The sequence below is a fragment of the Xyrauchen texanus genome, chromosome 5, assembly GCF_025860055.1.
Source record: "Xyrauchen texanus isolate HMW12.3.18 chromosome 5, RBS_HiC_50CHRs, whole genome shotgun sequence".
Classification (NCBI taxonomy): domain Eukaryota; kingdom Metazoa; phylum Chordata; class Actinopteri; order Cypriniformes; family Catostomidae; genus Xyrauchen; species Xyrauchen texanus.
The window spans coordinates 24,358,586-24,612,693 of record NC_068280.1 but is presented as its reverse complement, the minus strand read 5'-3'; the positions used below and the strand labels follow the sequence as shown (position 1 = coordinate 24,612,693).

The 254,108-nt window shown below is 38.9% G+C and overlaps 2 protein-coding genes across 4 annotated transcripts; one reads left to right on the top strand and one right to left on the bottom strand.

Moving 5' to 3' along the window:
• The first annotated feature begins 13,992 nt into the window (after positions 1-13,992).
• vps8 (VPS8 subunit of CORVET complex) lies at positions 13,993-192,535 on the top strand. 3 transcript variants are annotated; one of them, XM_052126503.1, is made up of 45 exons: positions 13,993-14,165; positions 14,526-14,594; positions 19,504-19,636; positions 19,735-19,829; positions 19,927-19,959; positions 20,041-20,095; positions 22,147-22,271; positions 22,823-22,909; positions 22,992-23,059; positions 24,883-25,036; positions 27,326-27,385; positions 30,041-30,148; positions 30,227-30,307; positions 30,425-30,595; positions 30,990-31,064; positions 33,520-33,555; positions 33,652-33,742; positions 34,151-34,197; positions 34,441-34,509; positions 36,426-36,472; positions 52,929-53,151; positions 53,247-53,336; positions 54,256-54,307; positions 54,424-54,466; positions 64,078-64,150; positions 80,220-80,339; positions 80,510-80,581; positions 84,910-85,029; positions 85,394-85,450; positions 85,564-85,646; positions 87,507-87,591; positions 87,673-87,771; positions 89,254-89,343; positions 91,470-91,516; positions 102,353-102,503; positions 107,058-107,147; positions 117,570-117,752; positions 118,412-118,493; positions 118,590-118,672; positions 135,364-135,444; positions 148,242-148,411; positions 153,761-153,929; positions 157,125-157,178; positions 167,940-168,020; positions 192,199-192,535. In XM_052126503.1, exons 1-45 carry the CDS (start codon positions 14,094-14,096, stop codon positions 192,340-192,342), a joined length of 4,218 nt encoding a protein of 1,405 aa, XP_051982463.1. In that variant the 5' UTR covers positions 13,993-14,093; the 3' UTR covers positions 192,343-192,535. The 3 variants fall into 3 exon arrangements, with proteins under 3 accessions (XP_051982463.1, XP_051982462.1, XP_051982465.1); XM_052126502.1 differs by having other exon boundaries at positions 34,441-34,530; positions 192,199-192,533; XM_052126505.1 differs by lacking the exons at positions 13,993-14,165; positions 14,526-14,594; positions 19,504-19,636; ... (15 more) ...; positions 34,441-34,509; positions 36,426-36,472 and adding an exon at positions 51,591-51,660 and having other exon boundaries at positions 192,199-192,498.
• A 20,437-nt stretch (positions 192,536-212,972) lies between these two features.
• Positions 212,973-253,764, bottom strand: c5h3orf70 (chromosome 5 C3orf70 homolog). The gene is made up of 2 exons (XM_052127636.1): positions 253,014-253,764; positions 212,973-215,752 (listed from the first exon to the last, which is right to left on the bottom strand). Exons 1-2 carry the CDS (start codon positions 253,186-253,188, stop codon positions 215,118-215,120), a joined length of 810 nt encoding a protein of 269 aa, XP_051983596.1. The 5' UTR covers positions 253,189-253,764; the 3' UTR covers positions 212,973-215,117.
• Positions 253,765-254,108: the final 344 nt, after the last annotated feature.

Below are 254,108 nucleotides of genomic sequence, written 5' to 3'. Positions count from 1 at the left end.
GATTTGAATGTAAAAATGTCGTGGATTCCGTAAACAGTCTCTGACAAAGAGCTTCTACCCCGAGGTACTCTTGCCAGTGGCATAGATTCATCAAAGCAGGAAAACAGAAATGCGGGCTACATGTAAGCAGAGCCAAATAAATGACTGCCTTTGGTTGTCTAACTGTTCTTTAATTCACATTCTCCTCGATAATCTCCCGAATGCGACACGAATACACCTGACTACCGTGTTAATTGTGTTTATGTTCAAGTGAACGCAAAGTGTCTCTCGTGAAAAGAAATCCAGCCAAAATCCTGCTAATTAGCCAACAATTGTCCTTGGCGATCATCTCATGTTATCATCAGCAGGTAGGCTATAGGTCCCAATGGCTTGCAAATGCATCCCGCACTGTCAACCAAGAACCCCTCCGGAAAGATATAAGGTGCCAACGTCTTGTTTGTAAAGGCAGCCTATCTCCTTAAACACCAAACCCTTGTTACAGAAATCCCTTGAAAATTTGGACCACTGTCCCGTGTAATGTCAGACATGTCTCGCGAATATCAGTCCAGGTCAGAACCAGTCGACGGAGAGGAAATGTATTTGCCTTCCACATCCTTTTGGCGTCCTATAACTAACGGGCTCTAGTGCATTCCCTCTTAATAAAATTGCTGGCAAAATATTGAAGTGCCTCCTTAGTGGTAATCCAAAGCGATGCGGCTCACGCGACGTGCAGTTTTAACGCGAGTTGTTTATGATAAAGCCGGAGAAAACTCGTGCTTGCTGCGGTTTCAGCACCATGTTGCCTGGGACAGCTCCCAGGCGCGGGCACGTGTCTTTACTTGAGTGTGATGCAAGCATAGGGGGCGAGCGTACAGGCAACGAAATACATTTAATTACGTTTTTAGAATTTGAACAAATATCCAATTTTAATCAACCCAGAAATTCAATGCCGATTTCAAAATTAAAAGTTTTCTAATTTGAACCTGTGGGGATCATTCCTGTAGACTGTATTCCTGATCTATTTGACGAGCCAAAAACGGATTTGGTTTTAGCCCTCATGTGGGACCTGTTCATAAGGACAGGCATATGTTTCTATATTCAGTCTTTCATGACTAGGTCAGTTACCGCACAGCCTTCTTCTCCGGTGTTCAGGTCATCGGTCCCCTGCACTTAGACGATGAAACCGTTGAACTCTTTCACATAAGATATGGACTAAATGTTGTGCACACATTTCCTGAACTTTAAGTGTGTGTCTGCAATTGCAACAGGACATTTTAAAGGAATATTCCTGTTTCAATACAAATTCAGCTCTATCCACAGCATTTGTGACAATATTTAATTACCACACAAAACATTATTTAGACATGTCCGTCCTTTTCTTAAAAAAATACAATTAAAATTAAAAAAGCAAAAATCGAGTTTACAGTGAGGCGCTTACAATGGAAGTGAAAGGGAATAATTTTTTAGGGTTTAAAGGCAGAAATGTGAAGCTTATCATTTTAAAGCACTTGCATTAATTCTGTTAAAACTCATGCGTTATTTGTTTAGCTAAAGCAAAGTTTGTTGACATTGCATAATGGCAACGAAGTTGTAGCCTAATATTTGCTATAACTTTACACTGAAAAGGTTAGTAAGTGATTTCATCACACTAAAATCATGATAACACGCATTTTGTTTATATACTTTTGAAACAGTGAGTAGTTTAACGTTTACGGATAGGTCCATTCACATCCATTGTAAGTACCTCACGGTAACCCAGATTTTTATTTTTTTTCAAAGAAAATGAGTGGCAAGGTGTGGTCCAAAAAAATGTTTGTGGTAATCAACATTATGCCAAAAATGCTGTCGATTGAGCTTAACTTGAATTCTGAACTCAGAATATTTCTTTAAGCCAGTGTTAGAGATCAGAGAATGAGTCTGAATCAGCTGATACAAATTCTATTCTAAAAATTATCGGTTTGAAACAATCACTTCAGAATGAATGCAACATACACGTTGAAATAACTCAAAGCATATATTTCCTTTAGCACCATGTGTCAAAATACAATACACATAATAATGACATTACTGGATACAGTGAACCAGTTTGAGCCATTACACTCATTACTTTAGAGAACCTGTAATATTGCTGACAGGAAATCCGTTCTGTTGAGTTCTTAAACATGTTATACCAACCAAATGACAAAATGAACTTCCTTAGTTTACTATAGATCAATTATACAAATCAAGAATATGTCAAGGGAAAGGAATGCACAAGCAGTCCTGCAGAGCATAATAATCCTTTACAAGTTAAGCTTAAAAAAATGGATAGAGAGGAAATATACAGAATAGATAGAGACATTAGTCTTGCTGAAACACTAACACTCTTTGGCAGACTGGCCTGTATCTTTCACTGGATGTGAGCCATTTCAGCCATGATGTGAGGGAGAAAATCAACTTGGTAGGTTTCAACATTTCTGCTACATGAGCCAAGAAAAAGACAATAGCAAAAAATGCATTTCTCATTTAAGCGTTTTGTGGGAATGATCCCCTGGGTCTCAGGAAACTCAGTGGCTATTTATCTTAATAATATGCACAGGAATTTTAAGTAAAATCATGCTGTATGAAATATCCCTTGAGATTCCCAAGCTATTGTAGAGAGCTATTTTTTCTACGCTTTTGTAGTATACTACATCTGGCACACCATTAGTGCAGCATTGATCAAAATATTAAGACTTAATGGCACTTACTATTTAATAATTTAATAAAACATTAATGATAAGAAAATGATTTGTCTGACTCTCTTCTGCTCTAGCTTCTGTACTACTCTGGCTACTCTTGAAACTTGGCAGTGCAATACTGCAGATGTTGACTTTTGTATGACAAATTACATGCTATGTTACTTATTTGTAAGTCCCTATGGATAAAAAGGACTGCTAAATGTCAATAACTAAATGTAAATGTGACTAAACACAGGCCTCACATTAAAATTGACTGAAAATCACAAACATTTTAAATTTATATAGCCTTTTGTTGAACCAGTATTATTTATTTAGGAAATCTCTTATCAATTTTGTCCAGTTGGGTTTATTTTATGTGATAATTTATTTGAGTACATATATGTAGTAAAGTAAAACAACTTTACACATTTGAAATTAAGCTGCCTATATGCATTAATAATTTACACGGAAGATGCACAAGGATTCTCAATTTAGGTTGAAATACTCTTACGACATCTAATTTCTTTGTCTCTTTCTATAACCACGCTCTCTATCAAACACACACGCATGCACGCACACTTCATCCACAGCTTTAGAAGATTTCACTGGATGGGTAAATTCACAATAATGAAGGCTTTGCACATGTTCTAGAAGGAGCTGTGATGGCTCACAGCCTCCTGTACACTGCTGTGAAGATAATCCATAGAGACAAAGCAAGGTAAAACATGGATAGAGCCACTGGAAAACCAAACTAAGACTAAAAGAGCCAGAGTAAACTGATTTGTTCTATCTGATTGGTTGTTCTTGTCAGAAGACTGAAGTGTTCATACCTGATTGACATAGAGGGAACGGTTGTGAAGGAGAACATGATGCTTATGATGATGTTGTCTTGTGTATGTCAGAAGCCATTTAACATGTACTTTTGGACAAAGCAACTTACAGTATTTTGTACAGCAATTATTCATAATTTTACAACCACCCTTTAACAACCTGAGGTTAAGTGCCTATTATAAGGACACAATTGTGATGGATCAACCCTCTGGAGGTTTAAAATATCAAAACATTATCTTGAAACCTTGGAGACAAAAAAGTTGAGAAACACTGCTCCAGATAACTGAAGGGACTGTCAATGGTTGCTTCAGTAACCCTATCAAGAGAAAGGATTTAAGGTTCCTGTAGTACCAGAGGGCTCCAGAGGGTTCTGCTGGTGTGGCAGATGAGGAACCCAAATGGTGCCTTGAGTATATTACATTTACATTTATTCATTATCATATGCTTTCATCCAAAGCGACTTACAAAACGAGGAAGAATGCAACATACAGCTCTTGAAAAAATTAAGAGACCACTGCAAAATGATCAGTTTCTCTGGATTTACTATGTACAGTATAGGTATGTGTTTAAGTAAAATTAACACATTTTTATTTTATTATATAATGTACTGACAATGTTTCTCCCAAATAAAACTATTGTCATTTAGAGGATTTAATTGCAGAAAATGAAAACTGGTCAAAATAATAAAAAAGTTGCAGTGTTTTCAGACATCAAATAAAGCTAAGTTCATATTCATTTTTAAACAACACAATACTAATGTTTTAACTTAGGAAGAGTTCAGAAATTAGTATAATAACCCTAATTTTCAATCACAGCTTTCATGCATTTTGGCTTACTCTCTAACAGTCTTTCACATTGCTATTAGGTGACTTTATGCCACTTCTGATGCAAAGTTCAAGGAGCCCGGCTTTGTTTGATGACTTGGGAACATCCATCTTCCTCTTGATCCCATTCCAGAGGTTTTCATTGGGGTTCAGGTCTGGAGATTGGGCTGGCCATGACAGGGTCTTGATATGGTGGTCCTCCATCCACACCTTGATTGACCTGGCTCTGTGGCATGGAACATTGTCCTGCTGGAACGTTGGGGAACATTGTCAGAGCAGAAGGAAGCCAGTTTTCTTTCAGGATATTCTTGTACGTGGCTTTATTCATACATCCTTCACAAAGACGAATCTGCCTGATTCCAGCCTTGCTGAAGGACCCCCAGATCATCACCGACCCTCTACCTGGTTGTCTAATGGTTAGACGGAGACCTGGACAGGCCTACAAGCCACAGTGTCTCACACCCACTGTGAAATTTGGTGGAGGATCGTTGATGATCTGGGATCGTGCGGGAGAGATAGTTTACGGACATGTCCGTCATGTGTGTGTGTTTGTCTTTTGTTTAAGTTTTATATTAAACTATTATTTATATTGACAAGCCGGTTCTCGCCTCCTCCTTTCCATTGATCCCTTTACAAAGATCAAGGTGAAGATGGATGGCCACAAACCATCAAACAAAGCCAAACTGCTTGAAATTTTGTGCCAGGAGAGGTATAAAGTCATCCAACAGCAATTTGAAAGACTGTTAGAGAGCATGCCAAGACACATGAAAGCTGTGACTGAAAATTTACATTTACATTTATGCATTTGGCAGACTCTTTTATCCAAAGCGACATACAGTGCACTTAATACAGGAACAATCCCTCCGGAGCAACCTGGAATTAAGTGCCTTGCTAAGGGACACAATTGTGGTGGCTGTGGGGTCAAACCGTCAACCTTCTGTTTACCAGTTCTGTGCTTTAGCCCACTACACCACAACCACTCCACAACCAAATACTGATTTCTGAACTCTTCCTAAGTTCAGCTAAAAATGAACATGTACTTGTTTTCTTTGCATTATTCGAGGTCTGAAAAAAAAAACAACTAGTCATTTTCTGCAAATATAATTTATTTGGAATTTGGGGGAAATGTAGTCAGTACTTTATAGAATAAAACTAAAATGTTCATTTAAATCCAGAGAAACTGATAATTTTGCAGTGGCCTCTTAATTTTTTACATAGTTTCTTTTGTATCAGAAAAGTACTAGTAGAAAAGTATCTTTAGCCATTTTTGGAAGACAGCAAGGGAGTCTGCTTCATTGATGGAGTTGGGAAGGTCATTCCACCAACGAGGTACAGTGAAGCCGAGTGTCCGGGAAAGTGATCTGGTACCTCTTTGTGTACCTCAAGGCGCTGCCACCACTCATTTGCAGACCGCAGCCTTCTGGTGGGAATGTAACTCTGTAGGAGACAAGGAGCTCAGTCTTCCCTAAGTTGAGTTGAAGATGATGTTCCTTCATCAAGGCCGAGATATCTGCCAAACAGGAGATGATTTAAGCAGTCACCATGAGGTTGTGGGGCTGGAAAGACAAGAAGAGCTATGTGTCATAAGCGTAGCAGTGGTAAGAGAACCCATGTGCTTGAATGATGGGTCCCAGTGATGTTGAATGTATGTGACTTGGACACCTTACTCCATCTTTCATGGAATTTGTTCACAGTGACACAGAAATAGCATTTTCTGTACAAAGGGAGAACATCAACAACTATTTGACCTCTAGTAAATTTTGGGAGGTTGTTTTTTTTTTTGGTAAAAGAAAGTTTGCTCAATGAAAATCTTGCAAGCTGTTGCAAATATTGTAAGACATTTTCTGTCTTCACTAATCAGTGACAAATGTGACTGTTTTAAACTATAAAGACATACATGCCCTTGTCACTGCAGAATGTGACAGCAGTTTTGCTGTACAGTATATAAAGTGGCACCCAGCTGTATGCACTGATGCAGACAGGTTTTTTGACAAGCTGAGCTGTAAGGAAGAGAGATGCATTCTGCTGGAAAAGGTATTTTAAAGAAGGATTATCTCAGATCTAACCACAGATCTGATACATGCCTTACCAGACGTTTGATCACAAACACAGGTACACAATGGCAAAATTCACACAAACACACACACACTTGCTCAGGCATATGAAGGCACACAAAAGAGGGGAATTTTCTGTCTTTAATGGTCTGTGCGGCTCAAGAACATTTGGTGAAGAATGTTGTTTTTTTGCTCTGAAGTCCTATAGGAATAGGTTGAAGTTTAATCACGTGACAGACAGACTTTTTAAGTTCTGTAGAGCTGTTCGTCTCTTTCAGCTTAACGAGACCCACTTTTCTAAGAGTTGACAAATGGATGTGGATGTCTCTCTGTGTTTGCTTTGAGCTCTTGGCAGAATCAGAAATCAGAGCAGAGAAACACTCTAAACATGGTATAGTAGTAAAATAACTCATTAGTTTCATTTTGTAACTGCTTTGCCTACATAGAAAGAATGAAAGAAAGAAAGAACAATTTTAATTAGACTAAACATCAAAAACAGCAAAAAGCCCTTAAATGTCCATGATCCCAAATGTATATCATCTGGCAATGTCACATACAACTGTACACCTGGTCAAAAAATCAGATATTCAAAACTTGAACACATCAATTAATGTAAATTCTTGAAAACATAATATGTACCACATATCACAGATATATACACACATAGCCCCATTACAAAAATTATATTTAAAAAATACAATACAAAGAATACATAGAAAAACATGTACTTTTCAACCTACCTCACCAATTGTTTTGACATGAACAAAGCTGGACCTGCACTAAACCCCCATAAACCAGTCTGGACCAGCATGGAAATTAATACTGGTCTAAGCAGGGTTTTCCCCTACTTTTTTGTCCTATACTCAGTGTTGGGTAAATTACATAAAAATAGGAATAATTCATTATATTCTACGTAAATAATATAATTAAAATAAGCAGAAACCTATAATTACTTAAAAGTAAAATGTAAAATTAAATTAAAATGTATTGGAAGTTAGTAACTGGAATCTGATTACAAGAATGTAATGTATTGTAGTGTAATGAATTACACTACTTTTTTTTTTTTACTAAAAAAGTAATTAGATTACAGTAAAACATTAAGGCAAAATACCCAGAAATAAAATTATTTAAAAAATCCCATTTTATATGTATTTCATCATTTAATAAAGTGCTTTATATCACACAAACATTAATATCTTACAAACCTGTGAACGTCCTTCAACCAGACATATGTTTTTAAACATGCCTCCCATGCCTCCCTTTTGAAGCATGAGTGAGTTCTTCAGCCCTCAGCTGATAATGCTTTTCCTCTTTCTTTCTGCCTATCTCTCCCACTGTTGCTCTCTACCAGACTCACACTCACCCATAAACACACACACACACACACATGCAGGCACACACACCTTATTCCTTCTATGCCTCTAGGGACATTGGAAGGCCAATTAGTGCTGCTAGTGTCTCTGGCCATATGTGAAAAAACTGGCCCTGCTCAATTAACAGTCTACCAGAGAATTCTCCATGAATTATACAGCTCACCTCTTACATCTAGATGAAACGATATCTGATTCCTTTGGGTGTGTCTCTGTTAAACATAACATTTAGTTATTTATTCTTTCTTGATGTGTTTCCATTGGAAGTGTATGTTTCTGCCCCATCTGGATGCATACATTTCATGTATTGCAATTTGTAGTTTCTCTAAATGGATAGTTGACATCCTAAAACTATTTTAAACAGCATTTAGCTAATTCTGTTATCATTATTATGCATGTGGTTTTTATGACGTTAAATAAAACTGGAGACTAGTTTTATCTGTAATATTTATAGTTGTAACCCTAAAATAAATATATGGGTAAAAATTTACCCAGACATATTTTTTATTTATAACGCTTTTATTTTCAATATGTAATGTAATTAAATAGACACTTGGTGAGCACTTTATTAGGAATACTATGGTTCTAATAAAGTGCCAGACGTGGTTTTCTGCTGTTGTAGACCATCTGCCTCAAGGTTTGATGTTCTGTGCATTCTGAAATGCTATTCTGCTCGTGTACAGATGGGTTATCCGAGTTACCGTTGCCTTTCTCTCAGCTCAAACCAATCTGGCCATAACATAACAACAAGGCGTTTCCGGCCGCAGAACTGCCTCTCACTGGATGCTTTTTGTTTTTGGCACCATTCTGAATAAACACTTGGGAGTGTTGTGCATGAACATTTCAGGACAGAAATCAGCAGTTACAGAAATAATTAAACCAGCACGTCTGGCAGCAACAATCATGCCATGGCTGAAATAACTGAGATCAAATTTTTCCCCATTCTGATGCCTTATGTGAATATTAACTTAAGCTCCTGACCCTTATCTGCATGATTCATGAATTGCACTGCTGCCACATGATTGGCTGGTTAGATAAGGTGTTTCTAATAAAATGCTTAGTGAGTGTACTCCATTTTTTATTATTTATACAAATTTTATTGTCATTAATTTTACTTAAAAAAAAAAAAAAGCAGTTTTATTAAGAAGAAGAATCTAATTATATTCCAGGTAATTTTTAACCCACAAATGCATTCTAATGCATACATTTTAGTGTTAAAAATGTATTTGGCAACACCATAGGGCCATTTAAAGAACTTAATAACTAATGAAGGCTAAAAGGTATTAAAAGTATCTGGAAGGTATTAAAATAGTGAAAAACTTGATGGAAAACGAAATGGTCATCGGTTACAGGATATAAGATATACTCTTTACCTTATATTTCACGAGATCACTGGTTCATATAGTCCTGGAGTACATCAGAGTAAACGGATTTGGCGTGTTGCCCATAATGGGGGGCTCGAGCCTGAGAATGGGCAGAGATCCCCTCGGACTATTTTACTAAGACAAGAACTAGAAATGTTATTTTAATCGGTGTAGGCATTGTAAAATATAAAAGTGGAGATGGGGAGGTGGAAGGATACTGTAAGAATTGCTTATGTATACTGTACTTGTGATATGATTGGCAGGCTTCGATGAACAAGAATCTCACAAACTTTCATTTGGAACTTCATATAAATGTTAATCTGATATTTGGTTGATGTCGATAAAAAGTCCATGGACATGCAATATATACTGTATGCTATAGTGAAGTTTTTTTTAAATCGGTGACTGTTGCCATGCTGTATTTTCTGTACTGTTGCTTTACTGAAATCTGTGCTGTATTTATTGAATAGCCTTTTGACTCTGAGACAGTCTTTCTCCCACGGTACCGTCTGCTTGTCTCTAACATTTTTTAATCAGTCTATTCTTTTATCAGCATCTCTGACTGCCTGTCTTATCTGTGCTTTCTTTAACTCTGCACTCACTTCAAGATCTATGTCTCATTTAGGGTTTTTCAGATTACACCTCACATTCCCAGTCTATATTATATGCCAACCAAGCTAAAGGGTCACTTAATTTAAGCAGGATGAACAGGATAGAAAAAAGTTCTTGAATGGAGTACCTGATCAGTCAGGTTTGGGTGAATTCTGTCAAGACTCTGAACTGAATCATGAATTATAGATTGACTGCTGGCTTGATCTGGAGACAGCCAGTGAGAATAACCTTGGATGTCAGACTCGAATCATGGCCAGGTTACTTCTCTCTCAGTGTGTGTGTATGTCACCATGGAGACATTCCCAATTTCAATCCCTGATGTACCATTGACAGATTCTCTCTCTCTCACTCCTGTAATGATGGCTATGAAGCCTGATCATCTCTCTTGAGTGTCTAATATGTAAAATACACCCTGGGTTTTCTCAAGTGTAGAGCCAGAGCACATAGCAATATGTAACAGTAGACGGAAATCACCTCTGTCTGCCTCTCTTTAATTCTGTTGCTGAAATTCACAAGAGGTTGACTCAAGAGGTCAAAGTGCCTCCTCATAATGACAATTATATAAAAATTTGAACTTTTCTAATTATAGAATTGACTCGTTATTGGAGCACACATCCTTCAGCTGCCACAGAAACACAAACAGATGTACACATTATTGTAATTCATGTTTTATTATGACTTGTGTGCAATATTCCAAGCCTTCTGAAGCTTTATGATGGCTTTGTGTGAGGAAAAGACTGAAATTTAAGTTTTTATTCACTGAAATCTTGCATTGGCAACAGTGGTCACCATTGACTTTCTTTGTATAGAAAAGGGCAGCTTGGACATTTTGCTATAAATGACCGCTGTTGTGTTCCATGGTCAAAGAAAGCCATATGGTTTTTTGAAAAACAGGCTTGCGTAACAAAACTGTGTACATGGAATTTCCATTTTTGTGTAAGCTATTACTTTAACATACCAAAGCACCCATTATAGCTACAGTTTGTTACATCCAGTCTTCCACTAGAGCTCTCTCTCCATCAGATTAATAGATATCCAAAAATCAGAGTTCTGTCTGATATCCAAAATCAGTCAACATCAACAGCGTGTCATATTAACTCAACCTTCTTCCAGCCCAAGAGCTAACAGATATTTCAGGGGAATAGCAGAAGGTAGGGGAAGAAGTGATGGTAAAAAATTAGCAGTATATTGAAGAATCTTAGTTGCGTCTTTAACAGTGCTCAGTCTGATTTCGTCTGACCAGCACATATTCAACAAGTGTTATTATGTAAGCAAAGACAATGGAAAATGACTGCCTCACAGCATCATCTTGTGACATTTAAGACCTTGAAATGGAGGCAACTATTTATCTCTAACTTGTGAAGACAATACAGAATACAACATAAGATTAAACAGAAATAATAATGCATAGCAAGAGCAAGAATGAATATTGAAAATGTAATAAATAAAATGAATATGAAGAAAATAGTGAATATATAAAGAATTAAAGAAACAAATTAAGTACAACACAGATGTACAGTATGTTTGCTCACTTGAAGCCACACACATACTCAGGTTGCTTTTAAACTCAAAATGTAAAAACACAAATCAGGCCTTAAAATGATCTTGCACTAGTCTTATGGTCTCTTTGGTTTGGAATGTATCTGGAGACAATGGTTCTAAATATGTGCATACTGAGCCAGAAACAGCACTCTGTATTTGGATTCATCACCAGATCCTCTCAGCTAATCAGAGAACTGTGTCTGATCATCCATCTGTGATTAGCAATCTAAAAAATTATATGTGACTAAAATGGTCCATTACTGAAGATGGACATGTGTTACTATTCTGCAGATGCGACACATTAAATTGGCTGATTTTGTATAATTTATCATATACAGTAACTTCTTCAACCTGAGCTGTTGGAATTATATTTCACACCACCTCCACATATTAGAAAGGAAGTGAAGCAGAAATGTAAGCATGTGAGATCTGTCATTACATTCTGCACAGAATGAATGTCCTTTATGACAAGTTTGACATTTGCCTGCTGTCTCTGGTGTATATCTGCCAGCAGATGAAAAGAGGAAAAGTTCTCTCATTAACAAAGGAATGGCTAGTGTACCATAACTAGCTCATGCATTATACACTATGGTATAATTACCCCACAGTTTCATAAGCAATTAGATAAAGCTTGTGTTTTATTTTTAAGAGAACTGCATGATTTAAATGTACTGCATTATGCATAAAAAAGAATGTGAAATCATAATTGTGAATATTCACTATTAATAGTTTGTATTATGGTATTATTAGGAATTAGGACTGTGTGTGAATGAAAAAGGGATCTGATCTCCATCTGAGCCATAATTATGAAGACAGTCCAGTTCCCTTACCCCCCAACCCCCACTCTTTAGAACATTGAGAATTAATCCAAGGTCATGGAAGTGCTGGTCAGAATGAAATGACTAGTTTGAACTGTTGTAAAATACAATTTGGTGTTAACATTTGAGATTTTTAATTTAATTTAATTTAAGTCTTCTACCACAGTTTGGCTGTTTCGTAGTGCTATGGGAGCCATTTTTGGATGATTGTTGGATTTACTATTTCAATAAAGAGGAAAAGATTTCAAATTACTTTTATGTTCTCCCATTCTACTTTAATCCAAGATTCTGGTAAGAACACATTTACAGTAGGCTATTCATAATATTTCAGATATTTTTATCTGACTTATTTAAACCATAAACGCAAGAGGGCAGCAAACCCCTTCATTTAGCTACAAGACAGAACTATTAGAAGACAGAAGAATATGTGAAATAGAGATAATTTGTCGGTCAAAGACTGGTGAATTAACATTTTAGATTTTAATAATACTTTCTAATAATAGATACAGTAAATATGGCAGCAAAATTATATATAAACAAAGTATATGGTATGTAGCACCTCGTATTTAAAAAAACTAGGTGGTATAGAATTTTAACTGAAATGTGATTTTAATGTTACAAACAGGCATTACTTTCATGGATACTTATGTACATGCATAAATTCTGGCATACAGTAGAGGTGCTACCATACAAGTTGGAACAAACCGTTAGAAACAGGACACTCTTTTTTATTTTTATTATTTTTAGAAACAGCCAATAAAAATTGGGTTAAAATTGAACAATTTGGGTTAGGCCTAAGCAACTAATTAAAAACAGGGGTGAAATTATAAATATTTATAATTTTTCAGATCTCTGGTATTCAATTAGAATTAGCTGAATAATTGATTTCCTGTATCCTATTAGGTTGCACGATAAGGATATTTTAAGTAGGTTGTAATAATATTTTTTTATTTATATTTTTCCTTTGCAAACAAGGACGGCCTTGCGCTTACAGTTATTGGAATTTTCTGTTTAAAAACGGTATCTATGAGTGAAATAACAGCATTTTAAAATATTTTGTGTTTTTGTTAAAATGCCCCTGAGACTATTAAACTTATTTGTTAGGCGAGTGTCCTAAACTAGTATTTTGGAGAGAGTTACAAAATTATTTCCAAAAAGATGCCAAGACTATTAATTTTGAAAATCGGATGTTATGTTAAAAAATTGTTTTAATTGATAATTATACAAATTTAGTATTTATATGTGATTTAATTAGTAGAATGGCTCGTTATTTCATACATAATGTTAAATGGACTGAAAATATGTATTTAAACAATTTAATATAATTTCGAAATTAGTGGATACTTGGAAATGTACCCAAAATTAAAAACATGAAAGCAATACAAACATTACAACTATTTAATATGTAGGCTACATTATTTTTCTATTGCGTGATTTGTGTTTATTTTATTTTATGTATATTATACCTTATTTTTTATTTTTTACTTATATTGATGACATGTTTATTTAGATTTTTTAAACTATTATATGTACGCCAGTGTGTTCAATTTTGAAAGTTAGTTAAAAAAAGAAGAAGAAGAAGCTCAATGTAAACATAATGTAACTTAAGCACGAAAAACAAAATAGGCCTACAAATAAATAAGTATCGGTAGCCTATCTATAGCCATAATAAAAGTTTACTTTTTATTTGTTCCAAAGTAGTCAATGTGGCTCATAATATACAACTGTAAACTATTTATTAATGGCTCAACTGATTTAATTAAATTTTTCTTTTCTTTTTTTAAATGTTGTCAAAGATAATATACATACTTTCGATCATTATTACGCTTTTAATGATTTCTAAACCGGAAGTGGAATGTGACGTATGCCGTAAAAACCACACCCCTTCCGACAGTAACAAGGATGTAAACTGTTGGTGCAGAGCAGTACAACTGGAGCTGATAAAGATATGATATAAACTATATTATTATATTATCTGAGATCTGATTTATGACTGAATAATGGCCGAATCTCCAGACAGCCGCAGTCTTGTGTCTGCGTCCTCACAGCTCAATTTAATGGAAATAGAGGCGGTAAGTCTAATATTAGTCTGTTTCAGTTTTGTTATTTAATATCATTTTACATCACAGGCTTCGTGTTGTTCTGTTTACTTTATATCTTTATACTTTATATCTTTGTCACCTCATATTGCGTTGGTTTCTTATGCGAGATGAAGTAAGAGTAGTGTATTGCTTCCAATGCAGTGGTCTTGGTTCTCACAGTTAGTGCGTTCGTTATGTGTGTCATGATTTTTGTAATTATGCATGCTTTGTTTAAGTAAAGCTGTATCATTCTTGATGTATGGTAAAAAGCCTTTAGCACTTGGCAAAATATGGAAGAAAGGGTGCAGGCTTGATGCATATTGTATTGTTGTTATTATTTCCTCTTCTCAGATTGATGATAAGGAGTTTGACATTCCTCAAGTGGACACTCCTCCGACACTAGAGAGCATCCTGAATGAGGTGAGTGTGTCAGGTTATTCTCCTTCTGGATGGAATCATAAGGAATTAAATTATTCCAGTTTCAATTGTTCCTTAACAGTTTCAGTAATGGTGCTTTTAGTACTTTTGAGGAAGAATTATTTGGAAATAAGACATACAATTCTTATTGTATTTACTGCCCTCTGAAGTCTGTTGCCAAAATGATGAGATCATTTCAAGTTTCTGCAGAGCAGATATAACAAATTAGAAATACAATTATTGTAAAATGTGTGTTTTGTAGATTTTTTAAAAGCATTAATTCAATAAAATAATTGATCCTAACTATATTGTAATATAAACAAACAAGAACAATGTGACAAATTTAATATTCATATGTATATATATTTCATGCATGCATTTATTCTTAAAAAATTCCACTTATTACAAAGTTGTAAATGTAATAAACAAAACATGTGTATCTTTAACAACACATTGTCATATAAACAAGCAGTCAGTAACACAGGTATGAAGTACATGACATAATGGTAACAGTATAAAAAAGAATGTATATGTGTTCTGTATATATCCGAATAATTTTGTAACTGCTCCAACTGATGTATAGCATTTAGGTGTGTCCCAAACCATGCACTTCCACACTATTCTCTGCCATTTTGTTGTGTATGTATTGCAAGAAGTATTAGCTGAAAATGCAAAAAAAAGAAGTTTCCTACGAGAACCTGGATGATGCACTTCTTCAACCGTAAAAATTAATGGAATGTTGGACACTTCATGCACTCAGCACTTGTGGCTTGCACGTAGAGTTACCTGGCTGCGTTGCTGGTTTAACAAAACAATTGTAAATAGTGGAGAATGTAGCAACTAGCAAAACTTCAGTGAAGACAGCGCCTTACAAATGTGAGTTGAATGTTTTACCATCACCCCACGCTGTGTGACTATGTTTATTATTTTAGATATATACCGATCAGCCACATTAAAACCACCTGCCTAATATTGTGCAGGTTCCCCTCGTCCTGCCAAAACTGCACAAACCTGCATATCAGAATAGCATTCTGAGATTATATTACATATAATATATTACATATATATTATATATTAGATCTCAGCACAATCATACAGAGCTGAGTTATCTGAGTTACCGTAGACTTTGCCAGTTCGAACCAGTCTGACCATTTTCTGTTGACCTCTCTCATCAAGGCATTTCCATCCACAGAACTGCTGCTCACTGAATGTTTTTTGTTTTTGGCACCATTTTGAATAAAGTCTAGTGACTGTTGTGCATGAAAATCCCAGGAGATCAGCAGTTACAGAAATACTCATACCAGCCCATATGGCACCAACAATCATACCACAGTCCAAATCACTGAGATCTATTATTTTCCCCATTCTGGTGGTTGATGTGAACATTAACTGAAGCTTTTGACCCATATCTGCATGATTTTATGTACTGCACTGCTGCCAATCGATTGGCTGATTACATAATCGCATGGATGATTGTTGGTGCCAGTTGGCTGGTTTGAGTATTTCTGTAACTGCTGATCTCCTGATTCACACACAACAGTCTCTAGAATTTACTCCAAATGGTGCCAAAAACATAAAAACATCCAGTGAGCGACAGTTCTGCAGATGGAAACGCCTTGTTGATGAGAGAGGTCAACAGAAAATGGCCAGACAGACAAAGGCTACAGTAACTGAGATAACTGCTCTGTACAATTGTGGTGAGAAGAATATAATCTCAGAATGCTTTTCTGAGATGTGGGTTGGTGCTGTTTTGGTGGCACGAGGGGGACCTACACAATATTAGGCAGGTGGTTTTAATATTGTGGCTGATCAGTGTAAGTGTTAAACTGAGTGGCAACACAACACGTGCATTTGAAACGTCATTTCCATTAGCTGTTAAACGGTAAATGCTTTAGTGTATTAAAAAACGTTAAGTGTTCCATTTGGGACAATACTACACATTGAAAATGCATAGACTACATGGCTGAGTATATAATAGTATATTATAATATATTTATAGTGCGTCATTTAGGTCACAGCTTAAATGTTTTTGATTCACTAAATAAATCTCATAAATCTCACTAAATAAATCACTAAATAAGGGTCATAAGAGTAATTTGTTTGAGAATCAGACTATACTGGAAGCGCGTATGTTTTGCACTACAAATTCAAAAGAACAGGATAATTAGACTAATTTGTTCGGGAAACATACTATACCAGAAGCACTGTATATTTCACGGTGTATTGAATCAAAAGAACCGGCTTATTAGAGTAATTTTTCGAAGAAAAAAAAAATACACTGGTAGCACGGTGTTTTTCACACTGATGATTTTAGTAGTGGGCACGCAATTGCATTGCAGGAAACATGTCAGAGTATTTTAGTACAGTGTTCGGTCCACATCAACGGAAAATTGCACACACAGGAACTGTTCACAGAACCGAGAGTCATGAAAATCACAATGGAACTGAAAAAAAATGGAACTGGTTCTGGACGAGACCCTAGTCCTGGTCCTATTTTAGGGCTATTAAGATTTTTTACGTTGTGTTCATATTTAATGACAGTTTTTTTCTCCCCAATTTGGAATGCCCAATTCCCAATGCTCTTTAAGTCCTCATGGTGGCATAGTGACTCACCTCATTCCCGGTGGCAGAAGATGAATCTCAGTTTTGTCTGAGACGTCAATCTGTGCATCTTACCAAGGAGACATAGAATGTGTGGAGGCTTCACGCTGTTCTCCGCGGCATCCATGCACAACTCTCTACACGCCCCACCGAGAGCGAGAACCACATTATGGCGACCATGAGGAAGTTACCTCACATGACTCTGCCTAGCAACCGGGCCAATTTGATTGCTTAGGAGACCTGGCTGGAGTCACTCAGCACACCCTGGAATCGAACTCGCGACTCCAGGGGTGGTAGTCAATGTCTTTACTCACTGAGCTACCCAGGCCCTTAATTATGCACATTTAACCTCCCAATTCTCATTACTTCAATAAAAAAAAAAAAGATGGTCATTATGATATTCTCATTACTGCAATGTAAAAATTTTTAAATAAAATTAAGTTTTAAAGTATTTATACAGTACATTATAGTACAGCCATGGCCAAAAGAATTGGCAGTGACATAAATTTTGTGTTTTGCAAAGTTTGCTGCTTCAGTATTTGTAGATAATTTTTTCACATGTTTCTATGGTATACTGGAAAACAGTGATAAGCATTTCATGAGTTTTAAAGGCTTTTATTGGCAAAAACATTCAATATATGCAAAGAGTCAATATTTACAGTGTTGACCCTTGTTCTGCTTGTCCACTCGCCTTTTGAGGATTAACCACAGGTTCTCTATGGGATTAAGATTCGGGGAGTTGCCTGTTCACTGATCCAAAATTTCAATGTAATGATCTCCGAGCCACTTCATTATTACTCTTGCCTTGTGACATGGTGCTCCATCATGCTGGAAAATGCACGGATCATCACCAAATTGTGCCTGAATTGTTGGGATAAGTTGCTCTTGCAGGATGTTTTGATACCATTCTTTATTCATGGCAGTATTTTTGGGCAGAATTGAAAAGAAACCCCACACATGGATGGACTCAGGATGCTTCACTGTTGGCACGACACAGGGCTCATGGTAGCGTTCACCTTTGTTTTTTTGGAGAGAAGTGGCTTCTTTGCTGCCCTTCTTGGCACCAGGCCATTGTCCAAAAGTCTTCGCCTCACTGTGCGTGCAGATGCACTCGCACCAACCTGCTGCCAATATTGAGCAAGCTCTGCACTGGTGGTGACATGATTCCATAGATGACTCCTCAGAAGGAGATGGTCCTGGCGCTTGCTGGACACTCTGGAACGTCCTGAAGCGTTCTTCACTGCAGTTGAACCTCTCTCCTTGAAGTTCTTGATCTGGTAAATGGTTCTTTCAGGTGCAATATTCTTTGCAGCAATTTCCTTGCATGTGAGGCCATTTTGATGCAAAGCGATGATGGCTGCATGTCTTTCTTTAAAGTTAACCATTGCTAACAAGAACACAATGATTGGAAGAACTTCTTACCTCCTTTTATAGCAAACAGTCTGCTCTTATAATCCAATCAGAGTGATTTCACCTGACTAGTACTCGTTCACACTTTCCCAGGTGCTGCTGATATGATTAGTGAAATGATGTTAGCTGGTCATTTTGTGCCAGGGCCAAAAAACTGTGAAATTTGGGTTTTTGTGATGGTTCTTTTTCTTTTGGCCTATGAAGCTTTTTGCAATTATTTAAAATGTATCTAATCACTCTGCACAATAATCTAGAACACAACAACTGTAGCAGAAAACGTTGCGAAACAAAATATATGTCACTGCAAATGCTTTTGGCCACGGCTGTACTACACTCTTTGTACTGCCTTTTGTATTCGCAGATTTTAATTTAAAAAAATCATTGTACAACATTTTATCATCATTTTTCTCACCCAAAGAGGTGAAAAGAAATACCCAGAAACAGCTACTAAAATAAACAATTATACTTATTTCTAATATGTTCATATACATTTTAACTTACAATATTGCTTTTGATAAAAATAAGCTTATGGAGATGTTAAAGCTGAAGTATGTAATTTCTGAGCCACTAGCACCACCAAACGGAATTGCAAGAATACATTTTTCAAAATAGCTTTCTGAATATGCCCCCAACTATTTCTGATAGTCCCGACCCAACTCACGCCATTGTTTGAGTAATGTTTTTAGGGCGGATCCAAGCTGATCACTCAAAATAAACAGCAATTTTCATAGTGCAAAAATACCATGTGGTAACTCGTGGTACTTCCACAGTACCTTTTTGTAAGAGGAGTGATGATGATAAATGACATTTCAGTGTTTGTATATTTTTTAATTTTCAACTCTGCTGTCTTCATTCTTTAAATGCAAACCTATTTAAATGACCTACATTGTTTTTTGCTTAGCCTGAAGATGAGGATGAGCCATTTATTCTAGAGGATACGTGTCTCCTGAACACAGAGAACATTGATACCCACTCGTGTGAAACATCCTCTCTGGCCAGCTCTGACAGTGGTGACCGCACACACCTGAAGAGGAATGTACACTTTCCTTACTCTTCGTAGATGTTATGTTAGTCTAATGCATGTTGGCTGTTGAATGTTTATATATATTTTTTGTCTGTGTTCACCTTAGGAGGAGGAAAGCTATGGAAACTAATGCTACAGTACACGGATCCGTTCTTAGATGCAATGTACTGAAAGGCATCTCGGCCCAGATAGTATCTGCTGCGGTGAGACTTTAAATTAGAGGCTTGATTTCAGATTTTATGCTGATTAAACTTTATTGCTCTCTAATTTTCTGATTTTACTCTTTCTATCTCTCTTCAGGATAAAGTTGATGCAGGCTTGCCTACTGCAATAGTGAGTATTTTACTCTCTTGTGATATGTAATGAAAGTTTTTTATTGCTTTCTTCATGTGTAAAATTTGGATGTGCTTGTAGACTGTTTCCAGTGTGATAGCCGTGGGGACGTCGCATGGTCTGGCCTTAGTGTTTGGTAAGCACATCATTCAAATCTTTGTGTAGTCTGCTATAAAGTTTAGAAAGGCCACAACAGTGGATTTGTTTGAGTACTTAATTGTTAATTGACATAAAAAAGCTGTTTCAGAACTATGAACTTATGTATATGTAGCACAGTTAACATATATGTCAGTAAGTGTGGTATTTTAAACTACTTTGGGACTGTCTTTCTACCTTGGCTTGTCTTGGGTGGAATGTTCAGGAAAAGGTAATGCATTTGTAATTAACATTGTACAAAATGTGTTAAACGGATAGTTCCCCCAAAAATGAAAATTAGCTCTGTAGGTCCATACAGTGCAAGAGAATGGTGATTAGAACTCCAAAAGCTTCAAAAAAGTGATCAATAAGACTTACAGTTGTTTAATCCATGTCTTCTGAAGTGATTGAGTTGGTTTTGGGTAAGAACATATTAAACTGCAACTTCTCATCCTACATGTTGTCATTGCAGTCTCTAGGCACAATCATGAATTCAATCTCAATTACTCTTCCTAGTCAGGGTTCCCACACATCCTGGAAGACCTGAAATTTTGCAATGCAATTTTCCAGTCATGGAAAATTTGAAAAATACCCAAATGTCCTGGAAAATAATGATTTATCCTGGAAAATATTTTATTATAATAGAACTTATTGATTGTGTTGCTAACAAGGTTTTTGTTACATGTACAAAAACATTGAAATGATTGGGACTCGGAATAGAAGTCAAATACACAAATTCAAATAATTTTGTCACTGCTGGCGGTTGTGCATTGTGAAACAACGTCAACGGTTAACTGTCATAAACGAATACCTGTCACATACCTTCTCTGCTTATGTGCTGCCATCAAGTATTAATTTAGTACAAAATAAAAAAAATTCATTCTGACATTGCTGTTATTTTCACCACAAAAACATTTTATGGTCAACCACTGATTTAAAAACCAAAAAATTTATTCACACACTGAGTTGGTAGTGTGGTTATTTGGCCTTCACCCCTCAAGATTTTAATTAATGTTCAATTATTCAATGATTGGAGTCCGCTTATATGGACTGAATCATGAAATCTAGTCATAAAAATGGCATTCGCCATAAAATGCAGAATGTCATGGAATACAACATATTTGGACAAAAATTTGTAAGTGATGCATGCTTCAAAATTAATGTGTAAAGCTTGCCACTTATACACTGAAAACACATCATCATGATCTTCATGCACGCTCTTCTGTGTATGAGAAGCACATGCAGACTGTGTATTTATTTATTTAAATGACAACTTTACAGGGCTTAATAATCACACAAAACACAAAAATGCCCCCAAAAAAGAATTTAAATAGATGCATGTGTTTTTGATTAAATATTACACTTGTGGAGCACATGAAATATCCTGTAAAATTGTGCCTTGAAATGAGTGTGAACCCTGCTAGTGCTTGACGCATGCACAGAGCACTAGATGGCACTACAGGAAGTGTAAGTGTGCTTGAAATTATAATCACCAAGGAGACAGCTGTCAAGATGAACAGTGAAAAAGGAGTTACATTTTGGTCTTTTATCACCCAAAACCAACTGTATCGCTTCAGAAAACATTTATTTGGAGCTTTTTGGAGCTTCAAAGTTCTGGCCACCATTCACTTGAATTGTATGGGCCTAGAGATCTGAAATATTCAAAAAATCTTTGTTTGTGTTCAGCAGAAGATAGAAAATCATACACATTTGTTATGACATGAGTGCGAGTAAATGATGAGAGAACTTTCATTTTTGGGTAAACTATCCCTTTAAGACGGCAATTTATTTTTATCTCCATTCCTTTACGTTGAGCATTACAGTGTCATTTATTCTGTGAATGATATGAACTGAAGTGTTTGGCATGGCTGTTTGCACGCTCTTTGCCTGTTTGTATTCTGCTTGCTGCTGCATTTGCAAATATTGCTTCAAAACCCAGAACACTTCTGTTATAATTCTGCATTGAGTACATCATTCCATAATGTGCACCATCTTGCATTCAAATCCTCAAATTGTTTGCTGTTTTACCTTATGAAAATATTGTAATTTCAGATCAGAACCAGGCCCTGCGGCTGTGTCTGGGCACCACAGCGACTGGAGCAGAGTATGGAGCAGTGTCAGCTCTCAGTATTAATCAGGACTGCTCACGGCTGCTCTGTGGCTTTGCTAAAGGACAGGTGAGTGACAGTTGTAAAAGAACAATGGTTTTGAGGTATTAGGTGTGTTCACACAGGATGCTGTCTTGCATTCAAAAACAGCTAGATCCAATGAAATGGACCCCAATGCAGGTGTCTTAAGACCCATTGTTTAAAATTTAAACTTCTTATAACTTGACACAACATCTTAAAAAATGGCACTCTTGACACAATATGTAAAAAAACAACAGTGAGACTGTTACAATGAACAAAGATGCCTGTCTAGTGCATGTTTCCCTAGAAAAACAATTAAAAACACGCACACAAGAACAGGTCTTTTGTGAACATCCAAGTTAGAACTCTAAACGTGACAAACATGAGCCGAAATATAGACAGACTTAAAAAAAAAAAAAACTTATGAATGGTTTACTATGTGGACAGTCATTAGCTAATCCATAAATATCAGGTCAACATCTTGAATATTGCTGTTTCCAGTCATCGTAAGGCTGAAATTTTATTACCCTGCTGTACTGATGCAACACACATACAAATTTATGGGAAAATGTTCTGACCTTTGGCCTGTTGTCAATAAGATCACCATGTGGGATCTGGCCAATGGTAAACTGCTTCGAACTATCACAGATGCCCACCCACCTGGCACTGCAATCCTACATGTCAAGGTACTGCACTTCTGTACACATTTTACAAGTCATCTTGTTCATTGATATTGAATGTAACACCAATCTCTCATTCTCTTTATAGTTCACTGACAACCCAACATTAGCAGTGTGTAATGATAGTGGGGGATCAGTGTTTGAACTGTCATTCAGGTGAGATGTGCAATTAATGCAGCTTCTTTCTGTGTGATTAGTTGTTTTTATTTAACAACAGGCAATTTCATGGTATGAAAATGGTGCAGCACATAGCCTAAGCCTCATGCACTCTGTGATAGTAAACTCTATATACCAGTATTGTCCTGAATTTAGCTAAATTTAGATGTTTAACACACAATCATGTTATTATGTACCGCAAAAAGTAACATGGTAATACCATGTTTCCTTGGATATGTTACTGTTGTTATACCATGGTATTCTCTGAAGTACCTTGATATTTATGTACCATGGTATGTTTATATGGTTTTTAGTACCATAGTATGTAACCAAGGTGTCATATCAATACCGTTGTGTGTAACAAGGTGCCATGGTATCATCATCTGATTCAATCACGAGTAATTTAACTCAGTAATGCAAACTACTCACCTTTTGGTTAAAGTCGCCTTTTTTGAAGCAAATTTTTCCAAATTGTTTGGTAAAATGTACAATTTGTACTTCTACTTATTAAAATCACTTGAAATGGGTACTTTAAGCTTAAACACTTAAAACAATACATCAAACAAAACACTGAAAATATACCCCTGGAACACCTCCATGACTTTCTCACCTTTTCATCTCTCATGAGTTTTCATCCCTGATAACTAATTCTGCAGTAACACGTTACAGTAAGGTTCCATGTGTTACCATTAGTTAACATGATCTAACAATAAACAATACTTCAACGGCATTTATTAATCTTAGTTAATGTAAATGTTCAACATATAGTAATACATTTTTTAAAACAAAAGTTGTATTTGTTAACATTAGTTCATGTATTATAAACTAACATGAACCGACAATGAACAATTGTATTACTTATGTAATAAAATATATTGTTATTTGTTTGTTCATGATACCTAATGCTAATGTTTTTATTTATTTTTTATTTTTTTATCCCCCTTTCTCCCAATTTAGAACGCCCAATTCCCAGTACTAAGTAGGTCCTCGTGGTGGCGCGGTTACTCACCTCAATCCGGGTGGCGGAGGACAAGTCTCAGTTGCCTCCACTTCTGAGACGTCAATCTGCACATCTTATCACATGGCTCGTTGTACATGACACCGCGGAGACTCGCATGTGGAGGCTCATGCTACCCTCCGCGATCCACGTACAACTTGCCATTCGCCCCATTGAGAGCGAGAACCACTAATCGCAACCACGAGGAGGTTACCCCATGCAAATCTTCCCTCCCTAGCAACCGAGCCAATTTGGTTGCTTAGGAGACCTGGCTGGAGTCACTCAGCACACCCTGGATTCAAACTCATGGCTCCAGGGGTGGTAGTCAGCATCAATACTCGCTGAGCTACCCAGGCCCTATATTAACTAATATTAACGAATGGAACCTTATTGTTAAATGTTACTGAATTCCATTAAATATTTTCCTCAATCTTGATATAAAAAATTCTGCATTCAAGTAGTCATTCAAACTCCAAAAGATCATTCCAACAGAAATATATTTATCTGAATTTGATGAATTCTGTTATTGGTTTATTCTTTTACATTGGAGGAGGATATTAATTCTCCAGTAAATGCTTTTGTTGACTGAAAAACATTCATACTCATAATCTGTCAGGTATCTACCATTCACTGCTGTAATACTGGAACACTATTATATTATACGAGTCATGTGAACCCAGTGAAAAACTTATTTGACCTAGGAGGAACATTCTCAATTCAATTTAGATTGTGATTTATTGGCTTGTCAAATATTTCAATGTATTGCCAAAGCATTTGCAAGGATTTCAAAGAGTAAAGCTCTCTCTTTCTTTCTCTCTCTTTGCAGGAGGGTGATGGGGATGAGGACGTGTGAATCCAGGTGTTTATTCAGTGGTTCTAAAGGAGAGGTTTGCTGTGTGGAGCCTCTACATGCTGGACCTGAACTGAAAGAACATCCCATCACTCAGTACTCCCTACTGGCCATGGCCTCACTCACCAAGGTATACATGGTGTCAGTACTGTCTACTTCTGCCTAGTCTTTCAGCAGGGTATTCTCTAACTCACAGTACTGTCTACTGGCAGTTTCCCCTCTAACCACAGTTTCTATTTACCATATAGAGCCTATTTATACTAAGCGCATATTTTCATTGTAAATTTCACCAAGACAATGGCAAAAACGCATTTGTTTGGACCTGTTCACACTTGAGATGAAGTTTATTAACTTTTTTCTTTTAAACTCATCGACCAATAAAAAACAAGCTTTTGAGACAAATTAATTGTGAATACCGTAATTGGTATTCCATATACTGTAGATGTAAAACAGACAAGGAACATATGAAAGCCATAGTGGTAACAATCAAGTGGGTAAAAAGATGAGATATGAAAAGTGATTGCTGACAAAATGCGAAATGTGTTAAATATGTAACACTCACTGAGCATTTTGTTAGGAACACCTGTGCACCTACTAATTTATGTGATTATCTAATCATCCAATCATGTAGAAGCAGTGCAGTGCATAAAATCATGCTGATACGTATCAGAAGCTTCAGTTAATGTTCACATCCACCATCAGAATGGGGAAAACGTGAGATCTCAGTGATTTTGACCGTGGCATGATTGTTGGTGCCAGATGAGCTGGTTTGAGGATTTCTGTTAATGCTGGTCTCCTTGGGTTTTCATGAACAGTCTCTAGATTTTACTCAGAAGGGTGGCAGAAACAAAAAACATCCAGTGAGCAGCAGTTATGTGGACAGAAACGCCTTGCTGATGAGAAAGGTCAATAGAGAATGGCCAGACTGGTTCGAGCTAACAGAAAGGCTACTGTAACTCCTATAACCGCTCTGTACCACGGTAGTGAGCAGAATAGCATCTCTGAATACACAACACGTCAAACCTTGAGGTGGATAGGCTACAGCAGTAGAAGATCACATTCTGTTTCACTTCTGTCAGCCAAAAACAGAAAGTTGAGACTGCAGTGGGCACAGGTTTACAAAAACTGGACAGCTGAAGCCTGGAAAAACATATCCTGGTCTGATGAATCTCAATTTCTGCTGAGGCATACAGATGGTATAGTCAGGATTTGGCTCCAGCTGCATGAATCCATGGACCCAACCTGCTTTGTGTCAACAGTCCAGGCTGGTGGCATTGGTATAATTGTGTGAGGAATGTTTGCTTGGCACACTTTTGGCCTGTTAAATTTAAACAATCATAGCTTGAATGCCACAGCCTACTTGAGTATTGTTGCTGACCATGTGCATCCATTCTTAGCCAAAATTTACCCATCTTCTAATGGCTATATCCAGCATGATAATGCACCATGTCACAAAGCAAAAGTCATCTCAACTGGTTTCATGAACACAACAATGAGTTCACTGTTCTTCAGTGGCCTTCCCAGTCACCACATCTGAATCCAATAAAACACCTTTGGGATGTTTGAGAACAGGAGATTTGTAGCATGAATGTGCAGTTGACAAATCTACAAAACATTACGTAATGTAATCATATCAACATGGACCAGAATCTCAAAGGAATGTTTCCAACATATTGTGAAATCCATGCCACAAACAATTGAGGCTGTTTTCAGAATAAATGGAGGCCCTACCCAGTTTTAATATAGTGTTCCTAATAACATGTTTTAATATTGTGCCACCTATTATATTTTACAACAACGACTGTATTGTTAGTGCTAAAAATACACCACTTTTATTGTCATTATTCTATATTGTTGCAATATTAGCCATTTAATTACCATCTTATGTGCTTGCAAAGTGAAGCAAATAGATTTGTTACCCTGAGGCAACATCACACAATAGAAGGTTAAAGTAAGAGCAATTATCTGATCACTTGTATTTTGCAATTAAGTGAGTTGTAGGATTTTGCATTGCTTTAAAATTAGTGAAATCTGTTTTGATCAGATTAGATTGGTTTTGCATTAAAATGAGTGACATCTGTATTTTTAGAATTGTTTTATCTTGCATCATAGCTCATGAGTGACTGGAGTGCTTTTTTGTTTCACTGTTGATGTGAATAGACCCTTCATCTCCAATTTGTTTCGCTATTGGTGTGAATAAGCCATAAAGCTCATGTTTGCTCGATAAGCGTAATGTAAACTTCTTGTTAAGCATTTTTCTGTTTAACCACCCCATTCACAAAGACACACTGTAAAACTCTCTATCCTTACCAAGGTAAATCATTTTGCTTATTTGAGGTCAGCCTCTAACATCTAGACATACTCACACTCTCTGTCTGTCTGCAGTTTTATGAAGCCTCTGAACTCTGTGTTTTGACAGATACTGCTGATAGGGCTGAAGCCTTCACTCAAAGTCTGGATGACTTTTCCCTATGGCAAGGTGCAGTATACAAACTCATTCTCTGTGTGTGTGTCTTTGTGTGCATTTCCACCAGCCATAAATGCAGAACCTCAAACATAATCTTTTAATCTGTGTATTTTAGCATTAAATTAGTATCTGCTTTCGCAGCACGTACATTTTATCGCCTCCATCTCTAAAGTTTTTCCTTTCCTAAACTGCTAAAATATTAAACATGTTACATTAATTTGCCTTACCTGACATTACCCAGCCCTGAACTTGCTAACTGTTTACAGCATTTGTTCACAATTGGTTTTACTTCAGAACATAGATTTATACATTGGGCATCAAGTGGCTATCCAAACACAGTACCAAATTTGCTTATTTTGCATATGTGCACAGAAATGTCCTTAAAATCAGGATTGAAATATATTCAAATGTATTTATTATATATACTAAGCTAGAAATTCACTGCACAAGAAAAGTTGTGGTCAACATCCTTGCTGCAAGTGAAGTCATATTTATTGCAGTCTGGGTCGAATGTTCTTTTAGCCATGTTGGCATCTTCCTAAATAGGCTGGCCTCTATTAAGTGGATGCTGAATTTGTGCCTAAGCGTTAAATTGGATATCTGGCTTTTGAGATCAACGTCAAAAGAAATGGGAAGCATTTTCTCTTTTTTTATAAGCACATTTACTTTTCTATACTAACTATGCACAATGAAATGCTTTGTTTTTAATTATTTGCATTTAGCATAGTTTTCCCTGTTGTCTGGAATCCTATCAGACCTGCCACCCACTGCTCCATAGTCCCTCTCTCTCTCCCTCTCTCTCTCTCTCCATCTCCATGCCACCTCCTCTAGTTAGCTGTCCACCAGCTCTCTGTTTTCATCTCTCTTCCTTGTCATTATTTTACTTGGCAGTGTTCTCCATTAAACTGATGACTGTGTCAGCTCCCCATCTTTACTTTATGCACATTGTTATAGTTTCTTCAATATAAAGCAAACCACCTACTTGGTAGCAAACCTGGGAAAATAACACTCAGAAGTCCTTTAATGGTCTTCAAAAGTGTAGTGTATAATTGCTGCGACATTAGTTACACCAAACAGAATTGCAAAATTAATTATCGTTTTCAATCATTTATCATTGACTATGTGCGATTATTTCTGCTGGTAGAAACAAGTACAATTAAGTAGGAAGATCAAGAAGCAGCAGTGTTTTGTGACAGTAAGAAAATTCTGCTATTGGGTAAATCTCACGAAGCTGTCAAGAACATGTCACTGTCATATTTCAACTAAAACAAAATAATAATTACTGTAATGTGAAGAAAATTCTAGATTGTTAAAATCGTTAATTTTTATACATTATGGTAGTATTTGTTGTACTGCTATTGATTTATGATGATTTAAATACAAAAATGTGTATGACTTTCTTTGTTAAGCTGAACACAAAATATGTTTAGAAGAAGTGAATGGTGACCAAAACTTTGGGTTTAAGTGGTTAAATCTATATCTTCATGAGTGATTTGATAGCTGTTTCTCACCTACACCTACATTTTTAAGTCCATTTTTACTTTAAATGTTCCCTGACCATAAGGTGGCGATATGCATGTAGAATTTGAATTGCCAAAAATAAAAGGAGAAGAATGTGAAAGGGAAAATAACTTTATCTGTTTCTCACCCAGTCTTATCATATCGCTTCTGAAGATATGGATTTAATCACTGGAGTCTTATGGATTACTTTTATGCTGCCTTTAATGTTTTGGTCACCATTCACTTGCGTTGTGAGGACCTTCAGAGCTGAAATATTTTTCAAAAAATCTTTCTTTGTGTTCTGTAGAAGAAAATCAATAAATAATAAGAACATTTTCATTTTTGGATGAACTATTCCTTTAAAGATTATTGTATTACAGCAATGACAATTTAATTATAATAACTTTTGAGAATATTGGGAATTACTAAAAAGTACAATATCCAGACACATCACGGTAATGAGAAGGAAAATTATGCAAAAGAAATCATAATTGTCCTCATTTGTTATTCAATAAAATATAATTTTTTAAGGGTGGATTGTGGCCTGGATGTGTTCTTGACAGGTTTTGTGAGATTCACACTTTTGTTAGAACAAGTGATAAATTGGGCATGACATCAAATTGTCCTTGATCTTTTTACATTTAGAGGTCATTGTACTAAAAACGTATGGTAAGTTTCAGAACTGAAAAATTCCACCTCACTGCAAAAATAGCATTTGTTAAAACCAAGCTGCCAATATGACGACTACTCAAATTTTGTGATGTCACACTTTAGTTGACATTTGCATCTTCAGCCTCCTCAAAAACACATCAATGCTTACTTTTACCTAATCACATCTGTAGTTTGCCCAGCAGCAGTGAGTAGTGAGATGGTAAGGAGAGAGCAGGTCCATCAAGAGCAGAGAACCAATCATAACAGTTACTGTCAAGTTTTAAAGGAGAAGCAGCACCAAAACCAAGCTTTTCTGACACAGGGTCAGAATGAGGGAGGAAGATAATGTTTTACAAATATATGACAATAGTCAAAAATGTTTGTGCAAAAAAGTACTAATATTGTATGTGAAAAAAAAATAGGCATGTCATAACCCCTTTAAACGTGGTCTTTCTTCTTAATTTGTCAATGCATTTCTAAATGTCTTATAAATGTTGAAATGTGTTTTGAATTCAGATGGATCCTGGCAGTGTCCCCTTGTTGGCTTGGCATTTTGTGGCAGTGCAGAAAGCAGTCAATCCTGTTCTGGCCTTCTGCAGAGGAGACACCGTCCACTTCCTGCTGGTCTGTTTGAATAATAGATTGTAAACTAAATAAAGCTTAAAACAGAATAGCTTAACCCACTCTCTTGTGTCTGCTCAGGTTAAAAAGGATGATTCTGGGACCATACATGTTATAAAACAGCGACAACTCCAACTCAACTGTGACATCATCGGTCTGAGTGTGAGTCAGACCATCACTATGTTTGACAGTCATTTAAATTTTGTCACTTAAATGGGAATGTACAGTTTCAAGTTCCTTCTTTCTTGTTTTCTGTCTCTTACTCTGTATTCCGTACAGTGGATAAACCCCCGTACATTGGTGTTAATGGACAGCACAGAGAAGCTGCGTGTGGTGGACAGACCCAGTCAGGACGAGCTGGAGACAGTGGATGTGGCCGAGCTGCAGCTGGTATACAATAGCAGCCATTTTAAATCCCTCGCCACTGGAGGAAATGTCAGCCAAGCCTTGGTGAGGACTAAATTCTGAATAGTTCATGATAGTTTCACAAGCCAAGACAAACCAAGTATTGTGCCAACCAATGAAAACTGACGGATTCCACCAGCTATAGCCATCTTTTCATACAATACGTATATCAGAAAGTCTGTGGGCAGGTCATCCTAGGATGACACTAGAATCATGAGAGCAGATATTCAATATTCAAGGGTCAATGTAAAGGTCATTAGATTCATAAAGACACAGATATCCAAGTGTCAGAGGCTCTGTGGCCAATACATGTGATGTCAGGTTTCTTTCTGTATTTCCTCTTCATTTTTTCAGGGTTTGCTAAATAGAGGCTATATAGAGATTTTGTTGGACGTACAATATAGAGACCTTTAAACACTCTTCCTCTGTTCATCTTCAGGCTCTAGTTGGAGAGAAGGCATGTTACCAGTCTGTGTGCAGCTATGCAGGCCAGATTATTTATCTAGGAACGAAGGTAAGGCCACAATCATGATAACACTGAACACAAACAAACAAGCTTGTTGCGTTTGTGGCTTATTGCATTCAGGGCCATAACCACCAAACAATTTGAGGCAGATGCCCTCTTCTCACCTAAATATTCAGAGAACTGGGCCATCAGCAGGCACAGAAGTAATTTGCAGACCTTTTTGCATGGGACAATGGTGGGACAATATATGCAATATGGGAGATTTATTTACAATCTTGGTCGGTCATTTCTGACCGGAAACACAAAAGATATTTGCACAAATTAACACAATACAAGGGTTAAACATGGAAAAATGTGTTACAAGGGGAAGAGAATAATACTTCCCTTATTGTTATCTAGAGGAAATCATTATCAATTAAGCAAAATATTTGCTTAACAAAATATTATTTGATTATTTTTATGAATGTTCAGACTTCGTGGAACTTCTTCTGTGGAGTTCTTTGAGCACAGAGTTCCTGTGGGACAGAATTAGTTTTTCAATGACTAATTCTTAAAATGCTACTTTTGCCCCCAATCTTGAATTTGGTTACATTCTTCTATTTGTGTCAACTTTAAGCTGGTAGCTTAAATCCCACATCGGTGTTAGCCTGTTTAACATTATTCCCTTTTTTGCTTGATACTCAAGTTCTGCCTCACCAAAAACACTGAAACTTCATCAAAAGACGTCTATTGTTAATGAATATTTAGCTGTACTTGATCACTTTTGGAAACTCTTTTTGATCTACAGAGCACTATACAGCAGGGCTATCCAGTATATAGTTTTCATTTTGCAATCATAGTAGTGCCGTAATGAATATTTGAAATCAGGAATTGTATCTTGTGAACATTGAGATTGGTAGCACATGCTGGATTGTGTGTGTTCAGCTGTAATTTTGGCTGACTCCTCCAGTGCCCCTCTGACTGAGTTCTGGCATGCTCATCGGCTATTATGCTAATTAGGCATCACACATATCCTGAATATTCATTAAGGTCTGCTCTCCATGATGTCCTCTCTGAACTTTCTCTTACCTACAGCCAAAGGGAGGGAAGGGGAGAGATAGTGATGGAGAGAGGGGCAACTGGAAGGAGGGACATGAAAGAATGATTGCATTAAAATTGCTCATGGGTAATCCATTAGACATGGTTTTGGGCCAGCTCTGGGAGGTCACACTGATTCTTGTGCCATGTATAACTTCTCCCAAGAGTTACTTATTAAATAGCTCAACTGTTGCTTGAATTAACAACTAATGTGTACTCTATTTTATGAATGAGGCTGATTTTATGCTCTGTCAATACAATTAATGGCAAATGGATGTTTTTTCAACTATGGGCAATATTTGCCCTGTGGACTCTGATAAATAATGTACTAGTAATAAAGTGTATTTTAAAACAGTCAGAAGTAAACTTAATTTGTCAACCAACAATGTCTAACATGCATTACAGAAGAATTTAAATTTTCTCTGAAACATTTCCACCACTATGTAATTTCCACCACATCTTAAAGAATGTATTCTGTGATGGAAAGGTCTTTTTTCATAGCTAACATTTTATTTGTCCTAAATACACCTAATTAAATACAGAAACCCTTTTTTATTATTATCACCCTTTCTCCCCAATTTAGAATGCCCAATTCCAACTACTTAGTAGGTCCTTGTGGTGGCGCGGTTACACACCTCAATCCGGGTGGCGGAGGACAAGTCTCCTTTGCCTCTGGTTCTGAGACAGTCAATCCACGGATCTTATCACGTGGCTCGTTGTGCATGACACCGCTGAGACTCCCAGCATGTGGAGGCTCATGCTACTCTCCGCGATCCACGCACAACTTACCAGGTGCCCCATTGCGAGCCTGAACCACTTATCGCGACTACAAGGAGGTTACCCCATGTGACTCTACCCTCCCTAGCTACTGGGCCTTGGGTTGCTTAGGAGACCTGGCTGGAGTCACTCAGCACACCCTGGCTATGAACTCATGACTCCACTCACCTGTTTGGAGGCTATTTTGACCCATTTTCATTTATTTTAATGTTTGTATTTGTATTTAAAGTTTCGCACGGACGAAAACCAAAAACGAACATAAACGAAAATTCTGTTTCAGCAGATATTAATGTCAGAACTTCAAGAAGAAACCACAGTTAACAAAATATTCAGTTAATGTAGCCTACATAAGTATTCAGCTTCATCTGGTAAGAAAAAATAATAATATTATAAAATTAATAAATTATAATTACTAGGCATATTCAAGGCATTTTGTTTTTATAGAAACTATAAATATAATATTTACATTTAAAATGTGTGTTTTATTTCATTTCGATGCATGTCCGGTTTAAGCCCTGCTTAACTTCAAAAAGTTCTATTAATTTTTATTTAAAGCCCTGGGACAAAAAAGTGCTAATAGTTGAAGAGCCGCCATTGAAATAACTAACACCCTTTGATTTATTGGTTAATCATTGTGTTTTTTCCATAGTCTGTGCATATCATGAAACTGAGGAACTGGCGTGAGGTAAGGCGTTGTTTTATGACAAATCATTAGAAGTAATATTATTGACATGATTAGCATGCTGAAGATGAAAGTGACACTGGTTTTGGTGTCCTGCAGCGTTTGGACCATCTGCTTAAACAGGAGAAGTTCATGGAGGCTCTCTCTCTGGCTTGGTCCTTCCACGAGGGCACTGCCAAAGCTGTGCTAGGTCAGTCCTACTGTTTGCTATCCATGCAGTCACTTTAAATTTCTTCAGTTGAATTATGAACCAAATGTTTCTGTGACAGAACATTTTTGGAAAATGTTTACAGTTCTCAGACCTTTTCATTTAGTTATACAAATATAATTTTTACAGTCTTTAATTTGTGAGACCATTGCTGAAGTACTTTTCCACCAAAATATACAGATTCCCAAAAAATGCATACTTTGTAAATTATGTTGTGTAATTAATTAGCATATTGCAAAGGATAGAGATAGACTACTAAGACTACATCTTCAAACTACCACTTCAAAAACTGTTTGAATACAATTAAAGTTAGAAATTATTTGTATGCTCTAATGATGCCACAAAATGCAGACTGAAACACAGAACTAATGTAAGGTATTTATTTTACAGGTCTATTTGCAGACCCTGCTAAGAGAAAAGGTGTGGTTGCAGACAAGGTAATAGTCTTGTGATGCTAATGAGGGCACTGTTGTACCTCTTAAAGTCAAGTTTCACAATTTCCTGTTAGGCCAGAAAGTGGAAGAAATAAATGATATGTGAAATTTTATGGATCTACCAAGAAAACCCTTGGGCAATTCTGATTTGTGAATGAATATGTTTCACCTTTTATTTGTTGAACTGAAAGTGTTTTGAACCCAAACAATTTGACAAATTCCTCTCCTGATCTTCTCTCTTCTCAGATGGTGGAGATTTTGTTACAGTATGTGGACTGCTCTCTGAAAAAGTGTCCAGAGCAAGGAAAGATACAGGTGATGGAGCAACACTTCCAGGTGATGGGTCATCCAGAGAAGCCCTAAATTTACCCCAGCATGTATTACTGTGATCAGGCCAGAGAGCTCAATTCTGCTGTGCTGTTTACATATGGAATCATTAGTTTGGACAGAGCTCAAGAAGTTTTTCTACTGCCCTGTTCCGATTGCAAATTATTTAACGATTAACGAGATCAAGACTGAACTGAATAGCTTTTAGTTTTATAGAGGCTTTTTGGAGATGTGAGCAAGAAGAGAGCAGATGGAGAGAGCGATGGACAGAGTCTCATTTATGTCAGTCTTCAGGCCTGCAGCATCCATTTTTAAACTGCATCTCATAAGGCAGAAACCGCTTTCAATAATAGCCCACTAATGTCATCTCTCTTCTGCCTCCAGGTCTCACTCGCTCTCCGATCTCCTTTTGCCATTAAAAAGCACTCTGTCATCACAAAAATAAGGCACTCACCATGGCCAAATGGCAGATTTAGCTCTGTATATCTAGGGCAAAGGAAACAGATTTAGTTTTATTATACGCGTTCTGCTGCTCCAAAGGCCTGTCTGTCACACACATTTCACACAAGCCATTTTTGCTGGGAACAGAATGTTCTCATTCAGTTACTTAACCCATGTTCAATGAGTGTTATTCTATTATTGTATGAAAACTATTTCGGATGTTATATACATTATAAGTGTTATCTAGACATTGATTTGAACCTTCAGCATTTACCTGTACAAAACGTTCCATGCAGAAATTTTTAGTGCAACTTTTTCAACTTCCGAATTCAGAGATGGGGCTCTATTTTCATGACTGCGCTAAGCGCAGCAACCGTGCTCAAATTCTTATCTCATTTTTGTGAGAGTGCATATTCTAAGGGAAATGTTTGTGCAAGTGGTAATGGGTGGGAGTGTTTGCGCTATCTGTGGGTGTATTTTTTGACCACTTAGTTATTTAAATTATATTTTAATTTAGTTTGAAATATAGTTAGAACTTAGAAATATTTGTAGTTAAAGTTTAATTATTTATAAAAGCAAAACTGAGAAGAGCGTACAAAAAAAACAATCCCGCGATCCACAGCCTTACCAGGAAGGCCGATACAATCCCTGTTGAATACTAGCCATGATTTGGTTGTCAGTAGATCATTTCAATTAATAACGCTTACATTCTCTATAATTTAACGGAGCCTGCATCCAATTCCTGACAAGAACCACATTTTCCATACGTATAAAGGAAGAAATATGCCTGACATTCAACTGGGACTCAGTTAATGCACAAAATAACATAAGTCCATGTTTCTATTCACCTGATTAATTGCAGCAGCCCTTTAACACTACCAAATTTGAATTTATGTTCAAAATTATGAATGTGCTGTCTTTGTTTATATCGCTGATGCTTGGCTATAGCCTGTAATAGGACACTGATGTTGAAATAACCGAAAGGAACCTCAGAAGCAAATTGCACTGGACCCAGCCCATTAGAGCTTTGCCAATATCAACTGCACCTAGACTTAGTGCTTGTTTGCACGAAAATTGCCATGCCCACTGAATTCGTGCATATTACTGTATGTATCGCATAGCGCTGTGCTTAGCGCTTTTAATGTAGCACCCATCTTTTTTCCTTTCACAATGTTAATTGTCAATGCAATCGATTTCGATGCATTCATTTCTTTTAAGGAAAGTAAAATAAGCCGTAACAAAGTTTTTTGCCACTTGTTCAATACTAAGGTAAAAGTCATATTGCCTTAGTATTGAACATGAAAACCTGTGGTGGTTTAATTGATCTAATTTGTTACATTTTGTTAATGCTGATAAAAATATAATGATTTTTAATAATGTCAGTATCATTGTTTCCTACAGTATTGTAAGCATCACTTTTCTTTTTTATATTTCTCCTTTCCCTCTGCTTTTCTCCTCTTCAGGACATGGTTCCTGTCATGGTGAATTACTGTCTCCTTCTACAGAGGACGTGAGTGTAAAGACAGTTTCTAGGCACACACAAACACACACATACACAGACTTATGGAACATACAGTATTATTTGTTTGTACTCTGTACACAATAGATTCTGAGCCTGTTCTTTATCTAGGAGTTATCTGAGTAATGTAAAAGAACCCTGAAGCTTCGAAGGAATTCTTTGGGTTAAACAGAGTTTAAGATCTATAGATAATATTTGTGGCATATTGTTGATTTACCACTACAAATAAATTTGACTTGTGCCTGAGTTAAAAACAAAAAATGTGGTTACAGTGAATGTCTTATAATGGGAGTACCTGTACATGAGGCCATGCAAAAAATAAAAAATATACATTGTTGCAAATTTATAGAGACAACAATTTATTACATGTTGGTTTGAGACTTGTGTTATAGAATCTCTTACTAACATGGTCTGTGTAAAATCTTTCAAATTCACTGTGTTGACCACATAATACTGGTAAACCTGATAGCTTTCCATGATAGTTGCAATGATACCACAAATGTTTGTTAACATATTGGAAACTACATTCACATAAATTACTTCAAAAATGCATGCTGGTTCTCCTTTAAGACCTGACAGTAAATGCCCACTGTTATGATTGTCTTTCTGCTCTTGACTGACCTGCTCTCTCCTTTCCATCTGTCTGTTCACTACTGCTTTGCAAACTACAGTAGTGATTAGGTAAAGTAGACATTGAAGTGTTTTTGTGGACGTGGTCAAATAAAAATGTGTACCACAGTGTGACATCACAATGTGGAGGAAGTAGAAAACAAGTCATTTTGGCAGGGTGGTTTCAGCAAATGCTCTTTTTGCAGTGAGGACGTCGTTTTGAGTTCTGAAATTTACAGTATGTTTTTAAAGTACAATGATCTCTTATTTGTCAAAAGATCAGGAAAATTAGATTCCTCATGGCATGACCCCTTCTGGAACTCCCCACTGACTAATTTCATTACTCTTAACTGTGATTTTTGCTTTTACAAAACTGAGGGATGAGTCAAAATGATTCTGTCTGTGGTAATTAACATTATACTCCAAATGCTTTCGATTGAGCTTAACCAGAAACTTCCTTTAACTTTACAAAGAATAGAATCTCAGCTTTTAATCTTTTAATATGTAGAGTTTCCTGGTCTTCTGTATGTGATGTGATGGCGTCTGTGTTACTGTTCATAATGTTGAAACTAAAAGAAATCAGAACATCTCTAACTCTCCTGTCCTTTCCCTGTCACTGTGCTGTATTCTGCTTTGTGTGAGTGTTTGAGTGGGTGTGTAGGACTGAGTCTCGGGTCTTTTAGCATCTCCCCTCAGATCAAGTGCAAATTAGAATCTGAAGAGGTGTGTGTTTGTGTGTGGGAATATATGTTAGTGATTGTTTGTGTTTGCTGATTAGCAGGTGAGAGAATGTGCTTGTAACAATGTCAGTTTTAAAAGGCACTTTTTGGAATGTGTGCTCACACTAACAGATGTGACTCAGCAGAGCAGAGCTTGTTAATATGAGTAAGAGGAAGGATGAAGAGCAGATCTCAAAACCTCAATTAAACCTCAAACATCCCAGATTCTCAGCTAATCCTCCTCTGCCCATTTTCAGCGGCATGTCTCCGATCAGCAGGATGCAGCACCCTGATCACCTTCTCCCTCTATTTCCAGCTGTTACTACATTAGTCAAACCACTTAATTTAGCTTTTGAGTTTTCAACACGTTAATCTTCCTCTGTTCTGATGTCTTCCTGTATTTATGACTTCATAGGGGGTTTGACCATATTCTAACTTCATATTAGCTGTAAAAGGTGCACTCAGGAAAAACTATTTTCCTCATTAAAAAGCTTTACACAAAGGAATATTGTACTTAAGTGTTAAAATATGTTTAAAATGTTTTACACTCTTGCTTGAGATGAACACTCATATCAGTAGCTTAATAATAGCAGTTTTATTTTACATGGAATGGGTTGCCTCATGGGGGTTGACATGTTGAGATTACATGGCCAAGCAAATGCTACTCACTTTACTTCAGTAACTCCCTATTATTAGATACTCTTGTGCCCAGAATAAATTAATCATCTTAATCAAACTATTACTGAGTTATTACTGATTATTATCATCTTTAAGTCGAATGCATCATCAAAATTAGCTTTTTTGATACTGCCCTTATAACAAATTTTGTGACAGTACCCTGGTACATTGATGGTATCTGGTGACAATACCACAGTACTTTGACATAGGGCTGGGCGATATGGGCAAGAATTTTATCAAAATATTCTTTATCATATCGTTCGATATCTATATTCATCACGATATACATTCACATTTGCTAATTGTTTTGAATTTCCAAACTGGCAGAAGAAAAATAAATAAATCCTAAACAGTAAAAATAGTCTCTTAAATACTGTATTGGGGGCCCGGAGACAGGAGTCTGAGGGATCTTCTACCAAAATATTAACATTTTATAGAGTTTATCATTCGAGTACAGATGGATATGAAGGTTTAAAGACCATCTGTTCGTTTTGAAGCTTAATAACATCAGTCCAATATTTGTTTGTATATTTTTACATTCAGATTACATATTTTGTGACTGAAGAATGATACTGTAAGTTTCAGAGGTATCCCCTTTGAGAAAATTTATAAATCTGAATGGCCCATTTTATTATTTTTATTCAAGTGAGAAAGACTAGGCTCCCAACTAATAATTGTATTATTAAATATTTTATTCCTTGCCAGAGAGGATGACACCAGTTTAATTTTCACAAAATTAGAACATAAATCTATTTGTTTATTATTAACGGCTTGTAACTTGCTGATAAATAAAGCTACATTTTCAAGGAAAAAACGTTACGGTCTAAAGGCGCATCGGAACTACGTTAACGTAAACCCCGTTCACACTGTTAGCTGTAGATGTCGCTAGTCTCTGTATTTCTTGTTGCTAGTGGGCATTCCTACTGCTGTCGCTCTAACGTTATTGGTTGGCTGCACAATGGGCCATAGCTTCAGAAAATCTGATCACAGATGAGCTAGATTGCCAGGAAAACAAATATATCATTCTTATTTGACAAAGAATAATTTGTTTTGCCTCTAATGTGTGCTCAATGCATCCTATCATGAACAAGACGAACGGTCTATTAATGTATGCATTAAACTCACTAACCATATGGTACATTTCTGGTACAATATCCAATTTGATTTGATCGCGATATCGCTCTGCATTTGAAAACCTGCTCTCATTGAAAATGAATGGTCTCCTGTCACTTGCAGCAACAAAAATTGCTGACAGTGTGAATGGAGCTCTATGCGGCGTATCATGTTTACTCACATGTGGGGAAAAGAGGCAACGCCTGCAGAGCAGGACTAGGCATAAAGCGTGTTCAGTACTAGACAAAAATATTCAAGAATACACTGCAAAAAGATCAGAGCTGGCATACATAGCACTGCCGTTTTGTCACGCTGCTCACTAGAGATGATGAGAGGGTGCAACCATTGAAGTCTTGCGTTCTAGATGGAATCACTCTGTGGTCCGGACCCGGACCGTTGTGACCAGTGTAGCCTAATCTAGCAAGGCAGCTAACGTTAGCAACTTCATACAGTCTGAGAAAGCCAAACTGCTTGCATTTTTTAGCAACACACACCTGATCGTCTAGATGTAAAACATAGGCTAAAAAAAACAAAAAAATTTTAACATTGATATCATAAGAGTTTTTTTTATTGCAATAAATATCGAGCCCTACTTTGACATACAATGGGGTTCAAAATGCTGAGTCCAATTTCTGAGCATTTTCTATTTTCATACACTAGTTACAAATTATATAATCAGCATGGGAATTTGAGTGAAAAGTTTAATTAAATCTATAAACAATATTTAACAGAATTTCCTAGTATTTGGTAGGTTCCACCAATATGCACTAGTTGGTATGGATTCCACAGTTTTGAAATTGAAAACAGCACTGCGGCATTATTGGAGTCATTCAGGTTCCTGGGCTCTAACATCTCTCAGGACCTGAATTGGAACACCCACATAGATTCCATTGTGAAGAAGGCTCATCAGAGGTTGTACATCCTTCACCATCTGAGGAAGTTCAACCTGCCACAGGAGCTGCTGAAACAGTTCTACTCAGCCTTCATTGAGTCTGTCCCGTGTACATCTATAACTGTCTGGTTTGGTTCAGCCACCAAATCAGACATAGGGAAACTACAACAGACAGCCAGGAATGCTGAGAGTGTTATTGGTGCCCCCCTGCCCACACTCCAAGACCTGTACGCCTCCAGAGTGAGGAAACATGCAGGTAGAATCACTCTGGCCACACACACCCTGCCCACTCCCACTTTGAACTGTTGCCCTCTTGCCTGCTCTACAGAGCACTGAGTGCCAGGACATCCAGGCACAAGAACAGTTTTTACCCTCAGGCCATTTTCCTCATGAACAATTAAACTGCCTCAGGACTCCCCATAGTGCAATAATGTAAATACATATCTCATGTCCATATGTAAATTCACATATTTAATTAAATAACTGTACATACCCCTACCTTGCACATACATTACCACTTGCACATGTACATACTCTTATATGTCCTATTATTTGTATTTTGTGTTGAGGAGAAGGGGCCGGGCCGTGAGGACACACGCCCTGCCCTGAATCAAGCTAATCAGCCTGCAGGGAATAAATACGAGCCGTTGAGAGAGAGAGAGAGCCACATGTGGCCATTGTGTGTGTGTGTTTGTGTTTAAGTTGATTCAAGTTAATTTATTTTATTAAAATTTACATTTACTGTTCAGCCAAGCCGGTTCCCGCCTCCTCCTTGCCCACCTTACCCCGTTACATTGGCGTGGAAACCTGGGAAGGAGGAGGGATGTGCTCTTGTGGAGTCCTTGCCCCCTTGGGACGGAGGGGTCACTGCCGGCCGGCGAGATTCGGAGGAACCACCTTTGTCCGCCTTCTCGTCACACTCCTCCATCCCATCACCCGACACAGGCCAGGGAAATCCCTGGAATGACGTACTCTCCTCCCTCCCTGAAGGGGGGATGTTGTCCTTCCGGCCGTGCCTGCCTGCAGGTCTTCCACGTCTTTCTGGAGCCCTGGGAGTGATGAGGGAACGGAAAGGGGAGAGGGAAGAGCAATGCGGAGCAACAGAGAGAGAGAGAGAAAACTGGCTCACCGATCCTCGGACATGCCGTCACTTGGTCCTCAGCCAATCCTCCAACCTCTGGTGGATGACAGCTTACACCATTCCTCCATTAGATTGAGGGAATTCGTTTACGTAATTGTTTTTGAGTAAATTCAGCTTATCAGGGTTTACCGTTTAGATGCTCGCAGTGGCAGGTGTTTTGCATTATAGCTGTTATTATACAGTGTATTTTGTCTGGACCACTTTATTGACCAATCAGCATCCAAAACTTGAACCATCGGTTTTAAATGTATTGTTGTGGGATAAATAAATAATTTTGTAAAAAAATTACAGTTGTAGTAGATGCAGTGAATTGAGTGTTAAATGGTTCTGTTTTGCAGTGTATTGTTGAGCACATACTGTATACAGGAAGAACGATTATGCAAGGAAATTTCTCGTTTATCTGGTGTTTGGTGTCTGCTGTTGATGTATACCCTGTTGTTGACTCATGTTTGATGAAGAGGCAAAGATTAGTGCTGCTGTCTCTGTAGATGTGAGGCATACTGACAGCTGTGACACTTTGTGTCATTCAGTAGTTATAGTGATGTTGGCACATTTAAAGAGACCTGTTCAGATAAGGCAACCATCTCCCAACATAATTGTGTGAAATGTCTACGTGTGAATGTCTTTTTATATGTGAGTGACTGGGGTTATCTCTTGAGCTGCTGTGAGTGTGTTGTTGTTGTGTAAATGTAAATTAAGACAGTCCATTCATAAGAATTTGGTAATGTAAATGGGCTGTATGCACTGCATTAGAAGAAAAAAGAAATATTTAGCATCTGTGATCTTTTGCGCATTAACTATGTCCTTATCTACGCATGTAAATCTCATCAGGACTAATTGGATTAAGTGGTGGACGATATTTCTTAAAAAATAATAACTCGATATTTTTCAGCAAATTGACGATATTCTATATAATTATGTATTTGCTTTAAAATGGCTCAAAAGTGTTTTTTTTTTTCCAGAGGAACCATCATTTCATCCATCAATATTTTAAAGACATTAAAATAAAGTATAATAATTAGTTTTTCATTAAATCAACACAAGGGAGAATGACATTCAATAATTTTCATTGACATGCACATTATATTTATTTTGCATATACAATTATATATAGTAGCTTAATATAAAGCATTATTTACCTTCAAATGTTTTTACTAATACAGTTTTGTGAAATAACAAAGTGTGCAAAGCACATTGTATAATACAAAATTATTATTGTGGGACATGTCAGTAATATATTTCTACTTCACCTCCACCTGGGGCTTTTATTTTCAGAATCAGAATCAGCTTTATTGCAACAAATTTGTCTTGGTGACGGGAGCTTCCAGTGCACAAAAACTATATACGGCAACAAGACAGAGATAATAATACAAAATAATTAAAACATTTATAAAAATAGAATAAAATACAAATTTAATTGAAAATAAAATATACATAGAATACACAATAAGACATACACTCACTTAAAGGATTATTAGGAACACCATACTAATACTGTGTTTGACCCCCTTTCGCCTTCAGAACTGCCTTAATTCTACGTGGCATTGATTCAACAAGGTGCTGAAAGCAGTCTTTAGGTATGTTGGCCCATATTGATAGGATAGCAGTTGATGGAGATTTGTGGGATGCACATCCAGGGCACGAAGCTCCCGTTCCACCACATCCCAAAGATGCTCTATTGGGTTGAGATCTGGTGACTGTGGGGGCCATTTTAGTACAGTGAACTCATTGTCATGTTCAAGAAACCAATTTGAAATGATTCGAGCTTTGTGACATGGTGCATTATCCTGCTGGAAGTAGCCATCAGAGGATGGGTACATGGTGGCCATAAAGGGATGGACATGGTCAGAAACAATGCTCAGGTAGGCCGTGGCATTTAAGCGATGCCCAATTGGCACTAAGGGGCCTAAAGTGTGCCAAGAAAACATCCCCCACACCATTACACCACCACCACCAGCCTGCACAGTGGTAACAAGGCATGATGGATCCATGTTCTCATTCTGTTTACGCCAAATTCTGACTCTACCATCTGAATGTCTCAACAGAAATCGAGACTCATCAGACCAGGCAACATTTTTCCAGTCTTCAACTGTCCAATTTTGGTGAGCTCTTGCAAATTGTAGCCTCTTTTTCCTATTTGTAGTGGAGATGAGTGGTACCCGGTGGGGTCTTCTGCTGTTGTAGCCCATCCGCCTCAAGGTTGTGCATGTTGTGGCTTCACAAATGCTTTGCTGCATACCTTGGTTGTAACGAGTGGTTATTTCAGGCAAAGTTGCTCTTCTATCAGCTTGAATCAGTCGGCCCATTCTCCTCTGACCTCTAGCATCAACAAGGCATTTTCGCCCACAGGACTGCCGCATACTGGATGTTTTTCCCTTTTCACACCATTCTTTGTAAACCATAGAAATGTTTGTGTGTGAAAATCCCAGTAACTGAGCAGATTGTGAAATACTCATACCGGCCCATCTGGCACCAACAACCATGCCACGCTCAAAATTGCTTAAATCACCTTTCTTTCCCATTCTGACATTCAGTTTGGAGTTCAGGAGATTGTCTTGACCAGGACCACACCCCTAAATGCATTGAAGCAACTGCCATGTGATTGGTTGATTAGATAATTGCATTAATGAGAAATTGAACAGGTGTTCCTAATAATCCTTTAGGTGAGTGTATATATATTGTGGAATAACATAAATGGAGCTATGGGAATTGTGTTGTGACTAACAAAATACAAAATAAATCAAAACTGTGCTATATTTTAGCATCTTCATAGTAGTCACCCTTTGCCTAGAATTTGCAGACATTTTCTCAACCAACTTCTTGAGGTATCACCCTGGGATGCTTTTTAAACAGTATTGAAGGAGTTCCCAACTATGTTGGGCACTTATTGGCTGCTTTTCTTTATTATTTGTTCCAAGTCATCAATTTCAAAAACCTTTTTTTTGGTTTATTAAATTTTAGTTGTATAATTAAATTAATATGGTGGCACAATTATATTTTTGTCTACAAAACAACTTTCAAATTTAAGCATACGCCTTCAGATCAAAAGATTTTTAAGATCATGCGAAACATTCAGAAACTTATATACTGGTGTGTGTGTGTGTGTGTATATATATATATATATGTGTGTGTATGTATGTATGTATGTATGTATATATATATATATATACACACTCACCTAAAGGATTATTAGGAACACCTGTTCAATTTCTCATTTATGCAATTATCTAAACAACCAATCACATGGCAGTTGCTTCAATGCATTTAAGGGTGTGGTCCTGGTCAAGACAATCTCCTGAACTCCAAACTGAATGTCAGAATGGGAAAGAAAGGTGATTTAAGCAATTTTGAGCATTTCACTATCTGCTCAGTTACTGGGATTTTCACGCACAACCATTTCTAGGGTTTACAAAGAATGGTGTGAAAAGGTAAAAACATCCAGTATGCGGCAGTCCTGTGGGCGAAAATGCCTTGTTGATGCCAGAGGTCAGAGGAGAATGGGCCGACTGATTCAAGCTGATAGAAGAGCATCTTTGCCTGAAATAACCACTCGTTACAACCGAGGTATGCAGCAAAGCATCTGTGAAGCCACAACACGCACAACCTTGAGGCGGATGGGCTACAACAGCAGAAGACCCCACCGGGTACCACTCATCTCCACTACAAATAGGAAAAAGAGGCTACAATTTGCAAGAGCTCACCAAAATTGGACAGTTGAAGACTGGAAAAATGTTGCCTGGTCTGATGAGTCTCGATTTCTGTTGAGACATTCAGATGGTAGAGTCAGAATTTGGCGTAAACAGAATGAGAACATGGATGCATCATGCCTTGTTACCACTGTGCAGGCTGGTGGTGGTGGTGTAATGGTGTGGGGGATGTTTTCTTGGCACACTTTAGGCCCCTTAGTGCCAATTGGGCATCGCTTAAATGCCACGGCCTACCTGAGCATTGTTTCTGACCATGTCCATCCCTTTATGGCCACCATGTACCCATCCTCTGATGGCTACTTCCAGCAGGATAATGCACCATGTCACAAAGCTCGAATCATTTCAAATTGGTTTCTTGAACATGACAATGAGTTCACTGTACTAAAATGGCCCCCACAGTCACCAGATCTCAACCCAATAGAGCATCTTTGGGATGTGGTGGAACGGGAGCTTCGTGCCCTGGATGTGCATCCCACAAATCTCCATCAACTGCAAGATTCTATCCTATCAATATGGGCCAACATTTCTAAAGAATGCTTTCAGCACCTTGTTGAATCAATGCCACGTAGAATTAAGGCAGTTCTGAAGGCAAAAGGGGGTCAAACACAGTATTAGTATGGTGTTCCTAGTAATCCTTTAGGTGAGTGTATGTATGTGTGTATATATATATATATATACACACACATATTGTAGGGTATTACATATATAATTTAGAGATGTGGACGGGATCAGTTAAAATGCCTGCATTCTCACCATAATATGTAGGATTCACGCATTCTACCACCATTATACAGTCAAATATTTTATAATATATAATCAAATATTTACAAAAATGTGAGGGGTGTACTCACTTTTGTGAGATAAGGATATTTGGTATGCGACATTTAGGAGGGAATTTAGGTTCTCGAAATATGTGGGCTATGGACTGAATTAAACTATCCTTATTGTACCTTATTATGTAATTAGATGTATTAGCCGGAATTAGTCGCGTTTGACAACCATTATAAATGAGATAATTAACAAATAGATAATTTGTCGTAATAGATTCTCCACCATTGAAAACACAATACAACGTCTAGTTGTATCAGCTCACAATTTCTGTAAGGAATTAACTTTAAGTGAACTATGATTAATTCACTTATTGGATTGATATTATTCTTATGGATTATTGAAAATAATATCCAACGTACAATATCCAATGTATATTAGGTACAGCTTTGAAGTGAAATGTTTTAGAAACAGGGATGAGATTATTTATCAAAATATACCACAGTCACGTCGTTTTTGAACACAGACAAACTTTATAACTATTCTAATCATAAATCTAATCGAACACATATACATAAGACAGGTTGGTGAAAAGAGTTACAGAATGTGAAATAAAGGATCAGTACAGTGAAAATGAACTTTATGGAGTCTGTTGACAATACCGTAAAATCCATTTATACTTCTTTGAGTCTACATCGGATTACCCAAATTATTTTATTAATACGCCAGCACTTTGAGCACAATATTGGAGATGTACTTGCGTGTCTTTGTGGTGTTTCCTTGCATTCTTTGTGTTGCTTGGTTCTTGGCACTTGGTCGAAAGTTTGTTCTGTAGATGTTTTGATCTCTGTATGATCAAAGTTTATTGTCTGTATGAATGATAATTTTGAAGCGAGGCCATTGAGATTGATGAGTTTTCTCTGGACGTCGAGTCCCGAGCTCCCTTGGAGCTCACATGTGGAAGAGTCTGAGCAGTCAGCAGAGCAGAAGATGAAGCACGTGAAGGCAGAAGAGAAGAGACAGGAGAAGAGAGTGTGTTCTTCCTGTTTGGAAATGTTTGAACTGAAATTAGCCGTATCCCCAAAGGTGTCCTGCACCAATCAGAAATTACTTTTCTGAGTCACATGGTCGACTGGGTTGTCCTTTCTGATAGCTGATTTATAAGTCTTTGTTAGAGATTCTCACTATTTTCCTGCTCAAAAATAGTACATATTTAATCATGAACTTTATATCTTGCAAATTTTATAAGAGACTTGTCATCAGCGTTCTCTATGTAACCTAACAAATAATTGCATACCAAATATTAAACATTTTTATGGCTGTTATACGTGTAGGTATTAAAACATGAATATCCCTGGTTACAAAATCATATTGGTTTTACATATCATTGTATTTTATCAAGTTAAACCTTATAACAAAGTTAAACCTATAACAAAATTAAAGATTATATTTATCAACTATAGACGATTGCACATCACTACATACATTTTTAAGTGTTCCATCAGTCTATAATGTTACCACAGTTCAAAGCGATTTTCTGCGTTGTCTAGCAAGGCTAGATTAAGATGAAATGTCTTAGAGTTGTGCAAATCTGATGGTCCTTGTAACCTTACAAAAGAGAAGTCTGCTTTAACTCTGTGTGGAAGATCAGGAGGTCAGGTTGCGGAGGGCCTTTCTGACCAATGAGATTTATGAAGTGGAAACATTCCAAACTGAAAGTCTAGGTTTTTCTTAGATCCAAATTAGGTTGTTTCAATTCTTTTGGACGTATAATCCAACAATACACACACACACACACACACACACACACACACACACACACACACACACACTGTTCATGAGATGGATAGCCTGAGGGAAAAAACTCTTCCTGTGCCTGACATTTCTGGTGCTCTGTGCTCTGTAGCAAAAAGTTAGTGGGCTGGGTGAGTGGGGTCCGGAGTGCTTTTCCTCACTCTGGAAGTGTACAGTTCTTGAAGGGTGGGCAGGGAGCAACCAATAATTCTCTCTGCAGTCCGAACTGTCATGTTTTGACACCGAAAATGCGTCGTATTTGCTTCAACTTCACAAGGAGCTTTTATTTTGACACTGAAAGGGCAATGTGTATTTGACAGTTTACAATGTTCCACATTTCCTGAAATGACGTAATCACCTCCTTTTCTGTTATAAGGTGCTGCGTTTGAAGATTTGTATAATATCATGTAGCGGGTAATAATGTTTGGAATTGCGCGAATGCTTGAATGCTTTTGATTTCACAGTGCACGTGAACTGATCTGAGAGCTCCTCCATGCGTGTGCACACAGATCAGCGCCTCACCGGTTTGTTCTGAATCACACACAGACCATCTTTATCTGTCTTTAAATCACAGACTCTTGTGGATTAAAAATCACATATGACCAACTTGCCATTTTTATGTTATTTTGATTAATTGTGCAGCCCTGAAGGATCGTGAAATTAGTCTACTGATGCACTCTTCATGAAACTTTATGGCCAAATGAAAGCACATTAAAATCATCGCAGTATTCACGATATTGGTAAATTTGACATCGTCAGCAAAATTATCTTGCTTATATCTTTTAATATTCGATGTACTGCCCAGCCCTAATTGGATGTAGGCTTCGTTAAATTATAAAGTTTAAAGTATAAAGTATAAATTTGTGTCTCTTCTTTAACATACAATACATCCACAGTTTGCTCGCATACACCCACAGATAGCACACACACACTCCCATCCATGCTCGCTAGCATGTCGCACTGGCATAAGAATTGCACTTAGACAGGGACATGCACAGACAGTTTGGGGGGCAGGGGCTTAAGTGAAAAATTTATTTATTTAAAAAATTTTTTTTAAACAAAACGTTAAATATATTAACACAACTCTGACTTCCTTACCAATTTATTTGAATTCCCTCACACTCACGCAGTTGTTTCATCTTCAACAGATTTCTACAAAATAATCAGTTCACACAGAGACCATGGTCTTCTTTAGTATTCACTAGGGTTCTCACAAGAGCAGGCAACAGCAAAGGAAACTATGCTACTTATGATTTTCTATGCTACTAATTTCAAGTATATATTTAGAATAAATGACTGCACCAAGGAGAGGGACATAGTTTCACTTATAATTTGTTTATTTTGCTCAAGGCAATAAGTAGTTTTAATGCTTTTGGTTGTATTGATCAAAATCAACAAAAATCTTCACACTAAACTGAAAAAGGCTGTTACTGCTATTTTGATAATTTTACCAGGAAAAAACACTGCAAAAAATTATAGACAAAATACAAAAATAAAGCAACTTATCTTAAATGATTACAAAAAAGTTATTGAACTTTGAAATAATATAGTTACCTTGTTAAATGTACGCAAATTAGCACATTTTATTTAGTTAACACCTAATTTTCAATGTGGCGTTTGTGATGACGTTATTAGACACAAATTTTACTGTATTCACCTGTAGTGTCTCCATTAAATACAGTACATTAGCCTGTATGGCCATGATATATTGCCTTAGCTAAACTTTAGGTAACTTATTACATTAGCTAGTAGCTCATGAGTCATGCATGTTAGCAAAAAACAAGTTTAACTAATTTGGCTTTTGGCTAATTAGCTGTAAAGTCGAGGCACTGGTAGCTTGGTATTTTGTTCATCACCACTCACCTCCACACAAGCCAAGAAAAACATAACTGGGATAGGAGCTGGGAGGAGCTGCTGTCTGCCTGTCTCTGTGTCTGATGTGCCAATATGTGCTGCACTGCTGCACGGAGGGAGGGCATCGGAACTCGACAGTCTCATCTCCCGACCTGATATTTAGATTTTTAATTCAATAAATATATTTGTTTGACAGGAAGCTGTGCAAACAGAATATATGTATATATATATATATATATATATATGTATATATATATATGTATATATGTATATATATATATATATATATATATATATATATATATATGTATATATATATATATATATATATATATATATATATATATATATATATATATATATATATTCATTTATTTAAAAAAGCACCAGAAGGGCAGGTGCTCATGCCCCCTTTGATGTCTATGTGTGCACGTGCCTGCGCTTAGAAGTAGCGCTGTCACAAACGTTTTATAAAATTTTATGAAATTAGAGCACTTTTATTTTTAGTGTTGTATTATCCTGGCATTTAAAAAAAAAAGAATCTAGTCACCACTGCTGCAATGGGGTTTTATATACAACTGCTGATGAAGTGACAGTAAATTTGGCATTTTTTCTCTTCTGACTGCCGTAATCCATTTTTTTTATTTTTTATTGCCTTTGCATGTTTTGTGAAACATGCCTCATGCCAAATTCACTTTCACAATTATATACTGATTCATATCAGATAGGGAGAGAACTGAGACATAGCCACTATTGCTCCCTTCTCTCTCCCTCTAAAGTGTCCTCTCCCTGTCCTTACAGCTCTTTTCTCTCTTCCTTTTATTTCACACACATCATCTCTCTAACTCTATCTCTCTCTTTGATGGGCTCTTTTTCTTCTCTGTGAAAAAACATTCATGGGGTGTGGAGCAGAGTGAGATGAATAACAATGTTGAGTGTGTTTGATGTCCTTTACAGTGCTATAATTATAATTATATTTTTTCCACAAACCAACACAAAGCACCAGGTGGTTGATTCCAAGTGATATAGCCATTGATTTGATCTCAGTTAAGAAACAATTAAAAGGCAACACAAAAGACACCATATCACTGAGTTTTTATTTAGTTATTTTTGTGATTACAATTTTGTATTGATTCATACATTAAACAAAGAAAAGCATAACATATATACACAGAATTAATATTTAACCCCAACTATTACCCCCTCCCAATCCTCAAGCCCATCCAGACCCTCAACAATCATTCCTGCCGTCACACATGAGTATATACACACAAAAAACAAAACAAACCAAAAAATATAATAAACACACACACACATAAATACTATACCTCTCTCTCCACTGCTCCTCCCCAAGAGCCCTTCAAGAATGCCAAATATTTGCCCCATTTCCCAACAAATTAATTGAAATTCCCCAGTCTTCTAGATGATCCTTCTTCGAAACCATCACCCTCCCCATCTCCGATCTTTGTCCTTTTTAAGAATCTGACCGATCCAGGCTTGCATCATGGTTAGCGTATGCTTATTGTTTTATAAATTGAAACCTAACAAACTGTGAAATGCTTTGCTTGTTTTGCTTGTGCTAGCTTTGTGTAGGATAAATGCCACTTGGTTTTATTTTTTTATAAATTTTTTCTTATCTGTGGAATGACATTCATACATTTGTAAGTGTGGTTTAAGTGTCCAAATTCCTTTGGAGCCATTGTATTTTCACAATATAGGTTATATTGTCTTTCTTTCTTAAACTACATAAGCTTTACAGCCCCATTTCCCTACAGTAGCACTCTGTCACCACAGAGACTTTTATCCCTGTCATCACTTCCTGTTTTGGAAGTTCTAACCCTTTTCATGCCTCAGGTGCTTGTGTCACCATCAGCTGAGCAACTCACTGATAAGAGCTTATCACAGTAGGTTTCACTTTTAAATGCATCTCCAAACAATCAGCAATGATGCTTTTTTTCTTCTAATATATGTGTGGTACATTTTTGGAGTCTTTATAGAAACATTGTTTATGCAGACTTTGATTTTGGTGTCATGTGTGATATTTGAATTGATGTATGTTTGAGCATTTTGATTTAAATTGTGATTTCAGATTAAAGCTCACTCAGTGTATTGAATTTTGCGGTAAATATAGCGGTAGTTTTCTGTTTGTTTTAAGGCTCTGTACATTGTGCAGTGTTTGTACTTTGATCACAGAACTCTTAATAGCATGTGACAGACCTCTACACTACAAAAACAAGCACAATACTTGCCAATTGCCTTGTAAGCCTTATGTCTTAATGAAACAGAGATGTGTGTTTCATTTTTGAGAGTGGAAGGTTTGGAGAAATTTGTACATTGCTGTTTAATGACATTTTTGTGCTATGTTTGCTAGATTTTAGTTATAACGTTTAGGTCATATGTGCCTTCGATTGCGTTTTGTGTACAGTGTTTATATTCTTTTATGAATTAATGAATGAAATTCTCATGCCAAAATGTGTGGTCAAGTACACACTAAGTAATTTTCATTTATCAAGTATGTAAGGTCATAAACTGTTTAAGCAAAGACTACATCGGCAAAAGTAGATGTTGCATTGCATATTACTAGCATTCTTACTGGCTTAACCAATGTGTGCAAGTATTGTGCTTATGAATGCTCTAGTTTTGACATCACAATGTGAAACAAATCGATGATTATAAATCTCATGTAAACAGTTTTTTAATGGTCAGAATTTTTCTTTTAAATCAGTTGATTTGAGGTAGTTTCAAATCAGTTGATTTGAGGTCAGCATATTGGTTTGCAAACATGATCACTAACAATTCAGAGATAAAACGCTATTCCTTGTTTTAAATAACACTAGCTTTATAATAACAGCATATACCAATGTCAAAGCTGAAAAGTTTATAGATTTTTGCAAAATAAAAAAAAAAGCAAAGAAAATTAATGGGATTTTTAATTCTAGAACCCTACTGTTGCTCACTACTGAGGAACATAGATGGAGTTATCTTGTTCAAACTCACACAGTTTCTGTGTAGAACAGATAAGAAGAACAAACTGAATACCTTTTTATACATTTATTTTTATTTACTAGATGTTAGATATGCCAAATGTTCCGGAGTAAGTTTCTACTGCTGTGTATTCTGCTTTCTGCTGTGATCTCTTTTTTTTTTAAAAAACGATCTCCCCTCTCTTCAGGGACCTGCTGTTTAATCAGATTTACCCTCGGCTGGTGGAGAACTCTGTGGCCAAAGGTGTGTTTCTGGAGAGTCTGGAGCCCTACATTCTGAGTGAGCGGATTGGATGTCTGACTGCGCCCGTCATGAGAGACCTCCTAAGCTACTTCCAGGAGAACGGCATGATGGAGAGTGTGGAGGGATGCCTGGTCCACATGGATATCACCAACCTGGACATACAACAGGTGTGTGTGCATGTGCACATATGACATCATTTCAGCAGTTCTTTATGATCTGTGTTACATAATCAACATATGTCTGCTTTAAAACCTGGCTGTAGGTGGTGCAGATGTGCTGGGATAACCAACTGTATGACGCCATGATCTACGTCTTCAACAGTGGCATGAACGACTATATCAGCCCCATGGAGGTATGAATGTGTATGTGTTCAGTGTACTTTGTGCTAAAAGGTTAATTCATTTCCGATTTCCGTACACACTCTGATGGTAAAATCGGCTTACTCAAGTAGAAAACCGTAAATTGAAACTGCTTAGCCTTTCAGGGACACCTCAAGGGTGTTTGCTTGTTTGTGTGCATATTGTTGATTATGTGTGTGAGTGTTTTCCCCACCATTAGGCCAGGAGGAAGATGAAAGCTTTGTTGTCAGAGAAATCTTCTGAACACCAGATGAAAGGCGACCAAGCAAGGGATTCATTTCCTTTCATGTCCAAAATGTCACACACATAGACACTGACCGAACACAACAGCACTCTTGTCTATGGAGACTGTGTGATGAGCACAGAGTATATGTTTGTCTGGATTATGTGGTCTTGTCTTGCATGTGTTGCAGGAAGTCTGAAGGGAGGATAGACTGCAGTGTTTTAGAAATGTTGTGCTTGAATATATAAAAAAGCTTCCCTCAGCAGGCTGTGTGTGTGTCTGTGTGTGTCGGTCTGTGTGGGCTTTGCATGTGAGTGGCAGTGCTGTTAGTAACAGATTACATGTAATCTGGATTAGGTAATCAAATGTAATATTTAAAAACTTGATTGTATTATAATGAATATTTTATAATGTGCACAATCAGATTACATTTACATTTTTATGGATTATATGATAACAGTACATTCTTGATTACATCAATCAGCCAAAGGCAGTAATTAATGCATAATTTTCAATTTCCAATGGATAAAATCATGCCTCCTCCTACTTTGTATTTCCTCATTGTTCTTTTCTGTCTGTTTTACTTGGAAATGTGTCACATTCTGGAATGCTCTTTAATGTTTACTCTAAAATATGTAAATAAAAAGGCTTTCTCCTTTGAGCTTTTGCCTTTTTCTTTGCTGTTCCAGAAACTCTTGCAGGTGATTGGTCCTCCTCTTCGTGACGAAAAGCCTCTTACAGGTAGAAAATAGAACTGAACTACTCCTGTACACAGAACAACACCTCCCACACACATATATGCACCTGCTAAACTAAAGTGCACATTATCATGTTTTTACATTTCTTTTCTTTTGCAGATGAGCATGTTGTGATGGGAAATAAACTGCTGGTATATATCAGGTGAGATGACTTTTTGTACAAGCACTGCCCTTACACCCACATACATGTATGTTTATTTAGCTAAGGGTCCTTAGACTTCTCTTGTATTTATTTAAAGCAAATTATGAAATCATGTGGCCAAAAGTTTATGAACACCAAATATTTTTATGAACATATTATTTCAAAACTACCCAATTCCCCCTTTGCTGCAATAACAGCTTCTACTCTTCTGGGAAGTCTTTCCACTATACTATGCCAGGAACATGGCTGCAGAGATTTGCTCCCAATCAGAAACAAGTGTATCAGTGAGGTCAGGCACTAAAGTTGGTTTATGAGGCCTGGCTCACAGTTGGCATTCCAATCCACCCCAAAGATGTTCATTGGGGTTCAGTTCTGGGATTTGTGCAGGCCAGTCAAGTTCTTTCACACCACAAGCAGTAAACCATTTCTTTATGAACCTAGCTTTGACAATACAGGAGTCACTCAAAAGCCTCTGATTGGAGGACTTTAGCGATCTCCCAGGCTGGTGAGCATACATTAGATCAGAGAGATAGGATGGCACCTGCCAAAATGAAGGACTTAAAAACAAATAGTAATAACTTTAATTCAATTGTGTAACGAATTGGCAAATCGTGCAGGGAAACTAAAATAGGAGTGACCGTATATGTTCGCATTTGCATACACCTGTCAAAAGCATGGCAGCAGCATTTTGAAGCATTTGCAACCATGCAAGAGATGATTGCCTAGTCAAGTCTAGATGACATAAAAGCATGAATCACCCTTTTAAAGTCCTTGAAGGGGAGAAATGACTAGACTTAAGCCAAAACTCGTAAATGGAAGTAGCTAAATTTGACTACAGATTTGTTTATCAAACTTTATAAAAAAAAAAATAAAATATACATATATATATATATATATATATATATATATATATATATATTGATTAAAACACCCAAGCTTTTCCACCAATTGTTTAACATAAGGAGATTGTTCTCCAAAATTAAGATTAGGAATACCAGAGGCCTCAGATGGGCCAATCACAATAATCTCAGTCTTTCGTTGAGGTTAAAGAAATTTAAAGATTTCCAAGATTTATATCAGGTAAACAGGGTTCCAAGCCACACATTTGTCACACATTTTGTTTTCAAAGGCAAATAGATTTGAGTGCCATCTGCGTAACAATGAAGGATATACTATATTTCTTAAAAATAGAACCTAAAGGAAGCATATACGTGGAAAAAAGAATAGGAACAAGAATGGATCCATGAGAAACCCCACAAGTAAGATGAGCTTTAGAAGATGAAAATTCACCAGTATTAACTGAAAAACATATTTTTCAAGTAAGATTTGGATCAACTGAGGGCATTTCCTTGGATGCCCACGCATTGCTCAAGATGAGAAATGAGAACACCATGGTCTATTGTGTCAAACGAAGCACACAAATCTGAAAGCACCAGGATTGCATAATCCCCTGAATCAACATTTTATAAAATATCATTACAAACTTTTAAAACTGCAGACTCGGTACTATGCTGAGTTCCAAAACCCAAGTCTTAAAACCCCCTTAAGACTTAAGATATCTTATTTTCATTGAAAATTCTCAGTTGTTGACAAAGGACTAACTTCTCTAAAATGTAAAAAATAAAAAGAACATTAGAAACAAGTCTAAAAATATAGCCGCAAGCAGCAATCATTAGGGTCCAAGCACATGTGAAGAAATAACCAAAATAACCAGATTTGGCAGAAATTAATCAGTGGATGATGAATAATACAAATTGATAGAATAGATCCTGCCTAAACTAAATTTGTTGAAAATTGGGAAAAATGTGATTTGTTACTTGGATGCTAGGGTAAACCCATCTGTTTGCTATGCAGTTTTTGATACTCAAAAGGCTCCTTGCAATCCTGAGTCAAATGCACAAAACCGGAAGTCTCTACGTTGTTCTGGTGCAAAGATATGTGATTTGTTAATTGGTTACTAGGGTGACCCCACCTGGTTACTAGGCATTTACCAAGGTGATACTGAAAAGGCTCCTTACTACCCTGAGTCAAATTAATGAAGCCAGAAATCTCTACAATGTTCTGGTGCAGAGATATGTGATTTGTTAATTGGTTGCTACAGGGTGACCCCACTTGGTTGCTAGGCAGTTACCAAGGTGATACTGAAAATGCTCCTTGCTACCCTGAGACAAATTAACAAAATCGGAAGTCACTATGATGTTCTGGTGTAGAGATATGTGATTTGTTACTTGGTTGCTAAGGTAACCCCAACTGGTTGCTAGGCAGTTACCAAGGTGATACTCAATGGGCTCCTTGATACCTTGAGTAAAATTAACAAAATTGGAAATCACTATGATGTTCTAGTGCAGAGTTATGTGATTTGTTACATGGTTGCTAGGGTAACCCCATCTGGTTGCTAGGCATTTACCAAGGTAATACTCAAAAGGCTCCTTCCTACCCTAAATCAAATAAACATAACCAGAAGTCTGTATGATGTTCTGGTGCAAAGATATATGTTTTATTACTTTGTTGCTAGGATAAACCCATATGGTTGCTTGGAAGTTACCAAGATTCTCAATAGGCTCCTTGCTACCCTGAGTCAAATGAACGAAGTCGGAAGTCTCTGCGATGTTCTGGTGCAGAAATATGGGATTTGTTACTTGGTTGCTAGGGTAACCCCATCTGGTTGCTAGGCAGTTACCAAGGTGATAGTCAAAAGGCTCCTTGCTACCCTGAGTCAAATGAATGAAGCAGGATGTATCTATGATATTCTGGTGCAGAGAAATGTGATTTGTTACTTGGTTGCTATGGTAACCACACCTGGTTGCTTGGCAGCTACCAAGGTGACACTCAAAAGGCTCCTTTTCCTGATCCTTTTCATTATCACTTTGGTAACTGCCTAGCAACCTGATGCAGTTACCTAGCAACAAAGTCAATCACATTTTTCCCAAATTTTAAACAAATTTAGTTTAGGCAGGATCTATTCCGTCAATTATTATTATTTGTCATGCACTTGATAATTTCTGTCAATTCTGATTTATTTTGGTTATTTCTTCACCTGTGCTTGGACCCCGATGATTGCCACTTAAAAGTAAAACAAAAAATTACCACCATAACAAATTTTTAAAACACAGAGCATTTATTTGGGGAATACAAACTGCAGATAAAAAGAACAGCAATGAAGGGGTTCAACTCTAAAACATCAAGACTGCAAAATACACACACTCACACAGAAACACTTATGCACTCACATGATCAATTAATAATTCAGTCACAATACAGGAACAAAGCACACATCAATGAAGGGGTTAAACTCAAAAACATCAGGAGTGTATATTAGACACACCCACTCACATATACACACACTTATACACACACATTCTGTATACAGACAGTGAAATCATAGGCTGAGTTTGAGAATTTTTACCAGTTAGTTAAGTCTAAAGACTCAACTAAGAGGTTGAGATCAGGCAGTTCTCTGATGAAGCATTACTTTTCTTTAGCATTCTTTCTCTGTGTTCATGCTTGACTGTAATCATAATCCAAAAAGTGATGCTTAAAAACAACATTTTAACAAACAAAGAAAAGTAAACTTTACAACAAAAATTAGTTTGATAATGTCTAAATATACATCCAAACTAATAAAAGTAAATAGCTATGCCTAAAAACACTTTAATCAGCAAGGTTTGCACAAATCTGTTTATAATTATATATACCGTAGCTGTACAGGCTATACTTAAAACCTACTTAAAAGGTTGAATTAAACGTGCTTACTAACACTAAATAGGACAAAATCATCTTTTACCTAAAATACCTCTAAAAGACATTCACTGAATTAATGGGGGGAAAAAATACTTTTTATTAAGTTTAATTCAGTAAAGAAAATTGAAAACAAAATACATTTACTTGAGAAGCAACATATAAGATATTTAGACTTGCTTTAAGATAATGTTCCTTAAATATGTGTGTATTTTGTATACAAGTGTATTTTCTTTTAAATAAAAACATATTTTGTTGAAGACTACCCCCTCTCACCTTTCTGTTCACTTCAATCCATCTTTAACTCACTAAAAACAAACTCCCTCTTATTAATAAAGCTGCATATTGCCAATTTTCTTCATGATAAGAAATGCACAGTGACATATATTGTGATTCAGTAAATCACAAGCCATCACGTTCTAATCTAGCTGCAACGAGCATGTGTGCTCGAGGGATGAGCCATGACGTGACAAGAGTGTGCATCAGCCAGGTGCAGTTTCAGTCTCTCCCCCTTAGATCAGGACATTTACGCAACTCATAGAAGAGGCTCTGACCACACAGAGAAATGCCAGTTTCGGAGTCGGTAGATATTTACATGATTTGCTTCTTTATTATTTGAACTTTAATAAAGCTAAAACGCATTAAATATAACTGCATTTAAGATGCAGCGCCTGGGTGTGGATTTATTCCAGTTGCAGCGCCCCCTATTGGTGAAATTTGGTGCGACTTAGCATGCTTCCTCAGAATGTTGTGTTGTCTATGTGTATCAAGTTTCGCTACGTTTGGACATTTAGTTTGGTAGATATAGGTCAATTTCGATGACATGGACGACGACACCTGACCAGTTCGTTGGCTTATATCTTCATAACGACTCCAGGAAATACAATTATTTTCATACATTTTTGTAAGGAGTTTCCATAAGTGATGCATGCCAAATTTCATGCAAATCAGATACAGTGAGGAAAATAAGTATTTGAACACCCTGCTATTTTGCAAGTTCTCCCACTTGGAAATCATGGAGGGGTCTGAAATTGTCATCGTAGGTGCATGTCCACTGTGAAGAGACATAATCTAAAAAAAAAAATCCAGAAATCACAATGTATGATTCTTTAACTATTTATTTGTATGATACAGCTGCAAATAAGTATTTGAACACCTGTCTATCAGCTAGAATTCTGACCCTCAAAGACCTGTTAGTCTGCCTTTAAAATGTCCACCTCCGCTCCATTTATTATCCTAACTTAGATGCACCTGTTTGAGGTCGTTAGCTGCATAAAGACACCTGTCCACCCCATACAATCAGTAAGAATCCAACTACTAACATGGCCAAGACCAAAGAGCTGTCCAAAGACACTAGAGACAAAATTGTACACCTCCACAAGGCTGGAAAGGGCTACGGGGAAATTGCCAAGCAGCTTGGTGAAAAAAGGTCCTCTGTTGGAGCAATCATTAGAATATGGAAGAAGCTAAACATGACTGTCAATCTCCCTCGGACTGGGGCTCCATGCAAGATCTCACCTCGTGGGGTCTCAATGATCCTAAGAAAGGTGAGAAATCAGCCCAGAACTACACGGGAGGAGCTGGTCAATGACCTGAAAAGAGCTGGGACCACCGTTTCCAAGGTTACTGTTGGTAATACATGAAGACGTCATGGTTTGAAATCATGCATGGCACGGAAGGTTCCCCTGCTTAAACCAGCACATGTCAAGGCCCGTCTTAAGTTTGCCAATGACTATTTGGATGATCCAGAGGAGTCATGGGAGAAAGTCATGTGGTCAGATGAGACCAAAATAGAACTTTTTGGTCATAATTCCACTAACCGTGTTTGGAGGAAGAAGAAAGATGAGTACCATCCCAAGAACACCATCCCTACTGTGAAGCATGGGGGTGGTAGCATCATGCTTTGGGGGTGTTTTTCTGCACATGGGACAGGGCTGACTGCACTGTATTAAGGAGAGGATGACAGGGGCCATGTATTGCGAGATTTTGGGGAACAACCTCCTTCCCTCAGTTAGAGCATTGAAGATGGGTCGAGGCTGGGTCTTCCAACATGACAATGACCCGAAGCACACAGCCAGGATAACCAAGGAGTGGCTCTGTAAGAAGCATATCAAGGTTCTGGCGTGGCCTAGCCAGTCTCCAGACCTAAACCCAATAGAGAATCTTTGGAGGGAGCTCAAACTCTGTGTTTCTCAGCGACAGCCCAGAAACCTGACTGATCTAGAGAAGATCTGTGTGGAGGAGTGGGCCAAAATCCCTCCTGCAGTGTGTGCAAAACTGTTGAAAATCTAAAGGAAACGTTTAATTGCAAACAAAGGCTACTGTACCAAATATTAACATTGATTTTCTCAGGTGTTCAAATACTTATTTGCAGCTGTATCATACAAATAAATAGTTAAAAAATCATACATTGTGATTTCTGGATTTTGTTTTTTAGATTTTGTCTCTCACAGTGGACATGCACCTACGATGACAATTTCAGACCCCTCCATGATTTCTAAGTGGGAGAACTTGCAAAATAGCAGGGTGTTCAAATACTTATTTTCCTCACTGTATATGGCCTTGGACTAGTTCAGAAAAGTAAATTTTCCTGAAAATTCTAAATTGTGTTAAAATGTTATAGACGGAAATGAAATTGGAAATATACATTTTGACTTGACTCGAGGAATCAGAGGAAAAATAAATTTGATTCTAGCCCTTACAGTTCCAAATGTATGATCACAAAAGCAAAGAAGCTGCTTATAGCGCCACCTAGTGTCTGACAGATTGGTGTGGGGGGTGGGGGGATTTGGAACCATCCTACCAAGTTTGGAATCTCTATGACATACGGTCACCCAGACACTTTTAGGGCAGAAAAAAAATTATACGAAAAATAATACGAAAATCTGAACAAATACATTATGGTTCCTGCACATTCCGTGCTTGAACCCCTAAAAATCTGAACAAATACAATAGGGTTCCTGAACCTTCTGTGCTTGAACCTCTAATAATAATAAGAAAAATAATAAGAAAATCAGAACAAATTCAACAAAAGGGTTCCTATAGAGGTTGTATAGTTGTATGTTTAAGGTAATCTGGAACATTTCCTGTTGTAAGGCACTTGTTAAGTGATAACACAATGCCCTAGAATGCAATTTTATGGAGTAGCATTATAATTAGTGATGCACCGAAATGAAAATTCTGGGCCTAAACTGAAAATTCAGGATGCACTTAACAGAAAATGACTTCTTTTTTTATATATATATATAATTGTTTTAATATTATACTTTTAATTAATTTCATGAATTTAATGAATCTGAATTGAAAAAGTACAAACCAATAATATGATCACACTTTTATTGAAAGTAACGCACCAAAATTGGACAGAAAATATATGAAAATAATATTAAATATATTATACTTTATTCAGTTCTTTAACACTCAAATTTAACAGATTTAAAAAAAAAATATGTTTTTACCAATTATCCAAATAATGTAACATTCTAGAAATCTAAAATGATATGCAAAATAGCAGTCAAGTAATGAAGTTAGCAGCTCTATGCTAGCCAATACAAAAAGTTTAAATATGCTACACAGTCATTTTAATGAAAACAACACAGAACAGCAGAGGGCCTCTATTCTCTTTATGTAAACGTATTTATACTTTAATATAAAATTATTGTTCAAAACAACAGTGCAAAACAGCAGTAACAGAACTAAAACCAACCTCAACTGTAAACGACAAGTGAAGAACAAAGTTTTGCAGGGCTAAACTAATTTTAATGTAATTGCTATACACACAGCAAATTGGACTGCTTTCTATTTAAGTAAGAGTGGCAGGTTTATCTTCAAGAACAAAAGTTGCTCAGCTTTCTGGCAGGACGGTTCCTCTTCTCATCAAGAACATGAGATGCTGCACTGAATAGTCTCTCTCTCTCTGTGCTGCTGCTTGGGGCAGATATATACCTGTGTGCAATCTGCGCAAGCAATGGAAAGCAATCTTTGTTCATGTACCAGTAGTCGAGAGGATTGTCACGTTCGCGTGAAGCGATCATCTGTGTTCCGCAACTGCTTTCAGGTCCTTGAATAACGTTAAAAAAGGAAAAAGTCACCCGGTGGACTTTCTGGTGCCCTCCTAGGGTAAGATGGTGTCCTCCTAGGGAGTTGGTGCCCTACGCAGGCTGTGTAGTATGTGTATAGGGAGTGGCGGTACTGCTTTGAAGTGTTTCCACACCACTGACATCGGCCTTTGCTTTGTAGCGCAGTGATTATGGATAGATCGATCGAGAGTGAAACCTGAGCACTGAGGAGCGGGGAGGCATATATTTTCGGCCTTTTTTCTCTTTCGGCCAAAACAAAAAAATGCCATTTTCGGCCGAAAAGTTTTGGTGGCCGAAATTTCGGTGCATCCCTAATTATAATTCGTCTTCACTGGAATTAATGGAGTAACCAAACTTGTTAATTAGAAGGGGGTGTCCACATAATTTTGGCTGCACATATTATAATTACTTAATTGGCTGTATAACTTAAGTAGCTTAAAAAATTATATATATATATATATATATATATATATAATCATACAATAAAAACATGTCATTTAATTAGTTTTATGTTACATTTTAATACTTTTTTAATTTCTGAATACTTGACACTGCTCTTAAAATCTTCAAGAACTGTTTTCTTTATATACAGTATGTCTCTCTTCTATTGTTTTTATTTATTTTATTACTGGCTGTTTACTTGTCTTGAATAATCACTTGAGAACTTGAAAACAATGTTTACTTTTTTCAAATTATGCCTCCTACACACTACACGACTTTCAAAGACGTCAGATCGTGGTACCGCTTATATTACACATCTGTCTGTCTTATCATGGAAGTCGTAGCGTTTTCAAATTACACGAGGAATCGGCGACATGGGTGAACACATTACAAAACATTTCACTATTGACGAATCCCTGACAACTCTGCCTGGACTCCAAATTATGATTCACAACAGGGTACACGTGAGAAGTGATACGAGATACGAAAACAAATGCATGATCATATGTTATGCATTTCAGAATAAGATATGTATGTTTTTAATCATATATTTTATTGGTTACAATATGAAAATGTATCTCCTACTGAAAAATATACATATACGCTTACCTGACTGTCCAAAAGAATTAGCAATTTCCCTCCAACTCTTCTCTTTCTCCACCTGGATACTTGATACCGCAGCCATGCCAGTTGATGTTTTGTTGCAGATACATCAGGACTCCTCCCACTGCAAATTCCCATGCCCCGTTTCTTGCTCTCTCATTGGCTGTTGGTCAACGCTGCAGTTGTATTCAGTCAAAACATATTTCACATTGAGCGATTTGGAGTTGCAGACAGGTTCAGATGTTTATCATCCTAGATATGTCATTGACATTGGCGACGCGTCGGCGCTTCTCTCAAATCGCTTCTTTGATAATTCATACATTGAGATCGATTTGCCTATGATTTTGGGCTTTTGTCGGCGATCTCCACAAAACTGTTGGTGACTGAAAATCGGGCTTAAAATCGTGTAGTGTAAACTCAGCATTAGTTAGTGTTAGTCTTTTTTTGGTGTGAAATTGGTATCAAGAAATGTCAAATGTCACTGGTATTGGTACTGACTACTGATATTTTGGTATTGTGACAAGACTACTTAGAACGTATCTTTATATTGGTTGATCTTACTATAATAACTTTAAATTATCCTAACCCTAAAATAATTTATTTGCTTTTTTAGGATAAAAAAAAATATATATTTTTTTGATTTTGTGAGATTTACCTAATTTCAGGGGTAACATTTGTCCCCAAACTATAGCTTAGTACAACATTTACACACACAGTTACATATATTAACACAGTTGTCACCTTTTTCAGCTGTTGTTTGGCAGGACGGGCCTATCCTTTGGGGGACATTCCTGAAGATCTGGTCCCTCAGGTGAAAAACCAGGTTAGTAGTTTGATTAAATTCAGACTGCAGTGAGTAAATATAAATGTATACTCTGGGGTATAGTGTATTGCTAATGTCTGCAGTCACACACTTTTGTTCAATACAGCTCAACACTATGACAACACAGTTGTGTTCTGTTTGTGAAGGGTCCGTATGAATCACACCACTCATTCTCCCTCTATTATATAGTGCACAGCTTTCACAGAAGACATAAATGTTTGTGTGTGTGTGTGTGTGTGTTTAGTATTCTTTGCAATGTGCTCTCAGCAGGGCTTTCAGAGGGATTTCCTTTCTGTTTTAACCATCAGAAGTGCTCTAGTGATTAGTTCTGGGCTAGACAACCTCCAGAGAACATAAACATGGACACTACACACACACACACACACACACACACACACACACACACACACACACACACACACACACACACACAATCTAAAGCAACTCTTTCTATCTCTCATACAAACAGAGTGCTGTCACGCTCTATAGGTTTGAGTGAAAACCGTGACAGCCAGGGTTGTTTACCCTGATGAGGTGCAGAGATGATCGGTACTCGGGCAGGAGCTCAGAGGTTGTGGGAATGTCCTGAGAAAAATCTGGGAATGTATCAGAGAGTGTGGAAAAGCAAATACTTGATTCTCCTGATAGGGTACATCCAACAGTTTTTTTTACTGCAACTATTTTTTAATGCAGTGTCAGACAGAATCTGCAGAATGACTCCTGAAAAATTTTCTCCACAATACCTCACAAATAAACCTGTGGATTATGCATTAATAACAGGAACATTGATCACAGCATAGGATTTGACATCTGACAGTGAACAACCAGCAATTTATTGGCTGTAGCAGTAGTGCATTAAAGGGCTAATTGTAAAGAATATAAAGAGACAAAAATTATTTGGGAGAAAGCCGGTTCATTTGGAAATCAGCACAAATATAATTTCCTATGTCTATCATTGTATTAGCATATTAAGATACATTTTGTTTTTTTATTATTAAAGTAAAAATAGTTTTTTTTTTTCACCTGGGAGGTGATTTAAAAATGTATTGTCTTCAAGTTCGTATCCAGAGTATGCTGAGTGACTCCAGCCAAGTCTCCTAAGAAACCAAATTGGCCCGGTTGCTAGGGAGGGTAGAGTCACATGGGGTAACCTCCTCGTGATCACAATAATGTGGTTCGCTCTCAGTGGGGTGCATGGTGAGTTGTGATTGGATGCCTCAGTAACCCACGGTAACACGCTCAACAAGCCACGTGATAAGATGCGTGGATTGACGGCCTCAGACGTGGAGGCAACTGAGATTCGTCATCCACCACCCAGATTGAGGGCAGTCACTATGCCACCATGAGGATTGAAGCGCATTGGGAATTGGGGAGAAAAAATAAATAAAAAAAATCGAATGTCTGAAGAATCGTGATTTGTAACAGAATAAAAAAAGTTCCCACGCCTATTATAAGAAAGCTGTCATATGCACCGGACATCAGATGCTCCAGGTTGCGGTGCTCTGCAACCATTATAATAAATCAAAGCTGTCTACAGTGGAAGTGCTTGTCTGTGACAGTTTGCAGAGAAGGCTATTATATATTTTTTTTTTATCCCGACACATAAATACTTTGTTATATAGCATAATCTTTGGTCTGTCATCGTATGGTAGAACATACCGTTATGCTGCCCATCCCTATTCTCAGTGGCTTCTTGTTTTTTTTTTCTTTACTACATTAAAATGCTTGTCATCATCAGTTTATGTGTGTGATGTCTCTGATGTATGGCTTTAAAGGTGTGTGTCCATTTAAAAAGAGAGAGAGAGAGAGAGATTTGTTGCAGTGTGTGAATGTAATGTTTATTTGAAGTATTATCTTTTGGGCCCCAAGGGGCCATGTTCAAAGAGACACATACACAGAGAGACTCCTGTTTCTCTTTGATCCTGCAACGCAGTGACAAATCCACACTTTCCTTTACAGTCTCACACACACACACACACAAAAACACACACAAACAATGCCACTGGTCATTCTCCATCATGCCTTTTCTCTCAACACAGGAATCACAAAGATGAGCACCTCCAATTGATGCAAAATTACCTCTGTGTGTGTGAATAGGAGATAATGGCTTATCTTCTGGGTTTGCTCTTGCAAAAACACACTCATTCTAGATGGAAAGTGTTCCACCTGGTCACCATGGCAACTAGTCAGCCCTGTACTGTACTCCAGTGATAATGGGCTGAATTTTGATTACGTTATTGTGTGGATTGTTGGCCCACGAACACATACCTGTAGAAAGAGTGACCTGAAAAAAAAACAAACAGTGCTTTTGAACACTTGAAGCCTGTATATACAGTACAGTATAATACATCATAATTGTTTTTGTAATGCATTACATTATTCCTATGTACGAAATTGTGTACTGTCAGAATATGTACTGTTTTTGATGAAGGATACACTTCTCGGCCTGTAAAACACTACATTCCTTAGGTATGCATGCAAGTAATCTGAATAGATTCCGTACATAATCCAGGAACATTTTAACCCGTATTAACCTGTAAACCGAATATATGACATAACAAAATAAAATTAAAACATTTAAGACATTAAAATAATCTGCTCTGGTTATGTTAAACAAGAACCAATTAAGCACAAGGAACGACTTTCTTGGTATTCAGTAAATGGCACTTATATTTGCTAGCACAGTGTGAATCTTTTTATAAACAATTGCAGCCACCGTTATAATACTTATATTTTCATAGTTGCACTTTTAAAGAGTATGCATTTATAACAATATGTGTGCATAAAATATGTGTGCATATAACATATTGTTATATTCCCTGTCTTTGTCTAGACCTTTATGTTGAAATTCTTGTTTAGTTCCCTGTTCCTGTTTCCTGTGTTAGTTTTGTAGACCTTTGTAGTTTTATTTCATGATTTGATTCTCCCTGATTGTTTCCCCAGGTGTTCCTCATTCCCTGATTGTTTCCCCAGGTGTCCCATGTTTTCCTTTGTGTATTTAGCACTTGTTTCCCTTGGTTCAGGGTTTCCGCGGGGTCTTAAAAAGTCTAAATAAGTCTAAAATTTCAAAATCACAATTTAAGGCCTTAAAAAGTCTTAAATTTGCTGAAGTATTGTGTTCTAGGTCTTAAATCATTTTAAACAGGTCTTAATTTTCCTACGTCCATGTAAATCTCATTTAAATGCTCCCGCAGCGCTTTGGAATGTTTTTTTGTTTTAAATTCCGTGGTGTTGTAGTTTCTTATTTCGCTAGTCCAAATATAATTCGCTGTATTACGACTACAAAATAGACCAACATGCAACAGCCAATCAGCTTTGAGCTTTCGTGTTATTGGCGCGAGTCTCTCGGATACCCCAGAAAGACGTAAAACGGATTTTATTCAGCTATGGGGAAGTGCAAGTTTAGCGATACTTGGCTTGAAAAATCTGAATTTCGTGCTTGGTTAAAGCCAGTTGCAAATAATGCATTTGAAGCCTACTGCTTCTTATGCAAGAAAGCTATTAAATTGGGAACGTTGGGTGTACGGGCGCTGGAGTCTCATTCAAAAAGTGAAAAACATCTAACTGCTGTGAAGGGTCTCCAGCAAACGACAGCCATCAGCCAGTTCTTACAAGTATCTGGCGGCTCCAGCACTACTTCTACACTGCCTAGGCTAGGCCCACACAGTAGCTCCGCAACTCCCGCAATCGACGTCCGTGTTGCTTTTGGATCAGAGCCAACACTAAAAGTGGAGGTGCTCTGGGTTCTCCACACGGTGACAAGACACCAGTCCTACAGTGCGAATGAGGAAATCGGGGAATTGTTTCAAACAATGTTTCCGGACTCTGATATAGCTAAATCCTTCAGATGCGGGAAAGATAAAACGTCCTACATTACGCACTTTGGAATAGCGGATTTTATAAAAAGAGAACTAATTTCCAAAATCACGGGACCATTCGTGCCGATGTTCGACGAAAGTCTGAATCGCACCACCAAAACGAAACAGCTGGACCTGCACGTACGTTTCTGGGAGGGCGGGCAGGTGCAGTCAAGATACCTGGGATCCCAGTTCATGGGTCATGCAACTGCCGAGGACTTAATGAAACATGTGAAAGTAAGTAAATGTTTTATTTTAGCAAATAAATACATTTTAGCTAAAATTATTTTAGCTGTTACGACTTTGTTTATAGATTTTTTTTTTTCATTAGCAAATGTGTGATTAGAGTGGTATTTTCTGTTGTATTAAAGGAGAACTCCGGTCAATTTTAACATTGAAATCATTTTTTTGTAAATTTGGAGTGCTGTCAGTACAGAGAACAAGGACAAAAATCTGTGTTGCCTACACCATGTTATCCTCTTTTTAAAATTTGCACCCTGTTGTCTTAAAGGGGGGCGTTCTCTTGAATTGCTTAGTTACCAATGATCGCACGCGTGAACTTGACAATCGACTACTGTGGACTTCGACTGAAAACAGGAAGGCCCTGTCCCAATATCCACACTACGCCCTAAGGTCTTCCTCGAAGTGGACACTTGTTGAAAGTGCACTTAGTGGAGTAAGTGCGCAAGGGCCCGAAGCTGTGAAAAGCAGAATTGGGACAGTCTTGCACACGTCACTATCTACGTCACTTCTGTTGTGATCAGGAGAGCAAACACCGTTCATTTGGCTAATGCGTGTGCTGCTTATAATAGCTGTAACATGACACAATCCTTTGAATGAAAAAATGTATATTTTTTTACTCTTGATTTTATCTCATGGACAGGCCAATGTTGAGAGAGGCTTTTCTGTTAATAAAGAGATCGAAACCTGCAACATGCAAGAGGACACTTTAGTAGCACTGAGGCTGGTATGTGACTATGTCACTCGACACGGGGGTGTTGCCAAAGTCCCCCTGACAAAAGAACTCTTGAGTTCGGTGGCATCAGCCAGGGCCAGGTACCGTCTTTACCTTGAGACAGAGAGAAAAAAGAAAGAGTCCCTTGTACAGGGCCAAAAGAGAAAGGTGGCAGAAGATCACTTGGAGGAACTCATAAAAAGGAGGAGGACTATGCAAACAGTTGCTGAATGTCTTTTCAGAGATGCAGACAAATTTGCAGAGGAGGCTGAGGGCAAGGCTGGCAGTCAGATGGCTCAGCTAATAACCAAGTCAAATGCTCTGAGGAGGGCCAGCAAGGAAAAATCAGCTGAGCTCAAGAATATTGAGGAGGAGATTCTGGCCAAGAGAGAAGAGCTGAGATCAATGTAGTGCACACTCACGCATCCGCAAACTCACGTCAAGATGTTTCTGTTTTTTTTCTGTAGTTCAAAAATGCATCTAAGCTGTCTTCAGTACTATGCTGAGTTTGAATAAATTAATTTTCTTTGCAAGTAATTTTGAGACTCTGCGTTTCCTTTGTACGTTTTTTTATGTCGTGATATAGGTCTTAAATTTCATTCATAATGGTCTTAAAAAGTCTTAAATTTGACTTTGTGAAACCTGCAGAAACCCTGTTGGTTAGTTTGTCAGTCTTTGCATGTATTGTTGATGCTCTGTACCTGGTTCCCTGTGTTTTGCGTTCCTTTTTATTCTGAGTTAGCTTGTTTATTTTTCAGTTAAATAAAGCTGCATTTAGGTCCTCCTTCCTCGCCTGCCCTGTCACAGAAAGACTGACCCCCCAAATGAATCTAGCAGCGATCTTCATCTGGTTGAGCCGAGCGAACCTCCCTATTATTGAATACTCTCTCGTCTGTTCAGCACCATTGCCAGATGCACTGGATTTGCTGATGCCCACTTGAAGTCCGTGTACCAGATCGGCCTCCTTGCTCACTAGTGGAAGGAATTGCCGGAGACTGGTGTCTACACGTGGGAAGAATATGTAGAGTTAATTTTAGAGATGTTCGCTTCTAATAAACCTCATGAAAACCCACTCCTGCCACATGCCAATGAGCCAACGCCCACGCCTGCCACAGGCCAACGAGCCAATGCCCACGCCTGCCACTGCCAACTAGCCAACGCCTGCCACTGCCAATGACACGTTAACCACGCCCACTATTCCACCCACGGCTCCACCCGCTCCCCCAGAGTCTATTCCCCCCCACGGCCCTGACCGTTCCCCAGAGACTATTCCCCCCACGGCTCCGCCCACTCCTCCAGAGACTATTCCTCCCTCAGCTCCGCCCCCTCCCTCAGAGATTATTCCTCCCATGGCTCTGCCTGCTCCCCCAGAGACTATTCCGCCAACTGTTCCGCTGGCTTCCCCTGAGACGATGACTCCTGCTGTTCCATCCGCCTTACCAGTGCGTCCTGATCCTGCCTCGGCCTTGCAACTGCCTCCCAGGCCTCCTGACCCAGTCTCGGCACTGCGACCGCCTCCCAGATCTCCTGGCCATCCGCTGAATCTGTTCTGGTCCCCTTGGTCTCCTGGCCCTCCGCCAAATCTGCTCTGGTCCCCTTGGTCTCTTGGCCCTCCGCCAAATCTGCTCTGTCCCTTGGTCTCCTGGCCCTCCGCCAAATCTGCTCTGGTCCCCTTGGTCTCCTGGCCCTCCGCCAAATCTGCTCTGGTCTCCTTTGTCCCTTGTCCATCCGCCTGATCTGCTCTGGTCTCCTTGGTCCCTTGTCCATCTGCCTGATCTGCTCTGGTCCCCTTGGTCTCTTGGCCATCCACCTTATCTTCTCTGGTCCCCTTGCTCTCCTGGCCGTCCGCCAGATCTGTTCTGGTCTCCTGGCCCTCTGCCTGATCTGCTCTGGTCTCCTTGGTCCTCACTCCCTCCACCTCAGTCTCAAACCTCCCATTTTTGCTATGTTCCTCCCATTGTCTCATTGTTCCGTGGGAGAGTGGTGGTGGTATAGTGGTCTAAAGCTAATCAGTTTATCAGAATGTTGCTGGTTAATCAAGAGGTCGCTGGTTCGATCCCCACGGCCACCACCATTGTGTCCTTGAGCAAGGCACTTAACTCCAGGTTACTCCGGGTGGATTATCCCTATAATAAGCGCACTGTAAGTCGCTTTGGATAAAAGTGTCTGCCAAATAATGTTTAAATGTAAAATATAAATGTTTCTCTGCTCTTCTTGCCCCTTGTGCCACCTTGAACTGCCTGTTTGCCCCTTGTGCCCCCCTGAACCAACAGTTTTCCCCTACACCCCATGGACAATTTTCTTTTTTTTTGTGGAGCAGCTGGAATCCATTCCTTAAAGGAGGGTCTCTGTTATATTATAGTCTTTCTCTAGACTTCTATGTTGAAATTCTTGTTTAGTTCCCTGTTTCTGTTTCCTGTGTTAGTTTTGTAGTCCTTTGTAATTTAATTTCATGATTGATTCTCCCTTATTGTTTCCCCAGGTGTTCCTCATTCCCTGATTGTTTCCCCAGGTGTTCATTGTTTTCCTTTGTGTATTTAGCCCTTGTTTCCCTTGGTTAGTTTGTCAGTCTGTCAGTCTATTGTTTTTGCTCTGTGCTTGGTTCCCTGTGTATTGCTTTCCTTTTTATTCTGAGTTAGCTTGTTTATTTTCAGTTAAATAAAGCTGCATTTAGATCCTCCTTCCTCGCCTGCCCTGTCACACATATAATGTTACAAAAGAAATGTATTTTTGTAATGTAAAAAATTACATGTAAAAATTTAATTTTTAAATGTATTATTTTCTTTACTGGTATGAATAGGCAAGCACCACTTTTACTATTGCTCATTCCTAGGATTAGGGTAGTGGTTCTCAATTTTGTTTGTTCAGGCACCCTTTTGAGTCAAGAAAACTACCCTCACCAATAATCTGATAGAAAAATGATCAAAGTTTAGTTTTTTTATCATTTTTTTTTTTTAAAGATTATCTGCATTTTTTTCCAACTTCATCACGAAAGGTTTTATTTAAAAACATATAGTGAAATGCGTTCTTTCAGTTTTCACTTTTCTGCTGAATAATGAAAAGTTACACTCTTTATTGTAACAAAACACTTTTTAAGGAATTTCTTTTTTCACTAGGATTACATTTTATTTTTATTTCCAAAAATAATAAAATGCTGCAGGAGCAACGTTAATACTGCTATAACAGTAATAGCTCACCCAAATATTTACATTTCTGACATCTTTTACTCATCCTCATCAGTAAAAACGAGTATGTCTTTTTTTTATTCGTGAAACACCAGAATGAGGGATTTTGATTTTGACTGTCAAGCTCCAAAATCACCATAAAAGTCATCCATATCACTCATGCAATATATTTAAATTCTTCTGAGGCCATGCAGTATTATTGTTTGAGGAATAGACCGAAATTCAAGTCGTCATTTTTTTTTATACCGCTTATCACAACACATTGTTTCAAAGCAGCATTACAGAAAATCATGCATTAACAGAAAATGAAACTGTAATATCAATAAAGTGTTCAATAAAGTATTAATTGTGGGTCTGTGTATCTGCATTCATTCATTTTTCGTTTCGAAATTAAAAAAAACAAAAAAATCAATTATGCTTTGAATTTAGTTTTTCCTTTCAAAATCAAACAGGAAAATAAAAAAAGGCTTGTTTTTTTCTTCTTTGATTATTCGTTTTGTAAAAAAAACAAAACAAAACAAAACAAAAAAAGCAAGAAATTTGCTTATTTCTCGTGTTTATTGCTTATGGATATAAAATTATTATACAACCAGACAATGATTATTAAGCAACCAGACAATGAATTTATCCAGCAAATTATCAACTTACATGGCAATAACAAATTATTATTATATTATAAAATTATTATATTATAGCAACTGAAAATCTTAGAAACCGTATATTTCAGAACACTGGAGCTATTGCATCTTAATGAGTTATTGCCATGTAAGTTGATAATTTGCTGGATAAATTCATTGTCTGGTTGCTTAACAAGTTACAGCAGAGTTGTAATAAATATGCAACTGTCTAATGTTTGGAAGAATGTTAATGTTCTGAATTAAAAATGAGATTACTCCATCAGTAGAGCTGTAATGTTTTGAACTCTTATTCTGATGGGTTTGATGGAGACAGGACAGATGACATTTCAGACCTACCCACATGTGCAAATCAAATATTCAAGTTGTGTTTTCATTTTATATCCATGAGTATTAAACACGAGAAATTACTATATTTCTTTTTTCTTTTCTTTTTTTTTTTTTTTAACAAAACCAATGATCAAAAAACAAGCTGTTTTTAGTTCTTCATTCAAAGCATAATAAATTTTTTGTTTTTTAATTTCAAAACAAAAAACAAATGAACACAACATACAAAGACCATTGTGTAGTTTGTTTAAATATGATTGTAAATTAAAAAAAAATTTAAAAATTATGAAATAATTGTAATTAGAACCCTATTGAGCAAGCCGAAGGAACACAAGTGGAAAGGAACACTTAAGTAATCTGTGTAGGATCACGACCCGGCCCCGCCCTCTGCCCTGCCACATTCCTCCCTCGTTCTCTCAGGCTGGGGAGCCCCCAGCATGACGTACACCCCCCTTTCCCTGGGGGAGGGCGTGCCCTAAGCCCCATCTGCTGGCACCAATGTAAGGGGGTTAAGATGGGCAAGGAGGAGGCGAGAACCGGCTTGTCAATATAAATAATAATTTAATGGAAACTTAAACCAAATGCACAAACATAAACACACACATGACGGACATGTCCGTAAACAAACTCTCTCTCCCGCAGAGCAAACTCTCAATCCTCTGCAGCCAACCTTTATCCCTCTTGAAGGCTTGATTAGCCTTATGCGGGACCGGGTGTGTAGGATCACGACCCAGCCCCGCCCTCCGCCCTGCCACAAACACAAATTTGTTAATGGAGAAAAATAACCTTGGGGGAAACCAGGCCTACTGTGTGTGCCAGTTCCCCTCTCACTAAACAGCATGAATATAATGCCAATAGTTATTTATGTGCAGTGCAAGTCATGGTCATGGCACCGGTGAGTTTGTCAGTTTGCACAGTGTGTTTTGTTATTTTCTCTCCCTCATGTCTTGCGGGCACTGCTGGCATGCATGATCAGTTTTTCCATGGGAAGATCATGCCACTAATTAGCATGCTAGCAGCACCTGGTTATCCACTGATTCAATCCCTACTTAAGCCCTTTGAGTTCTCAGTATCGTTGCTTGATTGTTGTTTTATGTGAAGTACTTACCTCACTCTCTCTGCCTAGTTGGTCCTGTCTCATGTATCTGTTTGGTTGCTCGTCTCTGTCCTCGTGTCGGGAGAGTTATTTCCTTGCAGTCTTCTGGGTGTTGTTCTCACTACACTTCAACGGAAGATCTGCTCCTGACTTCCACAACGCACATACTCGCCAACAAACACACTATTCACTTATTTGCCCATTGCATGGCCTCGGTACACATGCATCCACAAACTTGTCCCTGCTACTGCAGCTGGTGCCGGAATCCTCAGTCTTCACCAGCAAAGTTGAAGTGAATATTTATTGTTAATAAATCCTTTGAACTGTTTCTCTGCTCTTGGGTCGCTTTGTCTCGCTCTCGCTCTCTGACAGTCATGGTTTACAATTTGTACATAAGTAAGTGTTAAGGGCCAGTGTTTAAACAAAGCTTTTGTAAGATCTGTAAGATTAATTAATGTCTTTTAAATTCATCCTGGATTAACTGTATAAATTCACACAGATGCACTGTCCTTTGTTAGTTGGTTGATGAAGGCTTTTGTTGGCAATTAATTGATAGTCTATATATTCCATTTTAAGAGTGCAGTCCATCATTAGACCAAGATGATGCATGCAGAGATAAGTGAGAAGTATCGCAGTTCAATTTTTCTGGTCATTTTGGTGAGGTCTATCCTAAGTCCAGGGTTCAGGAAGTGGCATATGAAGTATCTCATGTCTTGTGGTTTGAGTTGGCATCAGTTCATACCCTGAAGTCCATTGCAATAGACTGAAGAGATGTCTGGCCTGCACCGGCTACATTTAGTCATCATCTCTCAGAGACACGTAGCAGTGGAGTCCGACACCAAGTAGGAACGGAGCTAAATCTGTCTGGCTCTGGTAACCTCGGAATATGAATACCGACGATGAAACAAGGAAACACATCAAATAATATTAGCGTAGATGTTCCAAATGTTGCAGAGTTATAGATCATAATAAATGTTTCTGGTTCTGACAGACTTAACTAAAGCAGCCAAATTGGGAGTTGATGGATACATTAGGTGTATGCCTGGCTAAATAGAGGAGTCTTGACTTAAACTGAGTGTGTCTGTGTCCCAAACAGTGTTAGGGAGACTATTGATTAGTTTAGGATCCAAATAGTAAAAAAGAATCTACCTCTTGTGGAGTTTGATATTCTTAGAACTATTAACAGGCCAGAATTTTGCGATCATAATGAACGTGATGGAATATAGCGTGGTAGGTCACTTAAGTACTGCAGAACTAGACCATTCAAAGCTTTGTACATAGTTAACAAAATTTTAAAATGAATATGAAATTGAACAGGTAGCCAATGTAACAACGATAAAATGGGGCTAATATGATCATATTTCTTGGTTCTAATCAGCACTCTGGCTGCTGCATTTTGAACCAATTGAAGTTTATTTATTGAACACGAAGGACAAGTCATGAATGCATGAAATTTTCGGCATCAGCAACAGAATGCATATGTCGTAACTTAGCAATATTTCTGAGGTGGGAGAATGCTTTTCTACAAACATTGGAAAATTTATTTTCAAAGAACAGATTGGTATCAAACATTACATGCATTACAAGTTTTTCGCTGTAGAAGACAATGCAACAGTACATCCATCGAGAGTCAAATGTTATTTTAGCTGCTTATTTTTAGAGGTTTTTGGTCCAATAATTAGTGCCTCTATTTTGTCAGAATTGAGTAGAGGGAAATTTCTGGCATCCAATCTTTGATTTCATTGATGCGCTCTGCTAATTTGGAAAATTGTGAAATTTCGTCAGGTTTCGAAGAAATATTAAGTTGGATATCATTGGCATTTTTAACACGATTCCTCATAATGTCTCCCATTTTTCTTACTATATAAGGAAAAATAGCAGAGGTCCAAAAACTGATTCCTGTGGCACTCCATACTTAGCTTTTGTTTGATTTGTCAATTCCTCATTTACACAGACAAAGTGGTAGTGGTCTGCTAAATGGGACCTAAACCATGCTAATGCAAGTCCCTAAATGCCAACATAATTCTCAAGCCTATTCAAGAGAATTACATGATCTATCATGTCGAAGGCAGCACTAAGATCTAAAAACACTTGAAGAAAAATGCAGCCGCGATCAGATGATAATAGCAAGTACAATGGAACCCAGATAAGTGCTGTCTCAATTTAATAATAAAAAAAAACATCTTCACCCATTTTAATCTGGAGCACGTAGAAGAAAATGTCTTTGTATACATACTGTTAGCACAGTGCAGAGAGCGCACCTGATATAGCACATTCGCTTTAAGGCTGAAACATACTCTATGCAAGTACATGAACGCAAATGTGAGTGCTTGGCCACTTAATTGCGAACACACGGTCTGGTTGAACATGCTTAATGCACCTTCTTGCACTAACGTGGTGGGAACATATATCAATTTGTACTCAAGGAGGCGATAGAGTTAGCTTCAAAAGTCTGTGCCATTAAACTGAATGTGTTATTATTCTTGTAATTTGCTATAAATGTATTGACTTTAAATTACTTGCCGTAGAAGTGGACAGTTCACATTGATCTCACTATAGCACCTCTTGTGGTAACGTTGAGAATGCATCACATTGTTGCGTTAAGTTATGAATTGCCATCTGACACATTTCAGAATGCAACAATGCGTCAAATCGAGCTTGCATTGCAAGATGCGCCAGTGGTCACGTACTTGCGGAGAGTATGTTTTGGCCTTTAGAGTTCTTTCACACTAGCACTTTTGGTGTTCACCCTAGTTTGAATTACATCAAAGTTCGGTTTGTTTGGATGATGTGAACGCTCTTTCCGAACTCTGGTGTGCACCCACAAATCACACCCGAGTCAGCTTGAAAAGGTGGTCAGGGGTACGGTTCATGTGAACTCTGGTATGGTTCGCTGTTGATATGAACGCAGTCATACCAAATGGCAGAAGTGAACGTTGAGCATTTCTCAACTTTTTGACACACTCAGAATCAGAATCAGATTTATTGCCAAGTATGCTTACACATACAAGGAATTTGTCTTGGTAACAGGAGCTTCCAGTCAACAACAATACAAACAATACCAAAAACAGCAGCAAGACATAGGTAATTAAAAACAAAAAAGAACACAAAATAAATAATTATACATATACGTACATACACTCACCTTCATACATACCCACATACACACGTAGTGCAAATCTAATACAATCTGTTATATAAAGAACAAAAAACAGTATATTATGTACAGAGCAATGTAAGTAATGGCAGAAGAGGATAAGTTGGATAATATAAAATTTAAATTAAAATTAAACTGTGTATTGCACATAATTATTGCTCAATTGGGCAATTTAATTGTTCATTAGATGGATGGCCTGAGGGAAAAAACTGTTCCTGTGTCTGACGGTTCTGGTGCTCAGTGCTCTGAAGCGCCGGCCAGAAGGCAACAGTTCAAAAAGGTAGTGGGCAGGGTGAGTGGGGTCCAGAGTGATTTTACCAGCCTTTTTCCTCACTCTGGAAGTGTATAGTTCTTGAAGGGGGGGCAGGGGGCAACCAATAATCCTCTCAGCAGACCGAAATGTCCTTTTGTAGTCTTCTGATGTCTGATTTCGTAGCTGCACCAAACCAGACAGTTATTGAAGTGCTGAGGACAGACTCAATGACTGCTGAGTAGAACTGTTTCAGCAGCACTGGTGGCAGGTTGAACTTCCTCAGCTGGCGAAGGAAGTACAACCTCTGCTGGGCCTTTTTCACAATAGAGTCGATGTGTATCTCCCACTTCAGGTCCTGTGAGATGGTAGTGCCCAGGAACCTGAATGACTCCACTGCTGCCACAGTGCTATTTAGAATGGCGAGGGGGGACAATGTTGGGGTGTTCCTCCTAAAGTCCACAATCATCTCCACTGTTTTGAGCGTGTTCAGCTCCAGGTTGTTTTGACTGCACCAGACAGCCAGCCGTTCAACCTCCTTTCTATATGCAGACTCATCATCATCTCGGATGAGGCCGATGACAGTGGTGTCGTCTGCAAACTTCAGGAGCTTGACAGAGGGGTCCTTGGTGGTGCAGTCATTGGTGTACAGGGAGAAGAGTAGTGGGGGAGAGCACACATCCATGGGGGGCACCAGTGCTGATGGTACAGGTGGTGGAAGTGAATTTTCCCTGCCTCACAAGCTGCTGCCTGTCCGTCAGAAAGCTGGTAATCCACTGACAGGTAGAGGTTGGAACAGGGAGTTGGTTTAACTTATTCCGGGAGTATATCTGGTATGATTGTGTTGAAAGCCGAGCTGAAGTCCACAAAAAGGATCCTTACGTATGTCCCCGGTCTGTCCAGATGTTGCAGGATATGATGCAAACCCATGTTGACTGCATCATCCACAGACCTGTTTGCTCGATAAGCAAATTGAAGGGGGTCCAGTAAGGGTCCAGTGAAGTCCTTCAGGTGGGCCAACACCAGTCTCTCAAATGACTTCATGACCACAGATGTCAGGGCGACAGGTCTGTAGTCATTAAGTCCTGTGATTTTAGGTTTCTTAGGGACGGGGATAATGACTGAGCGTTTGAAGCAGCATGGGACTTCACACTGCTCCAGTGATCTATTGAAAATCTGAGTGAAGATGGGGGCCAGTTGGTTAGCACAGGAACGAAGGCAAGCTGGTGAGATGCCATCTGGTCCTGGAGCCTTCCTTGTCCTTTGCTTCCGAAAGACACGGCACACATCGTCCTCACAGATCTTGAGTGCAGGTAGTGTAGCAGGAGGGGGGAGGAGGGGGGTTACAGGAGGTGTTAATGGTTGTGTGAAATGAAGGTCCGAGTGCATGTGGGGTGTTAAATCTGCAGTAAAACACATTCAGGTCGTCAGCCAGTCGTTGGTCCGCCACAGGGTTGGGGGTAGGAGTCCTGTAGGAGTCCTGTAATTAGCTATCAGCACTTTCTCTGTACCATTGTCGATCCTACAATCCACCTTGCAAGCGTGACACTTGTCTCCCATAGGAATTAATTGAAAATGCCTTCTCAGCTCCACTCAAAATGCACCAGTAAACATGTACGATGATTGGTTGGTGCTCTGTATTTTCTGCTTCTCATTAGCATAGAGTTGAAAATTTCTCCTATTTTTTTTCGAAAGCTGTGTGTACAGGATGCACTTTAGTGCCAGACGAAAGTATAATCAAGGCTTTAAGGAGAAAAAGCTGTAGGAAAAAAATTGCCCTCATTGGTTCTTGCATGCCATTGCATTGGTAATTTTTTTTTAATGTGTGAAAGTGAATAAGATCCGAGAATGGGCCAGTCTTCCAAACCCCCCTTACAATGCAGTTTTTTTTTTCGTTGTCTGCCGGCTTTCTTAGATGTTCACATTTCTAATCCAGTGTTTCTCACAGTGTTATAGACTAAACTGTTCTTAAATCTCATTTAACCACTCAACGACCCTTTCAACGCTAGAGAGCTGCTGGGGCATGTTTGTAAAATGTAAAGCGAGTGTGTGTGGTATCTGGTGCGAACAAAGACGTTTTCGTTCCCGATTCGAATGGGTGAAGAGGTGAACTATCACTTAAATCTCAGATTGACCTGGCTGGAGTCACTCAGCACTCCCTGGATTTGAACTTGTGACTCCAGGGGTGGTAGTCAGCATCAATACTCACTGTGCTGCCCATGTCCCATCTGGGGTGGGCTCTTTTGACAGAACACCCTAGTATGAGGAGGAGTAATGCCCTAGCAACCTCACAGCAACATTCTAGATTCCAGTCAGAATGCCTAAGCAACTGAAAAACAACATCCTGGCAACCAGCCACATCACCCTACCATGCAGGCAACTTTTGCATGGGCAAACATCACCATTTTCTTTAGAGAATATAAAAATTTTGATATTTATTATAATTAATAATAATAATATTAAACATGATTCTTTATTATCGGTGTGCCAGATGTATTATAAGGCATTATAAATGCATTATAAAGCATTAACAATACCTTTTATAGATACAGGTTTCAAGTAAAGTATTAGGATACTTTTTATAGTGTATATTTGTGTGTTTTCTAGGTGTTTGAGTTCCTCATCTGTCTACACTCAGTAGAGGCTGAACAGGAAGAGGAAGTGTATCCCTACATCCGAACTCTCCTCCACTTCGACACTCGAGAGTTCCTCAACGTCCTGGCACTGGTGTGCATCAGCTAGGCCATAAACCAATACTTCTTTCTCAATAAATCATAGTTTTACTGATGTTATATATTCTTGTCTTTAGGCCATCAGAATGAAGAGCTTGACTATACATCACTTTTATTTTATATCCTTTAATCAGATCTGAATTTTTAAATCTTTTCACTCTTTAGACATTTGAAGACTTCAAGAATGACAAACAGGCTCTGGAGTATCAGCAAAGGATTGTGGACATTTTACTGAAGGTGACAGAAGCATTTTTCTTTCTCCCTCATGCCTCGAAATTTCACACAATCTCGTTCTCGCTCTCTCATTCACACACACACACATGCTCACCCAGCATTTACCCAATCTATGTAAAAAGTATTTGGCTCTGGAAATATTCTTCTCTTTGTCATTGAAATGTAAATCATGTGAATGGGATCATTTTATCAGCTGGAGTGCCTGCTGCCTTCCTCCCTCTCCTCATCAAAGAGTCATCTTCAGCTACTGAAATCAGTATCCACACAATCTCTCTTCTTCACCCTCTGTCTTTCATTTTATTTCATTCTCACTCTCTCTATTTCCAATCATAATCAATTTTTTCTTTAATAAAACACAGAGATGCTACCGTGTAACATGGTAGCCTTAAAGGAATATTCAGAATTCAATACAAATTGAGCTCAATCGACAGCATTTGTGGCATAATATTGATTACCGTAAGAAAATCATTTTGACTTGTCGCTATGCTTCTTTGGGGAAAAAAAGCAAATAACAAGGTTACACACTTACAATAGAAGTGATTGGGCCCATTTTTGGAGTGTTTAACCACAGAAATGTGAAGCTTATAATGTTATTAATGTACTTACATTAATTATGTTAACTCATGTATTATTTGATCTGTACAGTAGTTTACATTTTTACAGTAATTTAGGGTTTGTTGACATTACATTGTCATTGCAACAAAGTTGTAAAATTGGTTATAACTTTACATAGGAAAGGTTAGTAAGCGATTTTATCACACTTTTTTAACATTTACGGATTTAAAAAAAAGTCTTGTAGGAATCCTGAAGGATTATTGTTCTCTCTGTAGGGATCTCACAGGAATCCTGCATGACCGAACAAAAGTCCTGTAGGTTAGCCCAATGACCTACAGGAGTTTAGTATTTCTGCAGGATAAATCATATACCTGTAGGAGACCTGTAGGAGTCCTGTAGGTTTGTGGACTAACCTGTCCTGTAGGATTATCTATCATCCTACAGGCATTTGGGAGTCACACATCTGCAAGACTACCTTTTTACACACACACTCACACACACACACACACACACACACACACACACACACACACACAAACACATACTGTACAAATACTGTAAATATATTATAATTAGCATATTTGTATTATTTGTATTAATGAAATATGTTTCAGAAATTAGTTTTTTTACTAAACCTGCTTGATATCAAATATAAATGTCAATGTCTTGCATGTCGTGCAATGTCGTGCATGATAATTATTATTCACCATTAGACGTGCAGAAGGAATTTGTTTCCACCATTCACAGCACATGCCATAGGCACGCGATCGCACATTTACAGCTTCACACATCCTCCGTGAGTGAGGCGTGAGTGGCACTTTTTTGTTTTGGTGCCCATATTAACAGATGACACCATTTACACTGCAAGCGTGAGTCGTGAGGTGAAGCATCCCAGAAGTGTACAGATGCGGCAGTGAGCGGATAGTTTCGGCATTGAGCCTATTTTTGCCACGCGGCTCACACTGAGCTCTGCCGCTCTGGGTGTAGTACAACACTAGAATAATAAGAAGATTATTGAAAAGACACAATAGCAAATCAAATTTATTCAAATCAAACCTATAGTACACTACAATTTATATGTCTGCATGCAAGTAAACTCAATAAAATAAATTAAGAATCAATAAACTACCAGACCTTTTGCCATTCTGTGTATATAGGTGTAAAGTTTATACACAACATTAATCAATCACAACCAAGTGTGTTGATAAAGATGAAGTGCACTTGACTCCACACTGTTTTTCTTGAAGCAGCAATAACCTCAGCTTATTACAACCTTCTAAAGAAAAAAATTGGCATAGATAATTATATTTCCAGAGCAAAGGCACTGCTGTTTCTTGCAGAAGAGACGTGGTCAATGTGAACATCCAATACGACCGCCACGTTCACGGCCCGCTCATGCACCGTTAACGCCTCACTCACGCAGGATTTGTGAACCCGGCATGACGCATCTGCGTGCATCACACTGATGAAGGGATCCATTATTCCTGCGTCGAGACGAGAGTGTTAATGAGGTGAGTTCAGATGATTTCTTCATTTAAAATACTAAAATGTGTTAAAACTGTTGAATAATGTAGTTGTGAACATTAATTACAATGAACTGACAGAAAGTTTAATTACTGGAGAAACTGAATGATGAACACAAGCTGCAATTAAGTTTTGACACGTTACATATTTATATATAAAATGTAAAAAAAAAAAAAGTGTTTTGTTGAAACCTAATGTAGACATGTCGATTCAGTAATGTTAAATATATATATATTTGTTTTTTGGAATAAAACAAGGACATTTTGATTTTACCACACAAAGCAAATTATTATTTTTTTTACAGTGAGCATGTAGACTAAATATATTACATATTGCTCTTAGGCAACAGAGTGACATTGCAACTTGTGCATACATGAAAGGTCAGACAAATTCATCACCACACTAAAAACTTTTGTATATCACAATGATATGCTTTATCTGATCAAGGCTTTAACATAACTGCAGTGTTTCTGCAGAGTGTTTGTGAAAAGTTCTGTCCAGTATTGTTCTTGAGCATTTTTAAAACTGTTAATAAATAATTAATCATTTACATTTTCTCTGTTTTTTATTTTTAATTGATTTTATTATTTTGAGATAGTGGCCAGCAGTCTTCTTCCTGGAAATCTTTTATTCTACAGGAGCCCCAGAACATCCCTTTATTTGTCCCACCACATCAACACATGTGATAATCCAGTAGAATTCATGTTACATTGTTGTTTGAGTTGTACAGAGCTGTACATTTCCTGTAGGAGCCCAGCAGGAGTCCAGTTGGATTCCTAAAGGAATCCTGTGTAACGCTTATGCTGAAGGTTTCCTGCAGGGATCCTGTATAATGTTTTTGCTATACTGTAGGTGTACTGTAGGAGTCCTGCGGGACCCTTTATAATGTTTTTGCTATAGGTGTCCTGTAGGAGTCCTGCAGGAGTCCAGTAGAAGTCCTGCAGGATTCCTGTAGGAGTCCTACAAGAAAATTATCACAAAAATCCTGTGGATAGAATTTCCCCTTCAGGACTTTTTTGTAAGGGCTAATTCACTTCCATTGTAATTGCCTCGCTGTAACTCCGATTTTTGCTTTTTTAAGGAGAGGCAAGTCAAAAATAACTTTTGTTGTAATCAATATTATTTCACAAATGGTGTCGATTGAGCTTAACTTGTATTGAACCCGTAATATTCCTTTAATACAAAAACATTTCTCCTAAAGGTGACGTGTGATTTTATTTTTAAACACCTATATGCAGAGACAACTATAAGTCTCAAAGGTTGATTCCCCAAAGTATAAATACTATGGCATAATGAAATCATTGCTCTGTTTGTTTGAGTATCCTGATCAGCTTGACACAGCAACATTCCATTTGGAAAAGTGGTGCAGAAATTACACACTTCACCTTGAATGACCACATTGAAGTTGTTTTGTTTTTTAGTCCATGGGCCCAATTTTAAGAGCACTACACTATGCCATAAACCATACACGCAAAGTGGGCATGGACATGAAGTGCATGATGTCTAGGCGCAAGTGTGTTTGGAAATCAAGTGCAATTTAATTCTGTGGATCATCTCCGGTTATTGAGTCCTTTTATATATTTCATTTCCAGTCAAGCACCAGTGATATAAACAAAGGCAGCACACTCATACAACTTTTGTAGTGTAAATTGACTATGCAATGAATCAAAAGAATAGAAAAATGGTCTTACAATCTTTAGTGCATTAACTGCATCCTTTTTGAATGTTAGACATATTTCTATGACAGTGACATGCTCCTCGCATAGAAAATGTGATTCTCGTCAGAATTTGGATTTACGCTTAAATTATAGAGAATGTAAGTATTTGTAAACATTCTCATCTACTGACACTACTAAAATAGGAAATTTCACTTTTCCCCAATTCATTAACATATGATACACCCACAGTTTGCGTGCATATACCCAAAGATAGCGCAAACCCTCCCACCCACGCCCACTTGTGCTTTGCACTGGCACAGTATTGTGATTAGAATTAGTACCCTTACGAAAATCGAATAAGAAGTAGCGCTGAGCTTGGCACGCTAATGAAAATAGAGCCCCATATCTGCCATCTGTATGCTAGTGTACTCCTTGAAGTTGACAAAATAGCATAGTTTTCCTCTTCCCCATGAATGTCTTTTTTTTTTCTTTTTTCTTTTTTTTTTTTCATTCTCTAGAATGAAAATGTCCCTCACTCTAATATCAACTGCTTAAAATTGGCTGTATGTGTGTGTGTTTTACTGGTCTGTTCAGGTCATGGTTGACAATTCTGACTTCACACCATCTCAAGTCGGCTGTCTTTTCACCTTCCTGGCACGCCAGCTTGCCAAACCTGATAACACCCTCTTTGTTAACCGGAAGCTGTTTGACCAGGTGATGTGTTTCTCTACTTTACCTCAGTCCATTTTTCAGTGTCTATTCCATTTGCAATCTGCTGGTGTTTTTTCAAACTGAGCTATAATGGTAACGGCAAGATAGATTTTAAAGAAGGTGTTAGTTTGGTGAAGACAATTAGCAGCTTCTGTAAAAATAGCTCTCTCATATTAGAAGCGTTATGCTTATTTCTCTACATGTTAAATAGTTCAGGATTTTGCACTCTTCTTTGGGGCCTGTTCTACTTTATACTGCATCAATCAGGAAAGCTGACATTTATGAATTGTTTATTTTATTTACTTGAATTATTCTTACTTTCATGCTCTATGAGATGTTTTTATATTTTCTTTATATTCTTTTTCAGGTTCTGGAGTTCCTGTGTAGTCCAGATGATGACTCTAGACATACAGAAAGACAGCAGGTAGAAACATGCTATTTAAAATTCTGTTTAATTTGACTCAAGTGTAGTAAATCATTGTTTGTCAGATCATTTGATCATACAGTAATATGATGCCATGATATTGGTCATGTCAGGTACTTCTGGAGCTGCTGCAGGTTGGGGGTGTGGTCCAGTTTGATGAGGGGCGTCTCCTCGACCTTGCAGAGAAGGCGGAGTTGTAAGACATTTTTCAGTCAGAAAGCAGACTAGTTTTGCTTCATCTACCTAACACATACATCTTAAACTCTGAAGATGGCCATTTACAACATTGATAGCAGTACCATGTAGACTGAAGTCTTTCATTTGACATCATAATCAAAACAAAAGTAACAAGAACAACATACTTCTACACCATAAACTGGCCCTTCTTAGATCCTTACTAATCATAATTTATAAGGTTCCAACATATGGTTTGAGGAGAATTATATTGTTTAATCCTCTAGAAATTTGATGAATAAATGTGATTTTTCTCATATTCAAATTTTTTAAGATTCAATAAAAGACTCACTAAAATGCAATTTATTAGGTTACTGTTTTTAAATTACAGTTATAAGTAGGGCAAAATAAAATTGAAATTGCGATATGACTGTGTTTATCAACCCACGAGGGCTGCGATTTAATCAAATAAATTTTATGAATGCCCTGCCCACTGTGCTGCGCTTATGTGTCCTGCTCTTTTGTCTGTAGTGTGTTGTGCTCCCTTAAATATATGTAAATGGGGTCAGTGTATTACATGTGTTTTCCGTGGTTTCAGAGTGGTTCTGTGCTCGATACACAAACATTCTATCTATCTGGCACTCTAAGTGATAGATATGTTCTGAGTTCTTTTTGGAATGCTAATGTGCGCTAAGAGCATTATATTTCTAATAAATTTAAAGAGCTCCAGATTCACTTTAATTGCATATTTGCGATATTTGGCCGCTACAATTTACTGTTCAAATCTAAAATAAAAATCCTCATGACACCAGGTTTTTATGGACAGAAAGATGGATAAGATAATTTCTACTGCATTAAAAGGCTGTTGTTATCTCAAATTCAAACAGGGGAAACTTCTGTTCCTTTAGTTCTCCGGCAAAATAAAAGCTTCCGCCAAAAATTGCTTGAGGGTTTAACCGAACTGCATAGCAATGCCACCAGCAAATTAAGAAATTATTACAGAATTAAATTACTATTGAGTATTATTATTATTATAATGCAATAAAATAATATAAAATTCAATTTGACTGGGTTTCAAAAAGGTAATGATGAAAAGTGTGAGCTGACCCTTTCAAAAATTGGACATAAAGATGTACACAGTGTATAGACGCAATTTGATAGTTTGTTTAGTTATTTTTTAGAGGACTCAAGTGTGTATACCATTTCTAGAACAGTATTTACAGTCGAAAATAGAGTATGGGCAAAACTTGGTTTAATTTCAGTTAAAATGGCTTATGTTTACCATATCACAGTTTAAATAAGAATCGGTATATTTTTCAGAATAATCGCAATTAGATTTTTTTGTCCAAATCATTCAGTACTAGGTTATAGTACAGTGTAACCTTGAAATAATGTGTGAATTAAGATATATTATTGAAATTCTTTGGTTTTAATATGTCATGGTATTTTCTTTTGTACTGCCTTTGATTTGCGCAGATTGATATTTTTTAAAATCTGTAAAAAAAATTTAAAAACAATTGTAAATTAATGTACAGTATGAAATTATAGTAACCCAGATATCACTTTATTCTCTGTGTAAAGCTGCAGCTCTGTCACACAGATAAACTTTGGACAGTGTGTAAACTCATTACGAACCACGAGATTCAACCGCATATTACCGTTACCTGAAAAAAAAAAAAAACAGAGTATGTGATCCACACTAAGATAGACCTCAAAAGTTACGATAAAACCAATGATTGAGCTAATGACTGCAATTGAATGCACAACATCGATTCCTTCAAAGTGAAGACATTGAAGATCTAATTGTTATACTTAAACTCAGAGCCTTTTGTTGTTATTACTCCTATTTAGTCAATGTTCTATCTTTTTCTCACTCTTTCAGTTATCAAATCTGCGAATTTATGTACGAGAAAAAGCACCTTTTCGACAAAATCGTCGACTGCTATCTCAAAGACCCTTTGAGAAAGGTACTTCTCAATCCCTCCATTTTCAATCTTTCTTTCCTGACACTCCTTATTTTCATGCTAAATTGTTATCACTTTCTCCAGGAGGAGCTCTTCAACTACATCCATAACATCCTGTCCATGCCGGGCTACAGCCCAGAGGAGAAACAGTGTGTGTGGGTCAAAGCCCTTCAACACGTCAAGGTGAGTGAAACAAGGCATCAAATTATTCTTTCCCCAGAGCACTTTCCAGGTAGAAAGAGCTCAAGATTCAGAAAGCTCATTTCAGGCCCAAATATCATCTTGTTCAGTCAGTAGTCTTTGTCCAAATGACTTCCTCAGATTGTTAAAAGCTCATGGGCTAATTCACTTAACAATTGCTGCATATTTGTGCATGGTATTGAGAGTAAACAAACTGGGTCTTGTTTACTAACCACCCACAATCCAATCCAATGTGCTGAAATAGTGCTAAGTCATTGTCATTCTTTTCAGCTCAAACACGCTTCCGTTCTATGTACATTAAAATTATAGATTCACTGTATTCACAAAACTTTGTGCCTAGCATTTTTCTGGTGTAATTAAAGAAATAGTTCATCCAAAAATTGTATAATTGATGCACCCTCATGTCATAACCAAACACTTTCTTTGTTCTGTGAAACACCAAAGAAGATATTTTTAAGAATGGCACAATTGCTGATTTCTATACAATAGCAGTTTATAGTGCCTCTTTTTAAAGCTAAAAAAAGCATCCAAAAGTGTGAAGTAGTCCTTGCAACTGGCGTCACATTCCAAGTCTTCTGAAGGCATAAGATCACTTTGTATGAAGAACAGACTGAAATTGAAGTTTTTTTTTCTCTCTTAAATCGAATCAAATAAAAAATAAAAAAGTGGCCAAATCAAACATGACATGTCAATAACATCAAACCATATTGGTTCTTGTGCCATGACATCATGACGTTTGGTCATGAGACACATGATAACAAATTAGGTTACATGGTATTGACAAGCTGCCACATTGAATTTGTGCCATATTGGATTTGTGACATTATTTAAAATATATAATTTTGTGGTCTGCAGAAGAAAGTCATATGGGTTTGGAACACAGGCGGGTGAGAAAATAATTGCAGAATTTCCATATTTGGGTTAAATGAATCGCATATTAGGAATTATATTAAAGGAATAACATTGCATATTAACATATCACCGCCAGAGGATGTCAGAAAGATGTTTGTGTACATTTCTATTGATCATGGCAGCAAATATCATAAAATGATAATCAAATGAAGCAGAAGAGCATTATAACCAGGCATTTCTCCTGAAGCATGGTGTAGTCAAGTGCACTTTTGACCTTCCAAAGAGCTGAATCAGGTGCCTGGATCATAGTGGAAAAGTAGTGTTATACTAGTCCCTAGTACAACCTAGCACTCAGAACCAACCTGTGTTCAACAAAATTTTGGTGTGGGCTGTTTACAGATTTGCGTAATTCCTTTTGTGAATCAGGTGCTTAAGCAACACAGACTGCATGTGGCAATAAACAATGCTATCTGTGGGCGCAGTTCATTCTTGTTGAATTCCCTTCACACGATATGACTGCTTTCAGTTTACATTAGATATAAATACTACTAGAGTGAAACCTGATTGACTGATTTTGACTGAGTTCTGGTTGTTCTGGTTGCTCTGTTGCAGGATCTTGTCAGCATCAACTCATCTAAGGCAGCAGAGTTGGTAGTGGTGCACTTTGCAAACGAGGTGCAGTCTATCATCACAACTCTGCAGGTATGTCGACAGTCTTTATTTTGACTCTTATGTCCGTTTTTAAAAGCTCCACTATTCCATTGGAGCCATGGCCTTGCAGTTAGCACACACATTTCAGACATGTTGAGTAGTAATGCTGAAGTAGGAAATGAATATTTGAATCCAGCTTCCATTTTTCCCCAAATCCATTCCCCTCTGTCAAAATTGTTATATTCAGTTGCATTCCCTCAGATCAATTACCGCAATAACAGAAAAGAGAGACAGAGAGACATAATAGCATGGACACTCTCACGTACACACTTCTGCACACACACTTTATCTAATGACAGTCTAGATTGTAAAAGAAGCCTCACTAAAAGACCCTGTCAGCACTGTATTACATGCGTTTTGTTCCTCTTTTGTGTGTATATGTGTGTGTGTGTGTGTGTGTGTGTGTGTGTGTGTGCATTGTCTCTCAGCTCCTATTCACTCATTTTAAGATAGTGTCAGTGAATGTCTGGGAGAGGGGAGGGCCCCCTCCCCGAGGCAGGCATGTGTGTATGGCTATCAGTAAATAGATTAGGTTCTATCTGCAGTGCTGTGTGTAATTTGGTTTGCGTTATCTCTCACGCGCTGTCAGAAAGGTGCTAATTGAAAAGCGTGTGCTAAAACATGCAGCGATGAAAAGAAGATAGAGGGAACGAGGGAAAATAAATGTGTGTCAGAGTTTTTTTTTTTAACAGACGAGAGTAGTGAGAATAAGTGCTGTTTTCATGGTTTTAGTTCATTAAAGCATGTAGCATATTGATGATTATAATGACAGGAAGAATAATGATCATACTGATGAAGATATTAAGTGGCTTACACCAGGTCCTAACCATGCTCAGTGTTTAGTTGTTTTTTGCCAAAACTCAAACTTTCTAAATATTTCAGTGTGATGAGGAGGGCAATGCCATTCCTTGAGTGCACACGGCCAGACCCCATTCGGGCTAATCATCCAAGGAGAGGGATAAAGCCGAGCCTGGTGCGGCAGTTCGGAAGAGTGAGACACACATGGCAGCTGCGTATGGCTCTCTCTCTCTCTCTCTCTCCCGAACTGCCACATCCAGCTCGGCTTTTTCCCTCTCCTCAGCTGATTAGCCCAGTTGGGGGCCGGCCGGCCAGCCACGTGCACTCACGGGCCAGCCCCGGCCTCATCATCGTCACATTCAGATAAACTAGCCTACAACAATCAGAAAAAGCTTTATTGCCAATGCCGCTCAGTTGCACAGTATTGGTTAAGTTAAGTTGCATTTTATGTGATTTCTCTCATCATTTACTCACCCTCATACTATCCCAGATGTGTATGACTTTCTTGCTACTGCTGAACAAAAATTATGATTTTTAGAGAATATCTGAGCTCTGTAGGTCCTTTCAGTGCAAGTGAATTGTGGCCAGAAATATGAAGATTCAAAAATCAGATAAAATCAGCATAAATATAATCCATAAAACTACAGGGTTGAATTAATATCTTTAAAAGCGGTATGGCTGGTGTGATATATGTCCATTTCTGAAAGTCGCCTGTTTAGTTTCACTTTCATATCTGATTGTGAAAGTGGTGATTTACTGAAAAAAGGATTTAAATATCTGTTTCTCACCCACACCTATCATATCGCTTGTGAAGATATGGATTTAACCACTGGAATCTTATGGATTCGTTTTCTGCTGCTTTTATCTGCTTTTTGGAACTTCATATTTCTGGTCACCATTCACTTGCATTGTATCACTACAGAGCTGAGATATTCTTGTGAGACATTCTTCTGCCGAAGAAAAAATAAATAATTCACATCTGGGATGGCAGACTAAATGATGAAATAATTTTAATTTTTAGGTGAACGATCCCTTTTATTATTGGTATCCCATCATAACTTTTCTTTTCTTAAAATGTTAGAAATCCTAAAACTTTCTGTTGATTTGCAGGTTTAAATTAGATTTTTCAATCCCACATTTTCAAAGTGGTCTTTTTCAGTTTTGCTTTTTGTACAGTAATAAACCATCTTGTATGGTTTTGAAGCCCTATCACAAGAATTACATTAATACCAAGGCACAAAGGTTGTTATTCTACATGACACAATCTGTTTGAAAGTAAAGTGAATCATATTTTGATGTTGAACTATCTGTGTCTGCAGGATGACTATTTGATATTCCAGTTTCTGAAGTGCCTACTGGACCACAGGTAATAATACTGCAGCAGCACCCCTATCATACAGTACATTCTCTTTTTCTTAGGCAGAGTTGTTTTATTTTATGTATGTGATATCTATACTGTGCAGTGGCATGCACCATTTACACTTTGCATTAACATGCGTTTTCAGAAATTGGATTGGTATCGGATAGCATTTGACAACATTAAATGACAGGCGTAAATGCACCCAAGAAGCATTGTGATCGAAGTTGTATTGAAATTTGCATGAAAATTCCAGGAGATCAGCAGTTACAGAAACACACAAACCAGCCCATCTGGCACCAACAATCATGCCACGGTTGAAATCACTGAGATCAAATTTTTTCCCCTTTCTGATAATCGATGTGAACATTAATTGAAGCTCCTGATCCATATCTGCTATATGGTAAGGTTAGAATTTGAGTATATTTGGGAAAAACAGTGCATCAATATTTTCTCCAAGTATCAACAAGTAGTAATGCTGTCATAGTGAGTGATGTATGTAGTCATAAAATCAGAGTGCTTTTTCTCGAAATCAGATCACATGTGGTCATAGGAGATGCATTTGAGATGCAAGTAAATACCAGGTATTTCAACAGTAATGTGTCTTGGGTGACCACTTGTGACCAGATCAACCAAGACTGATGTTAATGTCAGGTGTAATCAGCATCTTTTTGTTCACATAATATTTATTTAAAGCTTAACTTTTTATAGCGTCGATCCTCTTTGAGGTCACACAGAGTGCATTTAGGTGTAAGTGTGTTGCTCTTGTACTCTTGAACCACTTAATGTAAAAACTTCAATAGAGTGACTGTTTGCACCCAGGTGTAAATAGCACCATCCACACAGTGCTGGTATTTGCACCTCAGTGGTCTGGTTGAACCATAGTAATTTACAACGAAGTATGTAGTTTTGTGTCACTTTAGTGGCGTGGAGAGTAATGATGGTATGAAAACACTGTTGTGTGCGAGTGATCCGGGGTTTGAATCCACTTTTTGTCCCACACTTATGCCTATTCTGTTTCCTCTTTCCAGTCTTAAATAGTTCCTTGAAATATTTCCTTTAATATTTCCTTTAACCCTAGCCCTAAATGAACATAAATGTTGATTTCTTTGCAGTGACAGTGGTTGGTGGGCTCAAAGATGTGTTTGACAGTTGCAACCACCCAGAATGCCCAAGCAACCACATTTCAACTCACTAAAAACAACTCAAACAACGTCCTGTTAACCACCCACAACACCTTAGCTTTGTGGTGGCAAGTTTTGCGCGGCAAGCACCACTTACATTTTCTGCAGAAAATGTAAAAAGCTAGATTTGTAATTTTACACATAGACCTTGACCCCAATCTAAAGCCGCTTTAGTTTCAGACACAGACTCGCACACATCAGTGATTACTCGTTCCTCCAGCATGTCACAGCCTCAGAGCTATTATGCTGTTTTTGCTGCAGCTGACCTACAGTGACTCCTTCAGAGTACATGTGGCACCTCTGGGGCAAAAATTGTTTGTAGAAGAACATCTGCATTTACTGCATCTTCCCCATGTGGCTGCTGCCTGCTCTCAGGCCAGACCTCAGTGTCACAACACAGTGGCTGTTTTCAATGTGCGTTCTTTTGTGTTCTTACATTTTGTGGACTTGTTCTACGTCATCATCCACTGCCAAAGTTCCATTCAATCCCCAAGAACGCAAGTACAGAGAAAGCAGGAAATGACCTGGATGTGTCCTTGCAATCGAGGATGCATCGGAGGGTGACTTGAGGGCAAGTACTCGGTACCACAGCGGCAGACGAAGGACATTTATCGTTTTGTTTTTTTCCTCAAGAGGTTCCCACTGTAAGCTTGCGAAAGTCTGACGGCTTGTGAGAGTCGTTACACTCCATTCATTTTTTTTTTTGCATCATTTTAATACAGTTATAAACATGGAGAAATCAAGTGTTTACAGACTTGTGTGATGATATTAATACTGTCACTGGTGTGATAATGCCAGTAGTTCTCTCACTGGATTCAAATGTGCTGTGATGGTTATTTGCGCAGCAGGAAGATCACAGCACATCTCAAAGCTCAAAATAGATGCATTGTATGATCTCCTGTCCTTCCGAGTTCGTTCTTCCTAGGTAGCTTGGAAAACTGGTCTTCATAAGAACACAAGTCTGTTCTCTGTGTTCTTAGAATTGAGAAACACCCAGTCTGTGTGCTTCTCCTCACGTTCTGCCTATCCTGAGAAATCTCCCATCTCCATTTGTCACACATCCTCTTCATAGACAACAGAGAGTAGTTAATTTAGGGTTGTTTGTATAAATAAAGACCTCCATCCTAGTCCTTTTATGGTGTAATCCGTCAGGTGTGATTTGGACAGACTACACTATAAAACATTTATAATCTGTGACATCACTTTCTGGAAAAAGCCTTATATGGAACACTTACTCCATGCTACTGGTATATAGAGCCCCCTCAAACACTAATTTGTTATTGGTACTTCTTATCTTTTAAGGATAACTGATATGATGGCCAGTGTAGAGCACGACATTCTGGTTCCGGAAGTGAAAATGCCTTTTTTCCACTGGGGAATTGATTTTTAATGATAACTTAATAACCTTGATCAAACAGACCCAGCTTGAGCACCATGAGGTTGTTAAGCAATGGTATATGCTTCTGTTGAAGTAAAAAAATAAATCGTGTTGTAAGGTGATTTGTGCTGATTGAACACTACCCATAATCCTGCATAGAAAGATCTACCAATCAGAGAATCATGGCAAAAAAGAACAGCAAAAGAGCTGAGCAGCAACCACCCACTTCCATGACGCACTATGAATGACGTAATGAAATCTGCCTCTTTATGCTCTCAGACATCTTATATTTTTATGTGTACCTTTATATTTTTCAGTAAACTTACAGTAAACCATACAGTTTATATACTGTACTTCTGATTAACAATTGTAAATCAAAGTTATATATTTGTCCATAATTTTTATTTTGATTAAATCATTTGCAATGTGTCATGGGATTTTCATGGGGTAGTTCATGTCCTCATGAAAAACATTTAGTACTTTTGTCTAGTACTTTGTTTTAAATAATTTTTTGCTTCAAGTTTTCAATTGTATGATTCTCTTTGGAGCTGGTTGGTTTGGTTCATGGAAGTACTTTGTGGAGAATAAATGGGGAAAATAGATTCCCATTCCAAGAAGTTTGATCAATGATCGATGGTGATCAAGCATGATGTGACTAGTCTATTAATTTGAAATTCAGTGACAATTACCTAACAACTACACACAATTGTGTCAAAGAAGGAGCTTCTTTTTAATTTTGAGATTGATACGTTGTGGGTTTTAAGCTAATAAGAAACATAAATTCAATGTGTGTCCAAATGTTTGACTGGTAGTGAATTTATATTCTAATTATTTAATGTTGGTGTTTTGTCCTAATTCAACCATGTAATTGCAGAATCCATTCTCTTTATATTCTTTGTGTGTTTGACAGCTTGAAACACATTAAAAACCATCCGTCAATACCTTGTTCTCTACCCTATTCTCTCACATGCCTCTTGCAGCAGGAGCTGATGGAGGCTGATTGGAATTTGATTTAAGAGCACAGCCTTGATTGAGTTCTGAGAAAGCCACTCTACATGATAACTTGATTGGAAGTATGATTAGAAGAGAAATAGAGAGAGAGAGTAAGAGGAAGAAGCACTAATGACTCATGATTTAGGTTTGGAGCTTTATGAAGGGTGTCTTATTTCATCAGGAGAGATAGACTAGTAGACAGATATGTTTGATCCTTTGACACAGAGATCTGAAAGCCTTTCTTATTTATTTGACAATCTCAATCTCAATCTCGTGTGCATTGTTATTCTCCTGTTCTCTCACAGACATCCAGCGTTTGGGTTTAGTTCAGCTGGGTTTGTACATGATTACAGAGAACAAGAGCAGATGTCACACCCCTGCTCCCTGCTTGTGGTTGTCCATTGTAGTCCGATGATGATCGTTTTCTCCTTTATTTGTGAGTCTTTAAATGGCAGTTAAATCCTTGATGCACAGACTCTGTTATATGCAGGGCATATGATTGTTTGGCTGGGGTAGGGGGCAGATTTTACTTTGTGCCTCATTTCCTGCCTCTGTTGGAGCCATAGACTGCGATTTTCCTCCATTTGTTTATGCCTTTGTGCAGCTGGTGTGCATACAGAGGATCTCTGTATGTGGGACTCTGTCTTGCCTGGAGTCTGAGAGAATCTTCTGGAGACATTTAATTTTAAAGGCTTCTTGAGCTTTTTGCATATTCAATTTGCCACAACGATTGACAAAAAGCAAGGTCTTCTACTTTAGATGGGTTGATGTCGTACCGTTTCAGTGTGGATGATCTTTTAATATTTTCATTTATCCTCCTGCTAAGCACTGACGTAGTTGCGTAGTTGACCATAGAGAATTCTTTGGAGACGAGCATCAGGCAAATATATAACATGTCCAAGCCATCTAAGCTGGTGCCTATATAATATGCTGGGCTCCAGACTGCGACTAAAATGGTTGCTAATGCGATTTTATTAAAACATTTTATTGATTCCATACAACAGCTTAAATAGAATAACAGAAAATGTGGAATCAAATTATATAAAATTATAACCTTTCCCCCCAAACAATAGGGGCAATTGAACATTCCTGTTCAATACAAAACCAGGGAGGGGCTCTCTCAGGTGGAAGTGACCAATGGGCCAAATGTCTGAGACCAAATGCATAGTAATAAAACTAAATTTTGGGTAGGGCTAGCCCACCTTACTGAATGTAACTTACTGAAATGTAATCTGGGACATTTACCATTCCAAATGAAGGACTTATTCAAATTGCCTGAAATAAGAGAGGGGGACATCTATAGGGAGAGACTGTAGCAGGTAGTTGAATTTTGGAATATAATTAATTTTAATAATATTAACCTTCCTAGTTATAGATAAATGTAATGAAGCCCACCACCCACATCACTTGAAAACCTTTTTTAATAAAGGGTCAAAATGAACTCTAAATAAATCACAAAAATTAGCAGGTAGTAAAATACCCAAGTACTTAATGCCCTGTTTGGGCCACTGGAAGGCCCCGGGCTAAAAAGCCGTTACCGGGCAGTATGCTGTCAGAGACCAAGCTTTGGATTTAGACCAATTCACTCTGTATCCTGGGAACTTATTTAAGGAATTAATAATTCAATGGAGGCAAGGCATAGATCTAGTAGGGTCATAGACAAATAAAAAAAATTAATCTGCGTATATCAAAAGCTTATGCACCACACCTTCCATCAGCACCGCTGGAAAATCATCCTTTCTTATCGTGGCTGCTAATGGTTCCATGCCTGCCAGGTGCCCCATCTAGAATAAAATACTCTGAAATTAATCCATTCGTTTGAACCAGGTGTCAATAAAATAATTTAATTCACCCAATAAAAGTATTCCCGAACCCACACATTTCCAAAATCTTAAAAAGATAATCCTATTGTACCATATCAAACACTTTTCGGTGTCAAGCGAGATGGCAGTGACCAGAGTCTGATCGTTCGCCACTGACCATATGACATTAATGAAATGCCTTATGTTATCAGAAGAGTTACGGCCTGAATAAACCCCACCTGATCTATATGTATAGGAGATGTCATAACTTTACTTAATTTCAGACAATATTTTAACATCTAGCTCTGTCAGGGAAATTGGACAGTTACTCTTACACTCAATTGAATCTTTGTCCTTTTTAAGAATCAGACTGATCCGGGCTTGTGTCATGGTTTGTGGAAGCTTTCCATTCATTAATGATTCCGTATAAACTTATAAAGTTTATAGGCAAGGTCTTAATTACCTCGCTAAGCTCCTCCAAGGTTATCTCAGGATCAAGATAATTTTTTTGCTCAGCCGTCTGTTTAGGAAGTTCTAATGTTTCTAATATCCACTTCAGTAGATGAAGACGTGGAACTATATAGATCAAGTTTGAATTCTTAAAATGCATTATTAATATCAATGGCCAAGGTAAATATTTCACCACCAGCAGATTTCACTGAGGGAATGGTAGAAAAAGACTCTCTCTGTTTTATTTATCTAGCCAGATTTTCCCTGCCTTATCCGCCGACTCGAAGTATGACTGTCTTGCCCTGAATAGCCAAAACTCCACATTCAGCGACAAAATAGTATTATATCTGTATTTCAATCGGTCATTTCTCTGAGGCCATTAGACAACATTCGGTGCATCAGCTCTGCCTCGGCACTTTTAATATTCCCCTCCAATTCCACAAGTTCTTGTGCTTTGGAAATTTTTGTGAATGAGGCATACTGTATGATCCGGCCCCTAAGAACCACCTTAAGTGCCTCCCAAGCAACACCTTCTGAGGTTACTGAGGACCAGTTGGTCTCCATATAGACATTGATTTTAGCATTTAAAATCAAGTCAAGTCAAGTGGTTTTTATTGTTGTTCAACCATATACAGTTAGTACAGTACTAACATTTGTTGGAATTTAGGATTTTGCAAAAGGGATACATATATATGCCAACTATATGATATCCTTTTCTCCATATGTGGCAACACCTCTAAACATCTAGCATGATCTGAGACTAAAATGTTTTCCAATGAGCAATCAACAACAGATGAAATGAGGGACTTGGATATTAAAAAAAATCTATTCTAGAATTAATCTTATGGACTGATGAAAAAATATATATTTTCCCTCCCAGAAGGATTTAAAAGTCTTCAAATATCTGTAAGACCAACATTTTTACACATCCTGTGAAGCATCAGTGTTGACGGGAATATCAGTGCAAAAGCTACCTTCCATTGATGTAATGGTTTCTTGCATTGCTTGTAGCGATCCCGTTTCTCTCGTGTCAAATTTGCAAAGTCTGGGAACAAGAAAATCCTCTTGTTCTACCAAGAAAGCTTTCCTTTACCCCTCGTTTCGAATAACACAAGATCTTTATCGGATGATCTCAGAAATTTGTCCAGAATTGATCAGGGTCTCCCTCCATGGGTCGCCGAGCAGGAACCCTTTTTACAGCTTATGGACTGCTATGTCGAGCAGATTTGGAAAGAGCCCATCCAGGAATTTCAGCATATCCCGTCCCTCTACTCCCTCAGGAACTCCAACGGTATGGACATTATTCTGCCAGATACAGTTTTCCATGTCCTCCAACTTTTCCCAGACACGCTCCAAATCCACCTTGTTCGCTAGCATATTAGCAGATAATTCCCTCTCCGATGACTCCAGGTAATCGATCAGTTTTTCGACATCCCCTACACTTGTAACCACATCAGTGAACTTTGCCTCCATGGCAGTGATCGATCGATGTATCACAGCAAGATCCTCCATGTCAGCAACAACCTTTGTCGGCACTGCTGATATGTTCAGCATCTCTCTCCGCATTTCCCGCACCTCCCCAACTAAATAGATTCCTTCTTCTTCTTTCCATTAATGGCCATCTCCCTCCTTAGAGTATTACCACCACCTACCATACATTTGCTCTACACTATATCTTCTGCCTAGAACCAGTAACCTAGATGCTCTGCCTAGCTCCCATATCTGTATCTAAGGATCAGATTTCTGATGCTGCTGCACGTTCAATTACTCCATCGTCCACCCAACCCCCTCACTATCCAGACCTAGGTTTTGCACCATACTATATTCTATCTTCTAATCCTGTATTTCGTAAAAAAAACAAAATAGTGCTTTGTATACCTGCCCATCTGCTCACCGGCCTCTTCTCAATACATTCCATTAAACATCTACGAGATGTACTATATTTACTACACTCCAACAATACGTGCTCCAGACTTTCTATGCCCTCACAGCTATCACACATCCCATTCCCCTGTTTACCCAGGATTGCCAATGTTGAATTTAGTCCGGTATGTCCCAACCTTAACCTTGTTAATATTACTTATTCTCTTCTGTTCTTCCCGACATGACTTTTGCTTACCACTGTCTTCATATTTTTATAAAGCCATCTACCTGTATTGCCACTGTCCCACCTTTCTTGCCACTCATTGTTTAATTTCTTCAGAATTATATCTTTAGGATCCGGTAACAGTAAAGTAAGACTAAGTCAATAAAAAACCTGTATATTCAGTATATATAAAATCAAGCTTTTGACACTTAAGATAATTAAGGGACTTGTACACAAGGTGCAAACATATATTGATTCATTGATTTAGTGCTGGTGCAGCTGGTTTGATGGAGGATCTCAGTATGTTGGACTCTGTCTTGCCAGGAGAATCTTCTGGAGGCATTGAATATTAAAGGCTTTAATATGGTGAGTGTATGTGGTCCATGTTTCACACCCATACAAGAGGGTGGAAATGCAGAATGCCTGGTATACAAGAATCTTGGTATGACGGTTGTGGCGGTGGTTGCCAAAGACTCTTTTCTGAGCCACCTGAATGATGATGAGGCTTGTTTGAGGCGGTTTTGAATTTCCTCATCCAGTGAGGAATCCACATCCACATCCTCATCTAGTTAGCGAAATTATGCTGCCCAGATATTTGAATTGCGGCACTGAGGATAATTGTTGGCCTTGTGTTGAGAAAGTGGTTGGAGAGGATGGTGGTGTAGTGTGCCACTGACAGATAACCTCAGTCTTCTGAACATTGACTGTGAGGCCCATTCTTTTATAGGCTTTGACAGTAGATGAGATGGTGGCATGGAGTGCCTCTGGAGTGTAAGCCACATAAGCACAGTCATCAGCATACTGAAGCTCTTGTATGTTCTCAGATCTGAGCGTGGTGATAGCCTGCAGTCTTATGATGTCGAAGATATTGCCATCAAGGTGGAAGTTAATGGTGACACCTGCCTCCCTTTCTATTTCCCTATGCAGCAGTGTATTCACACAGGCAAGGCAGATATTAAACAGGACATGGGCCAGCACACAACCCTGCCTTACTCCAGCCTTTACACAGTAGGTTTCTGAACTCTGCCCCCCAACCACAACATGGGCCATCATTCAAGTATGGAACTAACAGAGGAATGTGATGAATTTGGGTTTACAGACACATTTCTGGAGAACATCCCACATTAGTCACCTATTGATGGTGTCAAATGTTTTTGACAGGTCTACAAATGCAATGAACAGGCCCTGGTGTTTTTCCCTGCATTTCTCCTGAAGCTGCCTGGTTACACATATCATGTCAACGGCCCCGGCCTTTACATTTACATTTATGCATTTGGCAGACGCTTTTTATCCAAAGCGACTTACAGTGCACTTATTACAGGGACAATCCCCCCGGAGCAACCTGGAGTCAAGTTACACAATGTGTTGGCCATGGGGATCGAACCAGCGACCTTCTGATTAACCACACTGTGGCATGATGCCTGAACTAGCCTTTTAATCATAACCTTGGCTAATGCTGTTGGAGCTGATGAATTTATCTCCCTTATTCTTTTAGAGAGTCAATATATTAGCATCCTTCCAATATTGTGGAATGCTCCCCCAGTTTCAGACCTCTGTGATATAGTGGTGTAATTCTCTTGTGCAGAGGTATCCACCCTCTTTTAGGATCTCTGTTGGAATACTGTCAGGACCTGGTGATTTATTGTTTTTTTAAGATTTGAATGGTGACACGGATTTCATTGAAAGTTGGTTGTTCGTTGAGCTGATGGATAATGGGTCTTCCCTGGAGTCTCTCTATAACTTGATCAACTTGATTTGATAGATTTCGCTAATGCTTGAAGTGCTCCCTCCAGCCCTTCACTACCGAAGACTGATCTTTAATGAGGGATGTGCCATCTGCTGACCTGACAGGTGTCATTGAACAAGTTCTAGGGCCATAAAGGATCTTTATTGCATTATAGAAATGTTGCATGTCTGTCTGCAAATGTCTGGATTTCAAGCACTTTTGCTGTCCAGAGTTTTCAGATATTTTATCTACCATTTAAAGTAACACCTTACCAGCTTAAAGGCTGCAGACTCTCAACTTGTGATCGAATCTTCAGAAATGGATCATAATACCAGGTGTAAATGGGGTGATGTGCGTTTCTTTGCTTCTACACTAAAATTATTTGTGAAGTAAATATAGCAAACAAGATTAAGTACATTAAGCATGAACTTGAAAATATGAAGTCAATTTTACATTCAAAGATGAAAACAATTATGCTCTTCCTTATAAATATTATTTATGATTGCTTGTTATTTTTACAATGTATCATTATGTATTAATCCTAAAGTAGAAAACTCTCATATTTACTAATTTACTCATTTTTTAAGTTAAATAAACTTTAATAAACATTATGTAATAAAGTTAAGTAGATTTTACTTTTAGTTTTAGTTAGATTTTAGTTTTATACCATAAAGATTTACTTTGAAAACTCAAAAACTGCAGAAGTTTTGAAGTGTACAACAATTAAGTAAATGTTACTAGTAATGTTTTTTCAGTGTAGTCTTTATCAAGGTCTGTTTGTTCCTGGCTTTCTTCTGTCTGTTAGATTTGCTATGGGTTTTGAAAGTCCTTGCCAACAAGCAGTGAGTCGGCAAGGTCACTATTAGCTCCTAAATGTTGGGCTTTTATTTGTCAGGGGTGATTTTAGTCCTAAAGGAACCAATCCAATTTATTTCCTCTGATGTGATGAGGTTTTGACAAAGCAGTACTGGGCTGTGAAAGACTGTTGAAGGTCTTGTTGAGAGTGGGTCCTTGAGCAGGCTGCTCTTGTATGCTGTGTGTACTAAATCTGCAGAGTGATGCTTTCAGATTTTGGCAAAATAGCATTAAAATTATCCTTTTTTAAAGACTTTGTTTAAGATAAGACTTTTTTCCCCTGATGATTTTTGTTGTGATGATTTAGTATTTCATGTTACTCTTCTCTTAAGTGATTCATTTCATTGGTGGTTTTCCCTTTGTGTCTGCAGCTCCAGAGAGGGCCTGAATCCAAAGGCTGTGCTTAAATTAGGCCCAGATCTTCATGAGCTCTTAGTGGATCTGATGTGTCAGTTAAGTCCTCAGGATGTCACAGCCTTCCTTAAGAACTCTCAAGACTACCGACTGGAGGAGGCCATCCAGGTATAAATTGATGAACCACACACATATGCAATGGGTCTGTTCCAAAACCTATTGAGCTGCTTTCAATGTCAGCTGTCATCTATCGAACCTCATAAGTGACTGATTTTGAATGCTCTAGATAGGAGGCAGCTCCACACAAATCGCACTACTCACCAAAACAAATGGGAAACTTTACTCAAAATTGATTTTAATACAGATGACACAAGAAGAATGATACAATGCTCTTAATGAACAAATAAACTTATTTCATGGCTCTGAGGAATACTCGATTCTGATTGGTTAATCGTGCCATCCAGTGGTCTGAATAATAATTTCTCAATAATGACTGCACATCCCGGTATTGTTAGTCCTCTTATTCTTCTCATATCACTCTTCTGTCTCTAATAGTAAACTAATAAAATAATTTAAACTCTAATCAATGTTTCATTTCCATTCATTTATTTATTTAGCTTGTACTCTTATAATAATAGTGAAAACGAGCAGTCAAATGGTCATTTTTGGAAAATAAACACCAACATAACTCTTTATGCAAACCGGAGGTGAACTTCAGCTTTTTCGGAAGACTCTGCTGTCTCTCTCTTCTCGCATAATTACATAATTTCAACTCAAATCAATATTTCATGTCCATTTATTTATTTATTTAGAAGGTAAAATAACCCACTTCAGGGTGATACAAGACCCTTCCTCTCCGATAATGTCCGGCTGACTGAACTGTAGATTATCCATTTTAAGGCATCATAGGTATGCTCCCAACATGATGGCCATTCCAAAAGGTAGATAACGTAATGGGGCCTCTGAAGATACCTATTTTTTGGCAAAAATCTAAGGCAGCATTCTATGTATACTTCCTCGGGTATGCAATCCCAGAATGAACTGGAAGAGCTCAGTGAAAAAAAATAAATCCAAGATGGTGGACAAAGCAAGAAAAGGTTTCATTATAAATATACTTCAGTGTTTCCCCTAGGATTTTTTTCAACAGCTCTGCTATTGTGCATTCATCCATGAATCCACAATGCCGGGCCCGTATTAACATGCTTTGGAGGAGGAATAGCTTAACTGTGGTGTCATACTTAATTTCAGCCTGGGCCACATCAGTGTTATCAGTGCCCTCAAAGGGCCCATGAAAAAAAATAAAATATATACAATTTTTGGGTAGCTCAGCGAGTAAAGACACTGACTACCACCCCTGGATTTCACGAGTTCGAATCCCAGGGTGAGCTGAGTGACTTCAGCCAAGTCTCCTAAGCAACGAAATTGGCCCGGTTACTAGGGAGGGTAGAGTCACATGGGTAAACCTCCTTGTGGTCACTATAATGAGGTTCACTCTCTGTGGGGCGCGTGGTGAGTTGTGCGTGGATGCCGCGGTGGATAGCGTGATGCCTCCACACATGCTATGTCTCTGCAGTAACGCGCTCAACAAGCCACATGATAAGATGGTGGTCTCAGATGCAGAGATTTGTCCTCTGCCACCCGGATTGAGGCGAGTCAATACTCCACCACGAGAACTTAGAGTGCATTGGGAATTGGGCATTCCAAATTATGGAAAATATACGAGTTGCGCTCCTTGGCACGCCAGAAATTTGAGCAATCTCTGGAGTCGTAGGTAGGTGCCACCGAGCAGTGTCTGCGGTGTGCGTAAATTCATAGAAAACAATTGTTTTGAATTTTAGAATGTACCATGATGCGTCTGGTGTGCGACCCCCTTTATTCAGTCATATGTCTTGGTTGCTTTCTTTGTATGCTTTGACTTATATGCTACTGGGATCATTTCAGACGTTTTGTAATATTGTTTCGGGATGTGCCTGAAGCCGAATAATGGTTAAAAATGAATAACGGATTTATCCAAATAATAAAAAAAAAGATTCGGAAGACTGTTCATCCAACGAGCACAGGTATTAAGCAATATTTTAAATAAACATACCCAAAATGACAAAGCAATGATGAGTCTGTGAAGCCAATATTACAACAGTGTAAACCGTATGAATGAAAATGCACACAGTGTGATTTCAAGTTCATCGGATGGCCGTGGTCTGACTCCGTTTAGTCCCTAGTTAATTGTGCGGCTTTCAGAAATGTTATCTTGTCAAGAGTAACATTAATTAAGATACTATATCATACACATTTTCCACTTCTTAATATATCTGTTAATACATTAATACCAACTGTTGCACACAATACACACGCAGAGGCTCACTGTCTGCACGCCTCACAGCTACTGTATTTATTCCACTGCATTTCACAAATTCTGCACATCTAATTTAACTAAATAATGTCCTCCACATTATGTTAAAATATGTGTACAAAAAATAAGCCTCAAGTGTAGCCTATCATAAAACTTTATGATATAAATTTACAGTACTTTCACCTGATTGTAGGCTGTGGCAGGGCGGAGGGCGGGACCGGGTGTGTATGATCATGAATCATTTTTTTCTCATTTCTTTTAATGTTTGTATTTATGTTTAATATTCATTGCAAAATGTGTGCTAGACATTTCACAATTACTTGACACCTCATGCCACCAGAATAACAGTGTTATACTTGCACAGCAAACATAAACTTAAACATATACTTGTACATTGCAGACATAAACCAAAATTATTTTTCAGCAGATATTAATGTAAAAAATACCATGAGAAACCAAAGCTAAAAACACATTCCACAGTTAATGTGGCCTACACATCTGGTAAGAAAAAATATATCTATAATATAGTTAAATAATAATAATAATAATTAAATAGGTCTATCCGAGGCATATGTTACATGCAGAAACTATAAACGTAAGAGGTTTACATTTTAAAATTAGTTTTGACACACTTCCGGCTTAAGCCACACCCACATCCGGTTCTGTAAGAATAAAGAGACAGTTACAGATAATTTTTTCATAGTAACCGATACTAATACAGATACAGATAATGGCTTCACTGCACTCCTACATGCCGTGTATCTCCCTGGTTCACAAGCGCATTTAAAATAGTCTGTGGTGTGTGATTGAGACCAGTCCACAATTAAATGCGTCTGCCTTGTGCTGGCGCACCTGTTTTTATTCTGCTGTGTTGATAATTGATCCAGGTAGCATCTAGCATTGTTGGTAATGATCTGCGCACCTGCTCTATGACTAAAGCGCTGACTGATTGGTCAGTGAGACAATCCAATCTTCTGCCTTCCTACTTTTCAGAAATGAGCTCAAGGGCCACATGTAATGATGTTAGTTTGAGTTTGATACCTGTGTGTTACACGTTGATGATACTGAGTATGTTTGTATATTTGTATGTGTATGTGGTAGGGTATCTTTTGCAGTGTAGAAAGCGTACAGCTGACTAGAGCTAGCAAGCATTATGTTGCATCAAGTATATTAAATGAACCATGTGAAATTTCAACTGCACCGCTCAAAATTATGCAGCAGCAGTGCGCCGCTGTAGAATGTATATAGGCATATATGCCTGTATGCATATATGCATATAACACTATGCTTATTATCCATTCAATGCTAAAAAGCATTGATACAAAATAGTTTAAAATAATATAAAACCAGTGTCCATGTAAGGGTGTCTCCGGAGTTTTGGAACAGAGCTTATGTGTATACATATGTATAGAGTAGTCTACAGTGTATATATAGTATATTTAAATTTTGTGATTCATCTCAGAGCTTCTTGGTTTAGTGAATGGATTATAACTCTTTATTAAAGAAATCCCATTTGAGTAAATTAATTTGAATAATACTTCCAGAACTAAGGCCAATAAATAAGTGGGCGGTCACTGTTGTGCTGTATTGAAGAGTATGTTTGGCACACAGACTGAGACACACTCTATCTGCAGGTTTGGCAGAGCAGGGAGACGATTAGAATACCACACATTTTATTTAATCAATCAATATGGAGCCACTGAGACAACAGGGTAAAGGTTGCCAATCTTATGCAATTAGAGTGCTGGCTGACAGATTTAGAGTGAGAGATAGAGAGATGCCTGGAGGAAAGAATGAATGAATAATACAGGGAGGGAGGGGAGATATCTGCACACTGAAGCACTGAGAGAGACAGACAGGCAGAAGAGAGAATCAATACTGTTACACCGGCAGAGTGGCACCTGTTAAATATTTGAACAGACTCCTTTCTCTCTCACACACACACATGCAAACACACTCTCACACACGGCAGCTCTATAGCCCTGCTATCTTATCTCACTATGATTCATTGCTCCATGTATATGCATCTGTATCTAAAACCATCTGCTTGCAACTGTCTTTTTGTCATTGTCATTGTCTAGTCTTCTTTCTCTATGTCTCGTTCTGTTTTTATATTACTATATTCATCGAAGCCGGTTGGTGTTTCCCTGCCTCCTGCATAACCCTCTTCCCTTCTGTCTCAAAATCTGTTGGAACATCACACTATGGAAACAGCATTTCACAAACCAACAATCTGGCCTAAACACGTTCTCAGTGTCCCAGTGAGACGTTTCATCCTGTAAACTGCTTGGAGTGGATCATTTGTCTTGATAATCTTGACAATTTGTCTGCGACACGATCGACAGTCTTATCTCTTTCTTGTCTAATCACAGATCACAGAGAAACACAAGTTGCATGAGCCCACAGCCTATCTGCTGGAGAAGAAGGGAGATGTACATGGAGCCTTTGAAGTGCTGCTGCAGGTAAGAGCTCATCACATAAGCCTAAAGCAAGCCTGGAAAATGGGCAAAGTGTTCAAGTTAGATCAGGTTATCCTAAGGCAAATTGGCCACTATGAATGACATTTACTTTATTCCATAAAATGTAGCGTCTGACAGTATGTTAAATAAGCCACTATTTTGTGTGTGTGTGTGTGTGTGTGTGTGTGTGTGTGTGTGTGTGTGTGTGTGTGTGTGTGTGTGTGTGTGTGTGTGTGTGTGTGTGTGTGTGTGTGTGTGTGTGTGAGTGCGTGCGTGTTTGGTGAAAGGAGAGCACATGGTGAATGTATTAAGTAATTTATGTCCAAAAATGTATTTTGTTCCCCTTTCAGGTTAATTCCATGTGTATCCAGAATAAAGGTCTTTGCACACCAAAACATGACTTTTCACAGAATTATTTTTCTACAATTATCATTTTATATCAAAATAGTCAATTCCTATGAAGCAAATTCACACTTGGAGCGTGCCGAAAATGGTAGTTTGTCGATTTTATTTTTGTTGCCCGGCGATTAAATGGCTTGACCATTAAAATATGAGCTTTGGATCATGTGAAAACCAGCTACTAAACCAGCACAACTGGTGGTGCAAAAGCACAGAAAGCGATGCTGATGTAACTCGAGGAAGAAATCCTGAACCAGCATTGAGGATGTGCATTTCATTTGCATCAAATGCCTTAAAAACTGAAATAATATATTGACATATAAGTTATATTGCTGCATGCCTTAAATCTCCTTAAAACAACAAAATAATTTTTGAAAGTGTCTCAAATGTTTTCTTGCTCGTTGAGCAAATCAACAGCACACCACATCACTGCTGCTGCTTGTAGAGAGATGCATTTTATTTTTTGGCAGAGGCTATAGATGCTATTTATTATTTACTATGTGCAAATAGTGGCAGATACTATTACGCCTCTGTTTAAATACTAACAAAGTATAGAGGTATTACTGCAGCATTTTTATTTTGTTTATTTAGAGTCCCATAGACACCAACCCCTGCCCCTAAACCTAACACTAACCTTTCTTAAAAATGAACCATGGTTTTACAACAGTAACCAAATATCATCATGGTATTTTGTAGTAAACTCATAGGAACCACAAAACATATTAATGTAGTAACACCATGGTTAACTGAATCAAAACTTCCAGTGGGTTCCAGTTAGTGTAAATATTGTAAATAGCCTTTGCCAACAAGATGGGTTATTTGTATTTAGTGTAAATAGTCTTTGGTATTGTGATTTCATGGTTGTTTTGAAACTTGTCAAGCAGTTTTTCTTTGCATCCGTGGTGGCGAAGGGCAGACCAACTGAAAGGGGCTTTGGGCCACCTACCACGTACTGAGGTAAAATTGCTTGTCGATAAGCAGCAACTTGTAAAGGCGTGAATGTTCTAATGGAGATCATTCGCCTCGCTTTTAATGTTTAATTATTATTTGCCCTATCGTGTTGCCTCTGGTGTGCAGAGGCCTATATGTTGATTTATCAAAAACTGAATAGACTGTTCAGATATATACAGATACAGTGTAATTTGGTAATTTCGAGCTATGATGCGATGGCTAAACAAAACCATTTAAGTTAGCCTGGTCTCCCCTGTAAATTTTGAACATTTGCCTTTCTTTCTGTTGAGCTCCGTTATTTGTATGCTTGATTTGAGGCCAGCAGTACAGTACATGTCAGTTAGGTCTAAAAAACCAAGGATGTAGACCAATATTTTTATCTAGGGGATAGACATGGGCTAGTAAACTGGTGGCCCGCCAATCATCTTTTTCTGGCCCTCCAACAGATCTTTGATCAAATTTCCTTGTGTCTGAATTAATAGAGCCCTCTTTGCACAAAACTCATAATTCATAGATGCAAGCATCAGCAATCAGTGGTGAGTTTAACAATGCTCAATGGTGCATGCAACAGCATTAAGACAACATCAGTTGTCTGGAGTCTAGATACCTGCGCATGTTCAAGCTTTTCTGGAGATAGTTTAGGATGCATATGCACATCCTAGGCAACAAAAGAGAAATGGATAATGATAACCGAACATTCAAAGAAATTAAAAGTTTGCTTTTATTCACTATTCTTAAAGTGTTAAACGGGCGTGTCTCATCTGTGCAGGGTTTCGTTATAAAAAGTGATAATGTGGAATTGAACCTGCAAAGATCCTGATTATATTTGGTTGTACATACAGCTGCGAGTCAGCCGTCTCAATCACGAACAGTTCTTTTCAGTATGTTCTTTTTTTCCTATGACGGCCTAATGTTTTCCTCACTGAATAGGATGATACTTCATAGAGAAAATGGAATAGACATTTTATCTATTTTTTTCTTCTTTTTTTCAAAATGAAAATTACATTTAAATGTATTCTTAAGTAAACGTGACATTTCTTTATGGACATTGTTTTCATGGGTTGATATTATGAGAGGGCTTTAGCAGATCTATATGTTCCTCCTCAGTTTTCTTAATTTTTAAACAATAGCCCTAAAATGTCAAAATGATAATTATCTTGTTTGTTCATTTGTTATTTTTAAAGTTGTTCATAAATTATTTGTTAGTTAGGAGCCAATTCTTATTAAGGAATTTATGGACATGATAACCCAATATACAGTATACCCTGTGACAATTTTAATTAGTGTTTTTAACTAACATGTTACTTGCAATGAAAGTGCTAGTTGATGAATACAGAATTTTTTTTTACCCCTGTCAAGTTGTCATCTGGATAAACTGGCCCCCATAAGAAAGTAGTTGAAGAGCCCTGGTATAGACCTTTGTCGGGGTAGATCCATCAATTTAACTTGACATGTGTGAAAGAAGGCTGTGAGGAAGAGAAGTACAGTCCATTCAATGAGATGTGTACCTTGGTGTTGATCGTTCAGCTGATACAACATTAGAAATTAATCTTCCCAAGAAATTTCCATTGAGTAAATAAATCAGGAAAACATTATTCATACCTTATTCAGTATGGAAGACGTGGAGTGCCACTTAAAAAAGGATTCAGGAATAAATTATCCTTCTATTAACTTGAAAATTTTAACGTGAATATATAAACCAATTTATAAATGGACAAATAAATAGACACATCTCAATTTGTTTATTTAATTCATATTTAAAAATGTTATTATATTTAAATGATGTATTGAATTCATGTTTAAAATGCAATTAAATTAGCACAATTAAAATTCATTTTTAAAAGCATTTGGTAATTGATTTTCTTCATCCATTTGCTAATGGCTTTTCTTTTTACATTTTTCCAAATGTTTTTCTTTCTCCCTCCATTTGACCATCGAGTTTAAAAGTGCCATTGGACAGTTGAATATTGGGAGCAAACAATGACTGTTTTAAGACCCAAAAGTAGATGTTAGACTACTTGAAAAAAGCATGCCATTGAATAGGCTGTAAGTCTTTTCCTCAAAGCTTCATTTTCATTCATGTCAAAAATTTAATATTGTGCTACTCTGAATAAGGTCTACTTATTTTGAAAATTAAACATGACCTCAGACATCAAGATTTTTTTTCATGTTGGTGCTCAGACAGTATCTTCCTGTCTAAATTGGCACTTCTTGGCCTGAATAAGCTGCAAAGTTGACAAGACTTTGCAAGGATATTGAAATATCTAGCTATTTGAGACAGCTGTCCTCCTGTCCTTCCCATATCCAGTGTTGAGAAGAATGCTGTTTTTATATTTAACTTCAGCATTTAATAACAGAGTGCCTTTAAAGCTTGTCATCAAGCTCCAGATCTTGGGTCTGCACTCCCTTTGTAATTTAATCTTTGGGTGTTTTGATGAGACATCCACAGGTGGTAAGAGTTGGAACAAATGTATCCTCTATCTGGACTCTGAATGCTGCAGTCCCCCAAGGTTGTAAACCTAGTCCACTTCTATTGCCTTTAATTAATCCATGTTTGCATCACCAGACTTGACTCCAAGGCAATTAAGTTTGAGGCTAACACAACTGCCACTGGCCTGATCCCACCTGGAGAGGAGCTTAAAATCCAGACAGTATGGTGATAGGACTATAACTTATCTGAGGACAGCTATTTCTGAATCAGTACAATCAAGGCGATGATCGTAGATTATAGGAAACTTCAGAATGGTGACCACACTTTTCTTCATCAGTGGCAACTTAAGTGGAAAGGGTCAGCATTTTCTGGGAATAAACATTGCAGAGGTCTTAAACTGATCTCATCGCACAAGCACTGTGGTCAAAAAAACATGCCAGCTCCTCTTCTTTCTTCAGTAGAGAAGTTTGGCATGCCATCACATCTTGGTCAGCTTGTAAGTGCACTATTAAGAGTATCCTGACTAGGCACATCAAAGCCTGTTGTGGGAACAGCACTGCACTGGAGTTCAACGTGCTGAAGAAAGTGGTACAGTCAGCAGATCTTAATTCTGGCACTTAAACAACAACAGGACAGGATGTATTATGAAGGACAAGACTTATTCTTGCTTTCTTTCACTTCAATAGAATTTAATTGCTAATTTCTGGTAAATTCTGTCAATCAAGGGATCAAAGTTTGGCTAGTAAGAATGGTCCATTCTGTGGGCATAAAGCATCTTTTTCAGTTGATGGCCACTTAATAGTCGCCATGTATTTTGCTGAAATTTTTTTTTTGCAAGCAACATGTACTGTAAAAACATTACATTAAACATTGTACCAGTACCTAATTTTTTTAGAATGCCCTTAAAAAGCATTAAATCAACTTTTATTTTTTCCTCTGCTGCCTTTGACATTTCAGCTGATGCCCAATTAAAGGAATAGTTTAAAATAAATTATAATTACTCACCCTTATGCTGTCTCAAACTCAAATTACTTCTGCGGAACACAAAGAAAGATATTTTAATGGAGATATGAATATATCCAGCCAATGCAAGTCAATGAGGTCTAACACTTCCAAGCTCCAAAATGACATAAAGTCAGGATAAAGGTAATCCATAAGACTCCAATAAGTTGTTTAATCCATGTCTTCTGAAACAGAAATATTGGTTTTGGGTGCGAAACAAATACAAATTTAACTCCTTTGTCACTATAAATCTTTACACTATCCTTCAAGTTCGAGGAAGTGTGATCGAGTTCAAATCATGATCCCACCTAGGAGACTGTAATCTCTAGATTTATATAAGTTTGAGAGCATAAGGGTGAGTAAATGATGAGAGCATTATAATTTTTGGGTGAACTATTATTTTAAGTAGTCACTAGTAAAAGACTTGGGACTGAGCTGGAGCCCAACCGATATGGGATTTTTGAGGGGGACAATTCAACGATTACTGATATGGAGGACTACTTGAGCTGGAATGAAAACAGACCTTTTCTATGTGGCTTGTGCACATATGACTAAAGGTACCCAAAAGGATGCTTTCTTTTATCAAAGAATATTTATATATTATTATTTTACATTGTCAAAATTCTTTAAAATAAATAAAGAATAAATATACAATAAAAAGCCAAATGTATCAGTCAGTTGCTGACCATTTAAATAAAGAATAAATTATAATGATAGCTAAATAAAAGTACTGTATGTTTAGTATCAGTCAATGGCTGACCATTTAAATAAATAATAAATGACACCATTGCATGTAAACTGGAACACTACTTTCTTGCAATACACCACTTTATAACAATAAACCACTTTCTGGTGTCCATGTAAACGTAGTCACTGAGTGCCTATGAGCTCAAATCAGTCAGAATTCAAATCACATACTTCCGAGGTTCCATGTGGCAGCCAAGAAACTGTCATTGATATGAATGTGGATGCTAGATGATAGCTCTGGGTATTATTTACATTATTGTTATCAGAGCATCTAGTTAAAAAACAAAACACTTTCTAACAGCTTATATCCTCATGCAGTCACTATTCATTTAGAATGAACATAAGGCTTGACCAACAGTCTCCAGTCTCTGTTATTAGGGCCCAAGCACCGAAAGTGTGGAGGCACTATTGTTCTTCTTAGGATAATTTGGGTCCAAGCACTGAAAGTACAGAGACCCTATTTTTCTTCTAAGGATTATTATTAGGGCCCAAACACTGAAAGTGCGAGGCTCTATTTTTATTCTAAGTATTATTATTATTAGGGCCCAAGCACTGAAATGTCGGAGAACATATTGTTCTTCTTAGGATTATTATTATTATTCTTTTCAAGGTTTTCTATACTTTTGGGATTTTTAACATGTGTCAAAACTCTTGAAAGTTTGCACACACATGTTTGAGTCCTCGGCCATTAGGGCTTGGCAAAGTTGCAGGGGGAGCTCTGTAGTGCAACCTAGAAGCTGTGCATTTTCCGGGGGCTCAGTAGCACATCTGTTTTGAGCTACAAAACATTTGTGTTCTTTGTACACAAGTAAATCCCATCAAGCCGGACAACTTTCATAAGCTCGCCCAACAGAAAGTCGGCCATTTTGGATCTTTTGAAAAGTAAAGGAAAAAATTGCGAACTTATATTTATATATCATACAGAGTTGCAATGGCAATGTGATAAAGTAAAATAAAAAAATGGGATAAAGGAATTGTCTCATATTTTCTGCGTGCATCATTTGATTTACATCAAACTTAAGCATTAAGTTTGACCTTGCGGGCTAATCACATTGATGTGGCAATCGTGGGTCACGATCTTAGCGCCACCAACTGGTGGAAGGAAGTGTGGCACTTTTAACAGACTTTGAAATATCCTCTTCTGTTTACCTGAATTGCTTCAAATTGTTTTAGAATAATGTCAAGAGAGTGCAGATTTAAAATTCAGAGAGAATTCTTGATATCTTAAATGTTTTTGTGGTACTTAGGTAATTGAATTTTCATTATATTTTGCACACACATCAGCGTTGCCGGCCATTAGGCCTGGGCAAATGTTAACACATGGGCATGGATGGGGAGCTCTGTAGCGCCAACTTTTGACAAAAGTAATGGGGTCAGTTTCTTCTATGGTCACCAGACTTGCTACATGTATTGGTCTCATCAAGCTGGACAACTTTCAAAATTATAGTCATTAGCTCCACCCAACAGGAAGTTGGACGTTTTGGATTGAATATGCATTTTTTGAAAATGGCAGGCCCTGAACTTTTGATTACTCCTCATAGGGGATTCATGTGACTGGCACAAAACTTAGGCAATATTATGTCAAGACATTGAAGATTATAAAAAGTGAACAGAGTTTTGTTATATTGAATGGTGTTGCCATGGCGACGCAATAAATTAGGGTAAAAATATGAAACGGTTAGTTCCTTATATCTTCTGTGTGCATTGTATGATTTTGATGAAAATTCAGCTGTATGTTTGGTATTGGGGGCTGATAAGATTTATGAGGCTATTATGGGTCACAGCCATAGCGCCAACAACTGGCACCAGGAAGTAAGGCAATTGCATCAGACTTTGAAATAGCCCTTTTTTTTACATGAATTGCTTAAAAATTCTTTAGAATAATGTCAAGACACTGCTGATGTAAAATTGTAAAGGGATATTTGATATCTTAAATGGCAATTTATAGTGCAAGTGAAAGAAGATTTTAAAGTCCTTTTAGCAGTGTTGATTGATGTACATTTCCACTGACTTACAGTGTCTCATGACCGACAATAACTCGCGAAGAGATGAAGTTATCAAATTTATTTATGTTAAATATTTATTTTATCATTTATTTTAGTCATTCTTTTGATAAACACAGTTAACTGATGAATGCAGTTACACATATTTAGACTATACATAACAGACTGCACATGTCTGAGAAGTCGATGAAAGAGGGATCCTTCTAGATATGAACGATTTTGTGATCTTGCACATTCTACAAATGTCCGCATTATTTGTGGTAGCTTGCCATTTTGTATAAGTCTCGCAAATTTTCCACAAAAAAACCTAAATCCGAGTAATCCCATTGCATTCCTTCATGTTTGACAGCGGCAAAACAAATACTTGAAAAACCTGATGCAGTCGCAACACATCCAAATGCACAGTTGCCTTTTGTATCCTCTCTATAGTAACGGTGTTAGCGTATCTTCCACGTTGTGCGTTCACTATTGAAATCCTCCTAAACTTTCACGGGACCCCAGATAGCACACGTACATCATAGCTAGCGTTTAATCTCCCCCTGCGTGCTGTGAAGGAGACACAAAACCCCACGTTTATACAAAGAATCCCTAACGTTCACTTAAAATCCCAATTAATTGTGTAATAAAATGTGATTACGATTTGAAGTGCTAGTAATTCAGTAGGCTACGAATCTGATAATAGCAAAATATTCTGACCATTGTATGCTGAAAGTAAAAGTTCATAAATGTTTTTACTGATATAAAAATTATATATATATATATATATATATATATATATATATATATATATATATGCAATATACAAAATATAACAATAATGACAGTGACAAAACAACATGTTTTTTTAAACACTTGTGGAATTTAAATGAGTACATAAATGGTCAAATATATGAACTCTATTTGTATTTGTTCGTATATGGCCATATACCAGATTTAAATACAAGACTAATTATTGAATCCTCATTTGTGTTTTTAGTTTACAGATTTATTGTATGTCTATTTTAAACTTGGATAATTATTTTTTTCATTCTCTGAGGCAGAAAAGTTTAATACAAAAATAAGTAAGGGTCTCCCATTACCTACAAGTTTCACCTAAATGTATGGTATTTTTGTGTGCATTTTATTTAATTAATTTTTTGGTTGCTAATTGCATATTCAATTATTAAGCACTAAAATATTTACATGTAATTGCATTTAAAATGTAATTAAAACAATTACTGAGGTATATCGTGATGATTTGTGGATTTCGCTGCAAAACAACCAAAATATGCAGCAAATTCATCGCAAAATATGAGAAAAACCACCGCATATTGAGGTAATCCCAGCTAGCCAAAATACGTGGCCATTAAGTAACTGCACCTTAATTTGATGACCAAACTTTCATCTTGGTAATGTAACTGGTTATGTTGTGACAACTGGAAAAGTACAATTCCTGGATTTGTAGCCACAACGTAACTTTGTAATGTGCCAGTCTGTCATGACTACATTTAATAATTATTCTATGGGTGGACATGCAGTATTCTAACCTAATTATGTCCTCATTTGCGCAACGTTAATTTAAAGTCTGTTTAAACAGTTACATGTATGAACAACAAATGCAGACTCAAAGTTAATGTACTTCATATATTTTGACAGTAAACAGAGAACAAAATGCAACAATAAAAGAAATGTAATCCCATTGCCACAGGATTGCAATGAAATTAAAAGCCTAAATGACTTCTGTGCTTATATTAAAATCTTAAAACATAATGCCTGGAATTACATTTGTTAACTTCATTTAAAGCCATTTTAAGGATAAATAAAAATGGTAAATTACTTCATTACAATATAATCTTTAGATTTACATATTTTTTAATAAATAATTATATTACATTATAGAAAGAAATTAAATGAACAAAGATAGATAGATAGATAGATAGATAGATAGATAGATAGATAGATAGATAGATAGATAGATAGATAGATAGATTGATTGATTGATTGATTCATTCATTCATTCATTCATTCTCTGAATTCTCTGAACCGTTAAGGTGATGAGGTGATTTTTTTAGGTGATTCATGTGACTGTCACCACATTTATACAACATTATGCATAAACATCGAAGATGCTAAATTGCGAACAGATTATTAAATATTGAATGGTGTTGCCATATCTTCTGCGTGTGTTTTGTGATTTAGATCAATATTTTGTTAATGTTGGTCTCGGTCATGGGGCCACCAACTGGCAGCAGAAAGTGTGGCACTTACAACAGACTTTCAAATAGCCCTTTTACATTTACCCAAATAATTTCAAAATTGTTCAGACACTGCTGATGGAAAATTTTGAAGGGTTGCTTGATAGCTTTAATAGTGTCGTCATGGTGGTGGATTAAATTACATGAAGTTGTTGTCAAACTGGAATGGTGGCATATATCTTTTTCATATTGTATGATTAGGGACAAAATTTACATTCATGTTGAGTTGTTGCTGTGTCCATCGTGCATTGTTTTCCGAAAGCCACCGGGTGGAAATTGACCCTTGGTGCTTGGGCCGGCCATCAATGCTCTCAGCTTTATTCTTCTATTCTAGGCATTCAGATTAACTGAAAATATTTTGAATATCATTGTTGTACTATTGCAATGCTAGTTATTGGCTAGGATGTGTCATTTTATAATTCAAGCTCAATCTAGTTGATTGAATTATGCAAGACCATTGAGAACATGTTTATTCACTTGCACAACTTTTGTACTTTGTATATTTATTCATATGAAAATACACTTAATTTTACATTTGTTCCCTAAAATTAGCAGTTAATTTAGAAAGTGTTTCAGAGAGCAGTGCCTCAAATATCCCTGGTGAGACAGAAAGTTCAGGTGGAAATGTGTTATCGATCTGTTGATCTCTGCTTTTTAGACCCTGAAGGGCAAACTCCACAAACTTGCTCTAGAGGGCTCACAGGCTGACAGACCCAATACTGAAGAGGAGGAGACAGATGATGAAGTGCAGAGTCCATTGCAAAGAGTGGAGGAAGCTCTGCGTGACATCATTGCTTTGTGTCAGAGGAGCTCGCACGGCCTCAACCAGCAGCAGAGAGAGGTGTGTGTGTGTGTGTGTGTGTGTGTGTGTGTGTGTGTGTGTGTGTGTGTGTGTGTGTGTTTGTGTGCATTAGAGATATCTGTGAATTGTGTAGTATCAGCATCCTGATCTTTATTTTTTTTTCCAAGTGCTCATTATATTGATCTTTTAATTCCCAGTTTTAAATTTTTGTGTCTCTGTTTGTGTCTGTGTGTAAATCAATATTTATTTTTTTCTATTGAAAAAAAGAACATGTTTGTTTACACTATAAATTGTAAAAAAATTCTAATACATTTTGATATTTTTCTCATAGTTTTCTGTATACATTGTTCATACTGATACAAATAGTTAAAAAAGCACACTAGCATATCACACTTCTAATACAGTGTTAGTTAGAGAATATAAAATAAAAATATAAAAATAAGAAGTACACAAAACATTAAATTTAAATGCACAAATTGTATGTAGTATCACTCTTAACAGTTGGTAAATAACAAGAAGATAAAATCAAACCACACAGATTTTCAGGTAGATTTTTCAAACCGTCAAAATATGATAATACAGAGCCCCATTTTGACACATGAGAAGAACCTCTAATTGTGTATTTTATATTCTCTAGATGCAAAAACAGCCTGAGATTTAAAAGCCCTAAAGAATTCAATCTTTTCTGTCTTTCTCAGGCTCTGTGGTTTCCTCTCCTAGAGGCAATGATGTCACCACAGAAACTACTCAAAGGTCCTGATGCCAAATACACTTCAGATGGTGAGACAAAAAAAAAAAACTGTTCACTAAAGTTACTGTACTGTAGCTGAGGCTCAGTCATTATTGTGGTCATAATTGTTTTTTCCCCATCCTTAGCACTAAAAGAGCTTACCATGAAAGTCTTAAACAGCATGTCTAGCTTCATCACCCCGCCTGCCATCATTCAGCGTATCCTGCAGGTGAGCAGATACTTTTGTTGTTTAAAATTAGGGATGCACCGAAATGAAAATTCTGGGCGAAACGAAACCGAAAATCCAGGATGCACTTGGCCGAAAACCGAAACCGAAATTTTTACCTATTTAAAAAAAAAAAAAAATGTTGTCTATAATTGTATTAATTTTATTCTTTTTCATTAATTTCATGAATTTAATTAATCTGAATTGAAAAACTACAAACCAATAAAATAAATCACACTTTTATTGAAAGTAGCACAACAAAATTGGACAAAAAAATATATTAAAACTATATTAAATATTATTCTTCTTTCAGTTCTGTAAAAATCTAATTTTACAGATTTTATTTACAATTATCCAAATTATGTAAAGTTTTAGAAAACTATTATATGCACAACAACAGTCAAGTAATGAACTTAGCTAGCATCTTTCAAAAAGTTTAAATATGCAACAGTAATTTTAATTAAAACAACAGGCAGAACACAGAATGGCAGAGGGCCTCTATTCCACTGATCTATATAAAACTATAATATATAATTATATATATAGATCAGTGCTCTATTCTGTTTATCTAAACGTATGTACACTTTAAGTGAAAATGATTGTGCAAAACAGCAGTAACTGAACTAAATCCAACCTCAACTGTAAATGACAGATGTATCCTCAAGTGAAGAACAAGTGTAATGTAATTGCTATACACATCATATTGGACCGCTTTCTGTTTAACTACAAGTGACAGGTTTCTCTTCAAGAACAAAAGTTGCTAAATTTCTGACAGTCTCTCCTGTCAGAAAGCTTCGGTGCATCCCTATTTCGGTGCATCCCGGCCGAAATTTCGGTGCATCCCTATTTAAAATGGCTTATAAAGGTTTTATAACTGGGTTGGTTTATGTTGGACTGTTACTAATATCATCCATTGTGTGAATGTGACGAGACAGGTCTGTGTTTCAAGTGTGTTCCATTTGTTGTGGTATAGGGGTTGGCGAAACTACCAAAATCACGATAGGAGTAATTTTATATCACAATAAAGATATATATCACGATATGGTAATAGTTTTCAGTATAATCAATAAAAAAGTGTTTATATATTAAATAACTCTATTGTAATGCCTATTTTTGGAACACCACTCAGTTAATTAAATACTTTATAAAAACTACTTCTTCTTTATTTGGATCAAGACAAACAATGTAAACATAAGTAAATAAATAAATAAAAATTAAAAAAACTTATTTTCAAAAATCAACCTTACCAAAATGCTATGTATGCCACATTTCAGTTTAAAATGTTATTAACTAATATTATTATTATAAACTTTGCTCAAGAAACTTAAGATCTTCTCAAAGCAATGCGACAAATAAAATAAAACATAAGTAAAAAAAATATACAACCAAAATAAATATTTCTTGAAGAAAATAAATATGATTTATTTTTTCACTTTTTGGAAAATAAATACATTTTTAAATAAATGACCAAATTAATGTGGAGTTCATCTTTTGGCTTTCATAATATTCTTTTGCGTGCCTCATTTTTGAGGTGTTAAAACAGATTTCTTGTATTACGAGTGATTATCGTAACACGCCTGTTTAAATATTAAGCTCCTCTTAATTTTCTTGACCTGTTTGGGAGTCATCCTGTTCCGTGGAGGTTTCGTTCTCCATTTGGGTTTTTTCTTGGTCAAAAATGATTGAGTAGCATGAGTGATCCTGCTCTAAGCTCGCTTGTCTCTGGATCACAAATATCAGAAAGCCTGCTGGACTCATGCGCACACTTTGGCACTCCAGAGACAGAAACGTCACAGACACGTGAAACATTCGCTTGTCAGATGAGAAAATTTAGCACTTTTAACGCGGCAAATGTGATGAAGGTCATTCAATTTGCTTGGGGGGGCACAGAAACATTTTCAATGCCAGAAAAACCCTATCCATGTTTCTTAAATTCTCTCAGTCTCATGTGATGCCCTGCCCACAGATAGAGTAGCCCGTACTGCGCACATGGATATTTACAGATTGCAATTTACACGATATAGCAAAATCTCTGTTGATTGACACTTTATATCGTCGCCATGATATATGTCGTCATATCGCCCAGCCCTATTGTGGTACATAAGAGATGTATTTTTTTTCTGTTGGGTGTCTGGATGGGGGATCGGTTCGGATAAACTTAAAGCCGTTGACTTGACAATTGGGGACTAGGCTGAAGCTCAAAATCCTATGATTCCTACCTGCCTAAAATGTGCTCACACAAAAACACACTGAACTGCCAATTCACTAAGAATGAATAGTGTTTGCGGATAGTGTTGATTATGTGCATATAATGCCTGTAATGTTTTCACTAAAGTGCTGAAGGACTCAAATCGGGTAATGCCGAAAATATACTCCCAAGGCATACTATAATTAAGCAGATATGCATGTTAAGGAGAATGTGACTATCTGCTGCTCACAAGCGGTCTGTTATGAAGAGACAGTTGGTAGCAAACAATGCATTTGCACCACTGCTTACAAATGTGTACTCACTCACGCACGGATAGGCACCTCACCCCTTCTGTGTCCCACAACATTCCCCTGCCACGCATAGTGCGTGCGTGTGTGTTTTTGCAACTGATGATTTCATTTAAATTGGCAAAAAATGCATACTGTATTTATTTTACTTTCTGAAAATGTGCGAACCCTAGTACAAGTTGTGTTCTCACTCATGTGAACCATACCACAGTTCCTTTGCAGCCAAGATCCACCTCCTACAGGTAGTCTTGGGTTCGGGACCACTGTCCGCTCCCAGGTCTGAAAAACAGCTTTCAATTTATTTATTTATTTATATTTTTTCACTGAAATTCCTCATACAAAAGTGAATTACCTCACGTTCTTTTTCTCACACTCACCTCATGTCTCATTTTCAATAGACTCTATTTCACACTTGTTCTTTATGTCTAGATGGATTATGGACACACTGCTGAAGCTGAAAAGCAAATGTGTTTTCCAATGGCACTTCCAGCTCAGAGCCCATGTGGCTGTTTCATCAACACACACTCACATGCATACACATTGTTGCTTTCCAGGAGATAGATGCCACAGCTCATTAATTGGTTGAGGCTCTGGGCAGTGAAAACCCTTTGTCTGTTTTCATCTGCACATATTCAGTGGTGTCAGCTTTCCCCATTGATCTGCCATCCTCTCTGAACTCTATCAGTGCTATTACACCAGCATTCTGCTGTTGTGTTTCAACCTTCTGTCATTACAACTTGTGTGATTCCTTTAGAATCAGCACTTCTGCATTTTGAATCATTTTTATCTTGTGGTGTGCAAAGATGGATCAACAAGAATAAAAAAAAAACAGAGCTCAAAGCATTTGCTGGCAGAACAATTTTTGACAGTTTTTCCCCCTTTCAGTTTGATTAATTTTGAGTTTCTTTTTTGTGGCTCATGTTGATTCATTAATCTCCCTGTCTCAGCAGTTAACTGAGCTGCTCTGGTTCTGCCTAGCTGCTGATGGTGACATTTGATGGCATTTGCTCAGCATGTAATCATTAGTGCACTACTGTGAATGCAAATGCATCTCTGACAGGGAACAGGAAAGGTTATGAAGAAACCTATTTGGGCTGTTATCCAAACATATGATTCACAATCAATATATTCCATAATCAACAGGTGGACATTATAGTAAACTCTGAATGTGTACTTGTTGACGTTAAGTACATTTGGAAAATTAACATGACCTGCGTTATGACAGCTATAATATACTTTTTTACTGTATTTTCTTATTTTATAATTATTATGCATTCAGCTTTTATGGATTTATATTAACATGGAATATGTGTAGTTTTAAAAATTAATTAGTCACTCCACAAGACCATTTCAAATGAACCAGTGAAGGCAAAAAGTTTATTAAAATTGTGAAATATTTAAAAAGAAATCGTGATCAGTCAAAGCAGCTAAACAAATGCACCTCCCCTTATACTTTCCTATAACTTATAACATAATCTTATTAATGTTGATTTTAAAAATCCATGGACAAAGATATCTCTGCTCAGGCTGTTGCTATTGCTTATTTGATTTCTGGTGAAATAATCAGACCTTCGCTAATTACTTTAACCCTCTGGGGTCTGAGGGTGTTTTGGGCCCAGGAGAAGTTTTGACATGCCTTAACATTTGTGCTTTTTTCATTTGCTTTAAAACATATTAATGGCTAATGTCTGATACCACTGTATTTAGCACAAACTGGGCTAAAATAATATCTGAGCAAGATGTGTGTACATGTTTGTATTTTTGAGAAAATAACGTTTATGCATGTTTTTTTTTTGTTTTTTTTAAATTAAGTAATTGAAATAAGGCCATATAACACATACTTAACATTTGTCCGCAAGCCTTTTGAGAACTGGATCTTGTAGCCTAGAGTTTTTGCTACAAAATGATTTGAAAACATCATGATCACTCATTCATACAAAACAATATACTAATTTAACTTCTGTGAGACAATTTTATTGTTGAAAGGCGATATTCGAGGAGGCGTGAACTATCATGAATATTGAGGTAATTTACACCTGAGGACACAAAGATATTTACATTTACATTTTGCATTTGGCAAAATCCAAAGCGACTTACAGAGCCCTTATTACAGGGATAATCCCCCCGGAGCAACCTGGAGTTAAGTGCCTTGCTCAAGGACACAATGGTGGTGGCTGTGGGGGTTGAACCAGCGACCTTCTGATTACCAGTTTACCATTTATGTGGTTTAGACCACTACACCTCCACCACTCTTGACCCTATCGATGAGGAATGTGACAGAGAGAGAATGAATGTGAGGAGACTTAATGATCAAAATCAAGTTTTAAGTTAAAAGAAGTGATCTGACTGTACATTTTCTTTAAATAAAGACTTAATTTTAGACCTACATTATCGTTTAAAAGAAGTCTCTTCTGCTCACCAAGACTGCATTTATTTGATCCAAAATACAATTAAAAAAGTGATATTTTTACAATTTAAAAGAACAGTTTTCTATTTGAATATATTGTAAAATGCAATTTGTGATCAAAGCTGAATTTTCTTTCATTACTGTAGTCTTCAGTGTCACATGATCCTTAAGAAATCATTATAATATGCTGATTTTCTAATATGGGGTGTAGCGAATCAGCTCTATGAAATATTAATAATCAATCATAACTTGTTATAATCGATTGTGAATACTTGGATCAGTTAATCGGGTTAACTTGATGTAGCTACATTAACATTACAACCAAATACTCGGTTCATCCCGTGAACACTCAATATTGGTTATTAATTAATTAATTAATAGAAATGTACATTTCCGGGGCAAGGGAAATGTCTTTCTTACTAAGTATTAAGAGCAAGTAGTCAAAATCTATGATTAGTGACTTTAGATATGAGCTTGAGACACAGACAACTTTACATGTGACATGAACAAGACTTTATTAACTAGACTAAACATTTAAACTACTCTAACATACATATACATACATTCATACAGTTTACCAAGGGAAAGAGGGCTGAAGCAGAATACAGGAAGGCAAGAAGTTATAGCATTGTTTGAAGTTCAGCAGATCAACAGCCTGAGCAAACCATCATATTAGTTCTGACACGCCCTTTTTAGAAAGGGGTTAAGGATACTTAACGTATCAAATAATGAGACTAAGTTTGATACTTGCATGTCCCATTTGAATTAAACTGTCCTGATGCAATTTGTTGATGGCTTGAGTTGATCTTTGATGATGTTGTCTTGATGAGAGAGAGAACCAGTGGGAGTCAGAGACAAGGCCGTAGCCTGGCGCACGCTTGGGAGTCCTTGGGGCCTTCTAGTTCAGCATCATCTTCATGAGGACTTCTCAGGAAGGACCAAGAGAGTAAGAGAGCACAAGGCTCAGAGGACCAGAAAGCAAGAGGACAGGAAGCAAGAGAGGCTAAGAGAGTGAAGAGATAAGAGAGAGCTAAGAGAGGGCTAAGAGCGCGAAGAGATAAGAGAGGACGAAGGAAGTGGGCGCAGTAGTTTTATACCCTTAGAAAACATGTCCCACCTCTCATTGGCTTGACCAATGACAAGGGTTTGGGTTCCAGGCGGGAATTTGGTTTATTGCTCTTTGTTCTCACATTTCTCATTGCATGTGCAAGAAAGAAAATAGGAAATATACTTGTAATACTAATATGTTGTTGTTATCGACATATCATGTACACAGTCATTTCAATCTTCAAAATACCAAGTTATAGAGACCAAATATGCCACACATATGATTTTGGTTAACCATAGTATGCAAAGTCTGTAACATTAACCCATTAGAGTTTGCAAGAAACATAGATCAAGCAACATTTAAGGGAAATTGTGAGATGGCACATTAGATACATGTCAATATTTTTATCACATAGATTATATATATATATAGCATATATAGGATTAAAAGGTGTCATTTCTCCTTCTCAGTAAGAAAGCAGTGAGCTTCAGCAGTCTGAGCATTCCTTTGGGGGTCGTAAAAGTTCCCTTTCTTTGGGCAGGAGAATGATTCCTTTGTTCCGATCACGGCTTATTTGCATGTTTCTTATGACCGGGTCTGGCTTTGGTTTGAATAACTCAAAAGATGGTAATACCTAGCAGAACACCATTCTAAGGTAATCTTATATTTATATTCAACTAGGACAAATCGTAAGGTTTAATTTGATACCAAGAAACGTGTGTTTAGTACACTTAAAAGGGAATATACACTGAGGCTATTAAATATGAGGCCTCAGAGTTTAAAACACACAACTGAAACAGTTCTAACGAGTTTGATATACCTCAGAAATACACAACATACAGGGATTACACGTATTTCATTAGCAATATGCAGTTCTGTGTTTAACTGAAAAACACACACACACACATTGTTACGTTCAAAGTTTCCCCCTTCCTGTCCACACGATAAGCACGTGGTGAGCATGCGGATGTCACATGCGGTTCTCTGTCAATAGTTCATTGTCTCTTTGTCAATACATTTATTGTGCTTGTGGAGACTGGTTGGCGCTATTTCAGTAATTAGGGGAGTTTTTAACAGTAAGTTCTTGTTTGTTCGTGAATCTGCTAAGCCACTGATCCTCCGCCATACCTTTCAGGGGATATTTAAAGTGCATTTTACTCATTTACACCTGAACAGATATTTGCAAGCACAAGCTTTGTTTATGATAATGAGGCAGCATAAACACTAGTTAAAATATAATCTAAACATTCATATTATTTTTATATCAAATTTATATCATACAGCATACAATTTGAATACCTGTTTTAGCTGAAACAGCATTTCAATGTAACTAAAACTTGCTTATTAGGACATATTTCAAATGTCAATACTCTGAATCCTGGCTGGCAAGTCTTTAAACAGTCCCACTAGTAAAATATGTAGATGTTTGACTCATCCGAAATTGTATCCTCGGCTGGATCAAGTCTCTCAGTCTTCAAAATACAAACGTTCATCGGAGTCCTGCTCTTCTTCTGAGGAAAATGTTAACTCTTCTTTAATATCCAGAAGTTGGGCACCTACATCGAGACCAGAATACTACCCCTTGGCTCTACTGAAATCAGATATGTATTCTCTTTATTTAGTTTACATGAGAGAGATATGTTAATCTGACTCACTGGTCTTAATACATAAGATCTGCTAATTGATGGTGATATTTATTCACTATAATACTGCCAGTCTCTAGTTTGTCAATAACCATTTTTTAATGGTTTCTGTATTTAATTTCTCTTTTTTTGTTGTTGTTTTTTTTTCTTTTTCTATTTTCTTTTCTTGCACTATTTTCTTTTTATTTTTGCACACTATTCTCCGCTCTCACTCCCCAGGACACTTCATTAATACAAAGAATATACACATAGAAACATATTGGTATCTGTATAAGATCCATACATACAGTCATATTATACAGATATAATCACATAAATGTAAAGATACATACACAATTACACACACCATGTACTCGTTTATACGCACACACACATTTATAGATAACATTCAACACACATCACCACTATGAGCATGAACACATTTAGATTTATTACGTGGAATGTACACGGAGCCGGGACCAGAGAGAAGAGGCTAAAAATTAATAATCGATTAAAGACTTAAATGCTGATGTTGTGTTCTTACAGGAGACTCATATGTTAAATACGTCAGTTGATATCCTCTCTACAGTACAGTTTCCGCACATTTTTTCTTCCAGTTATAATTCCAAACAGAGAGGTGTTGCTATTTTGATTAATAGAAAGGTCAAATTCACAGTATTCAACATAGTTACAGATCCTGAAGGGAGATTTATAGTAGTTAATTTATCAGTTCAGAATATGAAACTGTGCTTAGCCAACTTATATGGTCCAAATGTTGATGACCCTTCCTTTTTTCATTCCTTCTTCACTTCACTGTCTGAGTATACAGACAGTGTATTGATTATTGGAGGGGACTTCAACATGGTAATGGACCCCACAGCTGACAGGCTTAGTAATGCAGGTAACTATCGAAACTGGCAATCTGTTAATACAGTTAAACAATACATGGAGGACCTGGGACTATGTGACGTCTGGCGTTCTTACCACCCCAATCTTAAAGAATATACTTTTTTTTCTTCAGTTCATCATTCATACTCTAGATTAGATTACTTATTAGTTAGCAACTCTTTAGTGAGTGAGTTATCTGATATTCAAATTCACCCGATCATCGTGAGTGACCATGCCCCAGTTTCTTTCAACCTGAGGAATAAATCAATTAACTTACCCTCTAGGAACTGGAGATTCAATTTTGCATTGCTTAAAGACCCTGAGTTTATCAGTTATTTCAAAAGAGAATGGTCTAATTATTTAGAAAACAATGACACACCAGGAGTCTCAGCAGGTATCCTATGGGAAGCAGGGAAGGCAGTGATGAGAGGAAAAATAATTTCTTTTGCATCATATAAAAAAAGAAGGAAAATGCAAATATGTCAGAATTAGAATTAAGAATTAAATCACTAGAGGACATCTACAATACATCACCGGAAGAACAGATGCTTAAGCAAATAAGGAAAGCTAAATTTGAATTAAATGAAATAATCAATAAGAAAACACAGTTTATGGTACAACGGTTACGTTTGGAGCAGTTCGAACATAGCAACAAATCTGGAAAAAAAATTTTCAGAAAAATCAACAATTAATTCAGTAAAAGACTCAGCAGGTAATATCGTACATGAGCCCAATGCAATAAATGACACTTTTAGAAACTTCTATAGAACTCTATATTTATCCGAACTAGATCCATCAGACAGCGACATCCAGAAATTCTTGGACAACATAAACCTTTCAAAATTAAATGAAGAACAAGTCATAGCCTTAGATTCTCCCCTTACAGTGGCAGAGCTACATGAAGCCCTTAAACATATGCCTTGCAATAAAGCTCCCGGACCAGATGGCTTCCCAATAGAATATTATAAAGAATTTTGGACAATTCTGGCACCAACTTTTTTCAAAATGGTCACACAAATTAAAGAAGAAAACTACTTAATATCAACCATGAACACTGCAAAAATTATCGTACTGTTAAAAACTGGCAAAGATCCCACATTACCATCTAGCTATCGCCCCATATCATTGATAAATGTTGACCTTAAAATAATCTGCAAAACCTTAGCAGGAAGGTTAGAGAAAATAACTCCTTTTATAATTCACCCTGACCAAACAGGTTTTATAAAAGGCAGACATTCCTCTACAAATATGCGTAGATTTATTACCTTAATAGATTATTCCTACATTAATAATTTAGAAACAATTTGACAGCCTTTGACAGAGTTAATTGGAAATTTCTATTAGCTACTTTAAGTAAATTCGGCTTTGGATCAACTTTTATTAACTGGATTAAGATCTTATATAAATCTCCTAATGCAAGAGTTAGGACAAATGATCAAACCTCTTCTAGCTTCAATTTGCAGAGAGGCACTAGGCAGGGATGCCCTCTTTCCCCATCGCTTTTTGCCATCTTTATAGAACCTTTAGCAATGGCAATCAGACAAAATCAGTATATTAAAGGTGTTTGGTCCTTAAAGAATGAACATAAGATAAGCCTTTATGCTGACGATGTTTTATTATTCCTTCAGAACTCACGTACATCCTTTTCTGAAACAATCTCATTAATCAATAAGTTCTCATCTTTGTCCGATTATTCTATTAACTGGTCAAAGAGCACCGTCCTACCGATCAACTGTAGGTTTCAAGGGCCATCCAGTATAGCATTACAATCAGGCAATATAAGATATCTTGGCATAAACATCTCTTCCAGATTGTCGGATTTATTTCAGTTAAATCACACTCAGCTACTGAAGACCATAGAAGACGATCTTGCTCGGTGGAAATCTTTACCCATCTCACTCATGGGTAGAGTTGCCACCATAAAAATGATGATCTTACCTAAAATCAATTACTTGTTTTCTATGGTTCCTACGAAACCTCCTTATACGTGGTTTAGATCACTAGAATCACATATTTCACAATTTCTCTGGAAGAATAAACCCTCTCGAATCAGCCTGAAAACTCTACAGAAAACTAAAGACAGGGGTGGACTAGACTTCCCTAATTTTCATCATTACTTCTTAGCAAATAAGTTACAGTATATTTCTAAATGGCTCAAACCTAGTACATCAGATGAAATATGGATGGATATAGAGCAAGCACTATGCGGAAACATGGACATTTCTAATCTATTGTATTTTAGCTCAAATATTAAGTCTCATAAGTGCTTTAAGAGCATTAACATCAGTACTTGTTTGACAGCCTGGTGGGAATTTCTTAAAAAAACAGACTCTTCAATGATCCCATGTAGGCTCACCCCTATATGGAATAATCCTGATATCACACTAAACAAAAATATGATTAATTTTATCCAATGGAAAAACAAAGGAATTAAACATCTAGAGCATTTAATCCATAACTGTAACTTTTTACCATTTCAAATAATCACCTCACAGTATGGGATAAGTAATAACAGATATTTAGAATATCAACAACTCAAATCAATAATAAGTAAAAAATTCCTCTTAAGCAAATAAACCTGGAACTCCCACCAAGTGTTATAGAATTCAGGAGCCTTGGCACTCCAAAGCTACTATCGAAAATATATAGAGTCATTTCCAAACTAGATGATACAATCTCGTTACCAATTGCAAAATGGGAGTCGGATCTATCACTGAATCCCACCAATCAGTTTTGGTCAGAAATAATATTAAATAACTTCAATATGACTGATAGCTTAAATCTACAATTCATACAATACAAAATCCTCCATAGAACTTATTACACAGGACAAAGGATGTTCAAGATGGGTTTTAATCAATCACATATTTGCACGCAGTGCACAAGTAATACAGCAGACGATTACATGCATGCCTTGTGGCTTTGTACACCAGTCCAAAGATTCTGGACTAAGGTTTGTGAGGACTTATCAATATGGCTTAAGTGTAATATACCTACTTGCCCAAAACTATGTATATTAGGGGATTTAAATGATATTAATATGGAGATCGACAAAGCACACATGGTCCTCACCACACTATCTGTTGCAAAGAAAACTATCCTTTTGAATTGGAAAACTAAAAATAATCTTAGCATTAACCAGTATAGAAATCTCCTGTCTGATCATATCAGTCTGGAGTCCATGCTTGCTTTTAACAAATTTCAATCGGCTCGACTCTCTCTGGGCCCCGCTGATTAATTATGTCACTTAGTAGGAGGGAAGGGATATATGTTCTGCCTTAAAAAGAAAAAGTGTTATGTGTATCAATTTGTATATGGTTAATCCGAATATAACATATTGTGTATGTACTTAAAAAAGATATTACAGTTTCTGGAATAAAAATAAAATAAAAATAATAATAATAAAGTTGTCCTCCGAAGAGGGGGGGTGGAGGTGGGGAAAAAAATAAAAATAAATAAATAAATAAAAATAATATCCAGAAGTTTATTTTCTGTGTATCATTACAAACGTGCAGTAAAATGAATTAATTATTTACATCAAACCTCTGAACACTGTCGGGGGCGTTTACCATTTCCCTTGATCGTCTTCACACATTAGCATATGAATGGCGCGCTCTGCTGGTGGGTGTGATCACATTAGTGATAATGAGATGAACCGGTAAAAACTGTACATCGCTTTGTTTCATACAGATTACATTGCAGGAGGATATTTGTTTTAAATTTGAATTGTTTTATTTAAAAGTAGACATTTGAAGCTTTCTTTAGACATATATTTCATGTTTGTGTGATAAGTATTCGCAGAGTTTCAGTTCATTTTTGTGACATGTTTCAGAAATATGCTCGTGAACACAGAGACAGCTGAAAGCTCACCCTTTTTATTTTCTTTATTTTACAAAAGCACAAGGTTTTGTTGTTATTTTGAGTGTACACAAATAAAAGTAGACCCTTTATAGTCTCTAATGATGTCTTACACATATCTGTATGCCCCAAAATGACAGGGTATTTTAAGTTGTTTCTGCTGTAATGGCAAAAATATCAGGAAGGACTCGCCGGTGCGTCCATCGACCCCAGAGGGTTAAGGCAATTGTTCTAGTCTTGCATGATTTCTAGCTGATTGAAGCTGGTCATCATCTTCTCCAAACTGATTTAAATGATTGACCAGCTGGTCTACTAGCTGGTGGGATTGAGTCATTTAGTCGACCACCTTGGCTCAGCTGGTAGGGGCTTGACCATCTGAAGCTTATTTGACTTGAAATTTTCAGAAGTATGAAATATTTATCCCCTATAGTCACCCGCCAAAGACATTTCTAGAAAACAGGATGGTATATGAGGGCTGAGACTGTACCTGATGGATCTTGACATTCAATGTGTATGACTTACACTCTCTGAGTACTTTATTAGGAACAAAATACTTATACTGGGTAGAGCCTCCCTTTGCTCTCAAAACAGACTCCATTCTTAATGGTATAATTCCAGAAGATGTTGGAAACATTACATTGAGGTTCTAGTTCATGTTGACATGATAGCATCACACAATTTCTGCAGGTTTGTAAGCTGCTTATTCATGCTGTGAATCTCCTGTTCTACCATATCATTGGATATTGGATTCAGATCCGGTGACGGGGATGTCCACTGAAGAACAGTGAACTCGTTGTGTTCATGAAACCAGTTTGAAATGACTTCTGCTTTGTGACATGGTGCATTATCATGCTGGAAGTAGCTATTAGAACATGGGTAAATTGCTGCCATGAAGAGATGCAAAAAACTCAAGTAGGCTGTGGCATTCAAGCCATAATTGATTGGTATTAACTGATCCAAAGTGTGCCAAGAAAACATTCCCCACACCATTACACCACTGACACCAGTGTGGACTGTTGACACAAGGCAGGTTGGGTCCATAGATTCATGCTGTTGGTGCCAAATTCTGACCCCACCATCTGTGTGCCTCAGCAGAAATCACGATTCATCAGACCTGGCTATATTTTCCAGTCTTCAGCTGTCCAATTTTGGTGAGCCTGTGCCCACTGCAGCCTCAGCTTTCTGTTCTTGGTTGACAGAAGTGGAACCCAACATATTCTTCTGCTGTTGTAGCCCATCTGCCTCAAGGTTCAACATGTTGTGCATTCAGAGATGTTATTCTGCTCACCACAATTATACAGAGCTCAGACTCAAACCAGTCTGGCCATTCTCTGTTGACCTCTCTCATCAACAAGGCGTTTCCATCCACAGAACTGCCGCTCACTGGATTTGTAAATTTTTTTTGGCACCATTCTAAGTAAACTCTAGAGACTGTTGTGCGTAGAAAATCCCAGGAGATCAGCAGTTACAGAAATACTCAAACCATCTGGCACCAACAATCATGCCACAGTCGAAATCAGTGAAATATTTCCTCAATCTGATGGTTGATTTGAACATTAACGGAAGCTACTGACCTGTATCTGCATGAGTTTATGAATTGCACTGTTGCCACATGATTGGCTGATTAGATTATCACAGATGTAGAGGTGCTGCTATGTGTGTGTGCTGGCATTCCTGTGCTGTGTCATTAAAAGTCTTCATGATTGTTCACCCAGTTCCTGCTTCCTCCTCTAATGTCCCGGGTTTCGGCACCACAGTGGCAGATCTCTGCCTTCCCTATCGAAGGAGGAATCATGAACACTCACTGTGATATGTTGGTGGACAGGTTGGAAGGGTTGTTAGATTTTTCTATAAAATAAACTATAATGCCTGAACTGCAAGTCCAAAGGGCTATACATATAATTACAATATTGAAATTGAATGGGCATTTTTTTCTCTGTTAATTTTTGTTTTGCAATTTTGCCTTACAGTATGTCTGAATAGTTATAACTGCTATACATTTTCATATAACTGTTATCCATTGAGGAGTTTAGTCGGGGGTGCTCATCTGAGTCAAACATGCTCTCTCTCTCTGATGCTCTTGCAGAGGCAAAACAAGTGACATTGTTCGTTATGTTCACGTGACCCAGATCAGATGTGTTTCAGAGGTTTATACGAACACTAAGTACAGCACTTCAACATGGTGACTAACAGATATTCAACAAATAAAAAGGCTATATAACTATAGCATATTATTGGACAAAACAATCTAATTTACGACATCCGGCAGTTTACAGCAAAATACTTTAATCTCTCCACAGCACCTCACAAATACAGGAATATTACTCACAGCAGAGTGTAGTAAGTTTGGTTCTTTTGGCAATGGAGGAGTTAATCTGCGTTCACACTGCCAGCTACTTTGTCACTGCATGTCACCAGTGGCTGGCAGTTAGGTCGGTAGTGGTCTGTATGGAGAGTCTAAACAGCACTGCTTCTTTACAATGAATATTATTATTAAAATATTAGGATCACGTGAGCTCTACCATCTTCTCTCATATTGGCTTTCGCTCCCGAAAGTTGCTCTTCATTTGTATAAAGTTAAACATTTCTCAACTTTGTTGGTAGTTTGGTCACTGCGTGTTGCTGGAAGTGTGAACACCGCTTCAGGAGACAACAAAGCAGTGCAGGCAAGTCTTTTTATTTTCTGCCTTCAGCATCTCGTATTTTACAGCACTCAATTTACATAGATTCTTCACAACATTCAATAAGAAAACATAAACTTTTATTGAACTTAGTACATGTCGACACCATGCTCTCAGGTCGCTCTCTCTCTCCCCAAACTATTGCGTTGGTGCAGCTTTTCAAGTCTCCCTCCGGCATCACTAGAACTAGAGACAGTTGTTGGAGATAATTACAACCCAGGTGACAAGCCTTTTTCCGCTCTCCCTCGCCTGCATACAGACTCATGACCACGCCCCCATCCCCATAGAGGATTTCAGGTCCGAAAGTGATCATATTAAAATGTATTGTCCATGCTGTGCTTTAATGTCTACAATAGCAACAGTGCAGTAAATGACTAAACCTAAAGTATTAAAGAGATTGTAGAGGATTTTACTGCAAGCTATCATGCAAAAATACTTTGCTTCTATTTATTAATTTGACAATTGTGTCTACCATTAAAACCACCACCACTAAAAATATTAATCAACCCCTCTAATTGACTAGTAGGTTGTTGGATGACTAGTTGATTACTCGACCACCCATGCACCATCTTAATCTGTGAGATTTGTGATTAGAATTAAATGTTTGTTTTGTTATTTTTGATCATCAATTGACTGTAAAGAACAGTCTTTAATTAAAGTTTGTAATTAAAACTGAAATTATTCAATGACAAATGTATTGCGTGGATCTTGTCACGTTCAAAATCAAATCAAATCCCTTTATTGTCACTCAACCATATACACTAGTGCAACAGTATGAGAAAGTCTTGGGTGTGGTTCCAAACAACATTTACAATTACAATAAACATCTGATTTACACATCTGACACATCTACACATGGACACTTATTATATGGAACGTGTCAAATCAAACTTAAATTCTAAACGCACAGTGAAAGGATGCTAAAATTACTGGCCAATGTACTACTCAATCTGAACATTTACTAGCCAGTGGCAAATCACAGACATTTTTAGTTGCATAGCGTGAAATTTGGTCTCATATGCGAAGGATTTACTTGCATTGTAGAGAGTTGTGCATTTAGTAAAATATCGATCTTGTGATTTAGGAATCAATATCGAGATCATTCACACGAAGATTGCGATGCATTGGAAAATCTATATTTTTACCCATTTCTATAGCAAATGGATTACTTATGGTTGTCTCTGCAAAAATAAATTGGTATTGGAAATAGTATTTAAAAAAAAAAAAAACATTCACATTTATATAGAGAGGGGTAGAGTTTTTGCCATTGTGTGACCTTTATCTGTTTTTCTCAATAACAACAATATTTCTACAGGGACATACACTGGACAGTATTTTACAGGATGTGTGTTTAAGAGACCTGTCCTCCAGGTCTTGATCTTTATGACTGCTTCATTCTGAGTCCCTACCGAGGACAGAATTACCCAAATGTCTGCAGCTGTGTGATAACAGCTAGTGATGGATGTATGCGTGTGTGTGTTTGTCTGTGAGATGTTTCTGTGCCATCATTGTAAATGCAGTCTGATGGCATGCTCTGTGTTTACTCTCTGATGTGCTTAAGTTGGTTTACTGAAAAAAACATTTTTAGACTTTGCTTCAAAATATTTGCTCACTGGGGAGAAACTTGCAGACATACACAGGATTGATCAAAGCTATAATAAAATAATTTATCACTGTGTTTTCTTTCTACGCAGGACCCTGTATATGGGAAAGGAAAGTTGGCTGAGCTCCAGGGACTCGTTTTAGGAATGCTAGAGACCTTCAACTATGAACAGGTATTGGTTCTCTCTCTCTCTCTCTCTCTGTGTGTGTGTGTGTGTGTGTGTGTGTGTGTGTGTGTGTGTGTGTGTGTGTGTGTGTGTGTGTGAAAGAAAAGAGAAATGACAAAAAAGAAAAGGAGGAACCCGAATCCCAATCACCACTGGTGCTGCACCACTTCCGGTTTTCCCCCACTGCAACCGGACATTCAGAGCACGCATTGGGCTAGAGTGAGTGAGTGAGTTTATCTTTGTCTTTTGTGTGTGAGTGTAATAGCAACTTGACCTGTCTCGCAGCTTTCTGTTACTGTTTAATTAATGAATGTTTCTTACAGACTCTCTTGAGCCAGACCACCTATCAATCAACCACTGCGCAAAAACAAGTTTTAAACTTTGCCAATTACATGCGGATTAAAAAGGAAATAAGTGTTCGATCTGAAAATTAAAAAAAAGCAAAAAGGTATACAAGCCAGAGAACTTTATGTATTTTCTTCTGTGTATCTGATTTCAATATGCAATGACACAGATGAGAAGCACACACATATGAAGCTCAACTAACACAGGTGCTCCACTAAAACAATGGATTATTCTGCTCAAAATTTCAACTGCATCTGGGAGAAAAAGCACGCTGGTTTTGTTTGTGCTTTCCTGTTCTTTTCGGACATTTTGTAGCTTACTATCATGCTGTATCATGAAATCAGAGACCCTCGCCTCAACCAAACACAAGTGGTCACATGAGACTGATTTGAGACATGGGCCTATCTAATTATTTTGTATTTTTTGTATTTTTTTATTTGTATTATAATTTTATCCCAACCTTTACAAAAAAATTCCATGGTATTACCATAGTTTTTGGACAGGGTACATACTATGAATACTAAAATATGGTAATGTGGTAATCATTCAGTACTATATTATATATATAAAAGTACTATGGTATTGCCATCTGATGCCATAACTGCACCATAGTACCACCAGAGCACTTGGATAAAATACAGGTTCTGTGAGGTCTCAAGCTTATGCACAGTCTGACTCACAAGATGAATTATTAAATATGTCCATACAGTAGAGCTACCCGTAGTGCATTATTAATCTCTCTCTCTCTCTCTCTCTCTCTCTCTCTCTCTCTCTCTCACTCACTCACTCACTCACTCACTCACTCACTCACTCACTCACTCACTCACTCACTCACTCACTCACTCACTCACTCACTCACTCACTCACTCACTCACTCTCTCTCTCTCTCTCTCTCTCTCTCTCATTAATTAACTTGCACTCTTGCTGGTTTTGGACAATAGCATAGAGAGACATTTTGTTAAAATAAGATTATTTCGTACTGCACACACAGCTTATGCTACCAGCATAAACTCTTCATAGTGTGTTTCTGTGATAGTTTGAAAGAGATGTGGAGGTCTGCTCTTCATTTCTTTATTGAGTGGTGCAGATAAATACATGGAAGCCTCATGTCTCTCTGCCTGAAAGTGTCTGTTAAGTTTTTTTTTATATTCATAAAAACAAAGTGATTGGTCTGATTGGTAACATTTAATTGTGTGAAATTTGATTGCATAAACATACACGGTATGGCTTGAAGTGCCGCAATTCTCCACCATTATATGTAGGAACAGTATGTGTGAGCAACAAATTAAATTAAACTGTTCTTATTCTACATTATTATGTAAGGAAATTTTTAATGGAATTGGTCACGTTCGACAACCATTATAAATGAGATAAATGACAAATAACTAGATTATTTGTCTGAATAAAATTCTTCACCATTAAAATCGTAATACAACGTCTCGTTGTATCCGCTCACAATTTCTATTGTAAGGAATTAGCATTAATAAGGTAATTATAATTAATTCTCATATTGGAGTAATATTATTCTCATGGATTATTGAAAATAATATTACACATATTTAGATACAGCTTTGAAGCTAAATCTTTAAAAAAAACATGGATAAGATTATTTTTGTCATGATTGTTTAATCATTATCTTTTATATCTTGATAACAGTACAAGAGACATGACATTTGTTGTCATCAACATTCTCTACATAAACAAGCAAGCATTTACATACTAAATATGATATTCTTTCATTAATATTAAATGTGTATGTAACAAAACATGAAAATCCCTGGTTACAAATCATACTGGTTAATTCAGTGGTTTTAAAACATGGATAGTACATTACACATTATGAGAAACCTGATTGTCGGGGTATAATATCCAGTTGAATAGTTTCCATTCTTAGTAGAATGAGATGATTGATACCAGATTAAAGATTATAATCATCGATTAGTCAGTTATAAGTGATTACCAATCACTACACATATTTTAAAAGGTACATTGGCTATAATCATTAATTTGTCAGTTATACAATTGTTCACAGGTCATAGTCATTTTCAGAATTATCTAGAAAGGCTAGGTATGGTGTATATTTTATAGGGTTAAATAACAAGTACTGGGATTGGGATGAGGATCTCATGAGGTCTCACAAGGAAACCTTTCAAAGAAAACCTGCTTTAGCTCTGTGTTGAGTTCAGAAGTTCATGTTGAGGGTTTAAGTTTGTGGAACAAAGAATGATCTACTTTACTGGTCAGCTCTGTCATTATGAACCCTAGTTTGAAATTAAGCAGGCATGGGAGAGACGGTCTCCTTCAGCAATTTAGATAGATTCGTTTTTATGACTCTCTAATGGCTCGGTGGGGGATCTCTCTTATGTGTGGAATGTGATTCTGTGTTCATTAGATGGCTTTGTTTGTGGATAATCCTACATACACGTGCACCTAAATACCTAATTTCTTCCTTTTTATACCCAATTTCCCAAACACATCAGTTAGATGACACAACGCATCCTACATTTTGAAACCATTATTTTCTATGAATGTACTGTACGCTAACCAGAGCATATGAGTGGAGCAGAGCGAGCGCGGAGCGGAGATAATTACACCTGAGCGGAGAGTGCCTTTTTAAAGATTCCGCTCTGCTCTCTCAGGGTGCTCAGTGCCGCACGCTCAACCCAGTATGCGCTTTGTCATATGCTGGTTTGGGAATCTGCTAAATAAGCAATAGACCTGAGGTTATGGAGCTCTAACATTGTTTTAGTGAAGTTGCAAACCTTATAACCTCAATAAATGCAAAGTATTCATCAATGCTAAGAATGATGAAATCTAAAGAGAGTGTGGAGAGACCATGAGAATCAGCAAATATTCCTTTTGGAATAGTACACGTCACATTGCCAGAGAGCACAAGGATGTGCTACGTGATGTAGTGCAGCAAAAGGTGAGCTAGTAGGCTACACCTCTATTTGATAATAAATTAATAGATAAATAATGTATCTTGTTGTTTTACCATCATGTTAGTGCAGCTGCCGGCTAGATACAAGCCCAGTTCTGCGGGGTTGCGAAAATTAGAGCACCCTCAATTGCTTAATAATACTGTATATTGGCAAAGCATTTTGCCTTGAATCCCGGCTTACACACACACAAAACCAATAAACGTACGATTTTGCAGATCAGTGTGTCCTAATTTGCAGGTGGAGCATTCTGCTTTCATGCCTCTATTGTACAATTGATCATTTCATTAGTAAAGATTTCCACTCTCGCATAGAGAATTTCATTGCAGAATTGTCACTTAATTGACCAGCTTTCGATTTCTGCTTCGGGAAGTGGCTCATAACTGCTGGTCAGTTTCTCAAAGCCAAATCCACACCTTAATGAGATATTCTAGATTAGTGTTTGCAGATAACACCTTCTGACATCGCTTGCTGCGTTCATGCACAGAGACATTTTTTTTATAAATGATTTAACATTAGAAAAAAAAAAATCTTAAATGAATGCAGTGTAATTTGTAAATTAAATCATTTTTATTTGTTTTAGGATCATTAAACATGATTTCAGGTAATATATATTGGACAAAATCTCACTTTATTCCCAAATCAGTTAATCCCAAATTGTTATCAAGGAACATAGATTATTGATATTAGGCTAGTAGATACATTGTGTATAACCAATTTTTTTGTAACAAGTTTGTCTTTGTGTGGTTTGACAGCTTGAATAAAGTCTAGGCAACATATTGTGAAATTGCATAATAAGCGTTGCCCTTTCTAATCTTTCAGTTTGCTCCATTGCACCAGTTTTGTCATACACCAACCTGCAAACTCAACATCCATTTGTTTATACTTGAAGAAGTGCAAAAACCTTTGTATGTAACTTTTGTCTGTATGGTGATTAGATTCACTGTTTTGGACTGCCACCTCTTTGCACTGCACTGGTACGCTCTGTGTGCGATACCTGTGCCTTGTGCTTCCTTTGATGTGCCACAGCTTGCCAGACCAGCAGGTTTTAGGGGCCAGTACAGAACCAATTTTTCCAGCTTGAAAGTGCTTTTTATCTGTGGTGGAAATGCACAGTACATTTCCAGACTGGACCCTGTCCAGCATAACTATCAATCTTTACTGCTAAACGTAACTAATTCCAGCTTTCCCTCACAGCTGTTTTAATCAGGTCAGTTAGAGGTGGAGTGTTATGAGACCTCATTAATAGCTGTTTCTTCATAAATTAGCAAGCACATAATTGAATGAGCTTTCTGGACTTTCAATGTCCCCTAATGGTTATCAGTGACACACACACACACACACATCCTACAGTTTTACTTTGTGAACAACTGTACAATACTTACTTTCCCTTGTCTTAAGCCCTCAAAGAACCTCTTTTAATCTTTTGTATTCCTGCCTTGTTATGTCTTTATTGAAAATAGCCAGCTAGTGTTTTTTTAGAAAGCCATGGTGAAATATAGACTGTGCTTCTGTAGTTTCATTGAAGAAAATTAATCTCTGACTTTGTCTTCTCTGACACATTTCTGCAATAATAATTAATTTTTTTGATTTTGCTTATTTGTGTGCAGATGTGCTTTCTTCAGCTTAAGAGTTTTCTTTCTATTGTTTTGTAGTCTTTCAGTACTTTAAAAAAAATCACTCCTGCTGAGTTCACATTTAGACTAATAGCATCCAGAAATCAGCCTCCCTTTTATAATTCATTTTGACCATATAGTGTAAATGCTAAATTGAGCTGTTGCCTTGCTTTTCTTCAGAAAGCCGACAGCAGTCCACTTTCTCCCAAAAAACGTAAGCTTCATTGGCCCATGCCTGATGCACCTGAGCATTCTCGATTCAGCTGGTTAACACATGGTTCTCTCTATATTCTCCTGTACAAGGTCCTTTATGTTGCTTGATCATGCCTGCGGCCCACTTGTGCACCTCTTTTTCTGGGCAGGTGTGGAAATCCGTTACTTCCGTCCAAACCGTGTTGGCTTGTGTCTTCATTGGAGCTCTAGTTTGGGCCTGCGCACCATGGCATCAGCTCTGGCAGAATATGTTAGAAATGACACGGACGGAGCTTTTTTACTCTGTGCTCCAGTTTCGCACCAGGGGCTCTTTGGTGATGCACTGAGTGCCATTTTAGAGATTCTTTCCAACCAAGAAGCAGTCGGTTGCCTACAAGCACATCTTGCCGAGGCGAGGTGACGCTGTAGCACAGGTGGTTCACTCGCAGTCTTTTCAGGGCAGCACCCTATGGAGCAGAGTGCTCCTGAGGCTCTAGTTCTTCTCCAGTAGGTGGAGACTGAGCCAATGGTAGAACCGCAATGGCCAACGCTAAAGAATACAATTGTGCTTTCTGGGCAAGACAAGCATTCCTTATGGTCTGCGTACCTTGAAATGGGAATTATAGCCTACGGAACAGTTTCCTCTGGCCCTCAAGAAGGCCCAGAAAGCACTTCCATGCCCCCTAAACAATTATTTCGCTTTCGCCGGCGTTGTATGCGGAGAATAAGAACACAACGGCAGTCTTGTGACTGCTCATATTGCCCTGGCAGAGCACTACCACACTCCAACACAAACCTGAGGGTGGACAGGTGGCAACGCGACAATTGCAGAAAAACCCCTGTGTCCATTGGCTTGTTATGCAGACGCATGGTGCTGTCTTCCAGGGGGTCTACAGCGGGGAACTGAGCATAGTTGTGCATGGCTATGAGCTTCAGTTAATAAGGCAGCCAACTAGATTCAACGCCATCCTGTCCTCCACCGAGGTACATTCTCTTCTTGACAAGAGTTCTATAGAGAGCGTACCAGCGTGCAACACACAGCTGTGCTTCAGCAGCTGTTATTTTCTGGTCGCCTGAAAATAACTTTCTGGTCACTCAAAAAGTCTCCATTCTAGAAGGTTACTCGAAAACAGATTTTATCTGATGTCTGTCTGTTTGACTGGTTTGTGAAATATTAGCATGCAAACCCAGGGATCTGTTGTTTACGCACCTGCCACATTGCAATCCTCTTGGCTCTGAGAGTCTTTCGGGCAGACGTGCAAGAATTTTTTTATCTGGTCCATACAAACAGCACTACAGTCATGGCGTACATGAATCACCGCTCCCATAATGGCAGGATATGACCCCTGGGGGTTTATCGTTGGGCAAACACCCTTTGGTTAGTAAGTTCTTAAAGGAGCCTGAAGGCTAAAGCCCTCTCACCTCATTATCGTCCCAGTCAGGGACTTGGATAGCGCTGGTGTTAAATGCACTTTCCAGTCCCCGATTTGAGCCATTAGATGTGGTAATCTTGTGCATATTCTCAGTTAAACGTGTTGGGGTCCTTAAGGCCCTGTCTGTTAAAGACTCTTGTTTAGAGTTTGGTCTAGGATTGTAGATGGCAGTCCTTAAGCCTAGTTTAGGTTTTGGTGGAAAGTTTTTGGAATCAAGACTTGAGTCAGCTTTTGCTTTTATCCGAAGAGACTTACATATCACTTATGTAAGTAATTCTTTATTGATCTAAACCTAAAACATCATCTTTATTTTTGTCCATCACAACTTAACACATTTTATGCAAATAAGGCATCCTGTTTTTCTCTAACTCTTAGTTATCTTTTCACCCCCTTGCTTCACTTCATATCTCTGAGTTCATCCTATCCCCTCAGATAAAGCAGCAGTTTCTTAAATCCCCTTAACAAACAGACAACTTTATTGTTTAGAATAAAGGTTAAAGCTCCTTAGCAGAGCACTGTCATTAAAAGTTATTCAGAACCAGAGTATAAAGAATTAATGTTCGTACAATGAGGAGTCATACAAAATCCTTCACAAGGTTATATGGCCAACATTTTGGTCACTCCCTTCAGTGCTCACATTGTCACTTTACATGCATTCTCCCCTCCTCTGCTTGAGTCCAACAAGGCTAAACATGCTTTTTCTAGTGAGGGCATTGTGTGTGTATTTTGGCCGAGCAAGTCAATACAGGCTGTCAAATCAGCTCTTTGTCTGCTTTGGAGGCAGCGCAAAGTGTTTGGCCATTTCCAAAACTCTATCATTGGGTTGTTGCTATTGATGCTGTGTGTTGTTCCCCATCTCAGGGAACCAAGGTTATATTCATTACCGAGACATTAAAAGGGATTACATTTTTTAAAGGATCAAAGAAAAGGGTCTCTTTATTTCTGTCTATCTGCAACTATAGAAGGCTATGTTTCCGTCTTTTGTATCAGTTTGGCTTTGTTAATACTTGTGTGGGTGTGTTTGCACTCTACCTCTCCATGACCAGTAGAAATTTGCAGCTTGTCACTCAGAGAAAATAGAAGGGAAGGGGCAAGAATGGCACCTGATTCCCCTGTCCTCTCACACACAAATACACAGTTGCCTCAGAGACACTCTACTTGCCATTACAGCACTGAACCACAAAATTGAGACATAAATAACACTTGCGTAAAAGCACACACTGGATCCCTGAGGAAGATAAACTTGTCCAGACATACATCTGACACACACATACACACACATTGTGTGAATTGTCCCCATAGCTAGTGAAATTATTTGACATGTATGTTCACAGTATTGTTTAATATTTCTTAACTTCTCACTCTTTCTCTCCAGTCCTGAGCTATATATGTGGGGGTGATATGTCCCTATGTGTGTGACATGAATTGAATTGCAGTAAATGATCATGGGATAATGCCTATTTGGGATAATCCAGTGAATATAATATTTCAAAAATAAAAGGTACTACACCTTATTTTTATTTTATTGTTTCTCTCTTTTTAATTAGAACTTTAACAGTTTTATTTAGAAACCAAAAGATAACAATTGAAAGAAAACACTGCCATCAGTGCAAAAACAGCTTCACGTTATGTAACTTTGAAACAAAAATCTAAAAACATTAAAAACTAATATTATAAAACAGATGTTGACTGCACATCAGTTGAATTCTATGTTAATGTTGCTTGGAACTAAACTGCACTTTGCATTGGGCCTACCAAGACCCCTTAATATAATGAAAGTTCTGCCTCATCTTGATTTTTTGGGAAACATCCTGCTCTGTATTTTTGCATTACTACATGTTCCTTCATCATTTGCATGTGTAAGTAACCTAAAGTAGTCCTGCTTACTGATAGCCCTATGGAGATACACTGATGGGCCAAAACATTATCACCACCTGCCTAATATGTTGTTAGTACCAGGTCTGCAATGATGTTTAGGTAGGTGGCACGTGTCAAATTGATGTCCACGTGAATAGCCGGGGTTTTGCAGCAGATCATTGCCCACAGGTCCTCAGGTAAATGGCGCACACGTACATGGCCGTCCACATGATGTAAATGAAAACTGGACTCATTGGACAAGGCGACCTTCTTCCACTGCTCCAAGGTCCAGTTCCGATGCTTGTGTGCCCATTGTAGGTGCTTTTGATGGTTCACAGGGGTCATCATGGGCACTCTAACCAGTCTGCGTCTATGAAACCCCATAAGCAGCAGGGTGCGATGCACTGTGTGTTGTGACCAGTGTTTGGTCACAACACAACTATGAATTAGTTAGTTACTGTAATCAGATTATATATTGCGGTAACGCAGTAATGTAAAACGTTACTTAAATGTTGTCATCTGATTACAGTTACAGACATGAATAAAATGTAATTACTTTGATTACACATTTATTGCTAAAACAATAATTAGAATGCATTTTAAAATGTATTACGTTCCTATGTTGGTACTTTTATGTGTATTGCTGTGTCCGCTAATGAGCATGTGCTCTAACAAACAACCATGGCATGGAGGACACGTATCAATGCGAAGGCAGATGAGTGAGCTGTGTTACTATGGATGTAGTGGAGTGTAGTTGTTTATTCAAATTGAAAACTAAAGTAAAGGGTTTCAAGTTTTCATGCGCTCACAATCAATATCAGCGATCTCTGTGTCAGCGTGCTCCCAGCCCTGGCTGGGGCATGCAATGCTGGGCCGCCGACAAATCCTCCTTAAATATCCGTGCTCCTCCCCATCATTGCATGTCTCCCTTGGGTGTCCCTCTGCAGCTGCCATGGGAGGAGAGGGGATCAGTTTCAGGTGTATATGGAAAACGGTGCACATTCCCATCTGACAGATGGATATGTCACTCACAAGGTAGGAATATTTGCAGAATGGCATCTTGAAAAAGACATCACTAAGGAAATGTCTTTTTATGTTCTTTATGTACTGTACATAAAGACTTGCTAACTTGATGTAGCTGAATTAATATTACAATCAATTAATCTGTTCGTCCAGAGAACACTCATTATTGATCATCTATCTACTCTTGGAAAGGATATTTTTTATGTCCACAGAAAATAACTCTCTTGGCATGTAGCTGTGATCAAATAATTAAATTTATGTTGATTTACAAGCAGACCAGAATCAACTCACAAGAATGTACACAAAAGCTTTATTTAACGAAATCACTGAACACATAACTAATCTAAACAAACTCATACAAACAAAATCACGCATACATGGGAAATTGAAAAGTGGAAGTGAATGAAACCGGAACAGAGCAGGGGAATTAAGCTATGAAAAGAGTAATTTAACCATCTAAAAAAAATCATCAGTTTCTTACTTCAAAGCACCTTTGTTAACAAAGGGGTTCACAGCTTATACTAAACCTCTGTTTAGTTAGTTAATTGTACGATACTTGTAATGCCTTGGCTGTTGAGAGAGCGCCTGTATGCAGTCTCAGGAGAAAGTCTTGATGGTTACTTGAATCGATGGTGTTGAAGTTACAATCAATTTAGTTTGTGTTAGTTTGACTCCGTTATGGTCGAGGAAATTACACATGGCTTGATGTGTTTGAGGACTGCCTGTCCATGACCTCGTGGTCGGACCGGGTGTTTCTGGTCCCACATGACCAGCAACAGAGAGATGAGAAGAGCGGAGAGCGGGAGGTCACTCCAACAGTGCCCTTTAACTCCTGAGGGAGGTCACTCCTCTCGAGTTTGGCTTGACCAATGAGAAAGGTGCGATTTTCCGGCGGGAAAAGTTCCTTTGTTTGGAGTAAGCTGGTAGTTTGTGCCCCTTTATGCTCTGATTAATATAACAAGCATACAATGCATGCTATAAGGAGGTGTTTTACACCAATGTGCAGGGCATCACACAAGGATTAATTTGATAGGAAGCATGATGCCAATAATTTTACATTATCTAGTGGTTCTGTCATAAAGCATGCATACAACGGTATACAGTACAAAAGACTCTATACGAGACAGTAATAATCATACACACAATGTCCTGGGGTTTGTATATACAGTTTGTCTATAAATTAATGAAGAAAAGTCTGTTTTATGGGCTTTATGTGTCTTTCCTATGGGGGAATGGAGTGAGTTATTCTCCTTTGCTTTTGCGTGTGGCTACCTTCCCCCACCTGGAATGTCTCTGAGGTCCACTAGTTGCTGGACCAGTGTCAGCAAAGGGAGAGTGAAAGCTGATAATGATCATTGGGAGAGCAGACATCTCAGAGTCTGCTTGGGCCTACTTGGACCTTTGCTTGTTACGGTCTTGAGACGTCTGTTGGATTATTCATTAAATAATGAATAATTGTGTGTCTGATTGGTCCAGATGCTACACACAGGTGATATAAACATACAGAGTCTGTATCACCTAGATATCATATTTAGATTGTGTTTGTTCCCCAAACTACCAAACATAATACCTTCAAGTCATTTAAAAAATAAATGTGATTGATGTCAAACAAGAAAATGAAAAAGAAAACTTATAAAGTTTGTGCTAATAAACATTACTTATCTTTCATCCAAAACACTCATTTTAAACAAAAGTATTACAGATCATAGTTTGGAACCGCTCTGTTTGACAGAAACCTGGCTTAAATCTTTGAACTCTTATGGAGTTAATTTTGATAATATTGCAATTCTGCCACACAGTGATGACATCTCAGATTATTACCTCATCTCTTGTTAAAATAAGGTCCCTCAATCTATAATAAATGATCAATGGGGTAGAACTTCTCTATTGACCACTAAAGATAGCTTCACTAATAATCTCCCAGACCTGTCTCGCATTCTCATTAAGCCAAAAAGTTAATAAGAAGTGTATTTAGTCATAGGAAGTATGGACACTGTCTTCTCTAGAACTCTTGATAGTAATGCCCCCCTTTGATTAAAGAAAGTTAAATAGAAAAACCCTTCACCGTGGTACAACAATCATACTCATGCACTTAAGAAAGCAGCTCAGAAAATTAAATGCGTGGAAGAGTACAAAATTAGTGTTGATTCGCGGTGCATGGAAGGATAGTGTCTCTAGCTAAAGACAGGCTCTAAAAGCTGCCAGGTCTGAATACGTTTAAATTCAGACTGCTTATCAAGAAACCACAGCTTAATCCTGAGAGTTGGCTTATTATAGACTGATCTCAAATCTCCCATGTATGTCTAAGGTACAAGAAAAGTACATCCTAACTATGTTCATTTTTACAGAGAAATGGTATCTCTGAAGAATTTCACAGAGACAGCACTTACCAGAGTTACAAATGACTTGATCTTATCAAATGACAGCTACCACTTTGTATGTGTATTAGAAGGATTTTTTCAGATCACGTAGAAGTAAAGTACGGAGGGCCGCATGGCTCAGTTTTAGTCATCTGCTTTTCTCCTTGTATATGCTTCCCCTTGAAGACATCATCGGGAACCAAGAAATTTGTTTTCACTGTTATGCAGACGATACTCGGCTTTATAATTCTTCAAGACCTAGTGACATTTTCCAGTTCTCCAAGTTAGCAGAGTGTATTTACAAATTGTATTCTACTCAATTCTGATTAAACTGCGGTATTAATTATTGGACCAAAAAATAAAGTAAACAAAAAATAAGATGCTAGAGTTGAGTCTTGATGGATGTACCGTTACATCATCTTCTCAAGTTAAGAACATGTTTGTTATGTTTGATAGCAATCAATCCTCTGAAAATTACATTTAAAATGTTTGTAGAACAGCATCCTTCCACCTTTCTAAGTTACAACACATGCTCTCTGTTTCTGATGTCAAAAAGCTAATTCATGCATTCATAACCTCAAGACTAGATTATTGTAATGTACTACTGGGTGGATGTACTGAAGGATGTACTCAATAAATAAGATTCAGTTAGTTCAAAATGCAGAAGCTAGAGTGCTGACTAGAACCTAGAAATATGATAAAATTAGCCCAATTTTATCATCATTGTATTGGCTACCTGTTATGTTTCGTACATTACTACATTCGTGCATTACAAATCTTTGAATGGCCCAGCTCCTCAGTGCTTAAGTGACCTTCTGTCGTGCTCTAATCCATCATATTCAATACAATAGAAAATTCCGGCCTGTTGATCTAGAATATCAAAATCTGAAAACGGAAGTAGATCCTTTTTCTGTTTTGCAACTACAAAACAGCTTCCACATGCATCACCAGCCTGAGAAAGACAGCTCAATGTGTGCTAACAGCTGCACCATGGATTTGACTTTTAAAAATATTTCCAATGGTATTTCTTTCTGTTAGACCTTATTGGAGACAACCACCAATCTGTTGAACTCTGATCTTCACTGGTCTCTGTCACACCTGCGTAAGGCGGTCAGTAGAGGACTCCACCCGAAACAGGATCACTGCAACATCTGCTTACAGCAGTACAAGAGACGACAGGAGAGTGAGGAGGAGATCATTATCTTCAGGTACACACAGACAAATGCACTTATATTCTCTGCTTTCTGCAGGAAGTCAGTCTAATACTTTTATTTGATACCACAAAGAAAACAGTTGCAGTGCAAACTGACCCCACAAAATGCTAATGGTCAGATGGTAAAATGCTCAGGGGGATGCTCCCCCATACATCTGCTCTTAACCGGTCTTCAAATGTGTCTGTGTGTGCGTCTTTGGAGTGCAGGAGTAGCTAATTCAATGGCTAAGTCTGGTGGAAGTTCTAGAATGGCTACTATCACTTATAGCAACTTTAATGACCAAAGGGCACTTCAAAAAGTGTAGAAAAAAAAAGTAGAAATAAACATATACAATGGCAAGAAAATTTATGTGAACCCTTTGGAATTAACTGCATTTATGTATAAATTTGTCTTACAATCTGGTTTGAACATCATCAAAGTTACAATAATTAACAAACACAATCTGTTTTAACTAATAGCACACAAATTATTGTATTGTTCTTGTATGAATTGAAAACATCATTAGAACATTTATTGTGTATGTTGGAAAAAGTATGTAAACCTCTTTGGCTAATAAAGTCAAGAAAGTCTAATTAGTGTCAGGAGTTGGCAAACTGGCATGAAGCAAGTTTGGAGGTGTGTGTTAGAGCTACATTGAATTGACATTTTGAGTTTGCTATTCACAAGAAGCATCTGCTGACGTAAACCATGCCTCGCAAAAAAGAGATCTCAGAAGACCTACAACCACAATTCCAGTATGAAAAATGGAATTGAGTATGAAAAAAACAGTATGAAAAATGATAATAAAAACAAAAATGAGTTTTTATATCAGTTAAATGATATTCACCCTTTGCTATTTTGAAAGCACTACAACTATACATTATAAGATATTGTACCTTGAAAATGTACAGTAATTTCAAATCGGATGATTGCAACACACTCCAAAAAAGTTGGGACAGCCACGTTTTTACCACTTTGAAACATCACCATTTCTTCTATTAACACTTATTAAGCATTTAAGCACTGAAGACATAAGTTTGTTATGTTTAGAATGTGGAATTTTCCCCCATTCATCCATTATGCAGGTCTCAGCTGCACAATTGTACGGGGTCTTTGTTGCCATATTGTGCGCTTCATAATGCACCACACATTCTCAATTGGAGATGGTCAGGACTGTAGGTATGCCAACCTATCACCTGCACTCTCTTCTTATTCAGCCAGTATGTGGTTTGAAGATGTCCCTGGAAAAGATTGTGCTGGATGGAAGCATATGCTGCTCCAAATTTTGTACATATCTGTCTGCATCAATGGTGCCCTCACAGATGTGTGTGCTACACATGCCATGGGCACAGACACACCCCATGGCCCATACAGACACTGGCTTTTGGACCTGACGATGATAACAGCTTGGATGGTCCTTTTCCTTTTCTTTGGCCCAGATAATATGACAACTGTGTTTTTTAAAAACTATTTGAAATGTGACTCATTGGACCAAAAAACATGTTTCCACTGTTCTACTTTCCATCTAAGATGAGACCGAGCCCAGAGAAGTCAGCAGCGCTTCTGGACAGTGTTTATGTAGAGCTTCTGCTTTGCATAATAAAGTCTTAACTTGCATCTGTGGATGCAGAGGCGAGTGGTGCTGACTAACAAAGGTTTACAAAGCCCATGCGCATGATATTCATTACGGATGAATGCTGTTTTTACGACAGTGACGTCTGAGATATCGGAGATCACGCGCATTCAAAAATGGTTCCTTGAATCTTTTAACTATATTGTGCACTTTAGAGGTTGAAATGCCCAAAATACTTCCAATTTGTCTTTGTGGAATAATGTTCTCAAAATACTGGATTATTTGCTGAAGCATCTGTTGGCAAATTGACAAGTCTCGAATGAGCCTTGCTCTTGAAGGACTAAGCTGTTTTTGGAGGCTATGTACTATGACACGATTGCCTCACTTGCTTAACGTGTTTCACATCGCCTTGTTATTTCAACTTGTCAAATTGTTATTAGTCTTAAATTGCCCGTCTCAACTTTTTTGGAGCATGTTGCAATCATCTGATTTGAAATACATTTTTAAAAAACATTGAAATTCACAAGGAAAAACGTGTGAATATAATTTACAAATCACTACTTTTTGTTTTTTATTAGCATTCTTCATACTCATAGCATTTTCAAAGGGTGTCAAAGTTATCTTGAAGAGCTTAGATATTCATTCGTCCACAGTTAGATAAATTGTCTATAAATGGAGATGATTTAGTACTGTGGCTACTCTCCATAGAAGTGAATCAATGGGCACACCCCAGAATGTTCAATGAGGTAAAAAAGAACCCTAGAGTGATAGCTAAAGACTTGGAATCATTGGAACTGGTTAACATCTCTATTCATGAGTCTACTATTCAGAAAACATAAAACGGCATGGTGTCGAGGGCACCACAAACCAACATGAAATCATCATTCCAAAGGTGAAGTACGGTGGAGGGAGTGTCATGATTTGGGGCTGATTTCCTGCTTTGGGGCCTGGACCGCCTACCATCATCGAGGTGAAAATAAATTCCTACGTTTATCAGGATATCCTACAGGATAATATCAGGGTGGCTGTGTGCTAGCTGAAGTTTAGTAGAAGTTGGCTGATGCAGGGATGGGTGTTGGAATGTGTTCAATAAAGACATGAAAGATTATAATTGTTTGTGTGTAGTTATCTTAAGTGTCTATAATTGTGTCATATTTTATGACCAATTAATGCAGAAAACCAGCTAATTTCAAAGGGTTCACATATTTTTTCTTGCCACTGTAAAGTTAATAAAGTAAAATGTAAGCAAGCATGCATGATCAAAACACAAAAATTAAACATGTATGATACAGAGACAAAAGCATTGCAGGATTTAGAAAAAAATATTGTAAATAAAGTTTGTAATTGGGTCTAAAGATCTGGAGAGATCTTTACTGAGATTTTGGGGCAGAGTGATACAAAGCTTTAGTGCAACAATGCTGAAACCCCTACCAATAAAAGTATACAATTTAAACTTGGGTACATCATGCAAGAGTGCAGACGGCCACATAAGGATGGATTCATTCTGTAAAATATAAAGTAGCTAATCCATGAATGGTTTTAAAGGCTATGACCAGTATTTTGAACTGTATGCATTGGCGTAAAGGATCGGGGTGATGTGAGCTGATGTCTTGTTACGTGCCAGAACACGAGCAAGAGGGTTTGCACTATTGCTCACTGGGTTTCTAAATAAAATTATTATTTTTTAAAAACAATTCACAATCATATTTTATCAAACTACACAATGATGAAGCTAAGACATTATAGATATTACAGTTTACGTTTCTGTTAATGCATGATTTTCCTTAGAGCTGCTTTGAAACAATGTGTGTTGTGAAAGGCCCTATACAAATAAAAATTACTTGACAAGTTGTAAGCGATGTAGCACTTTAGCTGATAAATCAGTAAAAAGAGAGTTACATTAATCTAAACAAGAGGTTATGAAAGCATGGATGACAGTTTCGGCATCTTTAAAGCTTAGAGATAAATGTTCTATTGCAATATTATGGAGATTGATAAAAAAACAGGATTCAACAAGTTGGCTTATATGAGCATCGAAACAGAGTGTATGATCAAATAGCATGCCGAGGTTGCGAATAATGGGTGAAGGCCTAACCAGAACACAATCTATGTTAAGGCAGAGTTCATGATGTGAAGAAATCAGGGATTTTGGACCGACTATTTATGTGGTAAGTTTAGTCATGGCTGAAGAGGAAACGGCACCCTTGAGCAATGACTATATTCACACTATAAGCACAGCCTATCATGCCTTATTGCTTAAATACACTGTATGCTAATATATGGCTTAGTTATGATGCGATTGACACAATGACCTCCGCTGTTTACTGTAAATATGCTAGAAACATTATTCCGTTGTCATTGGGACAATATTCCATGGCCGGTAAGAGATATTTACGACTGGTAAATGTTCTCGATTCACATGCTTTTAGCAGGTTTGGCAAAAACTTAATTTTGGACTCTGCACAGAGGTGGGGTGTGTTTCTGGGAATTTGTACTGATGTTTTACCTGCCACCAACTTTGTCGTTTAATATCACTAGTCCTTGTACTGTATGTCGGTATTAAGTGTTCCTAGTCCTAATGCTGTCGCTCATTATTGGTGGACTGCACAACTGACCATAGCTTTTGAAATTCTGATTACAGATGAGATGTACTGCTGGTAAATTATTCTAATTGGTTAAGGAATCAGTCTAGCTGCTAGAAATCAACATTATGCAGGATAGAATGTTTTATATAAAATTCAAATGTGCTCATGAAAGATCTATCAACGCATGAATCAAACTCATTCAGAATGCAGACAATTTCTTACACACATTTTTTTTATATAAACACGTGTGGTAACAGAGAAATCATATAAAACATTGGAACGCTTACAGTAATTTCTCCTTTGCCTTGTCTGCTCTCGACTCAAGACAGTATCTCAAAGGAGATATATGATGTAACGGTGGCGGCCCCCAGAATACATTTTTATATATAAAATTCAATTAAATAATAACTGAATGGAAATAATTGGGTGCCAGACAGGACTAGGCCTTCCGAATTATTTGATTGTTTTTCCCAAATAGCTAGAAAAAGCCACCAGAAATAATGCGGTTCTTTGACCCACAAAAAAAACAACAACAGCAAAGCAAGCGAAAGTTTCTAAATGGCAATACATTTACACAGAAAATAGAGAATTCAGATCTGACAATAATATTGGAATTATTAGTTAACAGTCAAACAATGTTTTTTTTCCCCAAGCAGTTATGTATTTTATTTTAAACATCCAAACTTAAACAAAAAAAAAAAAACATAATAAAACAAAATAAATGAGGATGCTGAATATACACTGGAAAAGCATTTCAACTAGTGTCTGAAAGTGTGGCGCTCAGTCCATCACTCACTCTGGTGATCGCATTGGTAAGAGCACACCAGTGCTCTCACTTTTTCCATTTAATTGTTCCTGTTTTCCCATTTGGTTGCGCCAATGTTAATGGGCTGATACAAATTTTTCTGTATCATCACAATGACGTGAGGTCCATTGACTTCACTCTCATTTCTTTGAATGTTGCTCGTCATTTCCATAAGGTTACATTATTCTCAACTTTGTTGTGTCGCCGGAAGTCACTCTGTTCTCAATGAAAATGAATAGGACGCATGCCCCTTTGTCACTGCGTGTCACTTGTGGTGTGAACAGTGCTTTAGTTATGTCACATGTTGCTTGCGTATAAGCTTATAATTGTAACTCTGTGCCTTTACTTACTGCACAAACAGATGAGGATTACCATAATTCTTAACTCTTTTTCTTGTGTAGCTGTGGTCACCTGTACCACTGCCTGTGTCTTCAGCGTAAAGAGTCGGGGATTTTGAACGAGAGGCTACACTCATGGAGCTGTTACAAATGCACATCCAGTCAAGGTTCACGGCCAGCGGACAGATCCAGTGTAGAGAGCTCACGATCACGCTCCACGTCTCTAGCACAGGTCAGTCAATCAAAAACGTTACACACATACTGTGCTCTGCTGCCGTTTATAATGCATTCATTACTGTTTGCAACATGCATATTTAAGACTGTATACCAGGGGTGGGCAACTATTTTGGTAAAGGGGCCACATTGGGGTTTAAGTAGTGCATAGGGGGCCACATTGTATTACTTTTGAGATTCATTGTTCCGCATTGTTTTGATTTTTGTATCTTTTAAGCCCAGAAATAGTTGTGTACTCAATTTTCTGAAATGTATATGTGAATAATGGGACTATTCTGCAATTGCATACAGTACTGTATTGGTCTACAAAGGTAGGTACTTTTCTATCAGGAATTAATAAACTGAATAATGGCGGAACTTATTATAAATTATTTATTATACCATCTCTGCTTTCCTGTTAATTTATTATTCAATTTAGCACTCTCTGCATCAGGGGTCTGTTTTATTTAAAAAAAAAAAAAAAAAATTATAGAACTTGATGTTTGTTGCAAAGCATTACCTGTTTACACACTAAAAGGGTCATGAGCACACAACTGAATAAAACAGACTGAATGACTAAGGTAAATGATTATGGCAAGAGTTAGATTAACATACAGGTGTGAGGGAACATTTCTAAATTGCACAAATAAAAAATACATATACATATTCGTCTCATGCTTGGTTTTGCTTGCGTGTCAATGATTACCCCTTCGTGTGTCAAGAATGCAGAGATCTACTTTTATATTTTATTTAATCACAGAAGGTTTACCTGCAAACCTAGTTGCACCAAACATCACAAGCAGCCTTAAGAATGGACACAGAGGGGCCATTTATCACTTTTCCTTGAGCAGAATATTGCACTAGAGATCGACAAGTTTGTTCAAAGGGGAAAGCAAAAGCTAGAAAGAGCGCACTCATGTGCATGTCTGCCAGATTGCACAAAATAAGAATAACTTCAGGCAGAATATTTCCAATTTGCGCAAGTATAAGCCACAAATTGAGGGTGTTCTGGAAACCCTGAGCATGTTAAATGCTTGTGGATGCTCATTTTGCCCAATGCAAAATAACTGAAATATCCAATGATGAAAAAAAAACGCTTTTAGGATAAATGAGCCACGGGCAATATTAAACCATGTGGTGGGTTGGCCCATAAGTTGCCCAGGTCTGCTGTATACAGTAGCTGTTTGTCCTTCCATTGAACTTCTTTCGATATGGCAGGTTTGTTAAAAATTCAGAATTAAAGAATTTGCTCCCTTTCAAATCATGAGTTGAATTTTGAATAAAATTTGCCCTCCCCACTGGATATTGAATTGGAATTTCAGTTGGAATAACAGGGAGAGGAATTTACTGATTTGCAACACAACAACAAAATGGCCTGGAACAGATCAATTCTTAGGTGTTCTGTTTAAGATTTGCCTCTTGCAAGCCTGTTTCGTGTCGTTTGGTTCCACTTTGAAGACTTTGAGGTTAATGATCATCCACGATCCATTAAATGTTAATTAAATATAATGAAATGTACATATAAATTAAATAAAAGTTTCTATATGTGGCATTTCAAGCATTCATTTTTAATATGATTTAAAGTTTGTCTGCTTAATACAATTTTTGTAGGTAATTTATACTGAAAATTTTTATTTAAATTGTTTAATGCATTACAACTAGACATCCAAATTCAAAGTACAATTCTGTTTCATGTCTGCTGCCTCAATTCAAATTCAAGTATTTAAAGGTGTTCTTAATTTATTTCTGAATGGTAGACAACTCGCCATCTGGACTTCTTTTCTTCCTCCATTTTATCCTTTTACAATGCGTCAGTCATGCTCCCATCATAATGACATCAGCATAGAACAACCTTTCTCTAGGGTTGAAGCTGTATAAAAGGCTTTCCTTCTATTCAATCATGTTTCTATTCAGTATTGTCTCTCTCTCTCTCTCTCTCTCTCTCTCTCTCTCTCTCTCTCTCTCTCTCTCTCTCTCACATACACACACACATATGCATTTTTATATTATTTTTGTATTTTTTATATGCATACAGGATGTATGTATTATCCACACTAATTGGAGCTCTTTTATGTGGCTCTGGTGTATGTTAATGGAATGCAAATGGATTTCTCAACATGCACCTGTATTAGTTTTAACCACAGGAGGCTGATGGCTTCAGGTATAAAAGAGGGTTATGCAAGTATCCTTAATGACAGAGGTGTTTCCACGGTGATACTTTGGGAAGTGAAGATAGCATGATGCCCAACGTGCAATGAGAGTATTAGCTCAACTGCACAAACAAGGCTAACTCTAAACTACTACTTACATTAAACGTGAACATCTGGGGCCATATTACAGAAATATCCTAACTCAAGGATCCTATCTTATCTGTTTAGCTTCCATGGTTATTTCAGTTAGCATATATATGTTCTATTTACTGTACCTTATCAAATCTTAACGGAAATGTACTGTAAGAGTTTTTGTAATGAGAAAACATGTAGAAAATGTCCCTATTACCTGCCAGATATCACTGAAATAGGTGCCATGAAATATCTCACCTGTCTATGTCACATCCCTACGCTCTGTAAACATTTGAAAAAATGGATGCTAATCATGTCCATCAGAAGACTTTGAAGCGCTTTCCGACTGTCAGTCAAATCCTGATAATTGAATCTACACTCACTAAGCACTTTATTAGGAACACTGTACAAATACTGGGTAGGGCCTCCCTTTGGATTTCACAAGATGTTGGAAACATTCCTTTGAGACTCTGGACTATGTTGACATGATTGCATCACACAATTTCTGTAGATTTGTCAGCTGCACATACATGCTGTGAATCTCCCGTTCTACCACATCCCAAAGGTGTTTTATTGGATTCAGATGTGGTGACTTGGAAGGTCACTGAAGAACAGTGAATCATGTTCATAAAATGACTTTTTAAAAGCAGAATTCATTTGAGACGAAATTTATTTTGACATGGTGCATTATCATACTGGACTTAGCTATTAGATGATGTGTAAATTGTGGCCATAAAGGGATGCACATGGTCAGTAACAATACTCAAATAAGATGTTGCATTCAAGCAATGATTTATTGGTATTAATAGGGCCAAAAGGTTTGTTTTATGGTTCACAGCAAATCTGTATTTGAGACTGTCTGTATCAATGCATTCCTTTTTTTCACATCCTGTCAATCATGTTTCACCTGTCGCTTTGTGTTTGTTTTTCAGACCAAAGTGACGTCTGCTCATCGTGGGATTGTGGCAGAGGCTCATCGGAGAAAGGTAAAGGAGTGGGATTATTCTGCAACAGGATTGTATTCGATTAGATTAAGATGATCACATCCAGAAGGGTTTGTGTCAGATCAAGGGATTTGTTAATTTGTGAGGTGAAGTACATTTCGTGTTTTATCTTGTTAGTCAAATCCCTGAGAAAAAGAATTTAACCAAACCTTCAGATTAATTTGCTTAATTGAATTTACATTCGTTTTATTTGGCATAGGGCCTTTACAATAAACTCTTGATGCTTTGATGTCATCTTGCATTTTCCCATTTCTATAACTGACAAAATGCAGCATTTGCAGAGATGCACCTTTGCTCTGTTGTGTACTTTAGAGAGAATAACAGCTCTCTTCCACTCTGCCTTTTGTGGATTCATTCATCCACGAAACGCAAATGGCTTTTTCCCTGCTGGTTCAAAGCAAATTAGCCTGCTTATGATTGCATTACACTCATTCCTTCCTTTCATGCATTTGTTTACTGGCAGGAAAGGAATGATGAAACAGCCCTGCCCAGTCTGTCTGTCTGTCTGTCTGTCTCTCTCTCTCTCTCTCATCCACTTATCCAGCTCTCTCTGAGACATGCTTTCTCTCTTTCCATTGAGCATGCATGACTCGTCGATCAAGAGCCTTTGTTTCATGCGATGTGACAGTGAGCCTTAAAGACAAAAAAGGAAGTGACATGTACCTTTTGACCAATTCCTCTCATCCCAGCATTCCTTCATCCTCTCTCTCCACCAATAAACCCTCAGCTTTTAGCATCACTAATTACTCTGATATCTGTAACCGACAAAATTCTGCACTTTTTTTGGACTTTGAAAGAGTTAGGAGCCTGGATTTTACTGCTAGCACACAGAATTGTACCTGTAGAGACTTACCCTGTAATTATCACATAAAGCTTTAGAACTGCTGTGTGGTAATGATTGCCTTTTACATGCACAGATAAAGATTTGAATGCTGGAATGTACTCATACAAAAGTTTCATACATGGGAACAAATGGTTACATTTAGTGTAGTCTCAGCCTGAGATGGCACACCCACAGACCAACCACAGTCCTTTCGCTAAATGTCTGGGCCCGTTTTTGCAAAGAATTTTATCTTACCACTAGGAGATCTCCAAAGAGTTCATTGCTAGGATTTTTTGCTTTAAACGTATTCACAAAAATGCTATGAGCAAGCTTTACTAAGGAAATCTTAAGATAAGAGTAATGCAAAGTTGACCTCATTGCTATGGATGACCTCACGTTTTATGTGTGCTCTCTTTTAAACTGCCCACAGTGACTGGTAGACAGGGAACTGCTATTTGGTCAACGGAGAATGGCCATAGTTTTTCAAGCTGACAGATAGACTGCTGTAACTCAGATAACCCCTCTGCAAAATTGTAGTGAGCAGAATAGCATCTCAGAATGCATAACATGTAAATTCTTGACTTATAGAAATGAGATCCAATGTGGTGTTCTACTGTTGTAGCCAATTTGCCTCAATGTTTGACGTGTTGTGCATTCTGAGAAGCTATTCTGCTCACTACAATTGTACAGAGGGGTTATCTGTGTTACCATAGCCTTTTTTGGCATCATTCTGTGTAAACTCTAGAGACTGTTGTGTGTGAAAATCCCAGGAGATCAGCAGTTATAGAAATACTCAAACCAGCTCGCCTGGCACCAACTATCATGCCACGGTCGAAAACACTGAGATCACATTTTTACTCCATTCTGATGGTTGATATGAACATTGATTGAAGCTCCTGACCCATATGTGTGTGATTTTATGCATTGCAATGCTGCCACATGGCTGATTAGATAATCGCATGAATAACTAGGTGTACAGGTGTACCTAACAAAGTAGTCGGTGAGCGTATATACAAGTAAAATAGATAGACAGACAGACTGATCAATCAATCATTTTGCTGTGGCCAGGGAGCGCAGAGTTGTCAAAACCTTTATCTCCGATGTAATTGGGTTTTTCAGATTTTTGGGAGAGGTAACTGCATTTCTAACCAAGTAATATTTTTAAACGGTCAATGTCATAATATTCTGATACATAGTTTTTTAATGTTTATTGACGGCAGCACCCATGCTTTGGATAGTTTGTGAGACACTCTTAGGGATTTAGAAGTCCTCAGGATGACTTCTAAGCTGTCGTGGGTTTAGGAGCTACTTTTTGCATTAAAATGCTTTATGAATTATTCTTAGATGTAAATTTTACTAGTCATAAAATTAGCAGTGACACGCCCCTCATTTTTAAGAGTTGCTTCTAAATTTTCACATTAGCAGCTACTTTTAGCCTTAAGATTTCACAAAACTGAAAAGTACTTTCTTGATCTGTCAAGCTCTAATTTAATTGGCTGACGTTCTGCAATTTCCATGAGTAAAAGCACATGTTTTTTTCATGTTCCGTCTGGAAACAGAGGTGTTTTATGATGATTGATACAACGAGTGCTTTAGAGGAGAAATTAATCATTGGATTTGCCTAAATTTGCTAGGTCAGTGACAAAAAGTGGTAATTATTTGTGTCATTATATATTTTAGACAAACCTGCCCCTAATTTGCAAGTGAAAACCAAACAAATGGTGGTTAGTCTCTTCCTGTCTAAGTGGGCAGTTCTGTGGACTGAACCTCTTGCCATGTAGTCCGAGGTCTGACTATGTAAGACTGCTTTTAGTAGTCACAAATAAATTCTCAAACATTTTACAAAAAATGCTTTCCAGGATCTTGAATGAAATGTTTGTCCTGACTTGTTGAATGCCTGGAGTTGTATATACCTGCAATTGTAAGGCAGGTTTGTTTGTTCATTGTAATCTGATCCAAATCAGAACAGATGTTGATGAAAAGTTTTCCCTGATGGGGCTCATACTTTTTTCTAGTCACTTCATAGTTTTAAGAGACATTGTTTAATTTGAACAAAACACTACTGGTCTAGAAGTGGCTGATGTTAACTGAGAGGAAGGAGCAAACAGCAGATCTATTAATATTTTTTCTCTAAATGATTTCAGCACCTACAGAGATTCTACTGATGTCTCAGAGTATGGAAAAGTGGCTTTTTACTGGTAGATTCTTTTTTAAGAAGAAGAAAAAAAGCCATTGATCTATCAAAAACTTTGTAATTGGTTTATTTAAATTAGTTGTGTGTAAATAACAGATTTAATAAATGCTTCACCAAATTAACCTGCTGTTCTTGCAACACTGTCTTGGATAATTGTCATCCTCAAGCTCAAGCTCTATGGAGGCCCAAACCTGCATAAATAATACATGAATAAATGTAATAATAAACAAATAAATAAAGTAATAAATGTCTTGATAAAACAAATATAATTAGTTTTTAATTAAATTTATTCCGGAATTTATGATTGTATGACTTTATTCCTTTATTATTTTCTATATTTATTTTTAACTTTATTTTTATTCTTTTTAACTTTTAATTATTTATTCATTTATTTTGCATATTTTTTTATTTATGTGTTAATTTCTTTTTTATATTTATTTATTCCCACATATATTTATTTCCATATTTATATATTCCCATATATATTTATTTATTTATACATGTATTTATTTAAACTTTTCTGTGTGCAACATGGAAATGAGGGAGGCGGTCCTTGCGGAGCTCCAGTGCATCATTGGATGAGAGCTCAATATACTTATCGGAAGCAGATGGACGTCCCACCTTAGCACCCTCTGACTCGCACAGATTTTGAATACGCAGGGAAATGTTTTGCAGAGAGTTTAACAATCCAGGATGTGCTACGACATTCATGCCAGCATAGAGCTCTCCTAAAACATCAATAAGCACCTCTACTTTAAATGAAACATTTATTAACAGTTATTTGATGCGTGGTTATCGACTTCATTCGCAAGTTGCGCAACTCTCTAGATATATGTGAAGAGTCAGCTATAGATTTTTGTATTTTTTTATTGCAGATGTATACATACATAAACGATCAGGGAAATTAAGCATGGTTGTATCTTTTACAATGAACAATCATAACAACAGAAAACAATATTATGGATTTGCAGACATCAAAATATGAAGTTATATACGCAGAAAAAAAAGAAAAGGACAAGGTTAAATCATATCATTTATGAAACTTGCTCATTTTGTGGTTTTGTTGAAGAAACAGCTCCCCATTTATTTTGTGATTGTAGTATAACCAATAAATCTTGGATTGACTTAAGCTCTTATGTTTTTAGCCCCACAAATAGCTTTAGTTTACACGCGATATGGCTATGACCTAACGTCACATCAAAACAAGTCAAGAGTAATCGAGCACACGCTTCAATCTACAATAACCCAATGGTAAGCAGGACCCACCCACATCATTATCATACAAGAGACAGAAATGTAAGAATAAATACAAAAATAAATAAATGTGGGAATATTTAAATATAGAAATAAATACATGTGGGAATAAATAAATATAAAAATTAATGAATGCATAAATAAATAATAAAAAAAACTAAAACAAATGAAAGAATAAAAAATGTTTTGAAGAATAAAAATAAAAAGAGAAAATAATAAATAAAAAGAGAAAATAATAAATAAAGGAACAAAAGGTCATACAAAAATAAATTCAGGAATAACTTTAATTAAAAACTAATTATAATTGTTTAATCAAGACATTTATTCCTTTATTTATTTTCTTATTATTATTACATTTATTTAATTATGTATTTATTTATTATTTTTGCATGTTTTGTCCTCCATAAAGCTCACAGCCAATGTTGATCTTTCTGGTTAAGGGAGGCCTCAATAATTGCATTTATTCCTCTGCAGTGACAGCAGCATTTGTCCTTTGTGCCAAAAGAGACTCCGATTATACATAGTGGCCCAGTGCGGATACATTTTTTTGTTCTGGAACATTCTGTTGAAAACCATCTTTGGAGTGGGTGGAGGGAGGCAGATATTTAGGGTGTGTTCAGCTTCATGCCTTTAGGACTGGAGAAATCATTGAAGGATGACAGGGACTAAGAGATTTTGGATCACCGGCTCATTTCAAACAAACCAATGATTAAACCAGTGATTAAATTATTCTTATTGGTGTGAAGGAGACTGGAATGTAGCATTTAATTTTTGAATAGATCAGGTAACACTTTACAATAAGGTTCCATTTATTAACATAAGCTAACAACATTAGTTAACAAGAACTAACAATGAACAATACTTTAACGGCATTTAATAATCTTAGTTAATGTTAATTTCAACATATACTAATACATTTTTTAAATCAAAAGTCATGTTTGTTAACATTAGTTAATACACTATGAACAATGAACAATTATATTTTTATTGATTTTTTTTTTTTATATCTCTTTATTGAGTTTTTCCAGGACAAGCACAATATACATTACAGCAGCACCCCATGGACTATGAGGTGGCATTACAAGAAATGTCCAGATAAGCAAGCAAACCATTACAGAACCAGTAATGAAACCATAAAGGAGTAGTTAAATTGTACCGGGAAGACCCCCCCACCCCCCTTTAGATGTACCCATATAGACATGATAGCCACATACCCGCGTGCATAGCCACGTTCACACACACATGATATATAAACATATACATACATACATCCACATACACGTACACTCACATACAGACTCACACACACAGTGTAGATATACATGCATACACACACACACTTAAAACTAATGGATGTTATACTGGGCTTGAGAGAGAAGGACAGTATAAATAAATTAAAAAATTAAATAAAACTGAACTAACATGGCAACAACAGTGATTCAGGAAAAAGAGAAAAAGTGGCGATACACTATGTTCAATCAATTCACGACAAAAAGCGGTTTCCATACTTTTAGAAAAACCCTCTCTTGATTTGCAAGCTTATATCGAAGGTCTTCCATGTGGATTACATTGCCAAGTTCTCTCAACCATTGGTGGAATGTGGGGATAGATTCAGATTTCCATTGTTGTAAAATGAGGTGTTTCGCTAGCAATGTACAAAGTGAGATGGCCTGGACAATGTGGTTATCCAGTACAGAAGTCACGGATAGGCCGAACAAGGCGAGAAATTGATCTTGTAAAATAAGTTTGTCATAAGCCTTTGAGATGTAGTCAAATATTAGTGACCAGAAGGCATGGAGCTTAGGGCAAAGCCACAGCTGGTGGAGTAGCGTACCTGTGTCCTGTTTACACTTATCGCACAGGGGGAGACGTTAGGGTATATGGTAAGGAGTCTTGATTTTGTAAAGTGGAGCCTGTGCACAATCTTGAATTGTATAAGTCGATGTCTGGCATTTATAGAACTTTTGGATATCATTGCAAGAATTGCACTCCAAGTATCATTAGTGATTTCAGCTCCCAATTCTTCTTCCCAAGCCTTCTTTATTTTAGTGTCAGATAGGGTTACATGGGCTAGCAAGAGTGCATATAGAAACGAGATTGACCCCCTGCTGTTAGCGTTGTGACGGATAAGGCACGTGAGTATGGTGTTTTATAGGATTGTTTTCGTAGCCCGGGAGATGTGCTCTAACATTATTCCTTATTTGGAGGTATCTGAAAAAATGTGATGCTGGTAGGGAATGAGACTGTTGCAGTTGGTGAAAAGATGCTAATTTTCCTCCAATATATAGGTCACCAATTGTTTTTATCTTTCTAGGCAGAAAAAGTTGGATCATTTAAACTCGGAGAAAAGGCATGGTTTCTGCCAATAGGGCTATCTTGGTAGACTTTGGGCAACTTGAGGAAGGTTTGGATCTGCCTCCATATTCGAAGAGAGTTCAGAACAACCGGGCTGGTTATGTTTGTTGGGATTTTAACTAGCGCTAAGAGGGATGTAGGTCCACATGCTTCCCGTTCAATCTGGAGCCAAGTGGCTGTCATTATTAAAGTGGAGTCTGGTGATAGGCTTTGTCACTAGAGGGAGAATACTCACAGATTTGCAGCCCAGTAATAAAGGCGAAATTGAGGAAGACCCAAACCACCCCCAACCTTATCCTTACATAAGTGATTTTTTTGATATTCTGGCCTTTTTATTGCTCCAGACAAATGATGAGATAATGGAATCCAATTTCTTGAAGTAATATATTGGTATATAAACCGGTAGGCACTGAAAAATGTAGAGGAATCTGGGGAGCGTCACCATTTTTATCGCATTAACGCAACCTATTAAAGAAATTGGTAAAGTATTCCAGAAGTCAATGTTGTGACGCAACTGCTGAGTCTTAGTATCCCAGTTGGACTTTAACAAATTACTGTATATCCGTGTCGCAATAATACCTAGGCATTTAATTTGCTCATCTACAATCTTAAAGGGCATTGTACGTAAGAATTCAAAATCTGTCTCATCTGATATCGGAAGCAATTCTCTTTTTTCCCAATTAATGGTGTATCCCGACAAGAAGAATTTGGTAGAATTTGCTACCAAATTCTGTAATTATATGCAGGAGTTTGGGATGCGATGTATAATGTTATTATATAATGTTATATCATCCACGAAATGTGATAGGTAGTGGTCTTTGCCATAAAGTTGGATAGGTTTATAATTCGGGTTTGCCCTAATTAGACAGGCAAGCACTTCGATGCACAGATTGAATAGGTGTGGAGAGCAAGAACAGCCTTGCCTGACACCCCTTTGTAAATAAAACGGCTGCAATTTTTCCCCATTGGTGAAAATGGAGGCTTGGGGTTGACAGTAGATGATGGTAATCCAGTTTATGAACGAGCTTCCAAAGCCGAAGTTGTTTAGGGATAAAATAAACTGCCATTCTATATGGTCAAATGCCTTCTCTGCATCTAAGGCAATAACGACACAATCTTCCTTGTGCTTGTTCTACATAATATTGAAGAGACGCCGTAGGTTTGCGTAGATATGCCGACCGGGTACAAATCCTGTTTGGTCTGGGTGTATTAGTTTGTGCATGTGATTGCACAGTCTGTTGGACATCACTTTGCTATGGATTTTCATTTCCATCTGGAGCAAGGATATAGGGCGGTAGGAAGACATATTTAAAGGGTCTCTATCTTTTTTAAGTAATACAACTATATTGGCCTGGTAAAGCGATTTAGGCAGGATAGAGATTTCTTTGGAGTGTTTTAGCATCCGCAAGAGTAGGGGGGCAATACGAGGTAGATATGATTTATAAAATACAATTTTAAACCCATCCAGACCAGAAGCTTTGTTGTTCGGGAATTGCATAACAGCAGTCTTGATTTCTTCTAGAGTAATCTCAGCATCTAGAGCCTGTACCGCATCCAGTGTAGAGAGCCTGCAGTTTGTAAGGAATTCATTGATAGTTTCTTGGTTAGCGGTACACTTTGACTGAGCAAAACATTTAGCAAAACATTTATTAATCTCTTCCGGGGATGTAATTAATTTGCCAGTTTGTCCTTGATGCTGTGAATGGCCCGGGAGGCTTGGGCATGTCTAAGTTGTCTCGCTAGCAGACTGTGCGGCTTGTCACCAAGCTCAAAATATTTTTCTTGCGCGTTGTGGAGCAAGGAACCAACACGCTTTGTTAAAATGGTTTCAGTTTGGTAATCTCCTCCGGAGTTGCATCAGAGGGGTTCGTTTTGTAAGCATTTTCGAGGTTAATTAAGTTTTGGTTAATTTCCTCAAGACGGAAGTAGTCTTTTTTCTTTTTATTGGAACATATGATATCATATGGCCCCTAATAACTGCCTTCAATGCTTCCCAGAGAACTGAATCATTCTCGGAAATAAAGTGGGAGATGTGCTTATCCAAATACTGTCTGAATTATATCCTTTAACAGCATTGCATCAAACTGCCATCTTCTTGTTTTAAGTGCCTGTTCACCAACTTTTAGCATCATGGAAAGTGGAGCATGGTCTGATATTACAATGGGGTGGTAGACTATTTTATCAGCGAGTGATATCAATTTGGAATCTAGCAGGAAATTGTCTATACAAGAATATGCTTTGTGAACTGGAGAGAAAAATTTGTAATCCCTGTCGGTTGGATGTGCAAGCCTCCATATGTCCACTAGGTTTGAGCTTTTCATCAGTGTTTTCAGACGGATGGTTGAGTTTGATTGCAGGCATTTTCTCGGAAATTGTTTATCTAAAAGAGGGTCCAATATACAATTAAAGTCTCCACCGATTACTATATTGTCAGAAATATTTGGTATGTTGTTGAAGACTCTTTGAAAAAAGATTGGGCTATCAAAATTCAGGCCATAAATATTAACAAATGCAATTGGTATGGAGTTTAAAGAGCCAGTTGCTATAAGAAACTTTCCTTCAGGGTCAGAAAATGTGGATGAGTGGATAAAAGGAATATATATTATAAACATATATACACACACACACACACACACACACACACACACACACACACACATTGGCAGCCAAAAGTTTGGAACAATATGAAGATTTTGCTCTTTTGGAAAGAGCACTGACACACCCCTGGCCCATACAGACACTGGCTTGGATGTCCATTTTCCTCTTTGGCTTGGATAACATAACGGCTTTGTTTTTCAAAAACCTTTTGAAATTTGGACTCTTCAGACCAAAAAACACAGTTCCACTGTTCTACTTTCCATCTAAGATGAGACTGGGCCCAGAGAAGTCGGCAGCACTTCTGGACAGTGTTTATGTAGAGCTTCTGCTTTGCATAGTAAAGTGTTAACTTGCATCTGTGTATGCAGAAGCGATTGGTGCTGACTAACAAAGGTTTACAAAGCCCATGCTCATGATATACATTATGGATGAATGCTGTTTTTAAGACTGTGACGTCTGAGGGATCAGAGATCACGCGCTTTCAAAAATGTTTTTTGTCTTGCCCTTTATGCACCAAGATTTAACCAGATTCCTTGAATCTTTTAACTATATTGTGCACTGTAGGTGAAATGCCCAAAAATTTTCCAATTTGTCTTCGGGGAATATTGTTCTCAAAATACTGGATTATTTGCTGAAGCATCTGTTGGCAAATTGACAAATCTCGAATGATCCTTGCTCTTGAAGGACTAAGCTGTTTTTGGAGGCTATATACTATGGCTTGATTGCCTCAGTTGCTTAACATATTTCACATCGCCTTGTTATTTCAACTTGTCAAATTGTTATTAATCTTAAATTGCCCCGTCTCAATTTAAGTAGCATGTTGTAATCATCTGATTTTAAATTACTGTACATTTTTAAAAAACAATGAAATTCACAAGGAAAAACGTATGTGTTGTTGTAGTGCTTTCATTATAGCAAAGGGTGACTATAATTTACAAATCTCTCCTTTTTGTTTTTATTAGCATTTTTCATACTGTCCCAACTTTTTCGGAATTGGGGTTGTAAATTTGATGGAATTTTGTTATGAAATTTAAATATGTGAATCTTCAAAATCGGCTAAATAATTTTTTGAGTGTTGCAGGTCCAATTGTTTCTTCCATATTTAGAATTTTGGTGCTATTTTTGCCCTGAGGCTCTGTTAATATCTGACTTTGCGTTATATCAATGTAAAACTGCTGAAAAGTTGAGGCCTGTAGAAATGAAAACAATTTCGACCATACTCTTCTGTGTACTATTAAATAGAAATTTGTGCTAATTAATTCACTAGCCCAAATGCTAACACCTAAAAAGTAAGCATACAGACCTGGTGTGTGAAAATCCCTAATGTGTTTGGAGTATGTATGCTTAAAATCTAGACCTTGGCTCCAAACAAAATGAAGACATTTTTGTAATTCTTAATTGCCTTTGTGATAATCTGTCAGCATAATAGAGTTTTTAGCTGTATGTTGTTTAGCTGTTTTTTTTGTTGCGTGAGTGCTATTTTGTTGAACTGTTGTGTTTGTGTGTTTTCCTCTGGCAGATGTTGACTGAAGCCACTCTAGATGTTCAGCAGACACAGGCATGGGATCAGCTCCGCTCTATCTACAGAGGACCATCTAGGGTACAGTTTACCTTGAACTCATCTGTTTTTCTTCTTCTTCTCTTTCCCTCACTCACTCACTCACTCACTCACTCAATCACTTTCTCTCTCTCTTCTTAGTCTCAGAATGTTCTGTTCCAACTTTTTTGTGTTTTATATTTGTCTTGGTGAGAATACATGCTTCAGTGCTTTAACATTATTGCATAACAGTACAGTGTTATGCAATACAAATTTTTGTGTGTGTGCAGCCTTTGTGTAATTACTGGAGCAATTTAGCCTTAAGTCCCTTATTTTTCTTCGTTCTTTGCTCAAAGCCAAAAAGAAGTTAGGAACAGCAGAGGAACGGAATGCTGTTTGCAAACATTCAGATAGGGGAGGCATTTAGAGGAGCATTTAAATATAAGAAGACTCTAGACTACTTGTAAAACATCAATCTGTAAAAGAAGCTGTTATAACCCCTCAATGATGATTTAAAGAAGTATATATGCAGTAGATAATGTGTAGGGTTGCCAACCATCCCATATAATATAGAATCATCCCAAATTGAATCCCAATAATAATCAAATTTAAATGTATGGGATTAAGTCCATTCAGGACATTGTTTGTCCTGTATTTTAGTGTCTTACACCCAAACTGATGAGAATGTTTCACAAACTGAGAGAAATTAACCTGAAACACACACCTTTCACTTGAGTTGTGGGAGATATTGGCTGTTGCTACTGTACATTGCATGGACACCACACTTGAAGTGGCCGGGGGAAAGATCACTGACAAACAACACAAGTTTTCTTTGTTGTTTCTGTCAGAAGCAGGAGAATTTGGTCAACATATAGCATTTGACTGAGGGATTATTGTTTATCACCACTGTGATTCCAAAACACAAGTAAACACATCTACCTGTATTCATGACTTGACATTGCATATGTCAGTGCTTGTTCAGGAAGAGAAACTTAGCTAAATGATGGTGAGGAAAAAATGCAGCACAGAAGTACAGGTTTAGTTAAAATGTTTAATGTGATTTTCTTACATTTTCTTGATGCTAAACACTATTTACTGCCAAAACAACTGTAATCCAAGGAGAAATACATTCTTTTCATGTTAAGCAATTTCTCACAAAAAGACAGTCAAAAATTTTGTCATGCAGTGCAGTGAATATGGCATTTACCATATACCATATAGTGCACATGAAGCATTCTTACATTGAAGTTAATCTCTCGCGATGCGGATCTGGTGAGTGCAGAAATCTCCTGACTGCTTCCAGTTTACTCGGCCCGGTTACCACTTTTCTTGTGGTAACACGATGGCACAAAACAACAAGAAGAGATGTAATTGGTCATTCGCATGTCTCAAATGGGGCCTTCTGATGCTAACAGGTGATTTTCGGTGCCATTGCGGCTTAAGAAACTAATCAGCAAAATGGGAAAATTTGTATTAAAAATACCAAATATTGCCAGATATACCTACATCCGTCGACCAATGGTGATATTAAAATATTATAGTTGACCACAAACTGCCTTCTTTTTGCCTTCTGCCTTTCATTAAAAAAAAAACTTTGTCCAGCTCCACATCAAATTTAAAGAAACTATCTATTCAGATTCACTTAGATGTAAATAGTCTAGGTGTAGCAGTTCAGATAAAATACTAATGACACATCACACGTAAGTCTTCCACTTGTGCCTTGCCTTTATAAATATGTATTCTAAAAGTATTCTGAATAAGTTTCATGTGACATATTCGAAATACATTACTGAATACATTTAAGAAAGATATTTAGTATTCAGCCTGCTTTAGCCAAAACAGCATTTAAATGTAACTAAAACTTGCCTATTAGGAAATATTTAAAATTGCAATACTCTGAATCCTGGCTGGCATGTCTGGAAACAGTCCCACTAGTAAAATATGTACATGTTTATATAAAATAGCAGGTCAACTAATATGTAAGTAAAACTAAATTACTTACTCATCTGAAATTGTATCCTCGGCTGGATCAAGTCTCTTTTCAAAATGCAAACATTCATAGGAGTCCCGCTCTTCGTCTGGGGAAAATGTGGACTCTTCCTAACCTGTGTATCATGCCATCTTCCAAACGTGCAGAAAAGTGAATGAACTTAATGCTTTTTAAGGCATTGATCGCCTCAGCACATTACCGTATGAATAGCACCCTCTGCCCGTGGGTGTGATCACATTAGGGAGAAATTGTACATCGTTTTGTTTCATACAGATTACATTGCAGGAGAATATTTGTTTTAAATTTGAATTATTTTAATTAAAAGTAGAAATTTTAAGCTTTCTTTCGACATCTGTTTCATGTTCGTGTGATAAGTATTCACGGAGTTTCAGTTAATTTTTGTTACGCATTTCAGAAATATGCTCGCGAACACAGAGACAGCTGAAAGCTCACCCTTTTTATTTTCTTTATTTTACAAAAGCACAAGGTTTTGTTGTTATTGTGAGTGTACACAAATAAAAGTAGACCATTTATAGTCTCAAATGACGTCTTGCACTTATCTGTATGCCCCAAAACAGCAGACTATTTTACGTTGTTTCCGCTGTAATAATGAAAAAATCCAGCAGGACGCGCCGGCACGTCCGTCGACACCAGAGGGTTAAAGTATTCTGCCTAACCCTGTACACACACAGACACTGTCACGAATTGCAGACAACGAAGGCAGACGAAGGTTGAGGATCCAAATGCAGCTTTCTTTATTATAAACAAAACACAAAGGAAAACCCTCAATGGGGAAATAAACATGAACAGAGAACTAGGGCAGGGAACACAGACCAGGCTAACTACATTAACAAATATTCAACGATAGACAAGGACTGAACCAAAAACCGGGGTATAAATACATGAACAAGGGACAAAGGGGCCAATGAACAAACAGAACTCAAAACAAGATAACGAGATGACAAACAGAAGCAAATGGCAAACTGATGAGGACAGGTGAAAACGATGACAGAAAACACGAACTCTAACAAGAAGACTGTGGAGCTACAAAAGGGACAAAAGTGAAAATTATGGAATAACAAAAGGGACAAAAATGGAAAACAAAGGGACAATGGTAAAACAAGACAAGGTCATACATAACATAGCCCCCCCTCAAAGGATCGGATCCCAGACGTGGGAGGCTCGAGAGGAGCCCTGGAAGACTCAGTAGGCGAAGCTCTGGAAAGCTCGGAAGGCGGAGCTCTGGAAAGCTCGGGAGGCTCGGAAGGCGGAGCTCTGGGAAGCTCGGGAGGCTCGGGAGGCTCGGAAGGCGGAGCTCTGGAAAGCTTGGAAGGCGGAGCTCTGGAAAGCTCGGAAGGCGGAGCTCGGGTGGCCCGGAAGGCGGAGCTCTGGGAAGCCGGGAGGCTCGGAAGGCGGAGCTCTGGAAAGCTCGGAAGGCGGAGATGTGGAAAGCTCGGGAGGCTGGGAAGGCGGAGCTCTGGAAAGCTCGGAAGGCGGAGCCCTGGAAAGCTCGGAAAGCGGAGCCCTGGAAAGCTCGGGAGGCGGAGCTCTGGAAAGCTCGGGAGGCGGAGCTCTGGAAAGCTCGGGAGGCGGAGCTCTGGAAAGTTCGGGAGGCGTTGGCGCTTGGACGGTCATGGCTACAGACGCTGGCTCAGGGACGGTCGAGGCTACAGGCGCTGGCTCAGGGACGGTCGAGGCTACAGGCGCTGGCTCAGGGACGGTCGAGGCTGCAGGCGCTGGCTCAGGGACGGTCGAGGCTACAGGTGCTGGCACACGGATATCTGAGGCTACAGGCACTGGCTCATTGACATTTGAGGCTACAGGCGCTGGCTCGGGGACGGTCGAGGGCTCAGGCTCGCTCACTGTGGCTGACGAGGACTCAGGCTCGCTCACAGTGACATGCGTTGGCGCAGGCTCCCTCACAGTGACACGCATAGGCGCTGGCTCGCTCACCGTGACAGGCGTGGGCACTGGCTCGCTCACCGTGGAAGGCTTGGGCACAGGCTCGAAGACCGGGGCAGGCGTGGGCACAGGCTCGAAGACCGGGGCAGGCGTGGGCCGGAAGGCGGAAGCCCATCTTCTCTCCCTCCTCCGGGCAGATGAAGAGGGCCGCGCTGGCTCGCTGACCAAGGCAGGCGTGAAGGGACGAACCACGGGCGAATGGAGGGTTACCACTGTGGGAGGAGTGGCAGGGTTCTCCTCGATGACGCCCACAGTGAACGGTGAAGCGCAGACCAGCAGAGTCTCTTCAATGAACTCGAGGAGCGTCCAGCCGCGCGTCGACGGTGGTAACCGCTCCTGGAGCGCACAATCCAGGTTGGCCTGAAAAAACACCACCAGGTCGGAGTCAGGGAATTCGGTGGCACTCGCAATCGCGAGGAAATAACGGATGTGGTCCTCCACCGGACGGTTTCCTGCCTAAGGCTGAGCAGACGGCAGCTTGCTCGCAGAACCGCTGGATCCATTGTTTTGGTCTATCGTTCTGTCACGAATTGCAGACAACGAAGGCAGACGAAGGTTGAGGATCCAAATGCAGCTTTCTTTATTATAAACAAAACACAAAGGAAAACCCTCAATGGGGAAATAAACATGAACAGAGAACTAGGGCAGGGAACACAGACCAGGCTAACTACATTAACAAACATTCAACGATAGACAAGGACTGAACCAAAAACCGGGGTATAAATACATGAACAAGGGACAAAGGGGCCAATGAACAAACAGAACTCAAAACAAGATAACGAGATGACAAACAGAAGCAAATGGCAAACTAATGAGGACAGGTGAAAACAATGACAGAAAACACGAACACTAACAAGAAGACTGTGGAGCTACAAAAGGGACAAAAATGGAAAACAAAGGGGCAACGGTAAAACAAGACAAGGTCATACATAACAGACACACACAAGCAGTGACTTTTTTCTTTCACTATGCATTCCTTGTTATATGAGTACTCAAGCACTGAAGGAATGAAGACATGTCTGCAAATTACCAATCTATTTTTTGTATTATGTAGTTTTAACTGTTTAAAGCCCATTCTCTCCATTTTACCTTCATATTTCGAGATTGAAGAGGTCTGTAGTCCTGGATCTAGGGCTGCTGTCCTGGATTCTATTCATGCCTTTATTTCCACTCACAGCTTACTCTCTCCATTTCACACATACATATACACATTTGCACTCAAATGCTCTCACCCACATGCACACGCCCACACTTACAAAAATCAAATGTAAGTCTGTCAACTCACTGCATGTGACCCAAATATATGTTGACTCGATGTCAAATTACAGTTTTAAGTGCTGCAACTAAGGATTATTTTGATTATTGATTGATCTGCCAATTATATCTTCAGTTTATCAAATAATGTGATGATATAGCCATATTGTATTTAATTTAATATATACAGTGCATTCAGAAAGTATTCAGTCCTCTTGATTTTTTTTTTTTTTTTAAATTATGTTGCAGCCTTATGCAAAAATGCTTTAAATAATTAGAATTTTTTCCACATCAATCCACACTCCATACCCCATAATGATAAATCAAAAAACAGATTTTTGATAACTTGCACATTTATTAAAAAGAAAAAACTGAAAAATCTAATTGACATAAGTTTTCAGGGGTCTGAATACTTTCTGCATGCACTGTATAATTATACATATATACAGTTTTGGATGTAATATAATTACAAAGTAATTGCTTTTTAGTACAATAATTAGTGTAGTGCATTACATTTATTCATTTAGTAGATGCTTTTATCCAAAGCGACTTAAAAATCTTAATGAGCTAGTAGTACGAAAAGTGCTGCATTAAAAAGTTTCAATTGCATTAGAAAAGTATTAGCCAAGACAGAGATTAGAGTTTTGATGTTGTTGTTTTTGCATGGTTAAGTGTTCATGAAAAAGCTCAGTAATACTCACACAGTTCAGGACAGAATCACTGCAGTCAATATGGATGTTTATTATTAAGTTGTTTACCTGCTATAAGGCTTGGATATGTTTTCTGGTAGGGTTGTTGAAGCTTATATTGCTTGTCATTCTTTTATGAACTGAATATTATTCCTGTGTTAACCGATCTAAATGTATCTACGTTGTCCAGTGAAGTTACTTTTTTTTTTGTTGATTTTTTTTTTTTTTCTCCCCATTTTTTCCCAATTTGGAGTGCTCAATTACCAATGTGCTCTAAGTCCTCATGGTGGCGTAGTGACTCACCACAGGTTGCAGAGGATGAATATCAGCTGCCTCCTATCAGCACATCTTATCATGTGGCTTGTTGAGCTTGTTACTGCAGAGAGTGAACCACATTATAGCGATCACAAGGAGGTTACCCCGTGTGACTCTACCCTCCCTAGCAACCGGGCCAATTTTGTTGCTTAGGAGACCCAGCTGGAGTCACTCAGCATGCCCTGGGATTCAAACTAGCTACCCAGGCCCCCCGGTGAGATTCATAAAGTTACTTTATGAATCACATCCTCTTTCAGTCTGTTATGATTGTTTATGTTCATGCGGTACTCCTGTTGTTATTTAGCTGATCTCCATGTAACAGGGAAGCAGAGAGAAAGTTAGAATGAGCTGGGATTTCCCACCACTACCGTTCTGAACGCGCGTGCGTGCGCGGATTACCCAAATAATTGACCACCTTTGAACACTTGGGAACATTTTGACATCTTTCATATCAAGACTCTCTTATCTTTGAGATGCAGCATACTTCACTGAGCTGTTGACTCCAAGCAGGTCTGGTATACCTGGTGAACGCTCTCCCTTAGCGCTACCATTCATCCCAATAGCACTTGCTTGGCTTGTTCAGTATCAAACCCCCACACCCCACCTAGTATTGTAGACTAAAGCATCTACAATAGTATAATAGATTACTTGCAATTTATAAGTTGCTTGCCAAAAAAAAAACATTTTGTATTTTTAAATGAATATCACTGGAGTAAGATGCTATTTTTTTTGGTTCAAATGGTGTAGGTACGTCATCTACCAGCAGGGACTGAGCCAATTCATCAACGTTATATATGCATATGCATCATCCTTTCTAATGCTGTTTATCCATCCATCCATCCATCTTCAACCGCTTATCCGAAGTCGGGTCGCGGGGGCAGCTGCTCCAGCAGGGGGTCCCAAACTTCCCTATCCTGAGCCACATTAACCAGCTCTGACTGGGCGACCCCGAGGCGTTCCCAGGCCAGTGTGGAGATGTAATCTCTCCACCTAGTCCTGGGTCTTCCCCGAGGCCTCCTCCCAGCTGGACGTGCCTGAAACACCTCCCTAGGGAGGCGGCCAGGGGGCATCCTTACCAGATGCCCAAACCACCTCAACTGACTCCTTTCAACGCAAAGGAGCAGCGGCTCTACTCCGAGCTCCTCACGGATGACTGAGCTCCTCACCCTATCTCTAAGGGAGAAGCCCGCCACCCTTCTGAGGAAGCCCATTTCGGCCGCTTGTACTCGCGACCTAGTTCTTTCGGGTCATGACCCAACCTTCATGACCATAGGTGAGGGTAGGAACAAAATTGACCGGTAGATCGAGAGCTTTGCCTTTCGGCTCAGCTCTCTTTTCGTGACAACGGTGCGATAGAGCGAGTGCAATACCGCCCCTGCTGCCCCGATTCTCCGGCCAACCTCCCGCTCCATTGTCCCCTCACTCGTGAACAAGACCCCGAGGTACTTGAACTCCTTCACTTGGGGCAAAACCTCATTCCCTACCTGGAGTACGCACTCCATCGGTTTCCTGCTGAGAACCATGGCCTCTAATGCTGTTTAATTTAATTTAATTCTAGTCCTTATATATATATAAAATTATTCTTCCCCCTCTCTCTTCATACAAAATTATCTGAAAAAGAGGCCATCTCCCCATCCAGATATTATGTTTTTTACAAACTGACCATTTTACCATTTCTAAAGATATTCCTAGCAGTCAATAGAAATATTTGGGTTGTAAAAAACAAACAAACACACACACACTGTATGGCCAAAATTATGTGGACACCCCCTTATAATAAATGGGTTTGGCTATTTCAGATACACCCATTGCTAAAAGGTACATAAAATCAAGCATACAACCATACAATATAATTAGACAAACATTTTCAATAGAATGGAGAGTGTCAAAGTCCTGTCACTTTCAGTGTTTCACTTTCAGAGGATGCCACCAGTAAAATCGTTTACTGAGTCTGGTGTGGAAGAATTCGAATAGCCTGCTCAAGACATAGACCTGAACTCCACTGAACACATTTGGACGAATTAGAACGGCAACTACAAGCCAGGCTCCATTGTCCAACATCAGTGCCTGACCTCATGGATGCTCTTATGTCTAAATGGGGGCAAATCCCCCACACCTATTAATGGAAATGTTTTTTATTTGCTATAATTATTATTAAAAATGGCCATAGAGTGTACTGTGAACAACCTTGTGTCATGGTTGTTTCAAAACCCCTAACCTCTTACTAACTCTAACCCCTCCAAGAGGTTTCAGGCTACATCCACCAAACTGGACACAGTTCTTCAGCCTGTTCTGACTTAAAGCTAAATTACACTACACAAACGTAAAAAATCTGAACAGATTTTAAAATATAAGACAACACACACTTACTGGTCACTGCAGACAAAAACTGGGCATTACACATCAAATGACTGAGTCTCGCACACTACTTGTCTGTCAAGTCGATGACAACAAACTCCCCCTGTTCTCAACCAGTACAGTACAGCCTCTGTAGACTTTAAGGTGGGAAGGAGGTGAGTGCCATTACAAAATAATCTCCACTTTGAATGCTTGTTCACCATCTCCATTTTAATATGCTGCTCAACATATGACTTCAAGTCGTGGAGCACCAGACACTACAAGATTTCCTCTGTTGTCATGGATAGTCGGCTCAAAAATATCCAACATGTTGATATCATCTGACTAGATGGAATATCATCATATACTACACGGTTTTCTGTGAAATATCAGCCCAACTGAAAGTTGGGTCTTAAATCTGTTTTAAAGTTGTGTTTTAAAATTCAGCCTTTAGTATACTTTTTTTTTTTTTTACACTTTTTTTATTTTTCAAATTGTTCCTTACAATGCATAAACATAATCTTACTGTATGTAAAATTTTCTTGAAATATTCACAAAAAGAGGATAACACATCTATCAGCATTCATTCATCAAAACCATACCAACTTAATAAACAAACAAACGTTAAACATGAGTTGGGATCTCCTATAGTTGCACAAGTACCTGGCGCAGGGAGCCAGCACTTTAATGTCCTTCATTACAGTGTGCATGAGACATCTGTTGCAGACCTGCTTGTGTGACAGCCAACTCAGCTGGCTCAGTTCCTTTTCCAACAGTTTGTTCTCAGAGAGGTTGAGGTTCTCTTCTCGAGATGTCTCATGGCTCTCGCCTTGGCAAGCCACTCAGTCACCATGTCTGAATCACGGTGGCTTAATTCTATAAAGTAGTTGATTCCTTCTTATTACGTTTACTGTGACATCCTTTTTCGATACCTCAAATGGTTACTTTTGTTACTATGCTTTTGAGACGATTTGTTCATTTATATGTTGAGTTTTCCCCTCAAAGTGGTCGGAGCTACCTTAAATGACAGCCATTTCAGAGGTGGTAGAACCAGAAGACCCAGTATATATAAATCCCATAGACTTACATTGACAGCATGTTCAGTCCTTTAATAGAATGCTGTATCTACCTAATTTACTACCGACCGACCGCACAGCCACACAAGGTTGTAGTTCTTTGGCAAGTTAAGATGGCTTGTTGCCACATTCTGTGTAAAAATTCCACACAAAAGCTGTATCAAAATATTTCTACTCTGACCTGCCCATAGACATAGAATAAGCAGGAATAATATCTTAGTACTCTGTGAAAGCTGCTGGAGCGACTTTCTTAAATGATATTAAATGATGCATCAGAGCAACATTTATCTGTATGTCTGGCCTATATACTTTACCCACACATTTATTTGCTTAAACTTTCAGGCAAGGCTTTGTCAAGCAAACATTCAAAGTTTATCTTGACAAATGTTTTTTTGTTTCCTCTTTTATTCATTGTCACTCAGTTTGAACCAAAATCTGATGTTTTAGCTGTGAGTCAACTTGAGAAAAGCATTTGAAAAATCTTTTCAAACAAACATTGAAAAAATTATTATCTGTTTCTCTCTCTCTCTCTCTCTCTCTATTCTCTTTTCCTCTTTGTTTTGGTTGTGTTGTGTTGGTTCGAAGTGAATCTCCCACGGGATATGAGGTGGCTGCGGTCTCTGTCCGTAAATACAGATCCTGCACTGAATCAACACACTGCTTTTCATCTTCCACTGATAAGCTTTTTCCACACAGACAGATCACACAGCCTCCAGCCAGAACTTAGAGAGTGTGCTAATGTTTCGATACTGAGAGATGGGGTTAAATTTTAGGACATTGCTTGATTGGTAGAGTTCAAGAAGTCACACTCAAATGATATCGGTTCATACACACCCAAACCTACTCGCTCAGATATAAAAAAGGTAGTTTTTTTTTTTTTCCTACTGAGATGTTTTTTTTTTTCTACGGAGATCAGTTTACTTGGTTGTCAGGTAAACATTCACCAGTCTTTTGTGCTGAATCCTCAGTCACACACACAATCATCCTCAAGAGCTTTATTAAAACACACACATACACTGTCCCAACAGGCTTCCCATAATAAACACAGCAGAACTCAACAGCCTAGTTTTGAGCTCTTTAATTAAACCGTAAATGGGTTCAGAGGATGTGTAATTAAAAAAGGACCTATGCGTGTGTGTCTGGTTAGTTTCTAACGTTGTTCCTCAATCTATGTGGAGAATATGACTGCAATTCTGATTTGTATTAAATGAATAGTTCACCCAAAAATGACAATTCCCTCATCATTTAGTGACCATTATGTATGACTTTATTTCACTGAACACAAAGGAAGATATTTTAAATAGATATCTGTTTGTCCATAAATGTGAATGTGACCAAATGTTTAAGTTCCAAAAGCCACAAAAAGTCAGCATAAATGTAATTCATATGATTCCAGTGTTTAAGTCCATGATTTTGTAGCGATCCTATCGGTTTTGGGTGAGAACAGACCAAAATATAGCTCCTTTTTCACTTTATATTTTGCCATTGCAGTCGCTAGGCATGATCATTATTTCAAGCTTTTTTACACTTTCTAGCACTTGACACATACAGAGCGCTAGATGGTGCTAGGAAGTATAATCAAGCTTGAAATCATGATCACCAAGGAGACTGCTGATGTCAAGGTTTATAGAGAAAAGGTCATATTTTGGTCTTTTCTCACCCAAAACCTATTAAATTGTTTGATTCGCTTCAGAAGACGTGGATTAAACCACTGGAGTCATATGGATTACATTTATGTCCTTTTTGGAGCTTGAAAATGTAGTCACCATTCACTTGCATTGTATGGACACAAACATATTTCCATTAAAATATCTGCATTTGAATTTCGCTGAAGAAAGTAAGTCATATGAGTTTGAGGGTGAGACAATAATGAAAGAATTATCGTTTTTGGTGGAACTGAAGGTGAAGTAGTGCCTAAAATAAATTCATGTGCAGAGTAAGATTTGTAAAAGAATAAATTAAGTTACAAGCATGAAAGAAAATTTGCATACACAGAGTAAGATTTTTGAAAGCATAAATCAAATTGCAAGTGTAAAAACAAATTGCATGCGCAAAGAACATTTTGTAAAGGTGTAAATCGAATTGCAAGCATAAGAAACTAATATTAGTAATACTTTAATGCTTTGTATAAGTGTAATTCATGTGTTGTGAATCTGTAATTGCAAATTAACAATGTAAATTTGGTGTGTATACTTCTGACTTCAGAGCAAAGAAAGGATGTAATGAACAGCAAAACAGATTGACCACGTAGAATCAGTCTGTATGTGTAAAATAACTCCTGCAAACATGTAAATGACTTGTGTTTGTTGCATAAATATTTTCCAGAAATAATCTGATATATACTGTTCCATCTTCCCTTTGTTGCGCTCACACTTTTGGCACTAATTTCTCACTGAAAAGAGTTTTGCAAGCACGAGGGGGAAGGTGGGTCTACCTGCTTCTAGTAACAATCAAATTAGGTTTTCCTTGACCTATTACTCTGACCTGATTGGTTTAATAACATGACATACAGCTTTTTCTTCATATGGCACAGTGTCGTTCCTCTAGGTATCTCTCCCCTCTCAAATATTCAACTTAAATATTAATAAATACACTATTTAATTATATTTACTATTAATTATCATTGGCAAGGCATTTTGGTGAATAGATGGAATTAGCTGGTATCATAGAACTCATGCTGAGCCATATGAAGTAGCTGTCTGTCACGTTATTAAACCAATCAGATCAGCGTAAACTGGTCAAGGAAAACCTAATTTGTTTGGTTACTAGAAGCAGGTAGACCAGCCTTCCCCCTCGCATTTGCAAAAACTCTTTTCAATTCATGCCAAAAGTGTGAGCGCAACAAAGGGAACAGTGTATATCGGATTATTTCTGGAAATTATTTATGCCACAAATGAATACAGACCAAATTTACTTTGTGTTAATACAAAATTACAAATTCACAACACATGAATTACACTTATACAAAGCATTAAAGTATAACTAATATTTTTTTCTTACGCTTGCAACTCGATTTACACCTTTTAAAAAACTTTCTCTGTGAATGCAATTTATTTTTATGCTTGCAGTTTGTGTTCCGCTTTCACAAATCTTACTCTGTGCATGCAAATCATTTGTTTTTTAACTCTTTCCCCGCCAGCGTTTTTAAAAAAAAGTTGCCAGCCACCGCCAGGGTTTTTGACGATTTTCGCTAAACTTTAATGGCCCGCAGAATATTTTCTTCCATGAATATATGAAGATGCTATATATCACAATAAAGATCTGAGCCTCTGCTTTTAGGCAAAAAAAACGATTTTATTTTATCTTCATTTGTTCTTTTTTTATTGCGACTTGAACAGAGGTCGGTTTTGTCAAAAAACAACATTTCAGACAAAAAGCTGATAAAAAGGCATGTTTATGTCTGATATTTTGAGCTTCTCAATACTCCACTTCTTCATGTTTGAGACGATCGCAGTCTGTTTCTTTGATCAAAGAGTTGCGTACTCTTTCAAAACATGCGGAGGGGTCTTCCTTACCGTATAACACCTAAAACACGGAAACCCGGAAAATTCCGTGTTTGGCGGGGAAGAGTTTTTCAATAAAACACGGAAAATTCCGTGTTTGGCGGGGAAAGAGTTAAGCATTAAAAATTCTATAATTTTTTCCAATATTAAAATGCTTTTACCTATCCCAACTCCCAACAGAGTATAAAAAAACATTTAGTGTCAACATGGGATCTGGGAAAATATTTAACTGTCTTTCAGGGTTCGCAAAATGCCAAGGTCAATCATGGTCCGAATAACATATATACATGCTGGACAAAAATCTGACTACTTCAATTTCAGTCAGACTAAAGTGTTAATCTTTTTTTTTTTAAAGTCAAATTATTGTTTTAGTCCAACTGAAATCTTGATGAAAATGTTGTCTTTCTGAAGTGTGTATTTATGCGTCTACACACGTCCATGTCTTTGCAGTGATGTCTCATGTTCTGGGCCTGTTAATTAAGGTTAAAGGAACATTTGACTTAGGAGAAAATAAGATGCATGTTGTTCTCGTGTGTTTGTGTGTGCCTTGTTGCAGAGTTTCTCTGAAGTGTGTATATGTGTGGGATGTTGTCAGGGTTTCTCTGATGCTTTGTCTGGGCTGAGCTTTGATTGCTCCCTTTGAGGTCCTGGTTGGTCCATTTCCCTTTAGTGCAGCAGTTCCAGGAAGAGGGAGAGGAGGAGGGAATGAAGAGAGTTTGTGTGAAGAGAGGATGAACAGATGAGACAAGCAGCAGAAAAAATCCAGCAGAAGGAAAGTGATTGTGTTGAGAGTAGTGGAAGGGTAATGAAATGGCAGAGGATGTCAGTACGTTTACATGCGTGTTATAATCGAGCTACAGTGTGTTTTTGCATAGTCAAGCGACAGTCTTCCAATATGTAATCGAATATTTGAAGAACTATGATGTCAGCAGAGGAAGTGAAGCTCCTTCACATTTCTGGATTGTGCTACTTGCAACTTTTTGCTTAACATTATTGATCTAGAAATTAGTCTTTTTTATTTTTTCCTAATTTTACATCAAAACATTTCTTTGTTTAAATAAATTTTTTTTAAGTCCTAAAACTTTATTTACAGGTGAAATTAGATTTAGAATTCCAGGATTGTTTATGGAATCCCACATTGTTAAGTGCTTGCACACACTAAAATACATACCCACTGGTGCTTGGAGTTGAGGCTTATTTATAAAATGTTGTGTGACGGGATATTAAAATTAAACAATGCATCCCTGCGGACCCCTTAACACAGAGTTCATTATTCATCTTAAATGTAAAATTTATTTTCCCTAAATCCATAAACTGATCCAGATTTGACCGTGGACAGCATATCAGGCAGCAGTGTATGTTTGTTTATGTCCTTTTTAATGTACAAAAATTGACAGCTGTCCACCAATGTAAATAAATCAGACTTGCAAAACCCACAGTACATGTCACGTAGCATATCTCATAAATGTAATCGTTCAGCCATACAGTGCTCCATTTAGCACTTAACTTAAGAAGCCCATATATGCTAACACTCAAAAATAAAACATTTTTACACTCACTCGCTCACAAATTTGTTCTAGGGAGTCTTTAATAAAAGAGTAAATAAACCTTCCTCAGAACGACACAAACTAAATTTTCTCATAGTCCTCACCTGTAGCAGCAGTAAAACAAAAACCTGGGTAGCATGATGTTATCAACACCAACGTTTTTGTAAACGTAGTTTGCATTAGATGGACATCTTTGATCACTGTGCTGTGCCTTGCACAGGAGCATAGTGTTTTAAGGCGCTATGTCAAGTTATGAGAATTTAAACATTTAAAAATTTGTTTTGAGACTCCAGAGTTCTGTTCCATTTGTTGAGCTGTGTTTAACTTTTTTAATGGAATATAATTTACGGTCTGAGCAGCCCCTAATCATACACTCTTCCACAGAGGTCTATGCACTCTTGCTAGCCGAGTGGATAATTGCTCATACTAAAGGGACAGTGTGCTGTTTGTGCATGGTGTGTATTACAGGGACGAAATGTGCACAGACTTTACACTCACCATTTAGCCTTTTTGCAAACTAATCATATAGCTAAATAATCATTTAGTCATCATGGTATCAGAGATGATGATAAACATTAGCCGTACTTTCTTTGTATGTGTTTTGAGTCTCTGCAGCCTTTGCTTAGCAGGTGTCCGTTTATAAGTGGAAATGTAAAGAAAAATGAGAGTGAAAAAAAGAATCGCAGCTTCTTGTGAAGACTGCGAATAAACAGCAGAAGGAGAAAGGGAAGGACATCAATATAAAAAGTCATATGAAAGAGATACAATTCCATTTTTTTTATATATTTTCATGACGGTTCCGTTAACAGGGAAATGCTTATCTGCATTCTTCCAGCAATGCAAGCGGAAACCCATTCTGAAATACTTCTACATTGTTTCCTGCAGCCGAATTCTGCACATACAGTGACACAACAAAATTAATTGTTTTAACTGAGTTGTGAGGTTACAGTATGAATTCAATGTGTTGAGAAAGAAACACTCAAAATAACACAAAGATATTTTTTTTTTACAATACATCTTTTCAATGCAATGTTAATATAAAAATATAAAACATGTTATGTGTACTTATGGCTTGTGAGGCTACATCCACTCTAATACATTTTCATTTAAAAACTCCTCTTTTTCTCTATGTTTTGGCCTTCCATCATCACTGAGACGTTTTTGAAAACAGAGCTTTTCGAAAATGATCTCCCAAGTGGATACATTTGAAAATGCTGTCTTCGCATTGTAGTGTGGACAGGGGAAATAGAGATATCTAAAAACAATGATGTATTTGTTGTAATGTGAATCAGGCATGTGATCCATTAAACCCAAAACAATCAAGATGGTGACTCATGTTGTGATGGAGTTATTGTGCCTCATATTCACTTTGATAGCTTTGTGAAAGATAAATGTTACTTTGTACAACCTTCACATTGCATTTCTTCAAAGGCGACAGGAAGTTTACTCAGAATTGCTGTCCGGTAACAACATGAGGACAATTGCGTTGCAGACTGTACAGGGAATGGCGATTTTCCGCACGTGCAGTGAGAGGATTTAAGAGTTTTATATGTTTCAGTGTGGAAAATTCTTGAAAATGCCAGTGTGGATGGAGAGTAATTCGAAAACGAAAGCGCCACGTTTAAATGTATTAAAATTAATATGGACATAACCTGAGACTTAATTTGAGATGGATCTCATTAAATAAACGATTGTGGCAATGTTAATCCCATGGCTAGGACACCAAATACAGGCCAAATTGATGCAGTTCAGGTTGCAGACAGTACACACAAAAGTTACCAAAGTTACCTTCAAGAATGAATAAGGCTAGAGTAAATGATTCGGTTAGAATTGAATGGAAAACATGAGAGTTGCGCTCCGTGGCACAGCAGAAATTTGAGCAGCCTCCAGAGTTGTGACTGGGTGCTGCTCACAGACACTGAGGGGATGGTGTGTGTACATTAAAAGAAAATAATTGTTTCGTATTTTGGACCATGTTGTCCGCCAGGTGTGCGACCCCCTTTACATGCATCACAATAGTTCTGAGTTGAAATTTCCACTGAGTGGCTCTAAAAGTGGGTTAAATTTTCTCCCAATCAGGTCAAAAAGATTTTTAAAGTTTATGCTCTATCGAGTTTTGAGTCAACAACCCACCTCCCTACCCTAAACCTAACCAATAGTGTAATAAGAAGCAAATGGGATTTGGAAAACACAATTGCTTAAGCAAACGTGTCATTTTGTCACTTTAGACTCTTGTTGACTCACGTGTTCTTCAAGACTTGTATCCTGGACTTTTGCATTGTGGATTGCAACGTTGTTAAATTCCTTGTGATTTTCATCCCTAATGGTGAGTTAGAAAATTAGGACAAACTTGGTGTCTCTAAAGACAGGGTTTGTACAGGTGCTGGAAATCCTTGAAAATGCTTGAATTTTAATGTGGTGTTTTCAAGGTTTGAAAAGTGCTTGGATTTTGGATAAAGTGCTTGAAACCTCTTGAAATTGTAATTGCATTGCTTTCATAATAATTCGCTATCTTACTGAATGGGCCTAATTGCTTTTGCCTTTCGCATAAAATAAGGACGACTCCGCTTGAGCCTCACTTGCCACTCTGAGTCTGCGTGTGTGGCTTTTGTGTGATCTGCTGGTCTTTTTTGATGTGTGGCCTCTGATGGAACAGAGTGGGAGATGACAACGTGCCGGGACTCGGAGGTTGACGCTTCAATGAGCGTTGGCTTGGCTCCAAGTCATGGTTGAAACGAGGACCAAATCCTCAAGTAGCCTGTAAAGTCTGTAAAAAGGATGTGCAGCTTTTCATCATGGAGAGTCTGTGCTTTTGAGCCATGTAAAAGTTAGGCCATAGGGAATTTTCGATTAGACCAACGTTACTTTTGTTTAAGCTAGCTGGCAAATTCGCAGGCTAAATTATAGTCTTTTTTCGGGAGGTATGTAAACACAATTTTTTGCCAGACAATACATTAAGTGAGTAAATGCCATTAATTGAATGTTGATTAACTGAATTTAATGAAGCAAATTATCAAGTTAACCTAGCGCCAAAAAACTTTAACAAGTTTTTTTAAGTTAACATTATCTCCATGCATCAACATTAGTAATCGCGCATGTAAATCATTTTGCAATTTGCAGTCGCTGTTCAGCTTTCCTGCTTCCATTAGTTCATGCACAGAGTTTGTGCCTGTTTCATCTGATTCCTGCTCCAGTAAAGCTGTCTGTAACTGCAGTCCATGTGTTAGGCATACCTCGTCTTGTTCTCACTGTTACCCTTGGTTGTCATTTTTGTCACTTTTGTAATTCCGTAGTTTTCACTTTTGTCCCTTGTTTAGCTCCACAGTCTCCCTGTTAGCGTTCGTGTTCTCCGTTCATTGTTTTCACCTGCCCTCGTTAATTTGCCATTGGTTTCTGTTTATCCCCTTGTTATCTTGATTGAGTTCTGTTTGTTCATTGGCCCCTTTGTCCTTTGTCCATGTATTTAAACCCTGTCTGTTTGTTCAGTCGCTGTCTATCATTGAATGATGTCATGCCTGGTTTGTGTTCCCTGCCCGAGTTCTCAGTTTTGTTTTCATCGTGTGTTCAGTGTTATGTTCATTTCCCCATTGAGGGTTTTCCTTTGTGTTTATTGATTGTCTAAGTTAATAAAAGTAAGTTTGCATTTAGATCCGCTCTCCTCGTCTGCCTCCATTCGTAACAGAACGATAGACCGCCAAATATGGATCTAGCAGCTTTCTTTACGGAACTGGCCCAGGCGGATCTGACCTACCGCGAGTACTCCCACTTTTTTTCCACTGTTGCCATCCACACCGGCTTTGACGACACATCCCTGAAGACCATCTACCGGATCGGGCTACCAAAACACCGGCAGAGGGAATTGCTGGACTCCGGAGACCTCACGTGGAAGGAGTATGTGAGTCTAGTCTTGAAAGAACTCGCTGCCAGGGACCCACCTCTCTCGATCCCGGTTCTGGGCTTTCAGTGCCTGCCACGGCCAACGAGCCAGCCTTGCCATCCTCGTCAGTCCCAAAGCCAGCATTGCCAGCTTCGTCCGCCCGGAGGAGGAGGAGAAGAGGAAAGGCTTCTGCTCCCCAGTCTCCGCCTGCCACGGTCAGCGAGCCAGAGCCCACGCCTGCCACGGTCAGCGAGCCAGAGCCCACGCCGGCCACGGTCAGCGAGCCAGAGCCCACGCCTCCCACAGTCAGCGAGCCAGAGCCCACGCCTGCCACGGTCAGCGAGCCGTTAGCCCCCGATGTCAGTGAGCCAGCGCCTGTAGCCTCCGATGTCAGTGAGCCAGCGCCTGTAGCCTCCGATGTCAGTGAGCCAGCGCCTGTAGCCTCGACCGTCCCTGAGCCAGCGCCTGCAGCGTCGACCGTCCCTGAGCCAGTGCCTGTAGCCATGACCGTCCCTGAGCCAGCGCCAGCAGCCATGACCGTCCAAGAGCCAGCGCCAGTAGCCATGACCGTCCCAGAGCCTGCGCCAGCAGCCATGACCGTCCAAAAGCCAGCGCCAGTAGCCATGACCGTCCAAGAGCCAGTACCCCTCGAGCCTCCCAGGGCTCCTCGTTCCGAGCTTTCCACAGCTCCGCCTCCCGAGCTTTCCAGAGCTCCACCTCCCGAGCTTTCCAGAGCTCCGCCCTCCGAGCTTCCCATAGCTCCACCTCTCGAGCCTTCCAAGGCTCCGCCCCTCCAGCCTCTCGAGCCTTCTATGGCCCTTCTCCCCGAGCCTCCTATGGCTCCGCCTCCCGAGCCTCCTACGGCTCCACCTCCAGAGCCTCCTTCGGCTCCGCCTCCCGAGCCTCCTACGGCTCGGCTCCCAGAGACTCCAGAGCCTTCTAGGGCTCCACCTCTCGAGCATCCTACAGCTCCGCCTCCTGAGCCTCCTACGGCTCCGCCTCCCGAGCCTCCTTCGGCCCCGCTCCCGAGCCTCCTATGGCTCTGCTCCCAGAGCCTCCCGAGCCTCCTATGGCTCTGCTCCCAGAGCCTCCCGAGCCTCCTACGGATCCGCCTCCAGAGCCTCCTACGGCTCCATCTCCCGAGCCTCCTACGGCTCTGCTCCCAGAGTCTCCAGAGCTTTCTAGGGCTCCACCTCTCGAGCCTCCTACGGCTCCGCCTCCCAAGCCTCCGCCTCCCAAGCCTCCTTCGGCCCCGCCTCCCGAGCCTCCTATGGCTCTGCTCCCGGAGCCTCCTACGGCTCCGCCTCCCGAGCCTCCTACGGCTCCACCTCCCGGGCCCTCTAGGACTCCGCCCCTCAAGTCTCTCGAGCCCCTCCAGCCTTCCAGGGCTCCACCCCTCAAGCCTCTCGAGCCTTCTATGGCCCTTCTCCCCGAGCCTCCTATGGCTCCGCCTCCCGAGCCTCCTACGGCTCCACCTCCAGAGCCTCCTACGGCTCCACCTCCCGAGCCTCCTACGGCTCTGCTCCCAGAGACTTCCGAGCTTTCTGGGGCTCCGCCTCTCGAGCCTCCTTCGGCTCCGCCTCCTGAGCCTCCTACGGCTCGGCTCCCAGAGACTCCAGAGCCTTCTAGGGCTCCACCTCTCGAGCATCCTACGGCTCCGCCTCCTGAGCCTCCTACGGCTCCGCCTCCCGAGCCTCCTACGGCTCCGCCTCCTGAGCCTCCTACGGCTCCACCTCCCGGGCCCTCTAGGACTCCGCCTCTCAAGTCTCTCGAGCCTCCCAGGGCTCCACCCCTCAAGTCTCTTGAGCCTTCCTGGGCTCCGCTTCCCGAGCCTCCTACGGCTCCGCCTCCAGAGCCTTCCAGGCCTCCGCCTCTAGAGCCTCCTATGGTGCCACCTCCATCGGCCCCGCCGCCAGAGCCTTCCAGGTCTTCGCCTCTAGGGCCTCCTCCCAGGCTCCCTGACCCTGTTCCTGACTTGTGGCCTCCTCCCAGGCCTCCTGACCCGGCCCCTGTGCTGTGGCCTCCTCCCAGGGCCCCTGACCCTGTTCCTGACCTGTGGCCTCCTCCCAGGCCTCCTGACCCTTTTCCTGACCTGTGGCCTCCTCCCAGGCCTCCTGACCCGGCCCCTGTCCTGTGGCCTCCTCCTGACCCGGCCCCTATCCTGTGGCCTCCTCCCAGGCCCCCTGACCCAGTCCCTGTCCTGTGGCCTCCTCCCAGGCCTCCTGACCCCATTCCCGTCCTGTGGCCTCCTCCCAGGCCTCCTGACCCCGTTCCCGTCCTGTGGCCTCCTCCCAGGCCTACTGAACCTGCCCCTGTCCGGTGGCCTCCTCCCAGGGCCCCTGACCCTGCCCCTGTCCGGTGGCCTCCTCCCAGGGCCCCTGACCCTGTTCCTGACCTGTGGCCTCCTCCCAGGCCTCCTGACCCAGTCCCTGTCCTGTGGCCTCCTCCCAGGCTTCCGGAACCTGTTCCCATCCTGTGGTCTCTTCCCAGGCCCCTGACCCTGTTCCAGTCCTGTGGCCTCTTCCCAGGCCCCCTGACCCGGTCCCTGTCCTGTGGCCTCTTCCCAGGCCCCCTGACCCAGTCCCTGTCCTGTGGCCTCTTCCCAGGCCCCCTGACCCAGTCCCTGTCCAGTGGCCTCTTCCCAGGTCCCCCAGACCTGTCCTTGCCCTGTGGCCAGCTCCCAGACCACCTGAACCTGTCCTTGCCTTGTGGCCAGCTCCCAGACCACCTGAACCTGTCCTTGCCCTGTGGCCAGCTCCCAGGCCTCCTGAACCTATCCTTGCCCTGTGGCCAGCTCCCAGACCTCCTGAACCTCTCCTTGCCCTGTGGCCAGCTCCCAGACCACCTGAACCTGTCCTTGCCCCGTGGCCAGCTCCCAGGCCTCCTGAACCGATCCCTGCCCTGTGGCCATCTCCCAGGCCTCCTGAACTGGCCCCTGCCCTTTGGCCAGCTCCCAGGCCTCCTGAACCTATCCTCGCCCTGTGGCCAGCTCCCAGACCACCTGAACCTGTCCTTGCCCTTTGTGTCCCCCAGGAATTCCTGCCTGCCCTCTGTGCCCCCTTGGACTTCCTGCCTGCCCTCTGTGCCACCTTGGACTTCCTGCCTGCCCTTTGTGCCCCCTTGGACTTCCTGCCTGCCCTCTGTGCCCCCTTGGACTTCCTGCCCACCCATTGTGCCCCCCTTGAACTTCCTGCCTGCTCTCTGTGCCCCCTTGGACTTCCTGCCTGCTCTCGTGCCAGTTATTGTTTGTTACACAGCAGGTGTACTGCCTAAACCTTACCTTTTGGAATCCTCTTTCCTTGGTTTACTTAATGGTTTCATTGTGGCCTGATATTTTTTCATCTTATCATCATACAATTTATGCTGAAAAACGCAATATGGAAATAACCTGTTTTATACAACCACTAGAGCATTTAAGACGGAAAAAGTAATGTGAAAATAAATAATAATAATAATAAAAACTATGTCTTGAAATGCAGTAACCATGGTTTAAACTAAATAATGGATGCCAGCCAATTTAATTATTGTCATTAACGGGCACCCGAAGAGTAACGGCTATGACTCGATTACAACCTCAGGAAATTTTTTTAATGGTCACTTTTTCCTGAATTATGTAAATCCCAAAAATGTCATACTTCTCACTAGTTGAAATAAAGCTAGTTTTATAGATTCATAGCAAAACAAATATCATCACTCACATTTACTCATATACTGTCCAATGTCGTCCTCCTCTCGACCGAACAGCGCGAGGAGACTAGATAACCCAAACGCTAGGTCAAATAGTCTGTGCACTTTGTGTCAACCAAGGAACCCAAACGCTGGGTCAATTTGAGCCATTACTGAGAATATAACCCAGCAAAATAGGTTAAAATAATTAACCCAGCGAATGGGTAGAAAAAATAACCTAGCATTTTTTAGAGTGTTCTCATATATGCATTTGGTACAGGCAAGGGTTGGCATGATTGTTGCAGACATCTGTAAAAAATCTAATTCAGAATTTAAAATTCTGATTTAATGTGACAAAGAAGTATGTATATGTAAACATGTAATTTACCACAGCTGTAAGATGCTGAAAAAGCTTGAATATACACCTTGAAAATGCTTGAAAAGTGCTTGAATTTGACTTTAGAAAAGGTGTAAGAACCCTGTAAAGAGCAAAAGACAAAAAAATAAAGGGAATGATGAGAGGAGTTGAGGCACGAGGAAAGGAAAAATGTGAGTGAGATCTGAGAGGGAAGAGGAAAAAATGCAAAAGTAGGTCTTCAAAGTGAAGCTGGCGAGATGGGGATAGATTATGCTGTTTGATTCATGCTGTTCAGATAAATGGGCATTGATTGCTCAGACTGTAACATGGCTCCAGCTCCAACTTATCCTTATTAATGAATGACTTTGGTTGGGGTAATGAGAGAGGGTTTGTGTTGTGTAGAGACACAGGGTTTTTCAGGGTAAGAAATGTAAGTTAATGGCATGCTTTTTATAACATTCAACCCAGGCTACTGCATATCATGAAATGTTTTTAAGACACAATGTCAAGTTAAAACAAGGCCAGATGCTTATATAAGATTTAAATATGCATCTTGTGACCCCTACATTGCGTTTTGTTCTATTGCACTGCATCTAGGAGTTTTTGACCATGGTAAAGCATTTTATAATTAGTTGTACTAAATCAACATGTTAAATTGACAGCCCTAGTTTTAAGTTTTGAAAATATATTTTAGAATCAGAACGCAGCTTATATTCAGAATAGCACTCACTCATTTATTTATTGTGTCCTACATAGAAAGAACTTTGAAAGGGAAACAGCTTTGAGACACAGTTAGAAGCTATTGACACATTTTATTCATGGACTGTTAACAAATGGACACTTTTTCACATATCTGCCATATGACAGCTACCTTCGATGTAGCTATGAAGCAAATGCAAGGTTTGCAAGCAACAGGTTTAGAGCAAATAATTTTATGCACCTACACTTTTGAAAGAATCAAATTCCTGTGCTGTCTGGCTCAATATTGTGTAAAGATTTAATAGGAAACCTGCATTGCACTCATAGTCTGTCTCCTGCATTGCATTCATAGTCAGTGGCGGAGCTAGGGGGTGGCTGTGGCCACCATGGACCGAAGCCTGGCCACCCCATTGGCCACCCCACTCGCATTTGCTGTTTTTGTCATTTATTTGGTTATTTTTTGGCACAATTTAGATCTTTAGAGGTGAAATAATCTCTGTACAAATGTACAAACTTAACCTGCGCGCTCCAAGGTTGCCGCAGCTCTCCATCCCGAATGTCATTGTATCCACTCCCCCACACCCCCACAGTCTGACGATATGAAAATGCTGCCCAAACATTTCTGTGCCACCACAGACTGATGAATTGCCCTTGCCTGGCCACCCCTTTGAAAAACTCCTGGCTCCGCCCCTGTTCATAGTCTGTCTATATTAACTGCTTGTGCAGAAATTGAGATAATTCTAGAGGGTTTAGGGCACAGATGCAAGAAGCCAAACCCTTGGTTTTAAGTGTAAGGCTATTGTCAATAAGGATTTCCTTAACTCGGGTTGCTTGTTACGACTACATATATTTTAATTGTATTTTATTTTATTGTCTTTGCAACACATTGATTTTCCCTAAAAAGTATATGAACAAGCTTTGCAATGCTAAAGTATTCACTTAATGTTTTATTTTTTATTTTTTTTCAGCTGGCTATTCTGACTGAACTCACCCATTCTCATGGCAATGAGAGGGCCGGCCTTTCAAACCCCACCCATCCAGGAACAGGGAGTATTTATCACAGTGAGAACTTCCAGTTAAAGCTTTCTCCTCCGCCATTGGTGGAAGAGTAGAAGACTCTGCCCATTGTTACAAGTCTTAATAAAGCACTACCATGTCTGCACAGAAATGCTTTCCCATGTTGTCATTTTGACTTACAACCAACTAGCAATGTGATAAATGGTGTCTCTTATGTTGATCAGAGTGTGAGAGGTTTGTAGGGTGGGAAAGGAGGAAATTGGAAACTTGTGATTTCAACTGAAAGGTAGAACTTGAATTAAACAAACTAAAAATTGATTTTCAGCACAACAATCATGAGGTCACTGTCAAAATTGAACAGTCTTTTTCTGTCTGGTAGCTCTCTCCTTTTGTCTGTGGTGTGGTCTCTTTTTAATTGCTCTCCACAGTGCTTACAGCAATCAGAAACAGGTGTTAACAGGAATTATAGTGCTCAGGTGTGTGCATGCTTACCGCTTTCTCTCTCTCCGGACGAACGCTCAACCACGCCCACGCTGCCACACAGAGTTATTGTCCTTAGCAGTGGCAGGACATCGCTTGGTTTCCATTTCTGCAACATCACGCTGGGTAGCCCCATCCGCTGTGAACTCTCATTGGTCCAAAATTCTTCTCATAACAATACATTAAAGTCTGCATTTTACTGGCTGGTTCAAAACAAACTTTATTTTGGCCCTTTAACCTCCTGAGACCCAAGTGTGACTGTTGTGTGGATTTTCCATTTCCCTTTTTGATTTGTAACAAGTTACACCTAATAAACAAGCAAAAAAGACTATTAAATAATTCCAAGCTATAGAAAGTCGATTTTATTTTTCATAAATGTTTTTTCCAGGTGTGTTAGTTATTCATGTTTTTGATCCTAACCCTGGGCAGCATCAGCCAATCAACCATGTTAAACTAAAACATGACATTATAAATTCTGAATCTATGTACTGATTACCCATGTCCTATGTCTGCCAGAAATGTTGAGAGGTTCAAACATCATCTGCAGCCTGAATCTGAAGTTTTGGTCAGATTTAAGGAGTGAATGCATTTAGCTGCATAGGGAGCTATATGATTCTCCCTTGCTCCCTATTCAGTGAATGACTTAACCTCCAGTGTGCTGTCTGTTTGCACTGGTATCAGATAAGTTCAAAATGCAACTTATTTTCATCCTAACTCCATATAAAGCCTCTGATTCTTAATGTGAAAATGCACTGTGAATATAGGAATAAATATAATAATCTTAATGAATAGAATAGTACTGTACAGTGATAAAAAATAAAATATCATAAAATATTACATTTTAAAATTAAAGTATATAAAAATTAAGCGAAATTACCCCAGATATTAGGCTTGGGATTGATGCCATTTTCACACATTGATAATCGGAAGATTTTCCCGATAATTATCGATACAAATATTGTGAAATATGTATATATATATTTTTTTATATTATTTATAAAAAAATGTCAGATATAAATAGGGCTGCTGGTTGTACAGTAGTCTTTGTCTCTTCAGACATACTGTATTTCTCAACACAACTTTGTTAAAGTGTGAGCTGCAGGGTAAATCAAAAGGGGTTGCACACCGGACATCTCTGGCGGATGAAATGGCTCTTTCTAAATTTCAAAACAATTATTTATTTTCTACTAAGTTACGTACAAACCTCCAATGCTCCGCATCAACATTTTGAAGTGCCATGGAGCGCAACTCGCATAGTTCTCCATTAAATTCTTCCCAAATCATTATCAAAGGACAAAGATTATTTACCATCACTGCCATCACTGGATGATCTATTGTTAACGTATCTTTCATAGAGCCTATTTTCAGTTACAAGTATGTTGTTTTGTGATTTGCCAGCTTGAATGAAAGACATATTAAAGACTACTGTACATACTGTACAATTGCTTAATAAATGTCGCCATTTCTCATCATTCATTTTGCACAGTTTCGCTAACCTGCTGCAAACTCTTCAACGTCACCTTCTTCATTCTTAAAGAAGTACAAAAACCTTCACAAATTTGGACTGCCATCTCCTGCACTGCTTCAGCTCATCCTATCTGTGTGTGTATATGTGTGTGTGTGTGTGTGTGTGTGTGTGTGTGTGTGTGTGTGCGTGTGCGTGTGCATGTGCGTGTGTGTGTGTGACAGAGAGAGAGATGCATGTTATATCGCCCACTTGTGGTCTCCCAACGCCAGACTGTTAAACAGAGGCCAACTGAGACAATTGGAAAGCATGCAATTTGGGCTTCCATTTTAAATATCAATGCCTCAAAAATATATCGATAAAATATCATGCTCATCAATAAGATATATCGATATTTTAAGACATCCCTAACAGATATCTTAATGTTGAAAGTTATTTAAAATAGACTTTTTTAAAAGCTGCATATCAAGAGATGCTACTCTTTACTCCCACACAGATTTCAATTAAATAACTTAGAGGTTTCCTACCAGAGGCACTTTTGTTTGCTCTGTGAACGTAGGAGGGCTTCTTGGAAATTGACACCATACTGTTGTGTCTCGTGACTCCGTGCGGCAGAAGTTTAACCCTTAAATGTGTCTTGTGAACGATATTCAGTCGGTTTAAATTCACTTAAATTATGCGTTGCATATATCAAAGCCAAAATACAATGTCCACACATGTATTGCAGGGTCACATGAGGTTAAAGCAAGTCAGGTCACTCGGCAACCATGTACATAACATCTACAGATGTGGTGTATTTTTATCAAGTTAAGTATACATTAATCAGGTGTAATCAATGTAAACATTGTTGATTTGTACCACAGTTATGTCTGATGGGCAAACATGCAGTTTACTGTGTGTGTGTAAAGGCCTGTGGACGTGATGGAATGTGTGCTCAACATATGTGTGACTATTTGAAGGTATGTGCAGGAACAGGAATAGCCTCATATATGTGCTCTCATGACTGCTGAGAAAAAAATATGGTGAGGCAGGTGTCTCCTGCAAAAAAAAAGCGCTTGAGGGGGGACATGATGTTCTGGGTACGAATACGCTGTTGCCAGCTCTCTTATGGGCCATTTACACAAAGTTTTCAACTAAAAACTTTATGCATTTTGGCTGTTCGTTTACACCACAACGCCGTTTTTGGGGCCTGAAAACTCAAACTTTTGAAAACGGGTTGAACGGATGAGTAAAGGTCTGTTCACACCTAACGTGTTTTTGCCTGCATCCGCTCTGTTTTTCCATTGTTTTCCTGTGTAAGCACATGCTGGACGAACGTCCACACCGGCTGCACCGCATCTCGCCGTTTCTTCAATGTCTCACGGAGGACTGGCACATTTTTAGACACTGTGTCAAGTTAATAAGAGTTTCGGGTTTCAAAAATGCATGCCAAGACACCTGCGTCCTGTTTCAGTCATATATATATATATATATATATATATATATATATATATATATATACTGTATATGTGTGTGTATACACTCACCTAAAGGATTACTAGGAACACCATACTAATACTGTGTTTGACCCCATTTCGCCTTCAGAACTGCCTTAATTCTACGTGGCATTGATTCAACAAGGTGATGAAAGCATTCTTTAGAAATGTTGGCCCATATTGATAGGATAGCATCTTGCAGTTGATGGAGATTTGTGGGATGCAAGCTCCCGTTCCACCACATCCCAAAGATGCTCTATTGGGTTGAGATCTGGTGACTGTGGGGGCCATTTTAGTACAGTGAACTCATTGTCATGTTCAAGAAACCAATTTGAAATGATTCGAGCTTTGTGACATGGTGCATTATCCTTCTGGAAGTAGCCATCAGAGGATGGGTACATGGTGGCCATAAAGGGATGGACATGGTCAGAAACAATGCTCAGGTAAGCCGTGCATTTAAACGATGCCCAATTGGCACTAAGGGGCCTAAAGTGTGCCAAGAAAACATCCCCCACACCATTTCACCACCACCACCAGCCTGCAAAGTGGTAACAAGGCATGATGGATCCATGTTCTCATTCTGTTTACGCCAAATTCGGACTCTACCATCTGAATGTCTCAACAGAAATGGAGACTCATCAGACCAGGCAACATTATTCCAGTTTTCATCTGTCCAATTTTGGTGAGCTCTTGAAAATTGTAGCCTCTTTTTCCTATTTGTAGTGGAGATGAGTGGTACCCGGTGGGGTCTTCTGCTGTTGTAGCCCATCTGCCTCAAGGTTGTGCGTGTTGTGGCTTCACAAATGCTTTGCTGCATACCTCGGTTGTAACGAGTGGTTATTTCAGGCAAAGTTGCTCTTCTATCAGCTTGAATCAGTCGGCCCATTCTCCTCTGACCTCTAGCATCAACAAGGCATTTTCAGCCCACAGGACTGCCGCATACTGGATGTTTTTCCTTTTCACACCATTCTTTGTAAACCCTAGAAATGTTTGTGCGTGAAAATCCCAGTAACTGAGCAGATTGTGAAATACTCAGACCGGCCCGTCTGGCACCAACAACCATGCCACGCTCAAAATTGCTTAAATCACCTTTCTTTCCCATTCTGACATTCAGTTTGGAGTTCAGGAGATTGTCTTGACCAGGACCACACCCCTAAATGCATTGAAGCAACTGCCATGTGATTGGTTGATTAGATAATTGCATTAATGAGAAATTGAACAGGTGTTCCTAATAATCCTTTAGGTGAGTGTATATATATGTATGTATGTATGTATGTATGTATGTATGTATGTGTGTGTGTGTGTGTGTGTGTGTGTGTGTGTGTGTGTGTGTGTGTGTGTGTGTGTGTGTGTGTGTATAGATATATGTGTGTATATATATATATATATATGTGTGTGTGTATATATACACACACACATATACAGTATATATATATATATATATTACCTTTAACAAGATTTTTATTTCATTAAACATTTTGAATGTACTTGGCTACAATGATTGATAGGATGAATTTAAAATTATGATTTAAAATACATTTTATGTAATTTTTTAAACAAACATTTTTTAAATGGGGCCACAGCTTGATCGGATGCTTGGGGCCTCAGAAATCGTAAACCCGCCCCTGCATGCTTTTTACACTGGGAGCATCCGTTGACACAATGCATTGACTTGAGGCTATCTACAGCAAACACCTAGAAGGTTTTTAAATGTTTTATTCGGCTACTGGCATTACCATCTCAACACATAGCAAGTCCCCTGTAATCCTTGGCAATCTTCGACAGTTCAGACAAACTTTGCCACGTTGGTACTCTAGAGTCTCCCTGTTGGTCCCCACCAATTAGCATAAGGGCCAGAAACCAACACAGCTAGAATGCATTTTAGGTTAACACAAGGCAACACACTAGATCTTATTTTTACACCTACACTTCTATACACGGAGCATTAATGCTCCCTGGACTGTTCAGCAAGACCTGATTGCTCCCACCTAACCTTCCACATTTAATACACCCATATGCACTTGAACAACCCGGATAAAAGCCAATTTCTAAGTGTGCTGGTGAGTGTTTGCATGCGTGGGTAGTGGAAAAGAGTGAATCAAAAAGAATGGAGTGTTTTTCAATGAAAGCTTAAAATCCCTCTGATAGTGCTATGCTGCCTTTCTGCCTCTGCCTGTGTCTTTCAAGTGCTTTAGGAAACATGACAAATGTGTATTCAGGGCACAAAATTATTGAAGGTCATTAATGAAAAGTCTTTGCAATATGATGCAGTTTTTTTAAAGCATTTTGAGGTATAAACAGAATTATTTTTAACTGAATTATTAAAAACATAGAGAAAGACAATATTCTCCTATATATGCTAAATCTATTATTCTTGGGTGCAATAAGACAGCAATCATATGCAGGACATTTAATGTAGTTTTAAAGTGTAATCTTACTGAATGCATCAAGGTTTGAACTTTTTAAAAGAGCATACCCTTATTATCACTACAAAAATGCTGCGCAGTTAAAACTCTTGTGTTTTTTTTTAGCTAGAAATGCTTCATAAGCTTTTCCATTCAAAGCCTGTACTCTTACTCTGAAAGGCATGATGAAGAGAGAAGGATTGGCCTCATATTGCACTGTATTGATTTTGTACTTCATACAGACATGAAAAAGAGAAAGAAAAAACAAGTTTAGATTTGTTGTGGATTATGGAGTCAGGTTGAAGAGCAGTATTCGGCTTTCTTATTTAAAAATCATTAAGCAAGCTTCTGCTTGAAGTGAAGGACACACATTAAAAGGACACATTTTCAAGCAATTTGCTGACTTTCCATTCCACTGTTTTTCTTTGTCATGTTATCTGAACAGGAATAAGTGTATTAAATTAAGTTATTGTTAATTCCAATGTTTTCCGAAGACTTTTCATGGTGTTTAATACATTTCAGTTAACGATTAAAATTTTTTACAAAGCTAACAAAATTGTAATTCGCAAATTTCTAAACTACCTTTGTGAGACACACTACACAAGTGCAATAACATCTTTTTTTAATGTATGTGACATGAAGGACACAGCATGTCCGATTTTCGAAAACATTTGAGCAGTAATCACATTAATATACTATTAACACTAACCCTAAACTTAACCAGAATAGTACTGAGACCAAACTTGCTTCTTTGTAAATGTATTATCTCGATAGTTGGAGATCAAAAGGGATGTGATGTCAAAGGCACAGCAAGGGTGATTTTCGGGACATGAACTTTTGGCAAAGCATGGTGACGCTTTTCCGGAATTTCGGGATATTGAGTCAGAATTTTGGTTGAACAACATTCAGAACTAACACTTAAATTTGACAGTGTGATCATGTTGATTATGAAGTACTTTTATCTTTAAATGGCTTGCACTACGCATGGGTCGTGGCAGCCTAATCTTTAAAAATGCTGCATAGATGGGATCTTGATTATTTTCTGTAGATGAACTACCTCAATAGTTTGCACATTGTGACTCAAATACTAAAGCCAAATCTAAAAGTAGGCCTTACAATACAGAGTAAATAGGACAAACATCAAATAGTGTGACACTATCTAAGGATTATCAGACTCATTCATGCCTATAAGATGACCATCCATTTCAGAAATGTTTGTTGAAAATAATTTGTATATATTCTTCAACAATGACCTTTATGCAATTTTATCCCACAACCAACAAGGATTATAATTCATCACTAATTGCACAGTCAAATTTGAATTTTAAATGAAACTTGGTGGTGTTGCTCTCATGTTTGCGTTGATTGAGTTTTGTGGAGGAGTGTTTGGTCTTCTCTCCTGTTTTTTTTAATGGTCTGACTCAGCTGCAGCTTGCCTCCCCTGAGTATTTCAAAAACAGTATTTCTCCTAAGTGCTGTTAAGCTCAGCTAATGCTGTGAGTATTCAGTCTTTTCGGCAGTGGTTTCCAACACTTATGGGGGCACAAAATTTCACAAGAAGGAAAGGGAACCACATACACTGATGAACCAAAACATTATGACCCCATCAGAGGTGACATGTCAAGGTCTGCGTGGAATAGATTGTAAGCGAACACGTAGTCAACGTGTTGAATGCAGGAGAAATTACCCGAGTGTCGGGCCAAATCATTATGGGCAGACAAACCACAAACTGGCGACAGGTTGTTTGGGTGCCCAAGGCTCATCGACGTGCGAGGGTAAGGATGTTATACTGGTCCAAACCGACTGTGGCACAAGTCACAGAAAATTGTAATGATGGTTACTGGAGGAATGTGTCACAACAAACAATGCATCACACCCTGCTGCGTATAGGGCTGCGTATCTGCAGACCAGTCAGAGTGCCCATGATGGGCCCTGTCCACCATCTAATGCACCTATAATGGGCACACGTGCATCGGAACTGGACCTTGGAGCAGAGGAAGAAGGTCGCCTAGTCCGATGAGTCCCATTTTATGCAGCATTTACCTGGGGAAGTGATAGCACTAGGATGCACTGTGGGAAGACGACAAGCCGGTAGAGGGAGTGTGATTCTCTGGGCTATGTTCTGCTGGGAAACCCTGGGTCCTTCCATTTATGTGAACATTAATTTGACAGGTGCCACCTACCTAAACATTGTTGCAGACCAGGTACACACCTTCATGGCTGTGGCCCTGCCACACTGCACACATTGTTCAAGTATGATTTGAGGAACATAATGATTTGAGGAACATTATGAAGAGTTCAAGATGTTGCCCTGGCCACCAAAATTCCCCAGAGCTCAATCCGATTGAGTGGGATGAGCTGTACCAACAAGTCAGATCCACAGCGGCTCCACCTCACAATTTACAGGACTTGAAGGATCTGCTGTCTTGGTGCCAGATACCAAAGGTCACCTTCAGGGGTCTTGTAGAGTTCATGCCTCAGTGGGTCTGTGCCGTTTTGGCAGCACGTGGAAGACCAGCAGCATATTAGGCATATTTGGATCATTTGTGTATGCTTTTATGCAATCAAATATGTAAAAATGAGCTATACCAGTAAGACAGCATGTCAGTGTCCTTGTCTAACTCAATGTGATAAAAGCAAAATCTCAACATAAACATTAAAAAACTGTCCAAAAACCCTGACACCATGGCAATTGTTGCAAAACTTAATTAAATGCCATGTTAACAACAAGAGCATCTTTGCACAACTGCATGAGGATGTAATGCTTGTAAGTTTATTTTTCTTGGATTTTAAAAATTTGTGCCTAAAACATTTGCATGTGTAGTAAAATTTGTGAAAACCTAAAATGTATAAACATAAAAAGAAAAATTGCATGTGCACAGAATGTTTTGTAAAGGTGTAAATCAAGTTGCAAGCGTAATTTTTTTTTTATGTTGCATTAGTGATACGTGTTGTAAATATGTAATTAATATAAAAAGTACATTTGATCTGTATTCTTCTGATGTTGCTCTTACACCACCTAAATATGGCCAAAAATATTATTAACCTATAATCAAATGTATGCAAGCAAAGATAGGGTTTCATGAACAGCAAAATTGATTGACTGCAAAGAACGTTTCACAACAGAGTACACGTGAGAATGATACGAGATACGAAATCAAATGCATGATCAAATGTTATACATTTCAGAATATGATGTGTATGTTTTTAATCGTGTCAAGGCATCATATATTTTATTTGGTTACAATATAAAATGTACCTCCTACTGAAAAATCTACCTATTTGCTTACCTGATTGTCTAAGAGAATTGGCAGTTTCTCTCCAACTCTTCTCTTTTTCCACCCAGTTGTGGTACAGTTCAGAGGAAACAACATATATGCACTGGTGCACCTGCCAATGTTCCACTAATTTTTCCTCATTTTTTTTATCCATTTTTTCACAATAGTAATTCATCATCAGGAGCATTCATACCCATTAATTTTGAGCCAAGTGGATTTAGAATTTTCTAACTTTAAAAATATATATATATATATAATTTATTTGTAATTATGTTTTTAAAAATCATTAAGTTGCATAAATGGTAAGTTTTAAACAAATGTTTTACATTTATGCATTTGGCAGACGCTTTTATCCAAAGCTTTTACGCTGTAAAAGCAATCACCCATGTCTAAATCAGTCCAATCGAGTCACAGCTTCCGCAAATCTTGCTTGAAAGTAATTGTTTTCTTCCTGTGAAACACAAAATCTTTTTTTTTTTTTTTTTTAATAATGTTCAGTCTGCTCTTTTCCATATTTAATTATGCATTTGGCAGACGCTTTTATCCAAAGCGACTTACAGAGCCCTTATTACTGGGACAATCCCCTCGGAGCAACCTGGAGTTAAGTGCCTTGCCCAAGGACACAATGGTGGTGGCTGTGGGGATCGAACTAGTGACCTTCTGATTACCAGTTTACCAGTTATGTGGTTTCGACCACTACACCACCACCAATTTTCACCAGTGAGTGCTGGAGCCTATCCCAGCTGTCATGGGCATAAGGCAGGGAAACACATGAACATTTCATGAGAATGAATGATGGACATGGCCAGGGGCGAAGTTTCCAGGGGGCATGGGGTACAACCCCCCTAATATATATATTCCATGATCAATGGAAACATTTAGATGCTTCACGCTAGAACCCCCCAGGAAAATGTTCATGCTTTATACATGCTGTGTTAATGACATACAATGAAAAAGGAGACACATGCTTACTCTATTTCTGTGTGGTGATACAATTATGAAACTAAATCTCAAAGGTTTTGCCTCATGACAAATAAGTGCTTGTGATTTGTGGATTTAATCACAGCATTAAAACAGTGTGTGAAAATGAAGAAATTAGAAAATATATTTTACTATTGCATTATATAACAAAAATATAGTATAAATATAATACAATATATATTTTGTACTTAAAAAAATTAAGATATATTTAAAAAAAAAAGTGTAAATGTAAAATTGACAACAAAAAAAAGAGACATAATTAAGGAATATTTTGATGTTTAAAACTGTTTTTAAAGCCTTAAAAGAAAATAATAGTTATATATATTGTTTTCATTATTTGATTTATATATTTGAAGTTAAATATGTAAAAATAACTTCTTAAAGGTGCGTTATGTAAGATTGACAATAAGCATTTGAAATGGGTACTGCAGTCCAAATTAAAAAATATTGGAGAGTTGTCTGTTTGAATGTCAATGTACTAAAATGAAATATTTGATGCCATGAGTGTACATTCATTTAATATTATTTTGAATTAACTTATACAAAATTAAATTAGAATGGTAATGCAGAAAACTTGCGTATATTCACCATGCATGACATTTTAGCGATTTTACCATTTCCGTTTCATGAGGACAGTATCAAAATATGAAAATTTGTCACAGACAACGGCTTAAAAAGGGAGAGGTTTTTTGCTGCTAGTGTTGTTGCTGCCCGTTTTTATTTTGGCCAAAATTACGACGTCTCATACGCCTTTTATCTTGAGGTCTTGTGTTCATCATTATTTTATTTTATGTATTTAAAATTGTATTTATGTATTTTATTATGATAAATCTCTCATAATGGACCCAACATTTCCATTTTCGAGATGTCGCTCAGTGCACACCAGCAAAATGTCTTTAGCCCAAATATTTTCAATTGAGGAAAACGACTCGGTTACTAACGTAACCTCGGTTCCCTGAGAGGAGGGAACGAGTATTGCGTAAGTAGCTTACGCTATGGGAAAACTCAGTTTCTCGAGAAATATTGAAGTCTTTATGTAAAACGCATTGCAGCTGCACAGCAGACAGTAATGAGCGAGGCAGCTCGGCCATTGGCTGTGCTGCGGCAACTGCTTGAACTATATAACGGGCACCCCGTCATACGAGTTCCTTTAGGTTCAATCGACTGAAGCGAACTGACCAAGCACAAGCACGGCAGCTTACGCAATACTCGTTCCCTCCTCTCAGGGAACCGAGGTTACGTTAGTAACCGAGGCGTTCCCTATCGAGAGGTCTCTCCTATTGCGTAAGTAGCTTACGCTATGGGAACACCATGTAAAACGCTGTGCGTGCTGACTTCGCTCTATAAAGCCAGAGGCAGATGCCTGAGCCTTAAAGCAAAGTGATTATTCCACGAGCCGACCAACGGCGAGCTACATAATGGGATAGTATAGAGCGCCCTTCCAAGGTGGTCCATGGTGGGGCGCTCATAGTACAAACAAGCACATATCTTATGTACTGAGTTTTCTATGTGCTGATATGCATAAAAAATCCTTTAAGTCAGTCAGAGACGGACCTTGTAAGGGAGGAGATAATGCTCAGCATATACATACTCCAGTCCATTCTACAGTCAGGCTGATAGAATGTTGGAATGCATTTTTCAATGTACTGATATGCATAAAAAATCCTCTAAGTCGGTCAGAGACGGACCTTATAAGGGAGGAGATAATGCTCAGCATATACATACTCCAGTCCATTCTACAGTCAGGCTGATAGAATGTTGGAATGCATTTTTCTATGTACTGATATGCATAAAAAATCCTCTAAGTCGGTCAGAGACGGACCTTATAAGGGAGGAGATAATGCTCAGCATATACATACTCCAGTCCATTCTACAGTCAGGCTGATAGAATGTTGGAATGCAATGAGGGTCCCCTCATTATAAAGGTTATAAAACCTGATAAATGTCGAAGGCGAGGCCCAGCCCGCCGCCGCACAAATATCTTAAATGGGTATCCCACTCGACCAAGCCCACGAGGATGCCATGCTCCTCGTAGAGTGAGCTCTGACGCCTAAGGGGCATTGAAGGCCCTTGGCTTCATAAGCTAGCGCTATAGCATCCACTATCCAGCGCGATATTCTTTGCTTTGAGACTGCGAGACCTTTAGTGCGGCCGCCAAAGCATACGAATAATTGTTCCGTCTGTCTGAACAGGGCAGAACATTACAAATATACTCTGAGCGCCTGACGGGCAGAGTAAATTAGCGTCGCTTTAGTCTGCTGGGGACGATAGCGCTGCCAGAGATATCACCTGTGCTCTGAAGGGTGTGGAGAGCACTTTAGGAATATACCCGTGCTTTGGCCTAAGGACAACTCTGCAGTCGTTAGGTCCAAATTCCAGGCAAGCAGCACTTGATGACAACGCGTGCAGGTCGCCCACTCTCTTGACTGAAGCGAGCGCCAGCAAGAGTGCAGTTTTGCTGTTTAAGGTGCACGGTTCGGAGAGGTTCTAACGGGGCACTCTTGAGTGCATCCAGGACCGTGGCCAGGTCCCAGATCGGCACCGAGGGGGGGCGAGGAGGGTTCATCCTCCTAGCGCCTCTTAGGAAACGAGTGATTAGATCGTTTTTCCCTAATGAATGTCCTTTATCAGGATTGTGCGACGGCGCTATGGCAGCCACATAGACTTTGAGCGTGGAGGGTGTGCGGCCCACCTCCAGCAGCTCTTGCAAAAAGGCGAGCACACTTGGTATCTCACACGATTTGGGGTTCAAGCTCTTGATATCACACCAGTCACTGAACACTTTCCACTTTTGGGCATATAAGCGCCTCGTAGAGGGTGCTCGCGTCTCAGTGATGGTTCTCAAAACTCCACTGGGGAGGTTCTCGGGAACCCATGAGGGGCCATGCATGGAGGGCCCTCCATAGAGTGCAGGGAGCTCAACCTAAGTCCACCCTGACGATTTATATACGAAACTACCGTCATGTTGTCCGTTCGGACCAGGACTTGTTCGTTTTTCAGGTACGGAAGCAGGGCTCGTGACCCCTTAGTAACACAGGCAGAAAATGTGCTAACACTGAGCTTACAGCTCTCAGAGGCGCGGGCGCGCGCTGAGCAACTGTGTTGAGTGCCGAGTGCAGGGGTGCGTGTGAGATTACAGGCACGCGCGCTATCTCCGTAATGCTCGCAGCCGGAGAAATGTTTGAAACTGTATAGACAGTGTTTACAGGTGGGGGTGCATACATTGTAATAGGCACGCGCGCCACTTTCATAAAGCTTCCCGCTCTTAGCGGGGAGTTTCTTGACTCACGCGTCACATCTGTGATGCTCGCGACATGAGCCAGAGAATTGTTTGAAACTGTATGGGCAGCGCTTATGGGTGGGGGTGCATATACTTTAGTAGGCACGCGCGCAGCTTACATAAGTAAGCTCTATATAGGCTATATATATAAAAATTATTAAAAAAAAGAAGCAGGGCTCTGAGAGCCAAGGCGACCACCTTCCTTTCCAGACAGTTTATATGTAGGCGCTTTTCCGGGTTTGACCAAAAGCCGGAGACAGGCCTGCCCTCGTAAAGGGCCCCCCATCCTATTTTGGAGGCATCTGTCCTGATCATTTTTCTCCGCGTGTTCACGCCCAGACTCACGCCGGTTTGATACCAGTTGATGGCTTTCCAGGGCGTCAGGGCTTTTATACAGCCGTGATTCGCTCTGATCAAAAAGTGGCCCGAGCGCCACGCGTGAGTGGGGACACGGCTCTTGAGCCAGCGCTGGAGAGGACGCATGTGCAACAATCCTAGCTGGAGTACAGCTGATGCCGAGGCCATGAGACCGAGCATTCTTTGAAATCGTTTGACGGGCGCTGCCTTTCTGAATGATGTTGCAAGGCGTCGAATAGAGAGCGCGCTCTGATGAGAGGCGCGCTGTCATCTGCACTGAGTCTAGCACTATTCCCAGAAGAGATATTCTGGCTGGGGATAGCACGCTCTTTGCAAAATTGATTCTCAGACCCAGGCATTCTAGATGGCTGATAATCCAAGATCTGTGCGTCATTAACTGACCCTTTGATTGTGCTATGATTAGCCAATCGTCGAGGTAATTCAGTATTCGCACGCCCGCTGTCTCAGGGGAATGTGCCGCGTCCATACGTTTACGTGAATGTACGGGGGCCAATGATAGGCCGAATGGTAGTACTGTGTACTGGTATGACTGTCCTCGAAGCGAATCTCAGAAAAGGCCTGTGATGAGGCGCTATCGGAATGTGAAAGTAAGCGTCTTTCAAATCCACTGATAGAAACCAACCCCCGGGGCGAACTTGCGCGAGGATATGTTTGGTTGTTAACATTCTGAACGAGCGAATCATAAAAGCTTTATTCAGATGTCTGAGATCTAGGATGGGGCGGAGGCCACCGTCCTTTTTCGGGACGAGAAAATAGCGGCTGTAAAAACTCGCCTCGCTCATAGAGGGAGGAACAGTTTCTGTAATGCCCTTCTCTATCAGTTCGAGCACCTCGGTGCGTAGAACATGTGACACATCTTTCCTCACTTTCGTCTCGACCACCGCTGAAAAGCGGGGTGGTCTGCGAGCGAATTGAAGTGAGTAACCGTGTTTTATTATGTTCGAAACCCATTTTGGCATGTCGGGGATTTTTTTCCCAGGCTTTTGCTCGCACAGATATGGGCTGAATGTTGGCTGGGGGCGTGTCGCAGTGACGTATGGGCCCCACCGGCAAATTGCCTTGTGCTAACACTGAGTTTACAGCTCCCAGAGGCGCAGGTGCGCGCTGAGCAGCCGTGTTGAGTGCCGAGTGCAGGGGTGCATGTGAGCTTACAGGCACGCACGCTATCTCCGTAATGCTCGCATCGTGAGCTGGAGAAATGTTTGAAACTGTATAGACAGTGTTTACAGGTGGGGGTGCATACATTGTAATAGGCACGCGCGCCACTTTCATAAAGCTTCCCGCTCTTAGCGTGGAGTTTCTTGGCTCGCGTGTCGCATCTGTGATGCTTGCGGCATGAGACAGAGGACTGTTTGAAACTGTATATGCAGCGCTTATGGGTGGGGGTGCATCTACTGTAGTAGGCACGCGCGCCACTTTCATAAAGCCTCCCGCTCGCGGCGGGGTGTTTTTGGCCATGCATACAGTGTTTGTAACTGTGGGAATGCGCACTTTAGTGTGGACAAGTGACCCCTTAGTAACACAGGCAGAAAATGTGCTAACACTGAGCTTACAGCTCTCAGAGGCGCGGGCGCGCGCTGAGCAGCTGTGTTGAGTGCCGAGTGCAGGGGTGCAGGGGTGCGTGTGAGATTACAGGCACGCGCGCTATCTCCGTAATGCTCGCAGCCGGAGAAATGTTTGAAACTGTATAGACAGTGTTTACAGGTGGGGGTGCATACATTGTAATAGGCACGCGCGCCACTTTCATAAAGCTTCCCGCTCTTAGCAGGGAGTTTCTTGGCTCACGCGTCACATCTGTGATGCTCGCGACATGAGCCAGAGAATTGTTTGAAACTGTATGGGCAGCGCTTATGGGTGGGGGTGCATATACTGTAGTAGGCACGCACGCAGCTTACATAAGTAAGCTCTATATAGGCTATATATATAAAAATTATTTAAAAAAAACAATTCTTCACATTTTAGAATAAAACTAAAGTAATCAAAATTATGGAATAACGTAAATGGAACTATAGGACTTATGTTGTGACTAAACAAATCCAAAATAAATCAAAACTGTGTTATATTTTAGCACATTCAAATTAGTCACCTTTTGCCTAGAATTTGCAAACATGTAGGCCTACTCTTGACATTTTCTCAACCAACTTCTTGAGGTATCATCCTGGGATGCTTTTTAAACAGTGATGCTTATTATTTGGTCCAAGTAATCAATTTCAGTTTTTTTTTATTATTATTAAATTTTTGTTTTATAATTAAATAAATTATAATGGTGACACAATTAAATATTTTTCTATAAAACTAATTTCAACCATTTAAGCATATGCCTTCAGATCAAAGGATTTTTAAGATCATGAGAAACATTTCAGTCAAGTGTTTCAAAAGTTTAGACCCTAAGCGTATGGGACTTTGACAAAGGGGTAGCAGACTTCGGCAAAGGGGAAACAGGGGGAAAAGATTTCGATAGCGCTGTTAATAATTAAACATAGGGGGAACAGTCTGTTCCCCCTTTGTTTAACGGCACTAAGGGGAACACTAACTGGGGAAACATAGGGGGGAACAGACTTCGACACACCGGGTTCCATGTTTCATTTGTTTCTTTTTGCTTTCAGAATATTACGTCATGTAATAAGGAAAACGCCACAATTAATCCTTGAGATTTCCAACCCAACATACAGGTACACCGTCCTTAAACCTTGGCCACACTCAAAATTACATTAAACGATTAAAATAGAAAACATAAATCCACATTGTGAGATTAAAAAGGGCATACATGGCAAAATGTAAATTATCGTTGGCACAACCATTGACCAGGAAAAAAAAATGGGCACTTCATGTCAAAAAGTCTGCCGACCCCTGCTATAGATGTTTCTCAATTTCAGAGACAACAGACTCCATCTACAAGATATTGTAGCTCTGTTTGTTTTCATCTCCCTCTCAACCTGATTCCTAGATACCTGTCTCCTTGACAACTGGTGGGGATGAGAGAATGCTGGATCAAACATTTCTGTTTTCTCATTAGTACATGTTTCCTGTGTGCTGTATTATTGAGAGGATTCTTCAGACAATGATCTGGGCACCAGTCAACAGATTCTCCCATCATGCTCATCTAGTAATGCCACAGTTTTCATTCTGCTTACAAGTCTGATGCTGCCTTTTGTTTGCAGCTTTGGTTCAGGATCGATATCAAGTCTTGATGGACCACTATGTTTTCTATCCCATGCATCTCCATTCATGTGCACTGTTTCAAGTATCCATTCTCCTTATAGCAGTGCATCAGTCATTTCATAGCATGTGCATTTATTCTCAGTGCAGTGGCCTAGCATGTTATTACATCAACAACATCGCTATCTACACTGCAAATGCACTTTAAAATTGTACTGCAATGTATAATGTGTATTATACTGTAAGCAATCTTGTTTTGTCACATAGCATAACCCTGTACATGCTATAACAGTATCAACAGTATCACCTATACTCTTACACAGTTTATGGTCACAAAAACATCTGTTGTTAATTTTATGAGTGTTACACTACCTACTTCTCTAGATGTTTACATAATGGAGAAGCAAGGTAGGGACACACAGCGACAGGGGAGTTTTGTACAGTGGTCTGCTATTTCAATGGATCAGGCTTGTATTCTATGGAGCCTCTTCATGGTAGTACCCATCTGTTTTCCTAGTAGGTGCAAGGTCTCACTGCTCCAATGCCTTCAAAAAGGGTTACACACAGTGTTAGCCACTACGCAGAGCCATTGCCGTAGGTTTGTTGCAGAAGTTTAAATGGGACTTAAAGGGATTGTTCAACCAAAAATGAAATTTCTCTCATCATTTACTCACCCTAATGCTGTCCCAGATGTGTATGATATAATAATAATTTTTTAGAAGAATAACTAATCTCTGTTGGTCCTCACAATGCAAGTGAATGGTGGCCAGAACTCAGAAGATCCAAAAAGCACAAATGTAGCATAAAATCCATACGACTCCAGTGGTTTTATTCATGCCTTGAGAAGCGATATCATAGGAGTTGGTGAGAAACGGATCAATAATTATGTCCTTTTTTAATATAAATCTCCACATTCTGGTGTGGAACTGACTTTAACTTTCACATTCAGCCACCTATTAGTCGGGGCTGGTCAAAGGTGGCAATTTATAGTACAAAAAAGAAAAGTTACTTAAACATTGATTTGTTTTTGTACCAACACCTATGATATCACTTCGCTGGAGAATTATGGATTCATTTTATGCTGACTTTATTTGTTTTTTTGACCTTCTGAGTTCTGGTCACCATTAACTTGCATTGTATGGACTTACAGAGATTAGATATACTTTAAAATATATATATATTTGTGTTATGCAGAAGAAATACACATCTGGGATGCCATGAGGGTGAGTAAATGATGGGTGAACTATCATTTTTGGTTGAACTATCACTTTAAGTGTTCCCCCCAAAAGAAAAAGAAATCACAGATTTATTTATCTCTTTTTTTTTCTTCAGCAATGAGATACATTGAAAGTAAATGTTTGCTTAAGTCTCCTGCTTCTCAGATTTTTCTCCTGAAGATCTTCCCAGATAAATTGATCTGAGGTATGTAACCAATATCATTTTATAGCTCTATGCTAATTGTATGCCAATGTCTAGATGTGTCTATTTTATTTCTCCTAAGCAATTCTAGGAGAAACATATGAAGCAAAGTTGATACTATGTCACATTTTTGAGAACATCAAGTAAAAAAGTCTCCAGAGGTGTGTAAGAGCAACTTTGATAAATAACATTTTATTCTGGGGGCTTGTATAGTCCCCATGTAGCCTTTCTTCTGATGATTGAGGAAGTAAATCGAACTGAAAATTCTCCAGGATTATCTAGAATTCAAAATAAACAGATAAAGCTGACAAAATACAAAACCCTGTCTCTACTCTCACTGTCTTCATGAATAAAAAAAGAGGAAAAGCCCCAATATAAGATAAAAATAGTATATTATTATAAGAATAAATGTTATTTTATTTCAGTTCAGATCTGCTCAGACAACAAGAATGAAGGAAGCCATTCTTATTTTCTGTCCTTTATATGAAAAATAAAAGGTTAGATAACAATAGTTGAAAGAATGAAGGAAGCCATTTTTATTTTCTGTCCTTTATATGAAAAATAAGAGGTGAGTTAACAATAGTTGGAAAAAAAAAGCAGTGGGATCTATTTGAATAATACATAAACATTTGTGTATCAACCGTATATATGTGTAGCTACAGTATCAGTCCCTGATATGAAACTGCAGAGACAGGGAAAGTATCATCACACTGCACCATATCTAGATTGTGGTCCTTCTGGGATGTTAAGAGGGTTCATCAGTTTTTCTGCATACTCCAAAATGGATATATATACATATATATATATACATTTTTTTTTAGGCAGTGAGTCACCTGTGCTTATTACATGGGTTTGGCAAATGGTAAGCTAGTTTCATCCTGGAGCCATTACTGGCGATAAACCGGGTAGATTTTAAAAGGGGTTTACCCGGTTTCCATCCGGCCAGTATAGGTATTCCTGTAGTCCTTTTAATCTTTTTTCATAAAGTTGTGAGCAAGATATTGATTTGTGAATTCTCTTGTGCAATTTTGATATTTCATTTCAGACCATACTTTAACACAGCAGTGAATGAGATTGTAAAATCACAGCATTCTAGCACCTTAACCTCCAATATGCTGACACATTTAGCCAAGTCCTAACAGAAAAGAAAGAAGAAAAAAACACACACACTGAAATGGTTACATGTTCTTAATAATGCAGGATGGTGAAGCACTTCTTGACACAGCAGTCCTGACACATTCTGCAAACTGATTTCCTTTTGGACCAGTAGAAACTGTGCTTTTGGGTATTTAGGTTACACATTTGTTATCTTGGTACAATAGTTTAATAATTTAAATAAGAGGGTTAGGGTGTATAAGGTGTATAAGGTGCATAAGGGTGTTTTAACTCTTGGTCCATTTCAGGGGCAGTTCACAGGATTTTTGGCCCATCCGTGAACAATCCAAACGACCTCAGACCCCTTTAAAGTGAACCGACCACCCCGGGAATGCCTTGTGAACACACATCACTCTGGGCTCACTTGATTTTCCCTTTCGAGTAATTCCAAACATATTTGATCCTGACATGTTACCGTACACCAGATTACAGAGATTACAGTGTAAGTTGCAGATGAAAACTATTTAAACTCCTCACAAAACAAACTCAAAGATCTTACTTCAGTGTTTTGTGCAAATGTTAAAAGGTTTAACCAAACTGCATTGGAAAGATGCGTGACAAATAAGAGCTCACCATATAAATATTTTACTATTATTTTCAATTGATGGATGTTGCCCTAAACTGTCAATAGATAAAACAATGATCAATCAAATTTTTTGTTGGCAATGGGACTAATCTAACATAATCCATTATTTAATTTCTTATTCTGTATTTTGCCTCAATATAGAATTATTACTATATAAAAAAATACAATGCATTCAGTTTAATGCACTGCTTTTCCCTATTAATAATAATAAAACAAGATGTTATATATTTATACTATGCAATACAGATCTTTTTTTATGTAGAAGATCAATAAAAAGTTTTATTGAACAAAGACACCTGTACTATTGATAATGATTCATTTTAAGGTTATTTAACATGGTTAATAATATCATAAGTTAATATGTAGCCATACTCTTACATTTAATATAGTCATAATAATAATTATCATCAATTTTGTCTTTTAAAAATTGGTCTGGGTCCCACGAAAACAACAGTGTGAATGCAAAATGTGTTGAGACCCTGTAACATGTCAAGAGGACCAAAAAGAGATCTGAGCCCATGCACTCATGCACTATTGTGACTGAGAGGTCACAATAGTGCACTGTAAAAAAAAAAATCAATAAAAGACTAAAAATGCTAAAATACGAAAGAGTAAAAATACGTAAATTGGTTAGTGAGAAGTTACCGTAAAATATACGTAATTGTTTTTAAATTGATTTTTAAAGACAGTACATGTAGTTTTATGGTCAAATTTAGATGTAAAAAGTATGATTTTCCAGTATAACAGTTAAAATATGTTTCTATTATATTTAACAAGAGATTATATCACTGTAAATTATTGTGAAAATTACGGTAAAAAACCATTTCATTATATTCTATGGGAATAGTTGTTTCTTCTTATTTTTAATATAATTTATATACATTGGGGTTTTCTCTGTTATATTTGATGTAGTTTATAATGTTTATTGCATAATTAAAATGGCACACGTGTTACCCTGATGATGTTTGTGTGAGTGACACTGAGCACTGTCTTTACATGTTTATTGGTCATTACTCCTGGAAGGGCCACTATTTATGAACTTCATGTCATCATGTGCCCTTCTGTAATTACTATGGTGATTGACAATACATTATAAAGTGAAAAGCAGATTCTTACAGTTTCAGAAGGTTAATATATTAAGTTTATCATTTAATAATATAAACGACGGTACTGCACAATAAAATATACCGTAAAAACAAAAGCTTAAAACTGTAAAATTGACAGGTTGTTCTGTAAAGTTGTTTACATTTTTACTGTATTTTTTACATAATCTGGCAACCACAGCTGCAAGTTTGTTTGTTTTTTACAGCGTGAATGCAAAGAGAACTGGGTCTTTTTTAACTTAAAGGGGTTTGAGTTTGGTTATTTTAAAGAGGACCCAAGTGTGAAAACACCCTAAGGTTTCCAAACAGACTATCAAGTCTAAAGTGGGAAACGTTCTAAGACCTTTAATTAGAAAAACTGAAAAACTTTTGCAGCCATTGAAGATCTGATTGACAATAATTGAGTGAACTTTCAGTGACAATAAGCGTTCCTCTGCTTTTGTCATTTTAAAACTGCATTCTCCATAGCGGTATAGACGCAGATTAATCTGTAATGAATTTATCTTAAAGGAAAAGTTAACCCTAGAATGAAAATCATGTAGCTTTTTACTCACTAGTTCCAAACCTGTTTTTTTGTCCTTTTTGGTATATGAAATCCCATGTTCACTATGAACTTTCTTTGTATTGAAAAGAGCTGCATAAACAAATTTCTCCTTTTTATATTCAATGAAAAAAAAAAATCAACAACAAACAGGCTTGGAACAACATTAGGGAGAATAAATAATAACATAATTTTCATTTTTGAGTTAACTATTTCTTTAAACGTACTGCATTGAACAATAAGTGATTGTCAAAAAGCTTGAATGTATTAAACTTTAAAGAAGCTGCTAACCTTGAGGACTGTATACTATAAAGATGGGAGGATCTGTCCCTCCTACACACTCTGTCAGAGAAGTACCGTCTGGAAATGTACACTTGGCAGTACCTCTAGGGAATCTCTGTGTGTGTGTGTGTGTGTGTGTGTGAGGAGAGAGAGAGTGTTTATGTATTTGAGAGAAGGGTCATTCCCTCAAGCACGAAGCCTCAACCTCCTTTCATCAGAAAGTTTCATTACCATTCTCTGAGCTTATGCATGATTTAGCCACTGCTCTGACTGATTCTGCTAACAGGAGGTTTAAAGCTTCTCTCTCTGTCTCACTCTTTTTCCTTCTATCTTTGTAATGCTCTCCATCCTCCTAAAACACACACAGCCCGCCTTACTCTCAGTCTCACTGTATTTCATCACCCTTTAACTCTTTCGCTTCTATGTGTAGAACAGAATGCAGCTGGGCTCTCTAGGGAGTCAATATACCCCGGGAAACTTCAAAGTTAGACTTTGATACATCTGTTCATCCATGAAATATTCTATCATGCATTGAGTTCCGTTTGGTCATAGTCTCCACTATATGTGTATGTCAGTGCACTCACTTGTGTGTAACGAACATCAGCTTCATCATGCGTAAGGGAACAGACTATAGGGAGAATGAGAGTTGCATTAAGTACAGGAGAGAAGTCCCCATGACTCATGTCTAGAGTTTTTCTGGGACAACTTCTGATGCCATTGCTATAACAGCGTGTGTGCTCGTATCAACTGATGGAGCTCATGCACCTGTAGGACAGTGTGGGGAAATGTTTACGTGACTGAGTTATTCCATTTCTCAATTCAATAGAGATCCATTTCATGGATAAATTCAATTTCTCAGTTGTGGTATGAACTGACAGGCACATCAAACTGTAGTCTCAATATTCTCAATGATTTCAACAGTTGATTTGGATGGTGACAGTAAAGTGCACTCATCCTGGTCCCAGAGGCTACCAGGGCTGGAGTCGACATCGGTACTCAGCTCATCATCTTCCTCTTCCTCCTCCTCATCATCCACACAGGAGTCCTCATCGCATGATTCCATGTAGTGCAGACCCAATGCATTTATTCCAGAATCTTCTGAGCTGGAGGGAGAGGAGCAGTGGTCCATTTTATGGCCTGAGAGCTCGCTCGGTTGAGCATGTTTTACGATGGGGCCCACCTGGTGCGTGTGCTTATTGGTACGCTGGGGTGCAGGCTGAGGTGCTGGAGTTTGAGGTTTGTGTGTTGGTTTTGCCGTTGGTGGAGGCGGTCTTTGTACGTAACACATTTTACCATTGATACGTTTAACCATGTAATCATCCACAAAGAGGTCAGAGATGACACAGAATTTGGGCGATTCTTGGCAAGGTGGAGTTCGAAACTTGGGAGCTGTCCTGAGGAAGCGCTCAGTCAGGGAGATTGAAAGGTTCATGGTGTGGGTATGATCTGAGGGGGCAACAGGAACTGATGTGCTGGGAAGCTGACAAACGCTGGTCATGGGTTGATAGACGTATTTACCTGCAAAGAGGAGAGAGAGAGAGAGAGTGAGAGAGATGAACAAATAAATAGCTAATTAAATAATGTTCCAGGGTTGTGTGCAGGGTTTGACAATTACACCAGCCAAATGCTGGTAAAAATCAGCAGTGGGGGGTTTCTCCGTCAATCTTACTAGCCACTTTGGTGGAAGACGTTTGAATGTTGGGCAACTCGGAGCAACTGCCGAAGCAAATTTAACTGTATTCATCTCGCATTCAGCTCTTTATAAGCACTAAATACGCCTCTCATAACTTACACATGCATCTGTGCAGGGCGAATGAAGCATGCCACCGCAGTGCACATCTTAAGAGACCAGATCGCCAGAGCTCTGGGACAACGCAGAGCGAAACTTGTGTAATTCTGTCCGGCTTCACTCAATATCGCAGCAGCTGGTGGAGACCACAAAACTTATGTGACCCATTTAAATTCTGCAGAGAACATTCTAGTATAAAGCTATATATCAAACCCTCAAACTGCTAGACAGCCCCTACATTATAATCAGCACTGTTGAGGTAAAGAGGAGACAAATAAACATCATCAGTTTTTAAAATACACATCATCTTTCCTTTTTTTAATTTTTTTTAACTGCATTAACACTTACTGAAATCTATTATGGTGAATCTATTAGACTTGATTTTATTACAACTGTGAAAGTTGTAGTTACACGTTTCTAAATGTGTTTAGGTTCTTTTTTTCTTCATAAAAGTTACTATAGTTTGTTTTTTAGAAAAGACTATCAAAATTAACCTTACAGTAATGTGGAGCCATCCATGGTCTTACCTGAGGTAATGGCCTTATCATTACAAATTCCATTGATAAACAATGGTTAACTTTCATTTTGGCAAGTACGATTTAGAATGAAGGGGTTAAAACTTCCATGAATTATGGACAACTTATTGACAAATCATGAGACTTGTATCCTGCTAAACCATTATTATTCTGTTACAAATCAAATGTCTAAACAAATGCATGCAGTTACAGTACCTTTATCTTTTTGCAAAGTGGAGGATTTTGGCTAGTGGCTTAGCTGAGTAGATAGTGACCTTGGAAAACTACTAGCAACAGTGGCTGTAAGACAAAAATCCCATTGGGGTGGAATTGCACATGCAGACCTGAACCTAGCCACTAGTCATAATTACACTGACAATGGACCGGTAATCCACACATAAATGCAGAACTGATTGCATTAGTGTGTTATAAGTTTTAGGGGAAGGCAAGAGAGGCCTCGTCAAATATTTTGTCAAATTTAAAACTTTATTCAATTTATCTTTTATCTGCTCAGATGAATGTAATGTAATATATATATACTGTATATTTTTTGTTTCTTTCATAAGCCATAGCAAAAATCATTGTATGAATTGGTATGAATGCCAGAGGAGGCTGATGGCATAAAGCCTCTCATTAGTAAACTGACCAATCAGAATGGATATTCCATCCAAAGTGTGTCCGAAAAAGGCAAAATGGATGAAATTTGCCTCCTACATTTGTAACCAATAATTATAAGAGGTAACTTTTCTAGCCAATCCTCTTTCAGTATCATGTTAGAGCATCATCAAGCCTGCTTGTGGTTAACACAGTGGAATAGAATAGATGAAGGAACACTTTCAAATTTAGCTGATGAAATCCAAATTGTTGAAGGATCTTAAAACGGGTCTGAAATGCAGAATCATATTCTACTCAATGAAGGAGTGGAGGATGGAGTGGTTGTTCACATAAAACTATTTTTATGCGCATTTTGTTAATGCACATAATAAATACTGAATGGAAACGCTTGATATGTGAATAAACTCTCAAAATGTTCAGAACATTTAATGCGATAGGTGGATTTTCTAGAGATTCGCATTAGTTAAAATGCGCAATAAAGTGATGGAAACAGTTTATTCGCATGAGCGCTGATGTGTCATGACCATTTGTAAAGCATGATTGCAATGTGTTCGTCAAGATGGTAATGGTGTGCAAGATCTTGATGTGACCAAATCAACGAAAGGCCAGACCATGGCACACAAATCTTCAAATGTAGCCCTGGTTGGTCAAAAGTGCTTCACCCACAGATCATCATTAAAACGTGCAATGTTTCACATTTTATTTAGTCTAATTTCTAGAAATGTGCATTAAAATTGCTAAAGATTTTGATGGAAACCCAGCTATTGTGAGTAGATTTTAGATTGAATGGGGCCCTCAATTCTTTTATAAATATTTGTATTGATCATCTGTAGACTGACAACTGTTGGGAGTTGTTCTTGTTGGGGAGATTATAATGCATCATAAGTTGTCAAGAAAATATTTTAGAGAGAAATCATCTTTGAGTGCATAAATATCAGCAAATAAATTAAAAAAATATAATAAAACCTAATGTAATCTTGTTTTAAATATTTGCCTCCCCACAAAAATTTTCTCATGGGCTGCCACTGTAAATTAGCAGAATTAGTCAAAATTAATTATGTAATTGTTTATGTTTTGCTGCAAAAATTGTGTTTGGACTGTTAAATATGCTTGAATTGCAATTCAGTGAATTCCTATGCTTATTATTCTAATTTCAATTCAACATCCTTTAGGACGTGGCCACTTCTTTTTATATTCCAACTCATAAACTTAATGGGACCCAATTATTAAATTCTGAATTTCTGCCCAACCCTGTCATGCTGAAAAACAAACAGAAAAACTATCTGGCCAGCAGAAAGCACTGAAATCGCTGACTGGATCTGAGAGAACCTAAAGGTATCTAAAAGGAAAAATAGGTAATATAAAATAGACGCAAATAAATTAGATTGGAGAAAAGAGAGGTTGAGGGATAATGGATGAAGAAAAAATATGTTCTCACTGTAAGCTTAAATTGAAATCCCATTGGAGATTTACTGTAGTGTTGAGCTGGTGATAGCTGAGATAGATGGTGTTATAAGTTGCTAGGTTCTTACACTGTAAAACACATCAGTCCTTTATCTGACAGTGTTACTGTTTCACAGAGAACAGAATTGATACTTTTACAAAAAAAAAAAATCTTTATTCATGCAACAAGGAGAGAACGCATTTCTCTAACCATGTGTGGTCATGGAACAGACATGTTTAAGGGAATAAAAGATTCCTAACAAGGGATGTCACATGGTTAATTACATTTACATTTATGAATTTGGCAGACACTTTTATCCAAAGTGACTTACAGTGCACCTATTACAGGGACATTCCCCCCGGAGCAACCTGGAGTTAGGTGCCTTGCTCAAATGGTGGTGGCTGTGGGGATCGAACCAGTGACCTTCTGATTAACAGTTATGGGCTTTAGCCCACTACGCCACCACCACCACTCCTAATTAAGGTCTCTCTTGTCATGGCTTCTCCAACAAAAGTCATGACATTATTACTACTACACTTAATCTCTCTGTATCTTGCTCATTAACATGCACAGACCACAGAAAAATAAGCTGAAAAGATGGCACTCAAAAAGGCATTTTGTCATGAGAGACAAAGAAAAACTAAATATTTCACTTTTTAACTATAGTGTTTTGTGCATGGTTGTGCTGTACTGTATCTCTCTGTAATCTCGGTGTAAAATATGTTGCTGGTGTACCTCATATAAAAGCAGTTCCTCTGAATTTTCCCCATACAGTTAGCAAAGTTTGAGTGTGATGGGCAGTATCTTGGAGGCAGAATTCCCTACAGAGATGGAATTAATTCTTTGTGCTGGAACATTCTGAGGCACAGCTGGCCACGAGGCTGGAATAAGAATCATTTCCATCTAATCCTGATTTCTGCTCTCATGTAGAGATGACACAAAGCTGTCTGGTATCACAGATATCTGGGCAGAAACAGCACTAGCTGTAGCATCACATGAAGGATAATGGCAGTTACTGTCATCCAATTCGATGGAATGAGCCTTTAATGAATAACATCTTTTTAAAACTGAGGCATGGTGTTCCAATTCCCCAAACTACTTTTCTCAGAAACATTTAGACAAAATCTCTTTCTGACTCTCTTGTCCCTCCCCACTTGTTAAGTGATAGAAAAGAAATTGGAATCTAATGATTAGATAAACATTACATTTCTCATTATCTTCGTCCTTGGCTATGCTACCATCATTAATCCTGGCTTTGCTTTAGATGAAGAAGGCCTTTGTGCAGTGCTTAATCATCATGAGGTCCTGGAACAAGATATACAGTATATGAAAACAAGAGTGTTTAACCATTAAATGCATACCTCATTCCACCCATTATACCTGTGCCCACACCTCTTAAGTATTCCTCAGTCTCTTTCTTATAAATATGGTGGCACAAAAAAAATATATATATAACAAAAGAATTGTCTAGGTTACGAATGTAACCTCCGTTCCCCGATGGAGGGAACGAGACATTGTGTCGGAGAAGCAACACTAGGGGTCTCTCTTGAGCACAGAATATACCTCTGATCTATGAAAAAAGGCCAATGAGAAGTTGGCAGCTAGTATTTGCATACCCCGCCCCCGGACACGCGAGTACAAAGGCGAGGCAAATACTAGAGTTCGTGAGAGCAGAGGAGCGAGGAAGCTTGGCTTGCTCAGCTTGTCATGCACGTCTGGGAAGAAAGGAACCGGGGGGGTGCGGCTGTGAGCAGCGCACATGCCCGTGGAACCAATCAAGTAGCCGTGAGGGGGAGGGGGACGGGATTTTCCAGTCCAAACTCATGCTCGTGGTACCCGGGGAAACATAGCGGACCTCTGTGCACCAGGCTCAGACTGGACGCGCAGACCTGAAGGTGGCGGCGCAGACGAGCCATCAACATCAGACGCCGCTGTAACGCTCTCCGATGCAGCGGTGATTATTGTCATCCAATTCCGGGTGCTCAAGTGATCGGCAGGCCGGCCGCAAAGCAGGCCGCACTCATCCGAGCTCAGATGGGAGCAAGCAAGCGTGCCGGGGAGGCGGGTGGTTCCCGGGGATTTAACCGGCGAACACACCCCGTCATTTTCCCCAAATCGCCTCCATCGCCCGCGGCGCCTGCCTCAATCCCGTAGGAAAGAGGCGAGGCGCGGCTGAAGTGGCTTTCTCTCATGACAAAAGAAGGCGCGACCGCAATGCTGCCTCAGCTATGTTCTCACACTGAGAATATAACCCATTGGAGAGAAATCGCTCATTCTGAGCTCGGACGGAAGCTTTTATGACCGTCGGAGGTGGGGAGAAATCAACCGCATCCAGAAACTACACAGAGGCGGAAACACGTCTTTAAAAAGACGCGTCCTGAAAAGGACGTTCAATGCCGCTGTGTGTTGCTCTTTTAGAGAAAAATCACTCTTTTAAACAACTCTCTTAGAGTTTGGGTTTCTGCACTGTCGAAGCGCCCAGGGGCAATTGCACTGCCGTGCAAGAAGGAGAAATCGCCGCTGTAATGCCCAATCAATCCAACAGCATGCAGAGCGTCAGAGGAATACTGGTGTGATCTCACACGAACAGCATGCACAACCATTTCTGAATGAACTCTAGTATTTGCCTTGCCTTTGTACTCGTATGTCCGGGGGCGGTGTATGCAAATACTAGCTGCCAACTTCTCATTGGCCTTTTTTCATAGATCAGAGGTATAATCGGTGCTCAAGAGAGACCCCTAGTGTCGCTTCTCCGACACAACGTCGAGAGAGCGACAGAAGGGGAACTATTGTTCATAATGGTTAAAATACCAAACGTGTATCGTCTTTAGAGACCTAAGGCATGTGAATGATTTTTTTTCTTTTTTTTTTTTACTGCCATTAATTATATTTGTTATAATTATTAATATCTATTTAAGTTTACAATCACAGGATATCGATTTCTTTGTGTATTACAAGATAAATGAGTACATTATTCATACAAATAAATACTATATCACATTGACTATCTGTGCAACAATTAACTATAAACAATGGTGAATTATCAGTATTTTATGTATATACATACTATGATACATGTTATTTCTTACTCAAGGTGGCACTAATGTTTCAGTGACTGGCAGGCCCGGACTGGCCATCGGGAGCACCGGGACAATTCTTGCTGGCCTGGCGACTAAGTTGGCCTGCTGCCAGCCAGCGGTTTTTTTTATTTTTATTATTATTATTTTATATTACTACCTTTACCAGTGATCATTTTTGAATTCGTCATTCAATACAATTATTATTAATATTAATAACAATAAAAAAAAAAATCATGAATCTGTTAGTCTTGACTGGCAAGGCTACGATTCGACTTTACGCCTCAGACAAACGGTTAAACAGAAAATGCAAGCAGCACCCGATGATGGATAGAAAACGGCCAGGTGGAGCAGAGAAGGAAAGGACAAAAAAAAGAAAGCACTCCAACAAAATGTTGCAAAATTACTGACCTGTTCAGGGCTTCAAGTGCAGGTCAGTTTAATCTGTAAATACTGTACTTTTTTAACTTAGTATTGAACTGCTAGCAAATGTAAGCGGTAGCGCCCGTCTAACATTATATTCGTGGAGAAATCAAAACAAATGAGTGCACACAGAAAACTCTCAGAAGAAACTGAGGTAAAAATTTGAATTGTTGTTTTATAACATATGATTTAGTTTAACATAACACAACTAAGGGAGCTGTTTTGCTGAATATTATCACGATTGAAAATGTTACACTGAATTTATTGTTCAATAAACAAGTAGCGTAGTTAATATGTATTATTAAGTTACTTACATTTTAGACACAAACCATATTAACTGTTTTTGTTCTATTTCACCGACTAAAATAGTTCCAAAGGAAAGCTACAGCAGCGCGGTGTTTTGTTACTGAATGATTCAGCGTTTTGAATGAATCTTTTGTATGAATGACTCACTAATTAAGACAGTCACTTGCCGCCACCTATTGGCAGTTTAGTTTAATGTTTAAGTATGGAATTTTTTTTATATTCAAACATTTATTTAAAACATCAATCTCATAACATTATTTATTGCAGTTGTAATTGCAGTGCACGTTTTTTAATTTGATGCGTAGTAGCCCTATAGTGTCTTATTATTATAACTGAATTTATTGATTAAATGTAAGAATTTGACATGAAAGATGATGCATACATTTAATAAGGTAATACAAATTTCCTTTTTTTTTTTTCATCAAATGAAGGTGGAGACAGCCAACCTAGCACTAGCTGTGGTGCAATGATCACACATCAGATTCAGCCAGGGAGTGAGATGACAGGTAGAAGCAAAATAAGAAAAGAAAAAAATTTACATATTGTATGAAATATAGTGTTGCTAAATGTTGGATATTTAAGTAGTTTTAAGATAAAAACAACAACATTTTGTCATAAATATAATACTTTCATTTTTACTAAAATGAATGTAGATTCTGGGCAAACAAATTACAATAAGGTGGTTGATACTTGTTGGAATTGACATTGACAACATTATTGATAAAGTTGCTGAGAGCAGCGAAGTCTTACGCAACCTGCTGACCTTCTAAGCTAACATTTTTGTTTAACCTCTCTTCTGCAGGTTATATACACTTATGAGTGAGAAGTAGAGAGGTAGAAACAGCTTTGGACTTCTAGAGTAAATGCTTGTATGTACGTTATGTGCAGACCCATTTGATATTAGGACTGCTTTACATCTAGGTTGGTTGTTTATGTTTTTATGTTATGGTCATACTGTGAAATAAATGTAATTTAGGGGCGAAAAAAACAAGGTTGTCCGTGTTTCTAAATTGTATTTGGGTGCATAGGATGCCCTGGGTGGGTGTAGGATTTCCCGGCCTGAAATTGTGTCCCAGTCCGGCCCCGGTGACTGACTTGATTTACATTTGACATTGCTATTTGATGAAGAAACAGCATCGAAGTAAACTTATAGCAAGTACAACACTTGATAAGTATGATATGACTATTGTCAGTAGGTTGTTCTACTGAAATAATGTAAGTTGTGCATCTATTTAGACTCAAGTGCTTGTGAAAATACACATATGATACACATACATTCCCAGCAAACAACCCCCCCCCCTCGCTCAACAACATTTGGCTCACCAATAAATGCAATTTACAACAAATACAATAACAGCAGCGTATATAAAATCTGCAAACAGTTAAGCTATTAGCAGTACATAGCCATTTGCATAATTTATTCATACTGCAGATAGCTGAAGTGCATGCTGAATAATGCTCACGCCTGATAAAAATGCAGAAAATCAGTTATGAAAAATATTACTTTGTGGCTACTTGAGCCTTTGAGGCTTACTTTGTTTAAAGTACAGCATAAACAGCACTTGTAAGGCTTTTACTTTTTCTCAAGAACGATCTGGGTAAGGAATTATAACACTACAGATTAGGGCTGCAACGATTCGTCGACGTTGTCGACAAAAATCGATAATAGAAATAATCGACAATGAATTTCATTGTCGAAGTTGTCGCCAGACATGTTTTTTTCCGACCGAGGCACCTCTCTTCATTACAATCTCTGCCGAGAGTCGCACACGCGCATTAGCTTCTCTGCTGAGTGATAACATACAGAAATGGTGGGGTCCAACGCAGCAGCTGCGCGTACCAAAACATCTAAAGTTTGGGAGCATTTTAGCCTGGATACGGCGAATAAAAAGATTACCTGCATGGTTTGCAAAGCAGTCCTTGCGTATCACGGCAGCACCTCGGTGATGCACGAACATTTAAAGAGAAAGCACGTCGGACAGTTGAATGAAACGGAGTTTGACTCGCCTCGGTAAGATTTAAATAACATGGAAGCTAATACGTTTTGTTTTGGATATACATTGTACATTTTATAAGCGTATTTTCGGTAAAAAAAAAAGACAAAAAAAAGGATTTAACGTTATGCCCGACTGTGCCTGACAAAAGTATTTTAAAATAAATGCATGCAGTCTGAAGAAGAGAGCCACCATGGACCCCTTTCTGTAAAAGAATCAGACGTGCACCCCACAACAGGCGAATGCCCTCACTGAGTCAGTATTGCAGATGCTGATCTATGATATGAGGCCGCTCTCCATGGTCGATGGTGCTGGGTTTCAACAAATGATAGCCCAGTTCAATCCAGACTACATCCTGCCATCCAGAACCCATTTCACCCACTTGATGGAGCAGAAATACAGTACAACGTTTCTGAAGGTAATTGTTTAGAATGCACACACAGTCAGACATATTTCATAAAATAAAAAATAAAAAAATCACAAATGTAATTTAAAAGCAATTTATATATATATATATATATTAAAATAGCTGAAATACATAACTTTGTTTTGGTAAAATCATAGTAGTTGCAATTATTAAAAAATTTAAAACTTGTATGTTGAATAGTTTCTGTTGACATGTAGGTTTTTGCATGTTAAATATTTTCAAAAATCAAATTTTGTGTTTAAAGGTAAAGCAGATCCTAAAAGAGGTAAACAGCTCCATCACACTGACAAGTGATGTTTGGACCAGCCGTGCCACAGAGGCATATCTTGGAGTTTCGTGTCATTTCATCACCAAAGACTGGCAAATGAAGACATTGAACCTTGCCACTCTACCCCTGGAGGAGAGGCATACTGCTGCGAACATCATGATATGGATGGAAGAGGTGATAGAGAAATTTGACATCTTGCCTAGCAAAATTAAAGCAATAGTACATGATAACGGGTCTAACATGGTGGCGGCAGCTCGACTCCTGGAAGAAAAACACGGTTGGTCTTCAGTCCACTGTGCTGGCCACACCCTCCAACTTATCATCAACAGTGCCCTCAAAGAGACCAGCATCAACAAAGCTACTGGTGCTGCAAGAAACCTAGTTGAGCACTTTAGGAGAAGTGAGCTGGCAAATTCAAAACTGAAGAAGAAGCAGCAGCAAATGAACACCACAGAGCACAAGCTGATCCAGGATGTCAGTACGCGATAGAATAGTACCTATTACATGGTATCAAGACTCCTGGAGCAGCGCTGGCCAGTCACTGCAACTCTCTCAGACCCTGAGGTAACACCAAGAGGCAAGCACTACTTTGACCTGAAACCAGAGCAGTGAGTACTACTTGAAGAGCTGGTGCAAGGGTTAGGGCCTTTTGAATGTGCTACCGTTTTCCTCAGTGGGCAGGAGTATGCTACTACTTCATGTCTTCCGCAGCTGGTCAAAGGGCTGCAACGGTCCATACAGCAAACCCAGTTTGAGACAAGCTCAGGAAAAGCCTTTCAAACCATTGCAGGAAAAGGAATAAGTGAGAGATGGGAGAATCTTAACACTGTGTCTGCAGAGAGAGACAACCCACTTGTTCTTGCAGCTGCCATCGACCCAAGATTCAGAAAACTGAAGTTTATCTCACTTGAAGATGGCACAAGGGTGCAAAGTACAGTTGAAGTTCTTGCTATCAAAGAAGCAAAGGCCAAGACTGGGCTACATGATGACCCTGAGGAGCTACAGCAGAAGAAGAGGGGTCATATCCCAGGGGGAAAGTCAGCGCTGGATAACCTGCTTCAGTCTGACACTGACAGTCTGAGTGAGGAAGAGGAGGAAACAAAAATCCAAATGGTGAGGAGGGAAGTTCAGATGTTCTTCACAGAGCCACCAATAGCCAAAAAAGAAGACCCTCTCAGCTGGTGGAGCGAAAATGAGGGGCGTTTTCCCACACTGTCAAACCTAGCAAGATCTCTTCTGTGCATTCCTGCAACATCCACCCCTGCAGAGCGAATCTTCTCAGCAGCAGGAAATATCTGCTCCCAGAAGAGAGCAAGTCTCACACGAGACCATGTGGATATGCTGACTTTCCTTAATATGAATAAACTGAACGACATAGCCTGAGCCTCATGTTGATTTTAAACTCGGTCTGTCCACCATGACAGGTTTGTGTCCAGGTAGTATCACACAGTCCATGTTTACAACTTAAATTCAGACGACTCTGAAAGCTTATTTTAAAACTGTTAGATTTCATAATGTTGAGACGAGTTGTAAAGTTCTTTTGCAACAGATTGACCACTGAATGTATCTCACAAAATGCACTTAATATTTTTGTTTACTGTTTTATTGCTGCCAATGTGCCTGCCCCTGGTTTACAGGAAGAAAATGTTTACTTGATTTTAATTTATTTTTTCTTATAAAACAAATGTGCCTGTCCTTTATAAAAATGATAGAGTTTCTTTATTTATGTATTATTTATGTCTATACTGACCTAGCACTGTGCCTAATTGGTTTTAGACAGGGCATTTTTATTTACTTTTAGTATGAATCGGCCTATCAGCAGCAAAGTTCAATAAAATATGCATTTTTCATTGAAGTACCCCCTTCTTTCTTGTGTTTACTATCATTTTCCACAGAATTAAAGCAATCTCATGCTAAATTTTAAAAAAATGTAATAATTTTTCGATTAGTCGACTAATCGTTTCAATAGTCAGTGACTAGTCGACTATTAAAATAGTCGTTAGTTGCAGCCCTACTACAGATATAAAAATGCAACAAACTCACATAGGGTGAAAATATGACCAATTAATCTGCAAAGTTTTACAATTTAAGAGATACGTTTATTTTGTTTTAAATATAATTATAATTATATTCAGTTTTTTTATTAGATTTTTTAATAAACATTTACATATGTGAGTAATTGACATGAAATTGGAAGCATTGTAATCAGTGACCTGCTGTGTGACACTTTTCATCTAACTATTTTAAACAACATTTTATCTTGATGGGGACCTGCAAGCGTTCTCAATCAGCGACACCTGCCTGGAGTTAGGTCCGGCAGACACTCATGTCGTCCTAAGACCGTGACCGGGCTACGTGCCCAAGGTTCCTACGACCCTCTTCAGGGACCAAGTAGTGAACTTGCAAGCACTGACCCGGGAGGAGGCAGACCCAACCTTTTCGTTGCATGTTGTTGATGCCATTGCATTGGCCTATAACACCTAGGCCATGCTTGCCCCCTTGCGGGTTTGACAAGAACACTCGACAAGAAGTGTGGCTTCCTCGTGGGCACTGGCCAATGGCACCTCCCTAGCTGACATATGCAGACCAGCGGGCTGGGCAACACCCAATACCTTTACGAGATTTTACAATCTCAGGGTTGAGTCGGTCTCGTCCCATGTTTTCTCAGGTCCGAGCTGATAGAACTTGGTAACGTGGAACAACTGACTGGGTGTACTGCTTGTACCTAGCACCTTTCCCCTCCACTGAGGTGATCACATGCACACTTATCCCAGGAGATCCCACTAACTCAGCTCCCTGGATGGCTCCTCCCTAGCCCTCTGGTCTGCAAATTCAGTGAAGGAATTCCCCGACCAGACCCACTACGGGAACTAAAATTACTCTGTACTGGAATAGGTGCTCCACAGGATGGGCCCCTGTGTGGATTTGCAGACCCGCATCTCCCTTGGGCAGTCCCCACTGCCCCTCGTTTGCCGTGTTTGTAGCAACTCCTCCCTCGCAGCATGTAGGATCTACCACCGCGCCATTCCCACATGTGGCTTGAAAACCCATGTGACATATTCTGCCACTCTTTACCTCCCCCCAGCCTAGGCAGGTGGTGGTCTCTGAGGGGTCCTTTTCCCCTGAAAAAATAGGAGTTGGAAAAGAAAACCTTCCCAGATGTGTGTGATAGCGATAAGATGGCCCAAGCCGCTTTAACACTATGCGAGAAATATAGAGAGGAGAAAAGGCGTGGCCTGCTCCCATGCTTGGCACATCGCTTTGTTCCCCCCTTCGGGGTGCCAGGAACCTAAAAAGTTTAAGACAGTTTTATGGGGTGATGGGGAAGGGTACGTGCAGTCTGATGCAGCCTGTCGCTTGGCACGCAACTGCCTGCCTGCACCTGCATCAGCAGCGCACGTACATGGATCAGCGCATGGCGTGATTGAATAGGGACACAACGTCGAAGTGAGCGACGGACACAACGTCGAAGTGAGCGACAGACGGGGAACGTCTAGGTTACTGTCGTAACCTCCATTCCCTGATGGAGGGAACGAGACGTTGTGGCCCCCCGGCCACGATGCTGAACCGAGCCACTGTTATGGCTGAACCTCATTCTCGGCTCCTCGGTGCAAAACCTGAATGGACAGATGCACGATTCCCTCCCTTCATACCCGTTTGTCCGGGGGAGGGACATGCAAATTCTCATTGGCCTTTTCTCAAGTTCAGAGATGCGCGAGGCTCTCAAGAGAGACCCCCAGTGTTGCTTCATTTGACACAATGTCTCGTTCCCTCCATCAGGGAACGGAGGTTACGACAGTAACCTAGACATTAGGCTCCCAAACATTACTTTGTTATTTCTTATTGCAAATAGAAAAGATTAGAACAGAAGAACAGGGCACCATGCAACAGATGTCATGGCCTCCACAAAGCCCCCCACTGAACATCATGTCAGTCTGAGATTACATAAAGAGAAAGAAGCAATTGAGGCTTGGAGCATCCTCTCTGCCAACAACCAAGAAAAGTGTACCTAGTGTCCAGTTGTACCTAGGAGAATTGGTGCTGTTTTAAAGGCAAAGGTGGTCACACCGAATATTGATTTAGCTTTTTTATGTTTACTGGATTTTGTATGACATTAAGTGATAAATGAAAACTATTTATATCATTATTTTTGAAGACACCCTCATATAGCCAGATATGATAGAGATCTTGATAAAAGGAAAAGGATCGGTATCGGACGATCGGGTGACAAGAAGATCGTGATTGGCTGTAAATATTGTGATCGGAGCATCCCTAATATACAGTAGATGATGTTTTATGTGTAGACAAACTCATTAATTCAAACGTCTGCTAGCTGCCTTGAGATGTCACACAGGTCACATAAACTACAACTCATAGAGACTGAATCACCTAGATATCACATAGAGAATATGCATGTTCCCTGAACTACCAAACACAAAACTCTCACTGAATCATTTAGAAAAAATTTAATTAAGGTCAAACGTGAAAAAAAAAAAAAAAAAAAAAGATTTAAAGACAAATATCATATGAAGGTAGGGCTACTAAACATTAGATCTCTTTCTACTAAAGTACTAATTGTAAATACAATTATTACAGATCATGGTTTGAATGCCCTCTGTTTGACAGAAACCTGGCTTAAACCAGATTAATATATTCGTTTAAATGAATCTACTCCCCCAGGTTATTGTTATAAACATGAGCCTCATCTGAAGGGTTGAGGAGGAGGTGTTGCTACAATTTACAGTTAAGTTTTTGGTGTTACTCAGAGGACAGGATATGTTTAAGTCTTTTTAACTACTAATGCTTAATATTACACCGTCAGATATAAATTAAAAAAAATATTTTGCCCTTGCTACGGAATATAAAACAGCCGGGCCTTATTCTGATTTCCTTGGTGACTGTAGATAGAGATTTAATTGTTGGTGACATTAACATTCGCATAGATAAAGAAAATGACACATTGGGATTAGCATTTACCGATATTCTCAACTCTCTTGGAGTCAGACAAAATGTGACTAAATGCAATTTAGTAATAAGATTAAATGTGATTTAATTCTGTCACTTGGAGTTGATGCTATAGAAATTCTACCGCACACCGATGACATCTCAGATCATTACCTCATCTCTTGTATGCTGCTATCAAATAATGTTACTCAATCTACACCAAGCTATAGTTCAGGTGAGGATAGCTTCAATAATAATCTTCCAGATCTATCTCATACACTCAATAACCCCCAATAATATGGGGGTTATTCTTCAATAATAAGAAGAATAACCCCCTTCTTCTTCTTCTTATTTACTCCTCGCTATCCATAGGATCCAAGAAACTTTAAAATGGCAGTTATCAAACTGCTTATTAAAAAGCCACAACTTGATCCTGGAGAACAGGCTAATTATATACCGATTTCAAATCTCCCATTTATGTCAAAAATACTAGAAAAGGTAGTGTCCTCCCAACTATGTTAATTTCTATAGAGAAATAGTATATATGAACAATTTCAGTCAGGATTTAGGCCCCATCACAGTACAGAGTCTGCACTATCAGCGAGCTGAATACTACTGCTGTTCCATTCACCTCTACAGAAGCATATGCTGTTGATATACGGAGCATTCCAGCGGCTTTCTTTCCTTCTGCACACCAACTACAGATTTGCCCCTGGGTGCTTCGACAGTGCTACTAAAGAGTATTTTCTGCTAAAATAATATATTTATTAAAGATACACCCCCGTCTGGTTCTGAAATGAGACCAGCCCACCTCACGACCAGCTTGACGTCTTTTTGGGGGCCCGTGAGCTGGATGAGACCTCGATTGCTGCATCGGGAAGCGCATTGCCGATGTCGAACACTACTGGGCTGCTACCTTCGGGTCTGCCTGCTTCGGGTTGAAGCAATGCTCCTTGACGCGGCATTGCCTTACACAGACTCCAGTTTAAGATGCTGATGCAGAAACACATTTTAACGTGCATCCGGCATCAAGATTGGTTCGTGGCGGTAGACCTGAATTACGTGTACTTTCACGTCTCGGTTCTACGTCGACACAGACCCTTCCTACGGTTTACTTTAGATGGCCAGGCCTATCAGTACAAGGTCCTCCCCTTCAGCCAGTCCCTGTCTTCTCACATCTTCATGAAAGCAGAGGCAGCTCTTGCCCCGTTAATGGAAGCGGGCAGACCCGAAGGTGGCAGCCCAGTAGTGTTCGACATCGGCAATGCGCTTCAACCCCTAGTGTCACTACATCAACACAACATCTCGTTCCCTCCATCAGGAAACGGAGGTTACGACAGTAACCGAGACGTTATATTTGGTACCAATCTGTCCTTTGAAAATCAAATTATCAGTGTTTGTAGCACACTTCACCTAAGAAATATTGCTAAATTACGACAAATGCTCTCTGCTGCTGAAGCAGAAATACGAATTCATGTCTTCATGACCTCAAGACTAGATTATTGTAATGCATTACTGGAAGGATGTCCAGCAAGATCAATAAATAAACTTCAATTGGTTCAAAATGCAGCAGCTAAAGTGCTGACTAGAACCAAGAAATCTGAGCATATTAGCCCCATTTTATCGTCGTTACATTGGCTACCTGTTAAATTTTGTATTCATTTAAAAATTATTTTAACTATGTACAAAGCTTTGAATGGTCTAGCTCCACAGTACTTAAGTGACCTTCTATCATCAGAATCAGCTTTATTGCCAAGTATGCTTACACATACAAGTAACTTGTCTCAGTGACAGGAGCTTCCAGTGCACACAGCAATACAAATACAATACAAAAACAGCAGCAAGACATAGATAATAATAAAAAAACTGAGATACACACGTACATAGATATACACATACATAGTGCAATTCTAATACAAATATGTTATCTGTTATGTACAGTGCAATTTGTTTTCCCTGAGGAATGAAATGGCGGAAGAGGTAGATGTGTTGGATAATATAGATAAGACTAAACAGTGTGTTGCACATAATTGTTGCTCAATGGGGCAATTTCAACTGTTCATGAGATGGATAGCCTGAGGGAAAAAACTGTTCCTGTGCCTGACGGTTCTGGTGCTAAGTGCTCTGAAGCGTCGGCCAGAAGGCAACAGTTCAAAAAGATAATTGGCTGGGTGAGTGGGGTCCAGAGTGATTTTTCAAGGTTTTTTTCTTCACTCTGGATGTGTACAGTTCTTGAAAGGGGGCAGGGGGCAACCAATAATCCTCTCAACAGTCCAAACTGTCCTTTTGTAGTCTTAGTATTCCATCATGTTCTTTACGATCACAACTAGGTTATCAAAATCCACAAAAGGAGGTAGATCCTTTTCATATTTGGCTCCTAAACTATGGAATAGTCTCCCTAACACTGTTCGAGATGTAAACACACTCACTCAGTTTAAGTCTACACTAAAGACTCATCTATTTAGACAAGCATACTCAATAATCATTTATCCATCAACCCACAATTAGGCTGCTTTAGTTAGGTCTGCCGGAACCAGAAACATTGATCATGACCAATAACTCTGCAATAAATTGAATAGCATATATGCTAATATTATTCTATTTGAGTCTTGGGACTCCTATCCTGAGGTCACCAGAACCGGCTAGATCCAGCTCCATTCCTGCATCATGATGGACTCCACTGCTACATGAGTGATGATGACTAAATGCAGCCAATGCTAGCTAAACATCACTACAGTCTATTACGGTGGACTTCAGAGGATGAATTGATGCCCACTCCAACCGTAAAACATGGGATCCATCATATGCTATTGCCTGAACCTTGGATTTTGGATCGACCGCACCAAAATAATGTGATGCACCTCACTGATCTCTGCCTGTATCACCTCGGTAAAAAAGTGGACTACACTCTTATAATGGAATAAATAGACTATTAATAAATTGCCAAAAAAAGACTTCATCAGCCAACTAACAAAGGACAATGCATCTATGTGAACTTCTGCAGTTAATCCAGGATGAACTTCAAAGGCATTAGTCATTAAACTTACAGTTCTTACAAAATCTTTGTTTAAACACTGACCCTTAACACTTAGTTTAATCATTTTAAACCATGACTTGCACAGCACATAAATAAGTAATATTGGCATTATATTCATGCTGTTTAGCCAGAGGGGAACTGGCCCCACAGTGAGCCTGGTTTCTCCCAAGGTTATATTTCTCTTTTAACCAACATCTTATGGAGTTTTGTGTTCCTTGCCATAGTCGCTTTTGGCTTGCTCACTGGGTTTATAAATACAATTACTATTTAATTACTTGTGTTTAAACACAATTCACAATCATAATTTATCAAACTACACAATGATGACGCTAAGACATTATAGATTTTACAGTTTCATTTTCTGTTAATGCATGATTTTCTGTAAAGCTGCTTTGAAACAATGTGTGTTTTGAAAGGCACTATACAAATAAAAATGACTTGACGTGTATCTCAAAATGTGTTTGGCAGCAGTTGCATCTCATGAAATTTCAATGTGAAAATTATGAATCCTGTTCTTGATTTGTCCTGATTTGTTGCTTTATCTATTTAATTAAAAATAAAACATCAAAATATATTTTATTTTATTGTTTGCTAATTTTCTGGAAAATATTAAATTTTACACTATCTGGGGATTTTGTACATCCATTTTTAATAGATATAAGTGCCGGGTCTCTAAAGACCCCAATATGTAACTAATATTTAGGAAAATTACCATGCATTTAAGGATTAAATTCAACATGTAAAACACATCTGCAACTCATATTTATAAAAAACATTATAGTGTATTTCTGTGAAACAGGACGTTACATAAATGAGGGGACATGTAGAACAGGACTTGAATGTATTCATTAGGAATTAATAAATAATATTGACAACTGTGCAGTCCATACAAGAATGAAGCCAGACCCAAATTTAATTTAAGTCAATTGTGTAGGACTACTTCCCTCCTGAAACACTGCCAGCACAAACTTTTGAGAAGGTGAGGGTTGTAATTGGTGGTGGAAGCTGAAGGGCAAGTTTACCCTTCAGAGTATCTGAAAGTAAATTAACACATTAACCATTGGCTGCATTACCTAGTATACAGCAGAAGCCTAAACCAATGCCTTAAATTGCTATTTGGCTATTGGTTAACATTGATCAATGGCCTAATGGAAAATCAGCTAATATCAGGTGAAAAGGAAAGTAATTTAAAATGTGGATCATGTTATTACATTTTGGTGAGTTTACAGACTAGTATTTGTTTTCCTTTGGAATAAATTACACTGAGGCATACTGTGTGATAAGACCAGTAATAGTGTATCAAGAAAGTAAATAGGGTCAATTTTGATTTCATGTTGATTTCATTATCACCCAATAAACTGTTTAAGTGAGTGGATCAATCCAACAAAGCTACATCACTCCCCCCAAAAAATCTACAAACCTGCCTACACAGCAAGTGGCACAACATCAGGCTCTTCCAGTGTAGACTGCTTTTTTGATTAGGGAAAACAGGTGTCAGATCAGGATCCGGTTTATTCCAGCAACAAAATAAGCCCTGCCTATATGTCCGAATTTGTCTTGTTAGCTGTGGTAGGCTAAATGCTAATCTGCGTTTTAGGAAAAAATAAAGACAGAACAGGCCTAGCTCACTGATATTTCATTATAAAAGTAAGAAAAGAAAAAAGGCCCAGTTAAATGCACAAATTAATTAACATTAAGTTATTAGCTTAAGTTTACCTTGGAGCAAATTAAGGTGTCCTAGCTGATGTTATACACAATCATTTGGGAATGAGGAATGACACAGTTTAAACCATAGCATGCTCTTCTTGAGATTTATTTAAAGATTTTTTTAAAGAAAAAATGCATGTATCCTCTCTAGGTACTTCGTGCCACAATTAAAATGGCCCATCACCAACGTTTCTTAATCAAAAAATCCAGCTTAAAACCATTCAAACATGCATTTTTAACATATAGGAAGTTGCTAAGATAGGACTGGTCAGAAATGCTTTTAGGGGAGGGCTTAGAGAATGGTCAATTGCAAAACAATGACAATAGACCCATGTCTGTCTACAATATTTTCTCTATACACCTATTGTGTGATAAATTGCCATTATATCTTATAAATTTCTGCAGTTGTAGGTTTAGTGTTTAGTGTTAATGTTCTGCATGCATACACTATACACACGTAAAGCCTTTTTCACTCTAACGTTTCTACTCTGTCTGCAGTGAACTGAGTGTGCTTTGCATAAAGGGTGAGTGGCTGCAAAGATAGGGAGAAGAGAAGTCTAGAGGAAAAATTAGGAAAAATATTGCTTCTATTTGCAGGATTTGTCTGACATGACAAGCTGAAGTTCTTGAGATTTGGGTCTGTTAGTTATCCTGTCAAATAGAACCTGGGTAAAACCAGTAGTGAGAGTGACTCTGACTCAGTGTGTGTGACGCACATTTTGATAAAGAGTGAGAGAGAACACTGATTAGAAAAGTGAAGTCACAGATGAGGAGTCCTACACTGGCTTCAAGAATATTTCCTGCTGTGCTTATAGGATGCTACAATGTGCATTGATTACACTTTCATATAGTTTTGGTAAATTCATTACAGAGGGCAACAATGTGCATAGATGGTTTATGTATTCGCACTTTATATTTGTAACATCAGCTCCTCTATTTTATATTCACCGTTTAGCACCACCAGAGTATTAACAACAACTATGACTCATTTGTTTCTCTAATTACCCTCAGTATATAAGACTCTGTTCTGAGAAACCTTTTGAAGTATTAAGCATTTACACTATACTGAGAATGTCGCATTCTATGCTTTGCATCTGGATTCCCATGTGTTATGCTTGCCTGCATATTGCACCTTCAGTCTGCTTTCTGATTTTGGATTTGTTTGCTCATGTTTCTGACTCCCTGTTGGGACCTAAGAACTGTTTTACAACAGAGGGCCAGAGGACAGGCCGCCTCCACCCTGCATGCCATGGCTCTCCTCCAGGTAAATGCACCTGGTAGTCCCGACCCTGATGTGCTGCAGGAACTGCGCTCTGCCACCGACCTCGCTCTCAGAGCCAAGAAGGTCACAGTGCCGTCAATGACTTCGCTCAGCACCGTCAATGACTTCGCTCAGCAGTTTTCGTCGGTAAAGAGGGAGATGGAGGCAATCTCTCACATCTTGTTGCGGGAGAAATTTCCGCAGGGCAAAGAAAACAGTCAGCAACTCTAAGCAGTTGATGTGCCAGCACAGCGGGGCCCTTTTCCAACGGCCCACTGCGTGCCCGTTGCACACGGTGCCCCAACCCAATCTGGAAGTGTCGGTCATGACCACGACATGTCGGGGAAGGGGACACCTGGCGCCATGCTCATCTCGGGACTCGAGTCTGGAACCAGTTTTGAAGCGGTCTCATATGCATCAACCCCAGTTGCACGATATGCCATATGCCCCTTGGAGCTTCTGGAAAAGTTTTAAAGGGACCGTTGTGCCTGGCCTGAAGGTGGAGAGGCATTTCAGAACTGACTGCACGCGCTCGTTGGTGAGGCGCGCTGACATTGAGACTGAGTCTAACTCCATGCCGGGAAAAGATGCTCTGAACCGGGGCGAGCTTGCTCACAAAGCAGTTTGTGTGTGTGTGTAGATCCAATTTCGTCTGGGCTTTATACTGTACAGTGACTCTGTGTTAACACCAGTATTTTCTATGTGTGAAACTGAAAGACAATGGTAATTGGGCTTGGGATCGATGCCATTTTCACGCATGGATATTGGAAGATTTTTGCTGCTCGAGATTCTGCAGTGCCACAGAGCTCAACTCGCATAGTTTCCCAATTTTCAACCCAAATCATTATCAAAGATTATTTACTCCATCACTGGATGATATATTGTGTATTTGTATCTTTCATATAGCCTACACAATGTATTTTCAGGTGCAAATATGTCTTTTTGTGGTTTGATAGACCTATTCAAGGCTACATATAGAGACATTGCATGATAAATGTCACCGTTTCTAATTGTTCACTTTGCACAGTTACACCACTTTCACACACAAACCTGCAAGCTCATCAACATCATTTTGTCTATTCTTGAAGAAGTACCAATCCTTTGTAACTTTGGACTGCCATCTGCTGTGCTGCTTTGATGCTTCCTGTGTGTGATAATTCTGTCTTTCCTACCCATGAATGGCGTCAGTAAATGTTATGTTCCCAACACTATTACATCAGACTGTTAAACAGAAGCCCATCTGAGTCAAATGAAAAGCATGTAAATTAGCCTTCTAATTTAAATGTCAGCAAATATTAATATATTGATGACTCAAATATATATATCAACAAAATAACATGCTAATTTAATAATAAATATATCAATATTTTATGACATCCTAAATAGTACTATATGGTATCTTGGGTTTATTTTTTGTACGGAAGAATATGTTTCTCCTAAACTTTAATGTATTGTATACAACGTCCAAAACGATTTTGACTAAATATTACATGTATAAATACATACTGTTTAAAAAAAAAAAAAATCTCAAAGTTTCTTACCATTCCAAAATTAATTTGTAGTGTTTTACAAATTGTTAATATATATTCATTCTCTAACAAAAATGCCCTAATTATCTTTTTGAAAGTATATGTTTTAGATTAAAGTTTGTATTTTTTATTTATTTTTTACTATTTGTTGCTCTTGATCGGCTTAATTGTTTTTCATGCCAAATAAAAAAACATTATTGTGAGGAACTTTTATTGTGAAACAAACTACAAAAGCAATACATAGCTTTCTTTCTTTCCTTTTTTCTTCCTCTCCTCATTCTCTCACTCTTGTCTTCTAATAGTCATCAAAAGGATCTACTCAATGGTTCTTAGCTGAGCACCAGCCATAGTTTCATGTGTAATACTGGTATTGGCTGTTTCGAGTCATGAGAGAAGAAACAAGTGCAATTCAGACTACAAGTAGGGCAAATGTCAAGCATGTTCCCTGGTGGACTCATGTCTCATTCCACTTTAAATAGCACCGGTTCCACCCGAAAGCTTGTGCTGCTTTGTATGAGAAGTACATCATTAATATTTAGCATGTTTACATTATGCTCTTAGTACAGTCGTAAACATCCTCCCCGTAATGAGAACAGATAATGGCTTAATAACTCTATTAGAGTAAGTTAAGTGGGTGTGTCTGGGCTGTAATCAAAACTTCAACTTGATGAAGTACTCACCAAAGGTGTGGCTAAACTAAGCTCAGCTTCATGTAAGGGTAGCTTCTACCAACACTGTTTGTGTAAGATGCTATTAGGGCTGAACAATTAAAGGTGCTGTAAGTGATTTTATTTCATGGAAATGTATGCAAAAAAATTTCCTACTTCCTGAAAGATATTAATGAAATAAGTGTCGTGAGATATCTCACCTGTCTCTGTGACAGCTCTAGACTCAGCAAACCAAAATGTGTCTGCTGCCATGGTTCTCTGACACTTTATGACGGTCAATAATTTTTCACTTTCTCATAGTATTTGGCGCATTGTAATTGCAGCAAATTATTGTATATTATTGCCATTTTTGTGCCATGTTGTTCATAACAGTTGTCAGTTGAGGGCGCTCAACTGACAACTGGTATGAACAACATGGCACAACTTGCTTCTGTTGTTTTTGACAACCGTTTCTGCTCAAAAAAGCTCATTTGGTATCTTGGTGTATGGTAAAAAATATATATTTACAACATGCCTTTTTGCAGCAGTGGATCATAAACAATCACAGACATGTCAGTTGTTAGATTTCTGTGTATAATTAATTCAAACTTTGAATAAAAGTTTGTTTTTCATGTTGCTGAAACAGGCTAATGTGACCGTCTTGATTTACTGATGTATAAAAAAGCAATAAATGTAGGTGTGACAGGGCGGAGGGCAGGGCCGGGTCGTGATTATACACACCCGGTCCCTTATCAGGCTAATTAAGCCTCCGAGAGGGATAAAGGCTGATTGCGGACGGTGGTGCAAGTTATGCACATGTCCGTCATGTGTGTGTGTTTGTCTTTTGTTTAAGTTAATCATTAAAATATTGTTTATATCACCAGGCCGGTTCTCGCCTCCTCCTTTCCATTGAACTGCTTTACACTGGTGCCGAAATCCAGGAAGGAGGAGAGATATGCCGTAGTAGAGTTCTCGCCACTACCATCCACCCCAACGGACTCCGTTGGGGTGGATGGTAGACAAACACACAAAAAAGACAAACACACACACACAAGATGGACATGTCCGTAAACAATCTCTCTCTCGTCGCACTACTGTCTGCAATCGGCCTTTATCCATTTCGGAGGCTTAATTAGCCTGATAAGGGACTGGGTGTGTATAATCACGACCCGGCCCCACCCTCCGCCCTGTCACAGTAGGCTAAACATCTTGTTTTGAATATGTAGCCTATATAAAGAATATGGCATGCAGATGCCCCACACAAATACTTTTTAATGTAAACTGTATTAATCTCAATTAATTTAATCAAAGAAAATAATCAACAATTATGATTTTTCTTCAAATTGTGAAGCCCTAGCTTCACTTTGCGACTTAATTAGCTCTATCTTTAGTGTGGGTGACAACAGAAGTTTGATGTTGTACTTTGTCATCTTCTATTGAGTGAGGCTAAAGGTTCAAAGACTTGATCTCTTTATAAAAGGGAAATGTTGCCCTTGAAAAAGCAAAGCTGAAGCTCAGACCTTAAAGCTTGTGACAAATAGCGCTGACCTTTAAAAGCTGGGAAAAAATAGCTCATCATAGCAACAAGACCAGTGTAATGCCTGAACTCTGAGAGATATTTGAATTTCCTGTCATATGCTAAATAATTTCCCTCCCAACATAACAGTCAAAAAATTTACCAAAATTGGTGGATGTATTCATTTCAAAACTCCATGCCACTCAAACCTGAAGGGTTACGATGGGTCTCTGATTTCATGATGTCATAAATCTTACTGGGTTATTACAGTAAGATAAAGTGCAAAAAAGTCAGAAAAATCAATGATAGTGAGTCCCTGTTCTTTAGATTCAGTTCATTTATAACATCCAATATGTTGGAAGAGAGGGATTTGCAGGCTTCAACAGTTTCTGGTTGGGCATGGTTCAATCGTGCTGTAGTGCATTCATAGTTTACTATTTAAAGGAAATTATGAATCCAAAATGATTTCCTACACATATCTGGGGTGAACCAATTTTGTATGATTGATTTTTTGCGGATGTAAAACCAGCAAACAGCATTTTACTTTAACATAACTTCAACTGTAGATTATAATTATCATTAAGGAGACACAGCCCTGGATTAGAAACATATAAAAATAATGAGTATGTCAGACAATACAAAGTTTACATGAGTCCAAAAAACTGAAACAACAGGATAATCACAGAACATATGTAAAATAGTACCTGGTGAAGCGGTATTGCATATATCAGTGTTTCCCAACCACTGTGCCGCAGCACACTAGTGTGCTGTGAAAGATTGTCAGGTGTGCCATAGAAAATTGTCAAATTCCACAAAATAAATAAATGCATGAATAAAATTATAATAATTTCAGGGATCCAAACTCCTCACTTTTCAGAGGAATTCGCCATTTTGAAACCATCATCGGTCACTTTTGTGATTGTGAAAACAATGATTCATGTGCAAAAGTGAGTGATATTTACGCACGTTAATTGTCTTTCACATGACTCGCATCAGCGCTGCAGAATACATTGAAGTATATGAAGTGACTTTACACCAATGTGTTTTTCACACATATGTTGGAGATAAGGGGAGCCGACACATCCGCAAACAGTGCCCGGTGATCCGGGCCCCCGACACTCCACAGGCCGCCCCCAATCGAGCTGGGAACCTTGAGTATTAGGGGGATACATATCAAGATTCGGGTTGTAACCAAACCTCTATTCACCAATGCTTGGTTCAAAATGGGGCATTGTATTCAAAGAATCCGGTGAAGGTGAGATGTGTACAAATTGTGTGATATTTATGATTATCTGCAGAGACCACCACTATTCTATTTTGGGGTCAAAAGCATAACATTGAGGCCGTGGTCATTTCCCGCCTCACCCATCCATATTTTTGGGTACTAATTGGCTGTCTTTTCCCGAATTGTTAAAGGGGTTGTGTGTGGATGCGTATCCAATGCCTCGTATTTATGAACTGCTCGATCTGTTAGGCTCGGCTCACTTTAATTCGAGACTGGATTTGAAAAGAGATATTGGCAGATCCCCTTAATGCCGATGTCCCATGAAAAAATGGCCTTCTCCGCACCATTTGGCTTACACCAATTTAAGACCCTTCCGTATTCAAAAACATGGATGTTTAACGGCTGAGTTAAGACACACTCACATTCAATGATAAAACATTCAGCGAGTCCATAATTGGTTTAAACAGCTAAGATCATACTTAAATAAAGGGAAAACTAAATTGGTGTAAGAAAAGATTGAATATGCAAAAGTAGCTGAACCTGAAATCCGCCTACCTGGGACATAAATACTCCTGCAGTGGTGACCTGCTTCAAACAAAAGAAGACTGATATCTGTTAAGGGGGATCTCTTAACAGATATCTAATATCTGTTTTTTAAAATAAAAAACAATGTACAAAAACTTACACAGAACACACAGAATTTATACTGTAGGTCTGCAAAAACTGAACATGTACTGATCCATGACCAATCCACTATAACGCTGGGATAAACCCACATGGCCAATTACAATCAGGCCCGTTCTCAATCATCCCAACAGTAAAGCCCGGCCAACCCAGGAATACCAGAAACTAACTATGATAAAGAAACCTGCCTAACAAAATTAAGTAACAGTGCCAATGTGTTGGAAGAAGGAAAAAAAAATGACATATGAGTAAATAAATAAAACATTGTAAAAATAAACAAGGAAGCCTGTTTAGAGAGACAGTACCTGTGATAGTTAATCCTTTTGTACATAGTATTTAGAAAAAAGAGAGAGGCTACCATGTCTCCATATCCTCCATAATACCGTCCTGGATTGCACCTTGAGCCGCACCATGCTTTCTGCTAACGAATTCACTGATGAGATGGAGAGCCGGAGACAGCAGATGTTCCCCTTCTGTCGCTCTCTCCACGTTGTGTCGGAGAAGCGACACTAGGGGTCTCTCTTGAGCGCCGATATATACCTCTGTTCTATGAAAAAAGGCCAATGAGAAGTTGGCAGACGGTATTTACATATCCCACCCCCGGACATACGGGCATTTAAGCGGGGCGAATACGGGAGTTCATTCAGAAAATTTTCTTCGGAGCCGATGGTCGTGCATGCAATCTGCTGCGAGTCACACACCAGTTCCTGTTTAATCATCTGACGCTCTGCATGCTGTTGGATCTGACGGCGCATAACAGCGGCTTTCTCCTTCCTTGCATGGCTGTGCATTGTTGCCCCTGGGCACTTCGACAGCGCAGACAACTCGAAAGAGTTATTCTAAAAGAGTAATTTCACTCTAAAAAGAGCAAAACACAGCGGCGTTGCATGTCCTTCTCAGGACGAGTCTTTTTAAAGACGTTTTTTCCGCCCCAGAGTAGTTTCTGGATGCGGCTGATTTCTCCCCACCTCTGACGGTCTTAAAAACTGCCTCGCGTACCTGGGTTGCGATCACACGCAGGCAGCGTTTTTATGAATGGTCCATGTTTTCAGTACGAGAACAAAGCCATGACAGCATTGCGGTCGCGGCTTTTTCTTGTAGTGAGAGAAAGCCACATCAGCCACCCCCCACGCCTCGCCGAGGCATGCGCCGCGGGCGACGAAGACGATCTGGGGACAATGACGGGCTCCGTTTCGCTGGGTGAACCCCCTCGAAACCCCCCGCCTCCCCGGCACGCTTGCTTGTTTCCGTCCGAGCTTGGGATGAGCATTCTCTCCAATGGGTTATGTTTTCAGTGTGAGAACATAACCACGGCAGCATTGGGATCTCTGCTTTCTCTTGTAGTGAGAGAAAGCCACTTCAGCCGCCCCCCCGCGCCTCGCCTCCTTCCTACGGGATTGGGGCAGGTGCCGCGGGCGACAAAGACGATCTGGGGCAGAATAATGGGATGCTTTCGCCGGGTAAATCCCCTCGAATCCTCCCGCCTCCCCGGCACGCTTGCCTGCTTCCCCCGAGCTCGGAATTAGTGCGGTCCGCTTAAAGGCCTACCGTCCGGTTCCTCGATCTCCCCGGCATTGGATGACGACATCACCGCTGCTTCGGAGAGCGTAACAGCGGCATCTGCCGCCCAGTCTGAGCCTGACGCACGGAGGTCCGCTATGCTACCCCGAGCTTAATTGGTTCCGCGGGCATGTGCGGCGCTCACACCCGCCTGCTCACACCCCCCCCTGCACGCCATAGCCCCCTCCTGCAAGTCCACCGGGCCAAGGCACTTCAGAATCTGCACTTGGGTAGTCCTGTTCTTGACGTGCCGCAGGAACTGCACTCGAACAGGCGATGGCCACCCCCGTGGTCCAGAAACGCAACACATGGACAGGACCTGGTCGCAGTACAGGAGGCAGACAAAGCACGCATTCCCAAAACGCTCCCATCTCTGTCCATTTGGCGACACCACTTGACGACTCAGTCCAGCAGTCCTCAGTGGTGAAGAAAGAGACGGAGGCTATTTCACACATCTTGCCCTGCCGCAAACCTGCCGCCAGGGGCCATGCGCCCTGTCTGCTCGCCGAGGGCGTCCTCCTGCGGCTTTCAAGAAAGAAAGAAAGTGGTGCTCTGCCTCAACTAACAAAAGAGAGTGGGCCCAGCTCTCAGCCCCAGCGTCGAGCTCCCTGCAGAAGTTGGACGCCCCTCGTCTCACTGACCCCCTCGAGGACCCGGAAGGCTCCCAGGTGCTCCTGAGATGACCAACCCAGAGACTGAGATGGTAGCTCCGGAGCTGGTAAGACCGTTCCGTTCCCCAGTGGAGGGCCAGGAGGAGAATCTTTTTGTTAAATTCATTACATTCTCAATAATAGAGTGTGGAGCGGAGGGGGGTGGGGCCGGGTCAGAATATCATGCGCCCGGTCCCCAATCGGCCTGATGAGGCGCGCGAGGGATAAAGTTGGCCGGTGACGATGGTTCGAGAGAGAGAGAATTACGGGCATGTCCGTCATGTGTGTGTATTGATGTTTGTGTGTTTTGAGTTTAATTAAATTATCATTTATGTTGACAAGCCGGTTCTCGCCTCCTCCCTGCCCATCCTTTAACTGTGTTACATAGAGCAAATTCCTTTTGTCTCTGGGTCACCTGGCCGGCAAATGGCGTTCTCACGGCACTTTGCTTCCAGATCTCAACAGTCCCGGCTTCCTGAACGCGGTACCCCCGCCCTCAGCCCCACGAGTCCAGAGGACGCCAACATCAGATCTCCTCCTCAGTCACGAACCCGCCCCCCTCCCCTAGCATGGAGTTTAGAGGCGTGGCTTTCACTGCCCAACCCGTCTCGCTGGCTGCACCGGACCATTCGACTTGGTTACGCAATTCAGTTTCACAGGCCTCCGCCCCCTTCGCGGGCGTCCATTTTTCTGCAGTATACGGTGAACATGCCAAGTCCCTGCGCGAGGAAATCGCCTCTCTTTTACTAAAAAAGCAAAGACGTGATAGAGCCTGTCCCTCCAACCGAAACGAAGAAGGGTTTCTACAGCCCTTACTTCATTGTACCCAAGAAAGGCGGCGGCTTACGACCGATCTTGGACCTGCGAGTTTTCAACCGGGCTCTTTCCAAACTCCCGTTCAAAATCTGAAGGACGCGTACTTTCACGTCTTGATCCTGCCATGACACCGACCCTTTCTACAGTTTGCGTTCGACGGTCAGGCGTATCAGTACAAAGTCCACCCCTTCGGCCTGTCTCTGTCCCCTTGCGTCTTCGCGAAAGTCATATAGGCAGCCCTTGCCCCGCTCTGAGAAGCCGGCATACGCATACTCAATTACCTTGACGATTGGCTCATCCTCGCCTCGCAAGAGTTACTATGCACGCACAGAGACCAGGTGCTCAGGCACCTCAGCCATTTGGAGCTTCAGGTCAACTGGGAAAAGAGCAAGCTCGCCCCGGTTCAGAGCATCTCTTTTCTCAGCATGGAGTTAGACTCAGTCTCAATGTCAGCCCGTCTCTCCAACGAGCGTGCAGAGTCGGTGCTGAAATGCCTTGCTTCTTTCAAGCCAAGGCACCGTGGTCCCTTTAACGTTTCCAGAGGCTCCTGGGGCATATGGCATCCACGCGCCGTGTGAGAATCACCACCGCCTGCCGCCAAACCTTCAAACCCTGGACAGACCTCTGCTTTCTACGGGCAGGAGTACCCTTGCAGCAGGTGTCCCGATGCGTCCTGGTCACAACCGACGCCTCCAAATGGGGTTGGGGTGCCGTGTGCAACGGGCACGCAGCCGCGGGCCATTGGAACGGGGCCCCGCTGCTCTGGCACATCAACTGCCTAGAGCTGTTGGCTGTTTTCTTTGCCCTAAGGAAGTTTCGGCTGTTAATTCGAGACAAACATGCCCTAGTCAGGTCAGACAGCACCTCAGTAGTGGCCTACATAAATTGCCAAGGCAGAGTACGCCCCCACCACATGTCACAACTTGCCCGTCGTCTCCTCCTTTGGAACCAGTCACACTCACATCCCCGGCAACCTCAATGTGATAGCGGACGCGCTGTCACGACAACGCTTGCCCAGTGGGGAGTGGAGGCTCCACCCCCAGTCGGTCCAGCTGATCTGGGCACGATTCGGCAAGGCCCAGGTAGACCTGTTTGCCTCCCAAGAAACCTCCCACTGCCCGCTCTGGTATGCTCGAACAGAGGCTCCCCTCGGGGCAGACGCATTGGCACACAGCTGGCCCACGGGGCTGCACAAATATGCATTTCCCCCAGTGAGCCTTCTTGCACAGGTGCTGTGCAAGTCAGGGAGGACGAGGAGCAAGTCACCTTGGTGGCCCCCTATTGGCCCACTCAGACTTGGTTCTCGGATCTCACGCTTCTCGCGACAGCCCCTCCCTGGCGAATTCCCCTGAGGAAGGACCTTCTTTCTCAGGAACGGGGCATGCTCTGGCACCCACACCCAGACCTCTGGAACCTCCACGACTGGCCCTTGGACAGGATGCGGAAGGTCTAGCCGGTCTACCATCGACTGTCGTAGACACAATCAACCAAGCCAGAGCCCTTTCTACCAGGCATCTTTACGCCCTAAAGTTGCACCTATTCGCAAATTGGTGTTATTCCCGGGCTGAAGACCCACAGAGGTGCGCAGTTAGGTCAGTGCTTGTGTTCCTACAGGAGAGGCTGGAGGGGAGGCTGTCCCCCTCCACCCTCAAGGTTTATGCCCCGGGAGGAGGCAGACCCAGCCCTTTCGTTGCTGTGTCCGGAACGTGCTTTGCGTATTTATCTGGACCGCACGCAGAGCTCTAGACATTCTGAGCAGCTCTTTGTCTGCTTCGGGGGACAGCAGAAAGGGAACGCTGTCTCCAAACAGAGGCTCGCCCACTGGGTTGTCGACGCCATTTCACTGGCTTATCACACCCAGGCCGTGCCCCCCGCGGGTCCAAGCTCACTCAACCAGGAGTGTTGCGTCCTCATGGGCATTGGCCAGGGGCACCTCCCTAGCAGGGTGGGCAACACCTTCGCGAGATTCTACAACCTCCGAATTGAGTCAGTATCGTCCGTGTTCTCTCAGGTCCGAGCCCGTAGAACTCGGTAACACGCTGACGATCTGGCCGGGTGAATCGCTTGCGCCTAGCGCCCTTTCCCTCAGCCGAGGTAAAATAGTGCGCCTTTGTTCCCAGGAGACCCCATCTTTCGGATCCCTGGTTGATTCCTCCCTAGCCCTTTTGGGTCTGCAGTTCAGCAGAGGAACTCGCCGACCCAAGCCACTACGGGTACTCAATCTACCTTGTAGTGGAATAGGTGCTCCACAGGTTAAGACCTCCTGTTCGGACTCCCCCTGCGTGTAATTCCGTGTCTCCCTTAGGCAGTTCCAGCTGCCTCGGTCGCCGTGCTGTAGCTTCCCCCCTCCACAAGGCTGGATCTACCACCGCGCCAACTTTCCCACATAGGACCTAAGCGGCCATGTGATGTATTCGCCACTCTTTGCCTGAAGGGTAGGTGTGGTCTCCGCAGGGTCTTCTCCCCCTGAAAGAATAGGAAATCACTTAATGCATGTAAGGGCCCTGGCCGTAGTTGCTCTATGCGAGAAACATAGAGAGAAAAGAGGCCCAGCCAGGCTTGGCCCGTTCCCAGGTTGGCAAGCATCACCTTGTTTCCCTCACTAGGGTAACCAAAAGGATTCTGATGACTTTAATGGGGCATTGGGGAAGGGTACGTGCAGCCTGATACAGCTGGTCGCCTTTGCACGTAAGAATACCTGCCCGCTCCTGTATCAGCAGTTCACGTACACGGCTCAGCGCATGGCATGATTGAAGTGGGACCCCTAGTGTCGCTTCTCCAACACAACGTGGAGAGAGCGACAGAAGGGGAACGTCTAGGTTACGTATGTAACCTCCATTCCCCGATGGAGGGAACGAAACGTTGTGTCTTCCCCGCCACATCGCTGAGCCGAGCCACTGTTGTGGCCGGACCATTTCCGGCTCCTCAGAAAAATCCTGAATGAACTCCCGTATTCGTCCCCGCTTAAATGCCCATATGTCCGGGGGCGGGATATGCAAATACCGTCTGCCAACTTCTCATTGGCCTTTTTTCATAGAACAAAGGTAAATATCGGCGCTCAAGAGAGACCCCTAGTGTCGCTTCTCCGACACAACATCTCGTTCCCTCCATCGGGGAACGGAGGTTACATACGTAACCTAGACGTTTTCTTGCCATTACGTCAAACAACTGCAGCATAGGTGTCCTTACGTGACAACAAACTTTTGTCCTGCTCTTTGAGGGGAGTCGAATATCAGCTCACATTTATACAGCAATTTGACTGTCACCAGGTAGATGAGGAAGGGCTCCAAGCCAATGGCTGTCATCTTCTTCATGACCAGATTGAAACTCTTACTTTTCATAGTTGTATTCGCACTGAAGTCCAGGAAGAAAAGTAGAGTAGAGTTCTTTGTTGAAAATAGTGCATTATCAAAGGAATTCTACCATTCGCCACCCTGACAACCTCTTTCACCGCCGTCACCAACTGAGGTAATTCATTGCAGTGAGTGAGAGAGAGAGAGAGAGAAAAAGAGAGAGAGAGAGAGAGAGCCACTATAATGCTGGAGCAGTATCAGGTAAAAGGAATATATGTATGTTGCCATCCGTTGCCAAAATGAAATCCATACGGGATGCCATTTGTCCCGTATTTTAGCGTTACACACCCAAACTGCTGAGAATGTTTCTCAATTCGAGAGAAATTGACCTGAAACATGTGAGTTGAGTGAAATATTGGCTGTTGCTTTACATGGACACCACACTTAACAGAAGCAGCTGGGGGAAAAATCAATGGCAATCATCACGTGTCTTCTGTTTTCTGTCAGAAACAGGACAATTTTGGTGAGTGCATGTTAACTGTTTCCCACTATTGTGATTTTAAAACACCAGTAAGCGCACCTTTTCATGACATGGCATTACATTTTATTGTATATGTCAGTGCTCGTTCTGGAAGGGAGAGAGAGACTCTGCTAAATGACTACAGCACTTCTAATACAAAAGAATAGTACAGTAGTACAGGTTTAGTTAAATTACTTAACGTGATTTTATTAGATTTTCCTTGTGATAAACACTATTAACTGCCGAAACAACAACATTAATCCAAGGAGAAATATACTATTTTCATGTTTTTCCTTTTCTCTCCCTTTTTCTCTTCTTTCTGGTCATTGTATTATAGCGTTTTTTATTTTAAGTGTAGTAGGGGCACTTCACACATTTGAATTTTTTTTTTGCATCCATCCGCACTGTTTTTTCAATGTAAACAAGCTCTAGATGGACCTCTTTAACCATTGTGCAGCGCCTTACATAGGAGCGCCTGTATATAAACTAGGGGTGTAAAAAAATATAGTATCGAATTTGGTATCGTACAATACATAAATAAATACATAAGTGTGATTAAAACCTTGTAAATTGTGTAGAAAAAGAATTTATTAAATAATTAAATACTAATTGTAATTAGAACCTCAGTGAGCAAGCCGAAGGCGACTTTGGCAAGGAACACAAAACTCAATAAGCTGTTGGTTAATGGAGAAAAATAACCTTGAGAGAAACCAGGCTCACTGTGGGGGCCAGTTCCCCTCTAGGCAAAACAGCATAAATATAATGCCAATATTAGTTATTTGTGTGCAGTGCAAAAATTAATAAATAAATAATAAATAATGGTTAAAATTAATAAAACTAAGTAAGTGTTAAGGGCCAGTGTTTAAACAAAGATTGTGCATGAACTGTAAGATTAATGACTGAACTGTGAGATGAATTACTGTCTTTGAAGTTCATCCTGGATTTACTGCAGAAGTTCACATAGATGCACTGCCATTTGTTAGTTGGCTGATGAAGGGTTTTGTTGTCAATTAACTAATAGTTTATTGCCGCTTTCTCGTGGAATAGAAGGGGTCTCCCCTGCCCCTGGCAGCGGTTCTCCCGCTCCAGGCAGCCGGGCTCCTCTGTCCCCCGGAAGATGGCCATGGCTGCTCCGTTGGGGTGGATGGTAACAGTGAGAACTCCACTACGGCGTATCCCTCCTCCTCCCCGGGTCTTCGGCACCAGTGTAAAGGGATTAATGGAAAAGTAGGAGGCAAGAAGAGGCTTGACAATATAAACAATATTTTAATGAGGAACTTGTACAAAAAGACACAAACACCTACATATGATGGACAGCTGCACGTAAACGCTCTCTCTCTGCCGCACCACCGTCTGCAGTCAGCCTTTATCCCTCTCAGGGGCTTGATTAGCCTGATAAGGGGTCAGGTGTGTAGAATCACGACCCGGCCCCACCCTCCGCCATGTCACATCTATGTATTCCGTTTAAAGAGTGTAGTCCATCATTAGACCAAGGTGATGCAGGTAGAGATCAGTGAGGTGAATCGCAGTTCAACCGGCAGGTCATTTCGGTAAGGTCTATCCTAAGTCTAGGTTCAGGCAGTGGCATTTGATGTATACCATGTCTTATGGTTGGAGTTAGCATCAGTTCATCCCCTGAAGTCCATCGGAAAAGACTGAATTGATTACTGGCTGGCACCGGCTGCATTTAGTCGTCATCACTCAGAGACATGTTGCAGTGGAGTCCGACACCAAGCAGGAACAGAGCTGGATCTAGCCGGCGAGTTGAGAGCTGAAAGACTGATGGCAAATGCCATGTAGATTGTAGCATTACAGCTTGTAAAATTTGCCAAATAAAGTTGTCATGTCCCAGTGCTACAGTACATCAAACATGTTGTTTTATTTACACCAACATAATTTTTGCTCAAACCGCTAAATAATATTGTACAATGTACATATAATGTAAAGTCAGAGGTCAGGTTCCTCTCAATGTTTTTTTTCTCCACTAACTATTGAAAGGTTTTTTTTCTTTTCCACAGTCACATTTAGCTTGCTCACTGGGGGCTTTAAGACTTTAAGGCATGATTTTCTACAAAATTGCTTTGAAACGATGTGAAAAGTGCTATTCAAATTAAAATGACGAGTGTAGACAAAAACATTTTTCTCAAGAAAAACATGAAAATTTTGAATTTTTCTCATAATCTGCTGATATATGCAGTGCTGTTGTTTAAGATACTTTATTATAGAGCTCTGCTTTATGTTACCAATCTCAGACAATGTTGTCACTTAAGATTTAAAATACATTTATGTTGAATCCTTGAATAAGATTAAGTGAAAAAATTTTGTGGGTGCCATAAATTATTATTATTATTTTTTGGTACAATCGTATCGTATCATGAGGCTTCTGAATCGTATAGTATCATGAAATTTGTGAATCTTTACATGCCTAATATATACTGTATGTACAGAGATGCTGTACCGCCACTCCCTATACGCAGACTACGCAGTCTGTGTACGGCAACCCCCAAAAAGTCCACTGGCTGCCCTTCCTCGCACGTTATACGTTTTTGATGGGCCGATAGTGGTCAAGGAACACTCTCCTCATCAGATGGTTGCCTTGGTCTATTCTTATAGCGTACTCTATCTCAAATAATCCATCTTAAAATGGCACACACTTTATACAATTTTCAAACTGTAATTAATCGCTTTACATGCCAGTCTTATCTTCCTTTAAAAGGTGGATATACTTGGCCAGAATAAGATGCAATATGTTAAAAAACTACTTTTTAACTAGGGAGGAGTTATGAAGTCAGGCTCATGTTCTGGGTGTTCTCTCAAACACAGTTTAGCCAAGAATGATTCTTCTTGACTTTGGCTATCTGCTTCACAAAACCATTTCTACCATAATTCGGTGATGGTAAATCTGAAACAGGAAGCCTGACCAAAGAATCAGTCAGTGAGGGTGCAAACTGAAATCTCTGTTGGCAGAAACACTGTCATGATGCGACAGCATAACAAAACCCAGAAAAACCCAGAATGACCTAATTTTACTGTCACTTTCCGAGAAGATAAAGAATCTCTTCACTGAAATGTATGTGTTTACAAAGCTTCCTCTGATTTTCTCTCTCCCACTTACAGACTGACATACGCACACACATTTGGTGATGAATATTTCACAAGAATCTGCTCCCTCTTTTACAGTCACATGATATTTGTTACCCTCATAAAGGCTGCCAATTTTAACAGAGACCCCTGTTGTTCATAAACTAGAAATGGCCTGATCCTATGCTGCCTTATAAAGACATCTCAGTATTCAGCTTTTCCCTTCTGTTGACTTTGTCTACTTCCTCTTTAACACTCAGTCATGTTAGAGTAATTTCCTCAGCTAATACAGTCTTGGCAAGTTTCACTTCAGTTGAAAATTTCATATGTGTCTACTGTTAGGTAGATACTGTTGGTCTCGTTTAGAAGTAAGTGTCTGTTAAGGACACTAGAAATCTCTGTTCAAAAAGGAAAATAGACAACATCAACAGCTCCCTCTAACGGTGGTAAAAGGTGCATCTGATCTGATTATCTCATGAATTGTCCATCCAATAACCAGCGTTAATGCTGCAGCTGCACTATATCTTACTCCTTGTTTATGACTTGTGTACTTATATCTTTGAAATTTTGACATCTTTTCGCCAAAGATTGACAAGGACAAGTTTATACAAGCCAGATGTGGGCATTTAAGCTACTTTTATTATCTAAATGTAAAAGTGATTTCATCGATTTTGAAAATTTAAATCTTATTTTTTGGAAGAACAGAAACTAGCCTACATGTACATCCACAACCAGTGGTACGTCATTTCTAAGATGTTTATGCATAATTTATCGACTTGTTTAATATTTCATTAGTAACACAAACATCACAAACACTAGTTTCTCCTATGAGAATGTGATAAGTACAGTTTAGGCTAGTTGCTATTACAGCCTTAATCAAACAAAAAAATAAGACTCATTATATTATGTCTATTTTACGTCTCGTAAAATGAAAATATCTTGGTTTTTTTTTTAAGGTAAATTTTGATTAAAACGTGACACCATGTAGGCTATAGTGCTCAAAGACATATTTTAAGCAGTTTAGCCTACAGTAATCCTTTAGTAGTTGCTGGAAATAAACTAAATAACTTTTACCAAACGTCATTATACAATAACTCTCTAAAGAGAAATGGAAACCAAAGAATTTCCCTGATATTGTGGCTAACACCTTTGTTTTATTAGAGTCAACCCTAATAAAGAGATGCTTCTTTGCAGATTAAAAACAGCTTAGCAAACTTGTGATTTGTCTTTCCTCACACAATACTAGCAACCAATGAACTGATTATTCCTTTTTATAGGAAAAGGTTCATAACCACAAACTCACTTTCTGGGTGAAAGTTTTGAGTATAGAGGTGTTTCGATCCCGACACTAAAAGAGCTACAAATTCAGTGGATTTTCTGCGTTCGCATATGAGAGTATAACCTGCCTGCCTCCAACGATGCTGTAGAGACTGAGCATAAGATCTACTTACAGTGGCACCAGCCCAGATGACAGCACCAGTGCAGCTTGAAGCACTTCCCGTGGCTGTGTGTGGCGCAGATGGATAGTCCGTCGCAGGGCAGAAAGTCCGGTCGCCCCGCACAGCTCCTCGCCAAAGCCTGCGCTTCATCTAACTTCTCGCTCTTCTGTCCGCACGAAGCGGCCATCGCGCACGGATCACACCAACAGCAAACCCCTCATCAGCTCCGAGTGCTCGGGGAAGATCAGATGCGCTCAACGTAGGCTGTTTTGAACAAAAGTGGAGATCCGTCCAAGACTTCGGCTACTCAAGTTCAACCTCTAAGTTAACGCTTACAAAACCATCCAGTTTCTGATTGATTCGCGTCTACACAATCATTCTTACAGAAAAGATCTCCGTGCCCGAATGTGTCCACGTAAACAGCTTCAGATTGGTACGGAAACTGATATTGATGCTTACTGTGGAATACGGACTTTCCGCTTCGCTCTTGCGCCGCTGATCCCCGCCTCTCTCTCGCTCTCGCTCGCGCGCGCTCGCTCTCTCTCTCTCTCTCTCTCTCTCTCTCTCTCTCTCTCTGTCACGCACGCCTTAACTCATGCATTTTTTTCTCTTTCCAGCTAAAAATATTCCAAAAGAAGCCTATTAAAACAACTCCACTCTCTAAACCGCTCCCATTCTTTGGTTTTGCATTAGTGGGGTTTCGTTTAATGAATCTGTTTTTGACTAATTCGTTCTGAGTGTTTTGAGTGATCATTCCGGACACATTCTGGATGTGGCCACTCTGATGAGAGTATGGCATTATTGTAGAAATGTATCCCTTTCTCCAAGTGGTGCTCACTGCAGATCCTAATGGGTGGAGCTTGACCTAGTCCAGCTCCACCTCTGTGGACCTTGAAGCACCACCCCTCTCGCTAATCCAAGTCCGGACCTAGTCAAGCGCCACCCACTGGCTGTTAAAGTGAATGCAAGCCCTTCGTCAGATCGAACTTCAACCAAACGGAGAAAAAAAAGGTATGAAAAGAAAGAAATGCTAGGTTAAAGTAACCATAAGACTTGCATGAAACTTTAGATTCTGACATAGCTCATATAGCTTTACTTTTCTCTAAT

Bases quoted from the DNA above. Each gene is read 5' to 3' on its own strand.
- c5h3orf70 (XM_052127636.1), bottom strand. From the start codon at position 253,188: ATGGCCGCTTCGTGCGGACAGAAGAGCGAGAAGTTAGATGAAGCGCAG. The intron at 215,753-253,013 runs GTAAGTAGATCT...TCCTCTTTGCAG, and splicing joins TCATCTGGGCTGGTGCCACT to GTAAATACGTCTATCAACCC.
- vps8 (XM_052126502.1), top strand. From the start codon at position 14,094: ATGGCCGAATCTCCAGACAGCCGCAGTCTTGTGTCTGCGTCCTCACAG. The intron at 30,596-30,989 runs GTGAGGACTAAA...GTTCATCTTCAG, and splicing joins GAAATGTCAGCCAAGCCTTG to GCTCTAGTTGGAGAGAAGGC. The intron at 118,494-118,589 runs GTGAGACAAAAA...CCCCATCCTTAG, and splicing joins TGCCAAATACACTTCAGATG to CACTAAAAGAGCTTACCATG.